Here is a 234059-nt window from a genome sequence, read left to right on the forward strand (position 1 = left end):
TTATTTTTGATGGCGGGCATGATAACTCCTCGCTGGAACATTGGAATCCGAAAATTCCAAAGGTGTTAGAAAGAGTACATGTCTGGCTCTGGTATGAACTAGGATTATTGACTTCGTTTTTGAGCTATCGTGCCGGGCTTGCCGCCACTTGATGCTGACACAATAAATCGGCTATATCTTCAAGAGTTCTTGCGATTTTCAGAAGGTTCGAATTAAATCAAAAAATTTTTTTGACATCGAGAAGGGGGGGTGGCCCTCTTAATTGAATTTGGTATTTTGTTTCTTCCCATGATCAAAATTTGAACACATTTTAGTGCTGCCTTCATAGAGTGGTATCTACCAAATTACGACATTTTGCGAGTATGGCATGTTTTTCCACCAAATTGGCTGTGATTGGTTTATCATTGGGCAGAAAATTTCCCATTATTTAGTATTTTGGGTAATTTTTTAACTGAATTTATATTGTGTGTTAAATCGTATTACCAACAATTATCAATATCGGTCCACAAACCCAATCAACGGTGCCTGGGCATTTTTGGTATTTTAAGTATTTTTTTTTTTATTTTCAGTGATTATTTATCATCTTCCAAGTCGAACTTAATGATCTAGGTTTTGCAATGAATAAGAAAGCCACGAGAACTGAAAAAAATCTAGCCCGGCCCAACCTAATTAAGCTTTGACTTGACATTTTTAATATATTGAATATATGGTACAAATATTCGGTTGTTGTAAATGGTTTAAAACAGTTGCAGTCAATTTTTAGCTCCTGGGCGATGTTACGACTGCTAGCATGCCGGTCAACTTCGATCATTTCTTCGATTTTATTGACATTTTCGACGACCGGCATACCGGATTTTTATACTCCGGTCTATGTCTTTACAAATATATATATATATAATCTTGGTCCATTTGACCTGCTAATAATCACAAAATCCAACCAGTTTATTAGGTTCAAAATACTCCCTTCTCCATGGAAATATTCAGAATTAAAGGCCAGAACTCTTACCACAACCCAAACTTACCTGCACAATTTTATGACAATTGGTCCATACCTGCTGATAAAAAAGGAAAGTTCCGTTGTACCCTGAAAAATTAACCAATATTGAAGGTATTTTTTTAGGGAGATTGGCTTTTTGAGGGTATCGTTATATGGGTGCTACCCTAAAAGAAGTAACAGATTTCATGCAAACTCTGCTCATCGTAATATTTCTTTAAAAATTAGATTAAGTTCGATGATCAGGCATATGGGTCCTCCCTTCAAACACCTCCCAAAATAGTCAACATTTTTCTAAATATTAATTTCATAATATTAGATTTGGGGAAAAGAAATCCATTATATTTATATGAACTATATGACTATATTTAAATGTCCAATTTGTACCGTTTTGTTGTTTGATTTGTTGCCATTTTAAAGGTAACTTCATAATGTCTCTCTCATAGAAGTCCTGCTCTCTATTAGCAAACAACTCTAATAGTCGATTTTCTCCCTAGATACCAATTTGTTATCATTAAAGAAATTTTGCAATGCAAGATGATAATCGCTTGGTGCCTAGTCCGGACTGTATGGCGGATGCATTAAAACTTCCCAACCAAGGTCCCGTAATTTCTGCCGAATCACTGTAGATGTGTGTGGCCTAGCATTGTCCTGGTGGAACACGACACCTATTGGTCAATTCTGATCGTTTCTAGTCAATTGTAAATGGTTTAAAACAGTTTTATGGTCGATTTTTAGACCCTGGGCAATGTTGTAACATGCCTGTCAACTTCGATCATTTCTCCGATTTTGTCGACATTTTCGACGACCGGCCTACCTGTGCAAGGTGTAAAACGTACAGAATTTTCTCTTTGTTCACTTCCATTTTTAACACTGTAACTCACAACCGAATGTACCAAACAAAATAGAGCAAAATTAGTTTTTACTGCGAAATGTCACCCTTCCAACGAACATAAGTCTGATGTAATGAAAAGGAGTAACCGATTTGAACCAAAATTTGTACAACCTAATATTTTAATAAAGACTTTACTGTGTTTAAAGAAGGGGTTTGTCGGTCAATTCTTACTATTACTTCCGCCACGAACGGTCAAAATTTCGGAATTAGTTCAACCTACAAAGTCGATGAATCCATGTTAATCGAATTGACCCAAATCGAATTGATCCAACTATTTTTACCAAACCTAGACGGGACACATCGGTACACTCATTTTTGTATCTCCCCCAAAGAGCGCTTGTAAATTTCATTTAAAACGAATGATAAATCCTAACCTAAAGCTGGCAGACCTTAATATTTATACTAACCGTATATTTAGTACAACTATCGATCGGTCCATTGTCTCTGATACCCCGCCAAAAATGTCAGAGTTAGTGGGTAAATATCTGCCACCAATACCAACTGACACTCAATAGATTTTCCGGTACTAGAACAAAGTCATTTTCTATCTGCAATGATCAATAGCTTGAAAACATGAATTTATAAAATAGAGCCACAAAAATGTCATAAATATGTTGATTTGGTAGTTCTCGGTATTTATTATAACGATTTTATTTATATTACTTAATTACATATTCCTGAGTATGTTTAAATTCCAAACACTTCACGAAACATTGCTTCAAAAGTAATTATCTGCAAACTTGTAAAAGAAACACCCCCAAACAATTAATTATGGAGCCTTGCTGGGAACAAGACAATTATTTGAACATTTCTCATCAAAACCATAGTTGAAAATTCTTAGACCCTGGCAAGGGTAATGTCTGACATAAACAATTATTTAAGTTTTACGAGGTAAATAACCCAAATTACTGACCAACACCCACACACACACATCCCTTTATTTTTTTATAGAAAAAATTTCTTTGTTTTATTCTTAATTCGAGTCGAGTTTAGTTTGTTTGTACGTTTATTCTCATTTTCTCTCAAAACCCCCCCAAAAAAAGGACACAAGAAAAATGTTGTATCCCATGGTTAAAATGTTAATGTTTATGGTAATTTTAATCCAAAGTAGATGGTGGTCCATCGTTATTTTCGATAGCAAAACCAACAACAGCAACATCGACTTGACCATTTGTACAGCAATTTGTTTGTAAAATAAAAGAAAAGAAAACTGAAAATAATGAGAGCAACAAATAGAGAAACAAAAGTCCAAGTTAATTCAAGTTCATCTGATGAACAATCTGTAAGATAGACAATTAAAAAGTTGTAAATTCTAGTCTAGTTATTTGTCTCCTTTTTATCTCTAAGATGTTCTAGGCTAACATTACATATTGTCCATAGATATATATGTAGATATATTTTGCAATTAATTACTATAATCATTTGTTACAACAACAAAAAATAAGACTTTGCTTTAAAAATAAAAACAAGAATTGTAAATATCTTTAGATAAGATTTAGTTAATATTTCTTTCAAAATTATTTTAAGTAACAAAAAAACTGAACATTTACACATATGCAAATTACCAAAATTTATTTTCTTACAAAGGATTTAAAAAACAATTTAATGCAATAATTTAAAAACAAAAAAGCATTCAATGGATGATGGTAATTCTTCCACAAAAAGTAACAAAAAAAAACAAAAAAGTTAAGTAAAAAATTGATGAAGAAAATTAAGCACTTTGAGTTTTTATTGATGACTATGGTAAAGAAAATTGAAATAAAGGTAAGATAGATATTACTTCGATTGTTGGCAATTCATTTATGTTTCACTGTCGATGCTGCGGAGATGAAGGTAAATTAATGGAAAACAATAACTCTTAGTCTATGGAAAAAGGGTTCAGTGGAAAAGGTAATTCTCAGAAATTGGGTCACATTGAGAAGGAAGGTGGATAGCAGATTCGTTGTGATGCCTTGCAGGTCTATACTACTGTAAAAGAAAAATACGCAAAAACAGATGCAAAAACGAAAAGGAACGACTGTTTTTTTCTTTTAATTAATATTGATGAGTGGGCATATAAATAACATTAATTATTGTTTAAGGAGAAGTCACTTGAAACGGGATTTACTTATGTTTAGTAGGAAAAGGTATTTTTTTTAAATTCTAGTCGACTTAGTCAAGGATCTAATCACAATTGAAATTGTTCCGAATATAAAATATTCGAAGCAGCATTTGAATGATATAATCCTGAAATAGGAATTAGTACTACTGTTGGAGTACAGAATTGCTTGTTTGTACGACAAGTACTAAATGGTACAAAATTTCGTACCAATTGGCTTTAGGTGAACAGAAAGAGCTGGATTCTTGAAATAGGGAATTAAAATGACTGTTGGAGTGTAGGATTGAGAAGTTTAGAAAATTCGTATTCCCTTTCCAAGTACGAAAATTCCCTTTCCGAGTACGAAGTAGCGGGCACTTTGCTAGTTTAATTATATACAACGTATTATCGATTCATTGGAGCTATTCCGAGAAAGTTCCTTCCTGATTTTGTTCCATTTTTGATCTCGTTCCTTTGATCCCATATTCTTCATTCGTTATAGTTCGTTTCTTTACGTTTTTTATAAACACTAATATATTATTTATTGAAACTAATATTGTGTAAATAATAAAATTATTTATGAAAATTATGTCGACAAATAATAAAACCATATTTTTTTGGTTATCGACCTGCAGTTGAATTATGTAGCTTCTGCATATTCTACTAAATAAAAATTATTAAAAATCTTTTTTTAATATTTGCACAATTTTCAATTTTTCATCCATCTACGAACCAACACGGAACTATATGAGCTAAAAAAACAAAAAGACCGATGAAAGAGAGAGATTCAAAGAAGCTATCTAGGAGTCCGAACTATGTGGAGCAAAGGAACTACTTTAAGGAACTAGTTCCCTTTTAAAAAAGGAAAGAGGGAGATCGATCCACTACGTGCACTTGATCGCCGAAAATAGTAGTAATCTGCTCGCCTTTAATCAAATTGTACTAATCATTGTGCTTCTATATTATTATCAATACAATGAGTGCTTTCGTCAAGATGGTGGTAGTATCTGCTGTGTTTGCAGCTTTTCGACGTCGAGTTTCCGTGTTACACCTTTGCTGCTAAGACGAGTACGAACCTTGGCGGCTAGAAGGTAATGGTACGAATCGATATTCGCTCATCGGATGAATGCCTTCTGGGTGACCTTGTGTATATCAAGATGCCTGAATCTGGTGCTGCGAACTACCATATTTTTGCTACCACAATCAGCCTCATGCCATTGTCGGATGTTTCTTGAAGAAAATTGTCTATATATGACAATGTCTCAAGTTGGCAATCTGGTTTCGTTGAAAGTGAAAAAAGCGTATTTTTAGGCAATATTCGATAACGATGGATATTTTGACTTACCTCCAATTGAATGGTCCCACCCCATTTTCAGAAGTTGGAAGGTTTTAACGGAACATTTTCATCGAATAATTTGGTATTTGTGAAAATGAACAATTTCTCCTTTGTTGGTTAATGTTTAAAAATGTCCTCCATACAAATGTCCCGTTTAATTTTCGGTATATTGAAGTTCCTACTCCAGTTTTCCAACCTGAGTGTCTAATTTAGGTCTAATTTAAAATCTCATATGAATTTACTTTTATTAGGAAATCATTTCCTAACCTTTATATTATCTCATTATGTATCCTTATCCTTGTTGCCAAAATCGTAATTCATTTAATATCCTTTATATTTTGACCAAACCTATGCTAATATATTATACTACTATACCAAAGCATTAGTATTATAATATATTTAATATTAAATGTAATCATATTTTACCTTGAGATAATTAAATAAACCAGCATTTGTACCAGGATATCTGCAACTAATTGACATTTAATAATATTTACTTAATATGCAAAATAAATACATTTTCATATGTCCTTACAATCCTTGTCTTGCCTTGCTTTCTAACTAACTTGACAAACCACAAAACAACAACAATATGCTTAAGATTCTAAATATTCTCAATATTGCATATTTCCTTTAACATGACATTTATGCCGATAAACGATTTACAACGGCATTGGCATTTAATCAAATATTTAATATTTATTGTAATCTGCAAATGTTTATTAAATCTAATGCATTGTAAATTAAAATAATACTTGAACAAAAATTTTCATGGCAATATTTTAAAGATTAAAATGAGATTTAATATTTCTGGAATTATTAAATTTCTGTTCATCATTCCTTTATCTCTCTTTTTTTACAATCATGAGTAAAAAATAAAACCCTCCATAACATACATTTATATGACCATGAACAATTTTTAATTGTTAAATGAAATTCAAGCTTTTCGAGAGGGATACCATTAGACCGCGAAGGATAAATAACCTCTGGCGAAAAAAATATATATCGAAAACAATTCAGCTGACGTTGAAGTTGAAGTTTTTTCCTTATCGCCCATCAAAAAAAAAACACCTAGTCAATATTAAGCAAAAAACGACAACACGTCGTCTATCAATCAGACATAAAACGATGGCATCCATTTTATTTCTTTTTTCGCACATGCCTCTTGGTAGAGAACAAAAACCCTGGTAAATTCATTTCCGCTGTACACAGCTTCACCAAACTGTTTTTTTTTTGTTTTCCATTTTCTAGCTATCAAATTTCAATACCATCAACACCTAAAGTTTGAATACCAAAAAGTGCTAAGGGAACACACAACCAAACGAAAAAACTACACGAATAGAAACGAAGGTCATTCTGGCTGCAGACTGTTCAACGGTGCATCGAATTCTTGCAGTTTCCTTTTTTCTAGGTTTTTTGATTTCTTGTGACTTTGACAATTTCAAATGAAATAACGGGAAATAAAATACAAAAAAATCGAAACTATAGAAGAATTATATTAACACCTTCTTTGTGGGGGAAATTGAAAGCTGTTGTTTTTTGTGATTACATCGATTCGTAAAAAAGTAAAATTGGGTTTAAGTAAAAAAAAAAAAGAATTTAAATAATCAAATTTCAAAGATGCTAAAGAATTTTAGCATGGAACAAATTGCACGATTGCGCTAGATTCTCGAGTACTAGAATATACATTACATGGTTTTTACAAATTCAAAATGTACTAAAATTCTGATATGGTAGAGTTTATTATAAATAAGGGAAAGGAGAGCAGTATAGGTGAGCAGGCCGACCACAACAACAACAATTTAACTTAGTACGGAGCTAAATACCGAGCCTCGGCAAAATTTCAGAATATTTGGTCCCTCTAGTTTGATAATACCATATACATACTAACTGATTGACTGGAAATTCGTAGTAGAACAAAAGTGCTAAAAAGTACTAAATATTTGTCATTTGTATTTTTCAAACCGGTAGAGGGTCATTTATAGAGTATAGGGTAGATGTGTAATAGATGTAGATGTTTTTTTTTTTTTTTTTTGGAAATTCAAACTATTAGTATTCGAAAAGTTCTAAAATGTACTAAATTTGGTACAATTTCGTAGTATGTGAACGGATAGAGCTATAAGCTTGAAATTTGGAATGCGAATCAAAGTTGAGAAGTAGCGTCGATATTAGGTGGTGGTTTTGAAAGTGTGTAGTCTTGTACACGAATGTTCTAAAAGGTACTAAATTGTAATTAACATTACCGTCGTAGTGTAGAATTGGGATATGTACGTAGTTTTCGAAATTTTGTACTTACTTATTTGGATTTAAGTGAACTGAAATTTGGAACACTAAAATTTAGAAATAAGAATACTGTTTGAAGTATAGGATTAGGGTATGGATGAAGTTCTGGAAATTCATACTAATGGATATTACATGGTACTAAATTTGGTATAATTTGAATTTTGGAAATTCGTACTTATTTGTAATAGAATGTACAATATTTGGTACAATTTGAATTTGGTTGAACCAAGAGAGGTTGGACACTGAAATTTGAATTGAGGAATTGAATTTGAATAAAAGAACTGATGAATGTAGGTAGTTTTGGAAATTCTTACTCATGTGTACTAAATACAACTCTAATTGGGAGGTACCAACGAAAGTGGAACGAGTGTCTTCGGACTCGATCATGGTTTGATAAAGTACTACAGTTTACTAAATTTAGATCAAATCTTACATTCAATTCCTCGAATATTGGATTAATTAATTCAAAAAAGGTTGACACTGTAGTTGAGCTACCAGAATCAGTAGACCGATGGGTTTCACTTTCGGGCGTATTCGGTTCGCTTCATATGAGATGTACAAGTATTCAAAATGTTGACCCTTTGTGGGGGAGGTACTAGAAGAAGTGGGACGATAAATTATTCAACATTAAATAGTTCAAATCGTATAGTCTGCTCACCTTATTATAAAATAAAATTTTGACGAAATGTATTTGGTCCTAAGAAGCATGTGGTCCAAAATCAATATTTCGATTAGGTCCATTTTTGCCGTATCAAAGTGTATATACCCTCATTAGCTCGAAGGCTGAGGTTATAAATATACGAACTAATATCATGTATAAATGTCGGCTGAAATGTATAAATGGCCAGTTCGTCAACATTTATACATTTCGGCCGACATTTATACATGTTATTAGTTCGTATATTTATACTAAATAATGAGGTTAAAATTATATGCGGATATCGTAAAAAGAGTACCAATATTGATAATTGTAGGAAGATTTGCTACACAAAGATAATGCAAAACACCACATGAAGGCCGATACAGTTAAAAAAGTTTTTTTTATAATCCCCAAAATAACCGAATACGGGAGGTTCTTTTATGTGATGGGTATCATAAAAATTATAACAACTTTCGTGATCTAAACAGACAGATTGGCATGCATAAATCGCCTGACACGAACATTTACACTGGAGTATAAGATGTGCATTCAAAAAAATTAATATCGGAAGGTTCCCTTGTCAAAACATGAAACTTCACTGCAAATTGTCTACCCAGAGAAATTGTTAATCCCACTTTAACTAATTGTAAGTTAAACTGGATGGAAAATTCGACTAGGACATTAAACATACGAAATTAGTTCGGCGCCCTTGGCAATAAATGTATCTACTTACATATAGTTGATCAGGGTGGAAAATTTACTGCAAAGTGTTTTTTTCACCAACAACCCGGAAAACGGAATACCAAATTACAGCCACAACTAAACATATGACGAACAAAACACGTCAAGTGGGACTGGACTCTATAATGAAGCTAGAAAAAAACATAAAACTATATTGATAATTTTCTACACATATATTTTCATCCTCTCTGTACCCGAAATGTCAAATTACAATATCTCTTGCTGGAAAATGTATCCATAAATCGTCAAAATGTCAGTACCGTTGTGTGGGAAATATACCAAAATGTAGATCTATGTAAATATATATTTTTGCGAATAACAATTTTACCCACCTTCCCACAGTTTCATACACATTGAACTGAATTTAAAAATGTCGCCATGTCTTGCTGGATGTTACTGATTCGTTCCAATTTTTTCACATCGTAATATTCCATCAAATTTTGAAAATGGAAATTATCGATACAATCCTTCTGGTACATCAACCAAATATGGTTAACATTTTGAAAAAAGTGCAAATATCATATGGATAGAATTAAGTATTGGATTTTGCGAAATTTGAGCATATATTAAGATTACATATTCTGAGCATACCTATCTGTAGGCAACATCAACTGATATTTTCTAACCGGGTATTAATCTATATTTTGCTAATAAATCTGATTTGTTTTAAATATTTATTGAACCGCATAATTCATAATATATTTACCATAATGTGGTGAAGAGTACAAATATTTGGATGTATTGTATTTCTCTTGCATACCATGTATTTATTTTCATAAATTTAAAAAATATATATGAAATATAATTATGTTTTCATTTTAATTAATACAAAATCTACCTAACCGATTTAAACATAATTTTTTTTTACATTCCATGAAATTGTTAGCATTGATTTTTGTATTTTAATTTAGACGTTGTAAAACGTCCAAAAAATATATTGTATTCATATTTCCCTCGTTTTTTAGGACTCCTTTTACTAAACCCTTATCAACGAAATTGTTATTTTCATCTCAATTAACTCGGTTATAATCAATATCCAGGAAAAACACTGCTAACAATAACACAGCATGGTAAATAGAAGACAAAACAAAAACTGAAATTATGTATAAAAAATTATCCACATTTTATTTATTTAAAAAAATATCCATTGTCATGGACAACAATTATTATATTAAAGTAATTTTTTGTGTGTCCACTTTTATTTATATTAAAGTAATGGCTATTGTAGTAATATTTATTAGCCTTTCAAATTTATAACGTTCTATACGATTAAGGAAACTATAAAATAAAATTATAAAAATAAGAATAAAAATATATAAAAATAAGAAATGTCTATGGTGGGATGGGATTTGTAATCCTTGCCGAACTAATATGTACAAGACATGTGAATATTTTAAAATCGACATGCCTGCAATTTTGTTTTTAATAAACATGAATTATCGCTGTTGGAGAAAGAACCACATTGACATAAACCTAAATTTCGACCAAATAAATTAAATTGAAATTTTACACGGAGATAGATAACAATATTATTGAAATTTATTGAAAGTAGTTTTCATATTTAGTGACAGAATTTTTTTGTTATTTGTTACAATATATGCCGAAATTAGGAATACTTACCCAATATATAATATTTTTTACTCACAACCTAAAGTGGTATTTTTACAAAAAGAAAAAAAAAATAAAATGGATTTGTGATCTACAGTGTGGTATTGTATATATTTCAGAGTGTTTTTATACACACAAATTAATGCACAATACCCACACATCACAAAATCAACCGTCCCATCCCTGCCGGCCATACAAGTGAGTAATGTTAGAAAAGAACCCTTAACATAAAATACTTACATTGAAGAAAAGCTTATGTCCGATATTCTTTAGACGACCGAAGATTGCATGAATAACTTGAATAAACGAAATGGACACTAACCTAATACAAAACATATTCAGAAAGACATAATACCCTGTAACAACAGTTTGGCGAAGGGTAGAACAACTAATCGTAGAAAATTAACAGTAGATTTTTAGCGAAGTGAGAGAAAACGCGACTCGCGAAACTCCCTACAAACTAGTCTTGTGTCGTTCGAGAACGACCTAGCTCAATTGAACGAATCAGTCCACTGAACGAGTGAACGAAATAGTTCAGTTTTTATTATTATTGTCGTTCACTGAACGATTTTGTTTGTCAAAGGCAGTCGGTCTCTGAACGACGTTGCTCACTAAGCGACTTTGCTCAATGAACGCCGTCGGTCACTGAAAGACATTGCATTTTCTTCTACATTGTTACATTGCATTTTCTTCTACAGTCTTGTTCGCAGGTGCACTGACTTTGAACAACTGAACTGTGTACAATTGAATGAAGGTATGTGTAATATATTGTTGTCCCAGTCCTTCGAATGATTGCGAAAGGTCATCATTTTTTACGATTTGGAAGGCTTAATTGGAATGCGCTGCCAGGCCAATTGAACTGAGTAACCATTTGAACGATATAAGCAACTGAACGAGGTGAACGACCTAGTTCACTTTTAAAAAATGATCTAATTCACTGAACAGAACGAGAATGCCCAAGACTTCGATAAATTACTCGCACCTGGCTTTAATGAAAACACACAACAACAACAACAATAGTAGAGTTGTGTCGTTCCGATACGAACAAATTAATTGCAACTATTCCGAGAAAGGAACGATTGGAACTAGGTGATCAATCCCAGAACGACACCAATAAGTTATGTTCGAACAGGCAATAGGCGTTTTTTAATAATCGGTAAACGATAAGTTGTGTGAATATCTGGATAAGTTTTCGGTGTATTATATATTTACTAAAATAACAAACAAGGGTTAAATTCTACCGAGCCGAACTTTTGATCTTTACCATAGGTATGTTGCCAATTACTTCAAATGGTGATTTTAACCCCACTGAGAACTATACTAAAAAAAGGACTTTGAAAAGTGTGTCTAACCTCCGATATAAGCCTTTATAAAACGTACGCCAAATTTTTCTCTCAAACACCCCAAGAGCTGATTCATCTTCTTGCGCAAATACCCATGCTTCAGATCCATATAACAGCACGGGTAGTATCAGCGTCTTGTAAAGTGTGAATTTGTTCTTGCGAGAGGTGTTCTTGTTTCTAAACTGCTTACCATAGACCATAGTAGCATCTGTTGGCAAACCCTATCCTTCTCCGAATTTCAAAACTGATGTCATTAGTTTTATTTATGGCGTTACCATATATATAAATATAAAATATTTAAATATAAAATATTTAACTACCTCGAAGCTGTAGTTCTCAAGTTCTACCGTTGGTCCGAGTCTACTGGACGTCTTGGGCGTTGATACCATCAGCTTGCTCTTCACGCCATACCCACTTTGGCAGACTCCTTCCCAATTTGTTCAAAGGTGGATGTTACCGCTCGCAATGTTCGACCCCTTATATCGATGTCGTCGGCATAGGCAAGTACATGTGCGGTTTGGTGTACAGAATGTCATATCTGTTTACCTTTGCGTCTCATATGACTTTTTCCAGCAAAATGTTAAAAAGATCACACGGCAAACTGAAGGGCTCCGATAGGTATTTTCCGACTTTAACTGTTGACCTTGTGTGATTTAGATTAGGCTAAGTAAAAGTAGTAAGGAGTACTTAAGGACAAATGTTTAACAATAAAACAAAAAAAAACAACTTTTAAAAAATTCTTTTGTTATTGTAAAAACAATGAAACAAACAAATGAAATTGTTGTAAAATAAACAATATCGAATGTTGTTAAAAAGTTACAGAATAGGCCTACTGGTAATTTTTACACGCCACTTTCAGTACCAAATATTTGGAAAAGCTATATATAGGCAAAGTAAAGCTCTATCTTAAATATTGCGAGAAATATATGAGCAAAATAAAGTTCTATCTTAAATATCGCGATATTCCCGGTTATTTGAGGATACCATAAACTTTTTTCAATCAAGGTTCAAGTAATTATATATTTTTGTGTGGCTAATCGTTACACCAAATATATTATTAATCCACGTTTTCGCACAACAAATTTTTAGTAATCGAGGATTACAGACACGTTTTCCGTCATAATGGCTCCAATAATATAATTTTGGTTTTCATCGTACATCTTTCGTACTAAAAATTATCAACATTGGACCATAAAAAGGTTAAATTTTCATTATGTTTGCTATTAAGTGGCAAATCTTCCTACCAAAGATTATAAATATAAAATATATAAATAACAGTTGGGTAATCCCATCACCAACACAGGATTACATTTTGGGAAGGTACAGTCCGTTTATTCAATATGAAAATTTCCACTGCAAAAATACTTTTTATTATAAAAATAACTTTATTTGGGGAAGTGGCCTCGGCAACCTGCGGCCATATAAAAGTGACAATAATTTGGCATTTCTTGGTAGGTAAACATATGTTCAACCCGAATGACCGATGTTTTTTCCTTCATGTTTTTAGAATCGAACCAAAATATATAGTCTATATATATATTTATACGACTTAAATTTGCAAAGTAGTTACATTTTCATGTATTTAAATATTTAAAATATCATGAAATAATTTTACGCAATTTTTTTTAATTAATAAGCATTTTTCCTTTAATCACCCTATGTAAATTTATTAAATGCAATTTTGTAATAACATTTAGTATTTCTATAAACATTGTTTTTACCCCCCAAATTTGTTTTGGGATTTTTGTCACTTTTTAGGGCTTTTTTCAAATAGGAATCACAAAAATGTGTCCAACACATCAACTGCTACAAAAAATAACATTTTCAGCTCTATTAATAAATTGAGTCATGGCCAACAAAGGTCAGTGTTGTGTAAAAAGTATTAGAAACAAAAAAACACGGTGTTCGCGAGAAACAAGCCACAAAAAACCTGAAAAGGACATAAAACGCTAGATGGAGATACACGTGTCCGAAAAAAAGCAACCACTTAAATTTATTACCCAAATATTTGTTAGATTACAACCACAAAATGGTGGCAACAATTTACAGATTTTTTTGAGATTAGGTGATCGGAGGTAACAAAAAAATGAAATGTTCCAAAAAATAGAGTGTTAATTTTATGGTCGTTGGGAATATATATTTTTATATTCGAATAGAAACAACTAATAAAGATTCACGTGTATAATAAACATTTATAGAAGTGGTCAACAGAAAGAAATTCATAAGAAAAGTAATCAAGATATGTAGAGCATTTCGCTTAACCTCCCCTACATTTTTATTAACAAAAATAAAACATCCACTATTATATCAAAAATAATAAATGACCGAAAATTCTAAAAAATTGCAAAAATTTCCGTACTTCCTCCTGATTTAAAACCTTATATTGGGCGTAAAGAGCAACAGTGTTTTAGCATCGTTATCCCAATCAAATAGTTCCTCTCCCCACTTGCTGCTAAACCAACCATAATTATCCCTGCCAATAACACTTAGCATCGTGGATTCCACAAAAATCTCCAATAATAGTTTACATTAAGTTTTAACAAAAACGTTTAGAAAAGTTTAAAGTTTGTCGTTGTCAGTTCAGAACAAAAAAGTTTCACAGTAATGGCATCACCAAAAGAACAAAAGGACAAAACTACAGAAATCAAAAGAAAAAACAATCTCTCCCACCCACACACACACACAACGACAAACTTTAAAAAGTTAATTTTTCGCAAATAATGATAGTGTTCTGGACTAGAACACCAAAATATAATCACCCGAATTTCACAAAACTACCACAAAGTTTAATTAGAACATAGCCAGCCAGGCAAGGCAGACGGATTTCATATACGAAGCCATTTCGTTTTCGTTTCGTTGGTGTTCGCTTGAGTGGACCACGAGAACATTGTTAAAGAATTGACAATGACAGCAAAATTTTTGGTTTCTGTGGAAAAAATATTTTTAAAATGTATGATGCATTTATGCCCACCATTGAAGAGGATGAAACGTTATCGAGATATCACAACTAACCCAACCACTATCATTACCACCATACATCGTGCCATTCCACGCCCAGTGGGGATATCTGCAGAAGTTGAAAAAAAATTTTTCTTCAGAGACATCATTAACATTTTAACAATTATATACATTGGTGTAAAGGATAATACATTAGGGTGGAATTATATATACGAAAAAAATAGTAAAGTGGGTGACTGACATCAACGCCTAGACGTGAGAGATTTACACTTAGTCCGGTGGTGCCAGATTAGCCTGGGTTTTTGGAAACTAAAAAGTACTAAATATGGTACCAATTGTATTTTGGTACTAAAAAGTTCCGACCGAAGACAAAGATGAACAGATCAAAGACATATTTTACGAGCGCCTAGAAACAGCATATGATCGCTGCCCTGGCCATGACATTAAAATTCTGCTAGCAGATGTTAATGCTTAAATCGGAGGGGAAAATATTTTTTGTCGAAAAGCTGCAAACACAACAGGTAGCAGAGGCCTACTGCGCTCAACTTACCCACCTGTTTGACGAAAGCACTCCTTATAATATAGAAGCACAATGGCAAAGAATTGCCCACTCTCCACAAACAGCAGCAAAAGCAGCAATTGGGTACCAAAAACCACCCGTGGTGTGATCAGGAGTGTCATAATGTTACTGATGTTAAAAACGCAGCCAACACGTTATAGATGGAGAATTAGCGGGAGAAAAGGAGAGAGGAGAAACGTATTTTCAGACAGATATAGACAACGTGCTGAGGATCTGGAAGTAGCATTTTGAAAAGATTCTGGTATCAAACAGTAGCGGGGATACCCCAGAACCAATGACAGATGACGGTATAGAGTGTATACCACCTAGCCAGGATGAGGTCAGAATAGCAATCAATCGGCTGAAGAATAATGAAGCAGCAGGGTTACCAACCGAACTATTCAAGACTGGTGGTCAGATACTGGTCAGGAGCATGCACCAGCTGATTAGTACAATTTGGCTAGAGGAATGCATGTCCAATGATTGGAACCTCAGCATCCTGTGTCCCGTGCACAAAAAAGGAGACAAGACCTTTGTACAAATTGAGAAGGATTCTTCCAGAGTGGGTTTGGCAGTAAACGGCGAGGCGACCAAGCTGACGTCCAGTAGACTCGGATCAACTGTAGAACTTGAGAACTACAGCTTCGAGGTAGTCAACGATTTTATATACCTCGGTACGGCCATAAACAAAACTAATAACATCAGCTTTAAAATCCGCAGAAGAATAGTGAATAGTGCCAACAGATGCTACTATGGTCTAAGTAAGCAGTTTACAAACAAGGCCACCTCCCGAAAAATTTTCCGAAATATCTATGAGCCTATAATACAATATATAAGATAGAAAGATCAAGTGGAAGATAACATTGCCGAACATGGTCTTTCAAATTGGAAAAACGCGCCTGGGGAAATATTTTCTAAGCTCGGTTTATGGAACGAAAGTTCTGTCACAAGCCACCTAAGTAAGTAAGTAAGTACTAAAAAGTAATAAATATGGTTCCATTTGTATTTGGCGGCAGAACTTTGAAATTTGTACTCTAAGTATCCGAAAAGTACTAAAATGTACAAAATTGGTTACAATTTCGCAGCATGTGAAAGGATAAAGCTAAAAACGAACGGAAACACATGTCCAGATCGACTCAGCTAACCGAGATATAACGATCGGTATACAAAAAGGTGGGTCTAGGACCAATATTTCGCTGAGTTACAAACTCTTGGGGCCACACAAAGCTTTAATACCCTGACAACATAGTTGTGGAGGGCATAAAAATTTAAGATTTAAAATCAAATTTTAGATTTTGAACAAAAACTCTCTGGCGTTATCTGCATTAATATACTTGTATTTTCCACCCTCAGACCATAATCTCCCTTTAGTTACATAGTGTAATCGGTTCTGATTTAATATAACTTAAATATATATATTCATTAGATGTAGGCCCCCATATATGTTACATATGTATATACATTCGGAACTCATCAACCCATGTGTTATACATTATGAAATTCTTATATAAAAACATGATTAACTTGTATTTTTTATACCCTTCACCACACTGTGGTACAGGGTATTATGTCTTTGTGCATATGTTTGTAACAGGCAAAAGGAAACGAGATATACACATGGTTCCTTTTGAGAATATGCATAGAATCACTTTTTAAGTCGATTGAATATGCATTTAAGTCGATATTTATGCATGTCCGTCCGTCCGTCTGTCTGTCCATGTTAAATTGTAAACAAAGTACAGGTCGCATTTATGATCCGAATTGGATGAAATTTGGCATAGGTCACTTATTCGGCCTAAGGACGAACCCTATTGAAATTGGGAAAAATCGGTTCAGATTTAGATATAGCTCCCATATATATATTTAACCGATTTAATGTAAACGGTCCCTATATATCTTTCGATTTGCACGAAATTTGGTACAGCCTAATCATTTAGGTCTAGAATGATGTGTGCCAAGATGAAAATCGGTCCAGATTCAGATATAGCTCCCATATATATTTTCGTCCGATTTCATGTAAATGGTGCCCCAAAGTCCCTATATATCTTTCGATTTGCACGAAATTTGGCATATCGTACTGAATTAAGCCTAGAGTGATGTCTGCCAAGTTTCGAGAAAATCGGTCCAGATTTAGATATAGCTTCCATATATAGTTTCGTCCGATTTCATGAAAGTACTTATATATCTTTCGATTTGCACGAAATTTGGCAATTTGCTAAGTTTCGTGAAAATCATATATAGTTTCGTCCGATATATCCTTCGATTTGCACGAAATTTGGCATAACGTACTGAATTGAGCCTAGAGTGATGTCTGCCAAGTTTCGAGAAAATCGGTCTATAAAGCTCCCATATATATTTCATGTTAATAGTCCTGTTTAATATACCCATAGTGGTGAAGGGTATCATATAGTCGGCCCCGTCCGATTTTACTACTTTCCTTACTGGTTTTTATTTAACTTTTAATACAGCCCAGTTAATATGTTACCATCCCGTTGACTTTATTCTTGTCGGTGTCTACATTCCTCCATCCAATTAGTTGAACAACTACTGTATTTTTGCAATGGTTTAACTTTTATGCTTCGTATAATACAAATAAAAGCCACACACACATACCCAACCACACATCAAATAAAAACAATTAAAAGGACATAACAATTAAGGATAACAGCTGAGGGTCATACAAGGACCAAAACTGTGGTGGTTATGCAGCGGATTAAAGTTGGCCGTTGACTTGGTTTTAATTCATTCATTCCTTCATTGTTGTTGGGATGTTGACAAATCCAAATACAAATAGAATAACTGACATTGTTTTATTCGCTTCATGTGGGTTGGAGGTGGTTCCAACAAAATCTATAAACAACAAACCAAACTATGTTTTCCCTTGAATTTGCATTTGAATACAACCAACTTCGACTACAATAAAGGATAACTTTATTCATCTTGTGATTTAAGTGGCAAATTGAAACGGCCCTCTGTTCTTCATTCATTTAAACATCAATTTTCCTATTTTGTTGTTCGCTGGTATTAAGTTTTAAATTCAATTATATAGCATTTCAAACACCCGGTTCCATTTCATTGCCAGCCACCATCACCTTTGTCCTTTTGATGACTTCAAAAACCACTGCCAACTATCCAACCAACCAACCCGAGCAACCGGCAGACCAAACAACGTCTGTGACCACCATAGACCACATCAGTCAGTGGTTGAAAGCTAACGATTACGCAGAGATAAAGAGAATCATAGACACTGACAGACAACCAGTTGTTGTGAATGTTCCAATGGGGGGAAATTACATTACACACAATTTTTGTGTGTTCAGATTAATTGAAGGGATAACAATGCCACGTTTTGTCCTTGCAGACAAATTAAATTACAATATATATTAATACGCATTTGTACATTAATAGGAGGTACTGATCGATTCAATGACAATTTATAGAAAAATGTGGGGTTTAAAATGTTACAATTCGAATACGGTTTCATGTTCTTCAGTCAGATTACTGAAAATTTTCGATATTTAATTTTTGAGCAGTTTAAAATTAAAGTAGTTAACACATGTTATTTTTTTTTAAATTTCTTTGTGTATAATGTGGAGTGATAATACACTGTGCAAAAAATTTCCTTTTGTTCGATAAATACCGGGAAATTCCAAACAAAAATTATGATAGAGGGGCTAAAAATAGAAGACGGCATTTTTAAATTTCACGTCGGGGGGTAACAAAAGAGGAAGGCGATCAATATTACCCTTTCCAAGGACATTGAAAATATTACATTTACATTTTTCTTGAAATCCTTGCATATTAGGTATATGGTGTATTTGGCAATATTACTGATAAAATTTGTGAGAAATATTTTTGTCTACTACGTTAACACTCACTCTCTGAAGGGGTCTTTTCGGTCTCCTTTTTCAGAAATGATTGAAAACTCATACAAAACATTGTTATAAAATGTACAAACCCATTCTTATAAATGTATGTCAATGTTCCCTCGAAGGAACATACTCATGTCTTTCTGCAACCTATGATAAATTTAATTTCAATCGGGTAGATTTAGAGTCGTCTGCGTACCATGGAAAACTATTTATAGCAAAATTGATACACGCTACTCAGTACGCCGCACTGTTAAAAAAATTAATTTCAATCAGACACCCGTTCGAAATACATATGGATGATATGGCTGCAAATCAAAAAATATATTCGGACTTTGGTGCACCAGTTACATTAAATCGGAAGAAATATAAAGGGTGATTTTTTTGAGGTTAGGATTTTCATGCATTAGTATTTGACAGATCACGTGGGATTTCAGACATGGTGTCAAAGAGAAAGATGCTCAGTATGCTTTGACATTTCATCATGAATAGACTTACTAACGAGCAACGCTTGCAAATCATTGAATTTTATTACCAAAATCAGTGTTCGGTTCGAAATGTGTTTCGCGCTTTACGTCCGATTTATGGTCTACATAATCGACCAAGTGAGCAAACAATTAATGCGATTGTGATCAAGTTTCGCACTCAGTTTACTTTATTGGACATTAAACCAACCACACGAATGCGTACAGTGCGTACAGAAGAGAATATTGCGTCTGTTTCTGAGAGTGTTGCTGAAGACCGTGAAATGTCGATTCGTCGCCGTTCGCAGGAATTGGGTTTGTGTTATTCGACCACATGGAAGATTTTACGCAAAGATCTTGGTGTAAAACCGTATAAAATACAGCTCGTGCAAGAACTGAAGCCGAACGGTTGAATGGCTACGTAAATAAGCAAAATTGCCGCATTTGGAGTGAAGAGCAACCAGAAGCCGTTCAAGAACTGCCCATGCATCCCGAAAAATGCACTGTTTGGTGTGATTTGTACACTGGTGGAATCATTGGACCGTATTTTTTCAAAGATGCTGTTGGACGCAACGTTACGGTGAATGGCGATCGCTATCGTTCGATGCTAACAAACTTTTTGTTGCCAAAAATGGAAGAACTGAACTTGGTTGAATTGTGGTTTCAACAAGATGGGAAAACTTCGGAGAACAATTCATCTCAAGAAATGGACCGGTAAGTTGGCCACCAAGATCATGCGATTTGACGCCTTTAGACTATTTTTTGTGGGGCTACGTCAAGTCTAAAGTCTACAGAAATAAGCCAGCAACTATTCCAGCTTTGGAAGACAACATTTCCGAAGAAATTCGGGCTATTCCGGTCGAAATGCTCGAAAAAGTTGCCCAAAATTGGACTTTCCGAATGGACCACCTAAGACGCAGCCGCGGTCAACATTTAAATGAATTTATCTTCATTTCATTCTTCGTTTCAAATAAAGAACCGATGAGATTTTGCAAATTTTATGCGTTTTTTTTTAAAGTTATCAAGCTCTTAACAAATCACTCTTTATATAGGGCTATATCTAAATCTGAACCAATTTTCACGAAACTTAGCACACATCATTTCGATTTTCACGAAACATAGCACACATCATTCTAGACTCAATTCAGTACGCTATGCCAAATTTCGTGCAAATCCATTAAATCGGACGAAAATATATATGGGAGCTATATCTACATCAGATCGATTTTCAGGAAACTTAACACACATCATTCTAGACTCAATTCAGTACGCTTTGCCAAATTTTATCCAATTCGGATGATAAATGCGACCTGTACTATGTTTTCAATTTAACATGGACAGATAGACAGACGGACCGACATGCATAAATCGACTCAGAAAGTGATTCCATGCATATTCTCAAAAGTAACCATGTGTCTATCTCGTTTCTTTTGCCTGTTACAAACATATGCACAAAGACATAATACCCAGTACCAAAGTGTATAAAAATGGGTTTATATGGGACTACCCCCCAGAGGAGGGGAGGGGGCGAATATAATAATTTTTGGGAGGGAGATTCCTTAAAATACGACAACAAAATATCAAATTATAGCGAATTCGATTGAAATTCGAATTCAAAATCCTCAAAATAAAACTACCAGCTGACCTGGATGTTGGGCTGGGGATGGTGCCACTTGACCTTGTCCTGTAGACCTGGGGCTTATTCCCTCGACCGAGTCCACCAGAAACCCTGCTTGACTACGGAGATCATTTGCCAGTGCTTGCAGCACCTATCCTTGTTGGCGTTGTTTTTTTTTTTCTACGAATACTGACGGCAGCGAACGCAGATCCGCACTGCTTAGTAGATGGCCTGGTGTCAGAGCGTCTCCGTCGTTTGGATCAGGAGACAGCGGTGCTATGGGGCGATTTTTTAAACCGTTTCTACGAGTATTGTGAACATCTCTTCTTGTGTCAGCAGCAATTTGCCGACAGCTTGACAAAACAGGAACTTCGCCTGCAGCCTCCCACAGACCTCTGAGGAGGAATTAATTTTAACTACATGTTCAGCGGGGCCTCCATGGTTCCTCGAACTGCTAGAAACTTCTCCTGAATCGCCATCTCTGGCTCCCACGTAATTCGTCACGACAACGTGGCCTCCATGTTTTTGAGGAGCCCCACTTCTCGACCAACCTTTTAAGAGAAAGAATAAAAGCATTAGAAGACAAATCAGATATCAACTCTAAGTGGACCGCTTTGGATGTGGAACATACATTTTGGTAGATGATATTCTGCGAATTTTCAGAATGATATTCACTGCACCACAAACGTCTACGCCTATTATTAAAGATGGGCGTAAAGCTCTCACTCTATCGATTACATTTAATAGCTCACATAGAGAGTATACAATGAAGAGTATTAAGATTCCTTTAGTTCGATTTTTTTAAACATTTTTCGAAGGTTCTACACAAGATGTAAATTTTTTAAAATATTTTTTCTAATTATATATATATATATATATATATATATATATATATATATATATATATATATATCATATATATATATATATATCATATGTATATATTATGTTATAGTAACTTCAGTGTCAATTAGAATGTACTTATTGTAGGTACTACCATTTACAATCGCATCCACTTATAGATTGAATATCCAAAACTACTATTGTATCTCAACCCTACCAATTTCAACACTTAATGTCAAATTAATTTATCCCGATATTGTATTTACAAAACACGTATCTCTTTTTATTTTCCCACTTTAAATGCAATGAAAAATAAAGTCTTTACCAAGAACTGTCATAAAATATGATATTTTCCACCATAAATTGTTGAAGTATTTCCTTTTATTTAATACTTTTGAAATAAAATTCATATCATTCGAGTATTTGCAGTTTGGAAACACTTCAACAAAACGTCACATCTAAAAACAATGTTTACTTTTTATTATTATTCTTTAAAATTCATCATGCGTGTCGTTTGTCCCAAACAATTACACTCACACACACGCCACATCCTATAAAATATGATACAATCAGTTTTCTTTTTTATCTTCTTTGTGACATTTGTCAGCGGTCATATTGTGTGTATGTGTGTGTTTGGCATATTATCGGTTACTTTTATTGAACATCCATCCATTCAGCCAAAATGCGTGTTTAGTTTATTAATATTGTTGTCCCTATCAAAAAGCACATACCTTCCCTCAAATACACACACACCCTCACATAGAAAATAAGGCGAAAATGTCAACATTTGAGGCTGTTCCAATAGCATCCAGTCATAACATCAATAAAACAACAAGAATCACTTAAATCTGTTCATCCAACTCGTGTGACCGACCATAAAAAGTAACGAAAACGATTTGGGAGAATGTGTAAAGGTGGCTGTATGTGGCTACACCCTCTGGCTGCCAACATTGTTTCGTGGGGAAGAGAAAGAATCGCATAAAATTACGCCGTGGCTAGCTGGCTGCAATGCAACCAAAAATGTTTGTTCACAGCTTTAGGAAAATAGTTCATTGAGCTGTAATAACCAACCAACTTTTATTCATTGTTGTTTTGAAAATGCCAAGAAATCCTGGGGTCCGGTAAACGTCTAACAAGTATCGATGGTATGCACGGATGATGGGTGGAAACGTGATGAGGAGTGAGGCTGCGACACGCCAACAGGCGCTGTACATGCGGGCATTGTTCATTGATGTGTCGGCTTTTTGTAATTGGCGCATTTATAGACACGCCGAAGATAGTATAACAACACAATCACGGTCCTGACATTCTTAACGAAACAATATCAGCCTCAGCAACGTAACAGAAACTAAAAACATGCCAGAGATTCATGAACTTGTCCGGGATAGTATTACATATGAGACAATTCATGCTGCATTCAAATTGGAAAGGACGACGATAATCCGACTAATCCACGTTTAAGGTTGTATCGGAATTTGTTGATGTATATAACAGCATTTTCGAATTGGATATATAGGATTTTCAGAAAATAAAAATAAAGTGTTTGACAGACTTAACGATTCACCAACGTTCAGACGAAAGGGCTCTTGGTCCAAAAATGTCTGATAAGACATTTTTTTTTTTTTTTTTGTTTTTTTGAAATCTATGCTAATGAAAGAATAAAGTGATTGACTGACTTACTGATTGAATGACTTCACGATTCATCAACGCCCAGACGAAACGGTTGAAGCTAGAGTCTTGGGTGAGGGTCACTCTTGGCGAACTCTTAAATTTGAAATGAGGGTCACTGATGGAGTTTAGAATAGATATAGCAAAGGGTTTTTTAGGGTTCGAACTATAAGTATTCGAAAAGTACTAAAATGTACTAAATTTTGTACAATTTCGTTGCATGTGAATGGATAGAGCTAAAATCTTGAAATTGGAATGCGAATTAGTGTTGAGATGTAGGGTCTATAAGAGATAGTTTCGAAAGAGTGTACTCATGTGTACGAAAAGTACTAAATGGTACTATATTTGGTACAAATTTAATTTGGAGACAAAAATCGAGCTTCTAGCTCCTGAAATTTGAAATTAACATTGCCGTTGAAGTGTAGGTAGTTTTAGATAATTGTAATTATGTGTACGAAAAGTACTAAATTGTACTATATTACATACAATTTGGATATGGGTAAACTGATAGAGCTAGAACACTGACATTTGGAAATCATATTAAGGTTCTATTGTAAAATTGAGGTATGGATGTAGTTTTTGGAATTCGTACTTATTTATACTAAATGGTACTAAATTTGGTACAATTTGAATTTTCGCTGAAACGATAGAACTCGAATCCTGAAATTTGGAGTTAGCATCGTTGTTGGCGTGTAGGATTGTGATATGTAGGACACTTTGGACATTCGCACTAATGTGTCCGAATTTGGTACAATACAATCCGATAGGACTAGGATCATCAAATCGGCAAACCATATTTCTATTGGTTATATGATATAGTTAGTTATAGTGCTTATGTGTACTAAATTTTATATAATTTTTAATTTGGTGATCAGATCGATCAGGAATCCCGCAAATTGTTATTATGATTACTCTTGGAGAGTAGGGTTGATATGTAGGATATTTTGGAAATTCGTACTTATATGTACTAATTGGTACTAAATTTGAATTAGGGTACTAATTTTTAATTTGAAATATGGAAATATGATTCTTTATCGGATTGCTGAGGTATGTAGATATGGAAATTTATAATAATGTGTACTAAGTTTGGTAAATTTTGGATTATGGTGAACCTTTGGTATCAATTATTATTTGTACAAAAGGTAATAAATGGTACCTAATTGTTATCCGGTGTGTAATAAGGCCTTAATTAGTTTTCCATTGTGTACTAAAATAAGGTTCTGGCACCTTCCAACATATGCCTTGTTGCCCAGAATCCTTAGGTCCTTCCAGAGTATTTAAACTTCTTCCTTGTTAATGTTGACCTTTGGAATATTATTAATAGACCAATGTAATCCACGTTTTCAATTAATATTAGATATTTCGTCCTTTCCTTATTAATAAAATTTCTAATTGGCTCATTTTCTGTTGCCTGACTCATAACCGAATGCTCGTCCTGCTTTTGTGGCATGTGACTTTGTCGGCCCGTGTTTAACAATAGAGGCGGACAAATGCCAAGACATGGTTTGGCAAATGTTAAGATAGTCATGGCAATAAAGATTGCAGCCGATGAATGAACGGACGGACGGACAAGCTTACATAAAAGGAGCAAATTTTGACGTGTTTGCTGGTCGGAAGGATATCGTTTAGGTCTTCTTTTTTGTGGCCAGCACGAGCAGATTGTTGCTTGATTAGTGACAAACAACTAACCAAAAACACAGAAAAAAATGTTGTGATGCACAATGACCGTTTCATTGAAATAAAATGTTAATACTTAGGTAGTAGAGTGGGTGTGAGTGTTTGAATGCGTCCAGCTGATTGTTTAAGCATATTTGTGTGTGTTTTTTTCTAGTCGCTGTCGATGTCTGCGCGAAGGATTATTTTGCACGTGTTAGTGGCTATGTTGAAAACTTCCAACTGTTTTTAGGGCAGATTGTTCTTTTTTGTTACAATTCTTTTTAACATGGTCTGTTGATAATTTTAACTTCAACTTCTTGGAATGTTCACTTAAAAATTTGAAAACTTGTTTCTTTGTTTTTCTTTACTTCGAAATATGTTTAGCACAACAATTTTAGATAGACTCATTTTCAGAAATCTTAAGCATCTCTAAAAGTAGATATTATCTAATTTATCGGCAATTCAATTGTTACGAGTTTTTTTGTTTTTTTTTGTGGAATTTGAATGAAAACAAAAGAAAACTTATGTTATTATAAATTTTGCATATATATGAAACATTTTAAATGTAAACATTTTCTTATTTTGAGAAGTAATGTTTTGAAGGATCCAATTATGTGTGGCTTATTCTACAAAGAGATGATACGTACAACTTTTCGAGAGAAAAGAGTATGAGTTCCTAAAAATTGTTTCAAAACAAATCATTAGGTTATTCAAATCAATTCAGATAAAACTAAAATCATTTTTAATTTTAATTCTGTAAATATATTGAATCTAAATATACATATGTTTTGTTTTGAGAGAATCATACTGAAATTTGACGTATAATTTTTCATTCCTTTACACTATGCACGACAAATTTATTTTTATGTTTCTATTGTTAAAGAAAGCCCTGGGATGTTATAAAAGAATGCTAATATTTTTTGTAATTTTTTTTTTTGTCCTAAATTGACGTCTATACATTCGGCATATATCTAATACTAATAAAAGACGGGTGAATGTCACTCTTAGTCCAAAGGTGTCAGAGAAAGCTGGATATTTGGTAATTCGTACTAGAACGGTACGAAAAGTACTAAATGTGGTACCATATGTATTTGGCGAAACGGTAGAGCTAGAACACTTAAATTTGAAATGAGGGTCACTGATAGAGGGTAGAATAGATGTACCAAATTTTTTTTTGGACATTCGAACTATAAGTATGCGAAAAGTAGTAAAATGTACTGAATTTGGTACAATTTCGTAGCATGTGAACGGATAGAGCTTAAAACTTAACATTTTGAATGCGAATCAAGGATGAGAAGCATGGTCGATATAAGGTGATGGTTTTGAAAGCGTGTACTCATGGACAATTTGAATTTGGAGAAGCGGATGGATGGGGTATGTAGGACGTTTTGTAAAGGTCTACTAATGAACAGTACATTGCACTAAATTTGGTACAATTTGGATTTAGACTGAATCAATAGAGCTGGAACCTGAAATTTTTTAATTTCCATTGGATTGCATGATGTAGGTAATAATGGAAATTTGTACTTATGTGTACTAAATGTTACTAAATTTGATACAATTTGGATTTAAGTAAACCGATAGAGCTGAAATTTAGAAGTTGTAGACATTCGTACATACGACTGTTAAGGTAGGAAGTAATGTAAATTTATATTAATCTGTACGATTTGAAATTTGGAAAATTTGTTGGAAATAAGTTTTACAAGAGTTTAGTATCGATCTAGATTTCTGTTACGTTTAGGCTAATTTTTGAGTTTTGATCTATTTTGAGACGTATAGAAAAAAACCTCATGGCGAACATTTTTTTTTTGTGTCGACTGAGTATTAACGCATTAGACAAAAATATTCCCCTAATAATATTGCCAAAGACATCATATACCTAAAATACAAGAATTTCGAGAAATATTAATCCGAATATATTCAAAAGTCTTAGAAATGTCCAATATTGTCAAGCCTTTTATGTTACCTCACGATGTAAACTTTCAAAATACCAATTCAAAATTTGTTGCGCAGTAAAATTTTTTGGTAAAAATAGTTGCTACTAAATGAGAACTCATAATGACAAATTACAGCCAGTCCGAACCCAAATAGCCGATATTTGGAAAGTACTATTTGGTTGAATACTGACGTAGCGAAATATGAAGCTACCCTAAAAAGTATTCAAAATTTCTTGTAATTTTGGAATCCCAATCTGGAAATTAGTCTCTTAAGAGAAAACTGGGGTTTATAAATACCATTCGGTTCTTAGAAACCCCTATGTTCTCGAAAGAAATACATTGGTATTAATAAAACCTTGTTTCTTTTATACAGACTATTGGTCTTTTTAAAAACGCGGTTAAGAAATTAACCTCGAATAAATGGAGGATAAAGTGGTGAAATGTGGAATTCTTACATACTTACTTAATTAGCTGACTGAAGACAGAACGGCTGTTTCCGAGCTTCCGAGCCGAGCTTAAAAATTATTTCCAGGCGCATCGGTCTTGTGCGCATTTCATCCAATTTGAAAAACCATTTTCCAAAATGTTGTCTTCTACTTGATCTTTCCATCGGATTCGTGGCCTTCCCCTTCTGCGTGAACCATCACTTCATCCATTCTCACAAGATGGCCTAGCTAACGTAGTCGCTACAGCTCGATCCGTCTGATGTCTTAGAATAGATTGTATAGCTCATGATTAATTATTCCGGAAAATTTTTCACTCAAACAATCCAAGAGCTGCCTCATTTGCTTCTACAAGTACCCATGGCCCAACTATCAGGTCATCCAGAAGGCGAATTTCAGGAAATATACAACCCTATATCAAAATTTTCTGCCAGAAGTTGTTGTTGTGGCGAAAATATATTTTAAAATTCGACTTATTTTGCACTTTTTAAGAGCCCACAATAAATTATTAACACAGCACTGCATTTATTTTTATGAAGTCCCAATTTATATTAGGCGAGTTTAATTGCGGCAAGTCTTTGTTTGTAAGAGAGAGGGGCAAGGGGAATAGAAATTGAAAAAAATTGCTCGTATATTTATATAATGATACATCATATCAGATAATTGTCGCGGGATTTTTGCACAATCAGGGTTAAGAGAATTTAAGACCAGTTGATCGTCCGAATATAACGCATTGCTCACAAGTTGTTAAATATTTCATAAACTTTATTTCAAAACAATGTTATTACATTTTTGTTTGAAATTACATTTTTGTTCCAAAATTATATTTGACATTTAATGTTACCATCAGCTGCCTTGATACGTTTACCTTATTATGTAGATATTAGTTGCACTTACTGGATGACCTTTATATATAGACCTTGGCCCTACCCCTTTTCGGTTTCAAAAAAATGTTTTTTTTATATAATTCGAACCTACACTAATTTTAGAATGTTCCTATTAAATTTTATAAGAAAATCTTACCAACTCTTGAAGATGCAGTCGGTTTATTGAGTTAGCATCAAGCGACGACAAGAGTGCTTCTCAAACTTTGAACGCGTTTTTCTACCTTAAGTATCTCAATTCCTTTTATTATACCCTTCACCACACTGTGGTACAGGGTATTATGTCTTTGTGCATATGTTTGTAACAGGCAAAAGGAAACTTTCTGAGTCGATTTATGCATGTCCGTCCGTCCGTCTGTCTGTCGATGTAAAATTGTAAACAAAGTACAGGTCGCATTTATAATCCGAATTGGATGAAATTTAGCATAGGTCACTTATTTGGCCCAAGGACGAACCCTATTGAAATTGGGAAAAATCGGTTCAGATTTAGATATTGCTCCCATATATATATTTAACCGATTTAATGTAAACGGTCCCTATATATCTTTCGATTTGCACGAAATTTGGTACAGCCTAATCCTTTAGGTCTAGAATGATGTCTGCCAAGTTTCGTAAAAATCGGTTCCGATTTAGATATAGCTCCCATATATATATTTAACCGATTTAATGTAAACGGTCCCTATATATCTTTCGATTTGCACGAAATTTGGTACAGCCTAATCATTTAGTTCTAGAATGATGTCTGCCAAGTTTCGTAAAAATCGGTCCAGATTTAGATATAGCTCCCATATATAGTTTCGTCCGATTTCATGTTAATTGGCATAACGTACGAAATTTGGCATAACGTACTTAATTGAGCCTAGAATGATGTCTGCCAAGTTTCATGAAAATCGGTCCTGTTTTAGATATAGCTCCCATATATAGTTTCGTCCGATTTCATGTAAATGGTGCACCACATATATCTTGCGATTTGCACGAAATTTGGCATAACGTACTGAATTGAGTCTAGAATGATGTTTGCCAAGTTTCGTGAAAATAGGTCAAGATTTAGATATACCTCCCATATATAGTTTCGTCCGATTTAAGGTAAATGGTGCCCCAAAGTCCCTATATATCCTTCGATTTGCACGAAATTTGGCATAGCGTACTTAATTGAGCCTAGAATTATGTCTACCAAGTTTCATGAAAATCGGTCCAGATTTAGATATAGCTCCCATATATAGTTTTGTCCGATTTCTTGTAAATGGTGCCCCAAAGTCCCTATATATCCTTCGGTTTGCACGAAATTTGGCATAACGTACTGAATTGTGCCTAGAGTGATGTCTGCCAAGTTTCGAGTAAATCGGTCCAGATTTCTATATAGCCCCCACATATAGTTTCGTCCGATTTCATGTAAATGGTGCACAAAAGTCGCTATATATCTTTCGTTTTGCACGAAATTTGGTATAACGTACGGAATTGAGCCTAGAGTGATATCTGCCTTGTTTCGTGAAAATCGGTCCAGATTTAGATATAGCTCCCTTTTATTATAGATTGATTTTAAGTAATTGACGCACCAAGGAACCAATAGGAACAAAACGTTCTGAAATTAGTATAACCTAACCTGTGACAAGTTTGTTTGAAATCGCTTAATATTTGGATAGAGCTTCCATATATATTTTCGCCAGATTTCAAGTAAATTGGACAACAAATTTCTCATGTTAGTCAGATTGACAACAAATTTTGCACAGCGTACAAAATTGAGCATAGAATTACGTAGTTGCGTTTTCTGGATGTACAGACATAGCCCAACGGATGACCTATTTATATTTGTTTGAAGCCGATTTACATACTTTATGGATAGATCTAGGCAGATTTACATTTAGATAAATATCACATATTTTATTTCATCCAATTTCATGTTAATAGTCTTTTTTAATATACCCATAGTGGTGAAGGGTATCATATAGTCGGCCCCGTCCGACTTTACTACTTTCCTTACTGGTTTTTATTTAAGCCAGTGAGCGGAGCAGTATAGTCGGACGGGGCCGACCATACGATACCCTACACAACTACCACGGAACTCAAATTTTCTGCGGATGTTTATTCCAAGCCTGGGCAATATTTCGTGATATCTGCACCCTCTTGTCCGATTAGAGATAAACAGCACCTCTTCCTCACAGTGACATATTTTCCGAATATTACGAGTATTCAGTACAGCTATTGTCCAGATTCCCTTCACCGTGGGTTGTGTTTTGATGTTCGGCTTTCATTTGTGGCCTATAGATCGTCTCGAAAATAACACAAAATTATTATCTGGTGATGTTCAGATAATAATTTTGTGTTAAAATTATAAGCGTTGTCCTTGACCATAACTGGAACCTCATGGAACATTTTAAAGCGATCAGCGTTATAGTTCCGATCTCTAGAGTGATAATGGTTTATTAAATAATATACGAATACGGAGATACCTGTAAATATTTAGGTGTAACCCCCAGGGTCCATTTGACCCGCTAAATATTGACCGATCTTTATCAAAACAGGCATACTTTTTCTTTGGCCCGATCCCCTTCTCCATGCAAAAAATCGCGGAGTTTGGGCCATAATTGCGGACTCAGGAGCGACCAGAAAACCCGACAAAAATTTAGTATTTGATCCATTTCATCCCCTAAATATTAACCGATCTTTTCCAAAAACAATAAATGTCTTCATTGGTCAGAACCCATCCTACCTTCAAAATTTTATGAAGATTGGTCCATAACTGTGGCCTGCATCGTGTTTACAAATTATAATTTTAGCTATGACGACATGGGGTGCGAACCTTTAGTGGTTAGAGTAATATATAATGCAAAATGTTAAAATATTTTCAATATCTTAACATGGGGTGCGAACCTTTAGTGGTTAGAGTAATATATAATGCAAAGTGCTGTAAACGACCACCTTGCGGTGGAGGTTAAACAAATTGTTCGCAGGTCTGATATTCTGAGAACCTGAAAAATTTAATTACACAGTTTTTGGTTGTCAATGTCTCTGGAGCCTTCAAAATTGGCAATACCATAGACCAACAATAGTCTCACCCACAGATATCCTTGCCCACTCTTTTACTTGTTGTTTATTTTATTAGTTTTTATACGAATCACAAACCACCAATCTTTTGCTTTATTTAATTTTTTGACAATTTATGATGCTGACATTATTTGGAAAATAAAAAACCATAAATTACTTTTGCAAAAAACCAAAAAAATCCAAAAAGAAATATTGTTTAAATTAAATTTCTGTCAAATCTTTAAAGTCAACAAATTGATTTCCTTCAAATGTTATTTCTTGCAAAAATCAAAAGAAAGAAAAAACAATTTAAAGCCTTTCAACTTGGTTTTCTGTTGATGTCAACAAAATATAAAACTAAAACTTTAATAGCCTGCATAGACTACTTAAAGGGCTTTTAAAGATACGACACATGTCGTACATTTCCAAAACTGACTAACGGCAAGATGTATGGGTCATGATAAAAGGATGCCCAGAAACACACACATACATACTATATATATATATATTGTTAATGGGTGTATTAGTGTCAAGTGAATGTTAAAAACTACATATTTAATTAATTTATCAACATTAAATATTTAAAATTTAAAATAAAGTAGAAGCCGAAAATTCTTAATATTTATGAGCCAAATAATGCAAAAACCGTGACAATAAAACATTGGTCAACAACACAAATAAGAAAACCATTTTAGTCCCTTAAACGTCGATTCATTACAACGAACACAGGCCCAATGATTCCCTATAAATAACAATTCGCGTTAGATTTCTTAAAAATTCTAATTAAAAGTAACAGGGTGCGGGATCACGTTATTTTGAATATAAAAATACATGTTGCTATTAAATCCAGACCATTTTTTTTAATTATTTCATTTACATTCAGAGAAAAAAATTCCTTAAATACCGAAATTTGTTTCATAATTTTGCACATATTGTTCTGATACACCCTAACACATTCATATGTGACATAGTTTGTAAGTCCATGATTAATGTATTCGAATATAAGACACATTGTCCAGACAACTGACATAAATCGACCAAAAATACATTTTTTTTCCTACATTTCAACACAATGCGTATTGTAAATTTAAACAACAACAAGAAATATTCCAATAAAGCATCATTAAAAAAACTACCATACAAAATCTCAAGTATATTTCTGGAATAAAAAATCCATAAAATACAATTGGTTCAGGGTCATTACACACAATAACACCACTATCAAGGGGTCATATATGGCGTTGTTTGCCAATGTTTAAATTCCAAATATTATGTTTGTCTAAAATATTTTTGTTTGGTAAATTTTTGGTCGATTGCAACAAAATACATAAAATCAATTGTTAATAAAATCGATACGTATTGCAGTATCGATTTTATGTTTCTTTCCATTTGACCTAAATAACTAAATCATAAAAAAGTTTTTAAACAAGGTCATGTGGTATTCTACATTTTTATACCTGAATAACAAGAATAAACACAAAAATACAATAACATCATTCGCTTTTAGGGGAACCTCCACTCTCGATTCAAATTTCCACGATTTTCAATCTGCTCACTATGGGCCAGAAATATATTTTTTTTTGGCAAAAAGTCAATTTCAATGAGATCCAATAAACGTTATATGTTTCAAATCTGGAGGCTTTGAGCTTTACGCTAGTACAACTTTATAACATTGGAGCATGATATGAGATCAAAGAATAGGGCAAAATTAAAATTGTGAGAAATCGTGCAAAATTATGTACGTGCAATATCTGTACTTAATTGAGCAACCGTGGAATATACCGTTTGGTGTGCTGCAGCACAGTACGATGTGTACAGTTTTATTTAGTGCACAAATTGCATGAACTCAGAGAAATATATATAGGTAGAGATGGTATTTACCGGGTAAATACCCAAGGGGTGGGTAAATACCCATTTGCGGATATTTATTTGGGTATTTACTATATTGAATCGGTAATACATCATCTTCTACCCTATTTCCGGGTTTCTGTTATCAAATCGATTTAGAATGGATCATTTTACTGTACTTTAACGACGTGGGTAAATACTGGGGTAAATACCCGAGTTTTTACCCAAACACTGGGTATAAATTCATTAACTGCCGTCCCTGGGGTCGAAGTTTTGATATAGCCCCCATATAACCGTATCTCCCGATTTAAGGTATTTTTTGTCTATTAGACACATTTTACAACCAAATTGGCTGTAATTTGGCACAGAGTGTTCTTTTTTGGTTCCAAATGTCCATTCAAAAATGTATGTATTTACCACGTTTACTGGTAGCCCTCATACAAAGGAACCCCTATTTCGAGTATTTACCCTAAAATTGGATATAAACTCATTAACTGCCGAACCAATCGACATATGCGGCCAAACTTTTGCATACATGTTTTTAATGTCGAAGCAAATATAGAAATCCAAAATGGGGTCCCTGGGCCCAAGTTTTGTGAAGCTTTGTGAAGTACATAGATATTTTAACTGAATACCAAACTGAAATTTATGAAAAATTTAATGTCAATCATCAATCAAAATATGTATAAGATCAATATATAAATGGACGTATTTGAGCAACACAGTGCGCTATCCAAAATTTACCTCGACACAAAATCCAATACATGTTATTCTATGGCACAACGTACCAAATCGAAGTTATTTGGTACATCATTTTGGTGAAATCGGATGAAAATATTGGAAATATGGAAGCTATATCTAACCATGAAACGTCTTCAATCCAATACGCTATACAATATTTCATGTAAAGCAAACATAGGCTACACCATTTGGACCATTTGCATAAAATCGGATATAAATATATGAGGGAGCTATATATACATCTGAACACATTTCCTCAAAACTTCACGGATGTCAACCTGTATATCTAAATCTGACTTGATTTCTACAAAACTTCGCACACATCAATCTGGAACTAATTCAGTGCTCGGTGCAAATTTCTGTCTCATTCGGACAATTATTGACAGTATGGTGCACCATTTATAGAAAATCGGAGGAAATTATATATGCGAGCTACATCTAAATATTAACCGATTCCAACAAAGCATACATGAATTTGGAGTTATTTCTGCACGCTGAGCAAAATTTTGTGCCAATCGTCTTAAATTTCACACTTTGGTGCTCCATTTACATAAAATCACCACAGTGTGGTGAAGGGTATAAAATAATTAATTAATAAAATTGTATGTAATATTTAATTATTTCATAAACCATCTGCTTTAATTTTGGCCAAAAAACTGGATCTCTGGCCCATAGTGAGTCCCCATAAAAGGTTAGCGGCCCATTGTCGATTTTTAGCCGCAATTGCCCATTGTAGTGGATATAATTTGGCATTCCGGAATATTGGAAACATTTTTTTCATATACCCCGTTTTTTCGATATTATAAAGTATTTAAAGGAATTTTCACAACTAATTCGATCATATATATCCCAACATACCATTCAGTAATCAAATCTCAATACCACTTGAGAACAAGCTTATAATAATAGTAGTTCTTAAGCTTTTTTTAGTAATATTAAAAAAAATATTGTTAAAATGTGAATTCACAAACAGTTTTCAACTATGCTTGAGAAACTATTGTTGTACACAAATGTTTCTCAAGTGTTGTTAAAGAAATCTGACTATTGAGAAAAACTTATTATTCTCAATAGTTTTTTAAATGTGAATTCACAAGCAATTCTCAACTATGCTTAAGAAACTATTGTTGTACACAATTGTTTCTCAAGTATAATTCAATCTGACGATTGAGAAAACCTTATTCTCAATAGTTTTTTAATCGACGCTGTCGTCGTTTGCCCACGCGTCAGCTATAAACTGGTACCGTTAGTTATTTTCATGGAATTTGTGTTGTTTTGTTTTGCCTGTAAATTCATTGCAAAATTCTGTCAAGTTTGTTAAGCGAGCGGACGGACGTGCATTTTTATAGAATAAAAGGCAATAATGTTATGTTGGAAAGGCACTGATTAAAAGAAACGTTTTAGAAATCTGTGCACAACAATGGCAATAAAAAGTAAGTAAAAAATTTAAAAAAAATACAAAATTTAAATACAATTTTATTAATATTTTTAATATTTATAGGTGCAGCATTGTCTATTGGGATCACTGAAGACGTATTTATAAAGGACATCCGCACATTTTTTTCAATTTGCCAAAAAGCTTCGAGATAATTATAAATTTAAAAAAAAATCCAATGAAATATGACACTATTTTTTTACTATATTAACTATAAGTTTTTTTTACTATAATTTAAACTTTAAGCTGTAAAAATAAAATTGAATATAATAAATTTTGAATTAACACATGAATAATGAATTGCATTATTTGCTTATTATTATCAAGCTTATAAAAATATTGAGATGAGTAAGCTTATATACACACTAGTTATGATAATATTACATTTGTAAGCTTATTCTACAATTGAAAGAATAAGCTTTAAGATAATATTAAATTTGTAAGCTTATTCTACAATTGCAAGAATAAGCTTTTAGTAATATTACGCAAGTAATTGTATCATAAGGGTTCCGTTTTGATTTTTTTACAATTATTAATAAACATTTCTCAAGATTTTCTCAAGACTTTTTCAAGCTTAAGGCTTGTGTTGGTAAGCTTAATATAATATTATTCACAATACTTTTGGTTTGTTGTGATTATACATTACCATAAATACCAATAAAGAATTCCAATAACAATAAAAAATAGAAAACACTCTGCAATAAAAAATAGCAAAAAAATCTATATTCGAACAATTAATATCAATTATTTCACTTGTTAATAATATTTTTTTTCATGTACACAATTTTGAGACATCGCACATTATTTATTTGATCATCGGTAATGGTCATGTGCCTTGGGTGTTGAAATAAATGTGTGTACTTTTTTTTCTTATTTGTTACCTTGCCAACACATAATTCGCAGTCACACTTCTTTAACGCATCCTAATAAATGCGGCCCACTGACCCCATTTGTTGTTGCACATTAATATTGATATCAATAGATTTTTATTGGCATCACCCCCTGGGGATCGGTGCTTCTTAATACACTCCAGAGACATGTGTCCCTTTTTATGGCCACTTAATGTCAATTATTTGGTATTTGCTTTCGATTTGTGTCTGTCTGTCCGTCTGTCTGTCCTGCTGGGCTATCAGTTCAGATGCTTGGAATTTTTTGTTTGTGTTGCTGTTGTTGTGGGTTTTCATGGAAAAGTCATTGTCGTATGTTTTTTTCATGATTTTTTTATTTTCTATTATCCCGTGATAGCTAGACAAAAGGTTATAAACGATTTGTGTATGTGATTGTGGGAGAAATTGTTTATGAAATACCTATCTTATTTAAAGTGTTAAGAAATTCTTGAATATTAATGTGTGCACAAATATGTATACTAATCTAAAAAATGAATCATTGGAAAAATATAACATTAAGTTAACAAATGGTGTTGGTAAGAACGCCAAGTTTGTACAGATTTATAATCTAAACCGGCTTCGAATATATAGGAAACCATAATCATGTCCCCATACCTCTGTTTGTTTTCTATTTTACCCTTATACCAGTAAGGAAATTATACACAAATGTCGTACGGAGCCTACCCTTCACCAGTTTTGGTGTATGGAAGATATGCTCTTAATATAATTTCTTACAGTAATATTAGGTTGGAGCTAAAAATCGACCATAAAACTGTTTTAAACAATTTACAATTAACCAGAAACGGCCAGAATTGGCCAACAGGAGAGAAAGCCGTGTTCCACCAGGACAACGCTAGGCCACACACATCTGTAGTGACTCGTCAGAAATTCCCGGAGCTTGGCTGAGAAATTTTAATGCAACCGCCATACCGTCCGAACTTGGCACTAATCGATTATCATCTTTTTCTTGCATTGCAAAATTTCTTTGTCATAAACCAGTAAGGAAAGTTGTAAAGTCGGACTGGGCCGACTATATGATACCCTTCACCACTTTGTATAATATACCGTACATATGTATCCTTACAATTGCATGTCAATGTTTCCTCGAAGGAACATACATATGTCCTTCGACAACCTATGCTAAATTTAATATCAATCAAGATCCTTTCGAAATATATACGGAAGCTATGGCTGCAACCCTATGCCAAAGTTTGTGCAAATCTAAGGATATATAGGAACTTTGGTGCACTATTTACCTCAAATCGGACGAAAATACATATGGGAGCTATATCTAAATATAAACCGATTTCTACGAAATATAACGCACATCGTTCTAGAATTAATTCAGTACGCTGTGCTAAATTTCGTGCAAATCAAAGGATATGTAGGGACTTTGGTACACTATTTACCAAAAATCGGACGAAAACATGTATGGGAGCTATATTTATCTGAACCGATATTCACGAAACTTAACAGACATCATTCTAGACTTAATTTAGTGCGTTACAACAAATTTCGTGCATATCGAAAAATAGTTAGTACTTTGGCGCACCTTTTACTTTAAATCGGACGAAAATATATAAGGGAGCTATATCTAAATCTGAACCGACTTTCACGTAACTTAGCACACATCATTATAGACTGAATTCAGAACGCTATGCCAAATTTCGTTCATATCGAGAGATATATAGGGTCTTTGGTTCTCTATTTACATTAAATCGGAAGAAAATATATATGGGAGTTATATCTAAATATGAACCGAAAGAACCGGACGAAGATATATATGGGAGCTATATCTGAATGTGAACCGATTTTCACGAAACTTAGCACACACCAGCTTAATTCAGTACGCTGTGCCAAATATCGTGCAAATCTAAAGATATTATGGACTTTTGTGCTTCATTTACCTTAAATCGGACGAAAATATATATGGGAGCTATATAAAAATCTTAACCGATTTTGACGAAACTTAGCACACATCATTCTAGGCTTAATTGAGTAGGCTGTGCTAAATTTCGTGCAAATCGAAAGCTATTTAGGGAATTTGGTGCACCAATTGCCTTAAATCGGACGAAAATATATATGGGAGCTTTATTTAAATCTGAACCGATTTTTCCCAATAGGGTTCGTCCTTGGGCCAAATGAATGAGCTGCGCCAAATTTCATCCAATTTGAATAATAAATGCGACCTGTACCTTGTTTACAATTTAACATGGACAGACAGACAGACAGACGGGCGGACGGACGTTCATATTCTCAAAAGGAACCATGAGCCTATCTCGTTTCTTTTTGCCTGTTACTGTATATGCAGAAATACATAACACCCTGTACCTCTGTAGTGAAGGGTATAAAAATTGGTGTATAGGGAGGTTTGTGAAAATCGACTACTAGAGTAGTTTGCAAATAGAGAGCAGCACTTCTATTAGAGTGGCATTATGAAGATACAATTGTTGTATTTAAATAGGGTTCGCCCTTGGGCAAAATAAACTATAAATGCCAAATTTCTCCCATTCGTATCATAAAAAGGGCCTGTACTTTGTTTACAATTGTACATGGACAGACAGACGGATGGGAATATATCGAGTGCGAAAGTATGCAAGTAGAAATGGGGCTACATCGTAGGTAGAAAATACTCTATCCAGTGATGTAGGCTAGACGGCTATGGCTGTTACATTGAAACCAAATCCAATCATCCCAAAATAAAGCGTATTGAGGTGAAACATGAACTTTAGAATATAGGAAAAAACGCAGAAAGACTATACAATAAGTAAAAAATTGTCAGTCGTCGCTGTGACAGATATATGCTCTCATCTTACACATAGTTTGTGCATATGTTTGTAACATGCAAAAGGAAACGAGGTAGACCCATGGTTCCTTTTGAAAATATGCATAGAAACACATTCTAAATCGATTTATGCATGTCCGTCCCTCTGTCTGACCATGTTAAATTGTAAACAGGGTACAGATCGCATTTATGATCCGAATTGGATGAAATTTGCACAGCCCACTTATTTGGCCCAAGGAATACCATACCGTATTAAATATATAATAATGTGCACTAAGTTTCGTTAAAATCCGTACAGATTTATTTTAGTTCCCATATATGATTTTGCTTTATTTCATACAAATGGTACGTCAATCAACCGAAAGTTATTCGGAAACTAATGTCGCATTTATTTTCATATTGATGGTAATTTAACATTAACCCTACGTATTTTAATACAGCTCCCACTGGAATTCAGCCAAATAATTAAAATCTCTTGAAATATAAATGGTATAACAATATTCAAGATTTATATCCAGTATAAGTTCGCAGTTTGTGGTTTATATGTACTGTATTCACATGGAAAAACATTGAGAACTAAACACAATATTTTATATTTCATTTAAGAAGTTTAGATATTGGGCTTTTAACATATACATATGGTGGATGGTCGGCATCATCGGTCCTTAGAAAATAAGTTTCCTTTAAATGTTTTCCTAAATTCCAACGTTGCTACGCTGGCGTTTAGTTACTTTTGCTCACATATCATTGTGTGTTTGGTATTAAAGTCTTAGTGTTAGGCTTTTGTTGATAAAATTATTGAAAAACTAAATTTGGGGAGGGGAAGGACACTTATTGGGAAAGTTTGGTTTTATGGTCTCATGTTTTTTATGACCCCATACATGAATTTTCAATGGCATCTCACACCCACTGGAAAAAGTTGTTTGGAATTTATTTCATGTATTGGAATATCCCAGTCACTGCTGCTGTTGTTGTTGGTATTTTGTTTTCATTTATGAAAAGAAAACAACTTTTTGTGTTAACAAGAATGTTGTTTATGGAGTATCTCTCCTCATACTTCTTGAATTCTTGTGATATCCACTATATGTATTCCTTTTTTTTTTTTTTTTTTGGTTCAAATTCTTGTGTATTTTGTATGTCAATGTCCATTTTGTAACAGTGTCTGTGTGGGTGAAACTTTCTATCCTCTGAAGAAAAAAAAACAACATTTGTTGAAAAATTGTTGAAGGATATCACAGAGAATGAGATTTCTTTCTGGTCGAACACTTGTCTAAGAATATTTTGGTATTTGTGTTGTCTTTTTTTTCAAAATTTTCACAACTTCCACACATATGGGTTCTGGGAAAATTAGCCAATGTAAAGTTGTGGTTCGGAATGTTTATAAAATGTAAATTGACTATTGGTTATGTTGAATGCCACGCATACAGTCATGTTGAAGTTCTGAGACCTTATTTCTCAATAATATTTTCTTTTCGAGAGGAACATACATTTTTCCAGTCAAATGGAAAATATTTTTATTTTGTTTTTGGTTTTGTGTAAAGTGACTTGGAAAACAGACTTTTGGCAAATAATAAAAAAGAGATAAGAGTTGTTTTACAATTTTCGAAAAATATATTTTGATATAAATGAAAACATGTACAATATTTGTTTGGTTTATTTACATTAGATTGATACACAGCAATGAATGTAATTTTGGAAACTGGGAATAATTTCTAATTCTTAGAAGGGGTTTCATTTCTCGTAATATTGTACAAAACATATTAGATGAGCGGATATATTTTGTCTGGTGGGAAATGAGAAAATTTGTTAAGGCGCGGATTATGTTATAAAAATAAAAAATAGTTTGTAATTATTTTATTCAATTATTAAAAATTATTATTTCAATTATCCACAAGGCGTGGATTTTTATACCTTTCACCACACTGTGCTACAGGGTATTATGTCTTTGTGCATATGTTTGTACCAGGCAAAAGGAAACGAGATAAACCCATAGTTCCTTTGAGAATATGAATAGAATCACTTTCTGAGTTGATTTATGCATGACCGTCCGCGAGTCTGTCTGTACATGTTAAATTGTAAACAAAGTACAGGTCGCATATATAATCCGAATTGAATGCAATTTGGCACAGCTCATTTATTTGACCCAAGGACGAACCCTATTGAAATTGGGAAAAATCGCTACAGATTTAGATATAGCTCCCATATATATTTTCGTCCCTATATATCTTTCGATTTTCCCGAAATTTGGCACAACGTACTGAATTGAGCCTAGAATAATGTCTGCCAAGTTTCGTGAAAATCGGTGCAGATTTAGATATAGCTCCCATATATATTTCCGTCCGATTTTAGGTGAATGTTGCACCAGAGTCCCTCTATATCTTTCGATTTGCATCAAATTTGGCATGGCATATGAATTGAGCCTGGAGGCATATGAATTGAGATTTAGATATAGCTCCCATATATATATATTTACGATTTGCACCAAATTTGGCAGGTAAATGGAACACCAAAGTGAAAACTTATATATATAGCTCTCATATATATTTGCGTTTTAAGGTAAATTTGGCATATCGTTCCTAATAGAGCCTGGAGTGATATTTGCGATGTTTCGCGAAAATCGGTTCAGATTTAGATATAGCTCCTATATATATTTTCGTCCGATTTAATGTAAATGGTGCATCAAAGTCGCTCTATACCTTTCGATTTGCACGAAATTTGGCATGTAATACTGAATGTAATACTGAAACTGTAATACTGAAAATCGGTTCAAATTTAGATACAGCTCTCATATATATTTTCGTCCGGTTTAATGTAAATGATGCACCAAAGTCCCTATATATCCTTCGATTTGCCGACATTTGGCATAGCGTACTGAATTGAGTCTGGAATGATGTATGCTGAGTTTCGTGAAAATCGCTTCAGAACTAGATATATAGTTTTTCGTCCGATTTAATGTAAATAATCTACCAAAGTCCTTATATTGCATAGAATGATGTGTGCCAAGTTTCGTGAAAATCGCTTGAGATATAGATATAGTTCCATTATATATAATCGATCGATTTTAAGACCCAATATGATAGGAACAAAACGAACTGAAATTAATATAACCTAACTTGTGACAAGTTTCGATTTACATCCTTTTGTCCCATTGCAACAAACAAATGACATGTACATGGATTGATCTAAGTCGGTTCACATTTAGATAAGGATCACATATTTTAGTTCATCCAATTCCATGATAATGGTCCGGATGCATAGTGATGAAGGGTATCATATAGTCAGCCCTGTCCGACTTTATTACTTTCTTTACTGGTTTTACAATTATATTTTCAATTATCAACAAGGCGTGGATTTTTCAAAAATTGTTTACAATTCTTTGAATATTCAATATGCATGGATAAAAATAGTTTTTTCAAATATTCATATTAAATATTAGTATTAAATTATTAATATATAGTACATCGAAGAAAATAGGCTAACTATTTTTTCCGAAAATAAAAATAGAAACAAGCTACTTATTTACCCCTCAAATAACAATGACCACTTGATGTCAATGGTTAATTTTGTCCCCACCCTCAATCCCTTACAAAAATGGCTTTATTATTGAATTTCCACGCAATATTAATTTCGCATCAAGTATATGCCAAGTAGTTCAGAACACACATAAACACTATACAAATATCTGTGTATGTAAGTAAGTACGTGGCATACAAATCCATATGCATGTTTTGGTTTTGAATTAATCATACGCCAGACCGACCCCCAACCTAACCGGGTTCAAGGTAATGATGTTATTCCACTACATCCATATCTATCTTGCCTATTGGCAGTCATATTCATTCTATCAAAATGCAAAAAGAAAAAAGAGAATTTTTTGCTGTTAAACAACAACAGAGAAAAGTACAGACATACATACGTAAACACATGTACATATATGTGGCTTAATATTATTTTCGCACGAATTAAGTTTTATCACGTTTATCCATTCATGGTGTGGCGGTACATTTTGTTTTCGACAATTTTCTGCGTAGCATTATTACTGATGTTGTTGTTGCTGCTGTTGTCCTCAGTTTCCAACAAAAATCTCATCTCAATTAGATAGCTACGAATAAACAGACATCAACATTTGCAGCAACAACAACAAAGAATTTTGATGCAAAAGAACATCATCCGACAATTAAGTTGTTTCTCATCAGAAATTAACACTAATGACAGTCATTGCCGGATTTTTGCCACCACCATCAGCTACGGCATTATCAGCCAAATAGTCAAGCATCAGCAGATATTATTTTGTATTAGAATATTTTAAGTGTTCGGAATATCTAAATGAGTGGCATTAGATGGATGGATCAAAATAATGAGAATTTGGAAAAATGTCTTTAAGATCGGCTGGCCGAACATTGCATAAACTTCAGCATGCCGTGGGCATTAAATTTCATAAAAATAAGTCGAAAAGTTATATAGGATTTATTTCAGTAATATAACTTTTTTTAAATAAAGTACCGGAAAATGACAAGTTGGAAAATTTGAAACCTTCAAAATAAGGACAAAGTTGAACGAAGCTATGCTAAAACTGAAAATGCTCCTGGGAATTTTTAGAACACTTAAAATGAGAGATGGGAGTTATGACGAATACGAAGTCCATCCATGAGCTTCCACACATCATTAACAGACCTCCTACGTATGATTATTTTGGCATTGACGACATTTTGAAAAATTTTTGGACGTAAGCCCTTTTCTCTCACAACTAAATAAGTATTAGCCAATACCACAAATAGCATTCAATGTTGGGGTGTAAAAATTCTATTGGATTCTGATACCACATTATTGGTGGTACTTTACATATATTTTTAGGAAATTCGCAAAGCGATGTTTTGCCAACATATTGCCATTTTCATGTAATTATCCTTGTAGAGGATGCTCTGATTGTGTGTGTTATTTTTGTTGTTGCTAACATAGACCAACGCATCGAAAATAATGATGTGCTAAAGATTTCTTTTCACTTTGTACATGACAACAAATCTTGATTATTCCACGTATCACGTGAAATACGCGTAGATAAATGTTACGGGAAAACGTCAATGTTTTCCTTCAATTTTTTGGAGGTTGGGGTTTATTTCAGTTATCGGCTGTTGCTCTTATTGTTGTCGAGGGGTTTTTTGATATTGTTTTGTTTGTAAGCACATCAATTTAATCAACATTACCATTATCATCGATAGAGGACTTTTTATACCCTACAGTAGATATGTTTATTTGGACACACGCATATGTTGAAATGCGTATAACCTTTGGATATGATATTTGGATAATCGGGTTATCAATTTTAATGCCTAGAAATGCGGTCTGATCCAGTTCGTGTTATGAACTCCCCCAAGATTTATTAAATGATTCTTGGAAATATTTGATTTGTACATGCAGTGGTATTTTTACCTCTGTAAATTACAATGTAAACATATTCATACTATAGCAGTATATCCGACGGAAAACTGAACTAATTTACACATGAAAAAAAATTATAAAATCCACGCCAATTATAACCATTGGACCCGCTAAATATTAACCGATCATTATCAAAACAGTCATTCGAATTATTTCGACAAATCCCCTTCCTCGTGCAACATTTGTGATGTTCGACTTATAATAGTGGCCTCTAGAGCGACTAGAAAACCAAGCAATAATATAGTCCACTTCATCCCTTAAATATTATCTGATCATGATATAGACTTTTGAAAAATGGCCACATGATCTATTCTAATTCATTCATATCACCCTACATTTTTATGCCTTATGGCTAATGAGGGTATATACACTTTGATACGGTGAAAATTTGCTTCATCAAAATATTGGTTTTAGACCCCATGTTTCATTGGACCAAATCCGTTTCAGAAAATTTGGAGTCGATTTAGACATGTCCGTTCGTCTGTCTGGCTGGTGCGCACGACAACTCTCGAAGGGAATACCCGATTTCATCCAAACTTGGTACATCTTAACATTACTTTCAAACTTAGTTTAAGTTCAAAGATGGGGAATATCGGTCCACTCCTTCTGGTACCTCCCCCACAAAATGGTCAAAATTGAGCTAAAAATTAATTTTATAATAACATGCAAATGGCCTATCGGATTTCAACGGAACTTTGTACAACCTATTATCGTTACCAAGCCTAGATCAAGTAGGAAGATGGGGCCCATTGGTCCACTCCTTCTGGTACCTCCCCCACAGAGGGTCAAAATATTCAATATTTAAAAATTCAATATCAGGCGAATGGAATATTCGATTTGAACCAAACTTTACACAATCTATTCATTTAACCAAACCTTGATCAACTTTGAAGATGGAACTCATCCGGCCACTTTTTCTGGTACCTCCACCAAAATTTTTTAATATTAATGAATCCAATATCAGGCGAATGGAATGTCCGATTATTTTCTTTACCAAGACTAGCTCAAGTCGGAAGATGGGATCCATTGGTCCACTCGTTCTGGTACCTACCACTCAAATAGTCTACATTTTTAATATTTACCAAGCCTAGATCAAGTTTGAAGACTCCTCCACTCCTGCTGGTATCTCCCCCATAAAGGGTCAAAATTTTCAATATTTTAAAATATAATATGACAGGAATGCCTGATTCGTAGCAAATTTTGCACATAATATTATCTTTACAAGAACGATCTAAATATCCTACTATTAATTTAGGACCCACATAAAAGTTCCGTCACTTAATAAGTTGCGATATTCCACTTTGAACGCTGTTCTAAATTATCACATGACGATTTTCTCTAGTTAATTTCATTTTAAGGAAATTGCAAATCCTTTAGCAAATTCACTTAAAAAAATTTAGCAAATTCGCAGTACTCTAACCAGCGAAGAAATACTAAATTAAATTTCGGAGAATTAGAAGCAAAAAAGAACTTAGTTCACTATTTCCAGACACTATTAGATTCCTTCTTTAAACATTTATAGGCCACATTTTAGTCGACTAATATGTTTACTTTTTTCATTTCATATTATTTTATCATTTCTATCCTTACGACGTCTTAAGATTTCCTATTCATCTGATAATGTTACCCATTCTCGTGCATCTTCTATTAGAGTTATCACTCCCACTCATAAATATTAAGTATTTTTCTCTTCATCGTCATCTCCTTTTCATTCCATTTGTATTATGCGTTCACATTTATTTCGTTTATTTAGCGAGCGGCACTTAGCAATTCAATTCGTGTGGATGACGTGATGCCATCCATTTGAACGACCTACCCGACCGGTCATTTTTAAGAAGATGAGTATGACCATTTGTTTTGATGATGACCCTTACAGCGACAAGTAAAGAACTTAATTTTTCGTCTATTTTTTTGAAGCTGGAAAAACTTAAGCACGAAGCGACAATAATTTCGAAATATTTTTCAACAGGTATTGAAACAAAAAGAAGATTTTGATATAGTTTTTAAATACTTCAGTTACAATTCTTTAGTTTTAGGTCTTGTTTAAAATTTTGAATTATAAAAACAATCTTTAAATATTCTGAAGATTACAATGAAATAGCAGCATACATTTTTATTTAACATCCTAGAATACTAAATTCTTAAAAATCTCTCTATAAACGTAAAATAACTATGAAAGTTGTTTGAAACACAACACGACATTATGCTTTGCCTATTAGACACAACATTACAAAATGGTTGCGTTCATAACGCCATATGTTGTTCCCGTCACATTTTAAACGGTGTTTATTTTGCCTTTTATAGGTTATTTTGCCTTCGGAACATTTATTATTGCCAACAAAAACAAAACAACAACATTTTTAATTATGTAAATGTTCTCCGAATAATGGATGACTTTTCCCTACCATTTTAACCAGCCAGCCATCCAACCAGTCAGGCCGCCCTCCAGCCACCTGTCATTTTGTTACGCCTAACATAACCGCCTATTATTTATTTTTTGTTACAGCTATTCGGTTGAAAGTTGCGTACAGGTAGCTAAGGAGAGAGGGGATAGGATAAACGATAAACTGTTGCCAATATGGGTGCCAAGAATATTAAAGAACATTTTACACTTGTGGCTTCTTCGTCGTCTTGTTGTTGTTGAAAGGTGAATTCATTTCCAAGCCCAATGAATAATAAAATATGAACACACACATACATGCAAATAATAAAAAATGCTTAGGATTGAAAGTAAATTTCTGCCATTTTTAAACCAAAACACACTCCGAAAAACATAAAAAGTGAGAGATGATAATCATCCCAGTAGCAGTGCAGTATTATATATTATCATGACTTAATCACTCTTCAGGATATTATTACCTGAAAATAATTTATCGTAATAAGAATTTGGTTTCGGGGAGCTTTTCTGGAAAATTTGCAAATGTTGGAATGAAAATGGGTTAGAAATATGTATATATAAATATACGCACCTTTGCGAGGTGCATTTTTAACATCAAAAATTCCTGAACGGAATCTACGAAACCAAAATTGCACATAACTGGCTGTTACAGTATCGGAACCATAAACCCCATTCACAATTTTAGCTTGCATTTTCGCCTTTGTCAAAGAAAAACTGTAAAATGTACCGAACTTTCTCTTTGATCACATCCATTTTTAACACCCTGTAACTCACAACTGAATGCACCAAACAAAAACCAGTAAGGAAAGTAGTAAAGTCGGACTGGGCCGACTTATGACACCCTTCGCCACTACAAGCTATGCTAAATTTGTTAAATCGATTTAAAGCAAACTTGACACACGCTATTGGGTATGCTGCACTGTTTAAAATTTAATCTCAATCAGACACCCATTGATTATTTGGTGTACAATTAACATGAATACGTCGAAATTATACGTGTAAGCTATGCTATATCTATATCTGAACCAATTTCAAGGGAACTTGACAGAAATTAATTTAAATTAACTTCAGTACATTGTATCAATTGGCCTAGCTATGGAAATTTAGTGCAATATTTACATAAAATCGGACGAAAATATATATGGGAGCTATATCTAAATGTGACCCGATTTTCACGAAACTTAGCACACCTCATTCTCGACTTTATTCAGTATGCTATGCCAAAATGTGTGGAAATCCAATGATTTGAGGGACTTTGGTATACCATTTACTTAAAATCTGACGAAAATATATATGGGAGCTATATATATAAATCTGAACCGATTTTCTCCAATTTCAATATGGTTCATCCCTGGACCAAATAAGTGACTTGTGCAAAACTTCATCAAAATCGGATTATAATCTGCACTTTGTTTACAATTTAACATCAATATCGACTCAGAAAGTGATTCTGTGCATATTCTCAAAAGGAACTATGGGTATATCTCGATTCCTTTTGCCTATTACAAACATATGCACAAAGACATAATAAATACCCTGTACCACAGTGTGGTGAAGGCTATAAACAGCAAAATATTTTTTTAAGCGAAATGTCACCCTTCTAACGAGCATAAGTCTGAAATTGTTTGATCGATACTTTACGAGAAATCTATTCCATCTGCCGAAAATAATGGATTTCTTTTTCCTCAACCTAATATAATGGACAGACGGGCGGACAGACATACATATGTAGATCAACTCAGCTAATCCACATGAACGGTATACTTGTTGGGGCAGCATAAAGCTATATATCCTTTACGGGGCAGTAGGCATGTAGCAACTGGAGTTATGCCAAAACATGGCCGTATTATGTTTATTTTCTGCGCAGATGTATGGCAGCCTACAAAACTCTGAAATCGCAATTTGAAGCCTTTTTGATTTAAAAATGCTCCTAAATCCTAAAACTACCGAAAATTACTCGGGTCATTCTACATTGTCTTCAAAATCCCTTTATTGCTCATTCGGTAGTATTGGCCTTAAAATCTTCAATATACCGAAAATGTGCCGTGACCTTTATATCGCACCTATGCCAAAACATGAACCGATATGCCCCATTTGCAATAGCATACATCCTAGGAACAATAAAAATGTCAGTGCGAAATTTCAAAAAACAGAAGGACGGACTGGCAATTCTCTAACACATCGAGGTGCTGTAAACTGCATTTTAGAGCAAATGGTCGCCTACTGGGCATATGACGACTGTTCAAGCAACGTAAGAAGGGGTGTTTGTATTCCTCCCAAGGAAAAAACAACCCCCATTCATTGTTCGACTGTGTTTTGTTTTGGTATCGTACTCTGCCTCTCCCCTCATTAACTGTATCTCTTGTTTACACTGCTCAATCACTCGATTGTGGTCATTCCATTGCTTATGTATTTCAGACACTGTAATCGATCTAAAATTCACATATGTATTTTCCAAATTATTTCGATATAAATGCCAAATACAATATGGCAAATAAGTTTTGATACGAGCAACAAGCTCAATCGAAAGTTTAACATTGGATAGGATTGTTATACTGACCCAAAACAAGAACATGTAAGTAAAAAAAATCCAGCCGACAAAAAAACAACAAAACGACAAAAAGTTTCTGCCACCACCGCCGAACACAAATTCAATGTAGTTTTTGTTCGCTCTCTCTGATTAGAACTTCATTCATAAAACGCAGAAATTCATTTCTAAAACACAATTCGTGAGCTTTCACAAGGTATGTGAAATTATGACAAACAAGGCCTTATTATATTATATTTCAGACGCCAGTATGTATAGATAATATTTTTCAGTCAATGTAGAATATGGAACTGGCACTTATAGATCATAATAGATTGCAATGAGGAGTATCCTGTATGAAAGTCCTTACACCATAATCGAAAGCTAATCAACATCCCCAAAAAAGACTATCTAAACAGTGTCATGTGTCAGGCTTTGAATTTTACTATCATACCTAGATACATCCTCATAATATATTGACGTTTTCGTATTTGTATCTAATATTATAATTTAAGTTATTATTAATAGCACACATTTTTAAATGTGCAATATGACACCCACCAAATTATAGCAGACGCCTTTTAAGAAAAAATAAAAAAATTATTTTACATCGAATTGTTGGTGTTAAATTAACTAAGTGATCAATCATAAATGATATGTTGATATTTTACAAAACGAGTGTGCGTGTAACGCATAAAGGCTACTGGCTAACATCGCGCACGGCTTGTTTGTCTGACATTTGCCAATATTTTTAGGCAAAAAATGTAAATAAAAACTCTGGCATTTAAGTTTCAAATTATACTAACACACATAATTTTAAACACTAAACGATATGCTGTCATTTGAAGTTGTGTAATATTATTACTAAAATTGTTTATAAACAAAGTTACATGCGTGTGTGAAAACGCGTAGTGATATTAAATTACATTATCCTCCACCGCCCTCTATAAAAATTTGTCAAAACACCAACTTTTACAAACATTTCCAGTTTCAATAACAAAATCCACAAACACTGTTATATCATTTGAAATTTATGTATGTATGACATTTTTATTGAAATTCAATCGAATAGATTAGTCAATGAAGTAATATTAAATTACATTATCCTCCACCGCCCTCTATAAAAATTTGTCAAAACACCAACTTTTACAAACATTTCCAGTTTCAATAACAAAATCCACAAACACTGTTATATCATTTGAAATTTATGTATGTATGACATTTTTATTGAAATTCAATCGAATAGATTAGTCAATGAAGTAATTTGGTGGCGCCCAACACGAAATGTTATAAAATGGAAGGGAAATTTGTGGTGGTAAACAAACTGTTACAAATAGATTAGGAGGGATCTAGTTTATTATGGCAAATTGAAAAAGTAAAAAAGTTTTGAACTTGTTACATTGTGTGGGGCCCTAGAGTTTGTAATGCCCTGAAATATTGGTCCTAGAGTAAACCGATTGTCATAATATGAGAAACTGAATCGATCTAACTATGTGTGCCCGTTCATACGATTGTCCAATAAAATTTTGTAATCAGTATAGATCACAGTTCTGGACAATATGTCTAAATTTTTAATGTAGGGTCGGTTCAAGCCGTAGACGATATTTATAGGTTTTGGTAATGATAGGAAGGTCAAATGGACTAAAAAAATTATATTTGTCAGTTTTTCGATACGGTCTAAATGATACAATGACGAACCGAAAATCTGTTCTTCGAAAAAAAAAATCTTTACAACACTTGCATTCTATGGCGTATATATTTACTCCGGAACAAACAGAGACTGGAGAAATTTACAATTTATAAATAACGTGTGGTTGATGTCATGTGTTTGCCCTTTTGGATGATTACCAATTGCATATTGTCTCATTTTAACATTATCGTTGTTTCCAATATCGTCCCGATTCCGATCCCGTAGTAGTTTAGGGTATCATATAGGGTGGTCGAAAAATGACTGAAGGATTAAAAATAACTGTAATTTTTTTGTTTTTATTTTTTATTGATTTTTTTATGTTTTTAAATATTTAATTCATGGACATTTTTTTTACATTTAAGTGAGAAACATAATATCTCTCAAATGGTGTTCATTTTCTTGCAAAAAAAAAATGGCTCTTTTAATCACATTTTCCATTACTGCCCGTAGAGTTTCTGGTTCCAAGTTGCTTATTTCTGCTTGAATGTTGTGCTTAACCTCCTGAATTGTTTGGGGTTTATTAATATACACAAATAGCCCCACAAAAAAAGTCTGGAGCGGTCAAATCTGGTGATCATGGAGGCCAAGCAAAATCGCAATTTCTGGAAATTATTCGAATAGCATATTGCAGGCGTTCCTGATGGAAATGCGAGAAAAACATCACCAAAAAAATAATTTTTCATAAGACAGATTTTCGAGCCTCCACACCGCGCAATGAATTAAAGTACTAATCATGTTGTGACTGGGTGCTGTTGGGGCATTAAAATGACGAAGACTTCTGAGTACTATTTTAAACTTTTTGGATCAAATAAATGTAGAAATTCGAGAAAAACATCACCAAAAAAATAATTTTTCATCAAGACAACGCACCCGCGCAATGAATTAAAGTACGAGCTGCTTGACCACCCACCTTATACTCCTAATTTTGCTCCAAATCTAAAAAAAATCCTTTCTACCAAACGATTTACCTCAAATTGTACCAAATTTAGTACTGTTTAATATACACCTGTAAAGCACTATTTAAAATACCTTGTGGAAAACTATTTTAATCAAGGATTAAAATTGCAAGAAAAGCGATGGACTAAGTGCATTGAAGTTCCAGGAGATTATATTGAAAAATAAAAATATTTTTGAAAAAATAGCTATTCTCTACTATTGATAGGCTAAGAAGTTTCCGAACCTCCTTCGTATAAACACTTCGTTTTAAAAAGGTTCGGAAAGTGTCAATGTTCGGACAATGTTCATATAGTCCGACCACCTCATAGGTCATAGAAAAAGGTACATAGAAAAATCTGGGTCAGAGGCTTTCCTTCATAGAGAAGACCTAATTAAAGTTCTTCATACATAGAAAAAATCTCGTAAGAGGTTTTCCTATATATGGGAAAATACCTCAATGGAGATCCTCTTAAAGAGACGGCCGTCCTACATAAAGAAGACATCATCAAAGAAATTCCTATACATAGAAGTATTTTTACATAAAGAATCTATATATATATATATATATATATATTGCCAATTTTTTAATATTCCATTTTCAAAAAATCAGCTTTTTTGTTTTTGTGGCACATCAATGAGTTTTGGTACACATATAGAGAAAAATGTTCTGACTCCGAAACCGTTCGCAATCAAAATTTTGGTTGATGCGCGCAAAAGTTATCGAGGTTTTAATTTTGGGCATAAGAAAAAAATCTTAAAATTACGCCGTTTATTATATTGACCAAAAACGTTGATATATATCTTCCTCCGTAAAATATGAATATGAATATATTATAATAATCACGATAAACATATTCGCGAAATATGAGAAAAATAAAAAATATATAGCAGATTACATCAATATTTTCATTATTTTAATGACATACACACACCTAAAAATTAATTTAAAAATACCTACATAATCTAAACACCATGGTGAATCAAATGATATCAAAGTCACACAAGTCGGTGTAGTGGTTTCTAAATCAAAGCGACAATAAAACAAGATATTGAGGAAAAATATTCGTTATCAGCTCACCAAGTACTACCGTCTAGTGATTTGAGAACCTTATTCCTGCTCGGACGACTTATAGAGGCTATCGAATTTGACTCCTATAGCCTTGGGGTAATTGGCGGTCGGAATTGTTGACCCATTAACCTGCACCTTTAAAGGTAGCCGCATCTCCGCTATCCAAGTGGTAAACAATGTGGTCGTTGGTATAGTGGCGGATTTCCATATTCCTCGCCCGGAAAAAAAAACAATTATATCCATGAGATAGCTGTTCAGCCTCTCGCAAATGTCATCAATTTTCGGTGCAAATGCCATAATCGTAAAATCATCCTCGTACGTAACAATCTTTATGTCATTCAATGGGCGTGAGATTTCAGAAAGGTAGAGTTTAAACCATTCCAGAGATATCATACCTCCATGGGGAACTCCCTGCTTAACTCTACGGACCTTCGTCTTCATATTTCTTAATTCCTCGTACAACTGGCCTTAAACTTGGCTGAAGGTATAAAATTATTAAACTAGAGCAGAGATCTGTAAACACCTTTTTTGAGGTATTTTGAAATTTGATTATAGTTCAAAATTTTTGGTTCTGATTGGGTGGAGAATCTTCCAACCAAAAATCAGTATTGGTCTCCCTTAGGCATACCCCCATATAACGATGCCATTCAATCCTAATCACAAATTGCCCTCCAATTTTTCGTTTTTTAGGGCAGCTCCCCATTCTCTGTTTCAAAAAAATAGAATTTGGTTTTTATACCCTTCACCACACTGTGGTACAGGGTATTATGTCTTTGTGCATATGTTTGTAACAGGCAAAAATAATCGAGATAGACCCATGGTTCCTTTTGAGAATATACATAGAATCACTTTCTAAGTCGATTTATGCATGTCCGTCCGTCCGTCCGTCTGTCCGTCTGTCTGTCCATGTTAAATTGTAAACAAAGTACAGGTCGCATTTATGATCCGAATTGGATGAAATTTGGCATAGGTCACTTATTCGGCCCAAGGACGAACCCTATTGAAATTGGGAAAAATCGGTTCAGATTTAGATATAGCTCCCATATATATATTTAACCGATTTAATGTAAACGGTCCCTATATATCTTTCGATTTGCACGAAATTTGGTGCAGCCTAATCATTTAAGTCTAGAATGATGTCTGCCAAGTTTCGTAAAAATCGGTCCAGATTTAGATATAGCTCCCATATATAGTTTCGTCCGATTTCATGTAAATGGTGCCCCAAAGTCCCTATATATATTTTGATTTGCACGAAATTTGGCATAGCGTACTGAATTAAGCCTAGAGTGATGTCTGCCAAGTTTCGAGAAAATCGGTCCAGATTTAGATATAGCTCCCATATATAGTTTCGTCCGATTTTATGTAAATGGCGCCTCAAAGTCCCTATATATCTTTCGATTTGCACGAAATTTGGCATAACGTACTGAATTGAGCCTAGAATGATGTCTGCCAAGTTTCGTCAAAATCGGTCCAGATTTAGATATAGCTCCCATATATAGTTTCGTCCGATTTCATGTAAATGGTGCCCCAAAGTCCCTATATATCTTTTGATTTGCACGAAATTTGGCATAACGTACTGAATTAGGTCCAGAATGATGTGTGCCAAGTTTCGAGAAAATCAGTCCAGATTTAGATATAGCTCCCATATATAGTTTCGTCCGATTTCATGTAAATGGTGCCCCAAAGTCCCTATATATCTTTCGATTTGCACGGAATTTGGCATAACGTACTGAATTGAGCCTAGAATGATGTCTGCCAACTTTCGAGAAAATCGGTCCAGATTTAGATATGGCTCCCATATATAGTTTCGTCCGATTTCATGTAAATGGTGCACCAAAGTCCCTATATATCTTTCGATTTGCACGAAATTTGGTACAGCCTGATCATTTAGGTCTAGAATGATGTCTGCCAAGTTTCGTGAAAATCGGTCCAGATTTAGATAGATATAGCCCCTTTTATTATAGATTGATTTTAAGTAATTGACGCACCATATATATTTTCGCCCGATTTCAAGTGTAATTTGGCATCAAACTCCTCATGTTAGACAGATTGACATCAAAGTTTGCACATCGTACAAAATTGGGCATAAAATTATATAGTTGCGTTTTCTAGAAGTACAGACATAGCCCTACGGATGACCTATTTATATTTGTTTGAAGTCGATTTACATACTTTAAAGATAGATCTAGGTCGTTTCACATTTAGATAAATATCACATATTTTATTTCATCCAATTTCATGCTAATAGTCCTGTGTAATATACCCATAGTGGTGAAGGGTATCATATAGTCGGCCCCGTCCGACTTTACTACTTTCCTTACTGTTTTTTTTTTTGGTTCTTTTTTGGCTGTCAAAGCCAAAGTCAAGTATCAATAGCAACATTTTAGCGCCAGTGGTATTTTTTTCGTTAAATATTCTTATTAATTAAAATAAAACTAGTTTGCTAACTTGTTTTTATTTCATTTCAACCTACGCTATTTCAAGAAAGTCCTTTTAAATTTTCAAGTGAACATCTAACAACTCTTGAAGATATAGCCGATTGATTGTGTTGGCATCAATTGACGGCAACTGCGCTTCTCAAACTTTTAATGCGTTTTTCTCGAAACTGTGTTTTTACCGAAGGCGGGCACCATAACTCAAAAACTAATAACCCAAACCGTCGAATGAACCAGGATAAATATAATCGGTCAATATTTTCCTTATTTTTCTAACTTGGTTTGTAGTCAAAAAAATTAGGTATTTGGTGCAACATTTACTTGTAATATATAGGATCAATATTTACATATGAACCGATTTGAAGAAAACTTGACATACATCATTAACTTTGGGTATAAATTTGTGTCAAACGAACACAAATTTACTTAAATAACTCCATTGGAATTCCTTCTGCCTTGAAGATGTTTTTCGCCACGGATATTCCCATCCTCCCTAATACGACTAATAACAATTGCATTGTAATGCATTTTTGTGTTGAATATATAATTTTTAAACAAAAATATATGTATATTGACTTCTCAATTTAAAAGACAAACAACAGTAACGGCATTCATGAGGATAAAAACAACAACAACAATATTGTTTACTAAACTTCCGTAAAAGCTTTTATACAATTCCGCCAAAGTATTATCATAAAATACCCGAAAACGAAAAATGAAAATGTTTGTAACACCCATGGTTGTTTGTTTGGTTGATTGTGGATAAGCCAAAGCCGCCTTGAATATGAAACCCACCCATAATTTCATTTCCCAATTTTTGGCGGATATTGTTGTTGTTATCGTTGATGTTCTTGTTTGGCCATATTATTTTGGATACATTTAAAAGTCAATGCTGAGCTAAGTATTTCGTGTTCTTGGTAGGTATAAAAAAACTGTAAGTAAACATAGGAACCAAATTTCCAGTCGCAATCTCCACGCTCTCGCCAGACAGGCAGCCAGTCAGTTAGCTATACAGTAACAGGACAAGCGATTGAAAATATATACATACATAGACTAACTATTACTTATATACACAGTCATACAGGCAGACAAGAACTGTAACCAAATACACAGTATCGTTTATTATTTATGTTAATAAGACGGAAATACGAGGAGCATCATAGGATGTGTTTTCTTTCTGTGGCTAGATATTCGATAGATTTGTAACAGTACCTTGGTTTTTCTGTATTATTGACTAACAATTTTATTTATTATTTACTTGAATTTTGCAATTTAATAACGAATCGTATTCAATGTTCACTGAACTTTTTTTATATGGAAAAATAAGCTAAAAAAGTTTTGTTTTTTATTGGGAATTTTAAATTTTTAATGGAAAAATAGGCAAGTTTTCATTGCTAGTGTAATGAAATTCAATGAATATTTAATTTTGTCCCCTAAATGAGATGACGGTGTATCGAGCATCGAATCGGGTCTTTGAGGTAGTTAAGGTTAACTTTATGATGACTTGTTGTTTATAGGACCTAGTAATTACGACCGTATTAATAGTAGTCATTTGCATTTTATTCTAAATTTTGTCATTGAACTTCCTACAATCTGCCATTCAAAAACAATACAAATCAAATATTTTTTCTTAAAAATATGCATTCATGTATATTTTCTATAATATTTTGTTTTTAGTTGATAAAGGATATAATCCAATTACATCACTATATTGGACTTAACAAATTCATAATTTATAAATTTCATTATTTAAATATATAATTTCTTTAAAAATTATTTCACTTCATTATTAATGCAAAATTAACATTACAATTATAAAAAAATACTATTTAAACAATTTGGCATAAAGCCATAGGGTAGTACTAGAGGAAAGGTAAATAATAAAAGAGGGAAAAGGCTAGTATATAATACAAAACAATAGATAGGTAAAGAATGGGGAAAATAAACTAAATAAAAATAATAATAATAAATTTACAAAATGCTATAACAATGTTTTTTTTTTCATTCACTTTGGATATGCGCTTGCTTATTAGTTAATGCTATTAACTGTGGTCACATCAGTTTCCGTTTTTTGTTCGGCCAGCCATTTACGTACTTGTTCCTGATTCTCTTCCAACCATTTCTTGTTGTTCTTGACATTTTCCAAGGCCTCCTTGCGAGCGGCAGTACCTGCACCACCTTCAGGGTATTTTGTGAAGAATGCTTCCATTTCATCCAATTTAGTTTGAGAGGCAAAACGGGAGGTAATCGATGGAATCATGCGACCTAAATAACGTTCGTTAATGCCGAAACGTTCAACCAGGCGGGGCCAGTTTTCGCGCACGTAATCCCACACCAAAGATTGACCAATGCGGTTTTGAGCTATATACTGCAAGCATGTGAAGTAATCCTGGCCACGTACATAGTTTTCATTCCAGGCCAAGTTGATGTAGCTGTAATATAGATATCATAAAATTAATTAATTTATTTGTCTATTTATGTTGACTCTTTAATCTATAATTACCGTTGCAAAATCCATGGTTCCTTGATGGCAGCCAAAGCTTCCATAAGCTTGATTTTCTCTTGGGCATCTTGTTCGGCCACAAACAAATCCCACACTTGATTCCAGCTTTGTTCATTGCCCACACTTTGCATGCCATAATAGTAAACAGTGGAACGAATGTCAGGGTTGGGTCTTACTGCGGGGTTCTCCAACCATTCATTGAAACGTTTGCCAGCCTCTTCCAAGGCTTCGGGGACACCATAACCACAGGCAGCATTGAGAACAGTAACACGCAAAAGACTAAAAGAATATGAAAATGTTTAATACAACTATAAAATAATTACAATAAAAAGGACACACTTACTTTTGCAAATGGTTATCATCGACATTCCATGTCACAGTTGGATATACATTCTTCAATAGCTGGCGGGCATAATCGACAAAATCACGATACAAATCGGTGAAATATAACAAATTCTTAATGGCACTTAAACGCGAGGCACCCACATTCCATGGTACATAGTCAATTTCCATTTCTAAGTATTTACTCAAATCCAAAGCAATGCTATATTGCAATTGCCCAGCATCGGCCAAAGCGAATACATCGTTAATCAAATGGGCACGATCGGAAACACTGAAATCACCACGTCTTGTCTTAAGTGTTTCAATGAGTGATTGCCACATTTCAGTTGGATAATTGACACGATAATAACCGATTTGATCTTTATTGAATTTAATCCATTCAACTTCGCCAGGCACGGTAACAGTAACTGTAAAGAATACAAATAGAAATGATAAAATATTCTTTAATAGCCCACGCCTTTAGTTGACACTTAAAAAAATATTCTTTATTAGCCCACGCCTTTAGTTGAAATATTTTTTTTTTTTTAATCCAATCCTTTAAACATTTGATGCTATAGTAGCCCTTATTTTTTTATTGTAAGCCTATAGTAGGTCTTAAAAAATCCTGATTCTCACCTTCATTATCATTATAGTTGAAAATAGTACGTTGGACTTCAGAGCTGGAACTGGTGAAATAGGTTATGGGAATAGACCAATGGTAGCTACAAAGAAAAAACCGATTTTAAAACTTCTTCCTCATTTAAATCTCATTTAAACATACTTAAATGGTGAATCAGTATAGGTGCCATCATAGTCCTCAGGATTGGCAAAGAATCGCTTTTGGGTCAAAGTGTAAGAATTACCATTACGTTTAACTTCCACAACGGGCAGACCCATTTGTTCGGTAAAGGTTTGCATAATCAATCTAAAAAATATATTTCAATTTCAGATTTAGTTTCCGAAATTATTAACCCGTCTTTCAAAACTTACTTAACATCAAAATCAAAATTCAAAGCTTCCACCTCAGTAAGGAAGTCATTAGTTTCGGCATTGGAGAAATAGAATCTATTCAAATAATTAGTGGTGGCATTACGGAATTTCTCAGCACCAACTAAATCTTCCAACATACGGATGACAGAGGCACCCTTCGAATAGGTAATGCTATCGAATAATTCAGTAATTTGATTGGGACTTTCCACGGTTTGGACAATGGGATGAGAAGCCAAGGTGGCATCCAATTTCATAACACCATGTAAATCGGCAATGAGGAATTGGGAAAGCTATAACAACGCAAAAAATAAAATCTAATATTATTTCAAAATCAAAAAAGTAAATAAAATCCACTTACCATATCCCAATCAGGATGAATATGATCAACACCCTTGTATTCAATGTAACTGGCAAAACCTTCATTCAACCACAAATCATTCCACCATTTCATGGTAACTATAAATAGAAATAAATTAGTATATATGTTTTCAAATGTAATTTCACTTCATCCTGGCGACTTACCCAAATTACCAAACCACATATGAGCCAATTCATGAGCCACCACAGTTGCAACACGTTGCTGATTAGCACTTGAGCTAATAGTTTTGTCATACAACAATGCGGTTTCACGGTATGTCACCAAACCCCAATGTTCCATAGCACCCGAAACAAAATCGGGTATGGCAGCCATATCAAGTTTTGGCAATGGATATGAAATATTGAAATATTCAATATAGTATTCGGTGATGCCAACACCAACATTCAAAGCATAATCGACTTTATCAACTTGAGCTGGTGTGGCAAAGACACGCATCTTAAAGCTGGATACATTGGGCAAAACGCCGCGTACATTTTTCTCCTTGAATGCGAAATCGGAAACAATGAAACAGGCCAAGTAAGTGCTCATCGGTTCACTTTCAGCGAAATGGACTTCGGTGAGGCCATTGCCAAGATCTTCTTCGTGCTGTAAGCAGAGAAAAAGGAATAATTATGAATAAAAAATCAGGAGATATTCCTATAATACTCTATGAACGATTAATAAGGGCACCTTAAATTATTGGATGGATTTTAAATGGTAAAATAAAATAATTTGGAGGTTTAATAATACATTTTCACATTAAAAGTTGTTCATAGCAGCTTCCATCAAATAAACACTTATATTGGAGTCATTTCAAACTTGGACGTAAAAATCATATTCCAATGGTCTTAAAAGTTTACGGTATGTTGGTCCTATTTTTTATACAGAGATCACTTCTACCTTCTTTTTCCGAAGTAAACATATGAAGATTGCCACAACTGACTTATAACAATTCTATGATTCTATGGGTCACGAAGCCAACATTGTGGAACAAGTTTATAGTCTCTAGCCAGCGACAGTAAGAGTAACCTTATTGAAAGTGATATGCTGATCTATGGCAGCACCAGTCATGTCAAACATGTGGGAATGATTCTCATAATATGTAGCTCCTTAATAATAGTCTATCCAAACTCTCTCATCCATTCCCTTTCTTTATTAAGGACTCTCAAAGGACATATATAAGACATGAAGTATAATTTAGACTTGTATATGCTGCTCAAAAATTCAAATTGCCTTAATTAAAAATGGTATACAAATTTTCACCCTGCATTCAGGCCAATAGTGGTATTGATATGGTAAAGATTATTATACGATCTATGGTGGTGAAGACGGATCATTTTGAATAAGGGTTGTACCATGGTCCAGGACATATGTCCGGCATGTGGGAATAGTCCTCATAATATGTGGCACCTTTTCAATTGTCCATCCAAACCCTCTCATCTATCCCCATCTTTATTAAGGACTCTCAGAGAACATGTGCTAGACATGAGGTATAATTTGGACCTGCATATGCTGTTCAAAAATCCAAAATCCGCCTCAGTCAGAACATATACTCTGAATGACTATTGATTGGTCCACATTAATAGTGAATCCTTTTCATTTTATGCTGCTGTCGGACCATAAATTATGATTATCAAAATTCCTGTAGGCATATAATCATCCATGGCATCCTATCCATTATGCTGTGACATATCCGAACAGACTTAAGTTCTACTTGATCAGACTTCTAACCAAATAAACTTTAAGTTTCAATATGCAATCATACACGATATATACAATATAGATGGACCAGGGGATAATTCAGACTGTCATCATAATCCAAAAGAATTAGCAGGCACGCCTTATGTCAATCGGCATACGTTTTTTTTTTTTTTTTTTTTTTTTTTTGTAGTTGGGGTTTGACTGGCCAATAAACTTGGATATTCCTATTCAAAATTTACTCTTATACTTATTACTCCTTAAAAAATATATTTAAATTGCTTTAACCGGATAATTTTGAAAACCACTTACCTCAACATTCATGTTGGAAAGAGCATGATAACCATCACCGGTGGGGCGGACCACAGTAATAGTAAACATGGCCTTCATGTCGGGTTCATCAAAGCAAGGGAAGGCTTGGCGGGCATAGGTGGGTTCGAATTTCGATGTGGCAATTGATCTGTTAATAAAAATTAAAATATTTTTTATTTGACTTATAAACAAAAATAGTAATAACTACTTAATAATAATTAATAACTACTTAGTATGGCAAAAGCATTCATATATCTAAATACATTAAAAAAACATTTTCAAATAAATACCTCTTTTCATTACGTTTCTTATCCAAATATGAACTTTGATAGAAACCCACAATACGATCTACCAAAGAACCGTTAAATGCCAATTGCACTGAATAATTGCCCACCTCCAGGGGTTCAGCAAATTCAGTTACCCAATATTGAAATTCCGGATGTTCAAAGGTCAGTGATGGTGTTACAGAACGCAATGGCTTCAAGTCGTCCGTTAATTGTTGTACTTCTTTGGTCTCGACAGTGAGCAGCTTTGAATGCAGTGGTATAAATGAAATTGGTTTTAATACTTCCAGTCTTATCGTTACATTGCCGGAAAATGTTTTATTCTTTAAATCTGGCTGCAGTCTTAAATTGTATTTATGGGGTTTCAGTTCCCGCGGCAAACGGAATGATAACTGTTGCAACACTTTGGAGGCAGTCATAATTCGGGGAGCCAGTGTGGTTTTGTTGAAGCGGATGACTTTTGTTGTTGTTGGTGGTGGCGTTTGTGCCTGCTGATCCGTTGGACGAAAACGTAATATGGGTTTGGTGGACAGTGGTATACCGTTTCCGTTACCTAGCTGGCCGTCCGCTTTGAGAATTGTATCGTTGTAGGAGAAATCTATATGGTGATGAAGATGATGTTTATTAGGTAACTAGAAATCAGTCGATGTTTACTTGTTGTCCTTGTGAATTTGATAAAAGGATGGATAAATGATATAAAGGTAAATAACGAACAGAAACAACCGGTAAAACGAAAAGGAATTTGTTGATGTTTGCACCGGATTGCAATTTTCCCAACAAGGCTATGTTCGGCGAACAGCTGTTCTGAAATATTTAATAGCATTAACATGGGAACAGCTGTTGAAATATAAACGGCATTGCCATCTTTTTTTACCCAGGAAACCAAATTATTGCATAAAGGGAAAATGTATAAAGGCACAAATAGTAAATGAATTGAAGAAGTCCAAGATTCCGGAGAAATGGGTGTATAAAACTTAATTTTTAAATAGGTAATTTGTATGGGTATCTGGACTTCGGACATTGAAATTGCCTGCTGCGGAACTCTGTTAAGAATTTGAGAAATTATTTAATGAACAGGTGCCACATGGCTACGCTTCAGAATCTCCTGAAATATAATTATTAAAATTGAATTCCTCTAAAAATATGGACTTTGTCGTAATCGGCATCTATTCGGCTTTCTATGCTAGTTTTCAAATGAATTCGCGACTCATTGGTCCAAAGGGGTTTTGAAAGCCGATATTTTAGGATATATACACAAGGAACAAACTACATCGTTTTAATAAGGACCTCTAGTTTCACATATAAGCCATCCGAAGCCAAGAATTCAGCCAAATGAGTTGAAAGACTTTCCTAAAAATGTGCAAGCTAGTCGAACATCCCATTTTTTGTTTGTTGGGTGATAAATGTAGGGAATTGTCATACGGAAAAAATTTAACCAATTGCAGACACCGTCATAACCATGGTATAATAATAGAAGGTAACAGCAAGTGTTGTTGTACAAAAAACGATACAACAACCACATGGAAATTTGTTGTTGTAAGTTCTACTAGTGTCAACTCATTTGACAGAAAAATGTAAATAAACAAACAAATTATCATCAAATTATTTTTATTTTGAAAATGAAATATTTTCGAATCCTCAAAATAAAAATTGAAAAACATGAATGAAAATCTATCAAATTTATATTTCTATCTATTCCACTTCTTTCCTATAATTGAGCCATTGCCATCTATATATGTAACACATATGAAAATGCTGGGAATAGCGAGTTATTCCTTGAAGAAAGATTTGCTTCCTCAAACTTTCCCAGCAGGCAGATTGAGTAAATTGAATACAGGAGCACATTTAATAAAGAACAATTTTAAATTGTATGCGTTCCCAATTTTCCTGTTGGGTGATTTTTAAAAACATAATTTGTCAAATTCATATTGACACTAGTATAACGTTGGAATCAAATCAGCTGGGATTTGCTGTTACCTTTTATAGTTGTATCATGCGTCATAACCTTCATATTATCCTCCTTTTCATTCAAATTTAACCATCTAACACAAACCTGTTTTACTCCGCTCATTAACAATATTTCTACCCACATAGACCAGGGCACCCAGCAGAAATACACACAACACCAGCAGGAATATACAAAACCCGGCCAGTGTCAGAACAGCATTACTTGGCTTTCGATGCAAATGATGTGGATCCTTCATTCGATGATGATGTTCGTCTGTGGACAGCGATGAACGCGGTCGTATTGGTATGGGTATTTTTGGTTGATGCTGTTGTTGTGGCGGGTACATTTTGGCGGACAATTGGCGTTTGTTACGCGCCTTTATAACACTGGCAAAATGCACTTTGATCTGGCAATGCTATTACTCGACTATATCAAAAGCTTTCTGTTATGTTGTTGCTACAGCGACTGTTGTTGTTAACATTTGTTTATTCTTCTTCTTCGTTTGTTGTGTTGTGATTATTTTTATTTTGCGCTCAATTTTTTGGAAGTTATTGTCTTGTGTTCTATTAATAATTATAAATTAATTTCGTAATTTGTTTGTGAATAATAAAAAAAAATTAATTTTGGTGTTTTGTCAATTGTGAAATGCAAAATTATATTGAAATAAAAATCAAGCAGATGGCATCGTAAACATATTGTTGTTTGTTGCAGTTCAAAAGTAAGAAGAGGAAGAAGAATCATCGTTGTGGGGACATGAAATGCAAATTTGAAGACAATTTCAGAAGACTTCAGTTTTAAGCGTTAGTTAGACACAGCTATTTTGGTACTTTTTAAAGGTGGAAGTCTTGCAAATATTGAATATTATAAAAAGGTGAGTTGTGAAAAAAAACAAATTGTATATTAAAGATGTTTTAAATTATACGACATTGAAATTTATCAGCTAAATTAGACTTGGGCTATTCGGAAATGATCTCAACTCCTTCTTCGACAATGACAACAAGAGCAGAAGTTATTTTTTGGTCGAAATAATTTATAACAAGTTGTATAAAGATGTGGCAATTTACCGGATGTATATTTTAATGAAAAAATTTGAATAAAAGGTATGATCACAAAATATATATTCATCTTTTAATATTTAAATCTATTCACAGATGGTCATGGTCTCATCTCCTCCTTCGTCAATAAACAATAATAATAAGTTATTTTTGGGTCAATAAAATCATAACAACTTGTATAAAGATGTTACAAATTGTATGCATGTATGTTTTAATAAAAAAAAATCGAATCTCGGATCAAAGGTAGGACAATAAAATATACCTATTTGTGCATATTTTCATATTTGTTTCTATTCACAGATTACGTCTTTAGGTATATGATTCTGACGCATCCAACGAATATATTAAATTTGTGTGTTTAAGGAAATTTAAAAACTATACAAAATTTGAATTCATCAACCTATATTATGCCAAGCAGAGCTCGGTCATGGCCATCATATGTAAGGATTTAAAATATTTCAATGAAAAAACTTGGAATCAAGAAACAAAGGTACGACAACAAAATATGCATATTTAAGTTTTTGAATCTTATCACATACCACACAAACATTTCAAATTAAATTCCCAAGTCTAATTCTGTGTTCCATTTCAGATATTACATTTTCTAGAGAATATTTTAAATATTTAAAAAGGTTAAAAAACTTGTATGTCTATTTTAGCTCCAATCCGACTTTTTCTAATGACCTACATAAATTAAAAAGTAAACATTTAAAATCCCATAAGAAGTGCATAGAGGATCCGATTCGAAACTTTACCAATATTAATAATTCTTCACAATTGACACCTCAACTACAAAGGGTCAAAAGGTTTAAAACTTGTACATGAGATTCGATCGATTCGATCCAAAATATGCAAATCATAAAATTTTTATAAATTTGCAGGCTGGTACCTGAACATATTTGTTATACTGAATACAGATTTGGTGATACGTGATATAACGTATACATATTCTTGATCAGAATTAAATTCGAAGTCAATTTAGCCATAATATGCAATATAGAGCTTTTAAATTTTGCAGACATTGCTAGTATTCCTAGGTTGTTTTGTATTGAAAATGCGATATATCGGTCAACCTTTTGGCATTGACCCATTAGAGTGATACCATCAATTTCGATAAGGAGTTTTAGCTCTCATTGGGTATCGAATCTTCGCATTAAACATTATCATATTTAGTTCACTATTTAGGTTAGCCCACTTGGCCATGTTATTTTCTTTCTTAAAACCACGATAGAGTTTTGAAATTTTAGACATGTATTACTACTACTCCTAGGATGATGGGTATTGAAAATGGGTTATATCGATCCACGTTTTGACATAGCCCCCATAGATTTTGATAATTTTTGGAATATAGCATTTTAAGTTCAGATTTGGTTGCAAATCTTCACAATAAAAATGATCAATATTGATAACCATTTTAGGATATCGCCCATATAACGGTAACTCCTAAATGTCCTTACTTTGGTTAGTTTGAGTACGATTTTCAATTAAAATATATATATATATATATATATGTTTTAATTTTACTAATATTTGTCGGTAATACAAAATTTTTTTACAGAATTACACTACAGGCCTACTTGAACTTATATATTCCATAGTTTTTAGTTTATATTCAACATAATCGTCTCCGAAATTTTATTATCCCTTCATTATTAAGTGGAAGATATTTTAGATTTTAATATAAATGCGGCTACTATAATCGCATCATAAACACATACATATAAAATATTTGAATAAATCTCATATTTTAAATTTGAATAAATTCAAAATTTAAATTTATTATTTTTGTGAAAAATATTGATCAGAAACCCTGTTATTGACTTTCAAAATAACAGCTACCAATTTGTTACATACATGCCATTAATGTTAATGACACTAAACAAAATTGAATAATGTATTTTTCATCTGTTGATTTTGTAACAAACAATTGAAATAATTATTATAAAAAATGAGACTTATATTGATATCAGTTATTAAGCAACAATCAAAAAACAAACCAGGCACGCATTTGCATTTATTTTAATTTGCAAGCAGGCAGGCAGGCAATTCAATACTTCCGCTCTTCGATAAATTACAACTTTTTGATTACAAAAGTTATTCACTTTTTTATGACAAATAATTACACAAAATTGAAACCATAAAAATTACAAAAAAAACGTGCATGAATCAATTGCACTTCAATGATCATGTGTGATTTTTCTGTTTAATGGCATGTACGATTTTGAAAGGTATTAAAAAAATTAATAAAAATAGAGTATGTTTTTATAATATATTAAAATAATTATTAGATGATTTTTTATTCAATATTCAAATGTATATACAATTAATAAAATGTGAAATGTTTACATATAATTATACAGGTTTTGAAACTTATTTCTATTTCCTTTAAATCACCTCTTAAATCTCAATATTATTTCGTTTCTAATTATAGTGTTTTCCCTTTCAAAAATGTGTCTAACATTCTATAGAAAGTAAAGGAGCAGGTATTTAACAATTAACCTTAATAATAATCATTTATGTTTAATTGTTTTTTTTGTTATTACCATTTTTTTGCAATGTTTTTGCTTTTCTGTTCCGTTTGAAGGAGAAGACAAAAAATTCCAACCAGAACAACAATAATGGGAAAACACATTCCATTTCATGAAATGGAAAGAAAAGAAAATTCCAAAACACCAAAATATATGTAAGTGTAAATGTCGAACCAAATGACCGATTGTTGCCGGGGTTATGGTGCTATCTTTGTACAAAAAAAAAAAAACATACACACAGACTAAAAACTCGTTTGAGTTATGGCCAAGTTAAGCTGATTTGTAACACGACTCTATTTGGATAGAGTCGTTTCGCTAACACTCATTTGCTGCTATTGTTGTTGTACTTGTCTAATTCACTTTCTATGGACAATGCTGAACGACCAAAACAAACGTTGATGTTGATGATGAACATTTATCTCAAGCCGCAGATAATTGTAACACAACAACAACAACAACAGCGACATACAAATTTTACACCCAATCTTATGTGTAATTACACTATGTAAACATTTGATCCCCTATCGCCCCCCTTGCACCACTGTTACACTAAAGTACTCTTGGTATTTGATTTGGTTTGGTGTTGTTGGGACACTTTGACGTTGCCTGGCGGTTTGACATCGTTTGTAAACAACATTAACGTAAAGTTTATTTGGAAGTCAATCAAGGTTGTTGCCTTGCATTTGATGTTGTTGTTGATGTGTATTGTTGTTGCCTCAGGGAATTTGATATGTATAGGGGGCGTATATGGAGTATTGTTGTGGTATCATACACATAAAAGTGATCAATATTGGTTTTACATATATGTATGGGAATCAATGAATCTTGCAACACCAAGGGGAGGAGGATAATGAGGATTGTGTAGAAATTTTTGCTAAAGGGAGTTAATTTCATATCCAACTTTTTAATTGATATAAATTGAACTCTTGATTAATCAAATTTTAATCTTACTTGCAGGTCCAGATATTAAAAGAGGAGCTGGCAGCTAAGCAAGTGGTTTCAAAAAAAAAAAGCGTTTCACGTGGTTCAGATGTTTCCCATGTATAACTCTACGAAAGAAAACAAGTTTGGTATCCTATTTTAAACATGGTCTAGTGTTGCAGAAGGAAGAGGATCAGTAACAGCCCCTACAAACCGTTGTAGAACATTAAAAATCTTTGACCAGATTGAATTCAGCTGGTTCATGTGAAGCCTATTGAAGTTCAGGAATTTTACAGTTCTGAAAAGAAATCCTCATATACAGCGATTCAAAGAGTGACTGTTAACACAGCCGAAAGCTTTCGATGTTAAACCCCCTCTAAAGGCAGTTTCTACGACTAAACAGATGCTTCCTATGTACAGCACCGCAAGGGAAGGAAAAAACCTTTGGATCCTATATTATACCTAAACTAGTATTACCAAAACAAAAGGTTCTGTCATCACCCACAATCTACCATAGAACAGATTTCACACTGCGCCAAAAAAAAAAAAAAATACGTCGACACATTCCTCCTATTCGTCGATTAGCCGCATTCGACATCCCTATCCGTTCAAAGGTGTTTTAAGCCATGTCTGCGTTCGGCATTCCTGCAAAATTAATACGGCTATGCAGGTACAAGGACTCGGACCAACTGTGAATCTTGAAAACTACAGCTTCAAATTTTTGTAGTAGATGTAGTGAACGATTTTATATACCTCGGTACCGCCATAAACAAAACTAATACCGGCAGCTTTGAAAGCCGGAGCTGCGCACAAGACCGACGCAGCTGGAAATTGTTTAAGCTCGGCTTATGGAACAACCCCTCTGTCAATCCCACGGCAGCTGGTTCTCTGTACCGGATTGACTCGGAGATGGACTCCGACCAGAGGCTGCCACCTCAACAATTACAATTACAAAAAAAATTACCCTTCTGTCACAAGCTAGCTAAGTAAGTCTTAGGAGATTTTAATTCTGAGAATGGGCAAACATATTTACGGTAGCTGTGTGGCCGAAAATGTATTGGAAGAAATGAGACCTTCATTTCACTGGAAGAAATATAAATTGAAACTTCTGAATGACGTAAGCTGAGAAACTAATTACGATGTGCTCATTAAAGGTACTATACCCCAAAACTAAAAGGTTGCTCCTAATTCGGATTGTTGGATTTTCTATTAAGACATTGGAAGAGTTAAGTTAAGTGAAATAAAAACATGGTGCTTCAAATTCAATGGTACTCGATATACAATTTCGTGAATCAGTAATAGTGACATATGATGGAAATCCCGATGATTCGCAAATAATCAAATCTGATATCGTGCAAATTGTGGGCTTCCTGTTGGTAAGTGAAAACATTTGTTATGGATTTTTAAAATTTTGTCATACATATGAATTTCAAAATCTGCAAATTTTGCAGTGAACATAAAGAACTTTAGGATATTAAGTTATTTGCGATTCGAATGTTTTGAAGGGATATTCAAATATTTTCTTTTCATCATATGTTCCACATGAATGAAGATACCGACCTTATTGGTATCTATATAAGGTTGTATAAACCTTTTCCATGCAATACAACACAATCCATCAGTTATATTACATAAATAGTTTTATAATGAATACATTGAATACATTTCCTTAATACATCCTTGCAAAACTGACTTCCTACCAAATAAAGCAAACAATGGACCAATATTTTTGTGTGAAATTAAAAAAGTAATGATAATAACAAAATAAATGGGTTCCTCTTGACGCATCAACAATGAATGACAACGTGTGAATTCAATATGGGTGCAATGGATGCTTCACTGTGCGCGAGAGAAACTAAAAACAGCATGACCATCATCAACATCGCCGAACATCACCAAACAGTAACTGTCAATTAAACTGTCAAATCATTTTACATTTACACATATGAAACACAAAAAAAAAAAAACACTGCAACGGCATACCGCCAAAAGCTGTCATAATTTTTTTAATTTGAAAAGCCAAACAAGATAGCGGCAAGTGTACCCCCCTTCTCTGATCGCAACTAAAGTGGTTTTTGTAGGCGAATTTGTCTTGCAATGATTTATACATCATGGCAGTGTGAGAGATATCTATCGCTGTTGGCATAAACTTGTACCAGATATTTTTGCCATCAAACATAACACACCACTCACAGATACACTCTCAACAAAAGTTTACCCACACCTGTAATTATTTACTTTGATATATACAAATCATTGTATCGTATCGTTCACATAAACATCATTGTAGTATACCAACAGCTATGTACCACCACCAGCCGTAGCAGATCCATCGTAATCGATGCAAGAATGCTAATGCAATGATGCCGAGAATAGTTGGCGAATGAATGGATTTGTGTCATTACTATTGTCATTAAAGTTGCACTTTGCCGTTTTCGCACAAACACACACAGGTACAGATTTACAAGCGGGTAACGCATATTAGTGGATATTTACACTGTTATTCATCACAGTGGATTTGTTTTTTTTTTCTATAAATCCCATTATCAGTTTCAAATGAAACGATTTATTTCTTAACTTGGAGGGATTATAAAGTTTCCGCATGTCTATGAAATATTGTATTTCTGGTATTTAAAAGATTTAATTGTATTGTAGAAATACGTTGTGCATGAACTCCAGTTGTAATATCCGAGGATATAACGGCGGAATTGCCCAAAATTGAAATATTAGATGGAGATATGAGATACTCAAATTGGACTATTGGGCCAGGACCTTGAACATACCGAAAATTAAGGTTCCGTTATATGGAGACTATAGAGTATGGTAGGATGATTCGATGACAAATAAGGACACAAAATATTGAATCAGATACAATTCGCGCTCAAATACCAAATTAAAAGGGGGTATAGTTATATAAGGACTACTCCGAAACCGAGTCCAATATTGATCTATTTTGGTAGGATGGTTTGACGGTCAATGGGGACCCAAAATGTCAAATTAGAGGCAATTCTTTTTTAAAAAGTGCCGAAAATTGCGAACAATTGGAGTACCGTTATATAGAATCTAACTTAAGGGTCCAATATATCAAATTGAGGTAATTCGTTTAAAAACGTGCCATAAATACCGAATAATGGGGTCCCATGAAATAGAGTCTATCCCGAAACTTGGGTAGGAAGATTGTCTGCCCCATGAGAATCTATATTAATAAAAGAGTACAGTGATTTACTTACTGACTGACTTAAGGAGTCATAAAACGGCTGTAATTAGAATCTTGAAATCTTGGTTGAGGGCCACTCTAGTACGAAGGTGTCGGATAAGAATGAATTTTTGGAAATTCGTACTAGAACGGCAAGTGCTAAAAAGTACTAAATATGGTATCATTTGTATTTGGCGAACCAGTGGGATTAGAAGACTTAAATTTGGAATAAGGATGATTGATGAAATGTAGGATAGATGTACTAAAGTTTATTTTTTTTTTTGCAATTCGAACTAAAAGTATATGAAAAGTACAAAAATTTACTAAATTTAGTACAACTTCGTAGCATGGAGTGCTGGAAAACTGAAATTTGGAAAAAGATTACTATTGGAGTGTATGATTGGGGATTTTGGAAATTTTGCACTTATGTGTACTAAATGGTACTAAATTTGATACAATATGGATTTAGATGATCCGATAGGGCTCCTGGAATTTGGAATTAAAATTACTGTTTGGGTGTAGCATTAGGGTATGGATGTTGTTTTGGAAATTTTGTACTTATGGGTACAAAATGCTACTAATTTGGATACAATATAAATTTAGGTGAATCGATAGAGCTGTAGTACTATAAAATTTGAATTAAGATTACTGTTGGAGTGTAGAATTAAGGAATGTGGGTAGTTTTGGAAATTCGTTCTTTTGTTTACTAAATCGTACTTAGATGAACCTAAAATCCTGATATTGGAAAATATTTTCTCCATTGGATTATTGAGGTGGGTACTTATGAAGATTTTTTTATTAATGTGTATTAAATCTGGTAAAATTTGAATTATGACTGAATTAATAGAGCCCAAATAGTGAAACTTGGAATAAGTTTTGGAAATAAGTACTACAAGAGTACAAAAAGTAGTAAATATTACCAAATTTAATATAGAGCTAGATTTCTGTCACTAGGGTGCTAAATAGTACTCAAATTTCACCTATTCGTCGACTATAAAGCCGCATTCGACATCCCTAGATGTGTTTAAAGCCATGTTTGCGTTCGGCATTCCTGTAAAATATATACGGCTATGCAGGATAACTTTAACTGGCACAAGATCAACAGTTAAAGACGGAAAAGACCTCTCGAAGGTTATGTTTGCCGTCCTTAGATATCAAATATTATTCGCCAATAAACGCATAACATTTTAAAAAACGTCAGTAAAATGGGGAACCCAATGACTTCTTTTCATCAAGAAGAAATATGTGGTCAGCGATTTCCATCGACAGAATATGCTGTTGAAGCGTTCCAAACTCTATGTTGTTGATGTGTCGCAATCGGTATGTAAAACGTTCTTTGACAATTAAATCATGTTAGAGAATACTACTTTTCAATATTTAATGCTGGTTTTTCGTTCATTGTTGAAATCTGTACAAAAATATTAAGCCCAAAATACATCTATTTTTTCCCACCCCACTTTGCAACATTTTTTGTATCACTGCAGCTAATTATGATTCACTCTATGTTGAGACGCTGACGCTGCTGGTGATGATGCTGACTGTCCATGTGATATGGTTTCAAATGCATAAATATTTACCACAAATTTTGATATATTGTAATAGTTTTGTATATTCGACTTCATAATTTTCGTAATATTAGTAACTACAGCTGAGGAGGTTGGCGGTTGCATCATGTCACTTACTCAGCAGTGAGCGAGTGAACACCCTCTCACTTAGCACACAAAATGCAATGATGTGTTTTATATGCGTCTGCCGGCTAGTATTGAATCTTCACAGCTTGAACTGTGGCTTTGGTCTGGCATCAGCCGTCAGTTATTGTCTGTGTCTCTTGTATGTATATCTGACAGAAGAGCTTTCATACCCTGTGGGGGTATCACAGTCAATTATGGAAATTATTTTTTGTTTAGTTGGTGGCATCAAACAACAATGACGATAATTCACAGCAAGTTACTCAAAAAACAAACGCCTATTGAAAAATAATGTTGTTGTTGTTTTTTATACTACATTTAAGTAATGCAATAAAAATATGTACATCCATATTTGATATGATAATACACAGTCTTAAGTTGAGTTATTAAATCTATAATACGTTTGAAGTGAGGAAATATATGTTGTAGGAAATTTATTGTTAATTTTTTATATTGAAAATATTGGCGGAATCCATTAATATACGAATTAGATACATAGTGTAGGGTATTCATTTATAAATTTCCATATGCAAAAAAATGTTTTTTTTTATTTTATTTATCACATTTATTTTTCTTTGTCATACCCACAACAAATTTAGTGCAATTTCATAGAAGAAAAAAGTGCCGCATCTGGGTCACAATAACGTGACACAACTAACACAAATTTAACTCAAGATGTAGACCTAATTTGCCATTCATCATACTACAACAACAACATCGCTATTATTCAAATAAATGTAGGTTTATTAATTATTTCCAGTATGCCATTTTTCTTGCTGCTGTAGAAGAGATCATCCTTGTAGTAGATTGTCCGGTTTCGAGTACATTTTTTCACATACTATGTAGATAATCACCACTGTTCTGATCTGACCACTGAACGCTCGGTCGATCAGTGATCGTTAATTAATGACATGTTCTTTTGTTTTCTACACTGAGAGAAAAATAAGCTTAGCTACGCTGAGAGAAAAATAAACTTAGCTATTAATACGTAAAACATGTATAATAATATATAATTGTCTCCATCGGCAGACCGTCTGATTTCATTACCTCTGAATGCCGAACCTTACTAGACCATAGGAAACCAACTATACACCAACCATCTTTTCAGCGAATTTTGCATTCCTTGTGATGTACGGATAGCCGAAAGGAAACTCCTGCTGCTCGAATACTGGAGATGAGACCTAATTTCCCAACAGAGGCACTTGGACTAGCAAATGAGTGTGATCAGCTCCCCCGTCGATCTAACCCAGAAAGTCAGGGAACTTAAGTCGATTAGAGCATGAACGGAATAAATCGTTTGATCACCTGAAGTGTAGCGACATTCGAAACGGTGTGAGTAACCTATGGCAAACAATTAAATAGCTCTTGAACCTGGTGTTCAAAAAGCTTTGAACAGAAATTTATTTTGTCAGCTATTCTTGCAGTCATCAGCATGTTTAAAATACTTTGAACAGAATTTTGTATTACAGAAGATTTTATCGTTGTTTATTAAGCATTATTTTGTGTTTTAGATTAGGTTAAGTAGTTTAAGTAGTACCTAAGTATAAATATTTTATCAGTGCCTTTCAACCACTCAACAAGAATGGGATAGTTGGAAGTCGTGTCTTAATTCACTACCACAGTTTACAATGAGTGATGTTGAAAGTGCCATCCGTAGCGCCGAGTCATTTAAACCATCAGGCCCTGACGGAATATATATGGTAATGCTGAAACAGCTGGATGAGCCAGGGGTTGAGCATCTGGCTATGGTTTTCAATTTGTCGATAACCACCTACGTCGTTCCCTGAAGTATGTAAAGATGTCAACAAAGGTGAATTGTACATATCGATCTCACTTTGTCACCAGTAGAATTTAGAAAAGCTATTCAGTTGCGTAGCATCAATAACAGGCATATTATTTTGACTTTCAATTACCCCAAAATGTTGAAAAACCACAGCTATCTCCGATAAGTTGAAAATTAGCAGGAACAAGGTCCTCAATTCACTTGCAGGCAGCACTTGGGGTACAGATAACGAAGCATTATTAACCTCTTATAAAACGGTTATTCGGTCTGTGGCCAGTTATGCGGTAGTCTGACCTTCTACATCAGGAGACGAAGGTCATTTCCTTACGCCAATATAGCCATAGCTTTCGTTGCAGTATCTGTTTGGGTGCTTTAAGAGAAGCGTTCTAATAATATAATAGTGGGAAGGAAGGATATAGAGAGAGGTGCAACGTTATAAAAGGGAGCGTCAAGACTGCATATTGATGCGGGTCTGATTAGCATTCACATTGAACATTCACATCACATTGTAGAATGCATCTGGAATGTTCGGTATGATCAATTGGTTTCCCTTCTTTATATAAGTTCTTATACGTCAAACATTTGCTGTACGTTATCATATCATTTTTAAAAAAGTTCATTGTTCCCTGGTATATAAAATACAACTGAAAATTAATCCGGTTTAATACCTGAATTTGTATGCGCAGTTTAGACGAGGTTAAATTAGCACCAGAGGTGGTGAACCTAATGGTCGCCCAAAATAGGGTCTTATCAATGATTTTGAATTAGCATTCGATTCTACTATAAATTGTATCATTCACAAGAGTTTCTAAAAATATGTCAATTTCATAGGACGGATCGAACAGAATATTGATAACATATGCAATTTATCGCATTTTGTTCAGTGTATTAGAACAATTTAATTTCTGCCATGTAATTATAAAGATCTTTTGACATTTATTGAGTCGAGATTAATTACTCTGACATATAGACAAGAATAATTACACAAACAGACATTCTGCAAAAGACAATTTGTGCAGAGCTGATGACAAGAACATAGAAAAGGTTCTTGGAAATTGCGAGGTAAAAGAGTTCAACAAATTCTTTAAATCGATCGTGACGTCTACATGAAGACTATGCTGTTCACGCTCTGAAAAAACAATGTTCCGCATTATAGGCAGTCACGTTGGAAAACATGGATAGGAGGAACCGAATATTAAACGGGACATTTGTCGAAATCACTGATCTAGCGGCGCTAAATATAACATTTAAATCATTTGTGATACGTTGCTGAAATTTTGCACAAATTATGGGAAGGAGTGGAGCGAATATGCACCAAATCGGATCATGTTTTCCTAATGCTCTCATATGATAGTACTTACGACTATCGCCACGTTTTTAATCAAATTGGTTAAATTTTGATGTATTGGATAATCCGGCTATCAAATGTCCATGCTAATCTATACCGATAATTTTTGTAGGAACAGTAGATACTGCATGATAACCTAAGCAATTATATTAGAAGAAATTCGGTGCTCAAAAACTTCAAAATACTGAATATTAGGGGGTACCGTTATATAGGTGCTACCCCAGACGAACGAAAAAACTGAAGGACACATAATTTTATTTCAATTCCTATAACAATTATTTTTTTTCTAATTTTTGTTTCTAACCTCAGTTCGTATTTTTCTATAGAAAAAAATTAAAAAAAGGCAGTTCACAATTTTTTCTATAGAAAAAAGTAAAAAACTCAGTTCGTAATTTTTTCTATCAAAAATTTCAGAGAACTTCAGTTCGTAATTTTTCCTATCGAAAAAAATCAGAGACCTTTAGTTCCTGATTGTTTTTCTATGAAAAAAAAGAGAACCTAATTTTTGAAATGAAATTCAGAGAACCTTAGTTCTAATTTTTTCATAAAAATATTCCGAGAACCTGAAATCTTATGTTTCTATAGAAAAACTTTTTTTGATAATGAATGCAATATCTATTTTTTTCTTCTAATATTTGAATTCTCTAAAAAATCTAGGTTAATTGAAAAATTATTAATTTATATTTATTTATTATTTTTGTGAAAGAAAGTAATATTTATTTAAATTTCTTTTCATGGATTTTCATTTTCACTTCTTACAATATTTATTGCCAATGAAAAAAAGAACATACATTCATACACACATATATTTCAATAGAAAAACTTCGAGACATTGAATACTTATTGCTAACAACAATGGTTTAGGCATTTCAAAGATATTCCCATCGAATTTTTGGGGCGAGGTCTGCCCACACACACCGCTAATGACGCCAATGATGGCAGGCGTTGATGAACAATTACTCACACCCTTGACAGTTTAATTTTTATTTTTATTCGATTTTAATATTTTAACTGCACAAAAAACAGAAAAAACCGAAAAAATCAGTTTTGCATTTGTGACCGACACGACTAGTAACTATCTTTGCGTATGTATGTAAATTAATGAGTTATGGTTGTTTGTTGAGTTTTTTTTTCAATTTCATATTCCATGCACGTGCGCATGCGCAACATGAATACATTTATCGGTGGTAGTTCAAATGAATCAGTCACAGCTTTTTGGCTGTAGGCTTTTGATAACAAAACAAAAAAACGAAGCGTAAAATCAGACAAAGCGACAGACAGACTATTAGTCGATTAATCAACTACGTCACGTTGTTTTAGCCATAATACTGGCCAAAAGTGGTTTATTTAATGTTTTGGGTTTTTGTTATTGCCTTGTCTCCGAACGGGAGGTAGTTCAGTTTAAGGCTTTTTGAGATTCATGTGGAGTCTCCAACACTTCTTCGGATACTTTTTTGTTTCAAGTACATTGGAAGGTAATTTAAATTTAATTCTATGCATCGAAATTCCCGTGTTATATTTTATCAACAAAGAATGTGTTAAATATGTATGTCAGTATGTCACATTACCTCCATGTGATATAGCCGAAGGTAAATAAAACTAATGGCTGACAGGTTGCTGTTTATATCTGGAGGTCTTATTTTGATTTGAAATATAGTGATTGTTTTTTCTGCTTTTTTTGCATTAAATCAATTAGGAATTCTCCAACAACTAGTGCGCATGCTCTCGTCGACCTCCATATATGCATAAAATTAATTCAAAATTATTTGCAATATTGAATTTGTTTTTGTGTGTTTTTTACTGCATCTAACTAGACTGGTTTTGATTTTCATGTCTTTAAATGGAATGACTAATGCCATAAAATATTTATAAATAACAGCAAGTCATAAAGGTGGTGGGAGATCGAAATATAGCTGGTAGAATATGGAATTTTAAGTACCCTACTCAAAAAAATGTTTTCTATAGAAAAAAACTACGAACTCTAGTTCGAAAATATTCGGAGAACCCTAGTTCGTAGTTTTTTTCTATAGAAAAAAATCGGAGAACCTCAGTTCCAAGATTTTTTTCAATAGAAAAAAATTCGGAGAACCTCAGTTCCTAGTTTTTTTATAGAAAAAAATTCGGAGAACCTCAGTTCCTAGTTTTTTTCTATAGAAAAAAATTCGGAGAACCTCAGTTCCTAGTTTTTTTCTATAAAAATTTCACACTTCCCTTTAATGTTGTTAATAACTTCAGCCAACAAATTTTACCATAATCGCTACTTTTCACTTCAACATCATAAAATTTACACTTCTGAAAAAAGAATCTTCGGCATCATTAATTTATTTATGGCATTACTATTTTTATGGTACTTATTTTCGAAACTACAAAAAAAATCTCAAGCAAATGTCATGAAATACACGAATCATAAAAAACCGACATATTTTGCAAGCCCACCGACCGACAGACATACTGACTGACATTCAGCCAGCCACAAAAAAAAATTAATCAAAATTTAATTTCAACAACAAAAGAAGCTATCTGAACATAGAAGAAGCTCTTAAACAAATCTCAGACAAAAGAAACAGCCCTGAAAGCGAAAATACCACAACAAAGATGCGAAAAATAAAAGCGAAAAAAACGAACGCCAAACGGAAAAAACCGGTACCTGAATGATAATAAATATGAAGCCAATTACCTGGACAAAACTTTACAATGATGTTTGATGACTTCTTGCAAACGGCAGAACAGCAAAAAAGTGGACTCGCAACAAGAAGAAAACAAAGCGTCAAACAATGCAGTGGTGAATAGAAAGAAAGAAAGTAAAGAAACAATTCGTCAAATAACCCGCATTCAAGTCAACTTCGAAAAAAAGAAAACTTTTGCTTGTCCACATATCATTGGAGCCATTCTCCTCATTATTGTAAAGAATGCGTACTATATTCGAATGTACGAAGTGAGTACATACATACTCGTACTACGTACATATGTTTATCTATGTATCTGTCCACGTACCTGACTGGGCTATCCAGTTCTTGGTTGCATGGATGCAACCTGAATCTGAAATGAGAAGGAATATTGGTTGCACGTAGTCGCCCATGTATGTAAAACTGCATTGTCCGACGAAGCCAGTCGGATCACGCTAGCAGAACCCAGAGCAATGCAGTTAATAGCATTAATCATGCCAATGGCATTAATCATACCATCGACAAAACGCAAATACAGGAAAAAGTGTAAACAAAAGCAACTTGACACATGACAGAGAGTGAATAAAGTATTTAACACCATTTTAGATAGGTGTATTGATATTTTCTTATTTTCTTTTCAATAGTTGAGGGGTGTGTGATAATGAGGAAAAATAAATAATTTTCTGTTAAAAAAATCGGAACTGAGATTCTCCGACACTGACTTTTACAGATTTGCTTCTATGGAAAACAAAGCGCACAAGAAATCAGTTTTAATTTTTACTTTAGATTTTTTCTATAGAAACAATTCAGAGAACCCTAGTTATTATTTTTCTATAGAAAAAAATCTGAGAACCCTATTTCTTATTTTTTTCTATAGAAAAAAATTTGGAGAACCCTAGTTCTTATTTTTTCTAAGGAAAAAATTCGAAGAACCCCAGTTCTTATTTTTTTCTATAGAAAAAAATTTGGAGAACCCTAGTTCTTATTTTTTCTATGGAAAAAATTCGTCGGGACCCCAGTTCTTATTTTTTTCTATAGAAAAAAATTCGGAGAACCCACTTCTTACTTTTTTGCTATAGAAAAAATTCGGAGAACCCTAGTTCTTACTTTTTTTCTATAGAAAAATATTCGGAGAACCCTAGTTCTTATTTTTTTTTTTCTATAGAAAAAAATTCGGAGAACCCTAGTTCTTATTTTTTTTTTTCTATAGAAAAAAATTCGGAGAACCCTAGTTCTTATTTTTTTTCTATAGAAAAAAATTCGGAGAACCCTAGTTCTTACTTTTTTTCTATAGAAAAAAATCTGAAAAACCTAGTTCTTATTTTTTCCTATGGAAAAAATTGAAAGAAGCGTAGTTCTTATTTTTTGATATGGAAAAAATTCGGTAAAACCTAGTTCTTATTTTTTTATGGAAAAAACCGAAGAATCCTAGATCTAATTTTTTCTATAGAAAAAAATCGGGTTCTCCGAAATGTTCTTCTTTGTTTCTATAGAAAAAAATCTGAGAACCCTAATTCTTATTTTTTTCTATATTATTATTTCTATAGAAAAAAATCCGATTTATTGGATATATGGGAAATTACAAAATTCTTTTAAAATTCCATTAAAAAAAATTTGAAAAATTTTTTTGCGAGCACATTCCTGATTTTTGGTACATAGGTTAAGAAAAATATGCTGATTCGAAATATGTTCGCGTTCACAAATTCGGATGCTGCGCACAAAAGTTATAGCGGTTTTAAATCTTGTATTTCAAATATAAATTAAATGAATTCCTATTCGTTGTAATTCGCGAATTTCTTCACAAATGCTTAAACACCATTGTTATCTTTGCATACTAGTCAAATCACACTGAAATACGGTTTAATAGTCGCGAAAAACAAATAGAAACATGAAGATATCGGAAAATAAAATAAATTAATTTTTGAATTAAAACAAATGTTTTTTGGAATTTTCGATTTTTTAGTATGTTTAAGAGGACACGGTTTTGCCTTAATCTTCTAAAATATACGACGCTTTCTTTTGCAAATTCTTTTAGATGATTGTTAAATATCGGCAGATTCATCTGATAAGAGTTTCGACGTCATTAATGGCTAAATATATTGCACTTACAATACATAAAAATTATCAATATTGAAAAGCTTGCAATTCGCGAATTAGTTGAAATCAGTTGATGCGCATGCGATTTTCGTATAAACCGAATCAATGTCTTTCAATAATTATTAATTTTTCGATGTTTAATTTAGCGGTCAAAGTGTGCCACTCGATGCACTTTACTATGCAAAAACCCTAAAAATGGCTAAAAATCACGCAACGTGCATACGATTTTTATGCGCATCCGATTTTAGTAATCTCCTATGAAAATACGCAAAAGGACACCTATTTTAAAAGGATCGGTTAAGAACCGCGGATGTGCCTCCACAATCAATTTTGGATAAAATATGCATATTATTCGCGTATCGATGTATTTTTGACCTATTTCCACACAGATTCGCGAATTTGACAATACAAGCATAAATGAATGTAAAATTAATTCGAAGAAAACCGCGATTATTTACGCGAATTTGTCAAAATAAGTTTTTGCAGTTTTTCCCACATTCAAGGTACCTATATCCGCCGTTTTATTGGACGGAATTCAACATGGATGGGCTCATTAGATCCGCCACGTAAAAAACTAAAATCACGCGGGGTTCCACGGAATTTGAATGGACTTTCTTAATTTAAGACTCAAAAAATATGTTTTTTATAAAAATTTACGCACCAAATTTTCGTCTTTGGAACCCAATTGCAAAGAAGCTACAGTGAGCACATTCATGAGATATACACTAAACGAAGCAGAATCACAAGTTCTACGATCCTATAATTAGTTTATTCTATTATCTGGATGCGCATCCTAATTATAAGAAAAATTCAAAAAACACCGAAAATCCGGCTTCAAAATGTCAGCATCCATTTTGGGTGGATGCAGTGATTATATCGAAAAATCATACATTAGAACCATATTGTTCATGGGGTATTCTGCAACTTAGTCACTGATCACATGTGCGTGCATTGTGTAGTTTAGCCACAAATCGGGAACGAACACAAAAAAACTCGTTGGCTTCAACACATTTTTACCCATTTTTTTACATTACCACCTCCACAGCTTCCACGCAACTTATTATTTATTACCAAAATTTCAAGATTTTGATAAGAACACTTCATTTTATAGAATTGAATTTAAATTATATGCAATATGTTCATATTTCGCGAGTTATAACCTTGCAAACCTCAGCTTCAAGGAATTTAAAAGATTTTTGTAATTTCCCATATAGAAACCAGCCTTCATGTTATTCCCAATATCACTTCATGTTATTCCCAATATCCCTGACCCTGTCAATAAATTCTTCAAATTCTTATATTTTCAAATTCGTTGCTGCCACTCAACAACTTTCAAGTGTGGCATGGTCAATCGGCACATACCCCGGACAAAACCTATAACACAGGTATGCATCGTCGTTACGCTTGACTAAAGCATTTGAAAATATTGTTCAAAACTTCACAGTAAACAAAACAAAGAACCAACCAAACAATGACTAATAAACAATGGTAGAAAATTATTACAAGTGCAAAAAAGAAAAAACTAAAAATCATTGTAATTGTTGGCTATACATACAAAAATAAATATAACATTTTTGTTTATTTGTTTTGTTTTCTGAGGTGTCGATGAAAGGTGAACGAAATCGGTTTTCATTCAAAACAAATTGAGGTATTTTGATTGGAATATCTAACGAAATTTTTGAATAGAAAGAAGAAAAAAAGACAAAACCTGTTCCCCACTATTTAGGCCAGAAAGTTGTTTGGTGTGCGAACTTGTGTGTGTGTGTGGATGGCCGATGGGTGTTTGTTTGGAGTTTCTTTAAGGCGAGACAAACCTCTGATATCGATTGAAACAGGTTGAAATGCTTTGATGACAAATCTTATCGTAATGTTAATTTTTAATTATCATAAATATCAAATTAATAAATAACTCCAAATATTATTCATTTCATTCAACAAATGGAGAAATTTTTAAAATGTTGGAATTCAATTTTCAAATTTTTAGAAATTTTTTTCTACAGAAAAAACAGCAAACTAAGATTTTTTGAAACTTTTTCTATAAAAAACTGGAAAATAGGGTTCTTGGAATTTTTTCTATAGCAACAAATTATTGAAGTTCTCCTATATAAAAAATAAGAAATTAAGATTATCGGAAAAAATTGGAACTGGGGTTCTCTTTTTACTATAGAAGCAATTAGGAATTAATTTTTTTATATAAAAAAGGAAAAAATGGAACTGAGGTTCTCTGACTTGTTCTATAGAAACAAATCGGGAACTAGGGTTCTCAGAATTTTTTTTTGGAATTTTTTATAGGAAAAACTAAGAACTAAGAGAACCCTAGTTCTTACTTTTTTTCTATAGAAAAATATTCGGAGAACCCTAGTTCTTACTTTTTTCTATAGAAAAAAATTCGGAGAACCCTAGTTCTTACTTTTTTTATAGAAAAAAATTCGGAGAACCCTACTTCTTACTTTTTTTCTATAGAAAAAAATTCGGAGAACCCTAGTTCTCACTTTTTTTCTATAGAGAAAAATCTGAAAACCATAGTTCTTATTTTTTTCCTATGGAAAAAATTGGAAGAAGCGTAGTTCTTATTTTTTGATATGGAAAAAAATCGGTAAACCCTAGTTCTTATTTTTTTATGGAAAAAACCGAAGAATCCTAGATCTTTTTTTTCTATAGAAAAAAATCGGGTTCTCCGAAATGTTCTTATTTGTTTCTATAGAAAAAAATCTGAGAACCCTAATTCTTATTTTTTCTATATTATTATTTCTATAGAAAAAATCCGATTTATTGGATATATGGGAAATTACAAAATTCTTTTAAAATTCCATTAAAAAAAATTTGAAAAATTTTTTTGCGAGCACATTCCTGATTTTTGGTACATAGGTTAAGAAAAATATGCTGATTCGAAATATGTTCGCGTTCACAAATTCGGATGCTGCGCACAAAAGTTATAGCGGTTTTAAATCTTGTATTTCAAATATAAATTAAATGAATTCCTATTCGTTGTAATTCGCGAATTTCTTCACAAATGCTTAAACACCATTGTTATCTTTGCATACTAGTCAAATCACACTGAAATACGGTTTAATAGTCGCGAAAAACAAATAGAAACATGAAGATATCGGAAAATAAAATAAATTAATTTTTGAATTAAAACAAATGTTTTTTGGAATTTTCGATTTTTTAGTATGTTTAAGAGGACACGGTTTTGCCTTAATCTTCTAAAATATACGACGCTTTCTTTTGCAAATTCTTTTAGATGATTGTTAAATATCGGCAGATTCATCTGATAAGAGTTTCGACGTCATTAATGGCTAAATATATTGCACTTACAATACATAAAAATTATCAATATTGAAAAGCTTGCAATTCGCGAATTAGTTGAAATCAGTTGATGCGCATGCGATTTTCGTATAAACCGAATCAATGTCTTTCAATAATTATTAATTTTTCGATGTTTAATTTAGCGGTCAAAGTGTGCCACTCGATGCACTTTACTATGCAAAAACCCTAAAAATGGCTAAAAATCACGCAACGTGCATACGATTTTTATGCGCATCCGATTTTAGTAATCTCCTATGAAAATACGCAAAAGGACACCTATTTTAAAAGGATCGGTTAAGAACCGCGGATGTGCCTCCACAATCAATTTTGGATAAAATATGCATATTATTCGCGTATCGATGTATTTTTGACCTATTTCCACACAGATTCGCGAATTTGACAATACAAGCATAAATGAATGTAAAATTAATTCGAAGAAAACCGCGATTATTTACGCGAATTTGTCAAAATAAGTTTTTGCAGTTTTTCCCACATTCAAGGTACCTATATCCGCCGTTTTATTGGACGGAATTCAACATGGATGGGCTCATTAGATCCGCCACGTAAAAAAACTAAAATCACGCGGGGTTCCACGGAATTTGAATGGACTTTCTTAATTTAAGACTCAAAAAATATGTTTTTTATAAAAATTTACGCACCAAATTTTCGTCTTTGGAACCCAATTGCAAAGAAGCTACAGTGAGCACATTCATGAGATATACACTAAACGAAGCAGAATCACAAGTTCTACGATCCTATAATTAGTTTATTCTATTATCTGGATGCGCATCCTAATTATAAGAAAAATTCAAAAAACACCGAAAATCCGGCTTCAAAATGTCAGCATCCATTTTGGGTGGATGCAGTGATTATATCGAAAAATCATACATTAGAACCATATTGTTCATGGGGTATTCTGCAACTTAGTCACTGATCACATGTGCGTGCATTGTGTAGTTTAGCCACAAATCGGGAACGAACACAAAAAAACTCGTTGGCTTCAACACATTTTTACCCATTTTTTTACATTACCACCTCCACAGCTTCCACGCAACTTATTATTTATTACCAAAATTTCAAGATTTTGATAAGAACACTTCATTTTATAGAATTGAATTTAAATTATATGCAATATGTTCATATTTCGCGAGTTATAACCTTGCAAACCTCAGCTTCAAGGAATTTAAAAGATTTTTGTAATTTCCCATATAGAAACCAGCCTTCATGTTATTCCCAATATCACTTCATGTTATTCCCAATATCCCTGACCCTGTCAATAAATTCTTCAAATTCTTATATTTTCAAATTCGTTGCTGCCACTCAACAACTTTCAAGTGTGGCATGGTCAATCGGCACATACCCCGGACAAAACCTATAACACAGGTATGCATCGTCGTTACGCTTGACTAAAGCATTTGAAAATATTGTTCAAAACTTCACAGTAAACAAAACAAAGAACCAACCAAACAATGACTAATAAACAATGGTAGAAAATTATTACAAGTGCAAAAAAGAAAAAACTAAAAATCATTGTAATTGTTGGCTATACATACAAAAATAAATATAACATTTTTGTTTATTTGTTTTGTTTTCTGAGGTGTCGATGAAAGGTGAACGAAATCGGTTTTCATTCAAAACAAATTGAGGTATTTTGATTGGAATATCTAACGAAATTTTTGAATAGAAAGAAGAAAAAAAGACAAAACCTGTTCCCCACTATTTAGGCCAGAAAGTTGTTTGGTGTGCGAACTTGTGTGTGTGTGTGGATGGCCGATGGGTGTTTGTTTGGAGTTTCTTTAAGGCGAGACAAACCTCTGATATCGATTGAAACAGGTTGAAATGCTTTGATGACAAATCTTATCGTAATGTTAATTTTTAATTATCATAAATATCAAATTAATAAATAACTCCAAATATTATTCATTTCATTCAACAAATGGAGAAATTTTTAAAATTTTGGAATTCAATTTTCAAATTTTTAGAAATTTTTTTCTACAGAAAAAACAGCAAACTAAGATTTTTTGAAACTTTTTCTATAAAAAACTGGAAAATAGGGTTCTTGGAATTTTTTCTATAGAAACAAATTATTGAAGTTCTCCTATATAAAAAATAAGAAATTAAGATTATCGGAAAAAATTGGAACTGGGGTTCTCTTTTTACTATAGAAGCAATTAGGAATTAATTTTTTTATATAAAAAAGGAAAAAATAGAACTGAGGTTCTCTGACTTCTTCTATAGAAACAAATCGGGAACTAGGGTTCTCAGAATTTTTTTCTATAGGAATTTTTTATAGGAAAAACTAAGAACTAGGGTTCTACGAATTTTTTTCTATAAAAAAAAACTAAGAACTAGGGTTCTTCAAATTTTTTCTATAGAATAAAACTAAGAACTAGGGTTCTTCAAATTTTTTTCTATAGAAAAAATACTAAGAACTAGCGTTCTTCGAATTTTTTTCTATAGAAAAAAAACTAAGAACTTGGTTTCTTCGAATTTTTTCTATAGAAAAAAAAACTAAGAACTTGGGTTATTCGAATTTTTTTTCTATGGAAAAAAAACTAAGAACTTAGGTTATTCGAATTTTTTCCTATAGAAAAAACTAGGAACTAGGGTTCTCCAATTTTTTTCTTTTGAAAAAATGGGAACTGGGGTTTTTCAAATTTTTTTATAGAAAAAATAGGAACTAGGGGGTTTCGAATGTTTTTCTTCTCTGAATTATTTTTCTATAGAAAAAATAGGAATAGATAATAGGATAAGAAATAGGGTTCTCCGAACTTTTTTCCATAAGATTTTCGTATTTTTTTCTATAAATAAAAATAAGAACTAGGTTCTCCGATTTTTTTTCTATGGAAAAATCTAAGAACTTCTTCGAATTTTTTTATAGGAAAAAAAGAACTGGGTTTCTTCGTACTAGGTTTTTTTCGAACTGTTTTCTAGGGTTCTTCGATTTTTTTCTATAGAAAAAACTAGGAACTGGAGTTCTTCGATTTTTTTTCTATAGAAATGTTTGCCCTGCATGAAAAAATCCCCCGTTCCTCTGTGCCTTCCCCATTATAGGCAATATTGTTACGTACTATTTATCTCTTCTTATTTATTGGCATTTAATGATTGTTGTTTGTGATGATGATGTTTGCGGCAGATTTTGTTGTTGCCTTTACCATCATCGTTGTTGTTGTTACCGTCTATTGATAATGATGTGGTGGTTTTGAGACAAATAATGATTGTGTTTTCATTTCTTTTGTTTCTGCTTTTCAAGTCTTTCGTCGAAATGGAACTTCCTATTGATTTCACTTTCCTTTCAAATTGAAGTTACAACTTATACATGAACTCTCTTTGCCGGAGTCGTCTTTTTACTTCTTTCAAATTAATCTCTATTTCCGTCTATTTCCACTTTTATAATAATTAATCATTTTGCAGGCGGGAAAATGTACAGAGACAAATAATGATTACTTGCCACCTCCATTCGGAGATACCTTGACCTCTAATTAATTTTTTGGGCTTTTTTGTTGTAGTAATTTTTATTTTTCTTAAAAAAAAGAGCAGCTGCTTGAACTTTCATTTCATGTTTTCAAACGAATGATTTTCTCTTCAAAACCTTGAAGTCAATTATCTGGACATGCACTGAGCGAAAAAATAATGCAACAACAGAATTCACAATTGCCTTCACTTGAGTGACAACGAAGTGATTTATGATGATTTGTGGTTTCGTTGAAAACCCGATTTTTTTTTGCACAAAATTAAATATTTTTTAAAATTTTTATTATTCACAAAATACCAAAAATTTTTTAATATTGTTTTAAAATCCCGTTTCAATTTGTTTTCATAAATAAAAATCCGTTAGTTTTTGTTTCGATTTCTATTCAATTTTCTTTTTTGCATTGGATTTTGAATTCGCACCGTATATTTTTTTGCCGCTACGACCGCCTAACTTTGACCAACGTTCACTCTCAACTGATTTGTATTTTTGGTTTCAATTCAACTGTAAAGACTTTTTGTGTAAAACCAACAACAACAGCGGCAGCAAAAACACAACTGCGACAACAACATAAGCCAGTCTGTGAACTAAACAACATTGTCCCCAACATACCGCTCCCCCTACCTTCCTCAATACCAGACTTGGATTATAAGCCAGTGGTTAGGTGTGTTGGAGAGAGGGGGAGGGGGCAAACAATTGGCTTTCTTTAGCCGATACTTGTTGCTCTGTGTTGTCCGATTTGTGCATTGTGCGTCCAAAGAAGAGGAATAGCTAAGCTTTGTATTGGACTGGTTGATTGTTTGGTTTTGTTTTCCTGTTTCTCTTGGTGTTGTCATTGTTGTTGTTGCTTTCGTGTGTGTTTGGGTTTGATTTTTCGGTTTGCCATTCCCACTGCATATCACTGAGACCGGCTTTTTGCCATTGTTTTTAAATCGATTTGAGAGCGTATAAATATTTGAAAATTAAGGAGAGAGAGAGTTGTTGGGTTTTTAGCGCGGAATTAATTCTCTTGGGTATTGGCAACACTAAACATTTTTGGGTTTCGAATACACTGAACAAAATTTAAAATATCGAAAAAAATAAAAAAGTGAACAGAGGTCTGTAATATTTTTTTTTTTTTTCTATAGGAAATACATGCTCTGAGGTCTGCATAGAAGTTTTTCTACAGAAAAACTTAGCCCTCAGGGAACTGAGGTCTGCAGAGAAGTTTTCCTATAGAAAAATTTGTCTTTCAGTGGACTGAGGTCTGCGGAAAGTTATTTTGTAGAAAAACTTGGGCCTAAGTGGACGGAGGTCTGAAGAGAAGTGCCTCATCGAAATCCGTTTCAGACAATTTGTAGTCGATTTACAAATGTCCGTTCGTCTGTCTTAGGCCGGCTTGGGCGCACGATAACTCTCGAATGGATTAACCGATTTCATCCAAACTTTGGGCATCGTAATATTTCTTCTAAATTTAGTTTAAGCTCGAATATAGGGAATATCGGTCCACTCTGGTACCTCCCCACGATTTTTAAAATTTTGCTGAAAATAATTTTTATAATGTCATGCTAACGGACTATTTGATGTGACCCAAACATTGCACAACCTATTATCATTACCAAGCCTAGAACAAGTTCGAAAATGCGACCCATGGGAACACTCCTACTGGTACCTCCCACACAAATAGTCAACATTTTCAATATTTATAAATCCAATATCAGATTTGAACCAAACTTTACACAACCTATTTTCTTTACCAAGTCTCGATCAAATCCGAAGATGGGACCCATTGGTCCACTCCCTCTGGTACCTCCCCCACAAAGGGTCAAATTTTTGGATGTATATAAATTCAATATTAGACGAATGTAATGTCCGATTTGAATCTAACCTTGCATAATACTAAATCAATTCCATAAGGTGTCGCCAACAACGACTGACACAGGGTTTTAGAGATTGAAGGTCTTAGCTTTATTCTTCCACCAACGAGGATGTAATTTGTCATTTTTGGAGGGTAATAAACATCTTTGCAGGAAATGTTCGATATAGGTTCACGTTTTGGTATAGCCATCATAGAAAGATCCCGTGGGTCTTGACCGTAATTTTTCTCAGAAGTGGATGTAATTGGAATTATTTGGTATTTCCCCAATATTAATGCCCCGCCTAATTTTGACAATTTAAAGGTTTTAGCTGCATTAACCCGCCGAATTGGCTAATATTTGGCATTTCGGAATCTTTGAGGTTGAAAAACATCTCAAATTATGTTCGATATATGATCTCTTTTTGGTATAGCCTCCATCGGGTTATTGGATGGTAAAAATATATTTAAAGAATATGTTCTTGAAATTTATTGGTCCATGTTATGAGAAAGGTCCTGCTTAATTTTCAGTATTTTGAAAATCCTGGCTCAAATTTTTAACCTGAGTGTGTATTTGTAATATAATTTTTTAGAGTATGGATACATGAACAACAACAAACATTTACAAGTCCCGACAGATAAAAAAGCATTAAAATGCACACCACACCAATGTTGGTAATATTTACATACCAACAGCCTTTATACATTATTAGCTAGTTTTAAATGTTATGGCACGTTTACAGGTGATAAATATTATCACAAATTTAGTTACATGCTGAGTTACGACCTAATTTGTAACTTCAATAACCTCACAATTTACATATCAAAACTGTTCTAAAACAGCTAACATTTCAGTTGCTGAAAATTTAGTTTACCAAAATAATTGTTTTTGAGAAATGCTTTTGCCATACATTACAAAATTAATTAAATTAAAATTTTTTATTCTTTTCAACTTACCTTACATTACCCGTTGGATCCAAATAGGTACTAGCGTAAATACCACTCAAACCATCCAATTGACATTCATAGGAAATCGATATAACATAAGGCATTTGTGTGTGCAACAATTCTTCCAACTCGATGAAAAGCATTTCACGTTCCTCGGACAAATAGAAGTCCTTAATGCGAATACGCATACGACCCATCATATTAAGGATGCTGATACCATCGATTACCAAATCGCGAGCATGCAAAACAATTAAATTCGTTTCAACATCGATTTCAATTTGTATCGATACGGTGCCGGTGCATGTTTTCGCCTTTAAATCGGGATGAAGGTATATCTTATATTTGATGGGGCGTATTTCACGGGGCAGACGATAAATGACCTGGAAATTAAAAAAAGAATTAATTATATAATACTACATTATAAAGTTAAAGTTTGTATAAAATTACAAACACCACAAGGAAACGATATGCGTGTTATCGTTTCCTTGTAGTTTTTGTATTTTCGATAACATATAACACGACGAATGGCTCAACGCGAGCATTCTGCTTAGCTTAGTATTACTCCGATGAAAACTAAATACACAGACATTGTAGTGCTCAGTCCGTCATCAACGCTATGAAAAGAAGTGATAATCGAGGCAATTTAAGTTTTGATCAAATAAAATTGTCTAGCCAAAGACAAGACAATCGAGGCACACTCATTGTTAAGGGTAAAGTAGCGCTGCATAAGTGCATGAAAAGTTATGATGTAAGTTATATTTAAGGCGTTTAACCTATAATAAATGTAAGATTTGAATCAATAAAACGGTCGTAGGCTAAAAAAGGTAAAGGTAAATATAATCGAGGCAATCTTCTGTTGATTATTGCTGAACTAGTGGGGTTGCAAAACAAGCCTTTGGCTGTGAACGACCCAGATCCCGCTAAACCTATCCCAGCTTCAAACACGTCGTCACACAATACCAGTAATATTTCCGCATGGTATATAATATGGTCTGTTCCCGTATTACAAGAATTTACTATTTTTTACAACGATAACTCTTTTTTCCTTAATGATATCGAAGAAAATAGTAAAATCTAGTACATTCTTGCAGTACGGGAACAGACCAATACTTGAATTCTCTCCCCACAAAAATATATGTAGAGTATTCCCTAAGGTATACATATTCACTAATCCATGTATCACCGATGTGTATTGATTTATAATCGCATTTTTCATGTTCAATCCAGATAGTCTAAAACAATTTATCTATCATAGTAGACCCCCTCTATCCAGGTGGTCTGCAAGGTTAAACACACATAAACTTCTGTTTTGCATTTATTGCTTTGATAATTAGTCATTGCCGAAACTATTTGAAACCAATAAAATAATAACAAATTTATCTTCGCGATAAGGGGCTTTTAGAATAATGAAGAAGTAAATAAATTTCAGTCGGTGTTCTCGACAGATGTCTAGTGTCGAGGTGGAGTATTTTTTATTACATTTTTCGAAATTATGAATTCAGGAGAAATATTAATCGCTTTATATGAGTACGAATTTTCAAAACTTCCCACATATCCCAATCATAATTCCAAATTTCAGGATTCCAGCGTTATCGGTTCACCTAATTACAAACTGTATCATATTTAGTACCCATAAGTACAAATTACCAAAACTACATCAATACCCCAGTATTGATGTATTGTATAAAATTTAGTACCACTTAGTACAAATTTCCATCACTACCAAAATCGACAATCGAAATCTTATTTCATACTTTCAGGAAATAAGATTTCTATTTTCGATTGTCGATGTTGATAGTGATGGAAATTGAATTCTTGATCTATCAAAATGTACCAAATTTAGTACCATTTAGTATATGTAAGTACGAATTTCCAAAACTACTAATATATGTGCCTCAATTCTACACTCCAAAAGTAATATGAATTCCAAATATAGGGTCTCCAGCTCTGTCGGTTCAACTAAATCAAAATTGTATCTAATTTAGTACCATTTAGAAATTTTCGTACACATAAGTACAAATTTCCAAAACTATCTTCACAAAACAATTCTACACTTTGATGGTAAAATTTCTGGATTCCAGCTAGGTGAAATATCGACCCCTCCGAACTATAGTATGCTAAGTCTGAAAAGTGAGTTTTTCAGTAGAAGCTTTCAAAGTATGGAAGTTTCTTTATTGGATTGGCCGATGATTACCAAAATTTCAGTGAATTTAAATTAAGGACCGTAGTATCTAAAAACGTAAAGAACTTTAAAACATGCTAAGTCGACTTAGCATACTATGGTTCGGAGGCGTCGATATGTCACAAGCTTTCGATTTAGACTTCAATTTCATGTAAATGGCGTATAAAACACCCCTCGTTTTTTCAGTTCAAATTAAAAAAAATCTGTAAAAAAACAGTCCACATTTTTCTAAACTTCTGCTTATTTTGAATAAATTTATTTAAATCGATTTCTGTTTTACCCATAAATAACATATACATTTTTCGGAGTACCTCTTTTATATATCCGAAGTGGTGGTCCCCTCCCGACGTTGATCCTTTCCTTACTGTGTTTAAAATTAATTTATATAACAATAAATGAATTGCTTCAAATTTTAAGTAACTTCCCCTTTATTTAAATTCAAGGTAAAATTGGTGGTGGTGGGGCTGTTCCCTGTGGTGGTGAGGATGAGGAGGGCAAAGTTGTTTGTATTGGTGGTATGGGTACTGAAAATGTTGTAGTTGTTGCTGCTTCTGTTACAGCAGCAGTAGTCGTTGTTGTTGTCGTTGTCATGCTTTGTATGTATGATTCCATAACGTCAAGTTTTACACGGGCCTCCTTCAAATCATGCGACAAATCGGAATTTTCAACGGCCAAAACTACCACAGTCACGAAAAGAGCAGTGCACAATAGACCAAAGAATATGGCAGCATGGCGGGCTCTACACTTTTCTAAGAGAACCAAAATTTGTAAATTTGATATCAATTTCTGTAGGAAATCCTTCATCGCTTACCCTTAATTGTCTTCAAAGTCCCGTGCATATTAATTTTGGTCTTATTTTACCTGCGCTTTGTTTTTCGTGGAACTTTTCGAATACTACTAAACTTTATTGAATATTTAACAAACTTTTGGTCAAATTTCTTTTGGTGATCAACACAATTTGTTGGGTTTATTGGGGGATATAAAACTTAACGAATATTTCTCTATTTGATCGTTAACTGATATCTCAAGATAATAAGTTTTTTGTTTTGGTAATTTTTTCGATAATAATTCCGAATACCTCTCAAGCAACAATATCTTGGAATTTTGCAAGTAAGATAAGACCGACCGTCCGAAAGACCTTAGCTGTAATTAACTACAAGAAGCCGCTTCTCGATAGTCGTACGATCAAATGTTTTTTTTATTTTATATATCGCACTTAAATATCGTAAACGAAATTCCATTCAAGTGACCATTTTATTGGAGGACAGTGTTTGTGTTGCTGATATCAGAACCATAAAAGTTATGTTGAGTGCGTAGCTAGATTTCTTAGCAATTGAATCTGTTTGTTATTTTGGTCATTTTATGGTCAATCTGAGGAAATGTTTTATATTTTCTTGTTTTTTTTTTAATCTTTGGTTCCGATAAAAATTATATTACAGCTATTAAGTTTTATCGATTTGTGTTGTACGATATTGAGCTATGTTATCGGTTAAATTGCGAGCCTTTTGGCAGTTTTTTGGATATAAAATTCGTAATATTGGAAAGTTAAGATATTGAGATAATAAACTCTATAAAGGACATATAAGTTATAACAAATAAGTATACATAAGACATGACATGAATTTCAAAGAAATCGGTCAAATCGGGGTATTTTTAGATATAACCCCCATATATGGTGCATAGAACTACCTACATTTTGCATAGTACAGATAATAGAGTAAATAATGGCGTGTCCCATTTTTTTAATTCGTTCAGAATTGTATATATACTTCCCATATTTGTCATAAATGGCGCCCGACGTCTACGTCTATACAATTGATACGAACATTTTTATTGCAAATCAGATTCAGATTTAAAGATAGTTCCCATATATATTCTCATCCGATTTCATGGTACTCCGAAGAAACAATTCAAATTGATCCGAACTAATTTCTCATAGATTTTCGAAACGCCTTGTTCAATAATTAATTTGTTCAAATATAATAAAAGTTGTTTAGATTTACATATAGCTTACATATACAATTCGTTATATTTAGTGTAAATGGCGCCCGATGTCTACGCCTATCAGGAATAAATTCAGCTGATTTTAAACATTTGCAAATATGTTCTGGGTCCATGTTATCAATTTACCAATTTCGACATCATCACCAAAGTATAGATTGTACAAATCATAGTTCATTTGACGGCAATATTCAACGTCAACCCAGATCGACCCATAGATCTTTCGGAGAATTTTTCTCCCAAACACTCCAAGAGCTGCCTCATCTGCAAGTACCCATGTACCCTGATCCATGCACCAGCACGGGTAGTATCAGCGTCTTGTAGAGTCGCTGGTCGTCTGTGTTGCTTACTTAGACCATAGTAGCATCTGTTGGGCAACACTATACTTCTCCGAATTTCAAAACTGATATCATTAGTTTTATTCATGGCGGTACCAAGTTACATAAATTCTTTGAATACCTCGAAGCTGTAGCTCTCAAGTTCCACAGATGGTCCGAATCTACTGGACGTCTTCCGCGTTGATACCATCAGCTTGGTCTTCTCGCCATTTACTGCCTGTCCCACTTTGGCAGATGCTACCGTTCGCAATGTTCTGCCCATTATGTCGATGTCATCGGCATAGGCGATGGTGCCCCTCTTATGATCTTTTCAAGCAGAATTTTAAAAAATCACACGACAAACTGTCACCTTGTCTGAATCCTCGTTCGTTATTCCGAAAGTGAAAATCTGGTCAATGTTGGATTTACCAGGCCTGAAGCCGCATTGGAATGGTCCAATAATGTCATTGACCATTGGCTTCAGTCGTTCACACAGTACGCTGGATAGCACTTTATATGCGATAAGATGGATACTTATATAGTTATATAGGATACTTCTATAGTTGGCACATATAGTCTTGTTTCTTTTTTTGTGCACGGGACACATGATGCTGAGGTTCCAATCATTGGGCATGCATTCCTTTAGCCAAGTTGTACTAATCTGCTGGTGCATGCTCCTGACCAGCATCTGACCAACTGTCTTGAATAGTTCGGCTGGTAATCCATCGGCACCTGCTGTTTTATTATTTTTCATCCGATTAATTGTTATTCTGACCTCAACTTGGCTAGGTGGTATACAATCTATAACGGCATATCTCTTTGATACCAGAAGTTTTGCAAATTGCTCACTCCAGATCCTAAACACGTCAATAATCCTAGTCAATGCAAGAGCTAGACATGTACTCTAATGCTCTAATGCCGCTGGAATTTTTGGTTTCGAACGCTTCGGTGATAGGAAATTATGCCCGCCGTCGAATTTCAGTGATTATATGCCGATGGGTCCAGGCTTTGACTTCTAGCGTAGAAGTAAACTGGTTCTCGAATATTTGTAAAATATTCATCCGAATCCCTCTTACATTCTAATAACCACCTTCGGCATCAACACTGAGGACAACACAAAAATAGGCATCACCCAGGCGCCACCCAGAGGCAAATAGAAACACTGAAATAAGCAAGGGCACAAAAACTTCGAAGAGTTGTTGTTTCTAGGCAACTATAGATGACAGTTTCGTTACCTATAACAGGCTACAGTCTATCATCTTCTTAACTGGCTGCAATTTGAACATTTTTGGCTAAACATTCATATTTTGACATAGCCCGATATTTTCGGATTTTTATGGTCCTAGACGTATTTTCCAATAAAATATTTCCGATTTTCAGAGGATGAGGATGATTCAATAGTTCAAAATTCTAGCCGTATTTAATTTATTTAGAGGATAACAAATATCCTGCGTGACATTTTTGAATACAGGATATTGTACCTCAGGGTAGATAGTGTAAAAAGTTCAGTCTTATCGAACTTAGATATTTTTGTTTCAATTCACTTCAACATAATAACTATCAACTTATGTACTCACCTCTTCGGGATTTGGTAGACCTGTTGGTAGCGTGGGGAATGTTGGAACACCTGAAGGTGCTGTTGGCCATGATGGTAATGTTGGAATACCCTCCGTCGAACTACTGCCACCGGGTGATGAACCTGATGGTGTTGTTTCCGTTGATGCAGTCGTTGGCGATGATGGTGATGATGATGGCGTTGTTTCCGATGATGTTGGCAGTGAAGGAGTGGGTGGTGTATAAGTCGGTGTTAATGTAGAAATCGTATCCAGCTTATCCAAGGCATCCTGTAAGTCATCCTCCAGATTAGCCTTCTCGACGGCCAAGACAATTGTGGACACACAGAATGCCGTTGTGGCCAGACCAAAGAAAATGGCCACATGTTTTGCTGTTATCATCGCTAAATTGGAAATAATTAAATTTATTATTTCCCATATCCTTTTGCAGATTTCAAGGGAACTTACACAACATTGTCGTTTTTAGTTAGTTAAATAGATTATTAAATGGTAGCAGGGAAATTTAATTTATTTTCCCCGATATCGCTTGCATTTAACTTCACCACTGCTGCATACACTCAATTCAACCGAAAATCGTAGACTGTCAATCGTCGACAATCTGACTTAACAGCTAAACTTGATTTCTTTGCTCTGTCCACCAGCAATGTCGTTGATTTTCAATATCACAAGTCTCCACAATTTTTTTCATATTTTATCATTTTCCAGATAGGATATTATCGATAGAAGTTTATCGTTTCGGACTCGGTCGGTGTGATTAGTTTATTGTCTGCAATTTATGGGACGCGAGACGATCACAATCGCCTAAAAACATTATAATGATGATTGTTTACTCTATTTTTTGTTTGTTTCTCTAGGATTGTAAAACATCCGAGGTAATTTCGTATCGATTGCCGTCATAAAGCCACCAAATTGCAACAGAACTTTGTGACATTTAAAGCTGGTACGTGGATGGTAGGGTATAACGATAAAAATAAATATGGGTTAGTATTTATTTTAAATGACCGTTTGAATATTAATGATATAATATTGTATTTTTTATTGCAATGTCATGCTTTTTTTTAGATAAATTATTTTTTTTATAGATTTCAAAAAGATTACATATTCAAAAATTTTGTTTCTCGGTGTAAACTTAAATAACGTTCTTTCAGATAAATATCAGGTAAAGACCCCCTCCGGATGGGGTTTTCTCTAATTTCCACACTTAATGCCATCAATCGTACTTACACGGAAATTAAAAATTTCCGATTTTATTTTATTAAACATATTTTGTAGCTATAGAACTTTTGAAGACCAGTTCAACGCCCAAAAATCTATAGAATGACACATCCCCTTGTCCATACTATTCATCAACTTCAAGAAAGCCATCTACACCAACAGACGAGCGGCCATATAGGAAGCATTGAGCAAAAAGGAAGTATCCCAGAAAGTAATTCAAATATAAGAACTCTCAGTCATCCTTAACGGAAACATAGGCCAACCGCTTCTAACCAACGCTGGAGTAAAGCAAGGATACATTTTGTCACCCCTACTGTTCAAAATTGTACTAAGATATCGAACATTCAGTCAGAATTAGAAGATTATATTGGCTCGTAATGTTGGACCAGATATTAAAATCAAGGCCGTGAGAATTAACCACACACCAGTATAGAAAATATTATATTAAAACGCCTATCAATTGAATATGTCGATAGCTTTTGTTACCCCCTCACAAATTAAATCTGAGTCATGAATTAAATCCGATGAAGTACCCTAAAAGTTTCCCTTATTTATTAAAACAATTCAAGCGCTTTTTTGAAAACTCTTTTAAAAGTAAATTTTGAGCATTTTTCAGCTATTCAAAGCTTAAAATAAGATAATCCCCTACTAATTCTGGCATTAAGTATTTCTATAACTGTTAAGAAATAAGTTAAACCATTCACCAACTTTATGTTAAAAATTTGGAATACTGTGTCTAGTCTAAAGGTGGACCAGTCGAACATACAGGTTTCTCGATAAATAACTCATTATGTTCCACTTATAGTTCCTTTTTGCCAGCATGGATTTATAGAATGCAACCCATTTTCGTTTATCTTCGATCTCACGTACGAAGGTGATTAATGCTTATAGTATTTTTTTTTAATAAATATAACTAATCCACTTCATGCTTTGTGTAAAAGTTACATTAATCTTTACAACATGTTTATCGTTTTAGACTTTGTCTATACAATAAAGAATTTCATTATTCGTCTAGAACTTCAATAGTATTTGTTTCCTGGAATATAATATCTTCGTTTTCCCTGCTATCTTGTGAGCACTTATGTATATGTGTGTATGTATTAAACATTTTACTGGATAATTTTATGTTTGTAGCCAATAATTCCCTTCATTGCAGTGGTATCGGTGTTTTACAAATTAGAGGTACTTAGGGTAATGTGGACTAAAATTTTTTTTTGATTTTTTTTTATAAATTTCTATTCATTTCAAGTTTGCATAACAATGAATGCAGAAATATAACCAAAGCAGCTGTAATTTCGGAAACACATCGGAAATCAAACATTTCAACGGGTTACGCAATAGCAGATGCCTGGCTCTCGTTTGAACTAGGGTTCTTAACATCACACAGAAATTAATAAACTGCCGAACCTATGAAAATTTTTTGGAAAATCACATATTTTCGATCAATTAGGAATATCTTCACCGCTATTTATAGCGTAGGTACATGCTTGGTATAGCTCCCATAAAAAGTTCAGAACAATTTGAGCCATTTGCATGCTAGAGGGTGTAAAATATTCGACCCGTTCGAACATGACGAATTTATGTACTTGTTTTATTTTCAATTTAATTTTAATATTGACTACCATATGCCACAAACTACCACTTACCTACACCCTAACAATGATCATAGCTCCAAATGTCAGGATTCCAGCTCTACCGGTCCACATAAAATTCAAATTGTACCAAATTTAGTACACATATTTAAGAATTTTTAAAAACTACCTACATCATACAACCAATGAAAATCTTATTTCCCGATTTCAAGATTCCAGCTCTATCGGTTCACCCAAATCAGCATTTGGTACCATTTAGTACAAATTAGTACGAATAATCCAAATTATACCCCAAATCCTACAGCTCCTAACTCAAAATTTTAAGATTCCAGCTCTATCGGTTGACCTTAATCCAAATGTGGCATCATTTAGTACACAATAGTACGAATTTCCAAAACTTTCTACATACCCAAATCCTACATCACAACAGTGCTCCTAACTCCGAATTCATTTGTTTGGCCCAAGGACGAACCATATTGAAATTGGGAAAAATCGGTTCAGATTTAGATATAGCTCCTATATATAGTTTCGTCCGATTTCATGAAAATGGTGCACCAAAGTCCCTATATATGCTTCGTTTTGCACGAAATTTGGCATAACGTACTGAATTGAGCCTAGAGTTATGTGTGCCAAGTTTCGAGAACTATATATGGGAGACTTAGATGTAGCTCCCATATATAGTATCGTCCGATTTCATGTAAATGGTGCACCAAAGTCCCTATATATCCTTCGATTTGCACGAAATTTGGCATAACGTACGGAATTGAGTGATGTCTGCCAAGTTTCGTGAAAATCGGTCAAGGTTTAGATATAGCTCCTATATATATTTTCGTCCGATTTAATGTAAATTTAGTCCAGAATGATGTGTGCCAAGTTTCGTGAAAATCGGTTGAGATTTAGATATAGCTCCTTTTATTATAGATTGATTTTCAGTAATTGACGCAAAAAGGAACCAACTCCTCATGTTAGTCAGATTGACATCAAATTTTGCACAACGTACAAAATTGAGCATAGAATTGCGTAGTTTCGTTTTCTAGAAGTACAGATATAGCCCAACGGATGACCTATTTATATATGTTTGAAGTCGATTTGCATACTTTGGTCCCATTGTAACAAACGAATGACATGTGTATGGATAGATCTAGGTAGATTCACATTTAGATAAATATCACATATATAAAATATCCTGTTTAATATACCTATAGTGGTGAAGGGTATCATATAGTCGGCCCCGTCCGACTTTACTACTTTTCTTACTGGTTTATTAGTACAGGTTAATAAAATTATCATACTGGTTGACTACCTTATCCCAGTATCCCAGTTATGCGTAAATTCGTAGCATACTTTTAGATGCTTCAATTACATAACAACATTTTGATACACCCTCTTATAATTACTGCCAATATAAAATGTATATGTGTCGCCCTGTCTTTTGAAGGGTGATTCAGTTATACAGCTCAAATAAATCGTAAACACAGTTTTAGGATTATTTCTGAAAAATTAAATATATATTTGAAGATTTAAAAGTGAAGACAAATAATTTACAAACTTTTGTTGTAGTTTTTTGCGATTAAAGGAAAGTTCCTACTTTTGATGGCGGACATTATACTTCTCACTGCAAAATCGGTATCCGAAAATTAAAATTTTTTGAAACCGAGAATGTTTATAAACATTTTATATTTTAGCGATTTTCTATTTTTAATTTGGTGCCGTATAAAATCCCAAACTTTGCTAAGAATAATAATTATCGTATTACATATTTTTCCCAAAGAACCTGAATCTTAAGGCCTTCTCCTCAAACACATTTTTATTACGAAATATCCATGGTTTGAAATGTCCATAGGACTAAAATAAAACACATATTTTTGTGAAAAATACAACTGAATTCGTAATTATTTATTATAATCAAATTATTTTCTAGATAAAAAAATAAAATTTAACATTATATTGCCTCTAGTTATTTAACCAATTCTCAACATCCTTCAAATTGTTCTTTAACCAATTAATGTTATATTTTACAGTTTCCAAAGCCTGTTTACGTGAATTGGTACCGGCACCAGCTTCAGGATATTTATTAAAGAATTCTACCATTTCTTCATATTTAGTTTCACTAGTGAAACGTTCAGTAATTGTTGGGATCATTCGGCCGAAGTAACGATCATTCAAACCGAAACGTTTAACCATTGTCGGCCAATTTTCACGAACATATTCCCAGACAATTGGTTCTCCCACGGGATTAGCGGCAATATTCTGAATGCAAGTGAAATAATCTTGGCTGCGTACATAATCTTCGTTCCAGGCTAAGTCGATGAATCTGAAAAGGGAAAGAAAGGTAAGGGTTTCACATATTTTTCAATGTCTTTATGATGTTACATACCTCTTCAAGATCCATGGTTCACGAATAGCAGCCAAACCATACATAAGTTTCAACTTTTCACTGGAATCTTTTTCGGCAACGAAAATGTCCCACAATTGTTCCCATTGTTTTTGTTTACCCAATCGTTGCATGCCGTAATAGTAAATAGCTTCTCTTAGATCAGGTTCGGGTTTGTTGGTGGGATTGGCTAAGAATGCGGTAAAGCGGGTAGAGGCTTCTTCCAGACAATCTGGCAAGCCCAATGAACAGGCAGCAGTGATTACACTGACACGAAGACGACTAGAAAAATGAAGAAAGTATTTTAAATATTAAATCTACCTTTTTTATATATCTATGTACATACTTCTTCAAATGGTTGTCTTCATCGACATTCCATGTCACCTCCTTGTACACCTTATTAATCAAGGAACGAGCATACATCAAATAATCCACATAAATATCGGTTTGCATCAAATTTCCCTGCAGAGCCTGAAGTTTTGTGGCGGCAACATACCATGGTACAAAGTCAGATTCTTTTTCTAAATACTTTGTCATATCCAAAGCAACTTCATAGGAAATTTGACTGGCATCGGCCAAGGCGAAAACATCATTCAACAAATGAGCACGATCGGCAATATCGAATTTCTCGGGTGTAGCAACTAAAGTCGAAATAATTTCTTCCCACATATCGTATTCATAATTGACGCGATAATAACCGACTTGGTGGTTGTTGAATTTCAACCATTTGGTACCCATGGGTACGCTTACCGAGACCGATGATTTATCATAATCCAACCAGGTACGACGCACTGTTTTATCACTGTCATAGAAATAGGTTAGGGGAATGGTCCATTTGTAGCTGAAATGTTTGGAAATATATGTTAGTAATTTTGTAGACCAATATTCAATATTCAAACATACTTAAATTCAGAATCGTTATAGTTGCCATTATAATCTTCAACATTAGAGAAGAAACGTTGTTGAGTTATTTCGAAAGTGGTTAAAGAAGTACGTTTGACTTTGATCACTGGCAGACCCATTTGTTCGGTCCAGGTGCGCATCATTGCTCTGGAAATGATATATAAAAATCAATTTCAATTTACTAAAACCCGCTACGAAATCTCATCTAAGAGGGCAAATTTGTTTTAACCCTTATTATTATTCCTTTATTAAATTTCCAACTTACTTGACATCAAAACCAGGATTAACATTGGCCACTTCGGTAAGGAAATCATCGGTAACGGCATTCTTATATTTGTATTTTGTCAAATAATTGGTAACAGCTTGTTCGAATTTCTCCGAACCGACAATATCTTCCAACATGCGAATAACCGAGGCACCCTTTTCATAACTGATGGTATCGAAAATTTCATTAATTTGATCGGGTGTTTCTACGGTCTGAATAATAGGGTGAGACGCTGGGGTTGAATCGAATTTCATAACACCGTGCAAGGCGTGCAACAAAAATTGATCGGTCTGAAAATAAAAAGAGGAAATAAATTATAATTATGTCAATTCCTAGAAATGCACTTTTCTGATTTGTTCAGACCAAATTGTAATAGGTTGGGCGCCATAATACAATGACCTTAAACTACCTTATTCGATCACGGATGCAGTTTGACAGCTCCGGTATCACAGACAAGGGATCCTCCCGATCACTTAGAACATCAGAGTTCATTTGTTATGTTAGATTTAATAGAAAAGGGATCTTCTGCGATCACCTAGAACCTCTGATTCACTTGTTATCTAGCACTTTAAGACTTTACTTGTCAATCTAACATTAGTACTGACAGACTTTTTCGTCGCCGTCCCTAATCCCAAGATTTATTTATGATATTACCTAAATGGTCTGGCTAACGAATATTCTGGGAAGATATTCAAAAATATCCCTAACCTTTAAGCGCACATATTTAAAGGTGATTGCATGTTGGGCGCCATAATCAAATGGTTTGAAGCCATTGTGAAATGAATAATGAAATATCATTTGCCTCTTATAACATGCTGTCCTGCTCTGAACACAATCCAGCAGAGTTTTTCGAAATTTAAATCTATATAATCAGAAACGTTATTATTCTGAGTAGATGATTGGTCCGCTGCAGTCTGTCCTGCGCGATGGGGCTGCCCTCTATCGTTTACTAGAAACTACTAAGCGTCTTCAATAAAACCAAGATCTCTTTAAAATATCATCTGAACAATTAGTCTTGCTAACGAATATTCTGAAAAGGTTTGTTATATCCCTAACCTTTAACTTAACATATTTAAAGGTGGATTCATTTTGGGCGCCACAATCATATGGTTTGAAGCTTTGTAGATCATGAAATATCATTTGCCTTGCAATAACATGCTGCCTTGCTCTGAGCAAATAGTATTTCCGAACGAAATGTTATACATTTTTCCAAATTCTAAACTCACATTCCATGTTGGGCGCCATAATCAAATTTATTTTATACGGAATGCTCATCGATCCATTAGAGAATTTTCTTAGTCTATATAATCAGAAACGTTATTATGCTGTGTAGATGTTTGATCCACTGTTACATGTCCTTGGCGATGAGGCTACCATCCATCGGTGCTAGAAACAACGCCTCCTTGAATTTTGCGCAGTAGCTGTGGTTTGTGCTTATCCGGTGTTGTCATTTCTCTGAGGGTGGCGCTATATGGTTGGTTATTAGAATGACATCGATTTCGGGTGTATTTCATCTGGGAAATGTAATCCTCCATATACATATATTCGGAAAACCACTTTGAAATAATTTTTCCTCCTCCACTGGGATTCGAACCTTGTACCTAATGGTTTATAGGCTGACATATTCTATTGTCCCACCCCATACGAAGTACTAATCTTTAAAGCTTCGACTACGACTTGCAACTTCCCTTAAGAGAGGTGGGTCCTTTAAGGGGCTTATTGTAAAGGAGATCGGCGTCCAAAATCAAGTTTGACTCTGATATTCCTTTATTAATTGACATTTCTTACAAAGCCAACTTAATATGTCATGACTGAATCCTCGTATGTGTTTCCCACTTTATGGAAAATATTTTTGTAGAAGTGTTTTCCACAACGAAATCCCGAACCCCTAATTTTGGTTACTTAGTTGGGATAGCTTAGTTCATACGTTCATTTCAGTGAATGCTTTAATTGAACTAATACTTTGCTTGATAGACTCATTTTGGACACGGTTAACATCCCGATTCGACCATAAACGATTTTAAAGCTTATTTTATAAAATATGTAATACGCGGTAGGTGTCCTTGTAATTAGCTAGGAGTAATACAAAAATATTTTGCCATTATCGGCATTACACACTACTAATTATTTAATTTTAAATGTTGTCAACCTTACTTTTTAAAATGAATATCCGCTTATTACTTACCAAGCCCCAACTGGGATTAATAGCGTTGCTAGCTTTGTATTCCATAAAGCGGGCAAAACCTTCATTTAGCCACATATCGTTCCACCAGTTCAAGGTAACTGTAAAACACAAAAAAAGGGATAAGTTGGGTAGAAATTTGAAAATCTTCTTAGAACTTACCCAAGTATCCAAACCACATGTGCGCCAACTCATGGGCAATGACAGCAGCAACACGTTGCTTATTCCATGTCGAACTCATGCTGCGATCGTACAAGAGAGCCGCTTCACGATAGGTTACCAGACCCCAGTTTTCCATGGCATTTGAAGAGAAATCAGGAATGGCAGCCATATCTGAAACACGAAATAAAAACAGAAATCCGTTAATATAAAAAAATTAATTTAGTTTATAATGAATAATCTAATATGAATTAGAACCATCCCGAGTGAATTAGAGAGCCATCCCGAGTTTAAAATTCCTCATTAAATTTTAAATTATTTGTTTAAAATCATTTTACTTACCCAATTTTGGCAAAGGATATTCAACCTTATAGTAATTAATGAAAAAATCAATGACAGCAGCAGCCGTATCAGCAGCATATTCCGCCTTCGACAATTGATGTTGTGTTGCAAATACACGAACGTCAAATTTCTCACCAATAGCTGGAGTTACAGTTCTGGTGGTACTAACAAAATCGGAAATAATGAAAACAGCCAAATAGGTACTCATTTCAACACTGGTGGCAAACAGAACTTCAGTGTTCTCGTCCAAGAATGTGGTGCTCTGAAAAATGGAATATCGGATTTTTTTTTTCAAAAAGCTTTAAACAAATTATTTATCGGCAAAATCTTACCTCAATATTCATATTGGATAGAGCATGGTAATTATCGCCAGTTGGTGTTACCAATGTAATACTGAATTTAGCCTTCATATTGGGTTCATCGAAACAGGGGAAAGCTTGACGAGCATAGGTGGGTTCGAATTGTGATGTGGCAATGGTTCTGGAAGAAGTTTAGAAAATTTAAATTATTAGAGATTTATTTGGCATCGAAAAAATTAGTAAAAAGTATTACATTCTTGCAGTATTATTTACAACAAACCAATTGTAAATAATAACAACTAAAAGCGTAGTTAAGTTCGGTCCGGTGGTATTTTTGTACGCCATTCATCATTTTATTTTAAATACCTAAATTCGTCCGGGAACCTTACATGAGAACTATGCGAAAAAATTATTAAGGTCTTCTTTGTTCAGTTTCTCCTCTTCGAAGGATAGGAGCATCCCGATTAGAGGTCCTTTACGACTTTAACTGCTGACCATGTGCCATAGAAGTAACAGTTTTGCTGGAATGCCATGGCTTTAAACACCTCTGAACGTATAAGTCTGTAGAATGCGACTTTATAGCCGACGAATAGGTAATGTGATATGTGTTTTTCGTGAGTCTTTTCCAGGATTAGGCGCAGAAAGAAAGTCTGGTCAATGGTGGATTTGCCAAGCCTTATATGCTTATAACGAAAAAATGAGAGCCACTTCGGCTGCCGAATACGGCAAAAAGTACCGAATATGGGGTGTTATTGCAAAACATTTTTGGGAGGACTATTGCAAAACCTGGCCACTGTACGTATAAACTTCGAATGTTCTATATTAACTGTCGTGATTGCAACAAAACATGAGCCGACACCCGTGTCACCGATGTATATTTCGGAATGGCAACGGCTATTAAAATTTAACTCTCAAATTATTGAATATATATATATATATATAACAGTACGTCATGCACTTAAATGTACTAAGTGTAAAGCACCCTTAAACTATCATTCAATATTCTATTAATATTCATAGCATACTTTTAGGCTATAAAAGAAAAATATAAAAATAATTGTTACTCACCTCTTCACATTACTTGGCGTCAAATATGAGCTACTATACAAGCCAACAATTTTACCCAACATTTCACCTTCGAAAATGATGCCCAAACGCATACTGCTTCCGGCTGCCAACACATCTTCCATGTGGACAATTAAAAATTCACGAACGGTGTCAAATTCATGGCTGGCCACCTTGACGCTACCGCTTTGTGTGTAAACACTGGTAATTTTCAAGTTATGCGAATGCAGAACAATTTTTTGGGTATCCTCAATTACGCTAAGCGTAATTACTTCTTGACCCGTGAATGTGCCCGTTTTAATATCAGGATGCAAATACAAATCATAGAATGTGGGTTTTATGGCCGTGGGCAAACGATAATCAATCTGAAATGATATAAAGAAAATTGTATTTTTTAGATTTCAAAATTTTGATATTATCAAGGTGTCGCGATATTTGAACTATTTTGCCACCCATAAATGATGAGTGGTCTGACACTGTGTAATAAAAATGGGCTGCTAGTAAACAATTCATAAAATTATATTACTACACAATATGAATTTTTCACAATTTATGGATATTGTTTTTAGTGATATCAACACTATATATATCAATATCCAATTTCCAACTAAATGAATATTTTTTAATATCTTATCAAAAGACGTGTGTGTTTATATACGAAAACAGAATTGATTGGGTTAATTATTATATTTTTATGATTTTTACATACGATATTGTACTGAAAATAAATCAATTACATGTTTATTGTGGTCAGCAAGATATCAGGTGGAATATAAAATTCTATTCCATCATTTGTAATATTATTTTTCGTTTATTATTCCTCATATCTTTCCAATATTCAATTTTATGACGGTGTTGTCTGGACTATTAACGACATAGCGATATTGAAATTCATTTTGAAATATAATTGCAATATACGATATAATTACATGGGCTCTATGTTAAAAATTGGGCGGATTTTTAAATTGCTAAATTCGAAAAACTAAATTTAAAAATTTAACATTGGGCGCCATATTGAAGAATGATCATAATGTACATGCCAACAAATATCCATAATACCAACGAATTGGTGATCTGAAGTACTTAAAGTACTTTAAATGTCATTGGACGCCATTTCAAACTATTAACCAAAATGTCCAAACTCTGTCTTAAATATTGTCTGCTCTTTTGTGATATCAGTCTTGACGTAGATCTTACAGGAATCGGCGATTATAGGCACTTGTCGGAAACAAAATGGTCTGAGCAACGCTTCTGTGAGCCAAGTGTAATAAACTTGCAAATAATGATCTTTGTCACTTAAAACGAAAACGATGAGACCTTTACTATAATGTAGATCGATATAATTTTTGGCCCTACCAAATAGTAGCGAACAAGATACCCCAGAACCAATAAGAGATGCCGGTTTAGATTGTAGGGGAGAGGGGGGCACCTTTGAACGTGGGGCACCTTTGAACAGCGCTCATAAAATCTTGGTTTAATATTTTTCCGACCCGCAACCACATTTTTGTATATGGCAATCTTGTTCTCTATATGCGTAAACCACTTTGGCTTGCTTTTTCACTTGTCGAAAAATTGTGCATGGGTGACCATGTTTTCTGAGTGTCATTGTAAACTTTTTTTCATTTGGTTGTAAGGGCGCAGAAAGAATTCTGTGATAGTTTTCTTTCGTCAAACAAATTTGTTGCATTCCAACTATCATTTCAAACATAACTAATGTAATTTCTTTCATATATATTTATTACAAAAAAAGTTATTTAAAATTTCCGTAAAATGCCATGGGTGGGGCACCTTTGAACATGCCCATTAAATTCGAGTAAAAAATGAGTTTTTAACTTTTGGATTCGATTTCTCAAAATTTCAAATGGGCTAATAAGATTACGAAATTAACGGTATTTTTCACCATATTAATTTTTGTTTTTAAGTCATTTTATGTTTTAATAACTTTTGATCTAAATTTTTTAAATTTTGAACATTTTTTATATATTTTTTAATGAATTAATGCATTTCTGATATATATGAATAAAATACATATATATTTGAACAGAAAGACTGTAAAAAACCATGCCGTTCAAAAATACCAAGCTTTGTTCAAAGGTGCCCCCCTGGGGGGGGCAGTTTTGAACACTTTCACTTCCTCCATTAAAACAGTAATAAAATATGTATATCAAGCTTATGTCATATGTATATTCATTTTAAAGGTTACATATGTACCTATTAGTTAAAATTTATGAGAAACCAAAAATTATAAAATGAAAAATTTTATAAGGCTTGAAAGCAAAAAGTGTTCAAAGGTGCCCCCCTCTCCCCTATACCAACTAGCATATATAAGGTCAGAATAGCAATTAATCGGCGGAAGAATACTAAAGCAACAGGTGTCATCTTAGGCCCTGCTGATGGGTTACCAGCCGAACTATTCAAGACCGGATGCTGATTAGTACAAATTGGCTATAGGAATGCATGCCCAATGATTTGAACCTCAACATCCTGTGTACCGTGCACAAAAAAAAGAGACCAACTATAGAGGAATATAAATCGCAGTGCAGTGTGAACGATTGAAGCCAATGGTCAATGATATTATTGGATCTTATTACTGCGGTTTCATATCAGAAAAATCGACTATAGACCAACTTTTCACACTGCGTCAAATCCTGGGAAAAAATCCACGAAAAACACATCGACACATTCCACCCATTCGTTGACTATAAATACGCGTTCCACAGCCAAATCCGCCCAGAATAGTTTAAAGAAATGTACGCGTTCGGCATTGCTGCAAAATTAATACGGCTATGCAGGATAACTTTAACTGGCACAAGATCTACAGTTAAAGTCGGAATGGGCCTCTCGGAGCCCTTTGATACCGAACCACAATTCAGACAAGGTGACAGTTAGTCGTTTGACCTTTTTAACATCCTGCTGGAAAAGGCCACCGATGACATCGACATAACGGGTCGAACATTAAGAGCGGCAACAGCCCCCATTGAACAAATTGAGAAGGAGTCTGCCAAAGTGGCACTGTCAGTAAATGGCGAGATGACCAAACTTATGATGTCAACGCGGCAAGACGTTCAGTAGACTCGGACCAACTATGTCTCTTGAAAATAGAGCTCTGAGGTAGTCAACGATTTTATATACCTCGGAGAAGAATAACAAATGCTACCACGGTCTGAGAAAACAATTTAAGAACAAGGTCACCTCTCGCCAGACCAAAATCACACTCTACAAGACGCTGATACTACCCGAGCTGGTGTATGAATCTGAAGCATGGGTACTTGCGCAAGCAGATGAGGTAGCTCTTGGAGTGTCTGAGAGAAAAATTATCCTAAAGATCTACTGGCCGATCTGCATCGAGGGTGAATGTCAGCGTCGAATGAATCACGAATTGTACCGCGAATGGATGAAGGTGCCCCAGCTCAAAAGGCATATAAAAGAGAGCCTACTTATGATTCACGCAGAAGAGAAAGGCTACGAATTCGATGGAAAAATCAATTAGAAGACGGCATTTCGAAACATCGTCTTTCAAATTGGATAACCGACGCGCCTGGAAATCTTTTTTAAGCTTGGCTTATAGAACATACGTTCTGTCTCGAGCTAAATAAGTAGATCGGTATTAGAGTATAGACATAAGGCTGGGTTTTTGGAAATTCGAGTTCGAACGTCGGTCGTCATATCAAGAAATGAGCAAAACAAATTTAGCACTACCGCAAATATGAAAACGAAGAAGATGGGATCGTTGACCAAATACTCGTACTTGCATGAAATTTAGCATGGAGATCGGAATTAAAGCTTATGTACGATAGGTGGTATTTTATAAAGTCCCACTAAAAGTTACAAACTATTTCGATTTTCGTTGCCAGGAGATGATGTGTTGAACCATGAAGAATTTAATCCTTATGACTGGAAAATATGTATTTATGTATATTCATAATTTTGTACCGTGATCTTGGTGATTTTGATCCAGATTATTTTATTTGGTTCTTAATTTAATTTTATTTAATTCACAAAACACTTTTCAATTTCAAAATCAATTAATTCACAACATGTCATCATTTGTCACAAAATTAAAAGAAAAAAACTAATCAAACTTACCTTTGTTGTTTCATCCTGCAATTGTTCTGGAACATTTTTCGGTTCGAATTTAAATTCAGCCTCAACGTTATTCAAGTTTCCAGCAAACGCTGCCTCACCATTAAACATGATATGTGGCAAATCCGCTGCCACCAATGCGAGAATGGTAAATCCCAGGATATATTTTAAAACATTCGCCATTTTCACAAAAAAATCCTTTATAAGGAATTACCAACACAACTAAAACTATTACCGGCCTGGACAACAGACCAAGGCAAACTAAATCAGTTGTCGAAATTTGTTGAAGAATTTCCCTTTTTTGCTTTTTCTCGTCGTGTCAGTTATCAATTGGAATTGGTATGCAATTAACAAATATAATTCAGCAACAACAATTAATTTGTTTGTTGTTATTCTTTTCCTAAATAAATATCTGTGTGCGTTGTGTATAGTGTGTGTTTTCGTTGGCGATAATCAGCTATATAACGGAAGATTGCCTGCAATCATTGATTGTGTTTCATCTAAATTAGGGGTGTAGCCATAAACGATAGAGTTCGGAAATAGCCAAACAAATCGGGCAGACATTTTTTGGCAATCTACAATGGTTTCTTTAGTTATTTGATTTGCAGATAGGTAAAAACAAAAATAATAACATATGTTAATTACAATCTCCTGAACAGTAATAACAAAAGTCCACAAAAAGACTTCCATCTGAACAAACATCAGAATATCTTGTAAAATAGTTCAGACTTGCAATATATGACAATGAACAACCATATACCTTGTTAATATTTTAAAAGATCCAAAAAAGTCTTCCATCGAACAAACATCAGAATATCTTGTAAAAAGTCGTGCAATATATGACAATTTCCTATATTTTATTATTTAAAATTTCATCGAAAAGAAGTCTTATCGCAGAACATTGAGACAATTTCCTATTCTCATTTAAAATTTCATCGAACAAAGACCATCACACATACTTTCTTTACTTAACTGGCTTGAGACATGTGTTCCATAACCTTAGCTTAAACAAATTTCAGTGCGCAGTTTTTCCAATTTTAAATGAAATGTTTCGATATGTTATCTTCCACTTTCCACTTTAGATACGTGTACGGTTGGTGTACAGAGTACCATTTCTGTTCACCTTTTCATCTCGTATGCACTTTTCCAGCAGAATATTAAAAAGGTCTCACTATAAACTGTCACCTTGTCTGAACTCTTGTTCGATATTGAAGGGCTCCCAGAGGTCCTTTCCGACTTTAACTGATGATCTTGTTCCAATTAAAGTTTTTCTGCATAGCCGTATTAATTTTGCAGGAATGCCGAACGCAGGCATGGCCTTAAATGCCTTTGAACGGATGTGTTTTTCCTGGGTGTTTTGCACCTATCTATGTTGGATTTGAATGTGGCTTTATCTCTTATTGGTTCTGGGTTATCTCCATCTTAGAATGTGGCTTTATAGTAGACGAATATGTGGAATATGTCGATGTGTTTTTCCTAGGTATTTTCCAGCATTTGGCGCAGTGTGAAAATCTGGACTATGTTGGATTTGCCAAGTCTGAAGCAATCTATACCGTCATCTCTTATTGGTTCTGGGTTATCTCCATCTTAGCTACTATTTGATACCAGAAGCTTTGCAAAATTCCCCTTTCCCATCCTTAACGCGTTATCTACATCTGCCACCAGATTTCCTTCTTCATGTGCCCGCACCAAAGCCGTCTGTTTGGTGTTTTACTTGTTAGTAAAATTTCTGGACTTCAATTAAACTCCTGCACGTCTCGATTTGCTCATGCTCAGGTTTTTCCTGTTATTTCTTTTTTTTAACGTTTCTACTCCCGGATAGACATAGGGCATAGGAAACCTGTAATAAGTGTTCGGAATATAATATACCAGATAATACTTAGGGGAATCTTGGTTATAATATTAGAATTCTATCATTAGTGGTGATTAGTAAAGCAGTAAAGAGGTCGGAGGTATCTGATGAGGGTCACTGGGTAGTGGCCCCTAAGCCGACTCTGCACAGAGAATTTGAAGATAGCTCCGATGGTATGGAGTCGTCTCCCTCGGAATGGGAGTTTGCGGTACAGGGAAAATAAAAAGAGCTCCAACTGAAGTTAAAAAGACCTCCGTGTTGGGTTATCCAGCGAAGAAGTCGCCGAAGAAGGAATATTTAATGACTAAAAGGTTAGTAAGCGCAGGTGGTAGAGAGAGATTGACATAGAGGGACTCGTCCCGCGATGGATAATGTGGTTCAAAAGGCGGTGGTAACGTGATTGCTGTTGTAAAAGACAAAAAGGTCGCTTCTGCAAAAGAGGTGGTTAGAAAGGTAAAGAACAAAAAGTAACGACGAATTATTTTGCAAAACGAAAAAAAATCATCAAGGTTAATTGATGTTGAGTTAGAGCCCATCCTCCAGGACAAACTTGGTGCCTGAATTGGTGTGCATCATGTCAATGCCGAAATTTCAGGAGATGAATAAGACCGTTTATCTGGCGAATGGTCCTTGGAAGCTAGGTAATAGTGGGACAAAAGTGAATGTGGTTTTGGAATATACAGAGCGGGTGGCAGAGAAGCTGTGCTTGGGAGGAACTTACGTGAATGTTTGGATTCATTATCCGTAGACAAGAGGTAGTACCTGTTTGTTTCAGGTGCCTCGTTTTCGATCACCGGGTGAAGGACTGCAGTATGAGCATTGATGTGTGTAGATAGAATGAGGGTTGGGAAAGGTATTGCTGGCTAGCATCTATTGCCAATTTAGATCGCCGTTGAAGCCTAACTTATGATATATGGTTCAGTACCACTCGTCGAGTTAGATACGAAAAAATCCACTCTGCTATGGTTCTCCAACATCAGGTCATGGGAATCACATCCTTAAATCGGTCGGGACCATAAAATGAAGTGCATGTTAAATTTCTAACTCCGTTTGCAACACTTCGAAAGATTGTATATCTATTCCTTATCAGAATAAAATGCTATGCTGATTTAACCATGTTCAACTGTCTGCTTTGAAATATTGCACTGTCATTGCTATTACTAGCAGGATATTTGGTGTGTATCGGTCCACGTTTTGTTTCAGCTTCATTATAACGGCACCACAAAATTTTTGTAATGTGGCATATTGCGTTTTTGGAGACTGACGTCTGTGCAGAAATTTGGCATTCCAAGTTGTTGGTAAAGAAAACGCATTTCCCCAGAAAATGTTAAATATAAGTCAATATTTGTAAATATATTCAGAGGTTCCGCTTTTTTAGCTATGTTCAAATTCGTAGCCCAATTTTTAACTCAGATATTTTATTCTCTAAGAGTATAAAAAAACTACTAGCAGCCAATATACACTATAATTGTCGCCACACAAATGTTCCCGAATTTAAATAAAGTTTATTAATGTTGCAACATGTCTTTATTTATTTCTTTTATTTATTACATTTTATATATAATTAACAATTTCCTAATGTTCCTTCAACCAATTGGCAACCTCCACCAAATTGCTCTTCAACCAGTTAATATTGTATTTAATCGTTTCCAAGGCCTGCTTACGCGATGTAGTACCAGCGCCAGCTTCGGGATATTTCTTAAAGAACTCCTCCATTTCTTCGTATTTGACTTGATTTGAAAATCCTGCGGTAATTGTGGGAATCATGCGGCCCAAATAACGATCATTCAAACCGAAACGATCGACCAATTTTGGCCAACTCTCGCGGACATAGTCCCAGACCACAGGCTCACCAACAGGATTGGCGGCAATGTTTTGAATGCAGGTTACCCAATCTTGGCTGCGAATGTAATCTTCAGTTTCGGCCAAATCAATGAATCTGAAGAGATTACAAATTATGAATATTTATAATTAATAATGTGTGTGGTTTGCGTTTTACCTTCTCAAAATCCAGGGTTCCCTAATGGCCGATAGACCATACATCAATTTCAATTTTTCGCTGGCATCAGATTCGGCCACAAAGATATCCCACAATTGTTCCCATTGCTGTTGTTTGCCAATTCTCTGCATGCCATAATAGTAGACAATTTCACGTAGATCTGGATCGGGTTTGTTGTTGGGATTTGCCAAGAAGGCGGTGAAACGTGTGGAAGCCTCATTCAAACATTCGGGCAAGCCCAAGGAACAGGCGGCAGTAATGATGCTGACACGTAAATGGCTAAAACCAAAAATAATAATTATTAAGTCACCCCGATTTTGTATCAGTACTCACTTCTTCAAATGATTATCGGTATCCACATTCCATGTTACCTCAGTGTATGCCTTTAACACCAGACTACGAGCATATTTCAAATATTCCATATAGATTTCGGTATGCATCAGGGTCCTTTGCAAATCCTGCAATTTTGTGGCTGCCACAAACCATGGCACATATTCAGATTCCTTTGCCAAATATGTAGTCATATCGAGGGCAATGGTATAGGAAATTTGACTGGCATCAGCCAAGGCGAAAATATCATTTAACAAATGAGCACGGTCAGCAATGGCGAATTTATTGGGTGTAGCTACAAGATCGGCAATAATCTCCTGCCACATTTCCTCTTCATAGTTGACACGATAATAACCGATTTGATGTGCATTGAATTTCAACCATTTAGTTTCGATGGGTACTGCCACCGTAACGGAGGATTCATCATATCCGAACCATTTACGTTTAACCGTTGCATCATTGTCGGTGATATACGTGAGGGGGATGGTCCATTTGTAGCTAAACGAATAAAGAAAATAGGATGGTTATATTAAGGAAATACATTTTTATTATTTGCATATGTAAGATCACAGCGGGAGGCAGTTTATTATTAGCATACCTATAGAGATTTTCTAGCTCTAGTACCCATAATTCCTGAATGATTCAATAGGGAATAAGCCTGCATTTTATTTTCTAAGTTTTATAAATATTGGAATTAGTGAACTAATGGCAATCTTCCGACTGGCGCCCAACATTTCTCACGTAACCATTTTCTTCGTATAGAATAATTCTATTTGTAATGATGTTCCCCATTTTTTCACTTATCGATGGATGGATAATAAAGCCATGATTCGGAAACTCTCTGAAATCTTACCGCCCCGGGCTACTACAAATATTTCTGGCCTGAGTAACAATACACTCATTCAAAGACGAAGTTCATCCAATCCCCTCTGTTGGACCACAGAATATTCATGCCACAGCATTCTCCCATAATTTAACAATCGCCCACAAAAGCTCGTGGCTTCGAACAAATTTTCATAAGTGGATAGTTCGGTTTGAGCTACGTAGTAACTCAGTGAAATTCGAAAACGTAGAAGAGAACACATACATACATTGACACCAACCTGCACCTTTTTCACTGACCTGACTCCTAAAGGTATGACTACTCGCAGGACATCATTGGAAATGTCTTGAAGACCTCCCCTTAAAGAAATACACACAAACTTTTCAGATTCGAGATATATGGATTGGAAATGTCCAAACGATGTGGGGCTATGTCAAAACATAGACCTATATATATATAAAATCCAGCATAGATAAATGCCAGCCTCAACAATCTTGAAATCTCAAACTACACTAATTTTTGTGGAAAAATCGGTTAAAACCACCAAAATACCTCTTTCCGAAAATACCAATTTTTCCAAAAAATTTAAATATTTCATTAATAACAGAACTATTTTCCTAGATCACTTTACTATACCAAAATTTTTGCTCTTTTTTCTCTTTCTCTTTTTTGACAAAAACAAATGTATTCCTCCCAAGAAAAAGCTCCACAACCTCCATTCTGACAAGAAACCAATATTAAAAGTTTTAGGAATTACATTCATAAAATGCAGAAAATTGTACATTGGCAACACTTTCTGAACACTATTTATATTTATATTTTTTTGTATCATCATTCCAATACTTACTTGAATTCTGAATCATCATATTCATCCTCGTAATCTTCGATGTTGGCAAAATAACGTTTTTGGGTCACTTCAAAAGTTGTTGGAGAGACACGCTTAACATTGATGACTGGCAGGCCCATTTGTTCGGTCCAAGTGCGCATCATTAATCTGGAAAATAAAAACAAAAATTCAATAGAAATTCCCTTCGAATCTAAATATATATATTTTTTAATATCAAGTAACATACTGCACATCAAAACCAGGATCGGTATTTGCCACCTCGGCAATAAAATAATCCGTTACTGCATTTTGGTATTTATATTTAGTCAAATACGAGGTAACGGCCTGTTCGAATTTCTCAACACCGACAATGTCCTCCAACATACGGATAACCGAAGCACCCTTTTCATAACTAATGGTATCGAAAATCTCCGTAATTTGATCGGGAGTTTCTACTTTTTGAATAATGGGATGAGAGGCGACATTTGAATCGAAGGTCATAACCTTATGTAAAGCGTGTATTATAAATTGATCTTCCTACAAGGTAATGAAAACAAATTAGAATTTAAGTGAATTCAAATGTTGTAATAGATTTCCAAATTTACCATTCCCCAATCAGTGTAGACCTGATCGATGGCCTTGTATTGCATGAAACGGGCAAAACCTTCATTTAGCCACAAATCATTCCACCAGTCCATTGTCACTGTAAGACAAATATATGTTTACATTATAACGGGAACCTTGTGGATTATTAAGGATATGTCATCTTTTGCAACTCACCCAAATTGCCAAACCACATATGAGCCAATTCATGAGCAACCACGGTAGCGATACGTTGCTTATTCCATGTCGAACTGTAGCTACGATCATATAACAATGCCGTTTCACGATAGGTTAACAAACCCCAATGTTCCATGGCGTTGGAGGCAAAATCGGGAATGGCAGCCATGTCTGAAAAAATTAAAAGAAGTTCGGGGTCAAAATCCAATCGAGTCCATTTTTGAATTTTATCTTTTTTATAGAAATATTCCAAGGTTCTCCATAAGGCGGAGTGTATATTAAATTTATCATTCCCTTAGAAACACCTCGAAATATACGTCCACGACTCTAATGACCGGACATGACTATAAATTACAAATAACATGTCCGGCTGCCTGTAGAAATTACGATTGAGGTCACAGTAATAGCTTCATGTTTGACATAGCCTCCAGACAATACTCTCGAGCCATTTTGTTACTCCAATGCGAGGTGGCTGTAATTTGGAATTTCAGATTCTTGGAGGATGAAAAGCAACTGTACAAAAACATTCCGATGTAGGTCCATTTAGCATAACAGGTTAAGCACTGAATTGACTGCAATTTGGCGTTACGGTTTCTAGCAGTGAAAAAATTCCTATGCACAAAGTTATCAAGATAAGTCCCCCTTTTTACGACAACATTTTCAGAGTTCTTTAGCTTCGTTTTACAACCAAGAAGTGACTTTAACTTGGAATTTCAGATTCTTGGAAGGCATATTTTGACATAGTCTCCAAACAAAGGGCAAGTCCCTTTTTCCGTAATTAGAAAGTGTTAGCCTATTTTCCCACAGAAAGGGCTGTAATGTGGCATTCCGGATTCTTGAATGGGAAGGACATTAATGCAGAACATTTTTACTATAGGGCTATCATTTTACTAAGTCTCCTCATAAAGGGGCTGAACCTTTTTTCAGTCTTTTGAAGGTTTTCGTCGCATTTTCCACGGAAGAGGTTGTATTCCGGGTTCTTTGAGGGCTGAAACATCCTTGCAGGAAATTGTCAATATAAGTCACCGATCTGGCTCTATATAACTGCACCGGCATCCCGCTGTATTTTAAAGCTGTTAACCGAAGTAAAAATCCATAACATAGCCCACCTACAAGGAGGTATTGAAATGGACCAATTTTAGTATTTTTATGCTGCTACAATATTCCGGGTTCCTTATAGGTCAATAACATCTTCACCGAAAATTTGTATTTATATGCTCCTAGATGTATTTTCAACACGAAGTGGTTATAATTTTATATTACGGTTCATCATCCTGTCCGCTTTTAATTATTTTGTAGATCGAATAAGAACTTCTTAAACTGTAAGTTTTATGTTCGCAATCTGGTACTTCGTTTCCGTTTAGCATGTTAATATTCCTGTTTTTACATTACATGTAAAGGTCTCGACCTATTTTAGGTATTTCGAAGGTTTATATAGTTCGAACCGTCCAAACTTAACTTCGTTTTTATTAGTTTGTTATCTAGATAAACACACTCGTAGATCCATTTGAACCATGTCGATTTTTATAACATTTGTAATTTTGGAATAAAATATATCCTTTGAATTATTTTATAACTTACCTAATTTTGGCAAAGGATATTCCACTTGATAGTACTTGATGAAAAATTCTGTAACAGCGGCTGCGGTATCGGCAGCAAATGTCGTCTTATCCAGCTGATGTTTGGTGGCAAAAATTCGAATCTCAAAATCGTCACCTAGTTCAGCTTTAACGGGACGGGTGGTGTGAGCAAAATCGGAGACCAAGAAGCATGCCAAATAGGTACTCATCTCAACACTTTTGGCAAAATGTACTTCGGTGACATCATCCAAGAATGTAGAACTCTAAAATTGGAGATTTCGATTAAAACGGGCTCCACAAAATTACTGGTAGTTTACAAATTTACCTCTTCGTTCATGTTTGACAGGGCATGGTAACCATCACCGGTTGGTCGAACCAAAGTAATTGTAAATGTTGCCTTCATATTGGGTTCATCGAAACAGGGGAAAGCCTGGCGGGCATAAGTGGGTTCGAATTTCGATGTGGCAATCGTTCTGTTAAAATTAATACAGTATAAAATATAATAAATTCAAATTTACTATATTATCAGATTAAAAAAAAACTAAATTTTTGTTTTTTACATTTTTGGGCGCATTATAAGGTGGTGGATTTTAAGTATCTATTTTTAATATGTCCGATAAAACATCAACCATAATTTCGTTCCTAAGGTTATCTCTCCCCCAAAATTTAAATTAAATTCCTTAATTTTTTTTTCATTATCACATATTTTAAAAATAATTATTTTCTGTTATTTACCTTATTTCGTTATCGGGTGTGGTATATTTACTGCTGTACAAGCCAACAATTTTACCAAACATTACACCTTCGAATTCAATACCCAATGATATTTTACCACCAGCAATCAACTTTTCACTCATATTGATTATCAAAAATTCTCGAACAGTATCCAATTCATAATCGACCACACTAATGCTGCTGGACCAAGCACCATTTGAGCCTTGTATATAAATTCGTATAATATTCAATTTATGCGAATGCATAATAATTTGTTGGGTATCCTCCAGGACATCAATGGAAATGACAACTTTACCAGTAAAGTCACCACCTTCCAATTTAGGATTTAAATATAGATCATAATGGGTGGGTTTCAGGGCGGAGGGTAAACGGTAGTTGATCTGTAAGAAAATATAAAAATAAAGTATTATTTTAATAGAAATATTTATTATACGAAAATGCAGGCCATAATTTAAAACAGACCTTGGTTAATATCTTGTTGTGAAAATTAAGAAAAACCGGTACCGACAGCCTTATGGCAAAAGAGGGTATATACACTTTGATAGAGTAAAAATATGCCTCATCGAAATATTGGCTTTTGGATCCCATGTTTCTATGGACCAAATCCGTTTCAGAAAATTTTGTAGTCGATTTATCTTACGTAGATTGTGTTCGAAAATATAAACATTCCTACTGTACCTCCCACACAAAATGTTCAAAATTTGGTTGATAATTAATTTCATAATATCAAGCGAACCGCCAAAGTTTAATTATAATATTTGAATATTCATTTCGTGAAGAAACTCCCGAAAAAAGTGGTAGTTAGCACCACCAGATTCAACCATCTCAATATACACAATGCCATTTCTCCTGATCAAGCATAGAGAATTCATATTGATCATGTTGTGATAGAAGTTTTTTATATGTTCCATCGATTCGAGAAGCAAATATCGATTCGGTCCATTCGCACTCGTCTTAATGTAGCAGCAAAAGTGCGATATGACACAACACGGAAGCTCGATGTCGAAAAGTTGCAAACAAAACATGTAGCAGAAGCTTACTCCGCTCAACTTACACACCTGCTTGACGAAAGCACTACTTGTCCCGATAGAAATATAGAAGCACAATGGCAAAGAATTGCCCACTCCCTACAAACTGCAGCAAAAGCAACAATTGGGTACCAAAGACCACCATTGAGAATTGGAGTAAAACACCAAGCCGGCGTTTTGGTGCAGGCACATCCTCCCTTAGGGATGAAGAAGGAAACCTGGTGAAATATGCAGACAGCGTTTTGAGGATCTGGAAGGGGCATTTTGCAAAACTTCTGGTATGAAATAGTAACGAAGAATAATATACTACAGAACCAATTTGAGATGACGGTATACCACCTAACCAATATGAGGTCAGAATAGCAATTAATCGGCTGACCAGACGAACTATTCAAAAAGGGTGGTCAGACGCTGATCAGGAGCATGCATCAAGTGATTTGTACAATTTGGCTAGAGTAATGCATGCCCAATGATTGGAACATCAGCAGACTGCGTCCCGTGCACAAAAACTGAGACAAGACGATATGTGCCAACTGTAGCGGAATTAGTCTCCTTCCCATCGAATACGAAGTGTTAGCCAGTGTGCTGTTTGAACGACTGAAGCCAATGCTCAATGACATTATTGGACCATACCAATGCGGCTTCAGGCCTGGCAAATCCACCATTGACCAGATGTTCAATCTGCGCCAAATCCTGGAAAAACACATCGACACATTGCACCTATTCGTCAACTATAAAGCCGCATTCGACAGACCAATCCGCCCAGAGGCTTTTACAGTCATGTCTGCGATCGGCATTCCTGATTAATTAATACGGCTATTTTGTATAGCTTTAACAGACTCAAGGTCAGCAGTTAAATCCGGAAGGGACCTCTCACACCCCTTCAATACCGAACGAGGATTCAGACAAGGTGACAATTTGTCGTGTGACCTTTTTAATATTCTGCTGGATGAGGTCATACGAGATGCAAATGTGAACAGAAATGACACTCTTTACACCTAACCGCACATGTTACCAGCCCTACGCCTGTTGTATGAATCTGAAGCATTGTTACTTGTACAAGCAAAAGAGGCAGCTGTTGGAGTGTTTGATAGAAAATTTCACCGAAAAATCTATGGGCCGATCTGTAGCGACGGTGAATATCGCCGTCGAATGAAACATGAGCTATACCATCTATTCTCGGACATCGACATAGTCAGACGTATCGAGCTGCAACGACTACTTGTGTACAGATCAAGTCCTTCGAAATACAAAATTAATTATTTTAATTTTTATCTTTATTAAAATATGCATACATTTTCGGTGACAAGATTTGTTCGACCTATATATCCATTTTTTATATAAATATTCAGTTATTCTAAGAAGTTCGAATATTTGTTGTTGGAAGACCTCATTAAATTGTAATGCTTATCAGTGTTGAATTTTAGCCCATAACAAATATATGACTCAATGACATTTTATTCAATATACCATTTGCGATAGTATCGCATCATATATTTTTCTAATTTAAATCACTATATAATCCTTTTCGATTATTCTCGTGTTATATAATTTGTTTTCTTCCCGACTCACCTCATTTTCATCATCGGCCAAGGAGCGGGCACTTCGTGGCTTTGCCTCACCCTCTAACAACGATTCCATATAATCCAATTTTTCGCGGGCATCCTTTACATTGGCATTCAGGCGGGCATGTTGAAAACCCAAAACAACAGTGGACACTGAGAAGACAGTTACCGCCCACAACAGCAACCAACGAACACTTTTATTGCTTCCGAGCATTTTCGTAAAACTACTACCGACCGGTCCGTTCAACAGACCATTTCGAACTGAAGGTGGTTCACATAAAACCAAATAATAGATTGCATCTAATCTCGAAGCTATACCAAATCGTAATCGATTTATTAGCCACAAATGTGTGATTTCATTCATACGATGTGATATAAAATGTGGAATTGATTGTCGGCGATTAAATGGTGGTGATTGTGATAATTGTACACTGGGAAAATTTGGAAGTGTGTGTGTGTATTGGAATTTTTTCAAGAAATTGCGCTAGTTGGAGTACTTACCACCTTAAATTTACATTTTTGTCCATTTGAATAAGAAACTATCCTCAATAAAGTTGTTTAATGAGGCATACATAATCAAATATTCAATATACGGTAATAATGACTTTTCATATGACTAACAAATCATTCGCGCGAATCTTATCACTCAAATCAATAGTGCATATCTGGGCCAAACAAACTCCCATTATTTATGTTCAACATATCGTTTAATTGATATGCCGAATAGAATGTCATTTGAATTGAACAAATTGACTATGTCATTTAAATGATATCTAATCGATTATTAGCTAACACAAATTATATTTGTAAAAAAAATAAATAATGGGCGTGTGTGAGAAATTCAGAACTCTTTCTGCTACACTCATAAAGAACAATTTGAAAAAAGATAAGATGGTGTCAAATAATAATACAAAATGTTCGTAGACCGATTATAGAGAAGCTAAAGCCTTGGTATATCATGAATATTCCGGCGATAACAACCTCGTCATTCTAAGGCTGCCGAGTTGACTAGTTTTGTTATTGTCGGATTCTGACTACATAAAAAATATATTCTATAATTGAAAACAAAGTTAAGTTCAATCGGTTCGAATTTGTAGACCTTCCATTATATGTTGGATATACCTAAAATCGGTCGTTCCGAAAAACCAAATTTCATAAATTGTTGTGTGACGCCATCCACAGATATTTCCACAGAAAATCGAAAAACGAACAAGAGAAGATTAATCCCATTGTTTGGAAATTTGTGAATAGGGCTCTCAATTACCCATTCATTCTAAAATATAGAATACATCAGAACCTGAACATAAATGTTAACATACATGGTACAGTATCCGGAAAATTTAGTGTTAGTACTTGCCATTTGGCCTACCCCACAGTGGCTGATCTACAGGTGGAATAACGCCCACCAGCGCACCACCACCGTAGTGCTGTACCATTTGGAGAGCAAGTCTGGCCGGTCCAGAACAAACGTAGCGTCATGAATAAATTCGTATGTCACTCTGACTGTCCATCCACCTAGTTCTCCACATATCAATTACACACTCCCGAAAAATATTGCTCTACCGCATACTATCCCCATTCACCAAATCAGAAGGTCTGAGCCAATCATCCAACTGCAAGCCACTCTTAAGCGTGTTCTTTAAAGCCTTACATCCCACCTCAATATTAAGCGGCACCGCGACAAGCAGCACTTGTCTCTATTAAAACCCTACGACCGCTGCCAGGATCTCCTTCAGCCGACCACTACAGAGGATCCATCATGAGGTTCCATATACATGGATCACAAATGGAACCCTGTGAGCAACTTCGCTGCACATCCATCCAGACTGAAGCACTGGCTCCCACAACACAAGCCTTCCTACCTCGGAAATAACTCGCCCAAGGAACATCAGTTATACCCTATATTATAATAATATTTAGACTCGCATTCATTGAACATCAGTTATACCCTATATTAAAATAATATTTAGACGGACGGTTCCGACCCTGTGATACCCTACACAATTATCATTTGACTTTTATGTTTTCCAGAACGAAATTCAAAATCCAAGCTATTTCTTATCCCATATTTTTATTGACACATCTTTCCCAATTAGTTCTTGTTGATAAGACTGCCATCTATCGCTGCCTAGAAACAACGTCATCTTGAATTTTGTGTAGAGGTTGATGTCTTTATTTATTTAGTGTTGCATTTTCCTCTTCGTGACGCGAAGTTATCAGGAGTTTATCTGTTGGAGGGGTGTGAGACATTCTTTACAAATGTTCGAAAAAATATTTAATATTGTTTCCCCAAACGGCTGGGACTCCAAATCGGCAACCAATGGTCTATATTAATTATATTAAAAAAATGTTGTCGTATTATGATGATAGAACACAAAATTTCCTACGGAAGTGGCAGTACTTCGGCAATTCGGGTTCGCAGACGCTTAACGATGCAGACAGAAAATTGATCAACATTAAGTTTTTGGTACTGTTGTTACTCTATCGGTGCTCTATGAATTCCGGGATAGAATAACTCGCGGATCTCGCTCGTTTACTAATCCAGCTATCTTTACTGAGGAGTTAAGTCATTATTTGGGTATTCGATTCGCATCTATACGGAAATACCTTTCTGCTACCCGAACATCAGAAGGATTGGGACATTTTATCATGCAGCGACTGGTGAAATCTCTGTTCAATATTCATGAAATTTTACCACGAATTTCCAAAAATTCCAATACCTTAGCTGCAGTCTATCACCCACTTTAACGCATTTTTATTCTTAATTGCCGGAAGTTAAAAAATCAACATTGTTTTAAAAATAAATATCAAAATTTTATTAATTCAAGTCGATGCAACGACTATCTAATTCGTGTGTTTTACATTTAATTATTTTAAAACTATTTCCAATAAAACAATAACACCCCACACTTATTGTTTCAACAACCAGTTGCGAACCAATTCCAAATTGTTCTCCAACCAAGCAATATTATTTTTAACCGTTTCCAAGGCACGGACACGGGCAGCTGTGCCGGCACCAGCTTCAGGATATTTGGCAAAGAAGTATTGCATTTCTTCGTATTTGGTTTGGGTGCTGAAACGCGATGTGATCGAGGGGATCATATTGCCCATGTAACGTTCATTCAAACCGAAACGATCGACCAATTTTGGCCAGTTTTCACGAACATATTCCCAGACAATGGGTTCACCGATGGGATTGGCTGCAATGTTTTGTAGGCAGGTGAAGTAATCTTGACCGCGAACATATTGATCGTTCCAGGCCAATTGGACGTAGCTGAAAATAAAATAAGTTCCGTAATTAATTATTTGAAATATTTTTTTAAGGTAATTTTTCATCTTACCGGCTCAAAATCCATGGTTCCTGCACAGCAGATAGACCATACATCAATTTGGACTTTTCGCTGGCATCAGCTTCCGATACAAACAATTCCCACATTTTATTCCAGCTTTCCTCATTGCCAGAATTCAACATGCCATAGTAGTAGATAGTTTCACGTACATCGGGATGTGGGCGAACACTGGGATCGGCCAACCATTTATCGAATTCAACGGAAGCTTGATTCAGACAGGCAGGCAAGCCCAAGGAACAGGCAGCATTCAAAATGGTGACACGCAAACGACTAAAATGTAATACGAATATTATAAAGAACTAATGAAAATTTTTATTCCTAATTCGAACCTACTTTTGCAAATGATCTTGACCCACGGTCCAACCAACTTGTTCGTAGATGGGGGCGATTAAATCACGAGCATAGGCAATGTAGTCTACATAGGCATCGGTGTACATAAGTGAACGTTTGAGAGATGTCAACTTGGATGAAGCTACACTCCAGGGTACATATTGATCTTCTTTGCCCAAATATTTGGTCATATCCAAGGCCAAATCGTAAGCCAATTGTGTGGAATCGGCCAATGAGAAGGCGTCATTCAAAAGGGAAGCACGATCACCGACAGAGAAGATCTAAAATGAAGTAGACATGCATATATTTGAAAATATTTTTAAAGTGAACCCAAACGAATAATAATTCGGAACCAAAAATATACTTCTAATAACCCGTCTAAACTCCTCTTCTTTCAATTCATTTTCAAAATTTAAATTTCTAAAAACAAAAACTTACATTTGGATTCTGCACCAATTTATTGGCCAAATTTTCCCACATACTAATGGGGTAATTAACGCGATAATAGCCAACCTGGTCGTAGTTGAATTTAATCCATTCCACGGGACTGGCCACATTGATGATGACTGTAACGACAAAAATGACAAGAGATTAATATCAACGATAAGAAGTTCCGCAGCTACAAAAACAAAACATGACATGATTATCAAAAGACTTACCGGCATTTTGGTCATGGTAAAACCATTCACGTTGGATCTCAGAACTTGCACTGGTCTTGTAGGTAATTGGTATGGACCATTTGTAGCTTTAAAATACAAGAACGAAAACAAAAAACCATTAAAATCCCCATTCCACATGAATACAAATATTCAATACATACCCAAATGGTGAATCATTATATTCACCCTTATAATCATCAGGATTGGAGAAGAAACGTTTCTGGGTCAACTTGTATTGGGTGGCAGTAACCTGTTCAACTTCCACCACAGGGAAACCCATTTGTTCGGTCCAGGTGCGCATAATAGCCTTAACATCAATGCCCAAATTCAATTGATTCAGAACAGTGAAGAAATCATCGGTAACGGCATTTTTATATTTGAATTCATTCAAATAATTGGTGACACCATGTTCGAAATTTTCCGAACCCATAAAGTCTTCCAACATACGAATAATCGATGAACCCTTCGAATAGGTAATGGTATCGAAAATTTCAGTAATTTGGTCGGGATTTTCAACAGTTTGAATGATGGGGTGAGAACCCAAGGTGGCATCCAAGCTGAGAACTCCGTGCAGGGTACCAATGATGAATTGATCGCTCTAAATGAGGACGGGAGAAATGGTATATTAATATTAGATTAGAAACCATGGGGTTTGTTTTTCGCATACCAATTTCCATTCGGGGAACACTGCCTCAACACCCTTATTCTCAATGTAGCTGGCGAAACCTTCATTTAGCCACAAATCATTCCACCACGCCATGGTTACCAAGTTACCGAACCACATGTGAGCAAATTCATGGGCAATTACACTGGCAATACGTTGCTTATTGGCAGTGGAGCTAACTTTTTCGTCATAGAGCAAAGAAGTTTCACGATAGGTAACCAAACCCCAATGTTCCATAGCTCCGGAAACGAAATCAGGAATGGCAGCCATGTCTGCAATACAACAGAGAAAATTGGAATGAATTATATTAGTCACACCTATAAATAATATCCAAAGAATATCGAAAATGTCCCCGCTGTGTATCCACAATTTATAACCAGGTTGTCGTCCGCCAGATGTTTTCTCCAATACGAAAAATGACCACTAAGGAAATCTAATGTTCAACAGATGACTTCATCTATAGTAGAGCCAACTAAGGCATTATAGATGGCCTTCAATAATAGACCAGATAACCCTAGTCATCGACTCATCTAAGAAGGAATATATGGCCTCAATGGTCATCTATCGCAGTAGAATTAATGACCTTAGTGGTCATCTAACGGATAGTAGATACCAATAATGTAGATAACCTCAGCCGTCATCTACAGTTGAGTGCATAACCTCAGAACTAAGTGATCATTTATAGCGGTGTATATGAACTTCGTGATCATCTATGGTACAATAGATGACCTAAGTGGTCATCTAAGGTACAGTAGATGGTCTTGGTGGTCATATACGGTACAGTATATCACCTCCTTGGTCATAGTTTTCATTTACGGTACAGTAGAAAGGCTCATTGGGAATCTACATTTTTGTAGATTCCATCAGAGGGCCCATTGGGCATCTAAATTTGAGTAGATTACATCAGAGGCAATCTGTGGTAGAGTAGATACACTCACACAGTAAATGGTCTTGGTGGTCATATAAGGTACAGTACATGTCCTTCTTGGACGTCTACGGTACAGTAGATAGGCTCGATATTGTAGATGGCCTAAGTTATCATATTCGGTACAGTACGTGTCCTCATCCGCCCATCATCCGTATACTATTAGAGCTCCGTGTTTATTTACAGTAGAGTACATACATACTGTAGAGTAGGAGACTTGGATATCTCTCAGTGGTGATATATAGGGGAGTAAATGACCTCAACATTCATTTACTGTAGAGCACTACCTCTGTAGATATATTACTGCGATCGAAGCTTAATTGTTTTTTTGTTATATTATATATCGTGTAATAATCCTCACTTACCCAACTTAGGCAATGGATATGGTATTTGGAAATATTGGACATAGTATTCGATGACACCCTTGCCAACCTCGACGGCAAAATCGACTTTATCAATTTGTTCGGGCGTGGCATAGACACTCATTTGGAATGGTTCACCAATGCCCTTGGTATCGACGGTGACACCCTTGCTTAGGAAATCCGAGATAATGAAACAGGACAAGTATGTGCTCATGGGTACACTTTGTCTGAAGTAGACTTCGGTGTGGGTATCTTGGTTAACTTCTTTCTGCAAAAATAAAATATATATACAAACACTTTTTAATGAACCTCATCTCCCGAGCTTACCAAAATATCCATATTGGAGAGGGCATGATAACCACCATCATTGGGATAGACCAAAACAATGTCAAAGGTAGCCTTCATACCGGGCTCATCAAAACAGGGGAATGCCTGACGGGCATATGTGGGTTCAAACTTCGAGGTGGCAATCCATCTGAAAAAACCGATCCATCATATTACTATTTTTAATTTCAGGTTAACTCTTCCGCATCTCGTGTACTTACTTCTTTGTGTTATCAGCCTTGGTGTACGATGAAGAATACAGACCAATAATTTTAGCATCCATATTACCTTCGAAAATAATACCCAAATAGAAGGTGCGTGGTGCCACAATATCCTCAGCCATTTCGATAACCAAAAATTCACGCACTGTATCCAAATAAAAGTTCTTCACATAATTGGTACTGCTACCAATACTTTTCACATACACATTATTGATGGTCATATACAGTGAGTGCAAAATAATGGTATTTGTTGTCTCCAGACAATTAACGGAAATTTCTACTTGACCTGAGAAATTACCGGTATTAACATCAGGATGCAAATACAGATCATAGTTTATTGGTATCAAATTTCCGGGCAAACGATAGTTTATCTGAAAAGGAAATAAAATGTAGACTTGATGTTGGTCCTTCAATAAATATTCGTAATACGACAGAGACTTATCGACAGAAAAGGAGAGAGGATGCGGCCTGGGGTGCGGTCTGAGGAAGCAATTTAGCAACAAGATCACTACTCGCAGGACCAAACTCACACTCTACAAGACACTTATACCAACCATGCTGGTGTATGAATCTGAAGCATGCGAACTTGCGCATGCAGATATGACAGCTTGTAGTGTTTGAGAGAAAAGTTCTCCGAAAGATCTATGAGACGATCTGCGTCGACGGTGAATATCGCTCTCGTATGAACCATTAGGTGCATATATACTCGACGTAGTCAGAAGTATCGAGCAGCGGCGGCTACGGTTGCTAGGCCATGTTGTGCGAATGGATGAGGATTCCCCAGCTCAAAAAGGCATATAAATGCTGGCCAACTGGTCATGCAGAAGCGGAAGGCCAAGAATTCGATGAAAAGATCAAGTGGTAGATAACAGGTCATTCAGGTAAGCCACTATATAACGTTACCTTCCGAATTTCAGTATTTTGAGGATTTTGGGAACGTTTGTCAAGCGAATAGACTGTAATTCGGCATTTCGAATTCTCGTTGGGTAGCTAATCTTCTTCTTATCAGTTAACTAATCTTCTTCCTAAACACTATCAATATTGATCCACTATTTAAATTTGCCCCCGAATTTCAGTATCTTGGGAAGTTTAGGCACGTTTTTCAATCTCCCTACCAAAATTTATCAATATATGTACCCGTGTTACAGTAGCTCCACTATTCGGTAATTTGCGAATTACTGACAACTTCTCAAACCTTCACACGTATTTTTCGGTATATTTAAGATCCTAGCCGAACCCGTATAAATATAAATTTTAGGTATGTCTACATCATGGTGTATGGTAAAAAATTTCGATCCGCCTATATTATATGGATTATTACCCCTTTCACAAGTCGGTCTTTGAAATCGAATAACATATTAACTTTTTACCGCACGCAACAAATTCAAAGTATATGATCGATAATAAATTATTGTGAAAATGAAAAAAAGAACGCCTTATTGTTTATACCGAATTACGCTGATAAGAGATCAATAACGCTATTGCGCTTGTTATCAGTTAAATGTCCCCTGACTGGCTATCTAAATCTAGAATTTTATTTATTCAATATTCTACAATTTAGCAATAGAATCAGGCTGGATAATACTTTCAGTTTTTATTTCACATTGAAAAACTTACCGGTTGTGGAGCTGGAGTCGTTGTGGGCTCTGGTGTGGGGCTGGTAGTGGGCAAAGGATTTGTGGGTGGTGGTGATTGTGTTGTTGTGGTGGTGGTCGTTGTTGTCGTAGTTGTAGTGGTGGTCTTAAGGGCCTCCTCCAACATTTGCAATTTCTCCTTGGCCTCATCCAAATCATTTTTCAAATTTGTTTTTTGCACAGCCAAAACAATTGTCGAAACGGTGAAAGCTGTCAGGGCCAAGCCCAAGCCAATTGACACTAACTTTGCAGTTATTATCATTTTGTGGTGTTTCTGTAAAGGATCCACATTCACTCCAAATTCCCAAATTTTTTATTTGTCAAACTTACCGGTAGGATTGTGAACCGTCTACCACAATATACCAAAAGCAACTAACTTATGTTCGGGAATAAAATAATCGCCAACATTACCACCATAATTCAAATTCAGATGTTATACCTCTTCTTCTCTATCAGAATCGCGTTGGATTGCAATAAAATATTATCTCAACACAATTCTTGATAATCTTATCGCAGCGCCAAACGAACGTCGAACTGCCATTGATATATAATCGACGTCCGGATTATTATTAAGGCCAATATCAGCAGATAAAAATGAAGTCTATAAGTGAATTACAATCACTGATCAAATATAGACTAGTTCAATTCGGTAATATACTCGTAGTTAATTCATAAATATCGACAAGATAGATTAGAGTCCAACTATTTAGTGGTTGTAATTTTATTTTGAATAATAAATATGTGATTATTGGCATACAAAATAATATTACTTTCATTTCATTTTGTTAACTAAGTGAAAAAGTGTGTGTAAGGTTTTTATAGAATAGTGTATTTAAATTTAAAATCGATGGGATTAATACTTTCTGAGTAACTTTTTTAGAATAGACAGAAAAAAATAATTCATATATTATATGCATATGCAATGTCCGGATTTCCGCATTTTATGAATGGAATACGTAAAACTTTAAATACTGATATCTTGACAGAGAGAGAGAGGTAAACATATGTTCGGATGGTGATGGCATTTCTATGGCACTAAACTGTCTGAAGTTTTGATTTTCCTATTATACTTTTACCTTTTTTTGTCTTGAATCGTTTTCTTATTGACATAAATGATCGCATGTTAAGTCACATTTGGAAAAACAGATTGACACATTACATCTGCTAATTATATCGAAATAATTTGGAAAATACATATGCGAACTTTATTTAATTAATATAGTGTCTGAAATAAACAAACAATGAAATGCTAAACTACACATGGAGAGTGAGACGGATTGTCTATATTAAAAAAAACACAGCCGAACACTGAATGGTGTTTTTTTCTTTTTGGGAGGAAAATATAGCAAGAAAGTGAATAACAAATTAGCGCAAAATGAGCCCGATTTTTTTCCGTGACCACAGAACGATTTTATTTGTTTCTTTTGATATGAGTGGCCATAGCTCTAAGAACGTGTTCCTAAATAATTTGATTAGTTCAACTTTTGGGTGCTTTGGTCCATGGTTTAGGGTTTTTAAAAACTTGCTGAAGTTTTGTATTTCTAAGGGACAACTTCTTATACCCTTCACCACACTGCGATACAAGGTATTATGTCTTTGTGCGTACGTTTGTAACATGCAAAAGGAAGCGAGATAGACACATAGTTCATTTTGAGAATATGCATAGAATCTATTTCAGAGTCCATTTATGCATTGTCTGTCCATGTTAAATTGTAAACAAATCACAGGTCGCATTTATAATCCGAATTAGAAGAAATTTTGAAGTTGGGAAAATTCGGTTCAGATTTAGATATAGTTCCCATACATATTTTCGTCCGATTTAATGTAAATGGTGCACCAAAGTCCCTATATATCTTTCGATTTGCACGGATATTGGCGAAGCGTACTGGATTGAGACTCTGGTAAGTTTCGTGAAAATTGGTTCCGATAGCTCCCATATATACTTTTGTTCGGTTTTAGGTAAATGGGGCACCCAAGTCCCTATATATACTTCGATTTCAACCAAATTTGGCATAGAGTACTAAATTAAATCTAAAGTGATGTGTGTTAAGTTTCGTGAAAATCGGATATATATACATATATATATATATATATATATATATATATATATAAATGTTCGATTTTATGTAAAAAAATTGGCATATCGCACTGAATGAGTCTAAAATAATGTGTGCTAAGTTTCGAGAAAATCGGTTCTGATTTCGATATAGCTATCTATATATCCTTTGATTTGCACGATATTTGGCATGACATACTGAATTAAGTCTAGAATGATGTGTACTAGATTTAGTGAAAATCTGTTCCCACAAATATATTTTCGTCCGATTTTAGGTAAATGGTGCACCAAACTCCTATTGAAACGAAGTTTTGCACAACGTATCAAATTGAGACTATAATGACGTTGTTGCGTTTTGTTGAAATTGGTGTAGATGTCGATATGGCTTCCACATATATTTTGAACGGGTGTCAGATTGAGATTACATTTTAACAGTGCGACATACTAAATAACGTGTTTGCTATAAATCGATTCCCATAATAATCTGCACGAATAAAATTTAATTTAGGCACGAATATGTACCTTCGAGGGAATGTTGACATGACATTGTAAGTATACATGGGAAATTACAAAAATCTTTTAAATTCCTTGAAGCTGAGGTTTGCAAGGTTATAACTCGCGAAATATGAACATATTGCATATAATTTAAATTCAATTCTATAAAATGAAGTGTTCTTGTCAAAATCTTGAAATATTGGTAATAAATAATAAGTTGCGTGGAAGCTGTGATGGTGGTAATGTAAAAAAATGAAAATGTGTTGAAGCCAACGAGTTTTTTTGTGTTCGTTCCCGATTTGTGGCTAAACTACACAACGCACACACATGTGATCAGTGACTAAGTTGCAGAATACCCCATGGACAATATGGTTCTAATGTATGATTTTTCGATATAATCACTGCATCCACCCAAAATGGATGCTGACATTTTGAAGCCGGATTTTCGGTGTTTTTTGAATTTTTCTTATAATTAGGATGCGCATCCAGACAATAGAATAAACTAATTATAGGATCGTAGAACTCGTGATTCTGCTTCGTTTAGTGTATATCTCATGAATGTGCTCACTGTAGCTTCTTTGCAATTGGGTTCCAAAGACGAAAATTTAGTGCGTAAATTTTTATAAAAAACATATTTTTTTAGTCTAAAATTAAGAAAGTCCATTCAAATTCCGTGGAACCCCGCGTGATTTTAGTTTTTTTACGTGCCGGATCTAATGAGCCCATCCATGTTCAATTCCGCCCATTAAAACGGCGGATATAGGTACCTTGAATGTGGGAAAAACTGCAAAAACTTATTTTGACAAATTCGCGTAAATAATCGCGGTTTTCTTCGAATTAATTTTACATGCATTTATGCTTGTATTGTCAAATTCGCGAATCTGCGTGGAAATAGGTCAAAAATACATCGATACGCGAAGAATATGCGTATTTTATCCAAAATTGATTGTGGAGGCACATCCGCGGTTCTTAACCGATCCTTTTAAAATAGGTGTCCTTTTGCGTATTTTCATAGGAGATTACTAAAATCGGATGCGCATAAAAATCGTATGCACGTTGCGTGATTTTTAGCCATTTTTAGGGTTTTTGCATAGTAAAGTGCATCGAGTGGCACACTTTGACCGCTAAATTAAACATTGAAAAATTAATAATTATTGAAAGACATTGATTCGGTTTATACGAAAATCGCATGCGCATCAACTGATTTCAATTAATTCGCGAATTGCAAGCTTTTCAATATTGATCATTTTTATGTATTGTAAATGCAATATATTTAGCCATTAATGACGTCGAAACTCTTATCAGATGAATCTGCCGATATTTAACAATCATCTAAAAGAATTTGCAGAAGAAAGCGTCGTATATTTTAGAAGATTAAGGCAAAACCGTATCCTCTTAACCATACTAAAAAAATCGAAAATTCAAAAAAAAAATAGTTTTAATTCAAAAATTAATTTATTTTATTTTCCGATATCTTCATGTTTCTATTTGTTTTTCGCGACTATTAAACCGTATTTCAGTGTGATTTGACTAGTATGCAAAGAAAACAATGGTGTTTAAGCATTTGTGAAGAAATTCGCGAATTACAACGAATAGGAATCCATTTAATATATATTTGAAATACAAGATTTAAAACCGCTATAACTTTTGTGCGCAGCATTCGAATTTGTGAACGCGAACAGATTTCGAATCAGCATATTTTTCTTAACCTATGTACCAAAAATCATAAATGTGCTCGCAAAAAAAATTTAAAAGAATTTTGTAATTTCCCGCATATATTCAATATACCCAAAGTGGTGAAGGGTATCATATAGTCGGCCCAGTCGACTATACTACTTTCCTTACTGGTTTTCAATATTTATTATTCACGTGTCCATTCTCACATTTGACAAATAATGAAAATAGCCACAAAAATATTCCACATTTAATGACCCAATAATTTTATGATCGCTTGGTTTATGCATCGTCGAAAAATTTCTTAATTCGCCTTATCTGAAGTGTATTCTATAAAAAGGAAACAAATTAGAACGTAAACAACAAATTATTCCACTTTTGACTGAGAATTTTTTATATTTGAGAATTATGGAAATTCCATACGAAGTTTCATCAAATCAACAATTGCTTAAAATACAAATATAACTTCCAAAAATGCTCTTAGAAATTCAGCATTACACTGTTTTTAATATTTTCCTATCCAAAAATATTGGAAATATTGGTGGAAATTATTGGGAACATTTTTCTATTGGGAAACTAAAAACCAATTGTATTTTCCGATACATTATGACATATTTCCCATATGAAGAGTATTTGGCACGGAATAAAGGAATTTTTCAACTAGGGGGTGGGATTGCAACATATATAATCTAACTGCTTAGCTAATTTGGTGATAGTTAGGTAAATGGAGTGCGGAAATATTTCATTGATCAAATGGAGTTTCCGTTTTATGTTGACAGCTTCCACGCGGCGTCAGAGATTTTATTTGTTTAACCCGATCGGGGTTTGTGGATTACCACTAAGGACTTCTTTGATTATTTTGGAAAAATAGTTCTTCCGATTGGGTTTTATCAACAAAGGAATTCCTTGCTCCTTACTAGGCGTGATATTCCAAACCGGAAATTAGTAAATACGCGATAATTTTATTACCTGGACTTTACTATGGGAAGTGTAGAACAATAGTTTTCCTTATTGCTTTTCCAAAGATTAGGTAAAAGAAATCTAATGGCAATATTTTTTTCTTATTGAAAATCCATAACATTAATGTTTTGGGAGATTTGAGAGAAGGGGATTATTTATTTCGAATTTTGATAATATGGATATTAGATACAAATTATATTTTCCTTCGCAATAAATATATGATTTAGTACCCATGTTAGCAGTTTCTAACTGTAAGAAATATCAATAACATGAAAATAAAGTAACTGAAGATAAACAGGAAGATATTTATTATATAAAATTCCCTAACAGTTTTGGTAAGCCTTACACAAAACAAGGATTATTCCATAAGTTTTCCCAACCAACATCTATTTTTTTCAAGCCTTTTATTAGAGAGTAGGAACACAGTTTCCCTAATCGACGTGGTAACGAGGACTATCCCCATAATTTACATTTCCCCACAGGATATTCCTTATTTTTTTTACAAAACTTGCATTAGAGCGTTGGAAAACTTGATGGAAATTACCTCAGTTTAAACCATTTTTATGATTTCCCTCGCCCACAATTTACGATAAATATTTATGGCACAAAAAAACAAAACAAAATTTCCGGTACCACTTCAGAATTTTCCCCATGTATTCTAATTGGAAAACAATAGCATCAAAATGACTTGTTACCTGATCAATATAAATACTAGAGTAATCATCACCCAACAGACAACACTCAAATCACTAACATCAGTCAATAAGGACAAAACAGAACAATGTCTAAAACAAACATCATCCTCAACATTATTTGCATTACCTCATGGCTTGTTATCTGCAAGGCATCCCCAAGGTATCAACTGAATTATTTGGCATCTCAAAGTATCTACGCAAACAAAGTCTACACCCAATTGCAAGCTCCCCTTTCTCTGGACAATATTATGGAACCAAGTATGTCAGCGATCATTTAAATGGGAACGTTGAAACTGCCCAACATCCGACTTCAATCTGCGGCGTGCTTCTAAAGCATCAGAATTGGATCGTGAAGGAGCATATGTTGAGGCAATTACAACTGCAGCTATCTTTTACTCCACCACAAAGTCGTGCTCCAGTGACATGATATCGACATGCAGTTCCTGTTCGAATAACCCATACTCATCACAATGTTCAGATAATCCACAAGCAGCCGAGAATCTATTGAGACGACATTTGAACATTAATTTCCCCCATAAGTTTTATGGGAAGATCTTCACACATAACTACAAGGCCATTACAAATCTATTGGAGAAATCTCTAACCAAGCAATGTGTTTGCACTGCAATGGGTCCAACAGGAAAATGCAGCAATGAAATTTGCCGTCAAATTTTGAAACCATTCGAAGAAATTGCCGATGACATTCGTCAGATGTACGATGAAGGTATACTCTTGGAAAATGCAATTATCAATTATCGTATCTTGTGGGATAACATACCCCTGGATGTATTGGTCTTCATGAGAGATTCTACTAACTATTGTGAACTGGATGCGGTGTCACACTGGAATGGTATGGTAGGACGTCTGTGTGCAAGTGTAGCTGGCGATACAGATCTTTCTGATCTGGCGATACAGATCATCTTTGTGGAGAATGTGGCTACAGCGTAGAGAAGATGGATGTTCTGACCGAATCTCGATGCAATTGCAAATTAACATGGGTCTTTAAATTGCAGTGTGAGTCGTGTTTTACTGCCGAGAACCATCACTACTGTTACTAAGTAATGGAGAATATTATGTTCACGATTGCCAAAACATTCGCAGGAGGAAGGAGAGTCAACGTATTCATTTTAAGCTTAACCCCTAAGCAAATATTACTTTGTAATTATAATGTACATACACGTATAGAAATAATTATTCTTAATTAGAATTGCCAAGTGTTGATTTTTTATTAAATTAATTAAATATGGTTACAAATGTGGATTTTTATCAACATACGAACTTTGTAAACCCACATAGCCCAATATGCCTGACGAGCCGCTTAACCAACGACGAAACGTGTCGCATAATGGTGGTTACGTGGGTGTCCCGCCATATTGTTAATTGTTGTGCGAAGTCAATAATCCTAGTTCAATAATCCTAGTATATATATATAATCCTAGTATATATATATATATATATATATATATGTGCAAAGTTACAAACCTTATTGATTTACCAGCCCATTGAATATCTTGAAAATTTTAAATCGAGAATGGGGTGGTTCCCTTAAAAGGCATTATAAAAAAATGTTTTACTGTCAAAGGTGATTAAAACCCAAAATCGCCAGATTGTTTGCTTCTGAGGTTTTCATACACTAACCAGGGTCTTTCATCCCCAATAGGAATTTTCCATTTAAAAAATTTCAATTCCTACAATATAATTTAAAACCAGTGAGCGGAGCAGTATAGTCGGACGGGCCGACCATATGATACCCTAAACAACTTCCACGAAACTATAACTTTCTGTGGTTCTATATTCTGAGCTTGGGCAATATTTCGCGATATTTGCACCCTCTTGACCGACTAGAGGTCAACAAATTTTACAAATATTCAGTACAGCCCTTCTAATCACTTGTTCAGATTCCCTTCACCGTGGGTTGTGTTGTGATGTTCGGTTTTCAATTTTGGCTATAGATCGACACGAAAAAAACCAAAAAAAAATAGTTTTCGGTCCATTTCATTCCAAAATTATTATCTGATCATCACCGAAAATTATAGACGTTGTCGGTGACCATAACTTGAACCTCATGGAAAATTTCAAAGCGATTTCCGCCCTCTAGTGTGGTAATGGGTGACTAAATAAAATATGAATACGTAAGCACCTGTAAACATTTATGTGTAAGTCCCGCATCCGAGTACATACGACAATATAATTGGTATCAATTTAAAGGTCAACCACTCCTCTTGAACATACTATCAACTTATCGTGTCTAGGACCTTCAGGTGCAAATATATACCCCATAGAATACAAATTTTGTAATTTTTCACACAAAAGTCAGGTTCCTGTTGACCCGCTAAATATTGACCGCTGTTTATCAAAACAGGCATATTTATTCTTTGGCCGATCCCCTTCTCCGTGCAAAAATTCGCGGTGTTTGGGTCATAATTGCGGTCTCTGAAGCGACCAGAAAAACCGACAAAATAAAGTTTTTGGTCCATTTCATCCCCTAAATATTAACCGAACTTTTCCAAAAACAATAGGGGTCTTGGCCAGAACCCATCCTACATGCAAAATTTCGTGAAGATTGGGCCATAACTGTGGCCTGTATCGTGTTTACAAATTATAATGGACAAACGGACGGAAGACACACATGTCTAGATCGACTCAGCTAGTCGAGATATACTTAAAGGTGGGCCTAGGACCAATATTTCGCGGCATTACAAATTTTTGGGGCTGCACAAAGCTATAATACCCTAACAACATAGTTGTGTCGGGTATAAAAAAAACAAATATAGACGATTGTCATTCCACAGTTGTACCCAGGTTTAATAAATTTAATAAAAAAAACAATACTTCGTCATGTTCAATTATAATTAGCTTTCTTTCCATAAAAATAACTATTTCTTAATGTATGTACATTATAATTACAAAGTAATATTGGCTTAGGGCGTAACCTTAAGACTAATGCGTTGACTCTCCTTCGCCCTGCGAATGTTTTGGCAATTATGAACAAAATTCTCTCCAGTACTTAGTAACAATAGTAATGTTTCTCAGGGGTATAACACGATTCACACTGCAATTTAAAATCCCATGTTAATTTGCAATTGCATCGAGATTCAGTCAGAACATCTTTCTTCTCAACGCTGTAACCACATTCTCCACAAAGATGATTGCAACGTAGTTTGTCCTCCTCCGAAATATCTCCGTCGGCTGTTATACTTGCACACTGACGTCCAACCATGCCATTCCACTGGGGTACAGCATCCAATTCGCAGTAATTGGGTGAATCTCTCATAAAGACCAATACATCCAAGGGTATGTTATCCCACAAGATACGAGAATTGATAATTGTATTTTCCAATAGTATACCTTCATCGTACATCTGACGAATGTCATCGGCAATTTCTTCAAATGGTTTCAACATTTCGCGGCAAATTTCGTTGGTACATTTTCCCGTTGGGCCCATTGCAGTGCAAACACATTGCTTGGTTAGAGATTTTTGCAATAGATTTGTAATGGCTTTGTAGTTGTGTTTGAAAATTTTGCCATAGAATTCATTGGGGAAATTGATGTTCAGATGTCGCATCAATAGTTTCTCGGCTGCTTGTGGATTATCTGAACACTGTGATGAGTATGGGTTATTCGAGCAGGAACTGCATACCGATATCATACCACTGGAGCATGACTTGGTGGTGGTGTATAAGATAGCTGCAGTTGCGATTGCTTCCACATAGGCTCCTTCACGATCCAATTCTGATGACTTTGAAGCACGCCGCAGATTGAAGTCGGATGTGGGGCAGCTCCAACGTTCCCATTTAAATGATCGTTGACAATTTTCCATAGCCATTTCCATACTTGATTCCATAATATTGTCCAGATTGGGAGTAGCTTGAGGTTTATTGTACAACATGTTTGTATAGATATTTTGAGATGCCAAATAATTCAGCTGATACAATGGGGATGCCTTGCAGATAACAAGCCACGAGGCAAATAAAATAACGTTGAGGAAGATATTTGTTTTGGACATCGTTCTGATTCGTCCTTATTGACTGATGTTAGTGATTGGAGTGTTGTCTGTTGAATGATGGTTACCCCTTGAAGTGCTCTAGTATTTATATTGATCAGGTAGTCAATCGTTTTGGTGATATTATTTTCCAATTAGAATAAGGCTAATGATTCTTAATGTAGAAATTTCTGGAGTGATAGAGGAAATTTTGTTTTGGTTTTTGTGTCATAAATATCAATCGTAAATTGTGGCCAAGGGAAAGTCATAAAAATGGGTTAAATTCAGGTAATTTGCATTAAGTTTTCCCACGCTCTAATGAAAGTTTTGCAAAAATTACTGAATGTTGTGTGGGGAAATGTAAATTATGGGGATAATCCATGATTTGTTTACGGATCACGAAATCGATTAGGGGAAATGAATATAAACCTCATCTGTGTTCCTATTCCCTAATAAATGAGATGAAAACAAATGTAATAAACATCTTCCTGATTATTTCAAGTTAATTTCTTCTAATAGTTTAATATTCCATATAGTTAGAAACTGTTAACATGGGTACTAGACCACGAACATATTTATTGGGACGGAAAATATAATTTATATATAATAATCCAATTAACTAATATCAGTAGTAGCATAATTTCCATATTTTCTAAAAGTATTCTATTGAGTTTTCCAAATTACGAAATGAAAAATCCGCTTCCCTTAAATCTCCCATAACATTTATGATGTGCCAGAAGAACTTTAATGTTTTGAATTTTCAATAAGAAAAAAATATTGACATTCGATTTATTTTACCTAATCTTTGGAAAAACAATAAGGGAAACAATTATTCTACACTTCCCATAGTGAAATCCAGGTAATAAAATTGTGCCGTATTTACTAATTTCCGGTTTGAGATATCACGCCTAGAAAGAGGCATGGAATTTCTCTGGAAGAATTGGAAGAATTATTTTTTCCAGAATAATAGAAAAAAGTCCTTAATGGTAATCCACATACTCAACATGGGTTAAACAAACAAAATCTCTGGCGCCACCTTGGGATTATCAACATAAAACGGAAGCTCCATTTAATCAATGAAATATTTCCGCACTCCATGATATAGCCTTTTGCCTAAATATCACTAAATTATATTAGCATTTGGTTCATATATGTCGCAATCCCGTCGCTCAGATGAAAATTCCTTTAATCGGTATCATATCTTCTTCATATGGAAAATATGTCATAATGTATAGATAAATACAATTATTTTATTTTCCCAATAGAAAAATATTTCCAATATTTTTCCCAATGTTTCCAATAAAAAAAACAAACTTTATCCAAAGTTGGATAGCACTTTTTGTGTCATTCAACTCGTAAAGTAGGATTATCGGCTATTCGGCTCTGATTATTACTTCTAGAAAATCAAACATTATTTGTAATTTCCTTCAGATTACTTTCCTTAAATTGGGAAAACGTGAAATCGAATTAGAAAATTCCCCCAACAGACGTGGATTAAACTATGGAAATACGTACTTCAAATGTTCATTGATTGAATTTATGTTGTCAATAATTAGAAGGCGCCAGCGATCTCATTTGGTTAAACCGTGCTATATTTGTGGATTACCATTAAGGTTTTTTATATTATTTTGGAAAATAATTTCTGTCACATGGGTTTTATTATCGTGTGAATTCCATGTCTCGTACTGGGCGTGATACATAAAACCGGAAAAGTGAAAAGTTTTATTACCTGGAATTAACTATGGGAAGTTAAGATTTTTTCCACCATGGCTTAAACGCGTGGCAATAGGTAAACACATTTTAATATATTTTGAAATTCTTATTGAAAATCGAAAACATTCCAGGGCTGTTTAAATAATGCGCATTTTCAAAGGGAAATTATTATTTTGTAATTGGAATTTTATTAAACATTTTGGAAAATTCTGCAGTGGTTTCTGTTATTATGAAAACATACCGCATAATAACGACTTATGAAAAATGCTGGGCATAGCAGAGTTCTAAATATATTTTTTAAATAAATCTAATTCAAAGGTATTGTCAACAGATGATAATAGAAAATAATATTAAAATATAAAATTTCATATTTTAGAGATAATTTAATTAAATATCCTCTCTTGGGTATGGATAGGCAAGAAGTTTTTTTCTACCATAGTATATACTATTAGTTTTGGTAATCCATGCACATAACGTGGTTTATCCCCTTGATTTCCGTAATGTCACAATTTCAATTATTTCCACAAGCAACAATCAGTTGTGGAAAACTTCGTGGGAATACTTTATGGAAATTACCTGAATTTAACTCTTTATTTATGATTTAATATTGCCCACAGTTTATGACAATCTCCTACAACAAAAATTCGAAAAGAATCCCTTCCTTTGAGCTTTGTTCATATGGTATTTCAATTACGAAATAATAATTTCCGAGTTTCCCAAAAACATTAACAAAATCCACAACATAATTTCCCAATTGTCCTTGGTATGTTTTGGATTTGCAATAAGAATATTGATATGACACATAATTTACATAATGCTAGCAAGATAAATTATGGAGGAAAATATCCTGTACTTCCCGTAGTAAAATACAGGAATTCTCTCCAGTATGAGAAATCAGTTATATTCCATATAACTATATATATATATATACATATTCATATATTATTTAGAGGGCGGAAAAATAGCGCTGATCGTTTTGAAATTTTCCATGAGGATCCAGGTATGGTCAAAGAGAACGCCTGTAATTTTAATTAGAAGAGCTGTACAGAATATTAGTAGGGGAGAGGGGGGCACCTTTGAACACTTTTTGCTTTCAAGTCTCATAATTTTTTTTATTTTATAATTTTTGGTTTCTTATAAATTTTAAATTTGAACAAGGGTTGGCATTTTTGAACGACATGGTTTTTTACAGTGTTTATGTTCAAATATGTATGTATTTTATTCATACATATCAGAAATGCATTTATTCATTACAAAATATATAAAAAATTTTCAAAATTTAAAAAAATTAGATCAAAATTTATTAAAACATTAAATGATTTAAAATCAAAAATTAATATGGTGAAAAATACAGTTAATTTCGTAATCTTATTAGTCCATTTGAAATTTTGAGAAATCGAAGCCAAAATTTAAAAACTCCGTTTTTTACTCGAGTTTAATGGGCATGTTCAAAGGTGCCCCACCCATGGCATTTTACGGAAATTTATAATAACTTTTTTTGTAATAAATATATATGAAAGAAATTACATTAGTTATGTTTGAAATGATTGTTGGAATGCAAAAAATTCTTCCTGCGCCCTTATAACCATATGAATAAAAGTTTACAATGACACTGCGAAAACATGGTCACCCATGCACAATTTGTCGACAACGGAAAAAGCAAGCCAAAGTGGTTTACGCAGATAGAGAACAAGATTGCCATATACAAAAATGTGGTTGCGGGTCGGAAAATTTTTAAACCAAGATTTTATGAGCGCTGTTCAAAGGTGCCCCACGTTCAAAGGTGCCCCACGTTCAAAGGTGCCCCCCTCTCCCCTAATATTTGTTGACCTCTAGTCGATCGGGTGCAAATATCGCAAAATATTGCCCAACCTCAGAATGTAGTATCATAGAAAGTTCGATTTTCGTGGATGTTGTGTGGGATATCACAGGGTCGGTCCCGCCCGATTATACTGCTCCGCTGGTTCTATATAACGTTTTCCAATATATTTTAAAGGAAATTACATACAATTTTTATTTATTTGTGTTTGTGTCGATATTCCGTACAAAACCTTGGATAAACTGAGGTTGTTTTAAATTTACCATTTAAAATTCCATCGTGTAATGTTGGGAAATATTTATTGTTATCGATTATAATATCGAACTCATTTCTAGACATAAATTAGGGAGTGCTACATGAAAACCCGGAAAATAATTTGAGCAGAACCTTAAAGATTTTTTCTATTAATCGAATCTGTTTTCGAAAATGTTTGCCTATTTTAATACTGAAACATACCAATTATAAACCAGTAAGGAAAGTAGTAAAGTCGGACGGGGCCGACTATATGATACCCTTCACCACTATCTTCACCAGAACAATTAACATGAAATTGGATGAACTAAAATATGTGATATTTATGTGAATCAAAATATATCAATCTATTTGCATGTCATTTGTTTCTTACAATGGGACAAATGTTGGGCCGTTGGGCTATGTCTGTACTTCTAGAAAACCCAACTACGTTATTCTATGCTCAATTTTGTGCGTTGTGCAAAATTTCATGTCAATTTGACAAACACCATTTGCACCGTTTACTTAAAATCGGACGAAAATATATGTGGAATTTATATCCAAATATGAACCGATTTCAACAAAACTTGTCACAGGTTGGGTTATACTAATTTCAGTACGTTTTGTTCCTATCAACCATATATTGGTTCCTTGGTTCGTCAATTACTTAAAATCAATCGATCTATGCAATATTAGAACTTTGGTACATTATTTACATTAAATCTGACGGAAATATATATATCTTAATCTGAACCGATTTTCACGAAACTCAGCACACATCATTCCAGGCTCAATCCTGTATGCTATACCAAATTTCGTCCAAATCGAAAGATTTATAGGAACTTTGGTGAATCTTTAACATAAAATCGGACGAAACTATATATGGAAGCTATATATTAATCTGGACCGATTTTTACGAAACTTGGCATAAAGCACTCTAGGTTCAATTAAGTACGTTATGCCAAATTTGGTGCAAATCGAAAGATATATAGGGACTTTAGTGCATCATTTACATAAAATCGGACGAAACTATATATGGGAGCTATATCTAAATCTGAACGGATTTTCACGAAACTTGGTAGACATCACTCTAGGCTAAATTCAGTATGTTATGCCAAATTTCGTGCAAATCGAAATATATATAGGGACTTTGGTGCACCATTTACATAATATCGGACGAAACTATATATGGGAGCTATATCTAAATCTGAACGGATTTTGACGAAACTTGGTAGACATCACTCTAGGCTCAATTCAGTATGTTATGTCAAATTTCGTGCAAATCGAAAGATATATAGGGACTTTGGTGCACCATTTACATAAAATCGGACGAAACTATATATGGGAGCTATATCTAAATCTGGACCGATTTTCACGAAACTTGGCAGACATCACTCTAAGCTCAATACAGTACGTCATGCCAAATTTCGTGCAAATCGAAAGATATTTAGGGATTTTGGTGCACCATTTACATAAAATCGGACGAAAATATATATGGGAGCTATATCTAAATCTTGACCGATTTTCACGAAACTTGGCAGACATCACTCTAGGCTCAATTCAATACGTTATGCCAAGTTTCGTGCAAATCGAAAGATATATAGGGACTTTGGTGCACCATTTACATAAAATCGGACGAAACTATATATGGGAGCTATATCTAAATCTGGACCGATTTTCACGAAACTTGGCAGACATCACTCTAGGCTCAATTCAATACGTTATGTCAAATTTCGTGCAAATCGAAAGATATATAGGGACTTTGGTGCACCATTTACCTTAAATCGGACGAAAATATATATGGGAGCTATATCTAAATCTGAACCGATTTTTCCCAATTTCAATAGGGTTCGTCCTTGGGCCCAATAAGTGAAGTGTGCCAAATTTCATCCAAATCGGATCATAAATGCGACCTGTACTTTGTTCACAAAAATACATGGACGGACGGACAGACGGACGGACGGACAGACGGACGGACGGACAGACGGACGGACGGACAGACGGACATGCGTAAATCGACTCAGAAAGTGATTCTATGCATATTCTCAAAAGGAACTATGGGTCTATCTCGATTCCTTTTGCCTGTTACAAACATATGCACAAAGACATAATACCCTGTACCACAGTGTGGTGAAGGGTATAAAAATTTTTAGCATTATTTTTCCAAATCCGATGTCCTGAAATATTTCTCTAATATAACAAACATAGTTCTTATCCTATATTAGATCAATCAATCGAAGAAAGTCCCCTTATCCACCTATTTTTAGTGCATCATCAAAATGGCTATAGATTAGTCTACTGAAGATTTGAAAATCATATGTGAATTGAGCCAAAAAGAATATAGTTCGGAATGACTAGTACCCTTGTTTGTTATGCCCTCCGCCAAAAAACGTTTGATCATGTAGAATTTTAATATTATTTATTTTTACGAATATAACTATATATATATGTGTGTGTTATAATTACAAATTATTTTGGCTTAAGATTTATATTAATTAGTTGACTCCCCTTCGCCCTGCGAATATTTTGGCAATCATGGACAAAATACAATCCAGTACTTAATAACAATAGTATTTTTTCTCAGGGGTATAACACGACTCACACTGCAACTTAAAGTCCCATGTTAATTTGCAATTGCATCGAGATTCGGTTAGAACATCCTTCTTCTCAACGCTGTAACCACATTCTCCGCAAAGATTATTGCAACGTAGTTTGTCCTCCGCTGAAAGTTCTGCATCGCCAGCTACACTTGCACATCGACCTCCAACCATACCATTCCACTGGGGTACAGCATCCAATTCACAATAGTTGGGAGAATCTCCCATAAAGACCAATGCATCCAGGGGTATGTTTTCCCACAAGATACGAGAATTGATTATTGTATTTTCCAGAAGTATACCTTCATTGTACATCTGACGAATCTCATCGGCAATCTCTTCGAATGGTTTCAAAATTTGACGACAAATTTCATTGGTACATTTTCCCGCTGGGCCCATTGCTGAGCAAACACATTGCTTGGTTAGAGACTTTTCCAATAGATTTGTAATGGCTTTGTAGTTGTGCGTGAAAATCTTGCCATAGAACTCATTGGGGAAATTAATGTTCAAATATTTCCTCAATAGTTTCTCGGCTGCTTGTGGATTATCTGAACATTGTGATGAGTATGGGTTATTCGAGCAGGAACTACATGCCGATACCATGCCACTGGAGCATGACTTGGTGGTGGTGTATAAGATAGCTGCAGTTGCGATTGCCTCCACATAGGCTCCTTCACGATCCAATTCTGATGACTTAGAAGCACGCCGTAGATTGAAATCGGATAAAGGGCAGTTCCAACGTTCCCATTTAAATGATCGCTGACAATTTTCCATAGCCATTTCCATACTTGATTCCATAATATTGTCCAGATTGAGGGTAGCTTGTGGTTGATTGTACAACATATTTGTATAGATATTTTGAGATGGCAAATAATTCAGCTGATACAATGGGGATGCCTTGCAGATAACAAGCCATGATATTTATATGGATCAGGTAGAAATGCCATTTTGATGTTATTGTTGTCCAATTGGAATAAATCTGACGATTCTTAGAGGGGAAATTGCTGGAGTGATACCGGAAATTTTGTTTTGGTTTTTGTGTTACAAATATTTGTCGTAAATTGTGGGCAAGGAAAAGTCATAAAAATGGGTTAAATTCAGGTAATTTCCATTAAGTTTTCACACGCTCTAATGAAAGTTTTGCAAAAATTACTGAATGTTGTGTGGGGAAATGTAAATTATGGGGATAATCCAAGATTTGTGTATCACGGAATCGATTAAGGGAAATTGATATAAACCTCTTGTGCGTTCCTACTCCCTACTAAAAGGTTTGGAAAAAAAATAATGTTGTGTGGGGAAAGGTGGATTATGGGGATAATCCTCGTTTTGTGTGCCGATTAAAAAATCTGTTAGAGAATATTATATAATAAATATCTGCATGAAATTACTTTATTCCTATGTTATTGATATTCGTTATAGTTAGAAACTTCTAACATGTATACAAGATTATGAAAACATATATTGGGAAGTTGATATATATTTGTATCTAATAAGCCGATTAAGTAATATCAGTAGTAGCATAATTTCCATATTTTCAAAAAATATGCAAGATTTCTACTGAGTTTTCCAAAATTCGAAATAAAAAATACCCTCATCTTAAATCTCCCAAAACATTTAAAAATGCCAGACGAACTTTAATGTTTTGGATTTTCAATAAGAAAAATATTGGCAATATATTTATTTTACCTAAGCAGTAAGGAAAATTATTATGTTTACTTCCCATGGTAAAATCCAGGTAATAACATTATGTCGTATTTCCTAATTTCCGGTTTGGGATATCACGCCTAGTAAGAGACATGGAATTCCTTTGTTGATAAAACCCAATCGGAAGAATTATTTTTCCAGAATAATAGAAAAAATCCTTAATGGTAATCCACAAAATCAGCTCTGGTTAACCAAATAAGATCCCTGGCGCCTCGTTAATATTGTCAACATGAAGTGGAAAGCCCACTTGGTCAATGAACTTTGGCGGTTTGTTCATAATATTTCCGCACTGTAAATAATCCAATTCAAATACCTACCCAATTAATTAGTTAGGTTATTAACCCATATATGACTCAATATTTGTCGCATATGTTATGTGTTTACCATATTTTAGATGAAAATTCCTTGTCGTGGTATCACGTTTTCCCCATATGGGGGAATATGTCTCAATCTATAGGAAATCACAAAAATGAGGTTATCGGTTTTGACATCAAAGAAATTCCAAGTTACTACTTTGGGCGCGATGTGATGAAACGGAAAAACAAAATTAGTAAACGCGCCAATAAGAATTTACCTGGAGTTTTACTTTGTGTAGAATATGTTTCCGTCCACAAATGGTTGAAACGGATAGGATAACAACGTAAATATTTGGGAATCTTATTGAACAAATCTGAATTATTGAGGAAACCCTACTTTTTTGAAAAAGTTTCTGGAAAAAAGGAACTATTTCAGCAGCATTTAAATGTCTTATATTTCTTACTAATTCGTCGTATTCTGTAGCAAAGTTTATATTATATAATTAGACATGCGTTCGAGTCCGAACTTACCAACTCCTGCTTAGAAGATTTAATTATTTTGAAAACTATGTTTTCATTTGTATTAAAAATAAATTAACGCTTGTCTTCGAAGTCATTTCATTTCGTATATAACTATAATAAGTTGCAATATTTAAATATTTTATTTCTATATTTTTTCCTTCCGAATTAACCTTTTTAGTGCGACACCAGTTCCTGGGGACCGACGCTTTGTCGGATCAGCTTAAGTGGAGTGGAATATTGGCGTCTCACTGATCAACATTTAAAACAAAAAATGATATGCATATACATTTAATCGGTTGATTAAACCGGCGTTAAATATCTGAAATTCCGATTCCAAAATTTACCAATCAGGATCTGTCAGTCGCGAATAAATGTTAATAAATTGTTCAGCATAATGAGACATAATAATGGTAAATATTTAGGAATAACAAATGTCAGCATCAACATTTGTGGATGACAAATGTCCACTACTAGGTATCTGACGACTTTCCTAATTATACTTTGGAACAGGGCCTCTGCTGCAATGTTCCTGCCCAAAAACCACATTCAGGATGTAAATCTAATTGTACTTGCATTTACAACTTTTCATTCACTTATGTGAGGCACAACGTTTTAAAACCACCGCATTAGTCCAATTTTAGTGTCATTAGCACTTATTTCCAAAATGAAAACCAGAAAAGCAGTGAAGTCGGACGAGGCCGATTATATGATACCCATCACCACTATGAGTATATTAAACAGATTAAACAATTTCCAATATTTCTCACCTTCGAACTTAGCCCCCATTGTCCTTTCGTCCTTAATTTATTGAAACGGACTTTAAGAACCAGATTTGTAAATTTTTGAATCGGATATTCAGATAATAAAACCGGTTTCAATAACACAAAGGGGCTAAAATTATTTAACAGAACTATTATCGGTTTTATTTTCTGCATATCCGGTTCAAAAAATTAGAAACCCTGTTTTTTCCTTGACATTTGTTTTATTTTTTATTTCGTTTTTTACCTATTATGTTATTAGAAAATAATTCGAATCCGAATACATACGTATATCATCTTGTGATAAAAGGACGAATCGAGTTAGAAGAACAAAATGTTCTACACAAAGTTCCTCATTCGATTTTACTGAAATGAAATGTAATCTCAATAAATACATACGATAGCTATAAATAAAGATATGAATATCTCTTTAAGTATAATAGGGTCGCCAGCAAAAAAATATCACTCCATATCTACGATCTTAGACCTATGACGAATTTTACCTTCTATGCCTTTCATATACTCACTAAGGTTCTACAGGACAACTTTTTCTTGTGCCTCCCACAGATAATAACATCTTTGATAAAACATATAGACACCTTAAAATTTATATAATCGGCTAAATTGAAACAACATATGTGGCACCTCCCCCAAAAATTTCACAATTTTGGACAATTATACATTTTATAAAAATTACTCCAACTCGACAGTAAATCTCTGCAAACCAAGACAGCATAAAAATATCAGTATAAGTGTATACTAAATAGTCATGTGCTGAGACTATTGCAAATGGAATGTTTAGAAATATTTTCAAATTTATATTCAACCAGAACTTAATGTCCCGGATAATCATCGTTAAAATAAAAACATCCCATCTGGTTAAAAAATGTTCCTCCCCTCCTACAAAATTAGGACAATTTCGAATTCACGTGTTTACGTGATTTAATAATTAGTCATTGCAACTAGTCAAACAATAATTACCTGTATACAATGCATTTGCTGTGACAATTTTATGACACACACAAATAATATGCACATATGTTGCCACACAAGCATGCTTTATCCTGATGCTCGATTTCAAACTAATTTTACTACCTGTCTCATATAAATAGCCTGTTATTCTGTAACCAAATCATTATTTGACCAACACTACTCAAACAACCAACACAAGATCTAATCAGAGAAGCAGAACCATGCTTAACAAAATCATTATTTTAATTTTCTGCATCGAGATGTCCCAAGCGTCTCTGCTGCATCAACTGAATTTTTTGGCAGCTCAAAGTATCTACGCCAATAAGGTATACACTCCTCTGCAAGCTCCCTTCTCTCTGGACAACGTTATGGGAACAAGCATGGAAATGGCTATGGAAAATTGTCAGCGATTGTTCAAATGGGAACGTTGGAATTGTCCCACATCGGATTTTCTACTGAGGCGTTCATCACCATCAGCGGAATTGGATCGTGAAGGTGCCTTTGTGGAGGCCATTGCAACAGCAGCCTTAATATACACCACCACCAAGAATTGTTCGAGTGGCATAACGGCCGGGTGTGGTTCTTGCTCTGATAACCCCTACACAACTATTTGTTCGGATAACCCCAAAGAAGCCGAAGAACTCTTGAGGAAGCACAGTGATATTAATTTTGCCAAGGATTTCAAAGGCAAAATTGAAAGCCATAATTACAAGGTCATCACAAATCTGTTAGAAAAATCACTTACCAATCAGTGTGTGTGTGCTATTATGGGTCCCGGCGGCAATTGTGCTAAAGAAATTTGTCGTCTAGTTTTGAAACCATTCGAAGAGATCGCCAACGACATACGTCAGATGTACGATGAAGGAATTCTACTGGAAAATACAATTATCAATTCTCGTGTCTTGTGGAACAATATTCCATTGGATGCATTGGTCTTCATGAAGGATTCACCCAACTATTGCGAATTGGATGCTGTACCTCACTGGAATGGTATGGTTGGACGTCAGTGTGCAAGTGGAGCGAGTGAAGAAGATCTATCGGATGAGGACAGAGAACGTTGCGGTTATCTTTGTCGGGAGTGTGGCTACACCGTTGAAGAGAAGACTGCCTTAACGGAAACACGTTGTAATTGTAAATTGACATGGGACTTTCAATTGCAATGTGATTCGTGTATAATTGCGGAGAAGCATCACTACTGTTACTAATGGTGATTTTTTTCCACTCCGGATTATAACACTCGCTGGGCGAGAAAAATATTAAGGCGGAATTATTGATATTGGATTCCATGATTAAAAATAAATTGTAAATATTATGCAAATATAAATTTCTGTTTTTTTTTTTAATTTATTCTGAAACTAAACAAAAATATATGTTTAGTTTCAATCTTGGAAAAAGTTCGCCTTAGTACTAAAATAGGGTATTGACTAATGTGCAGGATTAGAATTTTGATATTTGGAATGCGAGTTACAGGTGGTATATAAGGCACCCTACATGTTATCAGTGAAACTAATTTTTGGTAACGTGAACTTAAAATTTACAAAGAGTACTAACGAATTGGAATTTAGAGATTTGGTACCGAAATCAATATTAGAATATAGGGATATAGTAACGAAACGGTTTCTATAAAACGTACAAAAATTGTACCTCAACTACTAAATGGAACATTATATTCTACTGGTAGTATTGAAGGAATGAACATTTAGTAAGTATTTGCGTCACTGTTGGCATGTAGGGTTATTTAAAAAATCCGCACAAAACCTGTCCGAAAATTAATGAATTGTACTTAATTTAGTAAAATTGAACTATGTTATGGGAATCGAATTTTTGGTTTTATTGGTTTGGTTTTTAGAATTTCGGAAGAAATAAAAAATATACAAACAACAGCATATTTGTAAGACTTATTGCTTAGCCTAAAAATTTGGAAAACTTTTAATTTTTAAAAATTTGCCTGTAGATTATAGCTAGCACTTTAATTTACTAAAACAGAATTTTAGTAAGTAACTCTGTCTGTAATAAATAAAATGCTATACACAAAAATGGGAAATTCTAGGTCTACATTTGTTTTAGTTCAAAATAAAAAAAATTGGCCCAAAAATATTTTTCTGATTTTTTCATATTAACAGCGGTCAAAAATCTACTTAGGTCTATAAAACTAGAAAGATCTGACCAATATTCGGTATGCCTCCTATATAATAGGTCTTGGAAATTGCACTCCTTTCACATATAAACTTTTTAATTATACCCTACACCACACTGTGGTACAGGGTATTATGTATTTCTGCATATGTTTGTAACAGGCAATAGGAAACGAGTATATATCAAATTTCTATGTCGATTTATGCATGTCCGTCCGACCATGTTAAATTGTAAACCAAATACAGGTCGTATTTATATTTCGAATTGGATGAAATTTGGCAAAGCTCATTTATTTGGCCCAATAACGAACCCTATTGAAATTGGAAAAAAATCGGTGCAGATTTACATATATATGTACCATATATATTTTCGTCCGATTTTTAGAAAGTAGTGCACCAAAGACCCGATTGGGACAAGCCGATTGGCACAATTTTCACAACGTTACCATAACATAATGTGTTCATGTTAATTGAGCTCCAAATATTAAAACGGTGTACAATTGATATTTGTTTTATTGTGACAAACGAATGGCAGTGATATACCCATAGTGATGAAGAGTATCCTGTAGTCGGCCCCGTCCGACTTTACTTCTTTCCTTCTTGGTTGAATTTTGACTTAACTGTCACTTGTGGACAACTGTTAACACCACATGATATATATATATATATATATATATAGCAACCAAAATAAACACTTCTACAATAACCGTTAATTCTAATATTCAAATACAGTAAAAACTCGCTAATCCGGATAATTGATTGCAGACCCCAATCCGGATTACCGAGATTTCCGGATTATCGAGTTTTATTAATTGGTTTAAATTTATATTAATTTGGTGATAATTTAATTATTTTTATGTTTTTATTAAAAATGAAAATTATTCATTTCAAAAATATGAACTTTAAATATAATAGGTACCATTTTCAATTAAATTTACTTGTGGATAACTGTTAACACAACATGATATATATATATATATATATAGCAACCAAAATAAACACTTCTACAATAACCGTTAATTTTAATATTCAAATATTTGAGCATCAGGAAAATAGGGTAATTTTTCGAAAATAAGTTCAACAAAATCAGTTTGCAAACAATTATTAGAATTTAACGATCGTAGAGACAAAACTACTTGAGTTATCAATATAAAATTTCATATTTTTCTAATCTCATCAATCATTTGTCCTCCGAGTCACTTGGTTTTGATCATTTTTGGGCGCCGTGGGTACATTATTTGTTTGGGGGTCTTGGGCACGTTTTCCAATCGAATAATCTCTAATTTGATTTTTTTATTTTTTTTCACGCGTAACAAATATTCTTACGGATTGATGTAGTAAACATAAAACGGTTGTCACCATTTTTAACATTTTGATGACATTAGCTACATTTTCCCACCGATGTGGCCGTAATTTGGTATAAAGAGTTATTGACATAAATATATGTCGGAATTTTTAAGTTTTTTGCAGCATTTCTTATTTTGGTGGCTGTAATTTGAAATTCCGAGATATTAAATACATTTTGCGGACATTTTGAAAGTAACATACAAATTTTCCACAATTTCATGTAATTTCCAATATTTATAGCTTTAAAATTATATACAGTCGAAATCGTTTTAACGACTTATCCAAAAGTCCCGAGAAACGTTCTGCTGTTATTTCGATATCGTTTTTAAAGACATATCACTTATAGCGACCAATTTCGCCGATCCCTGAACAGTCGTTATAAGCGATTTCTAATGTACTCATAATTTTAATCCGTTCATTAAAGCCGGATTTATTATGAATTATCTTTAAATCCGGTTCAATTGATATGCTTATAATTTTAATCGGATTTACCATCAATTCAATTCATCACGCATTAACTCAAATACTTGACCAATAGCAAATTTGACCTTCTAGGTTCTCGATATGTTCATCGAGGGCATTCATTTCAATAAGGAATTTTCCACACCATGCGCTTTATTTTGTAGGCGTGACTTTATGAATTTAGAACCAAAAGTATTTTTAACTCATTTTTTATGTAGTTATTTAGTAGGTGCTGCTAAAAGTAATTTGAAAGTCATTATCAACAGGTCAAGTGTGCACCCATCATTCTGTTCATCCTACCTGTCTCTGTAACCCTTCACTTGTTTTAATTTAAATCATAAAACACTTGTTCACACAATGCCATAAAATCAAAATAAGGCTATAAAATGAAGTCAGGTAGAATTTGATAACAACAAGTTTAAAATATATGTTAGTTCCAATTCTACGAAAAGGAAGCCTAACACTGTATAAAATCGAATAACTTAGTCATATTAGTTAAAAATAGTTTACAACTACCTGTAAATGTTCTAACTAAATTCAAAGTAATTGTCAATTCCTTGCAAGTTAACCAATTTTGTTCAAAAAGCGTGACTAATTTTGTTTTTATTCTTAAAAATATTTGTTGCATGGGATTGTATACCAAAACCTAACCAAAATGGTTGTTATAACCACAAGACATGTGTACCAACATATCAAAAAATATATATTTACAAGCCGTTAACATAATGTATGTTTATATACCAGCCTTTTGTAATTTGTAGAGATTGAAAATAGAGAATATGATTTTCCAGGGATCGAAAATCATGCCCGCCAATTATTTTCTTGGGTCTTCCTTGGCCAAAACTCCTCCTACATGCAATTTGCCCAAACCTGATACAGCGTTTAAAAATTATATGGACAGACAGCTAGTCGAGTTATGACGATAGGTAATCTTAAAGATGGGTTTAGGACACAAAAGCTATAATACCCTTACAACATTGTTGTCTAGGGTATAACAAGAAAATTATAGTCCATATTATCTGAAGTTCCTCTATATATTTCTATATATTTGACTCCAAAACATTTAGAATTAATCAAATATTTACTTATGGAACCTTGTTATCGAATCATACCATTTTCATTTCATCCATTTCCAACAAAAACAACATAAAAAACAATTTTCTCCATTTTTTATTTCATCCATCCATCAACTACAAATTTCTTAAAGCAAACACATTTCTTAATTAACCCATGCCGCTGGTTTACCCTCTACCCGATAACCATTATAGGCCATATTTGAGGCAGCAGCAGCTATCTCCGATCTGCGACTAGGCTCACCGGCCCAATATGAGGGTGCCACCTCATACGTTTGCATTGGTTTGTTGCTATTCCTAAACGCCGAAATGATTAACAAAAATATGGCCAATTTACCCACCAGCATTGACTTCATCAGCAGCAACTTCAACTTCGTTACCAGAAATGGAACAATGGCCGATTGTATGAGAAATGGTAGAATGAAGAGGGGTAAAATGCGTGTTACCATTTCGTATTTTTTGCCACGACCTATATGAAAAGTAAAACAAGAAAACAAACAAATGGAAGATAATAGTATGCGAAAGATAGAGGCAATTTTGTTAGAATTAGAGAAAATTATAGGCGGGCAAAATTACCTTCTTCACTGCTATCGCTTAGCCAACGACCTGTTACCAACTCTTTAAGACTTTCGCCATCGAGGTTAACCTTAACTATGCTATTGTCTAAATCCAATGACATGTTAAGAGCTGGTCCGATATTATATTCTAGTCCAGAAGCAGAGGGTGGGGGCGAGGGTTTCCTTTCATTTGCAAATATGTGATAGCTGGAATTTATTTCTTTTTCACTTGAATCAGGTTGATCTGTGACCACAGCCAAATCATCATCCTCCTCAGCAGCAATTGTTGTTGTCAAAATATCTGTATCTTCTGCCTCATCAATATCTTCAGCTACATCGAAGCCAATCTCATCATCATCATCTTCCTCACCATCCCCTTCATCTCGTATCGATTCATTTTCTTCTAGTTTTTGTTGTTTATTTTTCATTTTCTCCCTTAAATGCTGTTTGTACTCTGTGAGGGTCTTATTGCCCAGATAGGTACTCTTGTAGTTCTTATAAATACCCATGAATATGCTTCGCAATGGCTTCGATTTCTTTTCCATTTCTTCGGCTGTCATACTGCGACCTTCTGGCGCTGGACTCTCTTCATTTTTCGGTTCACTTAAATCACTTATTTCTTTTAATTTCGTATCCCCATCCAGAGGCAGATGAGGTGGTGATGTGTCATCCACTCGCTTCTGGAGGATACCCTCCTCATCTTCGGCACTTAAACTGGGATCGGTAGAACTTAGTAAGACACAAATAACTAATAAACCGCTTACTACGCTCTTCATCTTGTAAACATAATTTTCTTTTTCTTCCGTTCAAGAACAAAAAGGCCACACTTCAGCGTTCCGCGTGTACACAAAACCGTGAAAAACTCTTTACGACGTGCAATCACTTGAATGTCAACGGGGAAAATGCGTTCGTCTTCATGTTTACCATGGATTTTTATTAACTTGGCTGTAACGGAGCTGCTTGCTCCAGCCACAGCCACAGCGAGTGAGCGAATTGCTGCTGTCACACATTTGTGACCAGCATTGGCTGTTGCAGTTGCAATTTATCTGGTTTAGTTTCTTTGCCGCCGCTCTCATCTCCCCCTTTACGAAGACGCGTTCTTGAATTTCCATTCAACGAAAAGTTTCTTTCACTCCATGGCCATTGAAAGTTATTGCCAGCCGCATGAAATCTTACAACTGGAATACAAAAAGAGTTTTTCCTCCTCAGCTGGCTGGCTGGGCTGCCTAACTTCGTTGAATATTAACTCGTTGGCTCATTGGCATCAGGAGTTAAATGCGGACTTAAATAAGTGGCTTATTTGTGTAAGCTTTTGTTCCAGTTTTAACAATGGCAGCAACCGCACCAGCATTTAGCCTCCCATAGAGTTGCACTTTTGAGTTCATGACTAAATTATTTAAGCAAAAAAGAAAATACATGATAATGAAGCAGAATACGCGTTTTCCATTAATGATCCTGGCATTCTACAATGTCTGACTGACTCAGTTGGAACAGGTTACAATTTTCCTCCAACCACATCATTTTTTCTTTCTTTCCTGTAATAATCGATTTGACTCTCATATTGATGCAAGTTTTTTATTCGAAATTGACAATGGCCAGTTATAAAATCCAAATAATTTAGGTTAAAATGCATCAGTGTTTTGTGGTCAGTTTGGAATACTGAACCTGAATTCAACCTAACAAAAATATGATAAAATTCTATTCAAAACGGATATAATAAAATAAACATTTTGATGCGTTTTCATAATTGGGCCTATTTTCGGAACAGCGCCTATTTAAACCCTCCACTATTAATTTATTATTCCGTTTGCACCATTCACTGGAAAATATTCACATATTTTGGAACAGAATTAAATTCTACTTCCCTACCAGATTGGCTTACCATTTGAGCTTTTTATAATATAAATGTTTATCGTCAAAGAATTGACGATAAACCAGAAGAAGTTGTCCCATAGAACCTTTTAGTGGACCTAACTTTGTAGTGGAGTTAATCGATGGGTCGCATGTGCAAAGTTTGCATCAAAATAGAAACTCTGTCCGTGACAGAAGTCACAGCAACATACAGCATTGCACATACGATGGTTCGGAATTCTTTTGGTGGCTACTCATTGTATCGGCTACATAAATACATACACACTGAGGCTTCGGCTTATTGTTCCACAAAGGGACTTCGGTTTACTGTTCCACATAGAAACTTCGATTTACTGTTCTTAGTTAGATATAGTTTGTACGAGCTCCTAGTCAATATGTACTACTAACCCTTTCCCGATCATCTTTAAATCGTCGTAGCCTACCATTGTGCCGACTCACACCCGACAATTAATATTCCCGACCACAACCTTATCGTTGCCGACTCCCGAAAATCACCATTCCCGATCACCGTTGAATCATCGTTACCGATCGTCGTCTCCGACTCTTGGCAACCATAATTGTCGTAATCTCGATAATCACAAGTATATTAAGCCATCCGAAATCAATTATTTTATCGCATTGTTATATAAACAAACCACTTTTGAAATCAATAAACATCAGATTTAAACCATAAAAGGAGGCACTAGTCTATTTAGTCAAAAAAGTTCTGTTGGTCCTTATGGAGACCTTGGACACGACTGGACTAACCTCAGCTGACGAGAAAACCACGTTACAACTCCACTAGTTGTATACTGGATTTATAAATTTTCAAAATGTCAATAGTGTTGCAGGTTATTCAGGATACCAATTGTATTTTGTTATTGCAAAATAGTCAGTCGTAATACCAGTTGGTTGTTTTTATGAAAATAACTATTTTTAGTGGGTTAAGTATGGCATTGTCCACACAGGGGGTAAGGTAAGGTGTTGTGCAAGACCTTTACGTGACATAGAGGCATCCTTCAGTATTTTTCTACAACGGTACATATGATTTTGAAAAAATGCAATCGCGATGCCTTCAAACACGTTCCTTAGATGGTCACCGGTGATGAATTATGCGTATTGCTCCGAAACAAAAATAGAATAGACTTCCAATATTCCGCTTGAGAAACATAGTATGATTAATTCCATAGAAGGAACAATTTATTGCCTTTTTGGCTGGCCAATATGTGGAATTTATGGTCATACGCCGTACAGTGCTGACTTATCAACATATAGCTTATTCTTATTCCTCAAAAGTCGGATGGGGCTGAGTATATGACCCCCTTCACCACTTTGGATACATACAAGACATGCTAATATATACAATACAATTATATCTATAAAACAGACATATAATCTTTGGAGGACCATTGAAATGGAATCGAGCGAAACTAAATGTGTGATCTACATAGATATTTTAACCAATTAAAAGCCCATACACATACCATTCTGAGCTCTATGAAAGATTGCAATCGGATTGTTTTGTGTAGCATTTGTTTAAAATGTGGAGCTATATGTGAATCTGGACCTAATAGAACAACCATGGCATATACCATTTGGAATACTGCAGCACAGTGCTCTGTCCACAATTTTATCTCGTGTATATCGAACAGGCGTAGGCTCATCGGTGCACCATTTACATAAAAATATCAAAATCCAAACCGATTTTTGCAACTTTTATACACATCACTCTAAACTCACGTCTGCCAAATTTCGTGTAAATCAAATAAACGTAGGCTCTTCGGTGCACCATTTACATAAAATCGGATGGAAATATATATGAAAGTTATATCTAAGTCTGATTCGATTTTAACAAAACTTCGCATACTCCTATCTGAACCTAACTCCGTACACTGCGCAAGATTTTATCTCAATCGGAAGAATATTGGTAGTTTGGTGCACCATTTCCCTATAATCTGAAGAAACTATATATGGGAGTTATCTAAATCTGAACCGAAACTCCACAGACATTAAACTGGACTTAATTCAGTACTATGTGCAATCGGACAAACTTTTGGACTTAGCTAAAATCGGACGAAAATATATATGGGAGCTATATCTAAATCTCAACCGATTTTCTCCAATTTCAATAGGGTTGCTCCTTGCGCCAAATGTAAACGGAAATAGGTCACACATTTAATTTTGAACGATATTATGTCAACGGACCTCCAAAAATTATATATCTTTTCTATTGACATGAAATTGTATACATATAGTCAAAATAATTGGAGATGCATGTTAGAATCATATTTTGGTCAGTCCGACTATTGTACTGACATTACTGATTTTCCTCTATTTTCAACGTATATTCTTGGTGTAGCACTTTCTTCTTTATATTCAAGAAAAAACATTGTTGCAATATTGACAACATAAATTAGAATTTCCTGTTCGTTAATATAACATCTTGAACACTATTTTTTTCTTTAAACAGTTAAATTGAAACGGACCTTGTAAGTGTGACTGTTTAATCAAATACCTGTTTCACAAATGAACTGTTTAACACTAATAATAGGTATTTAGTTAAACTATTCGTTTTGGTTGTTACCACCAAACGAATGAACTTCAATTGATTTTTATTCCGTATTGATTGACCGCCACCCGCCTCGTTTCGAATTGTCATGGTCAACCTTACACAATTCAAACGAACGTGGTTTTGTCACAACATTTCCCTTTTTATAAACATTCAAATCAGTTACAAATCGTTCAGTCAATGAATTTCTACAAAGAAAATACCAGAGCCTACCTCCAACTATATTACACATTGTCCAAAAAAATAATTCTCTAATTAAAAGTGAAAGTATTGATTTACTACAAAGCCTACGTCATAGGTATGTTCGCATGACCCTTTTTTTATGCATGCACATGAAGTTCATCGTTTAATTTTGTCGAAATTAAAAAAAAAAAACTAAATAAATACTTATGACCATATTCGAAATAAAGAAATTATGATGGCTATTTTGATTGGTGACTATTTAAATGAAAAGAAACAAAAACTAAGCTAAGCTACCGAAAAGACAGTAAACCGAAAAAATATATAAGCAACAATATAAGCTTCTTTATAGGGATTAATGTTTGTTGGGAACAGTGGGATAGGGTATTAAAAATTTGCAAATTTTATTCTTTGTATGACCACTTTCCACCATAAGGTGAGGCGTATATTAAATTTGCAATTCCGTTTACAACTCCTCGAAATATTCGTCTAGACCCCATAAAGAATATATATTCTTGATAAAAACAATTGTATTTTTGTTACCAAAAGCTATAAATTTAACTTCTTAGGTTAGCCACCATATGTCAGTATTTGGGGAGTTTGGACACGGGTTTTAACAAAATTGGTTCTAATTTTCTTATCAAAAATCTTTTGGTATAGCCAAACTGTAACACAAAATTTAAGAAATTAGATGATTATGAAGTGTCAAAAAATGATCAATATAAGTCATGTTTCTACATAGCTAACATATAAAGGACACAAGTCTTTTTAAATAGGGCATATGACTGTAATTTGGATGTAAATCACTTATTATCCTAAAACGACTCGAATCCATTTCCAAAAATCAATTTATGTTTTTAACATCAAATAAAATAAATCTATTAGAGAGATAAACAAAATATTTAAGCTACAAACACAGTTTCAGATTTTCTCTTATTGGGTTGCAATACTACTAATTCTATGTTCATATTTCTAATTAGAGTATAATATTAATTCAATTTATTTCTAACAAAATATATTGATCCGTATTTTGAAATAAAAAAGATCAGCATTGTTGTTATTTATTGTTGACCTGACAATTCTTTAATATTATTGATTACAATATTTCCTTTTGGCACTCATTACCCATAGTGCAATAACAACATAACTAATATGATGAATAGCATTAAATGAAAGTGAGTAAAAAAATAACGACCGCAATTTCCAAAACAAACAAACGAAACGTGGACAACATTCAACTTGATTTCGGAACGGATGAACCTCCAAACCAACCAAAAGGAGACAATTTTCATGACGTCAGACCCAGTCACAATTACCCGCACACAACGTAGACCCACAATGTTAAAGCATTGCGTAGCCGTTAATGAAGTCGCCTATAGTAATTTAACGACTGCTTCCGCCGTTACAAAATGAACAACTGTAGAAGTAGACACAGAAGAAGAAGCAGCGGCAGAATAAATAAATACACGTACAAATTTATAAATTTACGATTTTTACACGCTTTTAATGAAATTTATCGTGACCACATATAATGCTATTTTGTGGAGAAATTAATTGATTTTTTTAGGTTCTAATTTTTTATAGTTGCTAATTGCAAAATAACAAACTTATTAGAAAATTTACAGTTGAAGATACAGTTCAATATAATTTTTTATACACTTTTTTATCAATTTTGCCGATTATTATTTTTAACTATATGTCAAAATAACATGGACTGAAATACGATAATCGTACATCCTTACAGTCTGGATGTCACGTTATTTACTTAACAATTTCTCAAGTATAGATACCAAAAATTAGGACGCCATATAATGTAATTCCAAAACAAAGAGTTACTCCAAAAATCTAAATATTTCCCTAAGGTGCAATTAAATGATATATTTAATATGTAAAATAGTTCATCACACAAAAACAAAAGACTTAAGACACAAACATTTATCATATTTAATACAGATAGCCCATAGATGTCTTCTTCGAAATGAAATATTTATTTTAAAATTGTTAATGTGTTATACATAATATAGAATAAAATTTAATACTATTTTGTATAAGTATGAAGTTGTTTTTTAATCTGATATAATACACTGTAGAGTAGGTTGCAAATGTGAATGATAGATGGATATATTTGCCGACAGTCAATCAGCTCACACAATAATAAAATATTATGGTAAACTGAAATATGTTAAAATATAGTTGGAAAATGAAGATTTAAAATCGATCAGAACCGTTATATGACACCTATGGCAAAATGTGGATTTATGTTGAAAATTTCATATAAGGAGTCACCCGAAGGTAAATTGCAGTTTTTACAGTTGTTCATTGACCAAGTTGAAAATGCAAGTCAAGCGCCTAAAATTTTGAATGGTGTTTATGGTTCCGATACTATAAAAGTAGGTCCGTTTAGGAATTTTTGATGTTAAAGATGCACCTCGCACAGGTAAGCCGGCCGTCGAAAATGTCGATAAAATCGGAGAAATGTTCGAATGTGAACGGCGTGTTAGCAGTCGTAACATCGCCCAGAAGCTAAAACTCTACCATAAAACTGTTTAACACCATTTACAATTGACCAGAAGCGGCCAGAATTGGACAACAGGAGGGGTGTCGTATTCCACCAGGTCACACATATACAATGACTCGCCAGAAACTTGGGGAGCTTGATTGGGAAGTTTTAATGCATCCGCCATACAGTCCGGACTTTGCACCAAGCAATTGTCATATTTTTCTTACATTGCAACATTTATTTAATCATAAAAAATTGGTATCTAGGGAGGATTGTGAAAATCGACTACTAGAGTTTTTTGCAAATAGAGAGCAGAACTTCTATGAAAGAGGCATTATGGAGTTACCTTTAAAATGGCAACAAATCATACAACAAAACGGTGCATAAATAAAGTCTTATAGTCCATGTAATAATAATGCCCAACTCATCCAGAACAAAATCAAGTAATAAGTAAAAATTATCAGCCGAAAGATAAATACCCTTAGCCTACGGTTTGCGGATGTCTACGGAATAAAACACAGGAATTATTGTTCGCTTTATATATGGTATATGTTTTTTCAAACAGTTGACCATCTTTAAAGCGGTTCCAGAGGAGGTTACCCTATAGACCCAATCTTAGAATTTAATGTAGGCTTGGAAAAATATTACGATTTGCAAAGTTTAGATCAAACCAGACATTCCATTATCTTGATATTGGATTAACACATTTTCAAGATGTTGAGACCCATATTCAAACTTGATCTATATAAGGTAAAGTTTAGCTAAAATTGGATATTTGGCTTGCTCCATATGAGTTTTAAAAGTTTTCAAAATTTTCTTTGGCTTGGTAAAGATAATGGGTTTTGCAAAGTTTGGTTCAAATCGGATAGTCGGTTCGCATGATATTATAAAATTAATTTTGTTAATAATTGTTTTAATCATCGAACTTGGACTATGTTTGGAAGAAATATTACGATGTGGAACGTTTGTATGAAATCGGTTACTACAGCCATACATACAGCGGGGGGACACCAAATTGTCTGAAACGGATTTGGTTCAAAGCAACATGGGGTCTAAAAGCAATATTTCGATGAGACACATTTTTTACGTATCAAACTGTATATACCCTCATTAGCCATAACGCTGAGAATTTAGAAAATCTGAAATTTCAAATTATTCTCTAACAAAAAATGGCCATATATTGACAAATTTCTGCGAAAATGACTTCATTGGTGAGATCCCGAAATGATAATTTGTATACACTTTGCTACTACAAAAATGTGCCTCATCGAAATATATGTTTCAGATTCCAATTTCCTTTGAAACAAATAGTTTGGAGTCTGACTGGCTGATTTCATTTATTTTTTCTAAACTTAAAATTCATTTTTATATTCGCATGCGTCGTACTGTCTGGAATTGTACTTCCCTTCAGTTGACCCTTAGATTAATATGACATTTTCGAACCAACTACTCACGTAGTATTTGCAACATATTCCGACAAAGTATTGCATCAATAAAATATCATTCTTTGATGTCACCCATATTTTTTCATTGATTTCAAATGGTAACACTGATGACAAAATATATTTACCAAAATAAGAAATGGTCAATCGGAACAAAAAAGAAACAAATCAGACAAACAATGGAATGCAAAAAATATGTATTCCGATATTTCAATTGTGTGCATTCTCATTGAACTTGGTCATGTCAAAGTGAATCTAATTTACGGTACACTTATGGTTCGAACATTTATTGCTTAGTCGCACAAAAGAAATTTCATTTACCATAAAAGAATCTTTGTTTTTGTCATGTTGTTGTTATTGTTAAATGCTATGTTGTGTACTACCGAACAATAACCAAAATCAAAACTGTATGTCTTAAATTTTTGGTCAATTTCAATCTAAGCCAATATTGTTGCTTAGCTGCGGAACATTTGCATGTACTCATGTCCGATTGCCTGCCGCCTGACCATAAACGTTCAATGGACGGAAAGTCGGCGGAGTCGTGCTTATCGTCGTATGGCCATTAGCATTTCTCCCAACGCTGTTAAGGGCGTGCGTGTGTCGTTGTGCTTTCCAGCGATCGACAATAAAAACCAACGCCAATGTCAAATCATCATTCACTTCTTCAGTGTCATCCATTCAATCATCAACAACTCGACCGCAGTTCAGTTTTTGTGGATTACCTCCCCCAATTTCAAAGGATTATCTTCGATTTAACTCGACAATAACAAAAAACTAAAATAAATTAAAAATGGCCGCCCAACAAAAAGTTTTGTGCTCCTTGTTGATTGCTTTCTTCTTCATCAGCGCTGTTATGTGCGACACCATCCCCAGCGATGAGACCACCGAAGGCGATGTTGCTGGTAAGTGCCGCAGCTCATTAAAATTCCATGGGAAATCATTCTAATTATTATTCTACTTCTTGCAGAGGGACGCACCTTTGGCCACCACTTCTTGAAACGCATGAGCTTTGCCGTTGTTCCCGGTGCCTTTGTTGTTGGTGTCATCACCACTTTGTTGGCTGCCTTGACTGTTGTCTCCATGAAGGGTTTGGGTGTCGGTGTCATCTTGTTGGTCTTGGCCATCGGTCAAATGTTGTCTCGTGCCATTCCCACCGTTCAAGCTGCTGCCTACCACGCTCCCGCTCCCGTACCCGTAGTCTACTCTCACAGCCACACCCAACAACCCGTCTGGTTGGAAAAAGAATGGTAAACAATTACTATCGCAACACCCCACCTTATCCCTTTAAAACCCTTACGATCCCCCATTAAGTTTTGGATACCTCGTTTAGACACAGTCCCAAATGTACTTTGAAATTTCACCTCTCACTTCAACCCGTCAGAGAAGGGGTGGTCTTTAGATGGTACATTTGTTGCTGTTGTAAATGTGCACGCTACCAAAAACTAATTTTAAGTTTTAGTTTATTTTAGTTATTTATTTATTAAATTATTTATTTTAATTTATTTAAAAAAAAAACAAAAACCCAAAAAAACACGAATCTTCTGTTGGTAATCCCGAAAACATAACAAAAGAAATGCAATAAAATTCGATATTTATTTATTTTAAAAAAACAAAAAATCATGAAATTCAATTCAGTCTCAAAAATTTCACTTTCCGCAATAGTCATCCATCTCCCCTTCTCCCCCCTTCACCAAAATGTCAACCACATCTAATTTAAATTCAGAACATTCACCTATAAATGTATAATCGTGTCTACGCGCTTCCATTTGCTACGTGAGTAAATTTTTCAAGCACAATTAAATGTCCGACATGATCGGCTGACAGTTTGGTGAATCTTGCACAGACAACAAACCATGAGTTGAACCACCAACACCAATACCATCTGGTCGTGTCGCGGTGATATCTGATAATGGTTAGAATGTGACGTTTCACATGTCCGCGACATTCATAATCATATTAATGACATCGTTAGTTAGTTGGTCGTCTGTGTTGATACTTTTTATGGAATGTCCCATATATTGCCGGTGGAGAGAAGTTATCCTACCAAGAGAAAGTAAATAAAAATTGATTTTTTTAGAAATAAACTACACGAATTATATAGGTCCATAAATGGTGACGTGGTGGATTTTTTGGATTTTTTAAAGAATATTTTTTCAAGCACAATAAAATTCGTGGTTTTTTTAAAGGACTATTAAATGCGTGGATTTTTTAAAAAATATTTTTTAAAAAACTATAAAAGGCGTGAATTTTGTAAAGAATATTTATTCAAGGACTATAAAAGGCGTGGATTTTTTAAAGAATATTTTTTCAAGGACTATAAAAGGCGTGGATTTTTTAAAGAATATTTTTTCAAGGACTATAAAATGCGTGGATTTTTTAAAGAATATTTTTTCAAGGACTATAAAAGGCGTGGATTTTTAAAGAATATTTTTTCAAGGACTATAAAAGGCGTGGATTTTTTAAAGAATATTTTTTCAAGGACTATAAAAGGCGTGGATTTTTTAAAGAATATTTTTTCAAGGGCTATAAAAGTCGTGGATTTTTTAAAGAATATTTTTTCAAGGACTATAAAAGTCGTGGATTTTTTAAAGAATATTTTTTCAAGGACTATAAAAGTCGTGGATTTTTTAAAGAATATTTTCTCAAGGACTATAAAAGGCGTGGATTTTTGAGGCCCATAATCCATAAATTCTTATTGTCATCATTCACCACCTTACATTTTCTTCCTAGTTAATTATTCATTCCATATGTGGGACTGGCCGGCCTGTTACTTTTTCACTCCATAGCAAGAGTTTTCATTCTTGTCTACATCAAGCAATTAATACGACCTATCGGATTTTTTTCCATAAATTATGATGAGTGTTCGATCATAATCTTCATAGAAAGGAGGATATATTCTGAAGGCACTGGAACTGAAGTAATATTATTACTAATGTATTATTATTTACTAATATATTTCAAGTTTTAATGTGGTCCATTCCTCTTCTTGTCAACGTTTCAATGATGGCTCATCGGCGACGACGTCTCAAGCGAACCACTTAATTTAGAAAACGAACTCGTTAATGTTAATAACTTGTCTTAATTGGAAGATGTCGACAGAAAAAGAAGAAGACATACTTGAGATTTTCTAAAACAAGAACGGCGTTCATTAGTGAGAAGCGATGCCGCATAGAATAATTAATTTTCTCCTCAAATGCCAGAGTGACAACTCTCACTAAAAATGCAATGACATGAAAAAACTGTAACACTTTTCCAATCCATATTAAGAAATATTTTTTATGATAGATGGACAAAAGAAAAAACTGTCACATATTTTAGTTAATTTTTTTACAACAATAATCTATTAATTTTATAAATTAAATCCTTTCTGGCATTTAATAGGTATAATACAGTAACATTTGTATTGCGTGAGGAAAATCAATGTAATATATAAGGTAAGAAGTCGTATAGACCAAAGATTTTCTTCAGATCTTCAACAAATGGTTGACCGGACATAACAATAAATTAAATATATTTTTATATACTCCACCATAAGGTTTCGTTTGCAAAATAATTGTCGGATAACCCATGTTGAAAATAAAATAGAATTTTATTCCGATCAGAAAAAGGTTTTTGGATATATTTTCTACGGAAGGCATTCCGAATGCCTGGCGTTTTCCAAACCGAAGTGGTCGAAATTGGAATTGCGGGTGTAAATCTCTGAACAGTATACCTCTTGTTTCGAAACGATTCACGGACAAAACTACTTAAACAACTAAGGGACCGATCGTCTTCATGAACCTTACTGAAATCCTATCCCGCTCCTCCAAATCAGAAGGTCTGAATCTTATGCCGCGTTCCCCAGATCGAATGAAGGGAGAATGACGATTCTGTGTCTACCTACCTTTCAGTAGCATCAGCAAAGTCTACTCAATTGCAACATCCACTCCAACTCGGTCACTCCAGGCCTGCACAATCTGCATAGATTGCACACCACAATTTTTGAGTTCAATACGACTATCACCTTCAATAGCTCCCACCTCTTCTATAGGAAGAAAAAGACCTCCAGCTTTTCTATAGGACGTAGAAAACCTATAGCTCATTAGGTTCCATATACGTAGACCACATGTATAATATAACCCTGTGGGCAACCATGCTGCACATCCCTTCCTACCTCAAAAATAACCCAAAGAACTACACCCGATTTCTGATAACTTTGTGATCACGCTATCGCATAAAAGGAATTGAAATGCTCCTATGAAATCCACATATATACCAAGAATATATGTGAAATTTGACCCGCTCAGGCTATATTGCACATGCCGCTACAAGGACGTGCCACCATAATTCTCTCCAGCACTTTTCCAAAAACTGGAAGACTATATAGCTCGTCTTTGTGCGTTTTAAGAGCTGCAAGGAATTCGGATTTACACTGCTATAAGAAGCCTAACTTGCTGCCGCATTGTGGTTAGCTCGCGGGTTCACCATTTGACCTTACATGGTTTAGCCTGACGGCGTCTATCAAAAATTTACAACTTACTGACCTGGTCATCTATGGTCAATACCCTAAAGTCCTCTGCTTTAGAGCTGTCCCATTTGCAACCGTCTCGTCTATGACACCCACTTCGGAGGACCATCAAAGGTTTACAGATCCGAGGGCTTATTTAATATCTCGACGCCCCTCGCTAACACCCATTCAATAAGCGATTCTCCTGACCAGATGCGATTCCGATGACCAGATGTTGACCTGGTCATCTTGGAAAACCACAGCGAGGAGATTTCGTTTAGACTTAGGATTAGCGGACAACTACTCTCAAGGAGTAGTACCGTATCCATATACCTTAAATATGGCTCCAACGCGAACTGAATTGGCTGTATTTGCTAGCCAGCAACATTTTTCCTCCCGCCCATTTAACGGACACACACACCCCCGGATGGCTTCTTCTAACAGTACAGTCGACCTTCACTGTCAACAACATAGCCACGCCCATCGTCCGTAAAGACCCGTTCCTCCTTCACCGTCACCTCTATCCACGTTGCATGACATCGTTCGAAAATGTTTCCTTATACGTATTTCCTTTAGTCATATAACGTTCTATTTGTCTCCTGAAGATATGAGACATTATTGAATATACTTCTAACGGTCCTCAATGTATAGAATACATTGCACTGTTCTTTTATCCAAACTTGTTTCCTTTCTCTTAACCTATATGAACAAATAACAATTTTAATATTTCGCAATAGATAATACAAAATATTGTTTGAATTGTGTTTGTACTTAGAAATCTAAAGCCCATGTCCATAAATATTCCCCTTAAATACCATTCATAAATATAAAACACAACTAACTAATTTTCCACAGAACAAATATTGAAACGATTTAACGAAACGATTTATGATATCGAATCAAATCACAAATCATTTGCGCGTTCACCTGTTGCTATTTTTTCGATATTAACTTTATTGATTCTGATTGAAATAACAGCAACAATATCGTAACACTAAAAAAATCAATCAAATTACAAATCAAAATATTATTACGATCGATCAAAATAGGAGAATAGAATTCTGAGGCGGGAAAACAATAAAGCAACAAGATTACCAATTTAAACTAGAACAATCTCAGGCATATATAACTATGAAAATATCTACATATGTTGTTGTTTTTTTAAATAATCAACCTGCTACAGATGTACAGACCAGATGTTAGGAAGCTACTTTAGATGCAGGTTACATTAAACGCTCACTCTCACAGACAACTGGACGACGATGACGACCGCGACATCTTTATTTGGCCCACTGGCCGAAAACTGTAACTGGGTCAGCAATGTTGTTTGGTTTGCTCCTTCCATTGCTGTTGTTGTTGTGGCTACAGCCAACCACAATGCCATGTAACTCCGGCATAGTCGTCTGATGTGGTCCGTCGTGGTGGTATGGCATTGAGATCATCTGCCTCCATTTTACCACAAAAAAAAACAGCAACATGATTGAGGAATGAAAATCTAAAAGCAAGGAAAACCAGTTAAAAGAAAAACAGGCAAACAACATCTATTTTCGGTGGCATCATTCAGAAGAAAATGGAAAATAGAAAGACAATCTACACACTTCAATACACACGGACACACATGCAATTTAATTGATAATTCTTGATAGGAGGAAAACAAGTAATATATGAAAAGAAAACGAATATGAAGCCAGATCGACTTAAATATACGCTATGTTAAAAAGATTGCACACAAAAACCATAATATGGAATATCTTAAATTGTTTGGGCGCCATTGTATATTCAAACACAAAAATTGTACACAGTGTGTCCATAAGTATAATAAGTTCGATACTGGCATATTGGGAACTTATTGGCTGCCCGGAAGTAGTCAATAGACTACTAAAAAGAAAATACATAACATACAAAGACCTGCTACGCAATGGGCGTGTCCGGATTCATATGTATACTTAGTAAAGGTTTTGATCGTTGACCTTACTTGATTACATAGCTTGCTTGTGACAGAACATTTGTTCCATAAGCCGATTTTAAAAAAAGTTCCAGGCGCGTTGGTCTTGTGCGCAGCATTTCCAATTTGAAAGACTTTGGCAGGTCCGAGATGTTATCTTCCACTTGATCTTCCATCGAATTCGTGGCCTTCCCCTTCTACGTAATCCAACAGTTGGCTCGCTTTTATATGCCTTTTGAGTTGGGGCATCCTCATTTATTCTCAGAACATCACCTAGCCACCGTAGTCGCTGCAGCTCGATGCGTCTAACTACGTCGATGTCCATGCATGGTTCATTCGACGGTAACTATCGCCGTCGAATGGTTTATTCGAAGGTAACTATCGCCGTCGAATGAAGCATGAGCCGATCTATTGACCTATGTCGTAGATCGACCCATAGATCATTCGGAGAATTTTTCTCTCAAACACTTCAAGAGCTTCCTCATCTGCTTCCGATGCTTTTTGTCTTGTATAGTGTAAGTTTGTTCTGGCGAGAGGTGGCCTTGCTTTTGTGTTGCTTACTTAGATCATAGTAGCATCTGTTAACCAACACAACTCTTCTTCGGATTTCAAAGCTGATGTCATTAGTTTTGCTTATGGGGGTACCGAGGTATATAAAATCATTCACTACCTCGAAGCTTTAGTTCTCATGTTCCAGAGTTGGTCCAAGTCTACGGGGCGTCTTGCGCATTGATACCATCAGCTTGGTCTACTCGACATTTACTGCCAGACCCACTTTGGCAGACTCCTTCTCAATTCGTTCAAAGCTGTTACCGTTCACAATGTTCGACCCATTATGTCGATGTCATCGACGTAGGTGAGTAACATATGCTGTTTGGTGCACATATTGTCATTTCTGTTCACATTTGCATCTCTTATGACCTTTTCCAGCAGGATGTTAAACAGGTCACATCACAAACTGTCACCTTCTTTGAATCCTCGTTCGGTATTCAAGTGCTCCGACAGATCCTTTCCGACTTGAATTGCTTACTTTGTGCCAGCTAAATTTATTCTGCATAGCCGTATTTATTTTGCAGGAATGACAAACAAAGACATGTCTTTAAATACCTCTGGGTGGATTGCGGCTTTATAGTCGATGAAATGTTTGAATGTGTCGATGAAGTTTTCCTGGGTATTTTCCAGGATTCTTCGCAGTGTGAAAATCTGATCTATAGTTGATTTTCCACATCCATTCCTCTGGCCAAATTGAACCAATCAGTAGGTGCATGCTCCTGATCAGCGTCTGACCAACAGTATTGAATAGTTCGACTGCATCAACTGCTGCTTTATTATTCTTCAGCTGAAGGAAAATGTTTCTTCCAGATCATAAACACGCTGTATTTGTTACCAGGTTTCCTTCTTCATCCCTTCAGGAGGATGGGCCCGCACCAAAGCCGTCGATTTGGTGTTTTACTTATTGGTAAAATTTCCGGACTTCAATCTGACTCATGTATATCTCGTTTTGATCACGATATTCCTGTAATTTATTTGAAAATACGTTTCTCCTCTCTCCTTTTCCCTCGATAATTCTCTCTCGCATTGCGTGTTGCTACTGTTTACATGGTTCTGATTGGCTTTTAAATGGCAAATACCAAGCTTATGTTGGTCCCTCTTTCATCTCAATTGTGGGCACTGATCTTCCCGCGGTGTCACCTGGGGTAGCAACTTTCATAATGAGCTGATATGGGTTGAGGCGTCGGGTTAGTTGCCCAAGCTCGGAAAAAGCAACGAAAAAGAAAATCAAACCACAAAAAATACAATTTTTTAATTGACCTCAAATCGAAATAAATATTTCGATTAGTGTAGGGTATAACTAAATTTGTCATATTACCAACTTAATAATAAAGTCATTGTTCGCATTCATAGTGATTCCAAGGTAGCATCGAAGCATCTAACACAGAAACTAGTCTTGGTTTCTTTCGCACAGAAAAGAAAGTTAATCCAGTTGCAAACAGAATTGAGAAAAATTGATGCAACACAATCGTTTTACGTTTAGTAGCCATCAGCAACTCCGAGTGTGCCGAACGCCACAACAATCAGGCGGAAAGCAAGAATCGCTTAGTTTGCATTTAATAAGGATTATTCTAAAGAATAAAAAAAATCCAAAATAAACAATTGAAATTTACCTCGATCGTAATGCGAGGAACTTATGTGGAACTTGTTTTTCTTATAGCTGCAATTATAGCAGCTATACTTATCGGGCCCTCAAACCAATTCGAAGAAAGCAAACAGCAGCCGCAGTCAATACAACAACCATCCACGATCGTCAAAAACCACAGCGACACTTATGAAGTGGAAGAAGTCGCAAACGGAAGCAACACTAACGCCTCCAGCAGCGAAAGTAGAAACTATTTCCGCACACCCTCAACATCCGGCAGCACAATGACCGTAAAACAATTTCGTAGCTCTATTCCAATGCGTATTTATGAATGTTTACGAGATTTCAGTACCTTACGTTGTACGAAATTGTTTGTTCTACAAAAATTGGAAGAACGTAAGAACTGGACAAATACAGGAAATCTGACTAAAGATTTCCTACAGCAATTCTTTGGCGAAGAGGAGAAAATGGGTAGTTTGATATCAGAGAAATTTCGCAAACTTAGCGATAAGGAATTGAACAAAAAGTTAGTGGTCAGTTTACAAAGATTCTTTAAAAATCGTGATATTAAATTGCAATTCTTGCCCGGTTTGATGGTGAAAGTAGTACCAAGTAAAGATAACAAAATGAAATTGAGTTTTAAGAAAAGTAGGTGCAGATTTTTTGTAAACATTTTCATTTTATCCAAAATTATTGGTTTTTGTACTTTCTCCTAGAAAACAAACACAAATATGAAGGTCGAGCCCAGGACACCTCCTTACTAGTGGGCGCTCTAAAAGATCAAAATCTATTGGATAGCAGTTTGGAGGGTCACGGCAATCTCAGTTTGGAAGATGAGGAGGGAGATGGCAAATCGAAACATAAAGTTCACAAAAAGAAAATCAAAAAGGACAAAACTTCATATAAGACCACAATTCTACAAATGGCGGTACCAGTTATGGTAGGTTTAAATGTGTATGTGATATATTTTGGTTTGTCTTAATGTTCCCACTTTCAGATGATGCCGGCCATCCTTATGGGGACCTTTTTACCTTTCATCCTGCCCGTCTTGAAAATGGCCACTCTCACCACCATGATCATGAATAATACCGCCTTTATGGCCGCCTTAATTTATGCCGCCCGCACTCATGTCAATGCTCAACAGGAACAACCCATCAGCTATAATTATGGCTCTCATCCAATTGGTTATCACTGAATTTTAAAAAAATATTTTTTTGTTGAAAAAAAGTTTGTAAAAAATATAACTTTGATTTTTGTAGAATTTTCTCTTTCAGTTGATGTTTAACAGTCAAAAAAACTCTTCTATAATTTCATATTTAGTTGTACTTCAAAATCTCACGCTTGACCAACTCTAAAAGAAGTGCGCATATGTTTTTTCGAGAAAACAGTAATTTTCAGGAAATGTGACAACTCAGGGAAACCACTTATATACTGTAGGATAGTGGAGATTCTAAGCTATTAATATCCATTTGAATTATTTATTTATCATAACACATTGAAAAGTTATAACGAATCAAAGATCCCGCCGACAAAAATTTCCATGTTGCTGCATATGAAACATGGCATAACTATACACTATACAAAGTGCATGAGACACCATATGTTTCCATTTTTTTTTCATAAATTTGCCTTGACAACATTCAGCTTTCAAAATGTAAACGAAAATGGGCTTAAGTCCAGATTACAAAGAGTATAACTCTTTGTGACATAGTGACAAATCTAGGAGAAATTATGAGATAAAAATATCCGTTTGATTTGTATCCATTCGAATTATTTCTGTATCATTACGCATTCAAAAGTAACCAAGAGCACTGGCAAACACTTGTCGTCAGCGGCATCTGTAGTATGATTAGATTAAAAAAAAATTATGCCGCTTTTTTCTTTTCGTATAACTTTTGCCCCAACAATAAGTTAAGTTTTTTTTAATTTAAGAATATAAAATGTAGTATTAAAGTTTTCTATAGTTTCCCTTGGTAATAAGATTGTTTGCTGGTCATAGTGAACTCTTTCGTACTCTTCGTATGACAACATTATTTTTGGAAAAGATTTTCTGTTCAAAAATTATACGCTTGGTTTGACTTAAGGAAACAACCCTTATTGACTTCGCTCAAAAATTAACAAAATGGCGGACCTTAGAAAAAATATTTTTGGAAAGTCGCCTATTTTGTACCACAAACCAAGTTAAAAAAATAAGGATGATCTTGGCCGATTGGATTTATCCTAATTCATACGATAGCTATACACCAGCCATTTGCAAAAACGCTGTTTGGAGAAAAATGCGTTTAAAGTTTGAGAAGAGAATTACAGAATGGCAACACGAATCTTTTTTCAACTACCATTTTCGAAAATTCGAATCCGAATCTCGCATTCTTTCAGAATAAGGCAAGAATGTGAAAGCGAAAAAATTTTCACAAACGAGATCTCTCCCTGCCGAATAATGCTGTATAACATACTCGCGTCTAAAAGTATGCTTTGAATTACAATTTTCTTTAATGAAAACTTGATTTAGAGTGCTCAGGGCAAGACTGGCAACAGCGTGCGGATAGTGCCATCTATTGAAAATCGCACCTGGAAAATTGCACGGACTGAAAAATCCCGGAATTTATATCTGTTTTCAGTAAGTATAATAGGGTGTTGTAATCAGGAGGATGTGGGAACTGGAGAAAATAAATGTGGTAAAATTTCGAAATATTGGTTCTAAATCTCACTTTTGTTTGGTCCACATCCGTTTCAGACAATTTGGTGTTGATATACAAATGTCCGTCAATCCGTCTGTCCGGTTGCTTGGTGCACACGATAACTCTCGAAGGGAGTAACCAATTGCAGAATCACTTTTCATTTTTTGGTCATTATTACATTGTATAATTTTTAAATGGCAAAGATTTATCTGCATTTTATCGGATTACAATACTGAAATAAAATCCCCCACATTCCTTCTACTGATTCTTACGGAAATCAACACGTACATGTGAATGAATTAATAAGTACTCTAACAAGTTGAGATTCCTGACCTACCTCAACACACAAAAACCGAAATAAGTTGCTAATTATTTGAATCAATAATATACAAACCTGTCCCGCAAGGTGTATGAGTCGGCAAACGAATTTTATAAAAAGAATAAAATATTTTGTTTATTTATTAGACTGTCATATCTATTTTGTAATAACTTTTTTAGAGTCAATGTTAAATTCTAAGTGAATATACTTTTTGTGACAGTCCCTCCGCGACAGTATTTAATTGTAGTTCTGCCACAATTTAGATGTTGCATAAAACCATATCTACATTTGTTATTTTGAACATTTCAAGAATGTACTTACCATATCCTTTCAATACATTTATAAAATATATCTAAATTATTCGTTATAATGTAATAGGCTTGACTACTAACGTGATTATAATACACCAATTTTACAGATAAAGGAATATCTGATTAGATAAAACAATTTCTATAAAGGATATATTATGTATATACAAATACCGTTAAACTGGAGGGGTTTGTTACTAAGGGTGTTACATTATCCGCATAACAAGCTATTTGCTTGTTAATAAAACTACATGATCTATTTTTTAAACTTTTCAAAAGTATATTTAATATGTATTTCATTTTTGTTTTTAGTTTTATTTTATTTGTTTAAAAATATATATTTTATATGTATTTATTTATGTATATATAGTATGAATGAATGTGTATGTAAATGTGTGTGCTTATTTCAATGGTTGGTTATGATTAATTTATTTTGATCAGTTGATTCTTTTTTAGTTCATGGTGTTGTGGTTTGTTGTCGATTTTTTGTTTTCATTTAAATTTTGAATTATTTGTTTGGTATTTATTTCAATACTTTTCTTTTTTCGAATTCATGAATATTTTTTTTCTTTTATTTTCTCTTTTGTTTTGGTATTGTATTTTTATAATTTTTTTAGGAAACAAATTACACAAAGTTAGGGCATTATAATAAATTCGTAACATAACACACATTCAAATGAAATTGAATAAAAAAAGTACAAATATTTTTGTTATTGTTTTTTTTTTCATTTTTTTAATCAATGAAGAGTACTCAAGAAAAAAGAAACACTTAACACTTCTTGATTTGTTTTGATATATGTTTTTTATTTATTTAAAAGTGTTGTTTCGCTTTTTATTTGTTTTAATATCCAAAAATATATGTATGTATATTTTATTCATTCAAATTTGTCATCTATTTTTTTTGTCGTTTTATAATTACTGCTTTGTTAATTATTAAAAATAATAAAAGAAACAATGGTTTGATGACACATATTGGCATCTGAATGAATGACTGAGCGATCATTTATTTGTTTTTTAAATTGATTTCAATGTCGATGATAATTTTTTTTTTTTAATTCAATGAGAATGCTACTGGGGCCAGGAGTGTGACGAACACGTGGTTAAAATGAAATTATTTATTCGTATTGTGGTTTACCCATATATACTTCTGAGCAATGTATAATATAATAAATCACATTGTATAAAAAATGATTACCATTTCCATAGATTTGTTTAAAGGTAGAAAAAGAACCACTTCTCTGAGACGACCTCCTCGTTTCCTATTGGTATTTTCCTAGAAAATGCATATTCGACTTATTTTTCTGGAAGACCTACTGCGCTTCGTCTTATAGAAAGATGTTATTCTATAGACAACAGATCTTATATAGGTCTAAAATAGAAAAAGGAAGACTGGAAGCTCCTAGAGACTAAGAGAAGTCTAATAGGAACTTTTTAGAGGTGGAAGAACTCTTAACTCACACAAGTGACTCTTCAGAGATTTTCTATAGAAAGAATACCCTTTTGAGTTATTATATAAGTAGAAGACCTTCGAGAGGTCTTATTTTTTTAAGAAGAACTATCTAGGTTCTAAGTGAGGAGAATATTTTTCAAAGTCTACATGGTTTCCTACTCATTTTCCTGAATGTTTAAAAATATGTTTTAATAACTATTTGAAAATACCTTCTAACGTGGATTTAAAAAAAAACTGTGAATAAGTCTTGTATCCACAAAGAACCCAAAATGCTATACAAAAGCCCATATGTTTGTAAATAAGATAAGGCGGGATCAAAAAATGTGCCTATATTGATTGCGTAAAATGGGGCGTCAAAACTTATTCATTTGGCTTGTAACAGAACTTTTTTCCATAAGCTGAGCTTTATGAGCGCGTCATTGTTTTGCACAGCTCATCCAATATGAAAGACCATGTTCCGAGATGTTGTATTCCACTTGATCTTTCCATCGAATTCGTGACGTTTCTCTTCCTGATCAGCATCTGACCATCGATCTTGAATAGTTCGGCTGGAAATCCATCGGCAACTGATGCTTTATTGTTCTTCAGTCGATTAAGTGTTATTCTGACATCTTGGCAAGGTGGTATCCAATCTATACCGTCATATCTAATTGGTTCTGGGGTATCTTCTTCACCGTTACTAGTTGATACCAGAAGTTTTTCAAAATACTCCTTCCAGATCTTCAACACGCTGTCTGTATCTGTCACAAGGTTTCCTTCTTCATCCCTACAGGTTGGTAAAATTTTCGGACTTCATTCTGATTCCTATACATCTCAATATCTTTTGAAAATACGTTTCTTCCCCCTAATTTTCTTCCGATAACTCTCCATCGTATTACGTGTTGCTACTGTCTGCATGCTTGCCCTATACGCTGCGTTTTTCACATCAGTAGAATTACGATACTCCTGATCGTGCAATGGGTTTCTTGATGGTGGTCATTAGTACCCAATTGTTGCTTTTGCTTCAGTTTGTAGGGAGTGGTCAATTCTTTGCTATTGTGCTTCTAAATTATTATGGGGACAAGGTATGCTTTCGTCAAGCAGGTGGGTAAGTTGAGCGGAGTAAGCTTCTGCTATCTGTTGTCTTTTTTCGGTGTTGTGTTAGATCACACCTTGGATGCTACATTAATACGTATTAATGGTCCGAATCAATATTCGCTCCTCGGATCGATCGAACGTCTAAAACACTGGATGAATGCCTTTTTTAATACAGTAGAACAGATTCTTTGTTCTGCTTAAAACCCTTTGAAATAAATGGGACGTTTCCGTTATGTGGGGACTATAACAAACCGCGGACCGAAATATCTGGGTTTCAATACCAAACATCCTAGAATCAGCATGTGACAGACAGATGGACATGTCCACATCGACATATATGTAAATCCTGATCAAGAATATATCACGTATTCAATACAAAGCATCCTCGAATTAGTCTTCTTTGGTAGAATTTATTTTGTTCTTCTACAAATAGGAGACCTGTTTGTCTTCAAAGTCTATTTTCCCTTAGGCCCTAGTACAAAAGGAGTTGTCATAATCCAATTAATCATAATCTTTTTTTTTTTAATTCACATTTAACTTTTTAACACGGTTTAATATAATTTGCTTTTTTAAATTGGTACAATATTTTATCCCTTCCTTTTACATTTAAGCCGCTTCATAATGATGAAATGTATATTTAATTGTGAAATGTACAGCCTTATTCTGGATGTCAATTCCATGTGAATTTACTCGCTCTTTCCCTTCGCCTTATTCTGAACAACATTTTTGTGTGAATTTTTTCGCATTCTCGCTTTCGCCTTATTCTGAATGAAGTTCGAAAGCGAAAAAATCCGCTTTGGGGAAAAATTAGGTATTCTGGATTACAGGGAGTAGGAGAATGAGATGAAATTTTGTGCGATTTTTTTCGCTAATAAATTCAAAGTGAGTTGACTACAAAAACATAAGTAATAAATATTTTTATGAAAAATATTAACACAATACTTATTCTATGACGATTTAGAATATTATAAATGATAGTAAGCAAATATTTATCTGGAAAACAGCAAATAAAATGCATTTGGAAATCCTATTGATAATGATACATGCTGAACCAAATATTGCCAAGGTAATAATGAATATTTAAGTCGAGTTTGATGCATTTTGGAGGCGAAAAACAGACATTTTGGGTGAGGATCTGTATCTCAGGAAAAAAAATATAGAAAACCCAAATTTGCATAATGAGCCGCTTAACAGTGAAAAACTTAAATAAAAATTATGAAAAAAAAAAAATACAAAAAATATTTTTTTTTTTTCAAAATTATCGTTTGTATTATTTGAAGGAAGAAATAAAGGAGTAGGAACATAACAGGCCACTTTAAGAATTTGGAGAGATAAAATGTCGAAATTAAATAAAAAGCACACAATTATGTGCCTGTGTTTTTCCCATCATAAAAAAATGTTCTTTTATTTGTAATCTATTGTAGTTGTTGTACCAAAATGCATCAAAACAATGAACAGCTGTTTCACATGTCATATTGTAGGTTGCCATATTTAATTAATTTTCTTTTAATTACAAAGCATTTATAAAGCGGATTCTTGATATTTCACATTTATATTGTTATAAAGTTTAAACCACAATAACAAGTAAAAATTTTTAATTAAATAATCAATAAATAAAATATTGAAAAATATTACACAATTAAATTACAATGGGGCAACACACATTACAACTTAAATTACAAAATGGCAACACACATTGCAACTTAAATTACAATATGGCAACACGAATCTTTTTTTCAACCACCATTTTCGAAAACTCGAATCCGCATCTCGCATTTTTTGCGTCTCCCTATTCATTCAGAATAAGGCGAGAATGTGAAAGCGAAAATTTTTGTATATGCGAGATATCTCCCAGCCAAGGTATATTTAATAAGGTAGCCGCATCGGCCCAGCTGTTGGACAAATAAATGTCAAAAATGTTGTTGTAATGTTGAACCAAAAAATTAAAAAACAAAATTATGAATGAAAATCTCCGAATTTCGAAGAGCTTTATTGGCAATACTTTTATTAACATTTTCTACAAGAATTTGTGTAAAAAAATCTTGCCAATCTGTTTGTTTTCGCAAAATATTTTTGACATATCAAAATACAACAACCGATGTTTGTTGTAGAAATTCGCCGATGCGGCTACCTTGTATATCTACCTTGCTCCCAGCGAATATCCAGAATAAGGCTGGTAGTTTAAAGTCTTAAGGGCGAAAGACTGGGCAATATGAAATATAAATAAATAGAAACAAAATTATCTATTCATTTTAACAACAATGCGAATGATGAATATGATGCTAATGATGATAAAGATGATAGATGCAAAATTAAATGAATTAGTTCCTTTTTTCTTTTTTATTTATGTAATATTGTCTATGTAAAGTTGATTTGTTTGTTTGTAACAACACAGTATTCCAGAAACAAAAATTTTATATGTTTTATATTATTTTAGTAAACACTAAAAACAAACAAAAAATAATAAGTATATTTTATAAACACACTAGAGAGACACAGCAAAAATCCTAAAATAGGAAATAAAATGCAATTGTATATTGTTTGATTTGTTTTTTTTTACAACATAATTTTTTGTTTAAAAAATATCATTTCTCACTCTTTGAGTTAAAATTAAATGTAAATCAAAATATATATTCACGTATGTATAAATATATATATATATATATATAGGTAGTAGTAATATAATTATATATGCTTATGTTTATATTTTATTATAGTATAGTATAATTATATTTTATATATTTTATTTTAATAGTATGTATAAATTATTATCAATATCAATGCTATTAATTATTGTTTTAATTAATTAGCAATTAATTTATAGTTGAAAGAGTCCTAATAAGGGCTCACTAACTAATAAACTTAATAAATCAAAATCATAACTTTATGTTAAAAAATGAAATTTACAAATGGCTTATTCAAAAAAAAATTATTATATATTTTATATATAAGTATGTAAGAGTATTTGTTAAAAAAAATTTAACAATGCCTTATATAATAGTGATGAAATTATTACGAATGTTACATGGAAATAAATGTTAAAAAAATATATATATATGACATTATAATGGCTGATGAGAGAGAGGGAGGATTCATAAAAATTTAATAATTTGTTAAAATAAAATACATTTTCTTTTCATTAAACTAAATATATAAAATTAGTTTGTTATTTTATTTTGGACATAAAAACATAAATACATTAAAACTAATAATTACAAAAAATATCATTATTAATTTGTTATCTTTCATTAATACAGCTTGGCTCAATGTAGTATGGCCTATGTGTTTATTATGAGGACCAACATTAGTGTAATATAGTAGAGTTGTGCAAATATAATAATAAATTAAATATGAAAATTAAATGAAAAAATGTAGTACAGTACAAGGACCCATCGTTAAATCGAAAAATCGTTATAGTGAAAACTTCAGAAAAAGGTATATTATATTTTTAATAAATACTTTTTCTAAACCTTCATTACACATTCCCTGTCAGAAGCTTTTCTATCTTCGGAGGGATATAAGTGACAAATTATTGAAATTTAGATTAAAACCAGTGAAATTTAGATTAAAACCATCGGACGGGGCTGAACTATAATTCGCGATATTTGCATCGTCTTAATCGTTTAGAGGTCAACAGCTCCTCTTTCTTACCCTGGCATATTTTCCATACGATTGGTTTCGCTGACCTTCTAAATATTGGCCGACCCTTTTTAAGCCAGCAATTGTAAACAGTTGGCCAGATCCCTTAAAATTTGTGATTTTCGGTTTACATTAGAGGCGTCTAAAGCGACTAGAAACCCTACAATAAAACGGCTTTAGGGCCATTCCATTCCCTAAATATCACCTAATCACCACCGAAATTTTTAGGTGTCGTCCTTGACCGGAATCTTCCTTTAAAATTTCACACGTTCGACACGTTCACCTTCTAGTCTGTTAATGGTAATCATGTCATGATACGTAGACACCATCATTTTCACACAAAACTCCGGGCCATTATTGCGGACCGGAAAAACCAACAAAAATTAAGTATTTAATCCATTTCAACCCCTAAATATTAAACCATCTTTACAAAAAACAAGAGGGGTCTTCATTGGCCAGAACCGGTCCTACATACAAAATTTTGTGAAGATTGGTCCATAATTGTGGCCTGTATGGTGTTTAAAAATTATAATGACCTTCACAAAAACGTAAAATCTTGCCTTTTTGAAAGATATGATACGAAAAGAAGTTATTTTTCGCGAAACAATATAAAATAAGCGGCCTTCCTGTTTATCATGCACTAAATATCGTTCAGAACTTGGCTTACATTGACATGAAACCATGTTGTCGGTTCGGATGTTTTCAGGAAAAAAAACAAAATCTTAAGTAGCAGAAAAAATAAAAAAAGTAAATTTTAAAAAAATGTTTGGTACCAAAGGAGTGACTTTCAATATTAAAGGAGTGACGATTAGGCATAATGATCACTAATACACCTTTTGTGCAAAATTTCTAGCATGGCTTGAAATTTTTCAATTTATAACATGGTCAAATGCTTCAAATATTAATCTATTATATTTAATCTTATCAAATATTACAAATGTTGAAATTTATAAAACAATTACTTATTTAAATAACTAATTGTACAACTCTACTATTCACATTTATGTATGTATTTTGTAATAAATAATTATGGCAAATTGCATTTTGTAATATTTTTTTCTTTATGTTTGTTTTTTCTTTTCAACTGATTTTGAATATTTTGATTTTGTTGTTGTAGTAATTTTTATTTTTCTTGCATGTATTGTTAGTTAATATTTTTTTTTAATATATATTTATTTTTTTGTATGTTTTTTTGTTTAGTATAAAGTGTAAATATTTTATAGTAGTTCTTGTTGTTGCTGTTGTATGCATTTTAGTAGAAAAATATGTATGAATATATATATTCTGTTTAGTTTTATAATTTGTTAGTTTGATTAAATTGTTATTTTTTTAATTTTAGCTTTTCTTTAAATTTTTGTCGAAAATATATTTCGTTTGGATTTTTCTCTTTTCGTGTTTTGTTGGATGTTTTTAAGTGAAGTTTTATAAATACTGGAAGAATGAATGAATGAGTGAATGTTGTAAAAATTCTGTAAGATGTGTTCTTTGTTTTAATGGGATGCATAATGAAAATTCGAAAATTCTTTTTATACAAAATAAATTGAATGGCATTTATGTTTCAATGAGAGAATGATGCGAATGTTTATATAATGCTATTGTTAATTATTATTTGAATTGAGCATTTTCTATAAACTTGTTTTCCATAATAAATACATTAAGACAAATTTCTTAGATAAAATAGAAAAAATATAGGAGGACTTGTTTACTATTTATATTATTAATTGGTATATATACTATGTTAATAAACATGCGACACATAATTATGTATAAACCTTTTTTGTTTATTTCTTTCTATACATATATAAATGATCACCGTTGTGCAGAGAGAGATCATATTTCCAATAAAAAGTTTGAATTTTTCAACATATTTTTTTTATTTTTATGAAGTAATATTTTCATTGGAACAAACGTATACCAAATGATGCCAACAATGATTTGTTAGAAATTTGTTTATTTTAAATTATTTTCCATAAAAATTTAATAAAAATGCAAAAGTAAAAATAATAAACGAGTGATATGCACAAGAAAGGACATTAAGTTTCAACATAGCCCATAGAGTCAAGATCGGTTACAGAAACAGCACATATACTACTATGAAATTTGGATACCCCTTACCATGACTTTGTATCACATATATTTCTGAAGAAGTTTTCAACCTAACCACATACTGAAATGAGCCTAGAACCAAAAATAAATCTAGATTCGATATTAGAAAGTGGATACTCGCGAGGTTAAATTAATGTAGTTATTTGCTAGAACCCATGGTTAGAACGCGCTGCTGTACATCTTCGCCATACCGAAAACCGCGTATTTCACTCTAAAATGATTTGAAATAGAACTAGAAATTTGAAATACATAATTCGAACTCAATTTCAGATTATTTTAACTGAAGATTATATATTCCGAATACCAAACACCTTAAAACGTTTGGAATGATGTGAACCCAAGCAAAACCAAATTAGTGTCAAATCGATTAAAAAATTCCTAGAATAACGAATATTAAGACTACCGTTATATGGGTCTACCCCGAAAAATGAGTCAATATCGATAATTTTTTCGTTTTTTTGAGGATCCAAACCACTAAAGTACAAACAATTTGTTTGAAATACGTGGTAGAACATCTGAAAATGCCGAATTCACAAATTCACAACAAAAAAACTGACATTTGGAAACAGCCCAATAGATATGGTTCTTAATATTACCAAAAACCTAAAATTCCAACAGATTTCAAATCTAAAATTGTTCTAGGGATATATACCAGTTGTAATAAGCGACACTCGGGTATGAAATAGAAAACTATATAAAGGAATCCAACCCATAGCAAGCAAAAAACTACATGCACCGGGAAGACAATGCAATACATATTTGTCTTCCTAAATCCATTAACAAAATTATGCATCAAGTAACCACAAGTGGAACATAGGATTCGGAAACAAGTTGATCCGTCAAACACTGACAAGGAGCTCATTTACTATTCTATGAACTTTTGAACGTTTCTTCAAGAAGTTTTTGATAACGGGCGTGAATTTTTCTTTAAGAAGATTATGATAACCCGGCATGATGTTAACCTGTCCCAAATCACATTATGCCTTGTCCACAATGGGTACAACAACCTTGATCAACCTAAATCAAATATATGGATATATAAACCAATAAATATTGAAAAAATAAAATAAATTATTTTACCAAATAAATACATACATATTTAGTATATTTCATAATTTCATATTAAAATAAATATTTATTATTTTTTAAATAAAACGTTGTAAATCACAAAAAAGCTAGCAAAATAAATAATAAATCAATTTATAATTTAATTTTTTAGAAAAAAAATCATTTTCGTCAACAATTTTCAAAAAAAAAATTAAAAATTTGCCAACAGAAAATTTCGTCATATTTCGAATAGAATAACAGACATTGTGTTTGGTTTTTAATGTTTTAAAATTTGAATTTGTTTGCTTTCTTTTTTATTATAATTTATACATAATTTATTCGATACTTAAAAATATATTTATTTTACTGGGACACAATTCAGAATCGTTTGTTCCATGTTAAAATTGTTAAAAACAAAATAGTTATAGTTTTTATTTTAATTTAAAAAAAATAATTATGAAAACACAATATGACTCACTCTACAACTAGTGCTACTTGGGGGAGAAAATAAACTATCTACAAATAATTTTGAGATTTCTTTTCATTTTTCGAATCGGAGCGCTAATGTTTTTAAAACAAATTTAGCTTGCAATTTCACTCAAATCCTGTGTAGAGAGCAATGAAATACTAAACAGAAAGAGCTAACGAACGACGCAGCATCACAATAACATTCATTATTCTTCTATCCACGAAATAAAAAACCAAAAACCGGAAAGGATTTCCTTTTTTGTGTTTTGAGATCCTTGCTTCTTGAGTTAACCTGTTGCTACTACTACATGGCTAAACTTACAATATAGGACATTTTGAGCCAATTCCTTATATTTTTCTTCATTCTTTTCCTTATTCTCTTTTTATTATACTTCTTCTACTTGATTTCTTGTGACTGAGTGTGGTGTATTTTGTGCGTCTGTCTGACTGACACTTCACGTATGCGGTATTGTAGTAGTTTTTTTTTTTTGTTTTTTGTCGGGTACTCACAATTTATATAATCATTTGTGTTGTGTGTGTCTGTGCATTTGCTGCGTGTGTGTGTATGTGCGTTTTTAGCCTGTGTATGTGCGCTTGCGCTCTTTGTGCGCCGCATTAACTTATCTCTATACAGTCGTTTCGAATTTTTCCACCTGTTCATCATAAGCGTTTTGAAATTCGATGGCATTCTCAAAGGAATGTGGCTCATCGTGATATTGTTTGCTGTGATTCTTCAATAGCTTCATTAATGATGAGTGGTTAATTGGTGGAGGCGTTGATGTAAAATTAGGACCACTAGTGGGTAGAGGGGGAGGAGTTGTAGAGGTGATAGCCGTGGGAGTAGTAGTAGAAGACGTGTTAGTATTGGTGGCATTAGAATGGGGTGAGGGGGAGGAGGCAAAGTGCTTAAATAAATGAACTTCGCTGGTGACAGCATAAGCATTACCATCTGTACACGAATAGGATGAGGAATCGCCAGAAGCATTGGATGATGAGCCAAAGCCAATACCACCACCACCACTAGTACTAGCACCTCCGAGCGATCCATTGCCACTGCCAGTACTGGTTTTGCGTTGATGCGGCACAGCATAAATAGCACCCGCTGTACCGTTGCCATTGTTATGGGGGGCCAAACCCAGACCCAGGCAACTACTACTGCCACCCAGCACACTGATCGAAGCAGGCGCCGATGCAGTAGCAGTCGCTGCGGCACCAGAGGTGTTATTAAAGGCTGAGTTACCACTAACACTGCCACCACCACCGCCACCAGCGTGGTTAAAATAAACATCATTGACAACATACTTTGCGATATCTTTATTGTCTACTAACATTGAAGTTGATGAAGAGCATGAATTCTCTAAGTACAAATGTTCCATAGATTGTGAATTTTGTGCGGGCAGACGAACTTCATCTTTGAGTTTGAGCGATATGTATTTGTCGGGCACTAGGCCCTCTTTGCCATTTACCGTGCCCTGCCACCAGTCGTTCGACACCTGTTTGCGCAAAATAATACAATCACCTTTTGTCAGCGACAGCTCCCGGCTGGAGCGTGCATTGAAATCAAACTGGGCCACAGCTTCCAGAACTTCAGACTCATCTTCGGAGGGATAGGCATCTGATTCGGGATCTTCGGTCAACACCTCGGAAGGTGAATCACCCACGTCCATATCGAGCGTATGTGGGGAAATGTATTTCTCGTATTCGCATCCGCCCAACTCCTTGGGGAACAGTTCCTCGTGATAGATAATCATATTTTTGATTAGTTCGTTTACTTGATTCTGATACTGCACCTGGTCCTTGTCCTCGGGAGCTGGCATCAGGGTGGGTCCGAAGCAAATGGCCAAATTATACGCGTCCATCATATTCTCGTCGGCATACTCGGAGAGATGGTTGAGAAAGGAGAACAGATAGCGGATGACAATGACCACCGAGTTGGGCAGATTTTGCAAGAACTGTCTGATTCCTTTGACCATTTCGGCTTTGGTCTGCATTTCCGCTATGGAAATGAAACTCTCAAAATAGAATTTCGGAAAGAGTGGCACCCTCAGTTCTCTCAGATAGAGTTTCAAAACACCAGCCACTGAATTAATATCGGAAGCATCTGTGGTATCGGCCAACGGATCCTCACCGCGTTCAAAGGCTTCTCTGAAGTTGGTGATTTCCACCTGAGAACCCGACACACGGAATATGCCCTGGTGGTGTAAACCATACAGATTTATGACACGTATACAACTTCTTAAAATTAATGGTATCTCTTCTCCAGTGTTTTCCAAGTACTCCTCGAGGGAACCGCCAAATAGCTTGGGTCTTCCCGATTGGTTTTTGCGACCTATTCTCTTGCGTTTACTGTTGATGGGGTGATCGAGGATTTCCCTGGTGAATGCGGCATTATTGTCCGTAATCAGCATCTCCCTCAGATACTTGGCCTTAGCATCTAGACGCGCTATGCGCGATGTACCACGTATATATTCACGTATCTTATTTATATAGAAGTCTTCGACTTCCTCCTTCTCGGCCTTCAGTTTGGGATTGAAGGCCATCGAGGGACCGCCCTTTTGTAAAAGGCTCTTATTATGCTCCACAAAGGCAGGGCTAACATCACAGTCCTTGCTGTTGAAATGCTCCAGCAACTTGACCTCGGCCGTTTCCAAAGTCTTCCAAATCTCCTCGGACTCCGTGCGCAGCGAATTCAGCCTTTGGCCAATCACTTGCAGACGGGTCTCCATATCGACATACAACTCCTTCTGGACACTTTGCTCCAGCAAGTCATTGCTGAATTGTCCCTGGAATTCGAAACGTTTGGGTATCATAAACGCTGCATGATACTGTTCCATGAATTTCTGTTTGTCCTGCTGGCTATCGATTAGGTGTATGACATGAGCTAGATTATCGGCCTGGCTCAAAATGGCACGGGCTCGTCCCTGATCGGCGGTGACATGCATGACCAGGCAACGCGATATCATCGAACTGAAACCCAAATCCATGCAGTCGATAAGATCGCTCAGATCGTCGATGAAATATTTATGTATGGTGGTATTCGATGATTCCAAACACAGCTGATATTCGTTTTTAGCCTTCAACGCCTTCATGCGAGCATCTGAGTATTTGGTACGGCGTTTGAGTATCTCCTTTTCGATCATGCGGTATTTTTTACTGCTGCGCAGCTTCTCCTTTTGTATGGTCTGTTCCAATTTTTGTTGCTGGGCTTCGGCTGTCATCAGCTTGACCTCGGCCGCCTTCCACTCGGCTTCGTATTTCTGGTATGTTTTCATTGTGGCATATAACTCTTCCAACACCCGTAGGATTTCTTCGTGTATATCGTACCCAATGGAACGACATTTCTTATATATCCTTTGGACATCCTCTATGGTGGTCTGTAGCGACGACACAATATTTACCGAATACAATTCGGACAAGGTGGCATGATCTTTGCTCAGCGACTGTGTCTGTTCCAATAGGTGGGACCATGAGGCAAATGCCGAAAATATATGCCACTGTTCGCGTTTTTGTTTCTGTTCCTTGTGTCGCGCCTGTAGGCTACGCACTAACTTATCTAAATTTTTACTGTATTCCAGTTCCAGTTCACCCCTTCGTCGAAAGAGATCTTGCAGCTCTTGTATTAGGGATACTTGGGATTCGACACGACCATCTAGGCATCGTAAGTGTTCGTTTAATTGCTGTCGTATGTTATTGAATAGAAACACCTTGCGGGTGGATCCAACTCGTTTCATGGGACTTTTTAATTCTTGTTCGTTTTCGTCCATGTTTGTGGCTGCTGTTGCTGATGTGGTTGATGATCTTTTGTGGGCACTTTTTCGCTTTGCTTTACCTCGCTGCTTTGTTTAAATGCTTCGTGTTGTTCTTTGTCTTCCTTCGTTTTATTTCTTCTTGTAAGTTTCAGTTACACTAAACGCTCCTGGTTTTGGTTTTTTGTTTATTGGTGTTGATTGCCTGCCTGCCAGGCGCTGCTGCGATAGTTGACTGCTTGGCTGACTGTTGAATAAGTCCAACCGTCTGCTGGCTGATTCTTAATGCTTGCTTTGCCACTTTTTTAGTTTTGTTTTTATTTTCTCATTCTTGTGGTGGCCTGTTCTCGTCGTCGTTGTTTGCTGCTATGCTATTCTTTCTGTTGCTGGAACTCTGAAATTAAACATAAAGGAAAAAAATAGATAAATTTTTGCCGCTTGATATGGTCAACTTTTTCAGCTTGTTCTTTTGTATTCTTTATAGGTAGAATAAAGGGTGGTGGTTGGATTAAATGGATGAATGGACGGACGAATAAAAGCATTCATGAGTTCAGTTAGTTAGCCAACTGTATGCTGTGTGTGTGATTGTTTGTTTGTGTTCACGTTTGGACATTGTCGTCGTTTATAGCCATCCAGTCAGTCAGCCAGCCACTGCTGATTTAAATGCCAACTGTCTGTCTAAATGCTTGCTGGGTTGGTGTAAAGTCGTGCCGTTGCATTCATATCCATACCGAGAACAGATTGGGTTGGCGGGGAGGAAGTTTGTATGTTTTTTGTCGTTGCTCTTGCTTTATGTAATTCCTGTTAATGTGATTTATTGAAACTTATCTATTCAAATAAGTAGTAGGCTTAACACATGGAATGGAAGACATGTAATAAAAGACATAACCAATTGTTTCAGAATAATGGGGGAGGAAGAGAGAGGGAGGAGGGCGTAAAATAGAGGAGCACATCAAATTAGTTTTATTGTTTTTTTTTTTTTTTTTTTTGTTCTGTCGAAAGTAAAAGAAAATTTCCATTTCCTTAAGTATTTTATAGATAAAAAGGGAGTTAATTTTAAAACAGTGGCATGTGCTGATCATAATATGTGTAAAAATAACCATTAAAAATAATGGGATTTTTAGATTACTAGCTTGGGTATATAACAACATTAGGCAATCTATTTTCGAATAATGTCAACTTTGGCTACAGTATTTTGCCGTTATACTCGTGGATTTTAACGTATGGAAATGTTTACGAGTTAACACAACACATGGTGGTACGTCACACCATACGGAGTATGTTTCTGCTAAAAAATATCAGATTGCGGCAGATGTCAAATATCAGATGCAACAGTTTAAGACAATGTTGCCTAAGCGTCGTAATATATTTGATCGTAGACCAACACAACACATGGTCGTACGTACTGGGTACGTAGATGCTAAAACATGTTCAACTTTCCAATGAAAATATCAGATGTAGACAGGCAATCATATGTCTTGTCGTGGACAAAAAATATATTCCATCGTGGACCACCTGAAAGACCTTTTCAAGTTTTTTTTTTCATATAATTAGGGTGAATTAGGGTGTTCATTTTTAATTGTTCTAAAATTCAGCCTATTATTTGTACTTGTCTAATGGGAAATTTTTGTTGTTGTTTTTTTATTATCCACATTACACACAGATCTATATTACTGACAAAATCTTTGCGGTTTGAAGAAAACAACTCACTGTCAACATTTATAGCGTTAGATTTGTGGTTTTGGCGGTTATGTGACATTATGACAATAACAACTACATCTCTTTTCTCATGAATAATACAAATATATTTACAAACTGATAAACTTCACAGATTGGATATTAGTGAAAATGTATTGAATACAGGACTTTTTGATTTCATCAATATATCTACCGAACTACAATAATATTATTTTCACTGTGTTATTCATCCAAAACATTCCACAACAATAAACAAAATTTGATAAATCCCAAATTATTACTTGTCAATAAGTTTTTTTTTTTTTTTTTTTTTGATAACAAGTGAAATTCCTTACGTACAATGATAACACTAAGCATACAGTTCAAAAATAACAACTAATAACTTTTTATTGTTATATTGTGTCATTTGGTTCAAATGATGATGTTGTGGCTTCGATTTTAGAACCTCTATTATTAAGATGGGGCAAATTTTTTTTCTTATTCATGTTGTAGAATTGTTACATTTATTATAAATAAATACATTTTATATGGTTAATTGAATGATGCGATCATGGGACATTGAAATTACTATTAATAAATAAATATATGTATACCTTCGTAGGTTCTAATATAGACATTACGTGGAATTAAAAAAAATTTATGACAAACGTTTTGTTTATTATTTATACAAAAATTGTTTTATAAAATGTCGATTTCTAAAAACATTCGACACTGTGCAAATAAAATAATGATACAATTTTGGTAATCTAGTACCTGTCGTAATCCAAGATTCTAAACTGGCAATGAATTGATCATAAAGCTACTGTAGCATACTTCATCACATGCCGCAAACTTTGAGCAACTTTCGAGTGCTTAAATCAGTTCAAAATTGTTGCCAGATCGAAACAACATTTTCGATCTGACAACTCCTTTATATAAAAACAGGTGTTCAATAAAGATGCATCCGCAATTTTTTACAATGGAAACATTAGAAATGCGGGATTTCATTGTAAAAAAATGCGGATGTGTCTTTTTTGAACACCAGTTTCTTTATGAAGGAGTTGCCAGATCGAAACAAAATGTGTCTCTGTGTTCATAACAGAGATGGAAGTTTCCAATACACTTAATTTTTTTTGTTTATACCGCGCTTTTTCTGCTAAGCTAAGAACTTTCCGAACTGCCCTCGTAAAATAAATATACGCAAAATTATTTGCAATTTTCCAATACTCAATAAAAAATGCGAAAATGTATGACATGTTATGATTTATTTCCAAAATCGAGTAGGTATTGCCACGAAATGTTTGTTTTATCCATTACATAGTAATTTCTTCCAGACGAATGCTGTGGAATGGTTTTCATTTAAATTGTATTTGAAATATCATTACAAATATTTCAGGTAGCTATGCCCTACCTGCCCTTCACTAACACAACATACGACTATAACATTAGCTTATTGTGTAAATGCAGAAAGGTTTCAACACTAATCAACAATGAAAATGATTTATTTGGACTAGGGGCTGCCACCCCAACTCCTACATGTCAGTGCCGTACTATTTAAATCTAGGAGAGGGATGTCTTGCCCGAACCCTTTTGGTCCGCGACGGAAAGGACACCCGGCTTTGGTTTTGAAAAACAACATTTTACCGTGTAACTTCGTTTTTGTAAGTGAAGTATGATGGGATACGGAATAAATCCCAGAAACTTGTAATATAGCGATTGTTGCAACGTGTTTCGGAAGAATATCACTAGAAGCGAAGGTGTGTGACTTGTGTTCAAATCTTCAGAACCTCTGCCTTTCTGAAATTCCACAACCACCTGCCGGCATTGAGATGTATGAGGATGATTGTAGGCTTATGAAGATATACACATGCCCAATATTCACCAAATAGACAAAGGAAATTTCGATCACAAACTACCCAAAAGTGTATTGACTAGATCTTCAGAGTAGTTGAGATTTTCACTTGAAATTTTAAGGAAACGGTCTTAAGAAGGTATAGGTTCATATTAAATAAAATAAATTTTCGAAAACGTGACGGGGAGACGACCTCACATGTCAGGAATAAGACCTCAAGTCGCCACAGCTTCTGGCTTGATGACAGAGCGGTACGCATATCTTACCTGTCAGAATGCAGTCCCGAGGACTGTGACACAAGTATCTATGCATTTTTTATTATTATTATTAGAATTCTTATTCTTGGAATTCTTAAGAAAACAGTGACCCAGGCTATAGACCAATACCACGGGAATGCAGAGAGATGCCTAAACAAACGACATTAGTCCAATTAAGATCAGGACTCTGCAGCCGTCTCAATTCGTATCGGGCCCAAATTGACAATCAAATACCATACTATATGTAGACTTGAACCATAGGATATGTTGCTCATTTGACTCCAACAGATCTTTAGTTGGAGACGATTCAGATTATATTCCTTTTGAATCTTGAAACAGGAGGAGTCGGATCGAAATGAAAACACAACAAATATGTATAGATGTGCTACCACAACAAAAATATTACAAACAGTCCCTAAAAGACGATATTATTCAATTCTATGAACTATATAATTATAATGACGGTTAAGGAAACACGTAAATTGGTCGCAATAAGCGATATGTCGATATATCAACGAAATAATATTAAGGACAGAATTTCTATCGGGTCTTTTGGTTGTTGCCGTTATACCCGTTATGTCGTTATATCTTACTGAATTGAATACGCTTTTATCTAAACGTTAACCATTGTATTTTTAAAACAAATATAGTATCCAACGCGGTAATGCGACATAATCTTAAAAACAGTGAGCGGAGCAGTATAGTCAGATGGGGCCGACCATACGATACCCTACACAACTACCACGGAACTCTTACTTTCTGCGGATGTTTGTTCCGAGCCTTGACAATATTTCGTGATATTTGCACCCTCTTGCATAGTTAGATGTCAACTAATATTCAACACAATCCTTCTAATTACTTGTCCATATTCCCTTCATCGTAGTTTGTGTTGTGATGTTCGGCTTATAATTATGGCCTACATGTCGACTCGGAAAAAAACACGAAAATTAAGTTTTCGGTCCATTTCATCATATAGACGTTACCCTTGAGCATAACTGGAACTTTGTGGAAATTTTCAAAGTGATCAGCGCTATATTTAAATGTAACTCCCACATCCGAGTACATACAACAATATAATTGGTATCAATTTAAAGGTCAACCACTCCTCCTGGATATTCTATGAACTTCTCGGGTCTATGTCCTTCAAAAGTAAATATATAATTTATCAAAAGAAGCAGGCTTATTCTGTGGCCCGATCTCCTTCTACATGTAAAATTTCGCGATGTTAGGGCCATAATTGCGGCCTTTGGAGCGACCAGAAAAACCGACAAATAATTAACTTAGTTCTGTAGGGTATAAAAAGTAATACTCAAGAATCTGAAACATACGCCGATGGACAAATACGATGAAATCTCTCTATCTCCATTTTGAATCATTGCATTATTTTAAGAAAAATAGTCAATTTGTAATTGTAATATTTTTTATTTTACAGGTGTTTACATATGGCCTGCCAAGTAGTCGTATTTTAGGGAATGAACAATAACAAATTTTTTATTACAATAACAAATTGCTGTTGTTGTTTTCAGATTTGGTTTCTACGTCATTTTACTGAAAATAAATACAAAATTTGTTAAAAATGGTTTTGTGTTAAATGGCAATAAACAAACATATGTACATACGTACATGTTTAATTTGCAAAAATTAAGTATATTTTGAAAATAGCTGAAGTTAATCCAATTTTAAATTAGATTGTCTGTTAAGTCTGGATATACAAAACTATTTAGAACTTCAATCTAGCATAAAACCCTTTCTTTTACTTATTTCGCATTTTCTATTAAAAATAATAGTTTGATAAAAAGAAATATATGTACGTACACACTCATATGTATATATACATACATATTTTTTTGTTAAATGAATTATTAAATATCCCATTTGCGACAATTGATAAAGACCGTTAAACGTCATATCAATTCGCCTACATACATAAATACACAAACAAAGCTGACAGCAGTTGCCGGTTAAATGTTGTGTGTGTACTGGAGCAGGCTGCCTGTAGCGGCAGCAATAACAAAAACAACAGCAAAAAGTATTAGTCGCTGCTGTTGTCGCAGTAATTTGCACAATTGTTTGGAACCGCCACCACATCTTTTTCACTGGATAAGCCTGTGACAATAGTTGTGTGCAGCAGCAAATGATGTGGAATGTTTGTGTTTGCACCACAAGGAAAAGAGAACAAAAACACTGTGGTGTATTGAATTAATTTAATAGAGGAAGGCTGGCACAGGCAGTCCATATTTGTTGTTGCTGCTTTTTTGGATATGTGTTTTTGTTTCTATCGAATTAGGATTTTATGAATGAAGATCTAGAACTGAAAGCAAAAACTTGATAATTGTAATTGTGAAATTATTGCTATTATGACTGACCAAGGGAGACCGACCGTATGACGTCTGGATAATTGTGTAAACATACGAAAACACACACATGAGTGTGTACATTGCTGCGATTGTTGTGTTAAACCAGGGCAAATAAGCGCCAAACCACAAATTGTTTAAAATAATTAAAATAAACGTGCATATGTTTATTGTTGGTGTTTTTCACATTTTGGATTGTGTAAATCCAATTTCATCTCTTCAACATCATCATCGGCCAGCCTCACTAGCTATTTTGCATCATATGTTTGTACGTAGTATCCCATACAACTGAAATGACGACGTCAACGAAGACGACGGCAACAGCGACTATGGACGGTGGGTACGTACGTTTTGGAGCACACAGGTATATACATACACATTATTTACTACATACTTATATATGCATGTATTTCGTCGTCGTAGCCGTCGTCTTCTGCTTCAGTTCCATAGTTTTTAGTATACCGACACAAATCCACAATGCTCCTTGAGAGAAGAAGGATGAGAAGTAGGAGGTGGCGGCGTAGTGAGGAGTCATCTTCGCACATATGTTCGATTATGATAACTCTCGAAATGATTCCATGAATGAAAACAATATTGAAGATACACATTATAGCAAGACCACTGTCCGCCCTTTCCATATCAGGAAATATAGGCGATTATAGAAATTTATTATTATTAATGTTGTTGTTGCTACTCTTGTTGTTGTTTGTAGCAGCCACTCGAAGGGGACCTTCAGCCACTTACCTTCGATAATAGGCAATAAATACTTGAAAATGTGCGAGCAGAAGAGTACACAACTATAGAGAGCAAAGCAAGCTAGCAACTATGGCTGCTGCTGATGGATGTGGGGTTGAGGTTGAGGGTGTGGGACATGAAATCGAAACACAGAAGAAAAGAAAAAGTAAACACAAACATAGGCAAGCAAAATAACAAAAATAACACAACACATGTTTCTCCGCCATCTCCTTTGATATTCTACACATTGATTATTACTACACAGCTACGCCGACACCAGCCCAGCAGCCACATGAACGAAGAACAGAACAAATGGTTGGCATTTCCCCGTTCATGTGTTTATTCCACACATCATCATCAGCACCATCGTCGTCATTCGAACTATCCCCCACACACCACAACTAAAGGCCAACCATCAACAACATCATCCAGCATCCATCTACATTTAAATAAGTCAGGCGGTTAAGCCACTTGAGATTGGAAATGGAATCATTGAATTTTGTACTGAAAAATATGTGCACTTTTTTCGCCATCCATCCATCCAGCCAGCCACCACCACCACACCACGAACAACGACAATGAATTTAGGAGGAGTCTGTTGTGGTTTCATATCTTTCTTTTTTACATTTGTTTTTTGTGTTCTTTTCTTCGTCGTCTTCCTTTTTGTATGTTGTTCGAGGCGCGGCGCAGCGCAGCTGAGAACAGTTCGGCGGCGCTTGTCTATATTTACCTCCTTGGGGATGAGAGCTTTGCTTAAAAAATTGTTTAAGCTATCAACAAATTATTGTTGTTGTTGTTTAGTCGTCGTTGTTGTTGCTGCAGCTGCTACCGCTACTGCCGTTGCTGATATCGATAACGTTCGCTTGCTTCCTGCTGCAACTGCTACTGCCATCCAATGTTTGTTGTATTTTGATTGTTGTTTATGCTACTGCTTACAACAACTTTTATTTTTTTTTTAACTATATTTTCTTGTTACTTTTTGCGGCAAGTTCGCTGTTGCTTCACTTAGTTATCTGGCAATTCTAAAGAAAGCATTAACACAGACGTCGACAACTTCGGTTACACACCACATTACTTCTTCACAACGGCAACAACAAAACAATTATTGTTACCATTGTTTTAAACATTTGCAAAGAAGTCGAAGAAGAACAAGAACATATATTTTAGCAAATTTTGATTCTTTTTGTTTTAAACTTTTAATAATAATAGGCTAGCCTGCGAGAACCACGACCGAACGACCGACCAATGTACGAGGAACGAACGTTTATATGTTTCTTTTGTGCGATCTCTTTATGTACATATTTCTTCTTGCTACTGCTTGCTTTTTTGATTTTATGTGTATGTATTTTATATGTGGTTGGTTGTGTAGTGTGGATATTTAGATATTTCACAGTAAAAGCACCTTTTTTCTTTTCCTTTAATTCTCTAATTCTTCTTTTCGTAATTTTGTTTGTATATTGTAGTGGATTCTTAATTCGTTTATTATTTTTGTTCACTTTTATTACAACTATTTGTTAGTACGGATGCATTTTATTTAAATTAATTTAAAACAAAAACGCTCGACGAACACAACCTTCTTTGTTCTGGACTTTTCAACGACTGAAGAACAAGACAAATTCAAAAACGTTCCACCTGCTAACGAATGGGCGGAGAAGACAAAATGGCCGATAAAGATGAACTCAAAGTGGGACAACCGAAAAGTTTACGAATGAGGTGGGATGGAGACTAAAGGAAACCGTGTTGTTTACAACACACACACTCACAGCAGCTGCAGTCAGAGAACCGAGCCATATTGTTAATGAGTGACGGCATTGTAATATATACATGTCGACTACGTCGAAAATCTCGAAATCGATATTGATTTGACAAAATCAAAAGATCAAAAAGTCAATTTTTTTAGTCAAAGGCAAAAGTGGAATATTCTAAAAGTCGACTTTTACTCACGACTACATATCTCCCTACTATTAAGATTCTCTAAATGACACTAAACAGGAAGTCATAAAATTACTGGTTGTTGGCGGCGTTGCCCATGAAATAGGTAGAAGTACGTCGATTTTTGACTAATATTTTAATCGAAATGAATACGCCCATTAAGGGGACCCCCCCATTCTCGGGGTCAATTTTTTTTTTTTTTTTTTTTTTTTGATTTAATTCGAATCTACACTAATTCAAGAATGTCCCAAATTTTTTTACAAATTTTCAAGTGAAAATCTCAAGAACTCTTGAAGATATAGGCGATTTATTGTGTCAGCATCAAGTCACGGCTAAAGGGCTTCTCAAACTTTAAACGCGTTTTTCTCTTTTGTGAATGGCGGGCACGATAACTCAAAAACTAATAACCCAATCGATTCCAAATTTTTACACGTTTCTCTGTGAGTGTATAGCTATCGTATGTACTAGGATAAAGCCAATCGGTCATGGTATAATAATAGAAGGTAACAGCAAGTGTTGTTGTACAAAAAACGATACAACAACCACATGGAAATTTGTTGTTGCAAGTTCTACTAGTGTCAACTCATTTGACAGAAAAATGTAAACAAACAAACAAATTATCATCAAATTTTTTTTATTTTAAAAATGAAATATTTTCGAATCCTCAAAATAAAAATTGAAAAACATGAATGAAAATCTATCAAATTTATATTTCTATCGCTTCCACATCTTTCCTATAATTGAGCCATTGCTATATATATGTGTAACTCATATGAAAATGCTGGGAATAGCGAGTTATTCCTTGAAGAAAGATTTGCTTCCTCAAACTTTCCCAGCAGGCAGATTGAGTAAATTAAATACGGGAGCACATTTAATAAAGAACAATTTCAAATTGTATGCGTTCCCAATTTTCCTGTTGGGTGATTTTTAAAAACATAATTTGTCAAATTCATATTGACACTAGTATTACGTTGGAATCAAATCAGCTGGGATTTGCTGTTACCTTTTATAATTGTACCATGCCAATCGGTGAAGATATTCCTTTTTTTAACTTGGTTTTTGGTCAAAAATTGGCGATTTCCCAAAATATTTTTTCAAAGGTCCGCCATTTTGTTAATTTTTGAGCGAAGTCAATAATCCTAGTTCATACGAGAGCCAGACATGTACTCTTTCTAACAACGTTGGAATTTTCGGATTCCGATGTTCCTGTGAGGAGTTATCATGCCCGCCATCAAAAATAAGGACTTCTACTTAATTACAAAAAACAACAACAAAACAATTACAAAATTTTTTGTAAATAATTTTTCCTCTCTTTTAAATCTTCAAATATATATGTGCAAAGTTACAAACCTTAACAATCATTGGTATTGATTTACCAGCCCATTGAAAATCTTGAAAAATTAAAATCGAGAATGGGTGGGGTTCCCTTAAGGCATATTTATGCTATGTTCTGACGGGCATTCGAACAACGTAGTTCGCTCTCAGATGGCCTTTTTCCGTACTGCAAGAATCTACTACTTTGTACTACGATAACAAATTTTCCTTTATGCTATCGAAGAAAATAGTAAAATCGAGTAGATTCTTGCAGTACGGGAACAGACCAAGAATTACATACATGAATTAACCCGTTCATACAACACTATTCTTAATTCATGTCATCAGAGTTTTCGTTATCAAATTTCTTGTTTCTCCTTTTACACCGAAATCTCAACTTATTTGTGTGTTTTTAATACATTTTTATATTTTCTCAATTCAAATGTCACGTACTGTCACATTTAAAAATTTTGAAAATTTTTTGTTTGAGTTTCCCCACATTTGTTTCTTGTTTTGTACGCTAATTAGAACCAAGGGAAAAGAAATGCATATTCTATTATGTAGAAAACAAAATTTACATTGTGCTGCATATATAATATCTATACAATTTATTGCTTTTCATTCATCATTTTTAATTTTTCTGAAAAAGTTTGAAAATTTTATAAATATTTTCATGCTGTCAAAATTAATTTATTTTCGATAAATACTCTCAATTGTTAGGGATGGGACAAATTTATTGGTTATTCAGAGAGTGTTTCGAATTGAACAACGTACAAAAGTCGGTGTTCGCTCAGACAATTTTGTATGGGGAACTAAGTAATTACTTCATAATTAAGGGTCGAACAACGAATGAGAGAGCGAACGACCCTCGTCTGTACATGGCATTACAAGGTAGTGAAATCCAGTAGATATACGTTATTAATTCCATTACATATATGTCTAATAAATCCTCACAGAGGTTGCTAGCCCGTTTCCAGAACATTAAAGAATTTGCTGCTTATTGAGATTTTCCATTTCTTCTTTAAATAAAACTAATATATATTTTTATGATTTGTTTTCAGAACACCTCTACCTTGTTGGCTATATTGTCAGAATAAATAAAAAAATAAAATTAAATTTTATAGGACATCTGTTTGTACTGTAGAGTTGCTTATGTTTTTTCCAACCAAAAATTAAGACAACTCCATTATCCATTAAATAATGTACACGATTTAAATCTGAAGAAATAAACAAAAAGATATTTATATTTAAAAAAAATTGAATTTTTAGTTGCTTTAGTTGTGACCACCAGTATATATATACAATTTTTTATCTTTATGATATCGTGTAAAATTAGTAAATTCTTATAGTTCTGGAACAAATCATATACTAAACATTTCGATTAGTAAAATATCGGTTTTGCAAACCGTGTTGATTTATGTCAATTTTGTTTTTATCACGACAATCATCAATCAATTTCTTTTCATTCTTCTTTCGCAAAAACAGATTTTGTGCGTGTGTGTGTTTCACAAAGAAAGAATTTCAAACTGCCGGTTACGATACGATTTTATTCCATTGTTTCCGATTGTCATTGTCAGATAACAACGCAAAGTTTTGGACAGCTCCCACCTCCCATCCTATAATGGCCACATCAAAAATTAAGCATTTATTATCCTTCCGCCTGCCCAAGGAATTACTTCCCCAACATTATGAATTAAGACTGCAGCCGGATTTGTTGAATAAAACATTTTCGGGGAATGTTAAAATAAGACTGCAAATACTAAAACCGATCTCGTTTATACCGGTGCATTCAAAACTACTTACCGTTGAGACCAAAAATGTCCAACGGATATGTGACAATTCTGTGGTTACTGTGACACCGTCGCTGACCTACGATCATCCGGAATTTGAATATTGGGTAACGGAATTCGCTGAACCTTTAGATGAGGGAACGTATTCCATTGAATTGGCATTTAGTGGTTCTTTAGTGGACCGCATTGTTGGCTTCTATCAAAGTTCCTATTTGGATAAGGTGCGCAACGTCAAACGGTCAGTATGCAATCTGATAATATATATGTTTTCTCAATTGTGATGATTTATTGGCAATTTAGTTTTTCCCAATACCGCCTTATCATGTTATCGTAATAACAATGATTTATTATTGTTTTTTTACAATTTTGTAAAGCAGTGAAATTTATAAAAATGGAGATTCTGATCATACTTTATTTTTTCTTTAGATCAATAGCTACATCAAAATTTGAACCTACATATGCTCGACAAGCATTTCCTTGTTTTGATGAACCTTCCATGAAGGCTAGATTTGCTGTCACTCTAGTAAGACCAACTGGTGATGGTTACCATGCCCTTTCCAATATGAATGTGAAGGTAATTAGATTGCTGATATTTTTTAATTTATTTTATATTCTAAAATTTTATTTTCATTAATTTCAGTCCGAAATTGATATTGAACATAATTTAACCATGGTCAATTTTGAAGATAGTGTTCCCATGAGCACCTATTTAGCATGTTTTATTATATCGGATTTTGCCCATCAAGAGAAAACTGTACGTGGCATATTGCCAAATGCAGCAGATTTTCAAATGCGTGTCTTCTCGACATCGGCCCAAGTTGACAAAGTCAATTATGCCTTAAATGTGGGTGTTGGCATAACTGAATATTATATTGAATATTTTAATGTTTCATATCCTTTGCCCAAACTTGATATGGCTGCTATACCCGATTTTGTCTCGGGTGCAATGGAACATTGGGGTTTGGTTACATATCGTGAAACAGCATTGTTGTACGATAAGACAATTAGTTCGAGTGCTAATCAGCAGCGTGTGGCCACAGTTGTTGCCCATGAATTGGCCCATATGTGGTTTGGCAATTTGGGTAAGTAATTTAATTATTATTACTAATTGTTTTCTATATATGTATATGAAAATTTTGTTTTCAGTTACAATGAAATGGTGGAATGATTTGTGGTTAAATGAGGGATTTGCCACACATATTCAATATAAAGGTGTTAATCATGTCCATCCTAATTGGGATATGGTAAGTAGATGTGTATTTTGTATGCAGATGTTAGTAGTGGCATTTTGAATGACTTTCATGTTCGTCCTCAGACTCAGAAGCAATGTATGAGATATATTTTAAATTCTTGATATCAAATTGTTATGTATATTTTTACTCCTTATTTGTCTCCAATTCCAATCCAAACATAACCTCATTCCTTAACACATTCAGTACTATACTAACATGAAGCAGAAAATAATGAGCGAAATTTCATATATTCATATAAAATTATACGGCGATTTCGTTTTTTATTCTATCTTGTTTATGTAGTTGGACCAATTTATTATTTCCGAATTGCACGGTGTCATGAAACTAGATAGTACCCTCGCGTCTCATCCCATTGTCCTGACTGTTGAAAATCCTAATCAAATAACCGAATTATTTGATAGCATAACATATTCGAAAGGTGCCTCTGTAATACGAATGTTGGAGGATTTGGTTGGTTCTGAGAAATTCCGACAAGCCACCACCAATTATTTGAACAAATTGAAATATTCAAATGCTGAAACGAATGATTTCCTGAGTGAAATAGAAGCGTTGAAATTTGATTTTGGTGTTAAGTAAATGACACAAATATTTATTTAAATAGCTTAGCACCATCGATAATAATTTAATAATATTTTATATGCAGACTTATTATGAGAACGTGGACAGAACAAATGGGTTTACCAGTAGTCGAAGTTAAACGTCAAGGCGATGTATTTGTACTACAACAAAAACGTTTCTTTGCTAATCCAGAGGATTATAATGGTACCTATGATGACTCACCATTCAAGTAAGTTCCAATGATATGTTTCCAGGAAGGGTATTTTTATTCATTTAAGTAACAAATTTATTATAGCTATCGTTGGTCAATACCCATTACCTACTTTACAAATACCAACACTGAAGTTCAACGTACCATACTAAACTATGATGACCAGGAAGGTATGTATATTTGTAATATAATTTGGACTCATACTTGCAGAGGACATAACCCATTACCTTTCTATTTCTCTAGTTACTCTTAACATTCCCAATGAAATTGAATGGATTAAATTGAATAAAAATCAAGTGGGATATTATCTTGTCAATTATCCCCTTGATATATGGCAAGCACTTATCAATACATTAATATTCCGACGTGGTGATTTTACAAATGCTGATCGTGCCCATTTGATTAGTGACGCTTTTGCCCTGGCCGATGCTGGGCAATTAGATTACACTATTCCTTTGGATTTGAGTAAATATTTGAGAAAGGAATTGGATTATGTGCCCTGGAGTGTGGGCGCATCACGTCTTAAGAACATAACGAATTTACTTTATTCCACTGATATCTATAGTAAAGTTGTTAAATATGCACGTTTGCTTTTGAAGAATGTATGTGAATCTGTGACATGGGAAGTAAGTGCAGATCATTTGCAAAAGTATGTATATGCACGTTTGTTTTTTTAATTCAAATTTATTCCATAACAAATAATGGTTTATAACTGCAGTCTTTTACGTGTCACTGTGCTTAATTCGGCATGTAATTATGGTGATTCGATGGCCTTAGAAGAAGCTGGCAAACGCTTTAAAACTTGGCTGAACAATCCCTCGCAAAGACCCCATCCCGATATTCGTTCCATTGTTTATTACTATGGCATGAAGAGTGTGGGAAATGAGCAGAACTGGAATCAAGTTTGGGATATTTTTGTTAATGAAACCGACGCCCAGGAAAAAGCTAAACTTATGGAGGCATTGGCTGCCATTAAAGAGCCATGGATATTGCAACGGTATGAAACTATTCCGTTAATTTAAATTGTTTATATTTCATCATTCATACTCTCACATTTTACTTTTGCAGTTTCATCAACATGTCCTGGGATGAAAACAATGTCCGTGGCCAAGATTATTTCACGTGCATGCAATATATTTCGGAAAATCCCATAGGACAACCCTTGGTGTGGGATTATGTACGTGAAAATTGGCCAAGTCTGGTGAAACGATTCGGCATCAATGAACGTTATTTAGGTCGCATGATACCGGCAATAACATCACGTTTTACTACCCAAACAAAATTAGAAGAAATGGAAGCATTCTTTAAGAAATATCCTGATGCCGGAGCAGGTACTGCTGCCCGCAAACAAGCTTTGGAAACGGTTAAAAATAACATTAAATGGTTACAAGTGAATCAAGAGCCAATACGGAAATGGTTGGATTCTCAACCTGATTTATAGAATCGAATTAAAAATAAATAAGGTATAATTATTGATATTGGTTATGTAAAGTGGATTATTTTTTTAAATAAAGGAGTGGACCCAAAAATGTTTTTTTACGCTCTGTAATTCACAATTATGGAACGAAACTCACGAAATTTTACATGGAACAAATGACCAAGTAACACACCAAATTCACTGTTACATAAATTATTAATTACAACTTACAAGTAACTGCCAGAATTTCAATTGTATCGATTGACAGTAGACTCGAAACAACTGTGAAACTTGAGAACTACAGCTTCCATGTAGTCAAAGATTTTATGTACCTTGGTACCGCCATAAATAAAACTAATGTCATCAGTTTTGAAATTCGGAAAAGAATAGTGTTGACCAACAGATGCTACTATGGTCTAAGTAAGCCATTTAGAAACAAGGCCACCTCTCGCCAAACAAAACCCACTCTCTACAACACGCTGATGCTACCCGTACTGGTGTATAAATCAGAAGCATGGGTACTTGCGCAAGCAGATGAGGTAGCTCTTGGAGTGTTTAATAGAAAAAAATTCCGAAAAAAATCTATGGGCCGATCTGCGTCGATGGTGAATATCGTCTTCGAATGAACCATTAGTTGTACTATCTATTCTCGGACATCGGCATTGTCAGATGTAACGAGCTGCAGTGAGTAAGTGGCTAGGCCATGTTGTGAGAATTGATGAGGATGCACGTTTGCTAGTTGTGTAGGGTATCATATGGTCGGTCCCGCCCGGCTTTGCTGTTCCCTTCAAAGTGTTTTCAATTACATTTGACAAAAATTGTTAATTTGTTTCAAGAAAGTTTTTATTTTTTATAATTCTGTGTGTTTTCATTACGTTTAAGTACGTTACTAACAAAATTCATATACATACATAGATACATTCATCATCACTATTATTATTAATAATAAATAAATTTGCTGTTTAAAATTCTTTGGATTATATTAATTATTAGACTTAATTTGTGTATGTGTGTGTTGATCTCTTCATTTTGTTCGTTCATTATTGCTATTATTATTATTTTTAGCATTAATAATTTGACATGTGATATCATTTTATAGCAAAAAAGAAATTTATGCAATAGTTAATACAAAAAAATATGATTAAATTATTAATAATTATAATTACATATACAATAGAAAAAAATGTTTTTTTTTATAAAATTAAGACAATTAAATACATATACTTCATTTTTGGGTGGGTGGACTTTGTGTGTGTGTGTTTTATTATTTTGAATACAAAATACTTATTCAGATCTACGCGCTTCGTTACGTAGCCACTCGGCAATGATTTTATAGTTTTGATCCATCCAATTTACATTATCCTGTACATATTCGAGTATTTGTTCCACGGAACGACTTGAATCTTTCAATTCGTTTTTAATGAATGCTTCCAAATCGGCAAATTGATATTTGGTATTGAAACGTTTTGTGACAACTTCCAGGACCATGTTATAGGTTAACATTGCATTACTTAGACTATAAGTGAAATAAATAGTTATGTATAGAAAACTATATTTTTAAAAATAAACACTTACTATGCTTTCATGTACTCCCAATTGGTGTGCATAAAGTCAAATGCAATTTTTTGCCCCACCACATTTGATGTTACACCCATGAATACCCAATATACATCCTGTTTTCGTATATCATCCTCTCCGCTAATGGAATATTTTAAAAATCTTGAGATAATCCATGGTTCACGTGAACAACCCAAGGCGGAGAGTAGTATTTCCTTTTCGGTTGATACCGACGATTTTTTGAAGCGTTCAAAGGCAAAATCCCATTCACCCTCAGTGCCAAATGCGATGGCCGTACAATAAACAATACTACGCAGATCTGGAGATATGCTATATGCGAGATAAAATAAAAATGTTATTGACGTAATTTGAATGCTGATTTAGTAATACTTACGGATTATTGGTATCTGGATTTGGTACTTGCATCCAATTTTGAAAATGTCGAACACTTTCGGCTATGCACTGACGATGACCCAAATGACAAGCCATATTGAGAATTTCGGCACGTTTAAAATGTTCCAGCATATTATTTTCGTTTTTCGATTCGGAAAAGCCCAATTGATTGTAAACGTTATCTAATAGTTTGAGTAGGTATCTCTGTAAGTAGTTTTTAAAAAGTAGTTTTAAAAATTATGGTGATATTAAAAATGTAAATAATGAAATAAGACACACAATCAGTGAGTTTTGGGGGAGGTTTATAAATGAAATGAACAGAAGTTGGCGTACTTTTCTACAAAAAATTTCAAGATCTACAACACGCTGATGCTACCCGTACTGGTGTATAAATCAGAAGCATGGGTACTTGCGCAAGCAGATGAGGTAGCTCTTGGAGTGTTTAATAGAAAAAAATTCCGAAAAAAATCTATGGGCCGATCTGCGTCGATGGTGAATATCGTCTTCGAATGAACCATTAGTTGTACTATCTATTCTCGGACATCGGCATTGTCAGATGTAACGAGCTGCAGTGAGTAAGTGGCTAGGCCATGTTGTGAGAATTGATGAGGATGCACGTTTGCTAGTTGTGTAGGGTATCATATGGTCGGTCCCGCCCGGCTTTGCTGTTCCCTTCAAAGTGTTTTCAATTACATTTGACAAAAATTGTTAATTTATTTCAAGAAAGTTTTTATTTTTTATAATTCTGTGTGTTTTCATTACGTTTAAGTACGTTACTAACAAAATTCATATACATACATAGATACATTCATCATCACTATTATTATTAATAATAAATAAATTTGCTGTTTAAAATTCTTTGGATTATATTAATTATTAGACTTAATTTGTGTATGTGTGTGTTGATCTCTTCATTTTGTTCGTTCATTATTGCTATTATTATTATTTTTAGCATTAATAATTTGACATGTGATATCATTTTATAGCAAAAAAGAAATTTATGCAATAGTTAATACAAAAAAATATGATTAAATTATTAATAATTATAATTACATATACAATAGAAAAAAATGTTTTTTTTATAAAATTAAGACAATTAAATACATATACTTCATTTTTGGGTGGGTGGACTTTGTGTGTGTGTGTTTTATTATTTTGAATACAAAATACTTATTCAGATCTACGCGCTTCGTTACGTAGCCACTCGGCAATGATTTTATAGTTTTGATCCATCCAATTTACATTATCCTGTACATGTTCGAGTATTTGTTCCACGGAACGACTTGAATCTTTCAATTCGTTTTTAATGAATGCTTCCAAATCGGCAAATTGATATTTGGTATTGAAACGTTTTGTGACAACTTCCAGGACCATGTTATAGGTTAACATTGCATTACTTAGACTATAAGTGAAATAAATAGTTATGTATAGAAAACTATATTTTTAAAAATAAACACTTACTATGCTTTCATGTACTCCCAATTGGTGTGCATAAAGTCAAATGCAATTTTTTGCCCCACCACATTTGATGTTACACCCATGAATACCCGATATACATCCTGTTTTCGTATATCATCCTCTCCGCTAATGGAATATTTTAAAAATCTTGAGATAATCCATGGTTCACGTGAACAACCCAAGGCGGAGAGTAGTATTTCCTTTTCGGTTGATACCGACGATTTTTTGAAGCGTTCAAAGGCAAAATCCCATTCACCCTCAGTGCCAAATGCGATGGCCGTACAATAAACAATACTACGCAGATCTGGAGATATGCTATATGCGAGATAAAATAAAAATGTTATTTACGTAATTTGAATGCTGATTTAGTAATACTTACGGATTATTGGTATCTGGATTTGGTACTTGCATCCAATTTTGAAAATGTCGAACACTTTCGGCTATGCACTGACGATGACCCAAATGACAAGCCATATTGAGAATTTCGGCACGTTTAAAATGTTCCAGCATATTATTTTCGTTTTTCGATTCGGAAAAGCCCAATTGATTGTAAACGTTATCTAATAGTTTGAGTAGGTATCTCTGTAAGTAGTTTTTAAAAATTATGGTTATATTAAAAATGTAAATAATGAAAACAGACACACAATCAGTGATTTTTGGGGGAGTTTTATAAATGAAATGAACAGAAGTTGGCGTACTTTTCCACAAAAAATTTCAAGATCCAGGTGGTTTTGTTTTCACATAACCCACCCACCTGACCGTTCATAATGACATTTTTACTTTTAATTTTAGAATGACTGCCCCCTAAACAAATGTTTTTTTATATCACAACCAACATCTTTCCATCACTTTTTCTTACCTTAAATACATCATATTCACCCATACTACCAAACATTGCATCCAAAAAATTAAACGCATTCATGGCTGCCTTCCATGCCGTTGTATCATCTTCGTGTATCAAATATCTGGTCAAATTCAATGCCAAATTATAACTCAAATATCCACCACGCGCCAAATTCATAGCATCATCGATTAGTTGGGCCCGATTTGAGGGTGATATTTGTCTGAATTTCTTCACATCCATTAGATGGTCCATTATTGCCTGCCAATTTTGTATTTCATAATTGACACGATAATAACCGCTCTGTTGTATATTGAAAATAAACCAATCGGCTGCCGATAAATTACGGCTTTCAATTTCATAGATTTTTGAACGTGGTATCCACGTTATTGGTCGGGTATTTTCAAAATCCAACTCCTCAGCTGTTGTATAGGTAATCGGTATCCACCAAAGAGGATCTTCTTGTGTGACATTCGCAGTGTTATGGAATTTCTTGTAGACAAAACGTTGCTGTTCCAAGCGTATAACATTTGTATTGGGATGTTTGGTGACCTGCACCACTGGGAATCCCACCTGCAATGTCCAAGTATCCATAATATCTTTGACGGTGGCATTGCGATCCAATAAACCTTCAGATTTTGCTGCCAATGTAAGGAAATGCCATAAATCGTCTTGTTCAGCGGAACGATAAGATCTGCATGCAATTAAAACAAATTCAATAGTTTCATATAAAATAACTAATATAGTTTTTTACTCACAATTCTTTTAAGTAGTTATGTAGACCCTTGCGAAATACTGGCGACGTTAGAAAATGCCCCATCATTCGAATTAACGTTGAGCCTTTGTCATACGATATTCTATCGAATATTTCATTAATTTCCTCTGGATTTCCTACTTCGATGGAAATTTTATGAGACGAAGACATAGCATCCAATTGAAATACATTCTGCAGAGTATTAACAACAAACTGATCCATTACATGCCAATCGGGTTCTATGCTATTCAAAGACTCATATTCCATATAGCTGGCAAAGCCCTCATTAAGCCATATATCACTCCACCAGGTGGGCGTCACCAAATTACCAAACCATTGATGAGCTACTTCATGGGCAACCACAGTGGCAACTCGCTGTTTATATGTAGATGCGGATACCCCCTTTTCAAAAAGCATACTTGTTTCTCTAAAGGAAGTTTTAAAATGTTAATGTCATTAAAATAGCATTCGATCGTTGTTTTGTCTCACCTATATGTAATTAGACCCCAATTTTCCATAGCTCCCGAGGCAAAATCTGGCAGTGCAATCATATCAATTTTTGGCAAGGGATATGGTATCCGAAAGAAATCTTCAAAAAATTTCAGAGCTTTGGGTACCATACTCAAAGCATATGAAGCCGATTGTATGGCATCATGCCGAGCCCATACGGAAAATGTTCCATTCGATAAGTGGCTAAAATCCGATATACTATAGGCTACCAAATATGTTGACATTGGCACCGATTCAGCAAAATAATCCCATTCATAGTCGGGTAAAGTGTCACTGGAAATACAAATTTCGAGAAGTCGTTAAATTATTTGAATAACAAATTATGATATTTTTTTAATATTAATACTGAATTCCAAAGTGTTAGGCGTGAAAAAGAGTAAAATTTGGAAAATGACTGGAAACATTCTTGGCATCTTCAAATTGTGAAATTTATACAGTTTACTGTACCAGGTCCATTATTAATGACGGACCTGGTGGTTAGATACCAGAAGGAGTGAACCGATTAGTCCTATCATCGGACTTGGGGTCCGAAAATCGTGTAATCTATTTCATTCATATGAGATTCACATATTTTCAAAAGATCTTCAGACCTAGGTTTGAATTCGACCCAGTACTCAAACACGTCATGTGCGTATTACAAGTTTACACAATTTTTAATCCTTAGGGGAGGAGATACCCTATTGGAAACTAAAACCTATATTAGTCGTTTTAAAGATAATAGCTGCAAGTACTACACAGGTTTCATTAATCCCAATGGAGAGGATGTTAGAACTTGGAAGTTCTATAAAATGTCAGTTACGTTGACGCTTGAGAGAGAAGAACCCGACCCACCCAGAGCAGAAGTTTGTAACCTTCTGGGGGAGATAAATGACATATGTGACCTGGTCATGGGGGAAAGAGCGACTCTAATGTTTAATTTTCAATTTGGGATGAGAGTTACTCTTAGTCTCAAGGAGTCAGATACGACTGGGTTTTTGGAAATTCGTTCTAGAATGTACTAAAATTACCTAATATGGTATCATCTGTATTTGGCGAACCGGTAGAACTAGAACTCTTGAAGTTGGAATTAAGGTCACTGAAGTAGAATAGATGTACCAAAAGTTTTTTTTTCGAAATTCGAACTATAAGTATACGAAAAAGTATTAAAATGTACCAAATTTGGTACAATTTGGATTTCGAATCATAGTTGAGAAGTAGCGTCGATATAAGAAGGTGGTTTTGGAATCTCATATGTATACGAAAAGTACTAAACAGTGTTAAATTTGGTACAATTAGAATTGGAAGGAACGTATGGTGCTGGAATCCTGATATTTGAAATTAACATTACCATCGGAGGATTGGGATATATAGGATTGGAATATGTAGGTAACTTCGAAAATTTGTGATTATTTGAACGAAAAGTACTAAATGGTACCACATTTGTTACAATTTAATTTTGAACCGATAGAGCTGGAACACTGTAATTTGGTTATAAGATTACCACTGCATTGTAGAATTAGGGGAATGCTGGTAGTTTTCGTACTTATGCGTACTAAATTTGATACAATTTGAGTGTATCGATAGTGCTGGAATCCTGAAATTTGGAGTTATGATCACGTTTGGGATGTAGGATTGGGGTATGTATGAAGTTTTAGAAAATTCTACTAATGTGTACTAAATGGTACTAATTTTGGTACAATTTGAAAAATAAGATTTCTATTGAATTTTATGATGTAGGTAGAGTAACTTCGGGTAATGTGGACCATGCGTCAAATGTGGACCACCCCCCATATCTAAGAAAATGCTTGAAATATGTCAATGCCGCCTTGATAAATGTTTTCCTAAGTAGTGAAAACAAACATCAAACTTGGTTTTTAATAAATAATTGCAAAGTTGAAAATTTAGTAGTAGAAAACGTAGCTGTGATTGTAAAAGTGTGATTTGAAATTTTTTGGGAACAATAGTCGAACGTTTTTGCAAAATAGTCGAACACTTGTTTTTACCCGAATATAAAGAAGTTATGTGGGTTAACAAAAATATACTTTTGTTGCAATTCGTTTTTGCAAAAACAAAAATATACGTTTGGTTTTCTGTAATTACTTTTGTCTGCAATTACAATCGGTGATTTTTAAATTTTTAGTCATTTTTGAAGCCGATAATTATTTTTAAATAAAAATATTCAATGTCGGGTAATGTGGACCACTATAAAAATTGGGACCTTTTTATGAGGACGAGTTCGAAACATGGGCGCATTTAATATGCGAGTAGGTATTATATCCTCTGAAAACTCGATATGCGGTTGGGTAATGAAGCAAGGACCTTCAAAATACCGCAAATGGGGTGGTACCCTTAAATGGGGGATATTCCAAAACATGGACCCATATATTTTTGCATTCATTGTTACCCAAGAGTGCAATTAATTGAAATTTATCACAATTATTCCACAACCTACCTTTAACATACTGATCCTCATTACCCACACTTACTGGTCCACATTACCCGCCAAGTTATTTTTATTTTCAGTTTAGAGTTTTTTGAAATATAATGCAATAACATTTTTATGGACAAATATATATAATTTTTGACCTGGAATATAATTACCCAACAAATCTACCATGTTGTGAAAACAATTTGTTTTTATTTTTTACCGTTGTTACGCCCACAATATAAAAAAAAAATGAAAACGGTGGTCCACATTACCCGAAGTTACTCTAGTAATGGAAATTAGTACTTATGTGGAATGGAAATTAGTACAAAATTTGATACAAATTGTATTTATGTCATCCGAAATAGCTGGAATCCTGAAATTTGAAATTAAGATAACTTTTGGGGAGTAGGGGTATGTAGAATATTTTGGAAAATTTTATAGAGTACTAAACGGTACTAAACTTGATACAATTTGGATAAGGTGAAGCGATAGATCTGGAATTCTTAAATTTTTAACACAGATTACTGTTGAAGTGTAGGATTTGGGTATGTAGGAAGGAAGTTTTGGAAATTCGTACTTATGAGGTCTTAATGGTACTAAATTTGGTAAAATATGGATTTGGGTGAATCAATCGGCCGGGAATATTGAAATTGGGAAAAATTCTTTCTACCTGATTGTTGAGGTGGGTTCTTATTGAAATTTATATTAACACTAGATTGCCGAAAGCGGTCATTTTGACAGTTTTTCAATTTCAAGTACAAAGTGGCGTAGGGGATGATAGATACCAAGCAACGGCTCTGATTGGCTTTAACATGGCGAAGCCCAGGCTTATCTTGGTCCCTCTTTCATCTCAATTGTGGACACTGACCTCCCCGCGGTGCCACCTGGGGAGCTATTCTCATCACCCGATGAAATAAATTTTTATCAAAAATTTTATCAAATGATGACAACAAAGAAATTGGCCTAAATAGTGAGCTAACATGTGCCGCGAGTTCACCCATAAGAACTATAAAAAATGGGTTGAGGCGTCGGGTTAGTTGTCCACTCTCGGAAAACCCAACCTACTATGAAAAAGCAAAGAAAAAGAAAACCAAACCCCCCTAATGTTGACGACCCCCGCAAACGTATAAAGGACCACGATCTGCGAATCTGCACTTGGAATGTGCGCACGTTGTACAGAACAGGGGCAGTGTTCGCTTTGGCGGATATACTCAAGAAGTACAAAGCCGATATTATTGCCTTACAGGAAATGCGATGGAAAGGGACAGGTGTAAGCCTTCATGATGAAACATCCGACAACGGCATGAGGTTGATTGACTTCGCGGCAGCAAAAAAACATGGTAGTTAGCAGCACCAGATTAAAGCATCTCGATATACACAAGGCCACCTGGATTTCTCCTGATCAAGTAACGAGAAATCAAATTGATCATGTTGTGATAGACGGAAGGCATTCATTCAGTGTTTTAGACGTCCGATCGATCCGAGGAGCGAATATCGATTCGGACCATTACCTTGTGGCAGCCAAGGTACGCACCCGTCTTAATGTTGCAGCAAAGGTGCGATCTAATACAACACGGAAACTCGACGTCGAAAAGCTGCAAACACAACAGGTAGCCGAGGCCTACTCCGCTCAACTTACCCATCTGCTTGAAGAAAGCACTTCTTGTCCCGATAATAGTATAGAAGCACAATGGCAAAGAATTGCCCACTCCCTACAAACTGCAGCAAAAAGAACAATTGGGTACCAAAAACCACCACCAAGAAATCCATGGTACGATCAGGAGTGTCGTAATGCTACTGATGTGAAAAACGCAGCGTATAGGGCAACCCTGCAGACAGTAGCAACACGTAACGTGATGGAGAATTATCGGGAGAAAAGGAGAGAGGAGAAACATGTTTTCAGAAAAAAGAAGAAAGAACAAGAAAAACGTGATTGTAAGCAAATCGAGATGTACAGGAGTCAGAATGAAGTCCGGAAATTCTACTAACGAGTAAAACACCAAACAGAAGGCTTTGGTGTAGGCACATCCTCCTGTAGAGATGAAGAAGGAAACCTGGTGACAGATACAGACAGCGTGTTGAGGATCTGGAAGGAGCATTTCGAACAGCTGCTAGTATCAAATAGTGGCGATGAAGAAGATACCCCAGAACCAATAAGAGATGATGGTATAGAGTGTATACCACTTAGCCAAGATGAGGTCATAAAAGCAATTAATCGGCTCAAGAACAACAAAGCAGCAGGAGCCGATGGGTTACCAGCCGAACTATTCAAAACTGGTGGCCAGATGCTGGTCAGGAGCATGCACCAGCTGATTAACACAATTTGGCTAGATGAATGCTTGCCCAATGATTGGAACCTCAGCATCCTGTGTCCCGTGCACAAAAAAGGAGACAAGACAAGATATGTGCCAACTATAGAGGAATAAGTCTCCTTCCCATCGCATATAAAGTGCTATCCAGTGTGCTGTGTGAACGATTGAAGCCAATGGTCAATGACATCATCGGACCATACCAATGCGGCTTCAGACCTGGCAAATCCACCATTGACCAGATTTTCACTCTGCGCCAAATCCTGGAAAAGACCCACGAAAAACACATCGACACATACCACCTATTTGTCGACTATAAAGCCGCATTCGACAGCCCTATCCGTTCAGAGGTGTTTAAAGCCATGTCTGCGTTCGGCATTCCTGCAAAATTAATACGGCTATGCAGGATAACTTTAAGTGGCACAAGGTCAGCCGTTAAAGTAGGAAAGGATCTATCGGAGCCCTTCAATACTGAACGAGGATTCAGACAAGGTGACAGTTTGTCGTGTGATCTTTTTAACATCCTACTGGAAAAGGTCATACGATACGCAAAGGTGAACAGAAATGGCACTCTGTACACCAAACAACATCATTTACTCGCCTACGCCGATGACATCGATATAATGGGTCGAACATTACGAGCGGTAACAGCCACCTTTGAACAAATTGAAAAGGAGTCTGCCAAAGTGGGTCTGGCAGTAAACGGCGAGAAGACCAAGCTGATGGTATCAACGCGCAAGACGTCCAGTAGACTCGGACCAACTGTGGAACTTGAGAACTACAGCTTCGAGGTTGTTAAAGACTTTATATACCTTGGTACCGCCATAAATAAAACGAATAATATCAGTTTTGAAATTCGGATAAGGATTGTGATGGCCAACAGATGCTACTATGGTCTAAGTAGGCAGTTTAGAAACAAGGCCACCTCTCGCCAGATCAAACTCACACTTTACAGGATGCTGATACTACCCGTGCTATTATATGGATCAGAAGCATGGGTACTTGCGCAAGCAGATGAGGCAGCGCTTGGGGTGTTTGAGAGAAAAATTCTCCGAAAGATCTACTGGTCGATCTGCGGCGACAGTGAATATCGGCGTCGAATGAACCACGAGCTCTACAATTTATACGCGGACACCGACATAGTCAGTCGTATTGAGCTGCAGTGACTACGGTGGCTAGGCCATGTTGTGCGGATGAATGAAGATGCCCCAGCTCAAAAGGCATATAAAAATGAGCCTACTGATGGTTCCCGTAGAAGGGGAAGGCCACGAATTAAATGGAAAGACCAAGTAGAAAACAACATCTTGGAACGTGGTCTTCCAAATTGGTGGACTTGCGCACAAGACCGACGCGCTTGGAAATCTTTTTTAAGCTCGGCTTATGGAACAACCGTTCTGTAACAAGCCAGCTAAGTAAGTACAAAAATAATTGTGTATATTATGACACAGCTTTTTAAAATTTGGCGACTTTTTGTACCACATAGAACTATGTTTATTAATCATAGTAGCTGTTTCCTCCCCTCTTTCATTCCCCGTATTCACATGTGCTACACCTATATGGCCTAAAATCGGTCATTTTGACCTCTTGTGAAATATTAAATAATCAAACTACTTTTATTATTGTATAAAGTAAATTTCTTTTATGACCAGATCAGTACAACAACATCGAAAACCGTTTGCTACTCTAGAAACACAAACGAACACACAAATCGGGAAAAATACATTTTATATTTCCAGTCGATTTCACTCATAGAGTATAGACTTCCTCTTTTTTGAACATTTTGTCCGCGTTCTTATTTTTCAAAAAGGGAAACTCGGGGGCTCTCCCACCAAAAACAAATAATAACAAAGTTGTGTATGATTGTAAATAATGTAAAAAATATTAAAAAATAAGTTAAAAAAATTTTCTTTCACAAAAATTTGAATTATAAAAAGGTAATAAATAATATCGGGATGGAATACAGATATAGACTTCTGTTGCGCCCAGAATTAGTATGCAGTGTTGAGGTATGAAGGTAGTTTTGGAAATACGTACTATAAGAAGACAAATGTACTACATTTTACTGAAATTATTAATATCTGGCATATGCTGTTTTCTGTGAAAACAAAAAACCAAATCACGTATTTCTAAATATATACTAATCAAGTCTAATGAATTCAACTTTTTTTAAGAAAAAATGTAACGTGTAATTTGCACACACATACTTTCTTATCTAGTACTCATCATTAATTGCAATTTTTTTTGTTTTCTTTTTTATATTACTTACTGTTTTCTTGTCCTGGCTCTGGGCATATTTGAAATAGTTGAAAGCTGTTTTGGCCGTGCAATATTTAAAGCAAATTTCGCTTTAAGTGCAGGTTCATCGAAACATGGAAATGCTCTACGTGCATCGGTGGCCTGAAATTGTGTTGAGGCTAACCATCTATAAGAGAGAAAAAAACAAAACAAAAGAATTATTTCAATTTGTAAAGGAGAAAGAAAGAAGAACTTCCAAGAAATGTGTCTCCAGCAAACTTACCTTGTCTCATTTCCCACCTGATACGAACTGCGATAGAATCCTTGCAATGTGTCCTGAATTAAACCACTAAATTTGATATTAATCACGTATTCCGTACTCTGTACAAGTTTGTCGTACAACTCAATAACGAAAAACTGTTTAGCCTCCTGCAGATATTGTTTACGTATACGCAATTCGGTTCCCTCAGCAGCGGCTGCTGCTGTTGGCCCATTACTGGAGGCACTTGTTTGTTCTTTATCAGTCGCCGACCGTCCACCAAGCCGTCGTATACTGACATCATTCTTGGAAATATTCAAATCGACGGCATGCATGGTTATGTTGTAGCAATCCTCCACAGCTACAATATTGATTTGAACTTCACCGTCAAAGGTAAAGTTACCCTCGAACAGGTACGGTTCCAGTGAGATGTTGTACTTGAGTGGTTTTATTGAACGTGGCAGGCGTACATCTCGCTCGTGATGCGGCACGGCTAGCGCCGTGGCATTCGTATCGTTACCTTTGTGCTTCAAGTGCACCGTGGTACAGACGATATTCTCATCTTCGGCCGGTATCAATTTGTCACAGGTGGCAAAGTTATAGATTAACACCGCTACCGTAACCAGGGTGCAGAGGAAAAATGCTACAGCGAGTATTAGGGTACCACGTGATATGGTATAGCCACTACGTCTTTGGCTGGTGAGTAGGGCAGAATTGCCCGTTCGTACAGCATCCATATTTAGGTTCTCATGAGGATGTGTAACCATTGGCAATTAAACAGTGTAGTGTGTGTGTGTGGGTAGGTGTGGTTGTGCAGTTTGCCAGAGTGTTATTACCTCTGCGGTGGCGGTGGCAGGATATTCTTATTATAAGGATATTAATTGTGTTTTCTTTGTAAACATGGATATTAGATGGTAATTGTTATCTAAAAAAAAGAGATAATAAATATTGATTAAGCTGTATGGAAAAGTGTGAAAGCAAATAATTATTGAAGATGGGAATGAATTCTAATAGAGGCTTAAAGAAATTGTATATTTTGATACAGGTGGCCCCACTCTATTTTACATGATCTCTTAATGGTATGTCATTCACGTATACAGGATTTCATTTCGAGGGGTCCCGCCGGTTCAAATGAAAATCTTCATTGCAAAAATACATTTCGAAAGAAAATTATCAACCATAATTTTTTTAATTAATGAATCACATTTTTTGAACGGGAACACACACATATCTATACTAAGAATAAAGTAAAGTGATTGATTGACTGACTTAACGATTCATCAACCCCCAGAGGAAACGGTTGAAGCTAGAATCTTGAAATTTGGGACTTGGTACCTTCCAAATCAAGTTTAAACGTTTAAACGTTTTTGCCGTTTTTTAATGTGCATTCTAAAACAGAAACCAACTTTTTTACCACACAATTTTTTTTTTAAATTTCTAGATCCCGATTACAGTTTGGATATAAACAAAAGGTAGTTTAGTTACATAAAAAAATATTGCTCACTGTCAATTCCATTTTCCGATTAGCAGCTACCTATTCCGGTGAATGTCTTGATATCACTACCAAAGGTTAGTTTTTTTATGAGAATCACGCTAACGTGTTCCGCAATTCAATACCACCCTCATTGGCACATTTTTATCAATGATTAACAAATAACTTAAGAAAAGCCTGAGAGAGACACAGCTAAAATAAATAGACTTGTTGAAATGTTTACAAAAAATCGCTGTCATCCGCCGAAATGCTACGACGTTGATGATGATGATGGTCTTAAGTCACAGTTAATTCAATTTAGTCATATTCTTGCCAATTACCACTTGAGTGTTAAAATCCATTCAAATGAAACGTAATTCCTATATATGTACGAGTATTTTTGTTCTTTATTTAACATATCGAAAAAAAAACAAAAACGAAAAATATTGAAATGAAAATAGAGACAGTTATAAGTGGGCATATAGCGAAGATGTCAAAATATTGATGTACACACAAGATATTTTCAAATTGACTTGATCAATTACACATTTTTTGTTTTTGTTTTGGTTTTTTTTTTACGGGGAAATACACACTGTATTGCTATTGTTAATAAAATTAGCGGTTGTTCCTATTGTGCTACTCTTGATAGGACTCATAAATTAATTTAATAATTTTGCAAAAGTGGGACGTTTTGTGCAGGAAGTAGCAGATTACCATTTTAAGTTGTCCTACCAATAGACTTTATTGTAGGTTTGGTAAAAATATTACAATGTGAAATCGATGGAACAAATCGAATACACCATTCGTTTCGAAAGTGTCTGTATAGTTCAGAAATCTATGTGCTCTAGCAACATTTTTGTTACTCTGGGAACCTTGGTTCGAATTCTAGCCGTGCTCTGCTGAAATAATTTCTATTTTACTCCACTCGAGAAAAACTGACTTAAATATTTTTTTTAAATGTTTAAACTTTGTGGAAGAGTGCGCCGATGGATCTCATCTTCGAACTTCAAAAAATATTGGTAAAATAACTGACTCAAAATTGGACACTGCATTCTCTTAATATTTGATTTAGAAATTTTAAACATTTTGACACTTTGTGGAGTAGGCACCACAAGAAATTGACAGATTAGTTTACTCTTTGATCTTGATATAGGAATGGGAAAATTATTACGGTGTACAAAGTTTGCATGAAATTGGATATTCAGTTTTTAGACTTTGTGGGAGATTCAATAAAAGGAGGAGATTAAAAAAGATAAATCTATTGAAATTTTACGACATTGTGCGGCGGTACCAAAAGTAGGTACCGGGGATAGCTACTACAAATATTGAAATTTTGTCGAAATTTTGACACGATGAAGGGAAGGTACCAAAAGGAGAGGAACGATGGGTCCATCTTCGGTATTTATATATGTATTGCGAAGAAATTGGATGTTACCTTTAATTCATATTAGATTTGCAATTTTTCAAAATGTTTAAAATTTTTTGTGAAGTGTACACTCCGTTCGCATGATATATAATTTTCCGCAAAATGTTGGCACCATTTTGTAGGTGAGACCGAGATAAGGTTCGCAATCATCTTAATGTAGCAGCAATGGTGCGATCTAACACAATACATAAACTCGACTTCGAAAAGCTGCAAACACAACAGGTAGCAGAAGCCTATCCCGATAATAATATAAAACCAGTAAGGAAAGTAGTAATGTCGACTATATGAAACCCTTCACCACTTTGGGTATATTCTACATATGTATCCCAATAGACGTCGCACGAAACTTTGCACACATCGAAAGATATATGAGGTCCTTGGTGCAGCGTTCACATAAAAATTGGACGAAACTATATATGGGAGCTATATCTAAATTTACACCGATTTTCACGAAACTTAGCACACATCATTGTAGACATAATTCAGTACCCTATACCAAAATTCGTGTAAATTTGGTGCACCATTTACCAAAACCCGGCGAAACTATATATGGGATCTATATCTAAATCTGAACAGATTTTCACGAAACTTAGCACACGTCATTCTACTATTAATTCAGTACGCTATGCAAAATTCGTGCAAATCTAATGATTTTCAGGGACTTTCGTGCACCATTTATCTAAAATCGGGCTAAACTATATATGGGAGCTATATCTAAATCTGAACCGATTTTCTACAATTTCAATAGGGTTCGTCCTTGGGCCAATTAAGCGACTTGTGCCAAATTTCATCCAAATCGGATTATAAATGCGACCTGTGCTTTGTTTACAATTTATCATCATCAGACGGACGGACATGCATAAATCGACTCAGAAAGTGTTTATATGCATATTCTCAAAAGGAACCATGGGTCTATCTCGATTCCTTTTGCCTGTAACAAACATATGCACAAAGACATAATAACATGTACCACAGTGTGGTGAAGGGTATAAACACAATGACAAAGAATTGCCACTCCCCACAAATTGCAGCAAAAGCAACACTTGAGTACCAAAGACCACCGCGGTACGATCAGGAGTGTCTTAAGTATGAAAAACGCAGCGTTTAGGACAACCCTGCGAGACAGAATTATGGGGGAAAAATGTGAAACGTATTTTCAGAAAAATTAAGAAAGACAAGAAAAAGGTGAGCGGGATGGACAGGAGTCAGAACAAAGTCCGGAAATTTTACCAACGAATAAAACGCCAAACGAAGGCTTTGGTGCTGGCTCAACCTCCTGGTGACAGATACAGATAGCGTGTTCAGGATCTGGATGGAGCATTTTGAAAAGCTTCTGGTATCAAATACTGGCGGCGAAGAAGATACCCCAGAAAATATAAGAAACGTCGGTATAGATTGTATGCCACCTAGCCGAGATGATGTCTGGATACATGCACCAGCTGATTAGTACAATTTGGCTAGAGTAATGCATGTCCAATGATTGGAACATCAGCATCCTGTGTCCCGTGCACAAAAAAGGAGACAAGAAGATTTGTGCCAACAATAGAGGAATAAGTCTACTTCCCATCGCATATAAAGTGCTATCCAGCGTGGTGTGTGAACGACTGAAGCCGACCAATGACATTATTGGACCACTTCAGTGCGGCTTCAGACCTGGTAAATCGATAATTGACCTGATTTTCACTCTGAGCCAATTGTAGAAAAGACCCACGAAAAACACATCGGCACATTCTATCTGTTCGTCGACTATAAGCCCCATTCGACAGCCCTTGAGAGGTGTTTAAAGCCATGTCTGTGTTCGGCATTCCTACAAACTTAATACGGCTATGCAGGATAACTTTAACTGACACAAGGTCAGCAGTTAAAGTCGGAAAGGACCTATCGGATCACTTTAATACCGAACGAGGATTTAGACAAGGTGACAGTTTGTCGTGTGATCTTTTAACTTCCTTATGCCATGCGAGAGGCAAAGGAGAACAGAAATGACACTCTGTACACCAAACAACACATGTTACTCGCTTACGTCGATGACATCGATATAATAGGTCGAAAATTGCGAGCCGTAACAGCCACCATGAACTAATTGAGAAGGAATCTGCCAAATAGGGTCTGGCAGTAAATGGCGAGAAGACCAAGCTGATGGGATCAACGCGCGTCGTCTAGTCGACTCGGACCAACTACAGCATCGAGGTAGTCGAAGATTTTATATATCTTGGTACCGCCATAAATAAAATTAATGTCATCAGTTTTGAAAGTGTGAGGAGGATTGTTGGCCAACAGATGCTACTGTGGTCTAAGTAAGCAGTTTAGAAACAAGGCCACACTCGCTTCTTTTATATAAATCTGAAGCATGGGTACTTACGCAAGCAGATGTGGCAGCTCTTGGAGTGTTTGACAGAAAAAATCTCCGAAATATCTATGGGCCGATCTGCGTTGACGGTGAATATCGCCTTCGAATGAACCATGAGTTGTACCACCTATTCTCGAACATCGGCGACTACGTTGGCTAGGTAATGTTATGGGAAGAAACTTGGGGTATAAAACTGATATTTCGATGAGGCACATTTTGATCGTTGCAAAGTGAATATACCCTCATTAGGCATAAAAACTGAGGTTATCAAAATACGATCGCGGAAGATCAAGTAACGTAGGACGGTTAATTCATAATTTTTTCATCGGAGAAAACAACATCGGCTCAAACCAGCACCTCGTTGACATGTGATAACGAAGAATTGATCGATCTGCCTACAAGCTAGACTTGGCGCCCAATGATGATTTTTATGTCCACATTGTCAAAGATAAAGGTAACGACACAAGAATTTGTTACACCACGAAATATTGGTCTAAATCCATCCTTTAGCATACTCGACTAACTTCCAGCTGCATCCATCCGTCTGTAATAAGCAAATTAAGTACAGGAAGCGATTGTGTAGCAAACGTCACGGAATCTGACCAACAAATAAATATGGATGTTTTGGGGATAATCATTCAATATTTTATCGGGTTAAAGGACTAAAAATGTTGCGTTGTGAAAAGTAACAAAAGGTTCGTTCCCGTACTTTTTGATAGTAAAGCTAGTAAAAGAGCGAACTACCAAAAAATACTCTCACATACAAGATTTGCGCAAAAAGTAAAAGAACGGAAAATAGTTAGAACATGAAGAAACGTCCAAATCAAAAATTTCATCAGTTAAGGACAAGAAAAAAGACTACAGAAACCTAATGCACACAAAGAAACAAAAAGTTAAACGGCGTCCATTGTGTGATTTTGATAATATTAATAGTTATTTTTTATTTGCATAATTTTTAGGAAAACATTATCGAATATTTGGAATTGGAGTTTCCGACGACTCCAAGCCCGGAAAGGCTTACATGGCTGAACGCTCCTATAATGTTAATGCTATTGAAATTGGTAGATATTTTGATTGCATTGTTTTAGCGCACTACAACAACAAGATATGGAAGAAGTCAAGTTTAGGGGCTCCACTCGGATCATTTTAAAATGATTACCGTTAGTAGCCCTCCTTGGAGCTGATTACTGTGATATCCCGAGATATTGGCCTTGAAATTTCGGAACATATGCATGTTCCCAACCCAAGTCTTAATTCTATAGTATATCTTCATCTGAATATTCTGCCATCACCAATATCCTCCAAAAGAGAATAAAAAATCTGATTGCCCATTTTTAAATTTCTTATTTGGTTTTATTTTCAAGCAAATGTGTGTGCGTGTGTCCCTTTGGTTGAAGCGCTAACTTTCATATGCTTTATTTCGGACTGTAGATCTCTGGCAATCAAATGTCAAATTCACAATTTACTACATTTACTATTTCGTGCTAGGCCAAATTGGTCTTGCAGAAAATAGGAAAATAGAACGCCATTTTGGTTTTAACTCTCTTAAATTTAACTTCAATTTTTCCTACTTTTCGGCGTAAGGGAACGCTTTTCTAGCAAAAATTCCAAAACTAGTACAATATAGTACTATATTGCAGGTTTGGGAACACAGCTAAAGTTTGCATATGTGGTAAAACTTTGACAAGATGTAGCAAACGGATATTCGAGATATACTGAAAATGGAATAATGTTTAGAGGTAGTTGTTTAGTGTGATATAATATGGTCGATCTCTTCCGTCTATACTACTCAGATTAGTGGACTTCAAATTTTTCTATATATTTGAAAATTGTTGGTATGATTTATGGCAAACCTTCTTTCCCCTCACATCCCACATACTACTACTACAAATTGTTGATGAATGACAACGCTGATGTTGACGCACTGCTACTATTGCCATCAATTAACCTCAAAAACTGATCTCTGTTATCGAATTAATTAAAATTTCATAATTAAAACAGACTTTTTATAGCAGCTGACGACATAGAATGTTGACTATGTTACGTTTTATAGCCTGTGAAGGCTATGCTTCCAGCATCCCAAAATAAATAGGTTCAGTGGGTTACATTGGTAAAAAAGAGTTCTTGTTCTTCATTCAAGCTAATCTTCTTCTTCAAATGCTTCAACCTACTTCCCTGTGAAGTGAATCCATGACTTAATCGAATTAAATACATGTCATTGTCTTTATAATAATAACCCAAATGAAATGGAAGCTTTATGCAGATTCCATTGAAAGAACGCGGGCGATGCATTTCAGAAATAAGTCAGAAGTTAATTTTATTAAATTATTTTGCAAAAAACAGCAAAATTAGAACATGCCGTTGTTTAAGCGTTTAAAGAATTGGAATATTGTCTCAATTAAAGCGATAACCTTTGATCAGATTAAGACACACAAACAACAACAACATGGACCACTGACTGGACGTCATAATGTATCCACTACAACTACTACGTATTTTACAATTCTCCCTCTATTCACTTTATTGACAAGTTTGAATAGTTTTTGTTTCTTTTATTTTAATAGCATGTGAATTCCGAGGGCACATGCGAATTTTTGCTTTTGTTGTTATTTTCACAAACAAACAACAAATGTTGAACGTCATTCTGAAAGGCCTGCCAGTTTTGAACGTTGTAAATCATTGATTAGTCATATATAGTGCTCACATAAATTATCAGATGTTAATTTTGTTTTGTTCTTAATATCTTAGAAACTTTAATATTGTTGAATGGAATAATTTTAATTTTGAAACTTTTTTACTTATTTAATTTTTTTTTTGAATCAGCTTTCTTATGTCAATGGTTGCAGAATCCAACGAGAAAATACCCTGACCAAAACATGACTACCTTGAAAATGCTAGAAATGTATATATGTTGTAGCCCTACAAAATTGGTGCCCAACATAGTCGGTATGTTGAAGATCCTAGCCGAAGTATCCACCTTCCTTCGTATTTTACGAATTCATTTCCTATGTCAAAGATCCACCTCGAAAATGTCAGGAATGTATATAGTAGCAATTGTAAACTGGAGCCCAACATTGTCGGTTGATGCGTCGGGTGAGTTGCCCACACTCGCAAACACCACTTACTATGAAAAACCTACGAAACAGAAAACCAAACTTTATCAACTTTAACTGGTACAATGTCAGCAGTGAAAGTAGGAAAGGAACTCTGGAAGCTCTTCAATGCCGAACGAGGATTCAGACAAGGTGACAGTTTGCCGTGTGACCTGTTCAACATCGTGCTGGAAAAGGTCATACGAGATGCAAATGTGAACAGAAATGGCACGCTGTATACCAAACAGTATATGTTATTCGCCTACGCCGAAGAGATCGACATTCCGAGCGGAATATCGTCCTCGAATGAACCATAAACTGTACCATCTATTCTCGGACATCGACATAGTCAGACGGATCGAGTTGCAGCGACTACATTGTGTCAATGGATGAGGATGCCCAGATGTCACAAGCCAGCTATGTAAGTAAGTAGGTACCAAAAAGAGTGGACCCATATCCTCCATCTTCGAACTTGATCTATGTTTAGAAAAAATATTACGATGTTCAGATTTTGAAAGCAATTGGGTACTCCTTTTGAGAGTTATCGTGCGCACCAGACAGAGAGACAGACGAACATTTGTTAATCGACTCCAAATTGTCTGAAACGGATTTGACCCAAAGAAACATGAAACATAAAATCAATATTTTGATCATGCGTATTTTTGCAGTATCATTTATACCCTCATTCGGCATAAGGCTGATGGTATAAAAATCATTTTTTGACGAGTTCATTTCCAATGTCAAACATTGCATGAAAATGTCAGAAATGTATGAAGTAGCCCAAGTAAACTGGCGCCCAACATATTCCGAAGGGTTTTGTATGATGGAGAATATCAATTTTAATTCATCAAATTGGTGTTTTTGGTAATTTGGACCTTTCAATGTAAGTTATATACTTTTATGTCTTATCTCATCTTTGAAAATCAATACATGATGTTTGAAAAACCGGATGTATTTTTACATCCGTATAATTAATATTTTTAGTAGGTCTTATATTTAACCCCAAAATAAAGACTCACAAGTTCCCACTTTTTTTAATAACCACACGTAAAAATATGTCCTAAAACCAAATTACTTTGTAATTATGTGCAAAAAAGGAATCCTTAAGTGGATTCTCTTAATAAGGAAATCACTTTTAATCGAAACAGGATATTAAACTATAAAGTTTCAAGTTCGAGTTCATCTATGGTATGCCTTAACTTGAGTACTCTTAACCGGCCTTCACAAACATCCATCCGTAAAAGGCCACAACAGCAAATAAGGACGAACACACACACAAGTTATTTAATTTTACACACATTAACCAAAGGACAGGACAATACCAAAACTTCGTCCACCCCTCCTTATTCATTCATAGGTAATTGAAACTTTATTGACCTGTTCTGCCCTGGTCGTACGTCCGTCCGTTAACAACACTTGTGCGACATTGTGGTGTGGCCGGTGCGTGATTATGTTTACACAACGATTTACATCCCACAAAATGATATGCAAACAAGCAAGGAAACAAATATGATTTTGTGTGGTTTAGTTTCCTACCAGCAGCAGGAGCAGCAGCAGCACCACCACCAAGGACCCCTTGTCATGTTCAAAAGGATACGATTTCCAATGTTTACTTTTGAACCGCTAAACAAATGCAAACAAAAACGGATGTCCCCATCACTCCGTGCCACAATGACGATTTTATTATTTTCCAAGTGCCATGATGGTTTGTTGTTGTCGTTGTTGCTTTTGTCATATTTAAGATGCAATTAAAGTAAATTTCGGATGTCACTATTTTGTCAACAACATTTAGCAGCAGCAGTGATTAAAATTGAATACCCCGAATAAGGCCTATGGGCATAGGGATGATGGGAATTGTTTAAATTTTTAAAACCTTTAAGAGGTTTAAATAGAATGCGATTCTTTGTAATTACAATAATTTAGAATAAATTATTTTTTATGCGGTGAAGTATTTGTCGTTATTAAAAATAAAAAATCGAATTTTCGAAGGCGAAGGTGCCTGAGAAGAAAGACCCTTATAATGTATGTTTAGTATAAATATTAAGGTATGTCATGTTTAGACCTCACATAAAGTATTAGTCGTTATATAATGTTTATGTTTTTATCCATAAATTTATCATTGGAGGTGAGGCACCCGAAGGTTTTGTTCTTTAGACCAAATCTTCGGATTTAATATGGAATTGGATTCAGATAATCCTTTTGCTTTATATAAAAATCGCAATTAAAGATTTTGAATACATAAAATAAGTTTGTCTGAAAATTGTTTTACACGTGTGCTAAATATACAATGTTTATATTATGTATATTTATGCTAATTTCAAATAGCACAATAAATTAAAACATTTCCACAAAAAACAAACACAAGTAAATTATCAGTACAAAATAAGATGAATCCAATTATATTTGGTACAAACCTGAAACATTATCATCTAATTTATGTTGATTTTAAATGTTTTAGAAAAAAAAACATATAAACAAATTTCTACTAAACGCGCATGGTTTTTGATTTCATGTTCGTATATCGTACAGAATAAAAAAAATGATGGTCGATTCATGTCTCTTTTTGATGAAAAACGAAATTCAAAAAACAAAAGCAACATATTAATATTTGATATGAGAACCTTTATTTTTTATTATTTTTTTATAACTTCTGCACATCTGCGGGGCATAGACTCTATTAAATTATATATAATGGCTTCAGGTATGTGTTCCCAGTTGTATTTAAGGGCTTCGAACAATAAATTCTTATTAGAAAACTTCTGACCAGAAACACCCTTCTTTAAAATCCCAAAGAGATTTTCGATCGGATTTAATTCCGGCGATTGTGCCAGCCAATCCAGGACTTTAATTTCATTTGCTGATATGTAGTCTTTAACAAGTTTCGAGGTGTGTTTCCGATTGTTGTCGCGTTTAAAAATCAACCGAAGTGGCATATTCCACTCTAATACCACCCCTCCGTGTTTAAAATTTATCTTACAATTTCCAGGTTCAAGCCGTGTACCTGGGCTACGCCATACCGGGCACATTCCACTGGAATTGATCAAATTAAACTTGGACTCGTCGCTGAATAAAACGGTTTCCCACTTTTGGATGGTCCAATCAAGATGTGTTTTTGCATATTTGTGCCTAGAAATTAGTAAAATCAACAATATAACCAACAGTTTTAGACAATTAAGGTAGGAGATTCTTGGCAGGTTTGTAACTTCTTAAATTATTTTCGATTGCTCGTCTGCGAACTGTGCGATACTTAAATTGAGTGTCTTTACAACCTCTTGAGATGTAGTAAATGGATTTTTTTGAAAATGCCACAAATTTTCTATTGTCACGTGCCGATGTTTCCGTGGCCGCCCACCCGAATACAAGGTTATTACGTCATGTGTGCATACTTTTTATTAGTCTACAAATAACAGATCGGTTAAAGATAAACTGTTTGGCAATTGATTGTGATTTGTGATTTTCAATTCCTATATTCAGAAATAATTTGAGACTTTAAGGCTGTACAATATTTATTTCGAGCGATCACAAAATGAACAGTTAATGCGAAAGTTAGGGTAAGAACTAATGCAAACATTACATAAAATTGCATAATTCAAGATTTGTTGCTATTGTTTTACACTCTCTTCTTGTAACGATATGATATGGGCTATCGAATTGACAATAAAATGACATATACTAAGTTTTGGTAATATCCTCCTCCACTAAAAGTATACTGACAGTTACGTGTAAAGAAGGTTCCAATACAATGTAGGACTAACTACAGCGTATGATGTTAGGAAATATGCGCAAGCTCCCCAAAATAATACAAATTTGGGGGTTCCGTTACCTGTGGGCTAACCGAAAAGAACAGCAATATTTAAAGTTATTAATAGGGTTATATGTAACTCACTGAGAACACAAAATATTAAATTCCACGATTCAAAAACGTGTCCAAAATCCTTAAATTATTCCAAAAGTTACAAATGCAATGATAAAACTAAATTATCCTCCATAATAAGTTGGACGATATAAAAATGTCCGGTTTAATATAAATTCTAAATTTTACTTTCATTCGTACTGTTTTTTATCTCCAACAAAAGGAATCCATTTTACTACAATAGACAAATTTTTCATTGACAAAGTTCTCCAAAGGTTAAACAACTGTTTGTTGTGACAGCTGTGGTCAATTAATTCAATTTCCATATGAATGCAAATGTGAGCACAACAGGGTAGTCATGCCATTCACTGCGTTAGTATATTAGATCGTATCGAACACTATAAATTCAAGGAGAAGTTATAGAAGAAAATGTGAAGCTAACAAAAGTTAGTTATTTTCAGAAGGTGTATGATTCGGTAAAGACATTTTTCTGACATATATTTGCACCTATAAATAATATCCGCATTTCAACAATATGTCCCATTGTTCATTTACTATTCCATAGATTGTAGGTTCATATGTACGAGTAGGAACATAAAGCATATGCATGTTTGGAGAAAAGATGAATGAAATGACTGTAACTTCTTGTTCATAATACATACTCGTATGTTAGGTTAGTAAATGGTGATGGCTTCTAACAGAACAACATAATATATTTAGTAAATATGTATGTGCGTACAATTGGATCTATGCATTGCAAACATGTTCGAATAAATTCGTTCCAAATTGCAATAGTGATTGTCTGTAGTAATGAGATTTAGCATGAATTAGAGCTTAAAACATAATTAGTACAAAAACAAGAAAAAAATGTCGTAAGGTTTTACCATCCACGATGGGGTACAAATTTAAAATATATAAAATCGTTCGGTACTACTAATATGGGGTCTACGTCATGATAAGTTGCTATAAGAGACATTAACCATAACGAACACGACTCTTGAACTTTAGATGGAGATCCTGTATTTGTATCTATGTATTATCAATAACGATCATTATTTTAAAGTGTTGGCTACTTCGTTAGCGATTGTTGGGATTTTTTAAAAACCAATAACGATCATTATTTTAAAGTGTTGGCACCATTTAGTACCTATATGCTCTTATAGTACGTATTTCTAAAACTACCTCCATATACCAACTCTACACATCAATTCTGACCGCAACAGATATCTAGCTCTATATTAAATTTTGTATCATTTATTACCCTTTGTACTCTTGTAATGCTTATTTAAAGAAAATCCAAACGGCAACGACAAAGAAAATAAAACCAATGTTGACGACCCCCGCAAACGTATAAATGACTACGACCTGCGTATCTGCACTTGGAATATGCGCACGTTGTACACAACAGGCGCAGTTTTCACTTTGGCAGATGTACTCAAGAAGCACAAAGCCGATATTATTGCAATACAGAAAATGTGAAGGAAAGGGATTGGCGTAAATATATCACAAGAAAAATGTTATCGGGAGCAAATCGAAACGAAGTCTGAAAATTTTACCAACATTGTTTCAGGCACATCCTTCTGTAGAGATGAAGATGGAAACTTGGTGACAGATACAAATAGCGTGGTGGGGATCTGGAAGGAGCATTTTGTAGGCCTAGCCAAGATGAGGTCAGAATAGCAATTAATCGGCTGAAGAATAATAAAGCAGTAGGTGCCGATGGATTACCAGCCAAACTATTCAAGATCGGTGTTCAGACGCTGATCAGGAGCATGCATCAACGGACTAGTACAATTTGGCTAGAGGAATGCATGTCCAATGAATGGTACCTCAGCATCCTGTCGCCCGTTCACAAAAAAGGAGACAAGACGATATGTGCCAAATATAGAGGAAAAACACATTGACACATTTCACCTATTCGTCGACTATAAAGGCGCATTCGACAGCCCTGTCCGTTCAGAGGACTTTAAAG

General features: G+C 34.5%; 14 protein-coding genes and 1 pseudogene across 14 annotated transcripts; 5 read left to right on the plus strand and 10 right to left on the minus strand.

The window, feature by feature from the left end:
• Window positions 1-58056: 58056 nt before the first annotated feature.
• LOC133335541 (glutamyl aminopeptidase-like) lies at window positions 58057-64855 on the minus strand. Its single transcript, XM_061543850.1, has 11 exons — window positions 64547-64855; window positions 62500-63091; window positions 62210-62357; window positions 60364-60805; window positions 60200-60297; window positions 59842-60131; window positions 59633-59776; window positions 59488-59573; window positions 58874-59279; window positions 58531-58809; window positions 58057-58459 (listed from the first exon to the last, which is right to left on the minus strand). Exons 1-11 carry the CDS (start codon window positions 64785-64787, stop codon window positions 58057-58059), a joined length of 3129 nt encoding a protein of 1042 aa, XP_061399834.1. The 5' UTR covers window positions 64788-64855.
• Window positions 64856-93906: 29051 nt separating this feature from the next.
• On the minus strand, window positions 93907-97814 carry LOC133335547 (mucin-2). The gene is made up of 3 exons (XM_061543858.1): window positions 97808-97814; window positions 97364-97743; window positions 93907-94212 (listed from the first exon to the last, which is right to left on the minus strand). Exons 1-3 carry the CDS (start codon window positions 97812-97814, stop codon window positions 93907-93909), a joined length of 693 nt encoding a protein of 230 aa, XP_061399842.1.
• Window positions 97815-102120: 4306 nt separating this feature from the next.
• LOC133335548 (glutamyl aminopeptidase) lies at window positions 102121-111950 on the minus strand. The gene is made up of 11 exons (XM_061543859.1): window positions 111843-111950; window positions 107760-108121; window positions 106725-106872; window positions 106393-106654; window positions 106054-106224; window positions 105895-105992; window positions 103710-103999; window positions 103445-103591; window positions 102888-103382; window positions 102545-102823; window positions 102121-102481 (listed from the first exon to the last, which is right to left on the minus strand). Exons 1-11 carry the CDS (start codon window positions 111948-111950, stop codon window positions 102121-102123), a joined length of 2721 nt encoding a protein of 906 aa, XP_061399843.1.
• Window positions 111951-115266: 3316 nt separating this feature from the next.
• LOC133335549 (uncharacterized) lies at window positions 115267-132088 on the minus strand. Its single transcript, XM_061543860.1, has 22 exons — window positions 131810-132088; window positions 130193-130563; window positions 129975-130122; window positions 129651-129915; window positions 128364-128632; window positions 127858-128294; window positions 127697-127782; window positions 127476-127603; window positions 127041-127318; window positions 126699-126977; window positions 126270-126631; window positions 123365-123618; window positions 120765-121144; window positions 120355-120502; window positions 120031-120292; window positions 118450-118620; window positions 118275-118372; window positions 117917-118206; window positions 117691-117837; window positions 116024-116518; window positions 115691-115969; window positions 115267-115630 (listed from the first exon to the last, which is right to left on the minus strand). Exons 1-22 carry the CDS (start codon window positions 132086-132088, stop codon window positions 115267-115269), a joined length of 5790 nt encoding a protein of 1929 aa, XP_061399844.1.
• Window positions 132089-137836: 5748 nt separating this feature from the next.
• On the plus strand, window positions 137837-138654 carry LOC133335551 (wnt inhibitor of Dorsal protein-like; annotated as a pseudogene).
• Window positions 138655-140713: 2059 nt separating this feature from the next.
• LOC133335552 (wnt inhibitor of Dorsal protein-like) lies at window positions 140714-141712 on the minus strand. The gene has a single exon (XM_061543861.1). It carries the CDS (start codon window positions 141710-141712, stop codon window positions 140714-140716), a length of 999 nt encoding a protein of 332 aa, XP_061399845.1.
• A 6297-nt stretch (window positions 141713-148009) lies between these two features.
• Window positions 148010-148891, minus strand: LOC133335553 (wnt inhibitor of Dorsal protein-like). Its single transcript, XM_061543862.1, has one exon. The coding sequence runs from the start codon at window positions 148889-148891 to the stop codon at window positions 148010-148012; it is 882 nt and encodes a 293-aa protein (XP_061399846.1).
• Window positions 148892-152560: 3669 nt separating this feature from the next.
• Window positions 152561-153505, plus strand: LOC133335554 (wnt inhibitor of Dorsal protein-like). The gene has a single exon (XM_061543864.1). It carries the CDS (start codon window positions 152561-152563, stop codon window positions 153503-153505), a length of 945 nt encoding a protein of 314 aa, XP_061399848.1.
• Window positions 153506-157448: 3943 nt separating this feature from the next.
• LOC133335555 (uncharacterized) lies at window positions 157449-158650 on the minus strand. Its single transcript, XM_061543865.1, has 2 exons — window positions 157894-158650; window positions 157449-157786 (listed from the first exon to the last, which is right to left on the minus strand). The coding sequence occupies exons 1-2, from the start codon at window positions 158648-158650 to the stop codon at window positions 157464-157466; spliced, it is 1080 nt and encodes a 359-aa protein (XP_061399849.1). The 3' UTR covers window positions 157449-157463.
• Window positions 158651-167149: 8499 nt separating this feature from the next.
• LOC133335574 (protein apnoia) lies at window positions 167150-167671 on the plus strand. Its single transcript, XM_061543882.1, has 2 exons — window positions 167150-167318; window positions 167384-167671. The coding sequence occupies exons 1-2, from the start codon at window positions 167207-167209 to the stop codon at window positions 167665-167667; spliced, it is 396 nt and encodes a 131-aa protein (XP_061399866.1). The 5' UTR covers window positions 167150-167206; the 3' UTR covers window positions 167668-167671.
• A 7351-nt stretch (window positions 167672-175022) lies between these two features.
• Window positions 175023-176182, plus strand: LOC133335556 (uncharacterized). The gene is made up of 3 exons (XM_061543866.1): window positions 175023-175632; window positions 175701-175924; window positions 175982-176182. The coding sequence occupies exons 1-3, from the start codon at window positions 175023-175025 to the stop codon at window positions 176177-176179; spliced, it is 1032 nt and encodes a 343-aa protein (XP_061399850.1). The 3' UTR covers window positions 176180-176182.
• A 12455-nt stretch (window positions 176183-188637) lies between these two features.
• Window positions 188638-191866, minus strand: LOC133335546 (SLIT-ROBO Rho GTPase-activating protein 1-like). The gene has a single exon (XM_061543857.1). It carries the CDS (start codon window positions 191838-191840, stop codon window positions 188703-188705), a length of 3138 nt encoding a protein of 1045 aa, XP_061399841.1. The 5' UTR covers window positions 191841-191866; the 3' UTR covers window positions 188638-188702.
• An 11698-nt stretch (window positions 191867-203564) lies between these two features.
• LOC133335545 (glutamyl aminopeptidase-like) lies at window positions 203565-207196 on the plus strand. The gene is made up of 10 exons (XM_061543856.1): window positions 203565-203971; window positions 204160-204307; window positions 204374-204815; window positions 204880-204977; window positions 205269-205558; window positions 205630-205773; window positions 205840-205925; window positions 205999-206404; window positions 206474-206752; window positions 206824-207196. The coding sequence occupies exons 1-10, from the start codon at window positions 203565-203567 to the stop codon at window positions 207194-207196; spliced, it is 2673 nt and encodes an 890-aa protein (XP_061399840.1).
• Window positions 207197-208456: 1260 nt separating this feature from the next.
• Window positions 208457-209525, minus strand: LOC133335557 (aminopeptidase N-like). The gene is made up of 4 exons (XM_061543867.1): window positions 209499-209525; window positions 209124-209326; window positions 208748-209059; window positions 208457-208688 (listed from the first exon to the last, which is right to left on the minus strand). The coding sequence occupies exons 1-4, from the start codon at window positions 209523-209525 to the stop codon at window positions 208457-208459; spliced, it is 774 nt and encodes a 257-aa protein (XP_061399851.1).
• A 767-nt stretch (window positions 209526-210292) lies between these two features.
• LOC133335533 (aminopeptidase N-like) lies at window positions 210293-220666 on the minus strand. The gene is made up of 9 exons (XM_061543808.1): window positions 220181-220666; window positions 219920-220141; window positions 219668-219823; window positions 212665-212958; window positions 212180-212602; window positions 211440-212115; window positions 210960-211162; window positions 210584-210895; window positions 210293-210524 (listed from the first exon to the last, which is right to left on the minus strand). The coding sequence occupies exons 1-9, from the start codon at window positions 220660-220662 to the stop codon at window positions 210293-210295; spliced, it is 3000 nt and encodes a 999-aa protein (XP_061399792.1). The 5' UTR covers window positions 220663-220666.
• Window positions 220667-234059: the final 13393 nt, after the last annotated feature.

Source organism: Musca vetustissima, unplaced genomic scaffold, assembly GCF_032173495.1.
Source record: "Musca vetustissima isolate MV318-11 ecotype Yass unplaced genomic scaffold, APGP_CSIRO_Mvet_v1 utg15158, whole genome shotgun sequence".
NCBI classification, from domain to species: Eukaryota; Metazoa; Arthropoda; class Insecta; order Diptera; family Muscidae; genus Musca; species Musca vetustissima.

Coding starts and splice junctions, on each gene's coding strand:
- LOC133335555 (XM_061543865.1), bottom strand. CDS start 158,650: ATGAAGAGCGTAGTAAGCGGTTTATTAGTTATTTGTGTCTTACTAAGT. Junction 157,787..157,893: donor AAGCGATAGCAGTGAAGAAG/GTAATTTTGCCC, acceptor CTTTTCATATAG/GTCGTGGCAAAAAATACGAA.
- LOC133335549 (XM_061543860.1), bottom strand. CDS start 132,088: ATGATAATAACTGCAAAGTTAGTGTCAATTGGCTTGGGCTTGGCCCTG. Junction 130,123..130,192: donor AAGGCTGATAACACAAAGAA/GTAAGTACACGA, acceptor CGGTTTTTTCAG/ATGGATTGCCACCTCGAAGT. Junction 118,373..118,449: donor TATGTGGTTTGGCAATTTGG/GTGAGTTGCAAA, acceptor TTTGTCTTACAG/TGACAATGGACTGGTGGAAT.
- LOC133335533 (XM_061543808.1), bottom strand. CDS start 220,662: ATGGTTACACATCCTCATGAGAACCTAAATATGGATGCTGTACGAACG. Junction 219,824..219,919: donor CAGGTGGGAAATGAGACAAG/GTAAGTTTGCTG, acceptor TCTCTCTTATAG/ATGGTTAGCCTCAACACAAT. Junction 210,896..210,959: donor AATCCAGATACCAATAATCC/GTAAGTATTACT, acceptor TCTCGCATATAG/CATATCTCCAGATCTGCGTA.
- LOC133335552 (XM_061543861.1), bottom strand. CDS start 141,712: ATGTCCAAAACAAATATCTTCCTCAACGTTATTTTATTTGCCTCGTGG.
- LOC133335553 (XM_061543862.1), bottom strand. CDS start 148,891: ATGTTGTACAATCAACCACAAGCTACCCTCAATCTGGACAATATTATG.
- LOC133335546 (XM_061543857.1), bottom strand. CDS start 191,840: ATGGACGAAAACGAACAAGAATTAAAAAGTCCCATGAAACGAGTTGGA.
- LOC133335574 (XM_061543882.1), top strand. CDS start 167,207: ATGGCCGCCCAACAAAAAGTTTTGTGCTCCTTGTTGATTGCTTTCTTC. Junction 167,319..167,383: donor CACCGAAGGCGATGTTGCTG/GTAAGTGCCGCA, acceptor TACTTCTTGCAG/AGGGACGCACCTTTGGCCAC.
- LOC133335541 (XM_061543850.1), bottom strand. CDS start 64,787: ATGTACCCGCCACAACAACAGCATCAACCAAAAATACCCATACCAATA. Junction 62,358..62,499: donor AAGAAACGTAATGAAAAGAG/GTATTTATTTGA, acceptor TTTTATTAACAG/ATCAATTGCCACATCGAAAT. Junction 59,280..59,487: donor CAACTATAATGATAATGAAG/GTGAGAATCAGG, acceptor TATTCTTTACAG/TTACTGTTACCGTGCCTGGC.
- LOC133335547 (XM_061543858.1), bottom strand. Junction 94,213..97,363: donor GTCTACCAAATCCCGAAGAG/GTGAGTACATAA, acceptor CTCTTAGAAAAG/TGTAGAGCCCGCCATGCTGC.
- LOC133335556 (XM_061543866.1), top strand. CDS start 175,023: ATGCGAGGAACTTATGTGGAACTTGTTTTTCTTATAGCTGCAATTATA. Junction 175,633..175,700: donor GAAATTGAGTTTTAAGAAAA/GTAGGTGCAGAT, acceptor ACTTTCTCCTAG/AAAACAAACACAAATATGAA. Junction 175,925..175,981: donor AAATGGCGGTACCAGTTATG/GTAGGTTTAAAT, acceptor TCCCACTTTCAG/ATGATGCCGGCCATCCTTAT.
- LOC133335557 (XM_061543867.1), bottom strand. CDS start 209,525: ATGCTTCTGATTTATACACCAGTACGG. Junction 209,060..209,123: donor AATCCAGATACCAATAATCC/GTAAGTATTACT, acceptor TCTCGCATATAG/CATATCTCCAGATCTGCGTA. Junction 208,689..208,747: donor TGGGAGTACATGAAAGCATA/GTAAGTGTTTAT, acceptor TTTCACTTATAG/TCTAAGTAATGCAATGTTAA.
- LOC133335545 (XM_061543856.1), top strand. CDS start 203,565: ATGGCCACATCAAAAATTAAGCATTTATTATCCTTCCGCCTGCCCAAG. Junction 203,972..204,159: donor AAGGTGCGCAACGTCAAACG/GTCAGTATGCAA, acceptor TTTTTTCTTTAG/ATCAATAGCTACATCAAAAT. Junction 205,559..205,629: donor AAATTTGATTTTGGTGTTAA/GTAAATGACACA, acceptor TTTTATATGCAG/ACTTATTATGAGAACGTGGA.
- LOC133335548 (XM_061543859.1), bottom strand. CDS start 111,950: ATGTTTAATGGTGAGGCAGCGTTTGCTGGAAACTTGAATAACGTTGAG. Junction 106,655..106,724: donor TATCCAATATGAATATTGAG/GTAAGATTTTGC, acceptor TCCATTTTTCAG/AGCACCACATTCTTGGACGA. Junction 103,383..103,444: donor TATAACGATTCTGAATTTAA/GTATGTTTGAAT, acceptor CAAACATTTCAG/CTACAAATGGACCATTCCCC.
- LOC133335554 (XM_061543864.1), top strand. CDS start 152,561: ATGTCCCAAGCGTCTCTGCTGCATCAACTGAATTTTTTGGCAGCTCAA.